Source organism: Pinus tabuliformis, chromosome 9, assembly GCF_031772625.1.
Source record: "Pinus tabuliformis cultivar Carrire ecotype Pingquan chromosome 9, CPIR1, whole genome shotgun sequence".
Lineage (NCBI taxonomy): Eukaryota > Viridiplantae > Streptophyta > Pinopsida > Pinales > Pinaceae > Pinus > Pinus tabuliformis.
Genome location: NC_142307.1, coordinates 867,512,606 through 867,800,963, shown reverse-complemented (window position 1 = coordinate 867,800,963; position 288,358 = coordinate 867,512,606). Strand labels below are relative to the sequence as shown.

Sequence of the window (288,358 nt, the reverse complement as noted above, 5' to 3'; positions counted from 1 at the left end):
ACATCAATGTGAATGAGTTTATGAAACTCAGAGGCATTTCCCAAATCTGGTCCGACATCACTACCATATAACTTCTAAAAGTTAAGATCCTCGAGGTAGTCACAGGCTTGCAGTCCATCATACCAAATCTTTCCAATATCTTTACCACATATTTCCCTTGAGATAGGAAAATTTCCCCTGGCTTTTGCCACACTTCAAGTCCTAGGAAGTAGTGCATCAATCCTAGGTCTTTCATTTCAAATTCAGAGGCCAGCTCCCTCTTACATTTGTGAATAAGAGGGTCTGCACCTATTAGAAAGAGGTCATCCACATACAACACCAGTATGAGAGGCTTGTCATCTTCAACCTTAAAGTAAAGGTTATGATCGGCTTCACTCCTAGTGAATCCCAGCTTCATCAAGTAGCTATCGATCCTCTCATACCATGCTCGGGGTGCTTGCTTCAGCCCATAGAGAGCTTTCTTCAACCTGCATACATGATATTTTCGATCATAAATCTCAAATCCTTCGGGTTGCTCCACGTAGACCTCTTCTTTGATCGAGCCATGCAAGAACGCAGTCTTGACATCCATCTGATGTAGGTTCCATCCTTGTGAAGCGGCAAGGGCTATGATCGAGCGGATGGTCGTATATCTGGAAACAGGTGCAAATATCTCATCATAGTCTATACCTTCCTTTTGGGAGAAACCTCAAGCAACAAAACGAGCCTTATACTTTTCCGTGCTTCCATCTGCTGCATGCTTTATCTTGTAAAGCCATTTGGAAGTAACAACAGTCTTGTCCTGGGGTCTGGGAACTACTTCCCAAACATCATTCTTTATGATAGACTCATATTCTTCGGTCATAGCATCCTTCCATACTTGATGCTTGACGGCATCTGAGAATGAAGAAGGCTCATTTTGTATGATCGTGCTCATGATGGTCAGGCATCCTTAATACCTATTAAGTTTCTTACTTTGACGGAAGGTTCCTCAAGGTGCAGCATGTCCTTTAGCATCATCATTGAGGACATGTTGAGGATGTATGTACTGGACAAACCATCGAAATTGGAATAATATTTGCACTTGGTCGATTGTTCTTATAATGATGGGTATCAAGCATCTTTGAAGATGAGCCCATTTGAATCTTTTTATCGTATTAAGTGAAATGCACTAGTGAGATGGGACAATCTTGTTGATCGAGCCATTATTGGTCCAGAGTTGCTCAAGGAAATGGAGGAGAAAGTGACAAAAGTAAAAAAAAAGCTACCCAGGATATACACAAAAGTTATGCATACAACATGGAAAATAGGGAAATTAAATTTAGTGACCATATCTTACTAAGGGTGAAGGCAAGGAAAATTTCTATGAAATTGGGCAGTTGTGAAAAATTAATAGTGGGATATTGTGGACCATTTGAGATTCTGGAGAGGATTAGTCCAATCACATATGGGATTGCATTACCAAAATCCATGCAATACATATGTATTTCATGTTTAATTACTTAAAAAGTATGCTCCTATTGCTAACCATGTGATTGACTAGGACATGATTTAGGTGGACCTTGAGGGAGGATTTCTGGTCCAACCAGTTTAGATTTTGGATGAGAAAGCCAAAATGCTTTGAAATTTATTCGTCGCTTTGGTACAAGTGTAGTGGACTCATTTTGGTCTTGAGGATGCTACATGGGAGCATGAGGTTGTGATGATGGAGGAATATCCTCATATTTTTGAATGAGTTGTTATATATATATATATATATATATATATATATATATATATATATATATATATATATATATATATATATCGCAGTAGGGACAATGCATAAATAAGGGGGAGGGGAATGTAACACCCCTGTCCAACCCCTGGATGTAAATAACATGTATATGAAGAACTAGGTTGGTGAGTCAAGGATATCTTATGAGGGTTGCACACCCATGTGTATGTGCGTATATCTGTAATGGGGTTGTTGTTCTTATAGACACATGTTTTATATTTTGAGGCTAGGAGGTATGGAGACATAATTATGTTACACATTAATAAATATAAACGCATTGCAGACCCAAAAGATGCAAACAAGAATGGGGGGTTGAGATTCCATAGATGGGTGAGTCAAAGGGGCTTATATGATATAATAATCATATAAACTACCCATGCATATAACTAAAGTCCATTAAGAGCTTGGGAAAATGTTGAGTGGTAGAAATATGACATGAACATAAAAAAGTTATGTGTTAGCTCTATGAATGGATGAACACCATTGGTTCCTGTGCTATGGGGAGTATGTATGACTCACATGAAGGATTGTGAAAATATGACCATGGAAGCATGCAGACAATTGTGGAAATCGAAGCTTGGAAGGGTTCCTAAAAGTCTAGTGAGGGAATTCGAGCTCCTGGAAGCCACATGACTGCTATTTGGAGGCTTTTGGGTTTGGTTCCTTGGCTATGTGAAGCTTGGAAGGTACTTGGAAGGCCTGTGAAGGTAGTGGAACTCTTAGAAGCCACAAGACTGTTGATTGGAAGATGTTGGGCTTGGTATCTTAGCAAGTAGTTGTTGGTATTGATTAGGTACACCATGATTTCAGGTAAGTTGATGCTAAATTCCCCATGGATTCATAGCCCTAGCTTGGGGAGGGGGTTGCTATTGAAATAAATGAACAATAGGATCTATGGCTAGGTGGAACTTCATAGATCTGCAACCAGTTGCACCATTTTTAAAGATAAGTCTTCTTTTATGTGTGTTTTGCTACAAATGTTAATTAGGTGTTAATAAAATGTAAACACATTTTAATTAAATGAGGAAATTATGTTGAAAACATGTTTGTGAATATATAATGCATTTTAGAATGAATTTTTTATTATGTTAAATTACCATGTAGGACATCCATAGGAAGGGAGAAACTCCTAGGTCACAAGTTGCTAGGGTTTCAAACATGAATTTTGGGCCTGATGAGAGGTAAGAATGAGTCGAGAGTGGCTAGGGTACGTTATATATATATATATATATATATATATATATAAATCCCTTTGTAATTGGAAATAAGGGTAATCACTTTATTGACTGTTGAGTTGTGATAGCAAAATTTAGCATCGTTCATAAATACTATAGAATTCTAAATATGGAATAACAATTTCTGAAACTTGCATAGGGTTTTCCATGGCACACGCATAGACAATAATGGGCAAGTTGGATGACATATTACAAGGTTGGGAAGGAATATTTTATAGAAAACTGCATATAGTATTGGTTGTGGAGTATGCATATTGGGCAACCTATAAAGCATGTACGAGGAATCAAGCATTCAAGTTTTGTGAGTGATTGTAGTTAGCATACTTTAGAAGAGTCGAAGTGTCACATGATCTCACTATTAGTAACAAATGTCGAAATTTGGATGTTAATATTAACTTATCATTTTCTTTTCAATATCATATATCCTAAGAGGTGTGACTATACCCATGTGTATGTGTGTATATCTGTAATGGAGTTTTTGAGCTTATAGACACATGTTTCATATTTTAAGGCTAGAAGGTATAGAGACGTAACTATGTTACACATTAATAAAAAATAAACTTGTTGCAAACCCAAAAGATGCAAACATGAATGGGGGGTTGAGACTCCATGGATGGGTGAGTTAAAGGGGCTTATATGATTTATTAATCAAATATAATAATCATATAAGTTACCCATGCATATAACTAAAGTCCATTAAGGGATTGGGAAAATGATGAGTGGTAGAAAGATGACATGAACATAAAAAAGTTGTGTTAGCTCTATGAATGGATCAACACCACTGATTCCTATGCTATGGGGAGTATGTATGACTCGCATGAAGGATTGTGAGAATATGACTATGGAAGCATGCAGACAATCGTGAAAATCAAGGCCTGGAAGGGTACCTAAAAGGCTAGTGAGGGAAGTCGAACTCATGAAAGCCACATGGCTACTAGTTGGAGGCTTTTGGGCTTGGTTCCTTGGCTATGTGAAGCTTGGAAGGCCTGTGAAGGTAATGGAAATCTTAGAAGCAACAAGAATGTTAATTGGAAGATGTTGGTCTTGGTAGCTTAACAAGTAGTTGTTGGTATTGATTAGGTACCATGATTTCAAGTCAGTTGTGCTAAATTCCCCATGGATTCAAATCCCTAGCTTGGGGGGCACCTGCTATTGAAAGAAGTGAATAACAAGGTCTATGGCTAGGTGGAACATCAGAGACCCGCAATCAGTTGCACCATTTTTAAAGTTAAGTCTTATTTTATGTGTTTGTTTCTACTACAAATGTTCATTATATGTTAATAAAATGCAAATACATGTTAATTAAATTTGGAAATTATGTTAAAAACATGTTTGTGAATGTATAATGCATTTTTTTATATGTTAAATTACCATGTAGGACATCCATAGGAAGGGAAAAACTCCTAGGTCACAAGTTGCTAAGGTTTCTAGCATGAATTTTAGGCCTCATGAGAGGTAAGAATGGGCTGAGAGTAGCTAGGATACGTTACATTATCATTATAGTTTTTTTTTTAAGTGGCAGATCCCTTTGTAATTGGAAATAAGGGCAATCACTTTATTGATTGTAGAGTTGCGAGGGAGAAAATAGGCATTGTTCATAACTACTATATAATTCTAAATATGGAACAATAATTGCCGAAATAGATTAGATATTCCAAGGTTGGAAAGGGCGTTTTTTAACTGAAAACTTGCGTAGGGTTTTCCATGACACACACATAAACAATAATGGGCAAATTGGATGACATTACAAAGTTTGGAAGGAATATTTTATAGAAAACTGTGTATAGTATTGGTTGTGGAGTATGCATATTAGGCAACCTGGAAAGCATGTACAACGAATCAAGCATTCAAGTTTTGTGAGTTGTTGTAGCTAGCATACTTTAGAAGGGTTGAAGGACATGATCTCACTATTAGTGACAAATGTCCAAACTTGGATGTTAATATTGACTTATCATTTTCTTTTCAATATCATATATCCTAAGAGATGTGACTCTACTAAGAAAGGATGATTTTTAAACTAGTAAAAAAAACCTTGGTAGATTGGATTTTGTGGATTCTACCACCAACTTAGAGGACAAAGCATTGTGGTCATTGGTTATTTAGCAAAATTTTAAGTTCAAATTCAAGATGGGGATATGATATTAGGTATGAAATTGTATGTAACAAAATTCCCCCAAATATTGTTTTTTTCCTTTTCTTTTTGAAATTCCCTATTCTTTTGGTTTTATGGATTAATGTCTAACAATGTTTACTAACCATTTAAATTATATCATTGTGCTAGTTTTAATGTTAGAGTCAAATTGATGTATAATATTTCCTTGTTTTAATGAAGGCCTACACACTTTACCTTCCTTGTATTTGAACTTATAATAGTCATGTTTATTTTGTAATAGAACTTCTAGAATTTTAATTTAATTATCAATAATTATTAAGTGGATACCAGGGATTTAACCAAAATGGAATATTCTAGAATATTCCTAATAGTGATCACATCAAATTGATATTTATTTTAAAAATAGTTATGTCTTTTATACTCTTTTAATTAAATTGATCTATTAACAAAATGTCATATGAACAATGCCATATGAAATGAGTGATGGTTTTTTGTACATATGGTATTAATGACCATAGCATTGACTCATAGTACTGTCAAAAAAACCTATTTAGAAATTAATAATATATATATATATATATATATATATATATATATATATATATATATATATATATATATATATATATATATATATATAATATATAATATATATATATATATTAATAATATATAAAATATGAAATACATATTTTAAATAATAATATAAAATACAATTTAGTTAATATTTAATATTTATTTTTATTTTTTCAATGTGACATGTAGCATGTATTATAAAGTGTTTTTATACATAAAATAGATTGATGTTTATAGTAATTTATAATTTAATTTAAATAATTGAATTAGTTTAGAAAAAAACATGTTTTTTAATTATAATTTTTTTTTAAATAATAATAATAAATTAGTTAATTTTATATAATTTTCTTTTTGATTACAGAGGAATTGGCAACTGGAGCAGCCTCGCAACTCACGTAATACAAAGTCGCCGCTACCACTATAACCCTTGGGAACTACGCTCGCCCCTCTTTTCTATATATGAGGTTCATCTTCAGGACTAAAATGAAAAAAAATTGATCTATCAATAAGATTAAATTGGAGAAAAATGCATCAAGTTCAAAACTAGTTGTTGGAGAAAGAAAAAAATATAATTTTAACAATAATGGCATGGCCAGTGTTTTAGTCTAAACAAATTTAAGCCGAAAGAGAAAATTAATTAAATAACAACGAATTATTAATATTTACTTTATTATAAAATCCTAATCTAACAATAAAATAACTTACTAAATAAGGAATTAAAACAATTTCTTAATAAAAATATTTATATTAATTACTAAAATTATATATTTTGTTTTATTTTATTTTTTATTTATATTTTTATTCTAATCAATAAAATTCTTAATATTAATAACTCTTGAAAAATTAAGTATAATAGAAATTGATATATCTTTAAAGTTTTCACAAAATTTGAATGAATAACCTAATACATACACTATACTTAACATTAACCAACTAGCTTGTGGAATATATATATATTTTAATTAAAAACTAAAGATATTTCAGCTTTAATTTAAAATTCAATAAAATAATAAAAAAATAAAAGTTTTTATTCTAAAAATCCAATAAAATTCCCATTAATTTTGATTTCCACTAATATCACACATAAATATCTCATTAGTACGTAAAAATTTCATTAATTTTGATTTTGCCAGAAAAGGGTGTGTGTAGATCGGTTTACTGTCAAACTAATATTTGAATTTAAACGTGAATTCAACATCTCTGTACTCAAAATCCGATACAAAATATCTATTCCATCTTCGCAACAACTTCACTGTTACGCATTTTTCGAACTTCCTCGAGCTGCTGGACACTATTTCTCCAATCCGACTCTCTAATTTGGAGCCGTCCGAGAGTCTCATATTGTTGCCTTTCTATTGCCTTGTGCCGCTCCAACTGGGCGCGCAATTCCGCGTTCTCCTGCCGCAACTTTTGCAGTTCTGGAGATTCAACGAAAACCCTCTGTGGATTTATGGGGTTGCTAGGGTTAGGGTTCCGAGGGTTAGGGTTTCGATTATCACCATCAACTGTCCTGTCATCAAACTCCAAAGATCGGGGCCTTTTTTTGGGCAAAACTGGCTCGGCGGCAGCTTCCTCGTCAATTTGATCTTCTGCAACTGCTGCGTTTGATGATTTGGAAGAGCGAAGTTGATACCCTATTAAATGGCAATTCTGTTTCCAGAAATCTAGCTGCATCTCCTTCAGTTTATTTTCCAGGCGCGCGAAAACATCTGTTCTCTCGAAATCCTGTTTATCGTGAGTCGGCTGTATGTAATTGACTTCAAGAACGCCGACTATGCCTTTGCCTCTGCTGCTGCTTTCTTGAAGTACTCTCCAAAAGGGCAAAATTAGGCGATTCTTGTGATAAATATTGAAGCCATGGACGTTAAGCTGGCGCGCGTTCTCAATAAACCCTAGGGTTGTGCTCACGCAAACCTTCTGCGCAGCTTTTGCGGGTTTGTAAGTCACAATTTTGGAAATCTGCAGGGATTCTGCGATTCTGTAGGGTTTGACAGGCTGCCCCCTGAGAATTATCTCGAAATTGTTGGGCAAAGCGTTGAGGTATAGAATGGAGGCGTAGGCGCGCAGGGAGAATTTGTATAGATGCGAGATGTGGGATTCCATCAAATCTTGATTTTTGTACTGTTGGACACTGGGGCGCTTGAGCTGTATGTCGCGGGCGTCGGTGTCGAAGTCGAGCTCCGGGACGTCGCTGTCGTTGTACAAGTTATAGAGCACGATCTTGGTTCCGTGAGTACCGATGTCCTCGAATTGCTTGAGAAGGAGGTCCAGTGTCGAAAAGGGTGACCACTGGAGAATAACGTTGAGTTTTCGGTTCCAAGCATCGAGGGCCGTGCTGGAGCGATTGGTGACGAAGGGCTTGGCTTGTCCGGTGGAGGAGATCTCGAAGTCTAAAACTGGGGCCACGATGTTGGTTCGTTGCGTTTTGATTAAAAATGTCTGTGAGAGCAACGCTACGCTGAGCTTGGGGAGCGAGCCGTAGGGCGGGAGAGTGCGAGTGAAAACAATGGCGTCCGTAGCCAACCGCATTGTGGATGTCTTGAAACCGTTGCCGTAGCGCCCCACCGAGTTTGCCGCGTCTTTGGAGGAGAAGCCGAGACCCACGCAACGGCGCAGGCCGGCGGGGTCCATTCCGCCCCCGTTGTCTTGGATGAGCAACGCGGGGGCGTTGTCCCGCGGGTTCGTTATTCTGTCCACGACCACGTGAGAGGCCCCGTTTGGGATCTCGTCCACTGCGTTGTCGATCAGCTCCGCTATTGCTCCGAATGCCCATTTGTGGGACGTTGCGTTTGAGTGGAGGAACTTGGTGTTTGCCAATGGCCGGGGTATGCCCCGCAATTTTTTCTCGTCTGTAAAGCTCACCTTCTTCTCAGCAACAACTGCTTGTGATGATCTCCAGAACTGCGTAGACTGCGTTGCAGTTTGATCTCCATCGTTGCCATCCAATTCCATGATTTCATTTTCTGCGTTCCCGGGACTTTTAACTGATTCCCCGCTGTGTTTCTCACTGATCGCGTGATGAGCCATTGTTGGGTTGTTGTTTGTTTTCAACGAACTCCCAAATTCCAGAAAACCCAATACTTGCATTCATGGAAAACCAAAAACTTGCATTCAAATATTTTGAATTGATAAAAAGTATATGGCAGGAATGGCGACGTTTCACGGTGGCCCTTCAGTGTCGATTGGTGAGATTCACACCGATCTATCTTTGCGTGCACCTCCGGCGCTCCAGATAATGAGAAGTTCCGATTCTTCGTCAACTTTTTTTTGCAGGAATTGAATGTCTGATTTGTGAATCATGTATAATCAACCCAATCAAAGAATTACATCATGAAACTTTGTTTCAATACATCTATATTTATATCATTCCATCCCATGAAGCCTAGGATAATTAGTTTGTGTGGGTTAGCTTATTGGTTGAAATTTTGAAATTTTATGGAAAGAGAGGGGCCGACCATAAGATTTTTTTTAAAGAGAAATTGGTGAATAATTAGTTTGTTTGGGACTTAGTTTCCACTAGTTCAAATTCCATGGGAGAGGTTAAAAATAAGAATCTGTTGGGAAATTAAATTATGCCAAGAGGCATCCAAGTTTAACTAAACTTTACATAATTTTAATAATAGAATTCCATATTTCTTAAAATAAAATATTTATATCATCTCAAAGAATAATATATATTTCTAATAATAGAAGCAATGTAAAGAAATCCATCATAACCTTTTTTGTCTTTCCTACTTAATATTAATTTCTTTTATTTTTAGAAAATTCTTAGTTTATTAAAAATAATGGTACAGTCCAGTATATGAGGAAGATGTTGTCACGTAACCTAACGTTACATTAAAAAACATTTAAAAAATATGAGGGAGATTTTGTCAAAGTAACTTTATATTAAAAAAAATATGAGGGGATATATGAGGAAGATAAATATGAGGGAGATTTTGTCAAAGTAACTTTATATTAAAAAAATTATGAGGGGATATGAGGAAGATGTTGTCACGTAACGTAACGTTACATTAAAAAATATTAAAAAAATATGAGGGAGATACGTTACATTTAAAAAAATATTAAAAAAAATATGAGAGAGATGTTGTCAAAATAACTTTACATTAAAAAAAAATATTAAAAAACATATGAGGGAGATGTTGTCACGTAACGTTACATTAAAAAAAATATATGTGTTCGCTAATTGCTCCGAGAGGCACTCTACAACCCAGTATATGAGGAAGATGTTGTAACGTTACATTAACAAAATATGAGGGAGATACGTTACATTAAAAAAAAATATTAAAAAAATATGAGGAAGATGTTGTGATGTGGTCAAAGTAACGTTACATTAAAAAAAATATGTGTCGGCTAATATATATTGTATATGCGGAATATATGTGTAATTTTACTATATATGTGTCAGCTAATATATATTGTATATGCTGAAGATATGTGTAATGTTACTTTAAAAAAAAAGACCATTAATTAATTAAATAAAAAATGTGTCTGCTAATATTAACAAGCTTAAATTCAATATAATAGAAGGTGCTCAATAAAATTAGTAGGAGCGAGGGGAAATATTGAGTAAAATGTAATATTTAGGGTCCGTGTGACCTGAAATATTAGGTAAAATTTAATAATATTACATTTTAATTAGTATTTCTCCCCACCCCTTGCGGCTATTTATTAGGTGGGGGTGGTTATAAATATTTGGTAACATATAATATTGTAATATTATATTTTATGTAATCAATATATTAGTTACAAATAGGATATAAAAACTTAATATTTACAATATGACAAGATTTTTAGTCATGAATATTTACCATGGATATTATTAACTTCTAAGTAGGTTTTTTTACAATACCATGGACCAATATCCACAAGAGAAAGATAGAGAAGGAGAGGAGGGAAGAAAATTATAATACTATGGGCCATCTAGACTTTTGATTATTATGTTATGGATCTAGGCTTTTAATTGTTACAATAAAAATGGGCCAAATACCATGGCTTATCAATACCACATGCAAAAAAACAATAACTTATTTCAAAATAGAAATATTTTATTTTAATTTAATTTTATAACATTTTTTAATTAAATCTAAGAGCAAAAAGGTTATAATTACTCTTGAGGTATATATAAACCCTTCATCCTCATGACTACTAACAATATTTTCACAGAGATTAAATGGAGGTTTTAATAAATTAAAAATGAGAATACTTTAATATATGCATATGTGAAATGTATATAATATAAATAATATTATAAAGAACTAGGATAGATGCATCTTAACCAAGGATCCAAGCGATCATAAAGCAAAGTGATTAACAATGATAGAGGAAAGATAGTGTGTGATTCTTTTAATTTTTTTATTATTGTATTTTATTTAACATGATTGATCCAAAATATAGGTTTAATATTTTACAACCAATTATGTTTTTTATTAATTTATATACTTTCTTAAATACAATACAATGGGATCATATTTAAGAAAGAGAGTGAGATGGAAGGGGGAATAGAGTGTGGGAGAGAGACATAGAGGTGAGAGACACAGTGAGAGAGAGAAAGGAAGAGAGAGAGGAGGGGGAGAGAGGGAGGGAGAGAGATGGATTTGGAGGGGGGAAGAGAGGGAGTGACAAGGGAGAGATGAAGATGGAATGAGGGAGAGAGGAGACGAGGGAAGAGAGAGAAAAGGAGAGGATAAATATAGGGAAAGAAGGGGAAGAGAGAGATAGGGAGACATAGATATGGAGGGGGGAGAGAGGAGGAGAGAAGGAGAGAGGGAGGGAGATAGTGACAGAGTTGGAGGGTGTACAGAGAGTGTGTGTATGATGGGGGGAGAGATGGGGGGAGAGATGGAGGGAGGTGGGAGAGAAGGGGAGAGAGAAGAAGGAAAAAGGGAGAGGATTTGAGAGAGAGATGGAGTTGGAAGGGGAAGAAAGACATAGAGAGAGAAAGGTGGAGAGGAAGTGACAAGGGAGAGAGAGAGAAGGAAGAGAGAGAGGGAGAGGAAGAGGGAGGGAGAGAGAGATAGATAGATAGATATGGAGAGAGTGTGTGTATGTTTTGTGGGTGAGAAGGAGAGACAAGGGGAGATAGAGATATAGATGGGGCGAGGGACAGGGTAGAAGAGAGAAGCAAAGAGAGGGAAGGAGGAACAGGGATAGATGGGAGATAGGGGGGTAGAGAGAGAGATAGAGAGAGAGAGAGAGAGAGAAGGGGAAGAGATAGAGAGGGAAAGGAAGAGGGAGAGATAGATATATAGATAGATAGATAGATATGGGGAGAGAGAGAGAGGGCATGACATATGTTTAGGGGGTTGAGATAGAGAGACAAATAAGGAGAGATGGAGGGAGGTATAAATATAAATAGTAGGGGGAGAGAGGAAAGAAGAGAAAGATAGAGAAAGTTAGGGAGAGGCAGATAGAATGAGACACGGGAGAAGGAGGGCAAGGGAGAGAAGGAGAGGGGGAGAGAGGTAGACACATAAGGGAAGGTGGAGAGAGAGGGAAGAAGAAAGAGTTTCACATAGACAAATACATACATAGAAGTTAGATCTAGAAAGTCATGAATATTTAAGATTTTCAATGTAGTTGTTGATTTCTAATCCTATTTGATCACATGCACTATATGCATTGATTTTAGTGTAGATGTCTATTTATAATTATATTTAATACCTTATACTAGATGCATTGATTTCAGTGTCGATGTTGATTTATACTCCTATTTGATTTCTTGCAAATGATGCATTGGTTTTAGTGTAGATGTTGATTTCTAATCCTATTTTATCGCTTGCACTAGATGCATTGATTTCACTTTAGATGTCAATTTCTAATCATATTTAATACCTTACACTATATGCATTGATTTAAACCTAGATGTTGATTTCTACTCATATTTGATTGCTTGCATTCGATGCATTGGTTTCATTGTAGATATTGATTTCTAATCCTATTTGATTGCTTGCACTAGATGCATTGATTTCAGTATAGATGTTGATTTCTAATTCTATTTGATTGTTTGCACTAGATGCATTAACTTTAGTGTAGATGTTAATTTCTAATTTGATGCAACAAGATGTGTGATGTACATTAATTTCAAAGTAATTAGATTAATAGTGTGCATTGATTTTAGTGTAAGCACGTCTCTACCTCCTCCATCTATATCTCTATCTCCCATTGTCTCTCCTTCTTTTTCTATATATCACAACCCCTAAACATACACACACTCTCTCATTCTATCTATCTCTCTCTCCTTCCCTTCCTTCCTTTCCCCTCCCTCTCTCTCTCTTCCCCTTCTCTCTCTCTAACATTTCTCTCTCCATATCTATATCTCTTCCTCCCTCCCTGTCTTTGCCTCTCTCTTCTTCCTTCTCCGTGCCCCCCCTCCCCCCCCACTCCTTGTCTATATCTCTATCTCTCCATATCTCTCCTTCTCACCGCAAAAAACATACACACTCTCTCTCAGTGTAAGCACATAAAAATTATTCAACCATAAATACAATACTTGAATTTTCATCCTAAATAAAATGTTTGCTTACCCCAAATGTTTGCTTCTTGAAAGTATAAACTATTTATAATTGGGTACATTCTTATTATTCCCATTTTCTATCATTCAAAATTGTTAATTACTTTCCATTCAAACACGGTAATAGAAAATAAATACCATTGAAAATTATTTGGTGTTTAACACTCCATAAGCCACAATGATTGAATTTCGAGAAAACTATTATTAATATTGGAGAGGAACAAAGACAAGGTATGTTGTTTACTATAGTAGCTCGAGTTAAATATTTGAATGGTCTATGATTCCAACTACTCTTTTCATATGATCAATATGAGAAAATGGAAAAACTGATAGGCGTGACAATAGGAACAGTAGAAGAAAATAGTTTCAGATTGATTGCAATGAAGATTGTTTGTAATTGACTATATTCTTAGTATTCACATTGTCTATCTATCAAAATTGTTACATTGACGCTTTGCACTCAAAATTTGTATTTCATCATTTTTCATCATTCAAGTTACTAACAGTCTCTCTCATCTCAACACACTGAGATAACTAAGAAAATGTTAAATGAAATTGACCAAACTAATATTAGACATATTTAGCATATTTAAAATGATCAAAATAATTAGATGTTCAACAAATTTTGTATGACTGCACACGACTGAAACCAACCTAGATCCATCTTAACATCGGATCTATCAAGTGTCAAGAGGGATCAAATCTCTCGAGGTGCAAACCTTTCCTCAAGTTTTGCACTCAAAACATAGGTTTGCACCTCGAGAGATTTGATCCATCTTGCCGCTTGATAGATCTGGTGTTAAGATGGATCTAGGCTGGTATATATTTAAATGGATGGCTAGATTTTAACCTCAATCTAATTAAATTAGAATTAAAAAGTTATTAGTAATATGATCTTATTATTAAAATTAATTGCTATATATTAATTTGGGTTATTTTTACAGTGTGGAAACAAATTATTGGTGCTTATTTGTTTATATCAACCACTTTTAATAAAGTTAGTCTATCTATATTTCCCATTTTTGTGGTTGTACTAGTTGAAACTCCAAGTTTGCACGGAAGATTAGTATACTGTGGCTGGCTATGGTTAACTATGATTGTATATGATCTAGTTATGGTTTACAAAGACTTATTTTTATGAAAATATGGTTGACCATGGGTGATCATGGTTTAATATGGTTGACCATGACTATTCATGTTTAACTATAATTGACTATAATGGATAATGGTTCACTAATTTTTTACCATGTTGACTTTATTTTTCCATGGTTGGCCACGTTTAACTGTAGTTTAGGATGATAGATCATGGTTGACTATGGTTGAGCATGGTTGACTATGGTTGATCATGATTAACCATGTGTACTAGGGTTGACCATAATGTTTATGGTTGATAATGGATGACCATTTTTACCATGTTGCTCATAGTTGGCCATGGGTGACCATGGATGTCCATGGTTGACCATGTTCACTATGGTTGACCATGTTGACTTTGGGTCACCATGTTGACCATGAATTTACTTGGTTGACCATGCTTGACCTAGTTTATCATACTAACAATGGTTGACCATGTTGACTACGGTTGACCACAGTTACCCATTTTGTTTATGTTAAACTATAGCTAATTGTGAATAACCATGTTTAATGATGATGCACATAGTTGACCATGGTTGTCCATGGTCGATCATGATAAATTGTGTTAAATATGGCTAACCATGTTCGACCATGTTATCTTTGGTAGACCATGTTTAACAATGTTTGAACATGTATACCCATTGTTAGCAATGCTTCCTATGGTTGAGTATGGTTGTAAACAATTACCCGTGGTTGATAATGGGTGATTATGGTTGACTAAGGTTAGTTATGTTTGATTATGGTTGATTCTAGGTGCTTATGGTTGACGTGGTTGACTATGATGGAACATGGTTGACCATGCTTGATTATAGTTGAACATGATTCACCATGGGTTGACCTAGTTTACCATGCTCACAATAATTAACCATGTGGACTATGGTTGACCATGGTTACCATGATTGTCCATATTGTTTGTGTTTAACTATGGTTAACCATGAATAATCATGTTTAATAACATGCTATGCATAATTGACAATAGTTGACCATGATCAATCGTGTTAAGCATGGTTGGCCATGTTTGACCAAGTTGTCTTTTATAGACCATGTTTAACAAAGTTTGAAGATGTATAACCATGGTTGAAAATGTTGAACCATAGTTCATAGTATTTTCCATGGTTGAGTATGGTTGTAAACAATTACCCATGGTTAACTATCACTCACAATGTGTGACCATGGTTAATCATGGTTAGATATTTTTTATTATGGTTGATTGTGGGTACCTATGGTTGATCATGGTTGACTATGGTCAATCATGCTTAACCGTGATTGACTATGGTTGAACATAATTGATGTTGGTTTGACCATGGTTGACCATGATCACCCACGAAAAGATATAGTTACTTAATGGAAGGTGGAGAGAGAGGGAAGAAGAAAGAGTCTCATGAGACAAATACATGCATAGAAGTTAGATCTAGAAAGTCATGAATATTTAAGATTTTCAATGTAGTTGTTGATTTCTAATCCTATTTGATCACATGCACTATATGTCTTGATTTCAGTGTAGATGTCGATTTATAATTCTATTTAATACCTTACACTAGATGCATCGATTTCAGTGTCGATGTTGATTTCTACTCCTATTTGATTGCTTGCACAGGATACATTGGTTTTAGTGTAGATATTGATTTCTAATCCTATTTTATATCTTGCACTAGATGCATTGATTTCAATTTAGATGTTGATTTCTAATCATATTTAATACTTTACACTAGATGCATTGATTTCAACATAGATGTTGATTTCTACTCATATTTGATTGCTTGCATTAGATGCATTGGTTTCAGTGTAGATATTGATTTCTAATCCTATTTGATTGTTTGCACTAAATGAATTGATTTCACTATATATGTTGATTTTTAATTCTATTTGATAGTTTGCACTAGATGCATTGACTTTAGTGTAGATGTTAATTTCTAATTTGATGCAACAATATGTATGATGTACATTAATTTCAAAGTAATTAGATTAATAGTGTGCATTGATTTTAGTGTGAGCACATCTCTACCTCCTCTATGTATATCTCTATATACCATTGTCTCTCCTTATTTATCTATATATCTCAGCCCCTAAACATACACACTCTCTCTCCATATCTATCTATCTCTCTCTCCCTCCCTTACTTTCCCCTCCCTCTCTCTCTTCCCCTTCTCTTTCTCTCTAACATTTCTCTCTCCATATCTATATCTCTTCCTCCCTCCCTGTCTTTTCCTCTCTCTTCTTCCTTCTTCTCTCCCCCCCCACCCCCCCCCCCCCCCCCCCCCCCCCCCCCCCCCCCCCAAATCTATATCTCTATCTCCACTTGTCTCTCCTTCTCACCCCAAAAACATACACTCTCTCTCAGTGTAAGCACATAAAAATTATTCAACCATAAATAGAATACTTGAATTTTCATCCTAAATAAAATGTTTGCTTACCCCAAATGTTTGCTTCTTGAAACTATAAACTATTTATAATTGGGTACATTTTTATTATTCCCATTTTCCATCATTCAACATTGTTAATTACTTTTCATTCAAATGCGGTAATAGAAAATAAATACCATTGAAAATTATTTTGGGTTTAACACTCCATAAGTCACAATGATTGAATTTCCAGAAAACTACTATTAATATTTGAGATGAACAAAGACAAGATCTATTGTTTACTATAATAGCTCGAGTTAAATATTTGAATGGTCTATAATTCCAACTAATATTTTCATATGATCAATATGAGAAAATGGAAAAATAAATAGGTGTGACAATAGGAACAGTAGAAGAAAATAGTTTTAGATTGATTGCAATGAAGATTGTTTGTAATTGGCTATATTCTTAGTATTCACATTTTCTATCTATCAAAATTGTTACATTGACGCTTTGCACTCAAAATTTTTATTTCATCATCTTTCATCATTCAAGTTACTAACAGTCTCTCTCATCTCAACAAACTGAGGTAACTAAGAAAATTTTAAATTAAATTGACCAAACTAATCTAGACATATTTAACATATTTAAAGTGATCAAAATAATTAGATGTTCAGCAAATTTTGCATGACCACACATGACTCAAACCGGCCTAGATCCATCTTAACACTGGATCTATTAAGCGTCGAGAGGGATCAAATTTCTCGAGATGCAAACCTTTCCTTAAGTTTTGCACTCAAAAAATAGGTTTGCACCTTGAGATATTTGATCCCTCTCGGCGCTTGATAGATCCAGTGTTAAGATGGATCTAGGCTGGTATATATTTAAATGGATGGCTAGATTTTAACCTCAATCTAATTAAATTAGAATTAAAAAGTTATTAGTAGTATGATCTTATTATTAAAATAAATTGATATATATTAATTTGGGTTATTTTTATAGTGTAGAAACAAATTAATGGTGCTTATTTGTTTATATCAACCACTTTTAATGAAGTTAGTCTATCTATATTAACCATTTTTTGTGGTTGTACTAGTTGAAACTCCAAGTTTGCACGAAGGATTAGTATACCATGGTTGGCTATGGTTAACTATGATTGTATATGATCTAATTATGGCTTATAAAGACTTATTTTTATGAAAATAGGTTGACCATGGGTGATCATGGTTGACTATGGTTTAATATGGTTTACCATGACTATTCATGTTTAACTATAATTGACTATAATGGACAATGGTTCACTAATTTTTGACCATGTTGACTTTAGTTTTCCATGGTTGACCACGTTTAACTGTAGTTTAGGATGATAGATCATGGTTGACCATGGTTGAGCATGGTTGACTATGGTTGATCACGGTTAACCATGTGTACTAGGTTGACCATAATGTTTATGGTTGACTATGGTTGATAATGGATGGCCATTTTGACCATGTTGCTCATAGTTGGCCATGGGTGACCATGGATGTCCATGGTTGACCATGATCACTATGGTTGACCATGGAAGCCATGTTAAACATGGTTGACCATGTTGACTTTGGGTCACCATGTTGACCATGGATTTACTTGGTTGACCATGCTTGATTATAGTTGACCATGTTTGACCTAATTTATCATACTAACAATGGTTGACCATGTTGACTATGGTTGACCATGGTTACCCATATTGTTTATGTTAAACTATAGCTAATCATGAATAACCATGTTTAATGATGATGCACATAGTTGACCATGGTTGTCCATGGTCGAGCATGGTAAATTGTGTTAAATATGGCTAACCATGTTCGACCATGTTATCTTTGGTATACCATGTTTAACAATGTTCGAACATGTATACCCATTGTTAGCAATGCTTCCTATGGTTGAGTATGGTTGTAAACAATTACCCGTGGTTGATAATGGGTGATTATGGTTGACCAAGGTTAGTTATGCTTGATTATGGTTTATTATGGGTGCAAATTGTTGACCGTGGTTGACTATGATGGAACATGATTAACCATGCTTGATTATAGTTGAACATGATTCACCACAGTTTAACCTAGTTTACCATGCTCACAATAATTAACCATGTTGACTATGGTTGACCATGGTTACCATGATTGTCCATATTGTTTGTGTTTAACTATGGTTAACCATGAATAACCATGTTTAATAGCATGCTATGCATAGTTGACCATGATCAATTGTGTTAAGCATGGTTGGCCATGTTTGACCAAGTTGTCTTTTGTAGACCATGTTTAACAAAGTTTGAGGATGTATAACCATGGTTGAAAATGTTTAACCACGGTTCATAGTATTTTCCATGGTTGAGTATGGTTGCAAATAATTACCCATGGTTAACTATCACTGACAATGGGTGACCATGGTTAATCATGGTTAGCTATGTTTTACTATGGTTGATTGTGGGTACCTATGGTTGATCATGGTTGACTATGATCAACCATGCTTGACATGATTGACTATGGTTGAACATAATTGATGTTGGTTTGACCATGGTTGACCGTGATCACCCATGAAAGGATATAGTTACTTATGGTTGACCATGGTAAAAAAATGTTTGATAATGGTTTATATTGTTTCCAATGGTTGACTATGGGTGCATATGGCTAAATATGGGTGAAAATGATTAAATGTTACGTGGGGGGATGTTCATCAGATTTGTTATTAAACTATGTTTGTCACATTGCAACAACTGACAATGTTAAACACATTACCAATTACCCAAGCAACATTTCCCAACATCCAATATGATATTTCCAAGCAATATTGGGTTCAGTTTGTCACATTACATCATTAGGCAATATTCATCAAATTGTGATGTCAAACAATGTTCATCACATTGCCACATAATGCTTGTCACATTGCAATGTTGGGTAATGCTAATCAAATTGTAATGTCAAATAATACTCATCACATTTTTTAATGTTCATCACAATGCAACATTAGGGACTGTTTGACACATTGGAACATTAAGTAATGTTTATCACATTACATTGCTAAGTAATATTTGTCACAATATGACATCATAATGTTCATCATATGTGACACCAAGTAATGTTTCTAACATTACAATGTCTATTTTTATTTGTGATTTATATTTAACACATTGCAAAAAAAATTTGACCAAATTTTCTACTAAAATTCTCCTTAAAAATAAAAACTTCGAATTAAAATAATTTCATATAAACTAAAAAAATTCTTAATTTATTAAGTTGAAAATAAATTAAAATTTTACATTTGCATAAAATATTTCAACACATTCAAGGAGCTCAAGTTTTAGTCTTTCTTTTTATTTTATTGAAGCATAATTATTTTTATTTGTCTCAAACGAATAATATTTATTATAAGGTTTATTAGAACTAAAGATTTAGATTCAATATTTCCTTATTTATTATATTTATTATTTTACCCGCACATAATTTTACCTCTTTGATTTAAATCACTTTTAATATACTAATCATTAATATATATCTTTAATGTTTAAATATCAACCATATAAATATTTAAAATTTAATCAGATCAACACCACATGGCCACTTGAAAGGTATAAGGTTTTTTTAAGGAGTTTTCTTACATGTGGGAGAAACTTAAGATAATGCAAATTGGAAAAGTGAAAGTGCAAAAGTGATTATATGACCTGCAAGGAGAGTATTAATCAAAATGCAAGCTTAAGATAATATTCCATATTAATGGAATAGTGCTAAATTAATGGCATGCATGATGTTTATTTTAACGAGTGGAATCCAAAGTCGTAAGTCATTAAGTTTACAATTTTCCTTTTGGAAATAGTCATTTTTAAAATGTAGCAGTTTTAAAGAAAAAATTGGTGTCTAAGTATTAATGCGTTTTAGGTTGTAAGGAAAGTGTAATTTATGCCTTAGGTAATGAGTATAAATTATTTCTATCAAATTTGTAAATAAAAATTTGAGTATCTAATTTAATTTATGGAAGATGGTGAGAACTTTTTTAAATAAAAGTTCAATCAAAATTGCCTAATAAAAATGTTGAAGTTAAATCAAGTTGAAAAAATTTGTATTAAAGTAAAAATAGGGTTATGAATTTCTCATTAATATGAACTCATAAAAAAGAAGTCATCATTAATATAGAGTGCATGTTTAGTGGTACGCGACACCCAAGTGAAAAAAATTCAAAGTTAAATCAAGTCATGTCGCAAGAGTTTCAATTAAGTTTTCCAATCTAATTTTATAAGTATCTTGTTTGATGGAGACACCCCTTATTCAAGAAGTAATTTATGTAAGTATAGTGAAGAATTATGTAGGAAATATGACAAAAGAAGATGTAGAAGAGAGATGCAATAAGAAGAAGGCTTCATGAAAGAAGTAGATAGTAAGAAGTAGACTCCAAGCGAGAAAAAGATGATAGATAAAAGTGAAAGCATCCAAGTTTGTGTAGAAAAAAATGCTCCATAGCCTTTTTCCAGCGTTAAGGCTCAAGAGGAGATAACGCAGCCAACAAAGTTCTTCTTGCAATGGTACGAGTTTAGGTTGGTCCAAGATGGTGAAAATTAGGTGAAGGAAACTAGGGACTCCTACAAAGATCTCTTAGTATCACTATCTTAATGAAGGAATGTGGGGGCTCCCACAAATATCTCTTCTATCGTCATCTTGGTGAAGGAAGTTGGGGACTCCCACAAAGATCTCTTTGTATTGCCATATTGGTGAAGGAAGGTGGAGACTCTCACAAGGATCTCTTGGTATCGCCATCTTGGTGAAGGAAGGTGGGGACTCCCTGTTATACAAAATCTACGACCATGGATAGAAGTATCTTCCCTAGATCTAGTGGCATAGTCTAGAACAACAAAAATCAAAGACTATAAAGTTCTCCTTAGAGAAATTGGAGAATGGAAAGATGCTTACTTGTGATCTGTTGCAAGATCTTCTCTCCTCTTAGCTTGTAAGCTCCAACTGTAGCTCTGATTGTTATAATTAGAACCTGCACAAATAAACAACACAAGCCAAAGATCTATGACATCTATGTAGCATTATCCAATCACTCTATTCAATGGATCAACATAGCATTGAAATATATGAATGTAAACATAACATAACACATATAGGAAAATGGTATATTCTTTGTATTAATATGAAAGGGAGAGAGTTTACAACCAAAAGTGGAAGTTGATCTTGTGAAGATCTCCCCAAGTTGACTTTTCCTTCCTTGCCTCAATGTACACCTCAAAGTCTCCCTAATGCATGGGAATGATAACTCTCCTATGATAAAAGTAGCAGCATAAGGGTATGATTAGTCTCCAAAAGACAACCTCTAGCTTGTGGATGGTTGTAAATATTTAAGAGAGGATGGTAGTTTAGGAATTCTTATCCATTTATGAATTTAGGCTTGAGATCCACTCTTGATGGGAGGATGAGCTAAGGGGATAATAGGTGAAATCTCCAAGGTAGGATCAGATAGGATTCAAAGTTCTTACAAGGTAAATGGATGTAACAACTCCTATAGGCTTCTAGAAGAGGAAGTTTTGGTATTCCTTTTATTTTTCCTGAATTTATTGAATCAATGCACCCCCAACAACAGACAACTTGCTCTGATTAGAGCAGGAGTGGAGCTGAGCAACCTGTTGCTAAACGCAGGTCCTTAAAGAGCAAGGGTGCACTGGGCCTTAAAAACACTAGAATGAAGCATTGAAGGTTAGAAACTTAGGGATTTGGGAGAGTCATGCTTAGGGATTTGTGTAGGGATGATGACAAGGTGTTCATGGATGTTGATTGACCCAATTTGTAGGCATATTGACCAGATGTGACAAAATGGTCTATAATAGATTGTCCCCTAAAGTGAAAAGTCAGAAATGACAACCGATGACTAAAGTGCTTTACCTTGTGACAAGTTTGGATCAAGAACAACTTGTTAGATCATCATTTGTTACAATATATTTTCATCATGATATCTTTGTTGAGGGAGGCATACCCATGCTCAACACATAAGCTAACATTACATGTACAATGATCAAGAATACACATCCACTGATGACAAAGGGTGGAATGATGATTAGATGATTGTCTGTATGATCATAGCCATCATGATTTGAAAACTTGCATTAATCCTGAAATTGTAGCCTGAATGGATGAAACTAGATTTGGGGTCTTATATCTCATTCACTCGATCGTCCAACGTACAAGTCTAACCATGAGAATAAAGGAGTTGAAGTCAAACGTGGCAGACACCATCTGATTTCTGGTCAATGATGTAAGTCATTTAACAGATGTGAGATAAACCACTGATGTTGTTAATGGCTATCAAGGTACAACAATACATTCTGTATGCTGTGAATGAATGAGTTGAAGTCGAACACCACACATAATCTATCAGCCAAAGGCCAATGATGAAAAATTGTCGCTGAGAGCAAGGAAACTTTCCATTGATGTATGCAAGCCCCAAGGTACTTAAGGAAGAGTTTCTAAGTCAAATTCTTGGATAATGGGCTGATGTCAATAGGAAGTGACCCATCATAGGAGGGCCTTAATGTATCCCACATCAACGATAGGGAAAAAGTATCATGATTCAAGACATAATGAAATCAACGTGGAACTGGTTCAGGAACAGAAGACATGGAATGAAGGATTAAAAATATCATAGTAGATATCAACTGAATGAATTATCTTGAACACATCAACGACATTGAATGAAGTTGGCAACAATGACCCAAAACTGAAAATGAAGGCTCTAAAATGGTGTGATGCACAAAAGGACAAGAATATTTCCCAACCCAAGAAACATAGAGATGAAGTGGAAGAGTGTCGTGTTTAAGAATGACTAGCTGCCATAATAGGTAGAATATCTCGTTTTCCCAATTTCCCCAACCATTTCTAGCCAATACCTCTTTATTTTTTAACAAGCTTGAGGACGATAACATATGCTTGATCTATAAGTTCATCCTTCAGATGAATCCCTGCCAGTATGTTTAACGAACCCTGAGAAGGAGTGGTTTGGTCCAGTCATGTTCAACGAGTCCATCTAATGCAGCCTAAGCCACACATATACCTGCAGTATGCAAATAAAATTGCATGATCTACTATGTCTGAGGAATTTTAAAATTCCTTACTTGGTAAAACCTTCACAAGTCAAGGTTTAAGGCTCCTTCAATAAACTCTATGCGGAAACATTTCATTTAACTATCCCACAAGTTTCGACTTTGGGTTATTTTCACCTCCGGCACTTATCAACCATACCCTAGTCTTTAGACTTTGGTTAAAACTCAAACTTTAAACCATAATACATTAATCCCTCTTTTCTATTATAATTCCCATATAATAGAAATATTTCATAACCCACACTTAAACCTTACCTTTCTGCCATTCTTCAAACCTTTGCACGTATATCGATGCTCTCTTTAGCGCATTAAATCTCCACCGTTGATCTGTCTCACTCTATCCAATGGCTACTGTGTCGTCCGCTTGCCAACTAGCCCAGATGCTCGCCAGCATCGATATGACCCGTCCAATCGAATGGTTATCGAGCAGATTCTTGCACGACCAATATCAGGTCGAGAGCGCGCGAGAAAAGTGGTTTTCTCTTTCCATTGTGTGCTATGTGTCAACTGCTAAGGGTAATCGCGTGAAATTTTAGAATACCATTTACAACTTTTAGGGCGTGTGAGATACTGCTTACCGCCTACGAAGACCACGCCACTATTTAGCTAACACGTGGTTTTAATCTCTGCCATTCATCTTCTTGACTTTATTTTGTGCAACTTAATCTTAGCCGTCTATCTCACACAATCTCGTTCGTTGATCTGACTAATCCAACGGTTCCTGTGCACTATTACATTCTTTTGTTTCTTACTGTGTAATAGCCCATTCGCTTTCTACCGGTGTATTTTTTCTCACGTTAAGGTCTTCACTTGTTCTGATCTCAATCTCTACTTTGTTACTTCATTTCTTCACGCCTTTATGCTTCCTTCATAAATCCTTAGGTTTTAAGAAACCTTGTAGTTATACCTTCATTGTAACATTGAAGGTTTTCTCCAGTATTGTCTATGTGTAAACCCGTAACACTCTTCTCTGCACTTTTTCTCTGATTCTACACACCTGCAAACCTATGTTACACAGAATTACTCTAATCCACACACAATTTATAATTCCATTAATCAATACACACCACGCAACTCAAAAGTCAAATTCTTTGTCTTTATAAATAATTCTTTACATAATGAATCTCTCTCTCTAGCCTGATTTTCTAATCAGTGGCCTTTTCCTTTCCTGCCCATAGGCTTACACAAACCCTATCTAATATATGAACTCTAATTCTCACTCTAAATAACTAACTCTCTCTATGCCTTTTAGGCTTACATTTATACAAAAGGTTCTGTTAACCAATTCTAGTTCAGATCCTTAATCTTTTCAAGTAAATCCTGAATATCCTCTAAGTCCACTTTTGACTCAACTAATCTCTAAGGATCCTCTCTAGTTCCACAAACCATGAAACCAATTCCTAATCTAAGATTTAGAATTGATTTCCAAATCTCTTAATCCTCACTAATCACTCATCATCACTCATGTTCTCCTACATTCGAGAGCATTTACAAATATCCTCACAATATTTAATTAATTCCTTTTCTAAATTAATATCATTCAAAAACATTAAAATTACATTAATTTGATACATAGGAATCCAACTTCTATGAAAACACAAGATTCCCTAAGTTAACTAGAATATAATGAAATTGTTGAGCTGGATGTTCCTACATCACCATTGTTTTTTGATGTTTTAACGAGTCCAGCGAAGGTCTAACTTGACATCTTTTTCATATTTAGAGAGTTTGAAAAAGAGGCGAAAGAGAAAACTCAAAAGGTTCCTTTTCACATATAGTCTCTTGATTCCTAAAAGGTAGAAAATGATACTCAGGAGAATCTGTTAGCCATGTTCGACTAAGGTATTCCTTTTTTGTAAATAGTCTATCTCATACTAGAAAAGGGTTAAACTTATATTGAGTAGATTTATTTTCATTTAATTTAACGAGTTCGACAAGCCAAATTCTCAACAATATTTTCATGTTTAGGGAGTTTGAAAAGAGTTGAAATAGGACTCTAGGGGGTTCCTTTTTCGTAGATTTACTGAGCCCGAAGAAGCAATAAAAGTATGCTCCTTAATCAAAATGACCCATTTCAATTTAGGCATCATCAAATCTGTTAAAACAGCTTCCATCCTGCTCAAAGCACCACAAAAAGATTAAAAATACCTTTTTCATGATAAAACTTAGTCATATTTAGGTCAAAACACAAATAAATTAATAAGTTAATGATGAAAATTACCATAAAATAGACAAAAGGTAACTCATTTTTACCTATTCACATTTACCTCTTTGTGAGTGAGTTCTGAGTTTTTTCCCCCCAATCTTCTGTCGCTGATTGCAACCAAACCATTGGTTCAATTCAAATATTGTCACATCGAGATAGGAGCTATAACCTTTCTCTTTCTGTTCTTGGTTCCATTTTTTTATTTCATGCACATTTTCAAGGTTTTGAGGGCCCTAGGGATCTAATTGCTCACCCTAGGTGCAACACACCCCTAGAAGGTCGAAAGGTGTGTTGAAAAAGGGAAAAATATACTGTGGGCAATGCTACAATGCACTATCTACCCTTAGGAGGGTGCATTAGGCACAATTCCCAACTTTGTTTTGCTTCTTTTCCTCAAACGTTCTCTGGATTTTTGCATGAAAATCATCCTTCTGATCCTCCTTGTGATGTTGTAGTTGTCTATCGCAACAAAATGGCCTTGATATGGAGGGAAAGAGAACATGAAGAACAAGATTTGACTACAGCTAATGATCCTGCCACAATCCAGGCTTTAAATGATTGTGGACCCTTAAAATTCTTTGGCTTCCTCGTATGAGGGAGAAAATAGAATTATTGAGGTATCTTATCTGTGTACGGGATATTCAAGCACAATAATTGAGACTTGATGCACATACATTGGAAATATAGGTAGAAGATACATATTTCTTGATTGGTCTATCAAGGTGAGGTGCCCCCATCTCTTTGTCTGGTTCAAGGAGTGGTGGAGAGATAGTCAAATATTATGTCAGTGCACATTATCGACCAAGATCCCAACCAACTAAGGATGGAAAAATCAACATCAAGGATGTAGTCTGTTTGCCTTTAAGAACGATCATGTTCATTATTATTAGATTGACCGACAGTGCATCTCTTCATGTGGCGAATAAGTCACATATGCAGTATGCTCTAAAATGTCTAGAGCCAACAATATTCAACTAGAGTGAAGGGGTACTAGTAAACATGAAAGAGCAGCCGACTAAGGAAAAATATGTACAGTTAAATAATTTTGGCTATGGTTTGATTTTGATTTCTTGTTCTTTAGAATGGATTCCATTATTTAGGCCACAACACATTGCGCTTGAGCCCACAGATCTGAGAGTTCCATAGATGAAGATATGGGTGGATCTCATGTCTAGACATGAAGCTCCATCGTCGATGAATTTCACACTTGTCTTCTTCAGATGGATGTGCATGCATCTCATTATGATAGAAGACTATCCATACACAGGGATGAATTTCCATAGAGGCTCGGATCTTTTTCTACCTAATGGGGAGTGATGAGGTGCCATAGATAAAACATTTTGACCATTTTTGTACTTTTTAGCTTTTACTTTTTTTTGTGATTTTTGATGTATCTGAGACTAAACTACTGGTCTGTACACATGTAGATATTGGACCCATTCGACCAGTGGGATCTTCTTATCTTCATCGTGCAAGAGACCCACAACAGGAACCAATAAGAGTATGTGTTGTTGTAGCGGGACGAGAGGTACTACAGTATCTCAATGTGGCCGAGAACCTTGCAGAGGTTGAGCATCATATGGAGGAGTTGACCCATGGTGTAGCTGAGACGAGGGTCGACAAGCTCCCTTTGAGAATGCAGCAACACACTACCAGCATGCCTGGCCATATCAGTTGACTATGTGCAAGATGGCTTGCGTAGTGGCATGCTACCATGAGCACTATGATTAGTCTACTAGGAGGCTTATAGCCATATTTTGACTACATGTTTATTTTAGGCTGTGTGGCCACATATGTCTCGGGCACAATTTTTTGTAAAATCAAAATTTTGATATATATATATATATAACCATATTTAGTGTTTCTTATGGTTCTATTATTCCTTTCAATATATGTTATGTGTATTGAATTAATTTACATGTGTCGCAAATGTCTATCTAAAACATGATTAGCCAATGCATCTATCAATGTATTTATATTTCTAGAAATATGTTGATACTGGATGAAATCAAAATATCTTTCTAGAAGGTGAACCCTCATGAACATGTGAAACATAGTTGGACTTATAACCAAATAGACATTAGTCAATTGTAGTACTACAAGTTGTGAGTCAATTCTGATAACTATACGACGGATACCATGGAAAATAACATTAGACAACAATTTGATCATTGCGTTATACTGAACTATTTTATTAGTAGAGTGATTGATACAAATGCCTTGTAAACTCACTAAATCACCATTTAAAGCATATATAGCACAAGTTGTGGAAGAGAGGTTATGAGTACTACGACTAGCACCATCAGCATAACCAACGTATGGTTCGAGGGAATGCCGACATCTGCAAATAAAATGTAAACATGATTAACAAAAAAATAGGAAAAATTGAAGGGAGCACATTACAAACACACTCAATCACACTTATATACAGTATGTACACAGTGTACTATGCAAAAACTCAAGCATAATATTTCTTAAGGTACAACCCATTCCTAGGCTGCGCCAAGGGAACTCCATCAAAATCAACTAGTTCTTAGACCTCTTTAGAAAGAACACATTAGACAATATATGGACGCATCCACATTGGATCGAACTTCCCTGATCCTAATTTATCAGAATCTTCATTGTATAAAAAACAAGGTCTCTTTCCGAGAGGGCATGAAGCTTGACACTCTTTTCATATTGTGCCTTTAATATGTTTCTTATTGGCTTCATTATCCATTGCGACATCACGTCGAGTTTCATCTAAGCGTGTCAACTATAAAAGCCTAGGAATGGATTGTACCTTAAGAAATATAATGCTTGAGTTTTTGCGTAGTAATTCCTCTTCCATAGAAGTGGCAAGGAGGAGTTCGAGAACAAGTTTGAGGGATGGAATTTCACATTCAATTAGAAGGATTGCTTCCAAACCATAAACCGATTAGAATGATATGAAACCGGTAGAAATCCTAACAGAGGTTTGGTACACCCACAAGGTCACATAAAGAATAAGATTCCAGTCTGATTTATGGACCCTTATCATACGTTGAAGCATCCTTTTGAGAACTTTATTATTTGTCTCAACTTGCCCATTTTTATGAGGGTATTAGGGAGTATAACTTTCATGGGAAAGTCCTAGCTTGGAAGTCAGTTCGAACATCATGTGATTGCGGAAATTTTTTCCATGGTCTGAAGACTTTCTTAGCCTCCTCATGGGTGAGGCACCTTCGAAAAAATGTATCGATTCCATGGCAATAAAGTGTCACTGACTATAATATAATGTTTGGTTTGATATTGAATACATCATTGGCCAAAGCGAGAAGTATCATATCAGAAAGTCTAGGTCTAGAGATATATGATAATGTCTCTGTACCACAAGTTAGATGATGATATCAGAAACAATGACTCATCTGGAATAGAATAATTAGATGTTGTTTTAGTTTCAGAATTGGGAAGGTGGAAAATTAACTAAGCAAAAACTATGGATTTCTTTGACTTGGATTTGATGAATTCCAAATCGAACTCTTGTAGGATGATAATCCAATTCGAGTATTTGTACCTATTAACTGTCATGATAAGATGTATGTTATGGGGTTGCAATCTGGAAAAACCATAGTTTTACAAAGCAAAATGTAATGGAAAAATCTATGAACAACTTGAACAATTGCCACAACTAACTTATCGATATGGGTGTACTTGACTTCAGTATCATTGAGATTCTAAATCAAGTAATAAATAGGATGTTATGTTACTACATCATCAACCTAAACCAATACCATAATAATGGTAGCAGTTGCAGCGATGAGGTACAGGAAATAATCACTTTGGTAATCAAAGGGATATAATAAGGATGCCTGAATCAATACATATTTTAAGGCATCGAATGCTTTTTCAGTAGCATCATCCCAATTGAATGGAATCCCTTTCTTTAGCAAGTGAGTAAATCCTTTGGTTAGTTCGAATTCATTGGGAACAAACCTCCGAAGAAAGTTAACCTTCCCTTGGAGTCATTGAAGCTAAAGGAGGGAACAAGGAGCAGGAAGATCAATGATCACCTAAACTTTCAAGGGATCAATACGAATTCCTTGTTTTTACACAACAAATCTGAGAAGACGACTGAAGCTAACAAAAAACACACTTTTTTGCAGATTGAGTCAAATACTATAATGTCTACAGCATAAAAACATGGCCCTAAGATGCATCAGGTGATCAGCTTGATGTCGTGAAAGGCATAATTCATTTCTCTATGAAATGTAGCCACAACATTCCTTAATCTGAAAGGGAGTTTCTATACACAAATGTGCCCGAGGGACAAATGAATGAATTTTTATGTTGGTCTGCCGGGAAAATGTTGATTTTATTATAGCCAAAGAAGTTGTCCATAAATGAAAATATCTCACATCCGACACAATCATCAATGATTTTCTCAATGAATGGGGTGGGATAGTTGTCCTTCGAATAAGCGCGATTGATGTCTTGATAATCAACACAAACACAAATTGTTCCTTGTTTCTTTATGATAGGAACAATATTAGACACCTAGTTAGTTAAAGGTATGGGATAGATGAAACCAGCTCGTAGAATTTTTTCAACTTTAGCTTTAATAGCAAAGGACTTATTGGGATCAATAAGGAAAAGGCGTTGCCAAACTGGTTTAGCATTAGGATATACTTTAATTTCATGCGGAATGATGTTTGGATTGATACCAAGAATTTCTTTGTAAGACCAGGAAAAAACATCTTTGAATTCCTAGAATAGGGCTTTATAAGTCTTGATCTCATCAAGAGAGAAAGACACACTTATATGTAGATTTTCGACAATGCCAAATTTAATTGAAATGTTGAGAGGGATAGTCTCTTCAATGTTCAACAAGTTTTTCTCAGAATCGACATCGTATATAACTCAACGATATTAGGCTGATAAAGTTTATTAATATTGTCCTCGAAGGAATTTGGCAAGGAGGAAGGATGATGATGATCATACCATGGCGCATCATCTAGCATCATGATCTCCATGATTCTCTCATCGGTGGAAAACATACGAGAGAAAGGATTAGATGATGTACCATAATCTAAAGAACGATCAATCCAATTGATCAAAGAGGAAGGATTAGAATAGGTCACGTAAGCCGAATATATGGCTTTGTAATCTAGATCAATGGGGATGATTGGCATACAGACACCAAAACTTTTGATATTATATTTATCTGGTACTACCCATGGATTAGATCGAGCATTACAAGAAGATATCATATTAAGATAGGCAATTGAAGTAGATTTTCCAAGAAGTGAGGGAGGAGGAAGCGAAAAGGTTCCCATGAGAGAGGAATCCTTGAGCATTCCAACCCGAACATGTTGATACGGCTAAGAGGTTTCCCCCATGAGAGGGACACTTCTAGTAATTGAAGAATCAGTGGCAAATAAAGTGAGTTGATTGATGGCTATGATACCGCCTTTATGAGGAAAAGTGATCGTTATAAAATATGTTGAAACAACTGAAACCATGGCATAGAACCACATACGACCTAGTGGAATATTATAATCTAGAGTGTCATCGATAACTTTGAATTCTACTGATATAGTCTTTCAGCCTAATTCTACCTGTAGATAATTCAAAATCCCACACAGTTTGCAAGTTCTTCCATCAAAAGCTTTCAAAGTGGTTGGTGACTGGCTTAATTAGGGAGAAGCAATAGCCTTCTAGCAAGCCATGGAAATAATATAGGTTGAAGCACCTTCGTCCATAATGGAACGATGAATATTCTTACCATGATCAACAACCTGGATCATGAAGGCTAATTGAGCCAAAAGCCCAGGTGTATATTTATCATGGTTAAAAAATACTAGGTTGGAATCTGAAGGATCAATACATCCAATTTCCAAGAGAAAAGCCTTCTTTTTGGCGGGGAAATTTTGTAATACCTCAAGAGTTGAAATAATTGAAGGAGCCTGAGCCAAATCCTCAACTATGTTGTAATTTTGAGTAGCTCTTACACAAGGATTGAAAGTTGATTTATGGATAACACACTTGGGAGGCTTAATCATTAATTTGGTAGGTATGACATTTGGAGTAGGATCCAATGGAGATGTGGTCATACTGGTAGGTTGATCAGTATCTTGGCCATTTGAAGGAATCACATTACCATAGTCCTTACTTTCAGTAGTCACCAAAATATCATTTTTGAGCTTAATGGAGAAAAGAATCAAAACCGAGTTAGAGGAAGTGGGGTCTGGGGAAACTATATTGATTTCCTGATTTAGAAACGGGTCTGTCAACACAGCAAGCGTAGTGGATGATTTAAGGAATTAATTAATCTCCACTCAATGTGGACAATCACGAGTGAAATTCTCCTCACTACAGATCAAACATGGGTAATGAGGTTTCCTCTTCTTTTCATGAGACTGGTTGTTTTGTTTATCCTGTGGAGCATTGTCTTTCTTCTTCTTCCCTTTGCCTTTCTTCTTACTTCCTATTTGAACATATTTTCCAATATTGATCTAGGAAGTAGAAGCCACATGAGTGGAAGGAGGTCTTTGAGTAGTGACAAGAAGAGTTGAACCAGATGGTTTACTCGTTGACTACTAGCTGGTAGAACCGAACATGCCATTCGCATCATGTGATTGTTTACCAGGATTTTGAGAAACAATATCGGTAGGTCACAGAGACTATGGTATATTATCATAAAGTGTTCCAAATTGGGTACAAATGAGATCCAATTACTGGGAATGAGCAATCACCTACTCTTTGGTTATGAATCTTCCTTTGGCTAAGTCTTCTATGATGGATGGCAATAGAGACTTAGTGAACCATTCAACTAACAATTCATCAAGAACTAAAGTCTTAACTAAACGAAAACTACGTTGCCATTCATGAATATGATTAGAGATGTGAGTGGAATTATTATGTTTGAATTTTGTTAAGAGTTTGTTCCAGTCTCATATCTTATGGGTAACTGGAAATGTGTTAGAAATGTAGTAGTCAATGAACTAAAGTTATCAAACAAAGATCGAGGTAATTCAATGTACCATTTAGTTGTCGTACTAGTGAGTGTATGCTAGAAAATATGCAAACTGACAGAATCATCATTGAGGGACTTCGAAGAACACCGCAAATGATAATTCATTATGTGCATGGATGCGTCTTCTCTATAATTTCCATTGAATTTAGGAATATCATAAGGAAAATTGGTAGGAATAACCAGCCAATAAGTAGAATGAGAAATGGGATCATCGACGAGCCTGGTCAAATCCAAAAATTCGAGAGTTGCTACAAATGGAAACTACCTATTAAGGTCTAGTGGAGGATATCCTGGATAATATGGGATAGCCTGAGAAATAGGTATCTGTGTCCCAGGATAGGGAGGATTTTGATAACCAGTATACACATAACCATGTTGTCCAGTTCCACGATAAGCTTGCAAAGGTTGAAATTGCTGAGTTTGGACTTGATGACTGTAAGGAATTTGAGGAATACCTTGATACGGTGGATATTGTTTCCCTGTGGGATTTTGCATCATCCCAACATAAGGTGGATTCAGTTGTGGTTATGTCTGTGCTATATCATACACATTATGACCCATTTAATTTTGAGGAATGACCTAACCAAACTATTGTGATTGTAAGTTACCTTGAAGAGGCTAGGCATACATGGCTTGGGATGCGCTAGATACCATCAGAATGGGTTGAGTAAAAGGTACAACCTATAAAGGTTGGTTCACATTCATTTTAGTTTGAACAGGTTGAGATATTGGTTGTTGAACAAAAATCTGTGATGTAGGTGGAACAAGTTGAGAGAGTAAAGAGGAAACTGAAACTGAACCAGGTTGAATAGGCATAGTAGGTTTCCAAACATTAGCAGTCGTTCCTGAATAGGAAGGACTCATTTGAGGTTGAGAAATAAGTTGAGGAGATGGAAATTAACAGGCCCCCCATTGTCGAAAGAGGAGGATAATATAGAGGCAAATGTCCCCCAAGAGGAGGGTTCCCAATAGGAGATGGATTGGGTTGTTGTAGATAACCATACCCACTAACATAAGGGTCAGTGTGTTGTTGAACTATAGGTGTAGATGGTGGGAGAGTGTCAAGAAAAATACTGAGAGGGGGAATGAATCAACATTTTTTTCATTTCATATTCATATTTCTATATGCGACTTTACTGAAAGGAACCTGCATGTGTACGTGATTGTTCTTATGACAACTAGCATAAATCCAGTTAACTTATGATTTCGTTAATTCATCATATGTTGGTCTTCATCTGGTGCATCAATACTTTATTAAACATTAGATAAATAGTAACCATGTGTTGTAAGAACAAAATAAACCATATCACATAAGAAACACACATGAACACCAGGATTTAAGGTGGAAACCCTATGCAGGAAAAAACCACCTGCTTCTGTCTTCTCTATCTTCTTTTTAATATAAAGAAAATCTTTTTACAATATTGTACTGGTGCAGACTCATACCAGTACGTGGGCACCCACCTGTAGAAGGCTACAACCTTCGCTCATTCTCCAGCTCCTACTAGAAAGGAGGTCCAACCCCCTTATCTGATTACCAGCCACTGCTGGCAGGAAGCTTCTACTTCCTCATTGAAGGCTCCAACCCTCAAATCTGATTACCAGCTACTACTAGCAAGAAGCTTAGACTTCCTCATAGAAGGATCCAACCCTCAGCAACATCCATGAACCATGTTTCATAAATTTTCACACTGGATCCAATATCAAAACTTATTCTCAATCATCATTGTAATACAATCATCAATCTCTGACACACAGAATCAACCAATCACTAAAACCCAATCAACTAACACTTAATCAAAACTCAACCAATCAACTGGAACAATCAGATCACTATAACCAGTACACAGAACTGAACTCAGAATACTGCATCAACACACAGAATCAACTACAACCCTAATCATTCAAATTTCAAAATGTATACGCTACTTCGCTTAAGGAAACCCACGTGTATACGTGATTTTATGTAGAGAAACCTGCGTAAAAATTTTAATATACTGAAAATTGAAAACTTGACCACTTCAATTTTGAAAAAGAACACTGAATCATACTCAGATCTACTGCAACACTCTGAACCAATCACAGAATTGTCTCTGATCTTTAATCACAATCAGCAAGTAATCTTAACATTCTTCAATCAATTCATAACCACATTCAACTTCATCATTCAATCATTTCTACTTTAGGCATTATCACTTAAACTAGATCAATCATGAGGACATCATTGACAGACAGGAGAGAAGCAGCAACACTGATAAGGTTGACTAGTAATTTATGAACAGAAACCCTTAATTTGTATATTCTACTTTGAAGAAGCGAACCCGCGTGTATACACACTTTTCTCGACACCAACCAGCGTATAGATCTACAAATTTTGACCTAAAATTTTGCAGCTCTTCAGAACTTCAGAGACCCAAATCATAATATTTAGAGATAAACTCATACGTTAGTACTGAGATCTAGTCAATCCATGAGAAAATCATACAATGAAAAGTCATTTAAGGTCTCATGATCCTAATCCATCATTATATTCATTAGTGAATAATTATTTCAGATCTATTGGATCTCATCCATCATCAAACTCTCAGGTGCATACTTAGTTTAGATTAAGAAAAGAATAAAAAACCCATAACATGCATATTTTATTTTGATCTAACTCTTCATAATATTTCCATCACTTTCACACCTAGCACTTTGATCTTCACATCTTTATATAGTTTAGCCCTTATCCAATACCACGGGTCAAAACTACATTAATGCCGGTGGTAATCTTTGATGGGATCAATAACCATTGTCGCGCTCATTACTATGGGACAATACCATGGTAAGGACCTCTTGTATTTATAATACCATGGTGCAAAAACCATACGCTACTTTTCTTCACTAAACTCATGTGCATACATGACTTCGATTAACACAACTTGCGTATAGTTCTTGAACTTCCAACTTTATCATTCTTCTGAACTGATTCCTCTGAACTTCCATGCATTTTGTCACATCTGTAAACACATCCTTTTTATACCTTTAACAAGTATAATTTCATCGAGAGATAACTTATCAAGTAGGATTCCATCCGTAAAATAGGTTTTCATCAAGGACAACTCATCAGGTAGGTTGCCATCAAGGACAACACATAATGTCAACAATCTCCCCGTATCAAACTTTTGATTTTGATCTATAAACCTTTGATCCATCATTCTGGTATTTTGTTCCATCATTCTTTCATCTCTGAACTGACATGTAGATTCATCTAGTTACCATATACTTGTTCTGTTACAAGTGAGTTTCCATCAAGGACAACACATGCATCATAATGCCAACAATCTCCCCCTTTGGACTTGATGGAAACCACTTTGGTGTTTGGTCACCACAACCTATAAATAACATCAAGCCAAGCACCAAGCTTTTCAAAACATCAAGCTACTCTCCAAACACCAAGCTACTCTCCCCCTTTGACATCAAGGGAAAAGGGATGACCAATGTTAAATGAAGACTTCCATATCTGAACTGTTGAATATGAATACTAATCATGCTCCCCCTGAGCACATGCTGAATTATCTGATCATGCTCCCCCTGAGCACATGCTGAATTATATGATCATGCTCCCCCTGAGCACATGTTGAAATCTATGACATGTAAAATGAAGTACATGACTCTATGACTCAACTGAGTATGACCTTCCTATCACCAAGGACCCATACTTACATCAATCACCCAACCAAGTGGGGATACATATTTGACTCAACCACCCAATCAAGTGGGATTACATTTTTGAAACAACCACCCAACCAAGTGGGATTACATATTTGACATTATCTAAAGAATCCACACATGACTGAATATGACAATTATTACATTATAGGTCTTTACATGACCTTTACATCAAATGATATAAATGACATTTATAACAAAGACCAAAGACAAGAACATGATATTTATCAACAACTATAATACACCATATATGATCTGCACCATAAGCATCTATTAGCAGCATCAAGAAAAACAACCTGTATATATCCATCATCAATTCACAAGATAAGAAAATGCAGCTTTAATATCATCAACTTGTGACTAAGTATTCCACATATAGATTTTCATATATATATGTTATCAACTCATCCTCTTGACCTTATCAAGATCAACTTTCTCCTTTTCTTTAGTAGAATATAGCCTTTCATGAATCAAATAAGAATATGCCATATCTCCAAGCAGTAATGCCTATTTCTTCACAAAAATATTCACATTATGTCATATACATGTGAAAGCACCATAGTTGTCATCTATGACCACAACAACATCATCAAATCATCGTAGCAAGAACTGCGTGTTCTTTCCTCAATATATCTAGCATGTATCATCACTAGGGAGTTTTCTAATATCCCTATCTGATAAACATCAACCATGATAATCAACATATGTGAGAACCAAACATATCATCATAAAGCAAGAAGTCATCACCATTATGTGACTAAGTAAGCCATGTCTCCAAATAGTTATGTCTTCATGAAACCTGCAATAACACCATTCTCTTGGCCAATTTTCTTCATACAAGATCTTTTATACCAACATCATTTACCAATGTGTAATTTAAGTAATCACCCATGTGATACTTATCTGTAATGTATCCATCATAGGGATAGAAATATGTATCTAGCTTCTCATCAATGTGAAAAGAAAACCATGAGCTCACAGTCATTTGTCAAACTTTCTTGATGCCATTAAGAGCAACAATCCTCAAATAACATACCATGTGAGAGCCAAGAACTATACGAATCCTCATTCATAACTACACTATATGAAATTTATGCATCTTTGAAGTCATGATGACAACAACATAAAAGTAACGAGTGACACATCATCATAAAATAATGAAGTTGTGTACTCAAGATTTGTTTTTCTCCTTGAATTTATGAAGATCACCATGTAAGTAACATAACATATGTACTATATGCATGATAAGAATCATCCATAAATATGATCAGTAGCATCAAAAAAACTATGTGGCTCAAGCAATATATAAGTGTAATGTATGATTTCATCATAGGCAACCCATGACCGCAACACAGAAACATAAGCATCATCACCATTGATAAGAATCATTATGTACCAAGGAATTCTAAGCAAACATAATGACAACAATTCATTATTAGAAGCATAGACAATGCTACTTTTAAGATCTTTTGGTCTCAGTTATTAATGTCTTATTTGTCATTTGATAAGGACATCCACTATCTATGTACCATTCATCTTCGTCTTCAAATAAGCAGACAATATGACCACACCTTATCTGATCTTCATTTTATTGCTTATTGGCGGATCCATCTTTTTCATATTTTCTGATATCAATGTTCTTATTTGGTTTCTTACCATATTGTCTATGGTGATCCATAGACTTGTTCATGCGTTCTTTTGCTACATGCCCAAACTTGTTACAATCATAACATCTTATATGTTTCATGTTCCTTCTATATCAATCAATGGCTTTGTGACCAAACATATTTTTTTCTCTAAACTGCCGTTGCCTCTTTGATATGTCTTCTTCTTTTTCTTCTTTTTTATTGTCTCGATGGATCTCCTTCAAGTGATCAAGCTTCTGCCAAAGGAACTGCTCTGACACCAATTGTTGGGAGAAATACTAAGAGCGGGGGGGGGGGGGTGGGGGGGGGGGGGGGGGGGGGGGTTTGAATTAGTATTTGAAAATCAATCATTTTTTCATTTCATATTCATATTTCTATATGCGACATTGCTAAAAGGAACCTGCATATGTACGCGATTGTTCTTATGACAACTAGCGTAAATCCAGTTAACTTATGATTAAGTTAATACATCATATGTTGGTCTTCAACCAGTGCATCAATAATTTATTAAACATTAGATAAATAGTAACCATGTGTTGTAAGAACAAAATAAACCATCTCATATAAGCAACACACATGAACACTAGGATTTAAGGTGGAAACCCAATGCGGGAAAAACCACCTATTGTTGTCGTCTTTGTCTTCTTTTTAATATAAAGAAAAAGATTTTTACAATGTTATACTGGTGTAGACTCATACCAATATGCAGGAACCCACCTATAGAAGGCTACAACCTTCGCTCACTCTCTTTCTCCTACTAAAAGGGAGCTCCAACCCCCTGATCCGATTACCAGTTACTACTGGTAGGAAGCTTCTAATTCCTCACTGAAGGCTCCAACCCTCAAATCTGATTACCAGCTACTACTAGCAGGAAGCATCGACTTCGTCACTAAAGGCTCCAACCCTCAACAACATCTGTGGACCATGTTTCATAAATTTTCACACTGGATCCAATATTAACACTTGTCATTGTAATACAATCATGAATCTATGACACACATAATCAACCAATCACTGAAATCCAATCAAATGACACTTAATAAAAACTCAACCAATCAACTGGAACAATCAGATCACTGTAACCAGTACACAGAACAAAACTCAGAATATTGCATCAAAACACAGAATCAACAATAACCCTGATCATTCAAATGTTAAAATGTATACACTACTTCGCTTAAGGAAATCTGCGTGTATAGGCGCTTTTCTGTAGAGAAACCCACATACAGATTTTAATATACTGAAAATTGAAAACTTGACCACTGCAATTCTGAAAAAAGAACACTAAATCATACTCAGATCTACTACAACACTCTGAACCAATCTGTTGGGATGGGGTCCCCTAGGGTCAATTTTGGGGCAAAAGCCCAAGTTTTTTTGTTTAAATATGTAAAGTCTCTACAAATTGTGGTCGCGGAGCACATAGATAGTTAAAGAGTCATAAAGGGTTTTACCCTTCTTTATGTAAGTAAAGTCAGCATCTTGAAGATCCACCCATGGTCTGCGGACCATGGGATTGTATAAATAGGTGTGTCTTAGGATGTCTAAGGCAAGCAATTGAAGATGAAGATGAATGTAATGGGTCAGTAGAAGGAAGATCATAGAAGTCTTAGAGTAGAAGGAATGCTCTGTCAATGTGTGCACAGAGGCCTAGAATAGATTCTATAGCTATGTGTGCAGAGGCCTAGAGTAGAGTCCGCAACTAAGTGCGTGGACCCTTGCAGCTGAGTGCGCATGGGAGTCTTGAGTCTGTAAGCAGAACTGAATATTAATAAGGAAGATTTTTGCAAAAGTACCCATGTTATCTCTTTACTTCTGTTTTATATGAATGCACTTTATGTTATGATGGGTTTATGAAATAATGATGTATTGATGCACGACTTTACACGATTTATATTATTATATGGACGCAATTGATGTTAACTATTTACGAATATATTATCTTGTTGTATGTTAAATTTATCAAACACTTAGGCCAATTTGAGTAATTGTTGGGTTAAGAGTAATCTTTGATGCGTGTAAGTAGTTGATTATCCTGTTCAAGTTCCACGAAAGCCGGTTGTAGACCTTCATGGAGGTCTAGAGGCTTATTCAAGGAAGTTATATCGATAAGCCTTTAAGTCTTATTGATCTACGCGAAGGCAGATTTAGGGAATAAAATGACATCACAATGCTCTCTGGGTGTGGAAACTTGGTTCCAACATCACCCCATACTGCTTTGGGTGAGACTTCAGTCCGCGCTCTGCGGATTAATGCTGAAAGGGCTAGTAGTGTAGGGATTTGTTTGGCACAACTTACTCTGAACCTGGATCAGGACCCACTAAGCCAACAAATGGTTCCGTTGCTGGGACCGAGGTCTGCATAAAGAGATGTGTGATGTCGTATCACTGGAATCTGACAGAGAAAGAAATTGAGAAATGGTTGGACAGAAAGATCCACGAATTCATAGTGCAAGGGAAAAAAAATTCATGTCTGACAAAAGAACAGTGATTGGACATGTATCTATGCACAAAAATACATGACATATTCTTCTACACCTTCCTGATCGAACTATATGTGTATCACTAAATTAGCAAACAGCCAAGGAAGATGGAGGCTTGACGATCCAATAGTGTGGACCCCGGAGCTAGTGTGGAGGTTGGAAGATTATGAAGATAAGATTGCACACACTATCGATCAATGGCTTGATCGAGTCATAGGAGGATTTATGAAAAAATTGGTGTTTAATACCTAAGTTAGCTACATTGAAGCAGAGCGGTGCTTTTTCAAAGGACCATGAGGTAAGTATTTGAAATCTTTGAATACTTGGATTAAAATTATCTTATGTGAAAATCGGGTTATGCCACTGCGTTGATGTTTGGATCTACACAAAGTGGACGATTCTTTAGAAATCTGGAGAGAACATGTCCTTAATACAACTCATTGATAGAACCTCCTTCGAGTGACAATGAGGGAGTAGTATAGGCCTCATCACGAAGTGCTGCACAGTTGATAAAGCAAGGTTTTCCGCGAATACCTCATCCTCCCACACCACCTCCACCTTCACCTCCACAACTTACACCTTCACCCACACCACCACCGCCTCCGCCACCATTCAATATGTCGAATACCATGAAGTTTCCTGTTTTCAAGGGCTTCGGAAGTGAGGACCCGGATCAGTTTTGGCTTCCTGTGAAGGCTGTATGGACGACACAAAAAATTACATATGATCATATAAATAAGGCGCAGTTGGTTACTGCTCTACAAGATCGCACGTTGACATGGTACATTAAGTATTGCACCGATAACCCATTGGCATCGTTAGCGGACACTCAGACTGCTCTGAATAAGGAATTCAGTAGGCCCAAGTCTAAATTGCAATCAGTCGTTGGATTCAAGGAAATCATGATGAGGCCCGGAGAAACACCCCGAGAGCTGGATCAGAGACTAAAGTGCCAAATCCACAAAGCTAACATGAATCTCACGGATAGTCAGCACCACAAATGGTTTGTGGGCTCGCTTTTGCCCCACCTAAGGGTTTCTTTATCGTAGGAAAAGATAGGGAGCCAGGTGGAAGCATTGGATATTGTGATGAGATTGCATGAAAATCCTATTCAGGACACTGCTTTGGGAGTTCAACAGATCCATGTGGAGTTGTAAAACCTCTTCTTAGAGTTGCAGAGCTTGAAGAAGGAAAAAGTTGCTTGGCCGAAGGTGCACGAAGAAGTTTGGTGCCTAAAATGTAAAAGCCAGGGGCATGATAAAGATCATTGCCCTGTTTTTGCAAATTATATTACAGGGGGAGGGCCAATGCCCTTGAGACAGGAGGCTATCACGGGACCAAGTACAGGGCTCGTGCTATTTGTCAGGTGGTTGGAAAACATGTTACAAATAATTGTCATTTGCTATAGAAATTTGTACAAACGCCATAACAATTATTCTGCAATTTCTGTAGATTGGTGGGCCACGATGAGCATAACTACCATAGCTATGAATTGATGATGGAAAGAATGCCTGCGTATCGAATGAAAATAGAAACTCGACCTTTGGATCAAGGTGGTGAGGGAGCACGTGGAGGATATCAGGGGCACGGATGAGGCCAAGGATGAGGAGGACCTGGTAGAGGTCAAGGACAAGCTATTTTTACAATTGCTGAGTGCCAGGACACTACGCACGAGAGTGTACAAGCCAGACGTGACCGTCGTGCCGATACTGCACTCAGTTTGACCACGCAATAGAAGAATGCCCTATACTGATAGCTAAGATGTAGGAGAAGAAGGCACAACCTCAACAGCCTACCCAGAACCTACAGATGATGAGGGCTGAGCCCCGCAAGGAGGATCCCAATGTGAATATTGTGCTGCGAAGCAGAATGATGACAGGTGATGATAAAGGAAAGCAACTTGAAGAAAGTGAGTGGGTTCGCAAGGCTCTAGAAAAGGATGTTGGGTTTGATTTGGAGTGTGCAAAGGAAATGTTCATGGAAGCAAAGAAAAGTTTCATTGAGGCCTATACCTCAGGAAGTCAGGACAAACTATCTGAATAAGTTGACCTCTCCATGCTTACCACTTTCTTGGAGACTTGTATGAATATTTTTTGTGATAGAAAGGCTGTGAAAGGGCTACAAGAATTGATAAATAAGTGTGCCGGTAAGGAAGGCGCTCCTGAAGGACACCGCGTAGTCAGAAAAATAGGAAAACACAAGATGATAACAGGGGAGAGATGAGGCTTACCGCGCAAATAGGAGACTATGAGATGGATCAAGTTATTTTGGATCTGGGGTCAGATGCGAAGGTTTTGCCTAAACATACATGGGAAAGAATGGAGAGACCTGCGCTGCAGTGGGCTCCGATTCAATTAAGAATGGAAAATCAACAGAAGATTATCCCTATGGGGAGATTGCATGGAGTGACCGTAGATATAGAAGGTACGAGCGTGTTGGCTGATTTTGAAGTGATAGAGATTGTTGATGACAGCAATCCATACCCCATGCTCCTAGGAATTTATTGGGCTATCGACACGAATTGGGTAATCAATTTGAAGAAGTGGATGTTATCATTTGAAAGGAAATCACTCCGCATAGTAGTACCATTGGACCCTACAGAAGGACCATGCTATATTGAACCAGTCTGCAATTATGAGGAAGGTGATGATGATTTGGACTAGATCTATAAAATAACAGCACGAGACCAAGATTGGGTTAATCCAACAGTTGATGGACGAATCGCATGGGACCACGAAAGCTCCTGTACATCAGATTCAGATGAAGAATTGGAGCACTGGCATAATAGATTGCATGAAGTATCTACGTTGCACTGTAATATGATGACTAAATCATTGCACTGTGTGACATCAAAGATAAGAAATTTACCTTATTATGATGGTTTTACTGATGTAGATAAAATTTTGGATGCATTTGAAAGAGAAGTACCGGTGAAGCATCGCTTCCAAGCACTGGATTTTGCGTTGCGCACTATGCCTACATGGTGGTGGCGTACGCATAAAGACAATTTTGATGAATGGTGCAAGTACAGAAGAATGATGAGATTGCGGTTTGGTCACCCAAAATTTCGGCTAATGGAAAAATATGATGGAAGAAATGATCCATGCGATCATTTAGTAAAATGGATTAAGGTTTATGGAACGGAGCCGCATCCAAAGTGGGTGCATATTTTTTGTCACACTTTTGACATCATTCCTATGAATTGGTACCTGGAAACAGAGCTCCACCATGATACCACGGAATGGGACATCTTGAGAGAAGGATTTTTTATGACGTTCAGATTTGAAGATGGGTTTGGAAGCATCGACAAATTGCTGTAGGAGGTTAAGGCAACGATATACAAAATACCATAGGATCCTTTAGAATTGATTCAACCGGATTGGAGCACCCAACCGTGCCATGTGCTGGAGTGCTATAATGTGACCACTGAAGAAGATGATGAGGATCCAAGGAATATTAACATCCTAGAAGCCAAAGGCCACCGCAAAGTTGGGGGACCACAGATAGAAAAAGACATCATCGCACCATTGAAGACTAGACAAGTGAACATTGGCACAAATGCTGAGCCAAAGTTTGCAAATATTGAAGATTACTGGGATGATGCTATAGTAGATAAAGTCGTTGAGTTGCTCTGTGAATATTAAGACTTATTTCCTACCTAATTTTCAGACTTAAAAGGCATCATAGGCGATTTGGGAGTGATGAAAATAACTTTGAAATCGAATGAAAATCCCATTAAGCAAAGGCCATATCGCCTTAATCCCAAATACAAGGAAAAGGTTTGCTTGGAGTTGGACAAGAAGCTTGAAATAGGTATTATTGAACCAATGGAGGAATCTGATTGGGTGAGTCCAATGGTCATTCAAGAAAAGAAGCAGAAGGATGAAATAAATATTTGTGTAAATCTCAGGAAGCTTAACGATGCTTGCGTTCATGATCCTTTTCCAACTCCATTCATAGATGAAGTGTTGGATAATGTTGGAGGGCAGGAGGCCTACTCATTGACTGATGGGTTCTCTAGATACCATCATATTAAGATCGCACCAGAAGACAGGAATAAGACCACCTTCACGACAAAGTGGGGATGTTTCTAGTATACAGTGATGCCTTTTGGACTTAAGAATGCGCCAACAATCTTCTCGCATGTAGTCATTGGTGGGCTCCAGTATTGCAGCAATAATGCTGCAACTGTTGGGACTCTTTTCTTTACTTATATCAACCCGGTAGTTCGTAACAAACTTCGAAGCGACGGTGCTGTATGCACAAGTACTAGCTCTTGCCGCAGCTGTCACTTGGTCAGCTGGCACAAGTCCTGCTAGGGGCTTAATCCAACTTCTATGAGCTCTTAGAAGAAGCTTTTTAACTGATGGATGAAAGCTAACTCAAGGGAAGATAATCTACTTGCGGAAAGGACTGAAAGCCAAAAAGTAACGCAAACCCTAGCAAACCCTAATTCTACAGCTAGTCCTACTGATGCAGATGAGAGAATGAAAACTACTGGAAGAGATGCCATTACTTCTATGAAGGTCAAATACATGTGTCTAGACTACCTCTACTTTGAGAAAACATCTTTTTGTATTTTTGATTAAGTCGTCAGTTTCATCATGCATATGCTTTCACTGTTCTTTGACTGTGCAGGGGTGGATCAAGGAGGAGAAATGCTTGGAAGAGGTCGAGAAGGTTCAGAGAGGGTCTAAGGAGTCCCTAATACCCTTCTAGAGAGTTTCACAAAGTTTGGCTCTCAAGAAACCACATTTGTGAGCTTCTACAGGAAGTCTGCAGGGGTTCTACAGGATGTTCAGGAATTTCTACAGGATGTTCAGAAATTTCTACAGGATGTTTAAAAATTGGATTTTGGAGGATGGGTGAGTGAGGGAAGATGCATGAATGGATATGGAGGTAGGATAGGGGTCTGGTAGTGGCCCAGGGACTAGTGGATGGAGTGGTGAGAAGGTGTAGATGGCTAAATTGGCTCAAAGAAGGCTGAAGCAATGATTGCACAAAAAAGGTAGGGTTACGTGGGTAAGAGGACAGATGTGAGATGAGGAACCTAGCTAGGAGATGGAACAGCTGGCTCTGATGAAGCTTAGGCAGATGAGAGAGTGGTAGAGATGCCTTGCGCAATGTACATTTAACTGAATCAACAACGTCTTACAAATAATCAAAGTCCTAGCTAATCTAGTCTAACTGTCAATAAAACGAATGAACAACAGCTTTATTCAGAAAGAAAACCATGTACATCAATCATGCAAAGACACATTTCATAGATCTGAACCCATAACAAACTTCTGCAAATGAAAACAGTACACTAAGGATTGTATGGTCAAGCAAACTAGTGTTTTTGTTGGGGCAGCATTGTTTCTTCAGTTCCAGCCCCTGATCCAATAAGGATGAGGCGAAACAGAGAGTGTTGTTGACCCTTTTTTGGAGCTTCTTCCTGTTATTATCCTACCAATCCATTTTAAACATCTAAAGCAATTCTATTCATAAACAGTGACCTATTTAACCAACACAACTAAATCTGCCCAACAGAAATACGTTTCAAATGCATAAAAGGATAACAACGATGCATAAAGGAAAGGTAGCAGTACAAAAAGGAAGCCCTAGGCTCTCAGGTTGGGCCCAACCCTGAGAGCTATGGCTCCTATAGAAAACTCAGAGTTGATATAAAATCGGACTGTGTCTCATTATCAAAAAATAGTCATAAGTCAGGAGTTATGAAAAAAATGGCTACAAGAGAACAAAGTAGAGCTAACAACACTGTAGTGCAAAATATGCAATGGTTCCCAAAAGTCCCTCACGAAGGCTGAGGCCTTAACATTTATACACCATGAGGTCCCTAGCTGGCCTCCTAAATCTATGGGACTTGGCTGCCCAAACTGTGAGTAGACAGCTCCTTCCAAAATCTGCTTGGCTACCTTCTAGATCCGGTTTTGGTGGCCTTTGGAGCTCGGAGTTGGGGGTGAAGATCCTGAGAAAGGTTGTTTAATGCCATAGAAAACCCCCCTATGAATCCTCACTATTGGAGAGGTAAATCCCCTCTGCAGACAGAGGCGATCCCACTAGCCCAAAATGGGTCTAGCAACAATCAAACAATGCTATCACTTAAGTTCCTAATTGCAAATTAAAGGTGGATTATGAGAACCTACTTGGATTCCAACGCTAGTGTTGTAGAAGAGTTGACACTCCCGTTCCTTTGCTCCGGCTGGTCATGATCCTCATGATCTCCGTGAATGGACACCTGCACATGCAAAGAATGACACGAATACAAGCATAAAATCCAATAGATGCAATTATATATCGGTCAGAAAAGATATAATCCGAACATCATCATAATGAAGAACAAGAATGGAACCATAATGATAGTCATCTATTATTGATAATCAACAAAGGAGTATACAACCAAAGTTCTGACGTCAAATCCTCCTTTGGCTGGGTGATCAGCTACATATGTCTTGCAAAGCTTGTCGGGATCGGGAACAAGCCTCTCTCTCTCTTTGATTATGAATGCAAAGAAGACTCTAACAATCTCTCAGACTTCTGACAGTATCATTCTCCCTATGCTCAAAACTAGCTTGTCAAATGCACCAGAACAAGCTTTTATAGATGGAGGAGGAGGAAGAGATACAATGAATCCAGACATCCATGGGATAAGCATTATCCTTGAAAAGCTATTATGGATAGAGATACGATGAATCTCGACATCCATGAGATTGGAATTATCCTTGAAAAGCCTCATGAGTCGAAAGGAAAAAACTCTCAGGCGTGCGTTTGTTAAAAAACTTTTCCAAACTTGGTTGGCGCGGGTAAGACTCTGAGACAGAGCGCCAATGGGCACGCCCTCTTTGGAGAATTTCCCCCATTGGCGCGGGTGATACACTGTGGATCCGCGCTAATGGAAAAAGGGGACTTTTTAAGGATAATCTGCAGGAGATGTCTTCAAGGCATATGAAGTCCATACTTAGGGGAACATAATGCAAGTGTTTTCAAGCCATGTCACTTCTTACAGGTCCTAGAATGAGTCTTCCAAAGTGCGGGAAAGGGGTAACAGGGATGGTGACCAATGGTGACAAATTACTGTGTAACACTCACCCCAAGCTTGGCTCTCTTCTAGCCCATGATTGCTCGGTTTTGCTCCAACATGTGTCAAAAAACCTGAAATGAGCACGTGTTAGCCACCTAGGAAGAGTGACTACCCTTATTCATACAAATGACATAAACATACTAAAAAATAATGCATAAGCTATGAAAAATGAAGGATTGAACAAGGATAATTAGGCCAAATGAGCCCAACAAGTTACCAAATTTGGGGCTCATCATCAACCCCCTTCTTAAAGAGTTGCTCATCCTCTGAGCAACTAGTCTAGCTCCTCGTCTTTCATTGCTTTAGTCACCACCCTCACATCCCAGGCTTCTGAAGTAGTATCCTCCTCACTGTCATGGAATCCGACCTTCCTTTCCACCTCTTCCCACTGCTTATGCTCTTCTTCTTCTGTGCTTCCTTCTAACAATCCCAAAAGCAAAGGTGGACTTAGCTTGACGCTGATCCAGCTGGCCTGGAGGTTCTGCATAGACTTCTTGTAGGGAGGCACTTGTGCCAAGGCCTCCCTCATTCTAGTTGGAGTGTGATATTCTCTGATTTTGAGGTTGTGGGACAATGTGTTCCACCTACAGGTGCAAGCATGAACACAATTGTCCCCTAATAATCGCTCCATATCCTCAAAGTGTGCTATGGCCTGAGCCTGCTGATCCATGTACTCTAATAAAGCCTGAGAGTTGGTTGCTAGGTGTTGGTGGGCTGATATCAATGATGTGGGGTCCCCTGGCTCTACTCTAATCAGTAGTGGTTCATGTAGTTCTCGGTTCATGACATTTCTGACCTCTGCCGCTCTCTTTTCTTCATGGTTTAACCATGAGGTCATTGCCATCAGCTACATATCCCCTACTGCTGTGTTGGGGTCCCATGAGGTTACATTTGGAAGGGCCAAATTGTGAAGGTAGAACTCTGATAGCTTGGCCTTGTCTTCTAATGAACTGGTGTTACATAAATCCATGAACTGCTGGGGGTTTTGGATTTGGGAGATACCCCTCTGTGACAATGTGTTAATTTGGAATTGCAGCCACTGATCCCTTAGGTATAGGCCATAGGATTTGGCCAGCTGCCTACATTGCAGAGTATCCATTGCCCAACTGGCCATGCAGGCTAGTTGTGCCTCCTTTTCTTGCATCTGTTGTTTTAAAGATTGTATCTCTATGCTTTCCTACAATTCCCTTCCCTGTAGTTGCCAGTTTAGTTCCTCAAGATCAGCTTGCATTCCTTCTTTTTCTTGAGGTTCTGCTGTGGTGTCCTTGGTTGTTGTGTCCTCTTCTCTCCTCTACCCCTGTAGCTGTAGATGCTGTCTAATTCTCCTCTCTTAACTTGGCCTGTTGGGAGCTTTCCACATGCCGTACTCTTGCCAACTCCCTTTGTGTTTCCTTGAGCCTTTCCTCTAGAGGCCCTATATCTGCTACCCCCTTGGATTTAGCGATCCTCATCCAAGTGTGGGTTCGTACTCTTTCTTCCTCTGGTGCTAGAAACAGTGGCAATGTGAATTTTTGAGGAATAATTTTGCCAGCCTCCAAAAAGTTATAATAAGAGCCCAGGCTGGGCTGGGGGCTTGGTTCCGCGATGACCTCAGTCTTCTCCTCCTCCTGCGGTGACTTAGCTGCTATTTCCTCCATCTGCTCAGTTTCCTTCAGCCTAGCCAAAGTTTCCTGTAGAACCGCCTCGGCATCCTGTAGAGAGGCTTCAGGTTCCAATTTCTCCATCCTTTCCCTCCATGAGGATGTTTTCGGGCTCCCCCGCTCAGAAGTAATGAATGTCTTGGAGGGGGACCTATCCCTTGGTGTGGTAAGGGTATCCACAATTGTGATTGGCTCTTTTGATGGAGGCTGGGGTCTACCAGTCTTAACTCTCACACTCCTTCTCGCTTTAAAATACAGAGGAGTCTCCCTCTTTCGTTTTTCTTTTGGCTTGGGAGAGGTAGCTAGGGTGGCCAGCACAGTTGCTGCCTCCCTAGCTAAAATTTCGGCCGATTTCTCCTTCTACTGTCTTTTTTCCAGACTTCCTGTAGCAAGTCCTGTAGTGGCTGGTTTCTAGCTTCCTGTAGAAGTCTTTTTTAAACTTCCTGTAGAAATAGCCTTTTGATTTCCTGTAGAAGCGGATGGCACCATTTTAGCCTGCTTAGCTGAGGGTGATTTTTCTTTCATCTTGGATGAGGCTGCCTTAGGGATGCCCTCACTGGATTGGACTTTCTCAGTCCTTTCTACCCTGCTCTGTAGTCTCTTCTCCCTGGGTGTTGGTGTAATTTTACCACCCCCTGCCTTAGCAGTTTGGCCTTTTTCTTGCGTTCCTCTCTGTTCTTTCTTTGCAGTTTTGCCCGGGGTTTCTTGTCCTTTAGTTTTCTTCTCTACCTAAGTGTGCTCCTTCTCCTTGCTTGATCCGGATTTAAGCAGGAACGCAATAGATTACATAGATAACCATAAATACAGAGATGCGATAACCATAAAAACAGAGATGCAACAGAAATAATAATATGCGATAACCATAAAAACAGAGATGCAGCGGAAATAATACTTCATTTCACTAATGGAGAATACTGAAATATGCTTACAAATAGAAATGACCCAGCTAGGGCGATGGTAGCTTATCTCTGAGAAGAGATGTGTCGGCTACATGCCTCTGAACTGTTCCGAACTGTGTTACAATGAGGCTCGAGGGCCTATTTATAGTTGAGAAACAATGGAAAACCCTTCACATTCCAAAACCTAACCCTAGAAGATGAAAACGCCAAACTATGGGCCCCGTTTGGGTAAATTGGTACATCAACTTCCCGGGGTCGTAACTTTGGCATACGATCTCCGTTTTACGCGCATGATAGCCCGTTGAAAAGATCTTTCTGAGGACTATAACGCAAACAACGATTTTTTATCTAAAAAATCGCAGGAGCGGGATTTCCCAAAAAACGTCGTTTAGGGCCTCAAAACGGCTCCTGAAGTTTAGGACCCGAAAATTGCTAAAAATAGTAAATTGTGCTATAATTAAGGAAACTGAAAATGTCAAGAGGGACAATGGTGGGGGTCTAGGTGGACTTGGCAGGTGGCCACCAATATCCACCTGGATCATTCCTCCCCCCTTAGGAAGCAATGGTCCCCATTGCGTTGAGTTCCTCCATGAGATGGGGAAACTTTTGCTGAACTTGGTCCCTGGTGAGCCACTTGCCATTGTGAAGGAGTTGGCCTGCTTTGACAACTCGATACAGTTGAATATTCTGTTGGCGAGTATTCTTGATCTGTGTGTCCATGATTCGATCAGTTGCAGCTTGTTCCATGCAATCTGGATTTAATTCTGTGGGGGTGAGTTGTTCTGCAATGTCGGATGTATCTAGCAATGGTGGAAAGTATGGCCGAAGGCGGTCCACATTGAACACTGGGTGCAGGCCAAGGAATGGGGGAATGCTGAGCTCAAATGCATTGTCTCCCATAGCCTTGGTAATGGTGTAAGGACCATGTCGAAGTGGTCTGAGTTTCTGATGGGTTCTGGTAAGGCGCTCCCTCTGCAGATGTAACCAAACTTTGTCGCCCACCTGAAACTTGTGTGGTACCCCTCCGGGTAACAAGAAGTTGTTCCTGTGTTCTGTCATGACTGTATCCCTCTGTTGCTGCTGCTGTGTGGAGGAACCCTTCGCGGGGGTCATGGATGTAGCAACGGTCTTCCCCTTACTTTGGGAGCGAACCAGACAGAAAATAAATTTCCTAGTCTGTGAGATGAGCTTGCTGCCTTTCTTAGCAGTGATCAAAGAGGTGGCGGTAGGTGGGGCTACCTCCGGTATCCTGTATAATGAATTATCCAAAGAAATGATGACAGCGCGAGGCCTTGACTCATACACAGCATGTCGCCTCCACAAGTATGGCTGGCCTAATAGTACATCACAAACATCCAGAGGTGTAACATCACACAATACCTCGTCTGTGAAGGGCTTGATGCTGTAGGGAAGGCGGCACTGCTGGCGAACTTTGAGATCTCGTCCTTCGTGGAGCCAACCGATACTGTACGGCTGTGGGTGTGGTGTAGTTGGTAGGCCCAACTGCTTCACGACCTCTGCTGAAATGAGGTTCTTTTGGCTGCCACTGTCGACAATGAATTTCAGCGGCGAACCCTTCACCCACATCTGTGAGTGGAAAAGACGTTCCCCCTCCTCTGGATCTTCGGGCTCATTTTTCTGGATCTTGGCAGTAGCAACAGTGGCGCTGGGATCCGCATCAATAATCTGCTTCCCTTTGTCATTCCCCTTGTCAGGTTCTGACTCAGAGTCGGAACATGCATCTGATTCAGAAGCCTTCAACTCGGCCACCAGCGACTGCTTGGTCCGACACTCACTTGTGTTATGAGTGGGACTCTTGTGGAACTCACACCACTTTCCTGTGTCCTTCTTCGGCTTCGTGGTGTTGTTCTTTTCTTGCAGCTTCGACGGGTTGTCTTGGGTCACCCCGCCTTGGCTTTGTCCTTTGGGCTTTGGATTTGCAGATCCAAAGTCTCGCTTCTTCTGTTTGAACTTTTGCTCGATTTTGACAGCGTATCGGTATGCTGTGCCGAGTGAGGAGATGTTCAAGAACTCCATCTCTTCCTGGATGTATCTGTGTAGGCAGCCGCGGTATTTGAGTACCAGATGCAGCTCAGAATCTTTGATACCCAACTGTGTGCGAAGGGTATGAAAAATGTTTGTGAACTCCGGCACATCTTGGTCTCGTCCCTGCCGCAGTGTGGTCCATTTGATGTATTTGTCCTCATAGCTTCCGACGGGGTAGTACTGTTCCTTGATGGCATCCCGAAAGTCATTCCAAGTGGGTGCGGTTGAAAATAGTGAGCCTGTACTTTCATCCTTCTGCTCGCAATAGGTTTCCCACCAGTCCTTGACGTGGGGGGCTGCTTTGAGAAGAGCGAAAACAATCTTCTCCCGACTTGAAAATTCGTGAACAGAAAAATACCCATCTAGCAGATTTAACCATTTATCTACGGCATCTGCGTCTATTTGACCCTCGAATATGGGGATTTCAAAATTAACTTGTACCTTAAACGGTGTGGCGTTTCCAGAGTAGCTGTTGGAAGCCGATGCGTCGCCTCTGGGTAGCCGCTGAAGGATCTGCGCAAAGCTATCCATCATCGCGTTCCTTTGCCGCTCGAGCGCTTCCTCGAGCAAGATTTTGATAGGATCTCCTGCCCCCTCGTCTTTCTTCTCATCCGCCATGGGAGGCCGTCGAGATTTGCGAGGCTGGTCTTGCAAAGGTTCGACCAGTTCAAGACCTAACTCCTTATATCCCGACCTCGTTGGGGACATGCAAAGAAAAACCGAGAAAAAGCAGACCTCTCTGATACCACTGATCCGGATTTAAGCAGGAACGCAATAGATTACATAGATAACCATAAATACAGAGATGCGATAACCATAAAAACAGAGATGCAACAGAAATAATAATATGCGATAACCATAAAAACAGAGATGCAGCGGAAATAATACTTCATTTCACTAATGGAGAATACTGAAATATGCTTACAAATAGAAATGACCCAGCTAGGGCGATGGTAGCTTATCTCTGAGAAGAGATGTGTCGGCTACATGCCTCTGAACTGTTCCGAACTGTGTTACAATGAGGCTCGAGGGCCTATTTATAGTTGAGAAACAATGGAAAACCCTTCACATTCCAAAACCTAACCCTAGAAGATGAAAACGCCAAACTATGGGCCCCGTTTGGGTAAATTGGTACATCAACTTCCCGGGGTCGTAACTTTGGCATACGATCTCCGTTTTACGCGCATGATAGCCCGTTGAAAAGATCTTTCTGAGGACTATAACGCAAACAACGATTTTTTATCTAAAAAATCGCAGGAGCGGGATTTCCCAAAAAACGTCGTTTAGGGCCTCAAAACGGCTCCTGAAGTTTAGGACCCGAAAATTGCTAAAAATAGTAAATTGTGCTATAATTAAGGAAACTGAAAATGTCAAGAGGGACAATGGTGGGGGTCTAGGTGGACTTGGCAGGTGGCCACCAATATCCACCTGGATCATTCCTCCCCCCTTAGGAAGCAATGGTCCCCATTGCGTTGAGTTCCTCCATGAGATGGGGAAACTTTTGCTGAACTTGGTCCCTGGTGAGCCACTTGCCATTGTGAAGGAGTTGGCCTGCTTTGACAACTCGATACAGTTGAATATTCTGTTGGCGAGTATTCTTGATCTGTGTGTCCATGATTCGATCAGTTGCAGCTTGTTCCATGCAATCTGGATTTAATTCTGTGGGGGTGAGTTGTTCTGCAATGTCGGATGTATCTAGCAATGGTGGAAAGTATGGCCGAAGGCGGTCCACATTGAACACTGGGTGCAGGCCAAGGAATGGGGGAATGCTGAGCTCAAATGCATTGTCTCCCATAGCCTTGGTAATGGTGTAAGGACCATGTCGAAGTGGTCTGAGTTTCTGATGGGTTCTGGTAAGGCGCTCCCTCTGCAGATGTAACCAAACTTTGTCGCCCACCTGAAACTTGTGTGGTACCCCTCCGGGTAACAAGAAGTTGTTCCTGTGTTCTGTCATGACTGTATCCCTCTGTTGCTGCTGCTGTGTGGAGGAACCCTTCGCGGGGGTCATGGATGTAGCAACGGTCTTCCCCTTACTTTGGGAGCGAACCAGACAGAAAATAAATTTCCTAGTCTGTGAGATGAGCTTGCTGCCTTTCTTAGCAGTGATCAAAGAGGTGGCGGTAGGTGGGGCTACCTCCGGTATCCTGTATAATGAATTATCCAAAGAAATGATGACAGCGCGAGGCCTTGACTCATACACAGCATGTCGCCTCCACAAGTATGGCTGGCCTAATAGTACATCACAAACATCCAGAGGTGTAACATCACACAATACCTCGTCTGTGAAGGGCTTGATGCTGTAGGGAAGGCGGCACTGCTGGCGAACTTTGAGATCTCGTCCTTCGTGGAGCCAACCGATACTGTACGGCTGTGGGTGTGGTGTAGTTGGTAGGCCCAACTGCTTCACGACCTCTGCTGAAATGAGGTTCTTTTGGCTGCCACTGTCGACAATGAATTTCAGCGGCGAACCCTTCACCCACATCTGTGAGTGGAAAAGACGTTCCCCCTCCTCTGGATCTTCGGGCTCATTTTTCTGGATCTTGGCAGTAGCAACAGTGGCGCTGGGATCCGCATCAATAATCTGCTTCCCTTTGTCATTCCCCTTGTCAGGTTCTGACTCAGAGTCGGAACATGCATCTGATTCAGAAGCCTTCAACTCGGCCACCAGCGACTGCTTGGTCCGACACTCACTTGTGTTATGAGTGGGACTCTTGTGGAACTCACACCACTTTCCTGTGTCCTTCTTCGGCTTCGTGGTGTTGTTCTTTTCTTGCAGCTTCGACGGGTTGTCTTGGGTCACCCCGCCTTGGCTTTGTCCTTTGGGCTTTGGATTTGCAGATCCAAAGTCTCGCTTCTTCTGTTTGAACTTTTGCTCGATTTTGACAGCGTATCGGTATGCTGTGCCGAGTGAGGAGATGTTCAAGAACTCCATCTCTTCCTGGATGTATCTGTGTAGGCAGCCGCGGTATTTGAGTACCAGATGCAGCTCAGAATCTTTGATACCCAACTGTGTGCGAAGGGTATGAAAAATGTTTGTGAACTCCGGCACATCTTGGTCTCGTCCCTGCCGCAGTGTGGTCCATTTGATGTATTTGTCCTCATAGCTTCCGACGGGGTAGTACTGTTCCTTGATGGCATCCCGAAAGTCATTCCAAGTGGGTGCGGTTGAAAATAGTGAGCCTGTACTTTCATCCTTCTGCTCGCAATAGGTTTCCCACCAGTCCTTGACGTGGGGGGCTGCTTTGAGAAGAGCGAAAACAATCTTCTCCCGACTTGAAAATTCGTGAACAGAAAAATACCCATCTAGCAGATTTAACCATTTATCTACGGCATCTGCGTCTATTTGACCCTCGAATATGGGGATTTCAAAATTAACTTGTACCTTAAACGGTGTGGCGTTTCCAGAGTAGCTGTTGGAAGCCGATGCGTCGCCTCTGGGTAGCCGCTGAAGGATCTGCGCAAAGCTATCCATCATCGCGTTCCTTTGCCGCTCGAGCGCTTCCTCGAGCAAGATTTTGATAGGATCTCCTGCCCCCTCGTCTTTCTTCTCATCCGCCATGGGAGGCCGTCGAGATTTGCGAGGCTGGTCTTGCAAAGGTTCGACCAGTTCAAGACCTAACTCCTTATATCCCGACCTCGTTGGGGACATGCAAAGAAAAACCGAGAAAAAGCAGACCTCTCTGATACCACTGATCCGGATTTAAGCAGGAACGCAATAGATTACATAGATAACCATAAATACAGAGATGCGATAACCATAAAAACAGAGATGCAACAGAAATAATAATATGCGATAACCATAAAAACAGAGATGCAGCGGAAATAATACTTCATTTCACTAATGGAGAATACTGAAATATGCTTACAAATAGAAATGACCCAGCTAGGGCGATGGTAGCTTATCTCTGAGAAGAGATGTGTCGGCTACATGCCTCTGAACTGTTCCGAACTGTGTTACAATGAGGCTCGAGGGCCTATTTATAGTTGAGAAACAATGGAAAACCCTTCACATTCCAAAACCTAACCCTAGAAGATGAAAACGCCAAACTATGGGCCCCGTTTGGGTAAATTGGTACATCAACTTCCCGGGGTCGTAACTTTGGCATACGATCTCCGTTTTACGCGCATGATAGCCCGTTGAAAAGATCTTTCTGAGGACTATAACGCAAACAACGATTTTTTATCTAAAAAATCGCAGGAGCGGGATTTCCCAAAAAACGTCGTTTAGGGCCTCAAAACGGCTCCTGAAGTTTAGGACCCGAAAATTGCTAAAAATAGTAAATTGTGCTATAATTAAGGAAACTGAAAATGTCAAGAGGGACAATGGTGGGGGTCTAGGTGGACTTGGCAGGTGGCCACCAATATCCACCTGGATCATTCCTCCCCCCTTAGGAAGCAATGGTCCCCATTGCGTTGAGTTCCTCCATGAGATGGGGAAACTTTTGCTGAACTTGGTCCCTGGTGAGCCACTTGCCATTGTGAAGGAGTTGGCCTGCTTTGACAACTCGATACAGTTGAATATTCTGTTGGCGAGTATTCTTGATCTGTGTGTCCATGATTCGATCAGTTGCAGCTTGTTCCATGCAATCTGGATTTAATTCTGTGGGGGTGAGTTGTTCTGCAATGTCGGATGTATCTAGCAATGGTGGAAAGTATGGCCGAAGGCGGTCCACATTGAACACTGGGTGCAGGCCAAGGAATGGGGGAATGCTGAGCTCAAATGCATTGTCTCCCATAGCCTTGGTAATGGTGTAAGGACCATGTCGAAGTGGTCTGAGTTTCTGATGGGTTCTGGTAAGGCGCTCCCTCTGCAGATGTAACCAAACTTTGTCGCCCACCTGAAACTTGTGTGGTACCCCTCCGGGTAACAAGAAGTTGTTCCTGTGTTCTGTCATGACTGTATCCCTCTGTTGCTGCTGCTGTGTGGAGGAACCCTTCGCGGGGGTCATGGATGTAGCAACGGTCTTCCCCTTACTTTGGGAGCGAACCAGACAGAAAATAAATTTCCTAGTCTGTGAGATGAGCTTGCTGCCTTTCTTAGCAGTGATCAAAGAGGTGGCGGTAGGTGGGGCTACCTCCGGTATCCTGTATAATGAATTATCCAAAGAAATGATGACAGCGCGAGGCCTTGACTCATACACAGCATGTCGCCTCCACAAGTATGGCTGGCCTAATAGTACATCACAAACATCCAGAGGTGTAACATCACACAATACCTCGTCTGTGAAGGGCTTGATGCTGTAGGGAAGGCGGCACTGCTGGCGAACTTTGAGATCTCGTCCTTCGTGGAGCCAACCGATACTGTACGGCTGTGGGTGTGGTGTAGTTGGTAGGCCCAACTGCTTCACGACCTCTGCTGAAATGAGGTTCTTTTGGCTGCCACTGTCGACAATGAATTTCAGCGGCGAACCCTTCACCCACATCTGTGAGTGGAAAAGACGTTCCCCCTCCTCTGGATCTTCGGGCTCATTTTTCTGGATCTTGGCAGTAGCAACAGTGGCGCTGGGATCCGCATCAATAATCTGCTTCCCTTTGTCATTCCCCTTGTCAGGTTCTGACTCAGAGTCGGAACATGCATCTGATTCAGAAGCCTTCAACTCGGCCACCAGCGACTGCTTGGTCCGACACTCACTTGTGTTATGAGTGGGACTCTTGTGGAACTCACACCACTTTCCTGTGTCCTTCTTCGGCTTCGTGGTGTTGTTCTTTTCTTGCAGCTTCGACGGGTTGTCTTGGGTCACCCCGCCTTGGCTTTGTCCTTTGGGCTTTGGATTTGCAGATCCAAAGTCTCGCTTCTTCTGTTTGAACTTTTGCTCGATTTTGACAGCGTATCGGTATGCTGTGCCGAGTGAGGAGATGTTCAAGAACTCCATCTCTTCCTGGATGTATCTGTGTAGGCAGCCGCGGTATTTGAGTACCAGATGCAGCTCAGAATCTTTGATACCCAACTGTGTGCGAAGGGTATGAAAAATGTTTGTGAACTCCGGCACATCTTGGTCTCGTCCCTGCCGCAGTGTGGTCCATTTGATGTATTTGTCCTCATAGCTTCCGACGGGGTAGTACTGTTCCTTGATGGCATCCCGAAAGTCATTCCAAGTGGGTGCGGTTGAAAATAGTGAGCCTGTACTTTCATCCTTCTGCTCGCAATAGGTTTCCCACCAGTCCTTGACGTGGGGGGCTGCTTTGAGAAGAGCGAAAACAATCTTCTCCCGACTTGAAAATTCGTGAACAGAAAAATACCCATCTAGCAGATTTAACCATTTATCTACGGCATCTGCGTCTATTTGACCCTCGAATATGGGGATTTCAAAATTAACTTGTACCTTAAACGGTGTGGCGTTTCCAGAGTAGCTGTTGGAAGCCGATGCGTCGCCTCTGGGTAGCCGCTGAAGGATCTGCGCAAAGCTATCCATCATCGCGTTCCTTTGCCGCTCGAGCGCTTCCTCGAGCAAGATTTTGATAGGATCTCCTGCCCCCTCGTCTTTCTTCTCATCCGCCATGGGAGGCCGTCGAGATTTGCGAGGCTGGTCTTGCAAAGGTTCGACCAGTTCAAGACCTAACTCCTTATATCCCGACCTCGTTGGGGACATGCAAAGAAAAACCGAGAAAAAGCAGACCTCTCTGATACCACTGATCCGGATTTAAGCAGGAACGCAATAGATTACATAGATAACCATAAATACAGAGATGCGATAACCATAAAAACAGAGATGCAACAGAAATAATAATATGCGATAACCATAAAAACAGAGATGCAGCGGAAATAATACTTCATTTCACTAATGGAGAATACTGAAATATGCTTACAAATAGAAATGACCCAGCTAGGGCGATGGTAGCTTATCTCTGAGAAGAGATGTGTCGGCTACATGCCTCTGAACTGTTCCGAACTGTGTTACAATGAGGCTCGAGGGCCTATTTATAGTTGAGAAACAATGGAAAACCCTTCACATTCCAAAACCTAACCCTAGAAGATGAAAACGCCAAACTATGGGCCCCGTTTGGGTAAATTGGTACATCAACTTCCCGGGGTCGTAACTTTGGCATACGATCTCCGTTTTACGCGCATGATAGCCCGTTGAAAAGATCTTTCTGAGGACTATAACGCAAACAACGATTTTTTATCTAAAAAATCGCAGGAGCGGGATTTCCCAAAAAACGTCGTTTAGGGCCTCAAAACGGCTCCTGAAGTTTAGGACCCGAAAATTGCTAAAAATAGTAAATTGTGCTATAATTAAGGAAACTGAAAATGTCAAGAGGGACAATGGTGGGGGTCTAGGTGGACTTGGCAGGTGGCCACCAATATCCACCTGGATCATTCCTCCCCCCTTAGGAAGCAATGGTCCCCATTGCGTTGAGTTCCTCCATGAGATGGGGAAACTTTTGCTGAACTTGGTCCCTGGTGAGCCACTTGCCATTGTGAAGGAGTTGGCCTGCTTTGACAACTCGATACAGTTGAATATTCTGTTGGCGAGTATTCTTGATCTGTGTGTCCATGATTCGATCAGTTGCAGCTTGTTCCATGCAATCTGGATTTAATTCTGTGGGGGTGAGTTGTTCTGCAATGTCGGATGTATCTAGCAATGGTGGAAAGTATGGCCGAAGGCGGTCCACATTGAACACTGGGTGCAGGCCAAGGAATGGGGGAATGCTGAGCTCAAATGCATTGTCTCCCATAGCCTTGGTAATGGTGTAAGGACCATGTCGAAGTGGTCTGAGTTTCTGATGGGTTCTGGTAAGGCGCTCCCTCTGCAGATGTAACCAAACTTTGTCGCCCACCTGAAACTTGTGTGGTACCCCTCCGGGTAACAAGAAGTTGTTCCTGTGTTCTGTCATGACTGTATCCCTCTGTTGCTGCTGCTGTGTGGAGGAACCCTTCGCGGGGGTCATGGATGTAGCAACGGTCTTCCCCTTACTTTGGGAGCGAACCAGACAGAAAATAAATTTCCTAGTCTGTGAGATGAGCTTGCTGCCTTTCTTAGCAGTGATCAAAGAGGTGGCGGTAGGTGGGGCTACCTCCGGTATCCTGTATAATGAATTATCCAAAGAAATGATGACAGCGCGAGGCCTTGACTCATACACAGCATGTCGCCTCCACAAGTATGGCTGGCCTAATAGTACATCACAAACATCCAGAGGTGTAACATCACACAATACCTCGTCTGTGAAGGGCTTGATGCTGTAGGGAAGGCGGCACTGCTGGCGAACTTTGAGATCTCGTCCTTCGTGGAGCCAACCGATACTGTACGGCTGTGGGTGTGGTGTAGTTGGTAGGCCCAACTGCTTCACGACCTCTGCTGAAATGAGGTTCTTTTGGCTGCCACTGTCGACAATGAATTTCAGCGGCGAACCCTTCACCCACATCTGTGAGTGGAAAAGACGTTCCCCCTCCTCTGGATCTTCGGGCTCATTTTTCTGGATCTTGGCAGTAGCAACAGTGGCGCTGGGATCCGCATCAATAATCTGCTTCCCTTTGTCATTCCCCTTGTCAGGTTCTGACTCAGAGTCGGAACATGCATCTGATTCAGAAGCCTTCAACTCGGCCACCAGCGACTGCTTGGTCCGACACTCACTTGTGTTATGAGTGGGACTCTTGTGGAACTCACACCACTTTCCTGTGTCCTTCTTCGGCTTCGTGGTGTTGTTCTTTTCTTGCAGCTTCGACGGGTTGTCTTGGGTCACCCCGCCTTGGCTTTGTCCTTTGGGCTTTGGATTTGCAGATCCAAAGTCTCGCTTCTTCTGTTTGAACTTTTGCTCGATTTTGACAGCGTATCGGTATGCTGTGCCGAGTGAGGAGATGTTCAAGAACTCCATCTCTTCCTGGATGTATCTGTGTAGGCAGCCGCGGTATTTGAGTACCAGATGCAGCTCAGAATCTTTGATACCCAACTGTGTGCGAAGGGTATGAAAAATGTTTGTGAACTCCGGCACATCTTGGTCTCGTCCCTGCCGCAGTGTGGTCCATTTGATGTATTTGTCCTCATAGCTTCCGACGGGGTAGTACTGTTCCTTGATGGCATCCCGAAAGTCATTCCAAGTGGGTGCGGTTGAAAATAGTGAGCCTGTACTTTCATCCTTCTGCTCACAATAGGTTTCCCACCAGTCCTTGACGTGGGGGGCTGCTTTGAGAAGAGCGAAAACAATCTTCTCCCGACTTGAAAATTCGTGAACAGAAAAATACCCATCTAGCAGATTTAACCATTTATCTACGGCATCTGCGTCTATTTGACCCTCGAATATGGGGATTTCAAAATTAACTTGTACCTTAAACGGTGTGGCGTTTCCAGAGTAGCTGTTGGAAGCCGATGCGTCGCCTCTGGGTAGCCGCTGAAGGATCTGCGCAAAGCTATCCATCATCGCGTTCCTTTGCCGCTCGAGCGCTTCCTCGAGCAAGATTTTGATAGGATCTCCTGCCCCCTCGTCTTTCTTCTCATCCGCCATGGGAGGCCGTCGAGATTTGCGAGGCTGGTCTTGCAAAGGTTCGACCAGTTCAAGACCTAACTCCTTATATCCCGACCTCGTTGGGGACATGCAAAGAAAAACCGAGAAAAAGCAGACCTCTCTGATACCACTGATCCGGATTTAAGCAGGAACGCAATAGATTACATAGATAACCATAAATACAGAGATGCGATAACCATAAAAACAGAGATGCAACAGAAATAATAATATGCGATAACCATAAAAACAGAGATGCAGCGGAAATAATACTTCATTTCACTAATGGAGAATACTGAAATATGCTTACAAATAGAAATGACCCAGCTAGGGCGATGGTAGCTTATCTCTGAGAAGAGATGTGTCGGCTACATGCCTCTGAACTGTTCCGAACTGTGTTACAATGAGGCTCGAGGGCCTATTTATAGTTGAGAAACAATGGAAAACCCTTCACATTCCAAAACCTAACCCTAGAAGATGAAAACGCCAAACTATGGGCCCCGTTTGGGTAAATTGGTACATCAACTTCCCGGGGTCGTAACTTTGGCATACGATCTCCGTTTTACGCGCATGATAGCCCGTTGAAAAGATCTTTCTGAGGACTATAACGCAAACAACGATTTTTTATCTAAAAAATCGCAGGAGCGGGATTTCCCAAAAAACGTCGTTTAGGGCCTCAAAACGGCTCCTGAAGTTTAGGACCCGAAAATTGCTAAAAATAGTAAATTGTGCTATAATTAAGGAAACTGAAAATGTCAAGAGGGACAATGGTGGGGGTCTAGGTGGACTTGGCAGGTGGCCACCAATATCCACCTGGATCATTGCTGTTGGAGGAAGTGAGCTCCTCAGCCAAAACTCAGATGTCATCATCTTTAGACATATTCCGAAAAATTTCCCAGGAGAGAGGTACAGTGTAAGTGTGGAGTGCATCTTCCACGAGGAGCTTGATAAGCCCATGATGGGCTAGCTGGTCTGGTGTCCCCTCTCTCAGTATGGTGGCACACTCAATCATGGGTTGTAGGAGGAAGTAAGGAATGCTCAATTTTTGTTCGGAGGGTAGGTCCATTTGGTGCCTAAGTTCTGTGAGCAACTGGAAATGATAGCCATACACGATGCTAAATCGCCCCTCACATGTAATATACTTCATAATTTGGAGGCTGACTTCACTCCAGAACGGTTGTAGGCTAGTTCTTCGAACTCCATTCTTGTACTCTGAAAATTGTTCCTCTAGCAAGAAGAACTCTTTTTTAGATTTCTGACCCAATTTTCTCTCCTCCTTATCCCAGGGTACCCCCATCGGTAGATCAGTTACTCTGCTAATGAGCTGTGGGGTGAGTTTGAGGGTCAATCCTTTGAAGTTGACAATGGCCAATGTCTTTGACTTCGGCTTCAAAGACCTTAAGAATTCTTCTGTAATTTCGTCATCATGACCTTGAAGCTTGTCACAGAATGACATCCAGTGTGCATGAGAAAACAAGTCCACCACCTCAGGGGTTTCTCGTAATTTCTTGGAGTCCAAAGGCTCTTTTCTAATGAACCCTCCCGGCATGGTAAAAAACCTTTTTTTGTTGTTCTGAACTTGCCTGCTCGTGTACAGAAGGAGAGCTTCGGGATTTTTCTACACAGAGCGTAGAGCTATGTCTTTGTTATGCACACAGTCATATAAAATTCACAACTTTCCACCGGTGAGCCTTGACAGGGGCTCAATTTTAATTCAAAACCCTGGAGAAAATCTCGCATGTGGACTACAACGACAACTTCATGCAGCGATAATAAAACGGCTTTTGAATTCATAAACAGACTTTATTCACATTTTCCCTACCCTCTCAACACGTCGAATTCACCACCTTTTGAATTATTTGCATGGGAAAGTTATGTTCAGGCCTACCTCACTAAGAATTGCCACCCTCGACGTGAACAGTCCAAGCTTCTTCGTAATGCCGGGCTCCCTGTAGTGCAGCTTCCTGTAGAAATGGTGCACGGCTTCTGGAGAACGTTATAGTGGTTCTGGACTTTCTGAGCAGCAACAGGACGCTGGAACAGGCCGAGAACTTGGGCTAACAACCTTTAGAGGATTGAGGACGCGTAATCGGCTACAAAATGGTTGTGAGTAAATGACTGCAGTGTATCTAAATGACTGCAGTGTATCATAAGTGATTCAGCGGGCTGATTTTGAATTGCTGCGGAATTCATGACGCGGGGGTGAGCTGTCCCAGTCAATCCGTTGGCCGATGTCACAACCATCATTCCGTGGCATGTCCCTGACCGCCGAATTCTTCCCTCTGCATTCACCACCGCCATTCGTGTTATACTGCCGCTTCTCTCTGACTGGACGCTTCCCACGTGTCAATTTCCCTTCTTTTCAACATAACCAAGGCCATTCGGATCCGACGAGGCCGTCAGACTGGTTGTGGTGGCCAATTGAATGGCTACCTAACTTGTTCAATCTGTTCATTCTCACAGTCGTTCACATTTAGAGTATAGCTTATTTAATTTGACGAAATAAGGTTAGGCACTTACCTGTGCGGCCGTGGACGTGGGTTTTTTCAGGCTTTAGGACGAGGAATGCTGGATCTGCTTGCTGCTGCTTCGTGTACGGGTGCTGGAGCTCCTCTTCATTGGCTGCTGCTGGCTACGAGACCTTGAGACTCGATTTCTTAGTGGTGTATGCTGCATGCACTGGCTTCATGAGTTGCTGGTGTCTCCATGGTATGTGCTCCAGGCGGATCAGCTGCTACAGGATTCCTGTAGGACATCCAGTAGTTGTTTCTCCTCCTAGGGTGCATGTCGAGATCATTGAGTCGCGTTCACAGGTGTAGGGTCCTGAGATTGCCTTGACAGGTAAAGTGTGCGAGCCTATGCATGCTTTATTTCCTCCTTAAAAACATTTTTTTTTTTTTTTTTCTGAGAAAAAAAAGTTCTGGTATGACTGTGCAGGTATATTCGGCCATATGGCAGCAATGGTGGTGAAAGGAGGTGAAACAAGTGGAGGATGGAAGAAAAGAGTGGTTGCATGCCTCCTCAACTGGCTTCAAGCTTCAAATTCTTCTTCATAACCGGTCCTAGCCCGCCCCAAGGCTCTACAGGATGTTTCCTGTAGAAATATAGAACTTCCTGTAGAAAGTCCTGTAGCTTCCTGTAGAAGGCTAAACCATGACCAGATTGTGTCCAAACCTTGGAAAAAATGAGTGTCCATGGAGGGAGTGTATGGGAGGTTGCCTGGTGGCTTGGTAGGGACCCTTGTCCTTGAGTTGAGAGGCCTCCTTTTTTGCATTGTGTTCCTGCAACCTGCAACAATTTCCAGAGATTAAGCCTTTATTTTGTCTGTTTCTTCCTTCTTCTTTTTTTCTTTTCCTTTCTTTTTGTTTTTTTTATTTTTTGTTTTTTTTTTTTTTTAAGAGACAACAGGGGTGCCTCAATGAGGTTTTCACCCCTACTATTTTCCTTGGGCGCCTCAGAGAGGTTTTCACCCAAGGATCTTTTTATTCCAATTCTTTTTCAGAGAGACAACAGAGGTGCCTCAATGAGGTTTTCACCCCTACCATCTGCCTTGGGCGCCTCAGAAAGGTTTTCACCCAAGGATTTTTTTTATTGCATTTTTATTTTCCCCCTTTTTTTTATATATATGTATAATGATGCTCAGGGTGTGCCCAAAACAGAGGCAAAACCCTTCTCTATGACCAACACTAATTTTTCCACAGTTTTGATGAACTCTTGCCTTGAAAGAGGTTTCCTGTAGATCTTTATTCGATGCCCATTGACGAGCATAGGGAGGGATTCTTCATCAATGGTCTGGATAAGGACAGAACCATTGTCATTACACTTCTCCACTACATATGGTCCTAACCATCTTGTCCTCAGCTTCCCCTTGAAATCCTTATGTTTGGAATCATACAACAACGCCTAATCTCCTGGCTGGAATTGTTTGTCATTGAGGTGCCAATCATGCCATATCTTCCTCTGAAGCTGAACCACTTCTGAGAGGAGGAGGGCCTGCATTCGGTGTTCATCTAACCCATTCAGCTGCAATAACCTTTCTTGTTGAGCATGGCTGAGATCTAGGTCCACCTGAGCTACCATCCTCAATGTGTTGTACTCAAACTCGATTGACAGCAAAGCTCTCTTCCCATAGACCAACTCATAAGGTGTGAAACTGGTTGTGGTCTTCCAAGTGGTGTTGTAGGCCCAAGTGGCCTCAACCAGGCGATCTGCCCAATCCTTTCTGCTGTTGCTTACCACCTTAGTCAAAATCCCTTCTAATGCTCTATTGGTGACTTCCACCTGCCCATTTGCTTGAGGATGATATGAGGTGGAAGTCCGATTCTTGATCTTGTGATGAGCGAGCAAATCTTCAATTAAGTTGGAGGTGAATGGCTTCCTTGATCGATGACTAACTCTCTTGGGTAACCAAATTTGTAGAAGATGTTTTCTCTTAAAAATTCCGCCACCTTTTCTTCTGTTGCTGCTTTGATTGCCTTGGTTTCCGCCCACTTTGTCAGATAGTCTGTGCACACAATGATGTAAGACCTTTGCCTTGAAGGAGGGTTGATAGGACCCACAAAATCCATACCCCACTTTTCAAATGGCTCAAGAGTCACTTGAGGCTAGAGAGGCATTTCGTCCCTTGGAGTTGGTTTCCCCATCCTTTGGCATCGGTCACATTGGCTGATATATCTTCTGAAATCTTGATGAAGAGTGGGCCAATAGTAGCCTGCCTGTAGAATTTTGAAGGCAGTCCTCTTGGCTGCAAAATTTCCTCCACATGGCCCATCATGACAGGTTAGGAGGATGTCAAAGACTTCCTCCTCCCTTACACAATACCTTAAGATCTGATCGGGGCCAAGCTTGAACAGGTTGCCCCCGATCCAAGTGAATGAGGCACTCTTCCTCACGATTCTGCTCTTCTCCTTTGAGGATAGATGCGGAGGGAACTGTGCTGAGACCAGGTATTTGCTATATCAACAAACCAGGGAGAGCGTACTAAGATAGCAAACAGATGTTCATCTAGCATCTGGTCATCCACTGTTCCTTCTTCACCTGCAGGTAAATCCAATCTAGACAAGAAGTCAGCAACAACATTTTCTTTACCTGGTTTGTCAACGATAGTCAAATCAAACTGCTGCAACAAAAGTAACCATCTAATAATACGAGCATTCACATCAGGTTTATTCATTAAATATCTAATTGCAGCATGATCAGTATGTACAAATGTTTGATAGCCAGTGATGTAGTGTCAGAACTTGTTCAGGGAATGGACCACGGCCAGGAACTCCTTCTCAGTTACAGTATAATTCAATTCTGCCTTGGATAAGTTTTTGCTGACAAAGTATATGGCATATGGAAGTTTTTCCTCGACTTGTCCTAATGCTGCCCCTATAGCTTTATTCGAGGCATCAGTGTGGATGTGGAAAGGTAGGGCCCAATTTGGACCTCTTAAGATCGGGGCGGACACCAACTTATCCTTTAATTCATTCAGAGCCCTCTGACAGTCGTCAATCCATTTAAACTCAACATCTTTTGCTAGGAGGCCAAACAATGGTGAGGCTAGCTTACTGAAGTCTTTAATGAATCTTCTATAATATCCTGCTAAGCCTAAGAAACTCTGAACATCTCTTACCTTCTGAGGAGGTGGAACCTTTTTTATGAGAGCAATTTTGTTAGGATCCACCTGTAATCCTTGGCGAGAAATGGTATGACCTAACACATTCCCTTTAGTCATCAAGAATTCACATTTTTCAGGGCTAAGGGACAGGTTCATCTCAATGCATTTTCTTAAAACTTTTCCCAGATTAGTCAATGCTTCTTGGAAGTTGGACCCATAAGGAGTAAAGTCGTCCATGTAGATTTCCACCAAATCATGAACCAACTCGGCAAAGATGCTCAATACAACTCTCTGGAAAGTGGCAGGGGCATTGCATAGCCCAAAGGGAAGGACTCGGTAGGCAAAGGTACCCCATGGACAAGTGAAGGTGGTCTTATCCTGGTCCTCTAGGCTGATTTGGATCTGATTATACCCGCTGAACCCATCTAGGAAAGAGAAAAACTTCTTTCCTGCCAGTTCATCCAACACTTGATCTATGAAAGGCAAAGGGAAATGGTTTTTCTTGGTGGCTTTGTTAAGTTCTCGGTAATCTGCATAGATTCTCCACTTCCCGTTCTTCTTGGGCACAAGAACTAGAGGTGAAACCCACTCACTATCGGAGATAGGGTAGATGAATCCTGCATCCAATAATTTTTGCAACTCTTCTTTGACAATGTCTTTAAGGGCTGGATTCATTCTCTTTTGGGGCTGTATGACTGGTTTACAATCATCTTTGATGTAGATGTGATGGGTACAGACCAAAGGATGGACTCCTTTCATCTCCTTATAGCTCCAAGCGAAAGCATCTAAGTGATTGTTTAGTAAGCTACACAACTCCTTCTCCTGGGAAGGAGATAGGGAGGAGCTGATCTTTAGAGTTCTTTCGGGACCAAACTCCACATTCTTAACTCTGGGAGAGGTTGGATCAGTCACACAGAGGTCCACTAAGGTGTTGGCTTAGGTATCTTCCACCAATTCTTCGAAGGAGAGAGCACTGGGAGGTGGATTTTGAATCAACGTCTCAATCAAATCATCCTCGGTTTGAGGACCTCCCCTAGTGGTTTCTATCATGCACAAGGGTGCAGAGTAGACCTCGTCCTCATCTCCTTCTTTCAACCCAAGTGGTAAGTCATGCTCTAATAGAGGTTGGGCATGAGGGTATAGGACTAGTTGCTTGGACATAGGACCATTTCTGATGGTCATGTTTCCCGCTCGGCAGCTTATGTAAGCATCCGCAGTGGCTAACCAAGGCCTCCCCAAAATAAGGGGGTATCTAGTAAGCTTTGCCTTGGGCTGAAGGACCAAGAAGTCTGCAGGATACTCCCAAGAGTCAACAGAGACCAAGCCATCCTCCAAAATCCCTTTGAGAGTCACGGTGGAGCGATCTGCCAACTGTAGGACTATCGAGGTCTTCCTTAAGGAACTCTGAAGGTTGAGTTTAAGCATGGTGTCCCTGGTCATCACATTAATGGCAGCCCCTATATCAATCAAGGTATGGGGGATAATGGTGCCATTGATGTGGACATCAACTACAGGACTCCCAGGATCCAAATACTTTGGACAGATTACTTGCCCCAACATAAGATCGGACAGTTGTCCTATGACATTGATAGTTGAGGCATCTCTCTTTCACCTGCCTGGGTGCCTGAAACACTTTTCCTTAACCAATTTGTTGTATATCGGTACATCTTTGATGGCCTAGAGAAATGGTATTTTCACACACAACTGTTTCAGTTCCCCTAGAAGTTCAGTCTCCTCCGGGTTTGGTTGTGTGGTTACTGTTAGTCTCTCAGGAAAGGGTGGAATGGCTTTGGGTTCACTTTACTGTTTGTCTTCCTCGTCCTCTAGGGGAGGAGGTTGGCGATCTGGAAGAGTCTTCTCGGATCGTAGGTTGATCTCTTGGATCTCCACAGCATAGGAAGGACATGTTGTCTCCCCAGTATACACCTGCTAGGCCTGTCAGTTGTTGGGGTTCGGGTTCGGTTCAGCAGGCATTTGGGGTTGTCTTGGAGGAGCAGGAGGTAATGGTTGCGGTTGAGCTGGTGGTGGAGGCAAAATGGCGGGAGGAGTGTTGTACTGGGGCCTCCACCCCGGTTGAGGTGCATTCCACTGAGGCTGTGGCTGGACATGTGAGTGAAACGAATGAGCAGTAGGTTGAGCATGGTATTGAGGGGGATAAGACCATGGAGGAGGTGTAGACCAGGCAGGATGAGCAGGGGGACCCCATGAAGGCATGTGAGCAGACTGGTTGGGGTTATAATAAGCTTGGGATGTCCCTTACATCCCCTGCTGGTAAGGTCTAGGTCCATGCAGCCTCCTTTGGTAGAGGAAGTAGAGAGGTTCAATGGGTGCCTCAGTCCCTTGGTATATGGCTTTAAATCCTGGTAAGGTTGGGCATTGGTTTGTGGGGTGGTCCTCCTCACAAACAAAACATACCTCTACTGAGTGCAATGGACACTCGTTCTTCGGGTGCTTCCTCGTACACCTGGGACAGAAGATGGCCAAAGCCCTCTCAGCTTCCTCTTTCTTTTGCTGAATTCGGAAGGTATCAAGTTGCATGGCAATAGTCTATCTCATCTCACTCTTGAGGTCTTCCATCTGGTTATCAAACTCATGCTTGGAGAAGGAGGTACTAGCTGAAAGTGGGTTTCCCCTACCTCTTTTCTGGGCTGCCCTAGAATGGTTTCTAAACACAGTCTTTATGTCCTCATAAGGTAGTTGGTAGATGTCTCCCCCAGCTAGCATGTGAAGGGTATCTAGAAGGTCTTCAGGGACTCCTCGGAGCAGAACCAGCTTTAGGGATTCAGGGTCAAGTGTGCACCTGGCCCATTTATAGCTAAGTTGGAACCTTTCCTCGTAATCTTCTAAAGACTCATCGCTTCCCATGGTCATCCGAAAGATTTCTCCCTTGGTTTCCTTGGACCTACAGTAGTCCCGGTATTTGGTATTGAAAGCTTGCTGCATCTGAGCCCAAGTGGTGATACTGTTTCCAGGTAACCCCATGAACCAGCGTAATGCTGCATCCTTGAGGGTAGAGGGAAAGAGTTTCAATTTTCGCTCATCTTCTGTATAATCATAGGTTTGAAAAAGGACAACAAACTCAAACAAGAAGGTATCAGGGTCTTCAGTGGCCAATCCATGGAAATAAGGTAAGGCTGAGGGACTTATGTTCTTCATTTTCATGTCCCCGTTAGTCTCTCGGATGGGCAAGGTACCTTCTATTCTCTCGTCATCGTTTCCACCATTTCTGTTGTCAGCCATGGTTTCAATAGGAACATTTTCTTGCTCTTCTTCTATTATAGGATCTTCGTATATCTCAAGAGGTTCACCTATAGGTTCTTCTGGATCACTGCCACCAAAGAAGAGAGAAGGGTGACTCAGTGAAGTGGTGGGGGTGTTGGGTAGGAATTTCCCGGTATTATTTCTGTTCCTACGAGGCATGAAAGGATTTTTGGTTGTTTTTTTTTGCTTTTTCTCTGCTTGTACCTGCAAAACTGAAACAGATGGAATTGCAACTAACTAGAATCTATCTTGCAGGAATGAAAATGCGGAATTGAAATGAAAGCAGGAAAGGACTAATCTACTCTGTTGAAATCAAATTGTGAAAAAGAGATACTAGACTACGCTTGCAAAATTGAAATTCTATTTTACGCTTGCAGAATTGAAATTCTATGTTACGCTTGTAGAATTGAAATTCTATGTTATGCTTGAAGAATTGAAAGTCTAATCTATGAAAGCAAAAAGTGTCTTCTTTACTTTTGCAGAAATGAAATTGCAGAATGGAAATGAAATAAACTATTTAGCAGAAGGCGAGAGCAGGAAAATAGAAGAAAAGCAGCAATCACAAATAATTTGACGCTTCCCCGGCAACGACGCCAAAAAGATGGTGGGCTCCAGTATTGTAGAAATAATGTTGCAACTCCTGGGACTCCCTTCTTTACTTATATCAACCCGGTAGTTCGTAACAAACTTGGAAGCGATGGTGCTGTATGCACAAGTACTAGCTCTTGCCACCGCTGTCACTTGGTCAGCTAGCACAAGTCTTGTTAGGGGCTTAAGCCAACTTCTATGAGCTCTTAGAAGAAGCTTTTTAACTGATGGATGAAAGTTAACTCAAAGGAAGCTAATCTACTTGTGGAAAGGACTGAAAGCCAAAAAGTAACGCAAACCCTAATTCTACCAGCTAGTCCTACTGATGCAGAGGAGAGAATACAAACTACTAGAAGAGATGCCATTACTTCTATGAAGGTAAAATACATGTGTCTAAACTACCTCTACTTGGAGAAAACATCTTTTTGTATTTTTGATTAAGTCGTCAGTTTCATCATGCATATGCTTTCACTGTTCTTTGACTGTGCAGGGGTGGATCAAGGAGGAGAAATGCTTGGAAGAGGTCGAGAAGGTTCAAAGAGGGTCTAAGGAGTCCCTAACACCCTTCTAGAGATTTTCATAAAGTTTTTCTCTCAAGAAACCACATTTGTGAGCTTCTACAAAAAGTCTGTAGGGGTTCTACAGGATGTTCAGGAATTTCTACAGGATGTTCAGAAATTTCTACATGATGTTTAAAAATTGGATTTTGGAGGATGGGTGAGTGAGGGAAGATGCATGAATGGATATGGAGGTAGTATAGGGGTCTGGTAGTGGCCCAGGGACTGGTGGATGGAGTGGTGAGAAGGTGTAGATGGCTAAATTGGCTAAAAGAAGGCTGAAGCAATGATTGCAAGGAAAAGGTAGGGTTACGTGGGCAAGAGGACAGATGTGAGACGAGGAACCTAGCTAGGAGATGGAACAGCTGGCTCTGATGAAGCTTAGGTGGATGAGAGAGTGGTAGAGATGCCCTACACAATGTACATTTAATCGAATCAACAACGTCTTACAAATAATTAAAGTCCTAGCTAATCTAGTCTAACTGTCAATAAAACGAATGAACAATAGCTTTATTCAGAAAGAAAACCATGTACATCAATCATGCAAAGACACATTTCATAGATCTGAACCCATAACTAACTTCTGCAAATGAAAACAGTACACTAAGGATTGCATGGTCAAGCAAACTAGTGTTTTTGTTGGGGCAGCACTGTTTCTTCAGTTCCAACCCCTGATCCAATAAGGATGAGGCGAAACAAAGAGTGTTGCTGACCCTTTTGGAGCTTCTTCCTGTTATTATCCTACCAATCCATTTTAAACATCTGAAGCAATTCTATTCATAAACAGTGACCTATTTAACCAACACAACTAAATCTGCCCAATAGAAATACGTTTCAAATGCATAAAAGGAGAACAACGATGCATAAAGGAAAGGTAACAGTACAAAAAGGAAGCCCTAGGCTCTCAGGTTGGACCCAACCCTGAGAGCTATGGCTCCTATAGAAAACTCAGAGTTGATATAAAATCAGACTGCTTCTCACTATAAAAAAATAGTCATAAGTCAGGAATTATGACAAAAATGGCTACAAGAGAACAAAGTAGAGCTAACAGCACTGTAGTGCAAAATATGCAATGGTTTCCAAAAGTCCCCCATGAAGACTGAGGCCTTAACATTTATACACCACGAGGGCCCTAGCTGGCCTCCTAAATCTATGGGACTTGGCTGCCCAAACTGTGAGTAGACAGCTCCTTCCAAAATCTGCTTGGCTGCCTTCTAGATCCGGTTTTGGTGGCCTTTGGAGCTCGGAGTTGGGGGTGAAGATCCTGAGGAAGGCTGTTTAATGCCATAGACAACCCCCCTATGAATCCTCACCCCAAGCTTGGCTGTCTTCTAGCCCATGATTGCTCGGTTTTGCTCCAACATGTGTCAAAAAACTTGAAATGAGCACGTGTTAGCCACCTATGAAGAGTGACTACCCTTATTCGTACAAATGACATAAACATACTGAAAAATAATGCATAAGCTATGAAAAATGAAGGATTAAACAAGGATAATTAGGCCAAATGAGCCCAACAAGTTACCAAATTTGGGGCTCATCAGTCATCGCAACGTTCAAAGAATTTATTAACAAGTTCTTGGAGGTATGTTTTGATGATTGGACAATGTTTGGGATTGTAAAGCGCCATGTAGCCAGTTTGTGCTTGAAGTTGGATACATGCTGAAGGTATCAGATTGTGCTAAACCTGAAGAAATGCTTGTTCTATGTCCCTTTCAGAATCTTGTTGGTTCATGTGGTGTGCAAACAAGGCTTAATGGTGGACCCTGCTAAGATCGCTATCATAATTAATTTGGAGGTGCCAAGAAGTGTTAAGCAGTTGCATGCAACACTGAGCCATACTGGATACTATTGGAAGTTCATCAAAAGTTATGCTCAGATTACCGCGCCTATAGAAAAGCTACTGAAGAAGGACGCTACATTCTGTTGGGATGAAGAATTTCAGTGCATCTTGGATGTATTGAAGGAGAAAATGGTCACCGCACTGATCCTAGTCTTCATGGATTGGAAGAAGGAATTCCATGTGCATGTGGATGCCTCATGAATTGCATTGGGGGCAGTGCTGACACAGGCTGGCAAAGGAGAACTGGATCATCCTATAGTGTTTGTGAGCAGGAAGTTGTCTAAGGCTGAAAAGAATTTTTCAATGACATAACACGAAGGCTTGGCTATGGTGTGCGCACTCCAGAAGTTTAGATATTACCTACTAGGCGGGCATTTCAAGATGTACACAAACCATTCTGCGTTAAATTATCTAGTTAATAAGCCTGCGTTGGCAGAGGGGGGGAATATGCAGATGGTTGTTGTTGTTTCAAGAAAATGATTTTGAAGTAATTGTGAAGCCAGGAAGATTGAACACGGGACTAGACCATCTGTCGTGCATTGAAATAGGAGAAGAGCCTAGCAATTTGGAGGAAGGGTTGTCTGACGCACAAATCTTCGTGGTGCGTGTAGTAGATAATCACTTCATGGATATTATCCATTTCTTGACCACAAGAATGGCTCCAGAAGGATATACCAGTCAACAAAAGAAAGAATTGGTGGTGCGCATGGCAGATTTCTCTATAATTGCAGGGAATTTGTATAAGATGGGATCGAATGAGATACTTTAATGTTATGTGCTTGATTTTGAATGAATCAGTATCCTCACTGAAGCTCATGGAGGAGCTGCAGGAGGGCATTATGCAGGAAAAGAAACAGCATAGAAGATTTTGCGCTTTGGGTTATGGTGGCCGACGCTGAATAGGGATTCTAAAGCCTATTGTAGGGCATGCAATGCATGTCAGAGAATAGGTCGGCCATTGCGGAGGGATGAGTTGCCTTTGAATCCACAAGTGTCATTGCAGCCATTTGAGAAATGGGTAATTGATTTTGTCGGACAAATTTAGCCTCCAGGTAAGAAGATAGGTGTGCAGTATATCATTACCATGACCGAATATTTGACCAGATGGGCGGAGGCATAGCCTGTGAAGGATTGTACAGGGGAAACAACAACAAAATGTATATTTGAATATGTGTTGACCAGGTTTGGTTACCTAAAGGTACTAATGAGTGATCGTGGTATGCATTTTCTTAATGAAACGATCAGCGCACTGACAGATGAGTTCAGGTTTACCGTCAGAAGAGTATGCCATATCATCCTTAGGCCAATGGAACGGTTGAGGCTTTTAATAAGATATTGGAGAATTTGCTAACGAAGGTTTGCAACACACAGCAGAATGATTGGGACGTACGTGTACCAGCAGTGTTATGGGCTTACAAAACTAGTTGTAAAAAGCTTACTGGTCAGACACCTTTTAGGTTGGTCTATGGCGTGGAAGTTGTCATGCTTATGGAGTATATCGTGCCTAGTCTATACATCACAACTTTCACAGGAATGGCAGATCGTAGAGCCTCAGAAGAAAGGCTTGCGCAACTAATGGAGCTCGAGGAAGATAAATTTTTGGCTGGATTCCATCAGCAGGTTCAGAAGGTATGTGAAAAAGCTTGGCACAATCGGCACATCAAACTGTACACCTTCAAGGTAAATGATTTGGTTTATTATATGAAAGTAAATTTGATAAGTTTCCAGGAAAATTCCAGATGCACTGGCTGGGGCCATATGTTATCAAAGAGATTACAAATGGTGGAGAAATTCAGCTCGCGAAGTTGAATGGAGACCCATTTTCGGGAAGGGTAAATGGAAGCCGATTGAAGCCATACACCGGGGATTCGACCTAATGACTACATGACGGTAGCACAATCTTAGCACTCCAGGTAGCTGCAAGGAGGAGTGGAACTATAAACTACACTGCCTAGGTTGTAGAGCTACACGACAAGGGGGTTGTGTGAAATAGGATGATGTCACACTACCAGAAGAAGCACGAAGGGAGTTGCACTATAGGGAGAGACCATGCAGCACAGGGAGAAAGTGACTATTACAATCACTGTTCATGATTTGATAGTGAGGAAACGGTTAAGAGGAGCTGGGGGGGGGCATTTAAGGCTGAATTTAAGAGTGAAATATTTGGAAATATGCCGCCAATTCAGAATTTATGGATGGATTTTGGGGGGAAAGGTTGAATTTGAATTCAAATTTTCCTATAAATTATGCATGGCTGTCCAACGAAGAACACTTATATCCTTAGAATTTATGTGTTGAACTGTCGATTATTTATGAATCCTCAAGTTTTCGCTGATTTAGTCGCTATTTTTGTATTTGATAAGTTACCCGAGGATACCCAACGATTTATTCTTAGCACGATGTCTGAACCAGGAGAGATTATTACTACCGGAGGAGTTATCGCCTCTATGAGAGCTGCCCTAGAGGTAATGAGCAAGGAGGCTCCAGCTGTTGTGCCTTTGACGCCGAGTTTGCCTAGGCTAAAACCCACACCAGTGAGAGAAGTGCCCAAACCTAAGAAGGACAAGCATAAAAAGCGCATGGCAGTGTGCGAATCATTAAGGAAGCATGTTGTTGCACAAGCCCAGAAGAAAGACAAACCGTCCACAAAGGATAAGGGAAAAGTGGTGGATTTAGAGGTTGATGAAGGCGCGGAGGATATAGACACTGAGGGGGTGGATAATATATCCAAGCTACAGGATTATATCCCTCCACGCAAGGGAAAAGTAAAAATCACGAAAGATCCAGACGCATAGAAGTTCTTGATCCACACACCCCTGCTATTAGATAGCATTACATTCGAAGGTCTGTGCTTGGCGCAGATTCCACATTTAAAACTGGAGGACTAGGATTTGGCAGACCACGAGAGGTTCCCCCACTTGGCAACATAAAAATACATGAAGAGGGTCTTTTACAAGGAATTAGGTGTCATTGCGTTGGAGTTTGTGGAGTGGATTCACAGAGTGAATCAGTCGGGGTTGTTGAACCTGTTGTGGGTGCCTCACTACCACCGCTCCAACATCAACATAATAGTTATCAAACAATTGTTGACCCTAGTGCATAATGGATGCTTGTGGTTGAGCGCGTCAATCCCTATCACTGAGATGTTGATCCATCAGATCACACTTTTGCCGCACTCAGGGTTGAATCTGTCCAAGGAGTTTGGCAGAAAAGATGAGCGAGTGCAACCTCACTGAAAATATGAAGGAGAAATTCAAACTATTAAAGAATCCGAGTGGGTACTCGATCACCTCTATCATCGACCCTGCGGTGAAGATTGCCAAGCAGATGCTTGTGGGAAAAGTCATGAGGAAATGTCCCGCGAATAAGGTTTCGGTGCTAGTGATTTCTTTGGCTTCATAGTGCACAGAGGGCGTGTAGTTCAATTGGGTGTGCTATGTTTGTAGTGAGTTCCTCGCAAATTATCAAGAGGCATAGGATGACAGTAAAACATTCCACTATGCGTGGTTGTTACTCCCCATCGTATTAGTAGCTGGGGATCTGCTAGAGAGAAGTTAGTTTCCTCCTGTGGACAAGGGATTACCGGAGGTTGCCCAATTTTCATCCCTTTGGGCCACAAAAGACGTTGCATGGGCCACAGAGACCAAAGTGTTCTGGGTCTTGATGGAGGCCAGCCTGGGCATGGCCATCAACCAGAAGCCGCAATTATCGCCGACAGTGTTTGAACAACTGTCGGAGTATGCAAAGTTCAAAGAAGATTTCCACCATGTATACATCAAGGCGCAGAAGGATCCACAACAGAAATGATTTGACCTGTTGTACTTTGCCACGGACGACATCATCAAGGAGATAATTAAGCGTTGGATGATAGATTGGCACTCTCCATCTGATCTAGTAGCAGGCACCAGCAAGTCCGCAGAAAAGAAAAAGAAGGAAGCAGCCAAGAAAAAGGTCCAGCAGTTGGCTGAGAAGCGTAAAAAAGAGGCCGAGGAGAAGGCCCGGGTGGAAGTGGAGCACATCGCGAAGCAGCAAGCCAAACAGGAAGAGCATGACTCTGAGCGAAGTGGTAAGTCCCCTTCGCCCCAAATAGAGGAGGAGGAGTAGTCAGAGCAGGGTGGCGGTCTTTAGGAGGAGCATAGCACTCCCTTCCAGATCAAAAGGTACAGGGAACAAGGAAAGGAAGGGCCATGGAAGAAATCAAAAGTGACAAAGCCATCATTGGATCCAATTACTCTGACAAATGGAAACTTGGATGAAATAGGCGACAAGTTGCATGATACCACGACAGAAATGTTCTAGCAGTTTGAACAACATAACTAGCAAGAACTAAGTACCATCCAGAAGGATCTAGGCGAGCTACAGATTCAAATGAGTAGGATCTAGGTAGGCACAGGGGAGATCAATGTTGCATCAACGAGTTTGGCACTAGGGACCACTCAGGGAGTAGAGATGGTTTAATCACTGGATCTCCGGGCAGTCGCATTGCAAAATGGATCCTTCAGCGCGGACACAACCAATGACAAGGTCATCGTAAGTTCTTTGAAGAATATCAACCTCAACTTGGCCGCACTCCCCAATGAGTACCTTCACATGCTGCAGGCAGGTGTGACAACAGAGTTCAGAGCTCGGGAGCAGCACGTGCTCAGTCTCATAAGTGAATATAGAGTGAACAACAAATAGATGTTCATTGAGAAGTCAGAGGCATTGTAGGCCAAGGAGAAAATTCAAGCGCAGGGTGCCCAGCTCATGGTCGCGATGACAAAATCTTGCAGAACAGTGCTAGAACTGCATATCTCGGAGGATGCACCATTGGAGGAAAAGATCAAAAAACTTGCTACAGGCATGCGCGATGCCATGGCAGAGTTGACTAGAGTCCAATTTGAGCTGAACCTGAAGATAACAGAACTGGAGCTCAAGTCGTAGCCTCAAACCCCGCCAAAGGTAAGGGAAAAACGCGAAGCCGCTGTGAAAGATGGAGTCACGATGGTGGATGCCATGGTGATGGACTGCACCATGATATTTAAGCAAGCTATGGAGGTAGTCACAACCCTATAAGAAGATCCCACCCTGCAGGTCTTAAATACAGAAGTTCGTGAGCTCCAGCAGCAATATGATGAAGTGAGGGTGACGACGTGCACCGTTGCTACAACATAACACCTTGCCAAACTGCAAGTGGCAAAGATGCTTCTTATACAGGTGGAAGAAACATAGAAGAAAGGGGTAGTTGTTAAGGCCATATTGGGGCCTTGGTTGGATGAGGCCTACATCGTCTCTGTCAATATTCAGGAGAAATTGGTGAACTTGTAGAGTACGCAGTAGAAAATCAAGCAGGATAGTGCAGGACCAGCCACAGAGCAGCTAGTGGAACAAATCAAGTAGGAAGCCACGTAGAGCGCAGTTGAGGTAGTAGTTGTACAAGTGGAGTTGGGGGATCTTCGCAGTAAGATATCCACGCCATCCAAGTGACTCGAGGGTGAGTCATAATCTTTGTGTTGGGGGCCTACTGGGATGGGGTCCCCTAAAGTCAATTTTAGGGCAAAAGCCCAAGTTTTTTTGTATAAAGATGTAAAGTCTCCACAAATTGTGGTCGCGGAATACGTAGATAGTTAAAGAGTCATAAAGGGTTTTACCCTTCTTTATGTAAGTCAAGTCTGATTTTTGAGGATCTACCCATGGTCTGCGAACCATGGGATTGTATAACTAGGTGTGTCCTAGGATGTCTAAGGCAAGAAATAGAAGATGAAGATGAATGTGATGGGTCAGTAAAGTAGAAGTCTTAGAGTAGAAGGAAGGCTCTGCAGCTGTGTGCATAGAGGCCTAGAGTAGAGTCCGCAGCTGAGTGCGCGGATCCCTGCAGCTGAGTAAGAAGGGAAGTCTTGAGTCTGTAAGCAGAACTGAATATTAATAAAGAAGATTGTTGCAGAAATACCAGTGTTTATCTCTTTACTTATGTTTTATATGAATGTGATTTATGTTATGATGGGTTTAAGAAATAATGATGTATTGATGTGCAACTTTACGTGATTTATATTGTTATATGGACACAATTGATGTTAACTGTTTACGCAAAGATTATCTTGTTGTATGCTAAAGTTATCGAACACTTAGGTTGATTTGAGTAATTGTTGGGTTAAGAGTAATCTTTGATGCACGTAAGTAGCTGATTAGCCTATTCAAGGTTTGCGAAAGTCGGTCATAGACCTTTGCGAAGGCTTAGAGGTTGATTCAAGGAAGTTATATCGATAAGCATTTAAGGCTTATCGATCTGCATGAAGGCATATTTAGGGCATAAAATGACATCACACTGATCTACGGGTGCAAAAACTTGGTTCCAACATCCCCCTATGCTACTTCGAGTGAGACTTCAGTCCACGCTCCGCGGATTGATGCCATAGTGTAGGGATTTGTTTGGTGCAACTAATTCTGAACCTAGGTCAGGACCCACTAAGGCAACACAATCACATAAATGTCTCTGATCTTCAATCACAATCAACAAGTAATCTTAACATTCTTCAATCAATTCATAACCACATTCAACTTCACCATTCAATCATTTCTACTTCAGACATTATCATTTAACCCAAATCAATCATGAGGACATCATTGATAGAAAGTAGAGAAGCAGCAACACTGATCAGGTTGATCAGTCATTTATGAAAATAAACCTTTACTTTGCATATGCTACTTTGAATAACCGAACCCGCATATAAGAACTTTTCTCGAGATGAACCAATGTATAGATATGAAAAAATTTGACCTAAAATTATGCAACTCTTCAAAAATTCAGAAAGACCCAGAACATAATATTCAGAGATAAAAACATGTGTCAGTACTGATATCTAGTCAATCCATGAGCATATCATACAATGAAAATTCATTTCAGGTCTCATGACCCTGCATCATTATATTCATTAGTGCATAATTATTTCAAATCTATTGGATATTATCCATCATCAAACTCTCAAGTGCATACTTAGTTTAGATCAATAAAAGCGTCAAAAACCCATAACATGCATATGTTCTTTTCAGCTAACTCTTCATAAGATTTCCATCACTTTCACACCTAGAACTTTTATCTTCACCTCTTTATATAGCTTAGCCCTTATCCAATACCACAGGTCAAAACTACATTAGTGTCGGTGGTAATATTTGACAGGATCAATATCCGTTGTTGCGCTCATTACTATGGGCCAATACCATGGTAAGGACCCCTGATATTTAGAATGCCATGGTGAAAAAAACATATGCTACTTTTCTTCACTAAACTCGCGTGCATACGTGACTTGGCTTAACAGAACCCACGTATAGTTCTTGAACTTCCAACTTTGTCATTCTTTTGAAATGATTCCTCTGAATTGCCATGCATTTTGTCACATCTTTAAACACATCCTGTTTATACCTTTAACAAGTATAATTTCATTAAGAGACAAATTAACAAGTAGGATTTCATTCATCAAATAGGTTGTCATCAAGGACAACTCATCAGGTAGGTTTCCATCAAGGACAACACATAATGCCAACAATCTCCCCGTATCAAACTTCTGATTCTAATTTGTAAATCTTTGACCCATCATTCTGGTATTATGTTCCATCATTCTGTCACCTCTGAACTGACCTGTGAATTAATCTAGTTACCATATAATTGTTCTATTACAAGTGATTTTCCATCAAGTACAACACATGCATCTTAATGCCAACAGAGAGGAGAACACTGTGTAGCACTCTTTATAGAAGTGTCAGGAAGAATTCTATATTTAGATGTCTTAGGAGAGGTCCGTGGACTGTTTCCTACACCAAATAATGTACGAGACAAGGATTAGTAACCAGGCAGGATGGATGGGCCTCCGTACAAATGTGCCTCTGGTGTCGTTGAAAACATGCATGAGGTTGCAACTCAGTTTATTGTAACCATGGTAGTAGATACAAGTTGGAAAACCGTAGCAGACTCAGTCATGGTTATATGTCCCAACGAAGATTTCCAAGGGAAACTCAAAGGTGAGTTGAAAGGAAAAGAATCAGATAAAGGAGGTTGAAATGGAGTATGAGGAGAAGGAAAAGGATGGTGCTCATAAAAATGAGCCCGTGCTCGAATGGGAGAGGAGGGTTGAGGCTCTTCTTATGGAATCTCTTCGATACTCACAAGACCAAGTGGAAGGGGTTCACCATCGAGTCCAAGATATATAGTTTGGGTTTGTGTCTAAGAGAGAGGAAGAAAAGGAGAATGTCTTGTAGTAATAGGTGTAGATGGTTGAGTTGCCTCAGGTTGTATAACCTCAAGTTGAGTTGTCTATAATTTGAGAAAGTGAGTTTCAATAACCTCAGGTAAAGATATTTCAGGTGCTTCAATTTCGACTATGTTAGATTCACTAGCTAATGGAGAAGTAATCTTGGGCTTCGTACTCACAAGAAAAGATGATTCTGGTGGATCTATCTCAGATGGAGGACAAGAAGTAATAGCCCTTGAAGTTCTGGATTCGATAGTCTGCATTTTCTTATTCCTTTTATAATGACCAGGATTTTCCTTTTGTTGACAAGGATGCTTATTTTGCATTCTACGTGAATGAAGGGGTAAACGGTTTTGTTCTTCCATGTTGGATTAATAAATTTTAACAATTAACACAAAAAAAAATCAAAGAGGGTAAACTAGGCATAAATATTTACCAAGCAACTGTAAAGTGCAATATACAACCTCGGAGAACCAAGGATTTACGTACAGGCAATCAATCTCCCTGAATGTTGTGTTTGGTGTATCACAGTATACAAGGAGGCCGACTCGGTTACCTATGGCAAGGATAACAATCTATGGTGGGCTTCTAAAATATACTCGACGATACATGGAAGTACGGTTTATGTTAGTGCTATATAATGTGTAACTGTACAATGAGAGTGTTCTAATATACTTTTCATGCATGGAGCACCATCAAATATACCCGGAGGTATGTGGAGAACGGTCTGATACACTTACATACATGGAACGAGATATCACCCGTAGAATGAAACGCTGGCAAAAAATGACAACTCCTATGTTTATAGACATCATAACACATCTCTAGCCTAGACCTATAAATGATCTGTTAATGTTACAAATTCTCCTTAGGTTGATTTAGTAAATTTTAAAGTTTATACAGAATCTACGACTGTGGAAAGAAGTATCTTCCCTAGACCTAGTAGCTTGTTCTAGAACAACAGAAATAAAAGACTTTAAAATTATCCTTAGAGAAATTGGAGAATGGAAAGATGCTTACTTGTGATCCATCGCAAGCTCTTATCTCCTCTTGGACTATAAGCTCAAACCATAGCTCTAATCGCTATAATTAGAACATGCACAAACAAACAACACAAGCTAAAGATCTACGACATATATGTACCATTATCTAATCACTCTATTCAATGGATCAAAATATCATTGAAATATAGGAATGTAAACATAACATAACACATATAGTAAAATGGTATACTCTTTGTATTAATATGAAAGAGAGAGAGTTTACAACCCAAAAGTGGAAGTTAATCTTGTGAATGTCTCCCCAAGTTGACTTGTCCTTCCTTGCCATAATGTACACCTCAAAGTCACCCTAATACATGGGAATGATAACTCTCTTACGATCAAAGAAACAACATAAGGGTATGATTAGTCTCCAAAATCAAACCTCTAGCTTATGGATGGTGTTAGAGTCGGTCTAGTAGCCCTCCACCAGAGATCAAAGCTCTTTGCATTTCATAGTTAGGTGTCTCATCAGTGTGATCATGTTGCATTCCGTTAGGCATGCCATAATCTCGGTGGAAGGAGTTTATGTCGTTATTCCCCTCTTGTTTGGCGCTGCTGGTTCAGGTTTGTTCAAATAAATAAAGTCCTCAAAGGGTCATTCATATTGCTTTAAGTTTTAGGTTTTAGGTCTAGGGTTGAGTCTAATTTTGTCTTGAGAGGTCATCAAGGACTAGCAGGCCAGAGGGATGTCCTTCATTAGACATTTCTCATCGTTGTACAGCTAAATTTTTACCTTGTTCTCAAAAACTCTGTTTTTGAAAACAAGGTCATTATCTCATTTTTGTAAAAATTCTCAAAATTTCAAATTCTGCAAATGTCGAAGTGCAGCCTTGGCCTCCTTTGCCGAAGCATCCTAGAAGCTAGCCCTACAAAAATTTTCAGAAGAAATCATCATTTCAACCAATTTTTTTAAAGAAATGAAATTAAAGGTCAGAGCCAATTAAAGCAAAAAGTGTCAACATTCAAAACATTACAAAGTGGGTTTTGGGCAAGTAAAAATTAAAAGGAAAGCCTATAAAAGCATGCCATCCCTCATTGGTAATTCATTTGCCTCTCAACACTCCAAGAGAATAGTTGTCAAGTCGATTTCAAAGTTCATTGGGCGAATTGAGCAGTTGCAGCAGCGCGCTACGCATCAGAGGAGGCGCGCTACACATCAGCGCGCATTTTCCAGTTCAAATTAACTCAGGCGCTACGCGTTGAAGGCGCGCTATGCATCAGGCTGGGTGCGCTACGCGTTGGGTTTCTTGCTCAGGAAATCGCCAGCAAGCCATCAAAGCTGCTTCTCTCTCCAAATTTTTTCAGGTAGGCCTCTAATCCATGGTGGTTTTGGTTTGGCTAAGATGAATGAGCAATGAAAATGCAAAAATTCCATGCTAATATGGAGTAAAACCCTACCTTGCTGTATCAAATATTAAAATTGCAAATGTGCTAGGGTTTCATTGAAATTTGCTGCCCAAGGTTACCCATTTTCCCATTCCTCTTTCCCCATATTTTCCTCACCATTTTCCTTGACATTTTCCATGCAAATCATATAATTTCCCTACTAAAAATCATTAAAATCCCCAAACCCTACTAATTCCTAAAATCCTATGTAAATTTCCTAAACCCCACTTCCCATTACAATCCTACAAATTATGATTGTATATGTTCCATGTTCCTTTCCTAAAATTTCCTTTCACATTTGTTTTCCCTAATCCCCTCAATTTTCCCTTTTCCCTAACATTTCCCATGTGTGTTTGTCCCCTTGGTAACAACATTTAAACAAGTCAAAACAGCAGTTCATTGGGTGCACAGTCAGCATTATTTTTCAGTCACTTGCCTCCAAAACCATGTCAGAAACCGAAACAGATTATGAACAAAGTGATGACTGTGAAACAACACCAGAGGTAGAGGTGCCAAGGAGGCATCACAGGGGTGGTAAGGGTGGTCAGCATGTCAGGGAGGAACCCACCTCTTTGGCTTATCTACAAGCTTGTCCACTTGCAGTGTCATGTTTCCGATATCTATCATGCTATGAATATTGTGAGAGAATCTCCCAAATTCAACACCACAAGGAATTGGCCCACTTGTTTGTCCTACATTTGCACAATGGGCATGTGAATCTTGCAGGAGTGGACTTCACATTGTCACCTGAGATTGTTGCTCAAGCAACAGGGATACCCAATATTGGAGAAGAATGGAACAAGTGCCAACAGTTGGACAGATTTCATTATGATCCATATATCAAACCTGCATATATGAGGTACCTAACTGGTGTTTTTCCCTTCAGATTCTTAAGAGACGAGTATGCACCTTTGATGAGGATCATCATTCGCTATTTCACTTGTGAGGGCAGATTTTCACGTTTGTATTCGTACCATATCCGTTTTTTGATGCATTTCACACAGGTACGTATGATGAACATTCCATTCTTCATGTGCCGAAATATAGAGAGGATGGTGCCCTTGGTGCAAAGAAAGAGCCCATCACAGCAACACAAGAGCATCTATCATTATGCACTAATCAAGATTGTGGTCATGCATCAGTTGGCACAACAGGGTATTCCATGGGAGGATTTCATTTCTCGTGACTTGTTCACAGTGCCACAGCCACCCCCTGAGGTTGTCCGTGATGAGGGAGGGCCTTCACATCAGTTTGATATTCTAGAGCCCGAGCATGTCAGCACTCCTCCTTATGTTACATATCAGAGAGGCCACAGGGTCTTATTTGCATCTGCACGGCGAGTATTATCTCCACATCAGGTGGAAGGGGTCTCGCCTTCTTCATCAGCACAGCGAGTGTTATCTCCACATCAGGTGGAAGGGGCCTCACTTTCGACAGCAGCAGAGGTACCAGAGAGAGCCAAGCAGCCCAAGGTTGATGAGGGGCCATCAGGTGTTCCAGGCATAGATGTTTTTGACCTTGATATCATTTCTCCTAGCCTAGAGTCAGAGGAGATCATCCAGCAGCTAAGGGCTGAAAATGACTTGTTGCAGCAAAAATTGGAGATGGAAAATTGGACAATTACTTATTTAGAGCAGTGCAACAAGCAATTAGAGGATGAACACTCTCTTGATGAGTTGCGGAGGATCCGAGAAGACCGGAACTTGGCTCGCAAGAGACCCGGTGATTTGAAACCTAAGGAGCAAAGCTCTATGCTCATCCAGGTGAACACACATCTAGAGAGGTTGATAGCAAAGGCAAAAAGGGACAAAGACATGCTCCGACACATGAAGAATCACTATTGGGCCCGAATGCATGTGTGTAAAGCAAGAATGAAGGTGCTCAAAGGACGGTTGGCCAAGGCACTAAAACAGAGGAAAAGGCCCGATCCCCTTCATATTTTGGTTGAGGCTATCTTGAAGGAGCATGGTGCTCAATGATGCACTTCCAGCTCAAATTTCAGGAAATTTTGAGCAATTTAGGTCAATTTTGACTTTTTTGTGCCACACACAGGTTTTTGCTCTCAACGCGTAGCACGCCGCGCGCTACCCTGAAGATGGGCAAGTTCATTCCTCAAAAACTCAGCATTTTTGGATTTTTCATGAAAAATTACACTTTCTCAGCAATTACCAAGACATTTCATCAGGTTTTGAACCCTCAGAAGGTCAAAAAACATGCAAAAAATGACTTTCTGCCACTTTTTGGACACACAGGGAGCAGTCTTGGAAGATTGCAATTTTGGAGGGGCAAATGACCACCAAATTGAGAAATTCCACTTGGGCTGGAAAGTAGACATCCAGAACTTTCCAACGAGCCTACTTTTTCCTCATTTGGATGCCAGGAAGTGCCTCAAAAGTTGGCTCAAAGGTGTGCTACGCGCTGAGAATTGGGGCGCTACGCATTAGGGAAATTTGCCAGATTTTCACCTACAGCTCAACAAAACGCAGATTTGACTAGTTTTGACTTTTTGGAGTGATTTTTCATCCTCCTTGATGTAATTGATGTAATTTTATGATGTCATGGCACTTATTTATCTCTTCTAGAAGATTCATTCATAAAAAGTCAAAAATTTAATGAATGAATTGGTTTCCTAGCTTATAGAGGCAAGTGGTTTTGACTACCTAGATTTTAGTGCTCAGTTTAGAACTGGTTGAAACAGCTCCTAGGATGATGAGCTCGACCCCTAGAGGCAAGGAAGTGTGTTAGCTTGCCTAGATTATGTACTTTCTTAGTCATTTTCATGGTTGGACTCTGGAGGGATTAGCTTCTATTGTATTACACTTTGTATCTCTGCAAGTTTGGCAAAGGAAAGACCAGGGTTTTGCAGCACTATTTGGGATTCCTGTGGTTATTTGTGTTGATGGTGTGTTCTCTCATGTACTTGTAAGATTTTTTATGTGTATCAATTTCCTATTTCTCTTTTCTGCACATTAAGTAAATGAAGTTTTAAGGTAGAATTCATAATTTATATGCTCCGCCTTTAAGTTTTCTTAATATCTATGTTTTCCTCTGTCTAAAGAGAACTCTCGATGGTTTCTTGCTCTCTTTAGCTCCTCACCGGTCATTCCTATCCATTCACTTAAATCAAAGGCATCAAGACAATCTCCTACCTTGCCCCAAAAAGACCTCTGCAAAAGCTGTGTCTCATCCCCGCACCCAAAATTGCTCTCCTCCTGTTTTCCACCAAAACCCTAAAAATCTGAAATCAAACCTTCTCAATCAGTTTACTAGCCTAAAATTAGTGTTCTTTATTGGTCATCTCCGCCCTTTGAAGACCTTTTGCTGAGATAGACCCGGAGAGAGCCCTCTCCTGCCCCGTAGGGCTAGCTACGAGGCTAAGTGGTTTGATGTTGCCTTGGATTTTGTCTTTTTCAGCCTGAGGCCAAATTCAAGCGCTAACAGATGGCATTAAATATATAAGAGATGATGGTAGTTTATGAATTCTTATCCATTAACCAATTTAGGCTTGAGATCCACTCTTTATGGGAGGATAAGCTCAAGGGCTAATAGGTGAAATATCCAAGGTAGGATCAAATAGGATTCAAATTTCTTATCTAAGGTAAATGGTTGTAACAACTCCTAGAATCTTCTGGAAGAGGAAACTTCAGGATTCTTTTTATTTTTCCTAACTTTCTAGAATCAACGCACCCCCAATAATGGATGACCTTCTTTGATCAGAGTAGGTGAAAAAAATGAGCAACCTATTATTGAACGCATGTCCCTAAAGGGCCTGGGTGCACTGGGCATTAAAAGCACTAGAATGAAGCAATCAAGGTCAAAAACTTAGGGATTTGGGAGAGTCATGCTTAGGGATTTGTGTGGGGATGATGAAAAGGTGTTAATGGATGTTGATTGACCCAGTTTGTAGGCCTATAGACCAGATGTTACAAAATGTCCTATAACACTCCCATAAATATCTCTTGGTATTTCCTTATAGGTGAATGAAGGTGGGGAATCCCACAAAGATATCATGGTATCACCATCTTGGTGAAGGAAGGTTTGAACTCCTATAAAAATATCTTGGTATCATTGTCTAGGTGAAGGAAGGCAGGGACTCCCGAAAACATCTCTTGGTATTTCTGTCTTGGTAAAGGAAGCTGGGGACACCCACAGAAATCTCTTGGTATAATTTTTTGGATGAAGAAAGGTCAAGAATCCCACAAAATAATGTTAGGTATCCTTATCTAGGTGAAGGAAGGTGGGGATTCCCACAAAGAATGTTTGACATCATTGCGTTGGTGAAGGAAGGTGAGGCCCCCACAAATAATTCTTGGTATAGTCATGATGGTGAGGGAAGGTGGGGACTACCATAAAGAATTCATGATATCATCGTGTTTGAAGGCGGGTGGGGACTCCCACAAAGAGTGCTTGGTATCGCTGTGTTGATGAAGGTGGGGACTCCCACAAAGAATTATTGGTATCACCATGTAGGAAAAGGAAGGTGGGGACTCCCATGATGCAAACATATGCAAGAGAACAATATGAAAACCTACAAATATAGGAGATTTCATAGTCATTAAAATTTAAAATGCATAAGAAACATAAAACATTTAATGCTTTTTAAGTAACAATTTGTAGATATGTGAAGTATCTTGATGGAAATTCAAAGGTGGCAGGTAAGGTAATATGGTGCATGTTGATGAGATAACTTGATAGGTAATGGTTATCCTATTAGGAGCTACAATAATATGTGGATAAGATGGTGATAATTCTTTTATGTCTTTGGAATATTGGATGTATTGAGCCTAACTAACACAATATAGGTATAGTTATTTTGTTAGAATTCTAACAAATTACAACTCAAGTAAAGAGATCCAATAAAATATTTAATCAGGATGCCAAAGATGGATACAAGGATGACCAGTATGTGAGCAACTGTGAAGGAAGACTATGTGTGTCATTTATCTATTTATTGTATTGGATGATGGACAAATATAGGTGAAGTTGTGTGAAATAAAGTAGACTCATGACCATGAGTCACACATTGCAGTCATAACAGTCTACATGTCATGTGTTGATATGATATTTTATAATGGTCATAGTAAGTCTATATGTCATGTCATGTGTTGATATGATGAAATGTGTAACATGAAAAGGCCATATTGCTATAAACCCTGGATAGGCATGCATACCCATTTGTTATGTGTGTTCCCTAGTGACATGATGTTTCTTGTCTAGTTTAGCTTAGTAGCCTTTGCTAGAGACTTATTTAACACTTTGAAGAGTGTTCCATGTTTGGATTGATACACTTGGGTGGATGATATTGGTTGTAGACTCCATGAGGTGAAATTTTATATTCAAGGGAAGTTCATCAAGCTGGATGAACCATGTACATGAAGGACTTCCTATTAGATTAGTAGTTGTAATGGCTAGGCACCAATGCATTCTAGTGGATGGTTGTTCCTTTATATGACGTTGACATTTTTATGATGTGTACATGATCAAGGTATGAGGTGAAAGTTCCAGGTTGGACCAAAGGTATATTTTGCTGAACAAGAAGATCTTCAGTAGAGTGTGTGCTGTAGAGAAAATATAGATGAAGACCTCAATAGATAAAAATTAGGACAAGCATTCATTAAGGGGGAGAGTTAGAATGTGAAACCACTACTTTCAATATATGTATGTGTGATCATTATTATTGAGTATATTGCTCATTATTGGTAGAGCTATAGGCTTTAGTAGAAGGATTGTATTACTATTGTTTAGGAGTTTCTTGAGGGCTAGTTGATTGAGATATTTTCTACAACTAGTTATCCTCCTAGTTTGGACTATGGTTAACATATCGTCTCAACAGAGTGATTGGGTCCAAAATAGTTCTCCTATTTTAAGACTAATTTTCTTTTTACGTCGATATTCGTTTCTCTACGGGTTTGGGGTGAGAAGGCACTATTCACCCCAATCAATCGCAAAGCCTCATTTTCGTCTACCTCCCTTGAATTAAAATATGATACATGGAGTCGACATTATTCTAAAAATATATATTGCAACTTGGTTGCTTTCCTATTAATATCGATCATTATGCGGGGGAATTGTTCTTTTCCCACACACACAATATTCCTTCCTAGAAGTGACAACGCAGAAGTCTAAAGAAGGAGGGGCCAACTTCCCCACATCATACCTCAACCCAATCTTCTCGTTAATGTATGCCATGTATAGGTCACCCTCGACAATTACAATTATGAAATTGTTTCTAGCATTTCCATTATTTCTCTTGTGAATGGTGGTCAGGTTTTGAATTTCCCTTTTCAACTTTTTGTCCACGAAATGATTGTAAAACTGCATATCAAAAAACAACGTTATCAATTAACTAAATATCCACCTCAATTAGTTGAAAAAATAACCCAAGAAACAAATATTACAAAATGATTACAATGGTGGGAATGTAGGGGTGGGTGAGAATGTAGGCATAGCCCTGCAATATTTTATGACAGAGCAAAGGCCAAAGGTTCTGGGTAGATCCGGTGTCATGATTTTCTATGTCAATAGCAGCATTTTGTGGAAATACCCTGACGAGGCTAGAGGGTTTTCCACTGGAATGTTTTATGTGTCATAGCTCATTGGACTTAATTGCCTCTTGAAGGACCCCCTTGGTAGTAAATTCGAAGGCTACTTCTTAATCACCTATTTCATGCACCGAGTCCACTAGTCTCTAGCGATGGGAATATTGGTCATAAGCAAGGAAACCATCAGTTTCATAAGCCATATCATCCCACACCTCTCCCACTATGAATTTGGGGTTGGTGTTCTACACATAGATTTCCATCAAGTTGTCGACATTGTTAGAAATAGTAAATTACTCTCATATGCTTGTAATGCATGGAGAGTTGAGTTGAGTTAAGACGAGTCTAATAATAGAAGTCAAGTGTGAGTTATCTGGAGGAAATGCAAGTTAGATTTTGTCATGATTCCATATTTTAGCAAGTGTGGCTCTTATATACCTATGGTTGGGTCATTTTAATGTGTGAAAGCTAAGAACCACAACTTTGTGGATGTATACGAGAAAATTTAATGAATAGAAGTTTATTGGTGCGTTTATTTGTTTTTCCTCCTCTTCCTATCCATCAAACTGGTATCATAGTTGAGGTCAAGTTACAATATCTTAGGAGCCTGCAGTGGTATCAAGAAGTGGTCCAAAAGAAGAAGGCCTACGATTTTTTTTTTAAATCACAAAAGGAAATCATTGCAGGATTAAAGCTTATAGTTGCGATGTTTTGAAGAAACTCTAAAGCATGACAGTTGCAGAATTAAAGATCAAAGGTGCAATGTTTTGGGCACACTTATGGTACAGTCTATTTTTGGGTTTTCGCCACGAGTATCACCTGTCGAAAGGTGCGATCGGTTTGTTGAATTAAAAAATTAGCATGAGAAGATGCGAAGAAGTCAACAAGAGGATCAAGTTTAAAGGTTTAATTTATTTTTTTAATGAAATTCATGTGGCCTTTTATTTTATTAAATTTCTTTAGTACATGACAACTCCTTTATGAAAAGTGTTTTCTGTTATTGTATGAAAAATTAAATGGGTTTATTTAAAAGGGTGTTTTAAGAAGAACATGATATTTTTAAAGGGTTTGAAAAGTTATTTATTTATTTTTTGTTAAATCTTATGAGATATTGGTGCCCTAAAATATTTTAAGGGAGATTTGTAAAGTGATTCTTCATTCCTTTTTAAAGGAGAATTAAAAAAAAAGGAAAGGGTTTTATTAGTAAGAGAGTTTAGGGTCTTTAAAGGGTGAGTCGCTCCGAAATTTATTTTCTTCTGTTTTTTCAAGCATGACAATATTTTGGGTTTAGAAGAATCTCTTTGTTTAATAAGGATACGTGAATCTGGTGAAGATTATATCTTATGGGGGAGCATATTAAAAATCATATTTTTTTCAAGAGCGATATAGAGAGAAGACTCATGCAATAAGGAAAGAAGCCTTAAAGTAGAACATGAATGATAAGAGAGAGACAAAAATAATGAGTCAAAAAGGATGACTCAAGTAGATAAAATGAAGAAATAAAAAAGAAGAGGCAGAGATCATTACCATGTTTAGACTGCAACCGAGGAACCAAGAAGTCTAGCAAAAGATGGAAGAAAATTTGAGCTTGATTGGTGTAGCGTGGATTTTGTACAACCTCCTAAGATTTATGGTAATAACTTTGAAACTTGGTCTATTAAGATAAGAAATTATCTATGTTGCAAATATTTTTGGTATGGTATTATGAGGAATGTTAACACCCATGATGAGGAAAAATTTTCCCTAGCTTTGAGCTTCATTCAATAAGCAATGGATGAAAGGATTTTGTGCATGGTAGAAAAGATACATCTTCCAAGGAAGTGTGGAAGAAGAATTTAGTGCAAGGGGGAGTGACATACAACAATAGGTTATAACAGAGGCAGTGAAGTCGAAAGTAGTAGCAGGAGAGAGTAAAGATAATGGTGGAACCCAATGTAACAAGACACATATGCATGATGACTGGAAGTGAGACGTGAATTGGTGAATTCAAGATCAACTGATGAATTCGGTGAAGTTGAAATTATTAATGAGCACATGCATGATCAAATATCACACCATAGGGTAGATGGACATTATGTTAATGACATTTGTGGTATAATTTTTGAAACATGGATTGATTGTGTCAATATGATAATTTCCATGTTTGATGAAGAATTGAAGATTGAAATTACCATTGTAGCAACAAGTTATGAATAAAAAGTTGGAACAAAAAATCAAGCAGTATGTGAACTAGTAGCATCTAAGTTTGGCATAGATACAGATACTAATGAAGAAACAAGTGGTTTGGTGATTTAAATCACTACAAAGAAAATACTTTCTAGCGGAGGTTATAACAAAGGTTTTTAGTGTTATAAAAGTTGCAAAAGTTGTCAAAAAAACCTCCTCTACAACATCTATTTGTGGTAGTGAATTTTTTACAGAGCTGATAATGGAACTTCATCACAACTAAAAAAAATTGGGCGGATAGAGGTTTTAGAGGATGTTTTTTTAGCACTTTTCTTAATGGAAAAATAACACTAGTGTGCTACCACTATGAAATAACTGGCGTTGTAAATTTAAATAAAATCACTGGGGATTTCAATGAAAAAAAACTGATTCCTAAAAATTATACTACCTCGGTGCTTATGTCTTCAACAAATGCCACGGGTTTTACTTTTAGTAATGGCACAAGGGAAGGAAAAAAAATCTTGCAGTCTTGGTGCTTTTATTTAAATTTATAGCACCTATTCTTATGAGTTGTGCAAAAACACTAATGTGCTACTAACATAAAAGTATGAGTGTTGTTAATTTGAACAATGCAATGTGGTTGGAAACAATATTTTGGAGCACCAAGGCATTGGTTCTATCAAAGCATCATTGCTTTAAGAATTACAATGCACCAGGAAGTACAATCTATGATACCATGCACCGAGGCATTAAATGTAAATAATATTGGTGCTTGAAAAGTATAACACCCTAGTGCTAATTTGTTTCTAAATACCCCAGTGCTATACTTTTTAGAAAAGGCATTGGGTCATGCAAAAAAAAATTGTAGTATCGATGCTTTTATGTAATATAATGCATCTATGCGTATTTATTTTACATAAGCACTAGGATTTTGTATGGGATACTCTTTATTATTATTATAAATATTGTTGCTAAAAAAAATTATCCGAAGCAGTGCACATTAATATACAATGTCTAGGTATCCATTTTTTCTTTTTTAGAAACATCGATCTATGATAGTGCAATTATTGCGATATTTAAAAGTTGTTATTCATAGGAAAATCGACATATATCTTATAAAAATATTCATATAAATTAAATTTTGATTAGTTCTTTTGTATATGATGTCTGGATTAATTTGTTATATCATCATATTTCACATCTGTTCATTATAATATTTAATCATCTATAAATTTAATTAGTGATATAACATTTCACAGTGACAACGACATTGGACAATGGAATAGAATAAATTAAAATGTATTTTTATATATGAATACGAGGCTCTTTGTCATACAAAATGGGATAGTTATTGGTAACCCTTATCTTTCAATTGGGACACTTTGTCCATTACATTAAAAATAACATATGATTTTCATAGACAATTATTTCAAAATATAAAACATATTGCATTGATATCCAAATAGATCATCATTATTCGTTGGAGCTATTGTCAATACTCAAGCTACTTCCATGACTTGGGTTATTTGGATGAATGTTTTGTTGATTGCATCGATTATTTTCGTCTTCTTCAAGTTCCATCTGCAAACATAAAAATAAAGTGTAATGAGTGTATCTACATTGGTGAGGATAATGAAAATTGAAATAAATAATATATATCAATGTAAATCAAATAGCAATGTACCATATCAAGAAGTGATTCATGAATTATACACAGTTTAAAAACCAAATCTCTTGCCTTGTTTCAACAACTCTTTTGTTGGTGTAAATCCATATTGTGTTTCCTGCAAGTTTTATACCTCATTAATAAATCATAGATTTAATATAAATTTATGATATGTCAAAATATACTCACAACCCATATTTAACCCAATGTTAGTCAATTCTTCTGATTTCTCTTCTTTCTATGTTAGCACTTATTTGAAGACATTCAAGGATGGTTGCTATAAAATAACTTAAACTATACAAAAATTAAATATTAAGTTGTTATAAGGAAATATTAACAATTACTCACAAACTTTGATATTAACCCTTTTGTTTAGATTATCTTCCGGATCCATCGCATAAGGATTCTTTTCCATCGACGTTTCGAACTAGCAATGATGGTTCATCTTCAGGATGTGAGAAAATCACCCTTTTCTTCTTTGTCATCTTGTTTTATATGCTAAATGGGTTCCATTTTTTTTTACTTTTCTGCGAGAAAATACTTGAAAATTAATATTTAATGTTAAATTAAATATTTTACGTGAATGTCACATACTTCTAGGTTAATATATCGTGCTTCTAGGTTAATATCATAAATTATTTATTCCATTTTGACATTCCTACCAGCATGTTTATGATAACATCTCATTTATCCTTTGGGATTTTCATAATCTTCGTGAAAAAATAATAAACTATTTACATTGATATATGAAAACTAAATATAACAAAATTGCTATTAATAAATGAATGCTTTATAATAATATATACATATAACTCTAGCAAAGCATTTCATAGTAATATATAAGAATATTCCTATATATTGAGGTAGCAAAAAATCAACCGATTTTGAAAAGTGTTGATTCAAAATACACCTTTTTTTTGTAGCATATTTTTGACGCTTTAAATTTTCTTGTGTATCAAGTATGAACATTTTTTTTAAATGCTAGTGATTTTCATGCTGATTTTGAAAAGTGTTGATGCAGCAACCCCCTTTTTAAGAGGGCTTACTTTTGACACTTTAAATTTTTTAATGTATTTAGTGTGGATTTTTTTTAAATGTTAGTGATTTTCATGCAGATTTTGAAAAGCATCAACAATTTTTTTAAGGCATATTTTTTACACTTTAAATTTTCTTATGTCCTAAGTATGCACATTTTTTTTAAAGAATTGATTAATTAACCATTTTTCAAGTTTTCTTCTTCCTCATCTTGTTTTTCGTCCTAAGATGTTTGTTTTTTAAGGGTTTTCCAAACATGTGTTTTTTTGTTTTTTTTTGCAATGGTTTTTTATGACCTAGCCTCTGAGGACCCTAACACATTCATGTTCAAGTTTTTTGTGGTTTATAGGACCTATGACTATACCTTTGATGAACAAAAGTTGAATTTGTTTCCCTCCACCCTCAAAGATGTAGCCTTTCGTTTCTTTATGAGCCTAGTTAGAGGTAGCATCACTACCTAGGAATAAATGCAACAAACATTTAATGAGAAGTACATGGATTACTATAAGTCTAAGGAGACAAAAGAAGAAATATTTAGGATGGCCCTAAGGCCAAACGAGTCCTTAGAGGACTACAAGGAAATGTTCCAACTCAACTATAGGAGGGATAACTGTATCCTTGCCCCTAAATCACTCAAGATTGTACTTCTTTGAGGGATCAGGGAAGATGTAATGGAGATCCTCAATATGTTTTCTGGAGGATATGTTTACTGGAAGACCTATGAAGACATCAAGATAGTGTTCAAGAATCATTCTATGGTTGTTAAGAAGAGAGGTAGGTCTAGTCAAGGCTTGGTCAACTCTTCTCCCTCCACCTTGACCATTAAATATGAGATAGGGAGTATGTTAGAAGACTTCAAGAGTGAAATGTTGCATAATTTTTCCTTACAGATGGATAATATGAAGATTAAAAGGAAGCAAGAGGAAGCATAAATGGAACTATCTATATTTTCCCCAAATGCACCAAGAGGCATCATAGAAATGAGTACCCACTGAACACCATAGAGGTATGCTCTATCTATGAGGAAAACCATCCAATAGAAAAATGTCCCTCTCTTCCATACCTAAAGGTTATATAACATGGGCAAGGAATGGCTTGGAGCAACTTTGCTTCATCAACCGAAGGAGGCCACAAGGCCCTCAACCATATCAACAGGGCATGTAGGGTGCATAATATCCTCCTTACAATCCAAATCTGAATGAACCCTTCCAACTTTAGGATCCTTCAATTCACCCATCATGGTCCATGCCCTCTCATTGGTCCTATACTCCTCAGTACCCTCCTCATCGTGTCAATCCACCTTCCAACCATATCAACCTCATCCTTCTCAATGTGGAAACTCTTCACAAGGATGGAGGCCTCAAGGAGCCCAACCTCCTGCCTTAATGCCTCCTCCTCCACCTCAACCATAACTTCCCCACAATAAATCACCTAAGAAACCTCAAATGCATGCCCAACCCAATCTAAACCCGAACAATAAGCAGGCACAATAGGTCTACACTGGTGAAACATCATATCATGCTTCGGCTATGGAAATCCAAGATATCAACCTTTGGTCTAGGAAGGTACCTCTAAATTCTCACCTACCTACTACCCCTGAATATCTTGAAGTAGATAAGGAATACAGTGCCCCTCAATCCAATATACGTCCTTATCCTGAAAGGTAGTTCCAACCTAAATAGCACACCGCAGAAGAGGATGAACTTCTGGAAGAATTGAAGAATTTGTGTGTTGATACCCCTTCTCTAGGCCATAAAATATATCCTCATTTAAAACAAGATTATCAGGGAAGAGTGTTTCAAGATCTTAGGAGGAGAAGAAGAGATGATCCCACTATCAATTTTGTTGGGTAGTTGTTTTATCTAATGCTTGGGAGGGTGATCTCCCTAAAGTACGAATCCTGGTAGCCCAGTAGTGGATCTGCACATTAATAGCATTGTGATCCCTAACACCTTGATTGATCTTGGGTTACAATCAATGTTATTACTAAGGAAACCATGTTAAATCTCAACCTCCAAGGAGCCTTGAGGAAGACCACTACAATGGTGTAGCTTGCAAATAGATCCACAGTATCCCCTGAGGGAGTTATTGAGGATGTGATGGTCTCTATTGACTGTTGGGAGTATCCCACATATTTCCTTGTCCTCTAGCCCGAAACCAAGTTTAATCAGTACCCTCTCATCCTAGGGAGACCTTGGTTGTCCACTATTGATGCTTACATTAGTTGTAAGGCTAGGAACATGACCATCATGAATGGGAATCTCCCAAAGCATATTGTATTATATCCCCCTACTAAACCCCTTGTTAAGCATGATTTACCCTTGTGGGTAGAGGAAGAAGGAGAAGAAGACCTTTATTAGTCATCCCTATACCCATTTTGTACATTAGACACTGTGATAGGAAGTAGGCAGCTTGATGAGGATGACCTTATTGATAATTTCTTACATAATCAACCTCCTACTACCATTCCAAATGATGAGCTAGTGGAAGAATACTTAGAGAAACTTGAAAACAATCCAAGGACCAAGTTGTGCTCTGCTGATTTTGATTTAGATCATGGTAAGATTGTGCCAAAATCAACCCATCCAGAACCCTAATAATCAACCCTTCCCTCTAATGGCGGGAAATCACCCATAAGGCCAAGGTTGAAAGCCCCAATATAGTGGAATATATAAATAAGTAAAGAACTCTCAATCCAACATACCAAACCTTCGAATTACTAAAATTGGGACAAGCAACATACCCAGGGGTCCTACGTTTGAAGATGTTCCTAGAAGGTCCAAAACCCTCTGCTTCCTCCAAGATGTGCAGACTTGCAAATCAATCATAGAAGCATGGATAGAATATATAATTCAAAGTAGATGCATAAGAATATGTTATATCATCATAGATATCAATTTTTACTATCATTCATAAGATGAAAACATGTATTAGGAAAAACACATGAGTTTCTTTACTGATGAATAATAGTAAGTACAGTATATATACAACCTCATCCATGCCGAAGGCATTAATGAAGCCTTCCTCTGGATCCATCTAGCCCAAGCCATGAAGATAACCTCTCTAATAGATGGAAGGAGATGTTAGATAAGGGGACTAGGCATCCCTGCAAAGGAAACCAAGGTTCCCTAGAGAATGGAAGTGCAGGAGGCATGTGAAAAATAGACTTGATATGGGGGAAATTGAGTATAAAATTGATACCTCTCTTCTAATATTATTTACACCTACCCAAGGGGTGTACATATACCAGCTTAAATTGGCTTTTTTAGTTTGGCCATGGACTCTTGTAGGTGGGCTCTTAGTAAAGCCAATAAACCCTACCCAGAAAATATATTTTTATTTATTTTTTCAATTTCAAAAATGTATATGGAAATGTCTGTTTTCATAAATATCATCTTAAGGATTGTGGAGGCATTCTAGAGCGACGGTTTCTTTGCAGGTATGATTAGGGTTTGAAGCAGATGGTATTTAGAGGGGGAGGGAGTGGGGCTCCCTCCTCTCAAAATGTGGTAACAAATCAAGGTAAGGGGTTCAAGGCAGGTTTTGGATTTACAATAGAAGGTGTTTCAAGAAACATCCAAGGAGCGGCTAGAGTAGGTAACTTGGGCATGAATGGTCAAAGGAGAGATGAGGATAGAAGTACAACGGGGAATCAGACATACCACCAGCAGTAGAAAAAGTCAAAAAGGACCACTAGGCCATGTAATCCAAAAACAATGGTGATCCCATTGGCATTAATCATCAATCTTTAGACACAGACCTTTAAAGATCACATGCATATGAAAATTTATGGGCCTCTTGCCCATAGAAAAAGCATTATGTGACTGGATCAAACACTACTAGAAACCAAGAGGGTAGATTGAGTTACATATGGGGTCAAAGGGTTTATTTACTATGGTCTTTGCAAATATGGATAATAGAGACTGAATCTTTGACAATAGCCCCTACTTCTTTTAATCAGTTGGATTGTACATGCGGCCATCGATGAAAAACTTTACCCTAGAAAAGGAGACTTTCACCAGATTCCCAGTTTGGGTCAGGTTGTACTTACTACCTCTTGATTATTGACTACCTTCGACCCTAAAGCTCATAGGAGATACACTGGGAAAGTTTATCAAGATATCATAGGAAACACTACAAGGAAGATACACATCATATGCAAAAATCTTTGTGAAAATGGATGTTTCTGGCATCTTGCCTGAAGCATTCAAATTGGAATTTAGTGATGAAATAAGGTTACAATCAATTGATTATTGGAATATCCCCTTTAGGTGCAGACGTTGTCATGAACATGGCCACCTAATCTGGGATTACCCTCTAAATAAATCAGAAGAATAGGGGAAAGAACTAGAACAAAAGGATGTTGATGGTTTTGTGAGACCCAACATAAGGGGACGGGAAAATCGAAGACAACAATAGAGAAATCAAGGAGGTAGAAAAGCCCAAAGGAATAGTTTTGAAATCCTGTCAGAAGAGAACCTAGAGAATCATGAAACTGAAGAAGACAAAAATGAGGAATATGTAGGAGGTAAAGAGGAGGAAATATTGCAGCAGACATAAGATAATGGGAAAAACTTGGACATACTGGATCTAACAAAATACTTTGAAGGAGACATCGAGATGACCCCAAGTGACGTGGGTAAATAAGACTCAGATATCCGAGAATTAGTAGAAAGAGAAGGAACCGACCTTCAAACTATGGTGGAACAAGCAAGAAAACAAGGACTAGAAGCCATCCCAGTAGACCAAATGGATAGGATCTAGTATCTGTACCTTATGAGAGAAGAAGCTAAATTAAGAGGCCAGAAATGTCCACATACAAACATAGTAGAGATGGGAGTTAAGGCGTCGGGATCTCAAACAATATTAGCACCATGACATGTCCACCAGAAACAAGGAAGGAAGTCCAACAATACAGCCCTCAATGAGCTGGGCGCCATCTTGATTAACTCAGGTTAGATGAGAGCATTAAGCTCACAACCCAATAATCATAGTTAATCATGAAATTTTTAACATGGAATGCAAGAGGCATAAATAACCTCAGGAAATAGATATTTCTTAAGAATAATATTAAAATGGAACAACTAGGTGTTATTTTTCTCTAAGAAACAAAGTGTTTAGCTGAAAATATCATGGAGGTAAGTAGGAAATTAGGTAGGTATTTTAAGGATATGGAGGTTGCAGCACAAGGTTTTGTTGGGGGATTCACAATTAGGTGGAAACCCTAGGCCCTGAATCTAATTGATTCGGAAGTGACGAGATATTATTTATCGGTGGAGATGCAGGTTATAGGGGCTTCAAGGTCACTTATGTTTACAAATTTTTATGGGCTTCAAAGGATAGAGGAGAGGCTTAAAGTCCTTCAACGTCTGAAAGAGCTTAGAAGTAGAAAATGTCACCTCCCTCAGATTTAGGGGGGGGGGTTTCAACATGATAACCTCCCTATCAAAGAAAAAAGGAGGCCAAGGATGCATAGATAGGGATTCTAAATATTTTAAGAAATTCATTGATGACACTAATCTAATTGACATGGAAACTACCAATGGTTGCTTCACCTAGAGTAATAAGTGTGGAGGTCGCCATCAACTTATGTCGAGGATTGTTAGATTTTTAATTTTGAAGGATTTGTTAATGAGAAGGCTAGATATGGAAATGAATATCCTCCCTTGTGGAGGATTAGATCATTGGCTGGTTATATTAATGATCGTGATGTTAGGCACCCCTAAAAATAGACCTTTTGTATTTTAGGCATTCTCGCTAGACCATCTCGCCTTCCTGGAAAATATAAAACAGTGGTGGGGAGATTTGATCCAAATCATAGGATACAAGATGTACAATTTTAGAAATTTGTACATGGGTATAGTGTTTTGGGAACCCCGTATACATGTTTTTGTAGTGGGAAAAGTCACGTACGGATTTTGAAATATCTTTTTTTAAGATAAACTCAAGTTTGGAAGGGTAAAGGGACTGCCCAAGGCCATATAAGAGAATAAGGTATATAGGAGTGTTGAATGATGCTATAATAGATTTCCCATAATGTATGAGCCAAAAGGGAACATGATGGCTGAAATATATTAAGTATAGAGAGAGGACCCATTCAAAAACTTGGGAGGAGATCACCAAATTGCAACCCATAAAATACTTGTGGGAGGAGTCAAAAAGAAAAAGCATGTTTGAGGTGAGCATACCCATGATTAGAAGTAATAGAGCATGTCCACTAATCAAGCATAATTCGAATCCAAAATTTATACATAAGTGTACAAAATGAGCTGAAGAATACATAGTGGATCATCATATCATAGTCATGAAAGAACACAATGGAGCTATGTATCAGTATCATATAAGAGGATGTCTAAACAAATATGATGTATAACTTATCCTCATAAAAGTACCAAGTCATGTAAGTGGAGTAATGGTATTACATAAACTTGGGTGCCAACATATAAGATGCTGCTGAAAAGGTGTGCAACATATAGAGCTGAGAGGTGTCACTGGCAAAAATCTTAAGGAAATTTCAAGTGAACCAAGATGTTGACACAACCTAAGATCTTCACCGACCGCAGATAGCACATTTATACACTATGTGAATAAATGAGCTGAAGTCAACCATGTGAGAAATCGTTTGATTACGAGTCATTGATGTATACCATTAACAAATGCGAGACAACTCACCAATAATGATAATGAGTGTCAAGGTACCCCAGTACAACCTAACAAGTGTGAATAGATGTGTTCAATTAGAACACTTGAAAGAATCTACCAATCATGAGACATTAATGTATTCTCATTTTCGATATTAAAGGAGTATGCCAATGATGACTGCAAACCCTAAGGTACTAAAAAATAGCTCTAGACCTTGTTCCCAGAGCAATGAGTTGGAATCGATGGTAAAATATCTAATGGAAGGAAGGCATTAAGGCACCCTACATCAACCAGCATGAGTGTAACCAACAGGCCAATGAATTTGGAAGGACTCAAATGAATAAATATTAAGTAACGACCCTGAAGTACATTTCTAGCGTGAGCAAAATGTGGCTAGTGCATTAAAGAAATCATGTTAACCAACCAATAATGAGAGCGGACATAGAGGCAAGGAATCCACCAATAGGGTCAAATAGAAACCAAGGTACTCCACAAATCCCAATGTGTGATAATGTAAGATGACTTGGAACGTAACGGAAACCACTCAATTGAACACCCATGATATTGATTGATGTTGAGCACAAGGTCACATATCAATGATGCAAATAGGGCTAGGGTGCGACTCCAAGTCTATTATGAGACAAATTATCAGAGTCAATAAGAGAAGGCCCACCAGTAAGAAGTCAATGGGGACCTTCTTAACTAACATGAGTAAAGGACCAAGTAACTGATGTGATACTAAAGATGGTAGGATCCAGGCGAGGCTGCTGAGGTGATGGAGACCGTTCCGATCTACTGCTATGGGTAACTCTATTTTTTACCTTCTGTTACTGTTGGTACCATTCCTAGGGTTCACTGTCACTCTCTGCTACATGTTTCCTCCATTTCATGCCCGCTGCTAATCCCACCGGTTATGGTCACCCCAATCTCGCTGTAGTATGGAGGATATGGAACATGATGCGGTCGACTACTCTGTTGACCCTAACCCCAACCAGCCCATCTTTTAGCGACCTAACCCTACGCCAGCCCTAACCGCTCACCGTAACCTGTCTGCTTCATTTCGCACCGGCTCGCCTCCTATGGTTACCTTACCGGGGACTTCCACCTCCAGCCTCCACTTTGCTACCCTCTCCATCGATTCACCTAAGCTAGACTGCTCGCCGTTCTCACAGGCGACCCTCCACCTACTCGCTGCATGTTCCCCCTCCTCTTCGCCCTTCGAACGCTCACCACCCAGTGATTTCTTCCACGCATCTCACCTCACCTCCCCATCTGAGACTGACCATCCAGATGTGCCCATACAACAGTCCCCAAAACCTGGTATCCCATCCTCCACAGAGGTGGTAGCATCCTCAACTTTACTTTTTGGGTGCTTCGAAACTCCGGTCGTCAAGGTTCGACACACCGCATAGTGTCTTTAGCAGGAGATCCAGGGTTCACCTGACCCTCTACTGGACCATCCAACCATGCCCAGATCTAAAAAAAGGAAGATAAAGTGTGTGAAGGCCTCAGGGAAGGATTTCACCCTCAAATTTAGAGAAGGCCTCAATATGGGTGAGGTGGTAACCACATCTGAAAAAGTTTTGGTGGGTAGGGTTAGAGGTCGAGCCTACACTGCGGAATGCCTCAGTCATTGGGTCAAAGAAATCTGGGGTAATACTTTTAAGGACCTCCCCTAAGTATAGATCTTGCTGTGTGGCTGGTTTGCGCTACACTTCTCTCTGGAGGAATACGTCACCTTGGCCCTTTCTCGATATTGGCACATCAAAATGGCCCTGACCATGCTAAAATGTTGCAGCCCACTTTTCGACCCTAACGAGAGTAGATTGGGGTTGAGCCACTATGAGTTAGACTACCTGGCCTCCCCCTAAAATATTGGTCAAAATACATTTTCGTTTGGATTGGGAACGCCATGGGCACATATTTGGATTATGACAAGTCCTACATTCAATCTAGGAATAGATCTTTAGCCCGCATCCTAGTGCACCTGGACATGAGAGAAGGACTAGAGGAGAAAATCACTCTGAAATGGCAGAATTTCACTAGAATTCAAATCCTCGATTACGAGGGTGTCCCTTTCAAATGTCGAAGGTGCCACAAAGTGAGACACCTATTCAAGGAATGCCCTTTGGTGCATAAGGCCATGGATCCTCCTACGAGAACAGAAGGCGCGGAAGAAAATACCATTGCATCCATCTTGGGCTTGACTCCACCAACTGCTACGACATCGATCAGAAAGGATCCTCCAACCCATCAGGCTGCATCCAGCGTTCCTCATCCTCCCTCCCTGCCGATGACCAGATCGCGGGCTGTTGTAGAGGCTGCTCGATCCTCAGGTACTCCTCCTTCCCCGATCTCTGTTTTTAATTCTTCACCTACATATTCTACATCACATGTGCACTCTGCATCTGCATCAGATGGCACCCTCTCCATCATCCCCTGTCCCCTTATCCCTCACTTACCAGTCTTCTCCACCACCCCCCCATCCTTCCCCCCGACCCCCATCCCGCCCCCTCTTACACCCCATCTCTCCCCTCTGATCCACCCCATCCCTACAATCTTAGGTCTCGTCTACCCTCATCTGGGGAAGGCAAATCCCCCTCTAGAATGGGCCTGATCTCCTCTCCTCTCCCCCTCAAATCCAACCGTGGCTGAAAATCACATCTATCTAAAGCTATTTTGATTGCTGGGGTAGAAGTTGCCTCTGGCAGACAATCCTCTCTTGATCGGGTACTTAGAGCTTCGAACGCCCATGCACATCTGCCTCCATGAAGTGGCTCTCTTTCAATTGCAGGGGCATGGCTAGCTCGCCCAAAAAACTAGCCCTCAGAAGACTCTTTGAATCTCAATCTGTTGACATCATTTTCTTACAAGAAACCTTGGGAGAAGCTGACCTTACCTCCCACACTCTTGGCTCTCTGAAGCCTGGCTGGATCTTTCAATCCCTGGATGTAATAGTGCGATCAGGTGGTTTGGCCTTGGGTTATAACCCCCGCACCATAAACGTGAGGGTGTCCGGGGGGGGGCTGGATTCATTGGTATGGATATTTTTTCATATGAGTTGGGGATGGACCTCTGCATAGTCAATGTATATGGACCATGTGTTATCACTTAGATTTTCCTTGAAGTTGTTGGGAAGAAGAAAGGGGTCCGAGGTAACCACAAACCAACTTTTAGGTACAAAATCTAGCCAATATGTACCCAGAGAGGGCTCTCTCTTTAAGTTTTAGCTTTGTTTTGAAAGATTTAGGCTAGTTATGAAAGCTTGGGGGTTTTAAGTGTATTTGGTAGTGAAATTCAATAGCAGAGGGGTAGGACTGAATAGTTTAGGCCATTGGGCTAATGGAGTCAAAAGAAGATGGCTCAACTGGATTTGGTTTCTCAATAAGGGATGGTTTCACAGGGCAAGATAGCTAAACAAGGAACAAATAATGACTTGGTAAAATGGAATGGACTCAAAATGGATGAAGGGCAATTAAGAATCCTTCAACATATTTTGAGAGAGGGAACTTGGATTATTAACAATAAACAGCAATTAAGAATTCTTTATTAAATAATCAAAATGAATAAACTAGGAAACATGAGAAATTAAGAATTCACTGCTTATGCTAGTTTAGAAGAAAACATTGAGAATATAAACGATTGAAAACAGATTGCACTTAAGCACTTTCTGGATTAGTCTTTTACGTTTACTATTCAGATATGAAACACAGGTGATAGTGATAAACAAGTAAACATTAAAACATGAGATATAGAATACTTATTGATCCGGTGCCTGACACATGAATCCTGTGAAAAGTCCTTTGCATTAATTCTTCATCCAGCCAGCCATACAAAAATTTGTCCAACAACACTTTATTCCAAAATAATCAGTTTTACAGCAATGTCTAAGAATCCACCCTCAATACTCCAATTGAGTTAGTATTTATACAAAAAAAACTTTACAAAAAATATCTCATAACAAAGTGAGATATATTCTAGGATGACTATCAATAAGTTACAAGAAAAATAGAGATAGATGGTCTCGTAGATAGAAGAAAAGGCAAAATGATGTTGTGCTATTCCTATTCTTATGAATGTGCTGGAGGCAAGCCCTATGATCTAGCATGTTGCTGTCTTCTTGGTAATTCTGTGCTGGCTGCCCTATTTTCACTGATACTCTTTACCTGCTCTGATACTCTTCGACCTGTTTGATCTCTGTTTATCCTCTTTACCATTACTTACTGTAGTAAATAACCAAAATTTACATTTTACCAAGGATTATTTACAAAATTTCTAACATTTCTTCCCACCATTGTGGTTGTGGTATTCTGGTTTTTTGAAGTTTTCTCAGGGTCTCATCTGTTTCGATGTACTTGAAAAAAGTAGGCTAAATTTGAAACAAGTGCTTTACTTCATGTTCGATATAGAATAGGTTCTCTAGGTTGTCATAGAGAACTTTGCCTGTAGGCAATGTTTTTGATGCTGATGCACTTGTTGACGAACTTGCCTAGTTGCTTGCATATTGATTCAATTTCTCCACATAGTCTATATGCCTCATTAGTTTATCATTAATAACTAAAGGACTAGGCAACCCTTTACTCTGCAAAATATCAAATTTCTTCATAAAAGCATTAATTTCTTCCTACATGTCATGGAATCTTCTTTCTAAATTTTGCATCAGAGTCCTTTTAGTTAAAACCCTTTTGACTTCCAGAATTTTTCTCGTTCTGTCTTGAATGCCCAGTTCTTCAAGCTGGTACTTATTCTTGGTATTCAAAAAATTTATGAGCCTGGTGGCTTCCTCAGGCATCTTTCCTAACTCTACTCTTATCCTTTGAACCTATTCTCGAGCTGCCTTTACTAAATCAATTTGTTCAAAAATTATTTGGATTGACAGCCAAACATCATTTATTGACTGAGTGATGTTGGTCCAAAGAATTTTCCTAATTTCTGTCAAGGGTTTATCAAATGTGAGATCCTTTTCTAATGATTTCACTCTCTGTTCTAATCCTTTAATTTCCATTGTCCTTTTTGCAACATTTATTTTTGAGAGACCATACCTTTTCTCCAAGGTAGCATATTGTTCTTTTACCTTTTGCAGCTCTGTAACTTGGAGCTTCAATTTGTCCATTGATTTTACTAATTCATCTGGGCTAGGACCTGTAATTCCTGCTTGTGCTATACCTGCTATTGTTGTTGTTGTTACTGCCTCTACTGTGGCTGCTGGAACATCAGGTGCTAGAGTTATTCCAAGGGTGGAAGGGACTATAGTGGAAACTACTAGAATCACATTGGGAGGCTGAGAGGTCGACTCTCCCTGCTTTTCCTTCAATGATTTCTCCAATTCTTGTTCAGTTTCCTTTAGCTACTCATTAAGTTTCAAAACTAAATCCATCAGCTCTTCCTCAGTTCTTTGTTGTATAACCTCAGCTATTTGTGGATGCCGTGAAGGTGGCAATTTCAGTTGCTTTCTCAAGGCAACAATATCTTCATCCTTCTTTTTAATTAAGGCTTCTGCAGCCTTCACATCTTTGGGATCATGACCCAACCCAATGATCAATTCTTCTAATGTTTTGATCATGTTGTCTTTCACCTGTGAAGAGGCTTTCTCCAGCTGTAGTTGGGCAGTTGTATTGTTCAAATAATTTTCCAGCCTTTGGGCCATCATAGCCTTACCAATCAAGGTGGAATAAATCATCTCTCCAGTTTGTTTGTGCAATTCAATTTGATCCAAAGGATGAATATCCTTTGCCATAGCCTCAAAATTAGTTCTGAGATAGTCTGTTGCTGATTGAGGCTGTTGCACTTTAGGTTTGAAATAACTCATTATCATTTACCTTCCTTGATGTCATAGGCTGACATCAATCTGTTTTTATTAGTGGGAGCCATTTTCAAATATTGATTGTAAACCTGAATCCTCAATGGATCATTTCTGGCTTTTATTTCCATAAATGTCTTCTTTATATCTAAAGTGTCCTTTCCTGGTGATCTGAAAGATGATACCTCTGCACTTTGTTGTCTTTCCAACTCATGTCTCTGTGAGCTAGTAGATGTTCCACCTACTGGGAATGTTTGATGACTATCTTTTCCTTCTTTTCTTTGACTATCAGTAGTCTCTTCAAAAATTCCTCCTCAGAAAGAGGATTTAACCTTTGCCTTTTTGCACCAGGCTGCTTTGAGGGTCCACTGGCAGGGGTAGGTACTTCCCTGTCTCTTTTCTTATTCCTTTCCTCATTTAGAGGAGTCTGCGAAATTGGAGGTTCTCCAACATTGCCCTAAATTGAGGGAGTTTGCATTTGGGCCTGGTCCTTGGAAGTTTCAGGTTGTTTTGAAATTGTAGATTGCTCTGTGTCTGGTGTAATGGTCTCTATTTCTTTACCTTTGGAGGTCTCTATGGTTGGTCTATTGGTCTGCTGTGAGTGCCTTTCTGAGGTTCCAGCTGATGAGGAACTTATTCCTAATGTTGTTCTCTGAGAACTATCATAATGTACTTGCCCAAAAGAATATAAGTCAAGTGTCTTTTCAAGATCTCTCATTACATTTTCAATATTCACCTGTTCACTGTCAGTAGCTACTAAGGCTCCCTCTCTCCATTCATCCATGTTGGCAAACTGTTCAATTTCTGGGATCCTATGATGCATATAGGGGGACAACCTATTCTTCATTCTTCTATCACAGATAAAGCCCTAAGGTTCATAGGGGGCCCAACCAAAGCTCTTTTGTAATCTAAGGTAGTCTTCTAGAATTCTTTCTGCTGCTTCCCCTGCTTCTCTATTATTGCAGACAAAAGGGCCTATTTGATGTTTGATCCTTAGTTGTGCTTTCTTTTTGGCTTTGGTAAAATGGATCAAATCTGCATTACACATCTGCCTATAGTATTTCAATGCAAACAGTCGCATTGGAACATACTTTGGTAATTTGAAGGGGGCAAGTTCACAACCATATATCCTGAATTCAGTGAAGTTCTAGTATAGATACCAGTCTCCCAATTTGTACTGCTTAGAAAGTTGAAGGGTCCTTTTAATATCACCACTGATCTTGGGAGGGGAAACTCCTGTCAATAAAGTAGTTGCTGGATGAATGAATAGGTCAATGAATTCATTATAGGAGTAAGGGGTTTCAAAGGAATCATGGAAGACTGCAGACCAGAAGATAATAGACCTTGGATTTCCTCTGGTGTCAAGTTTCAAGACAGGGAATGGGAAATTGTCTGATTGATAAAAGAGCATAAGATGATATATTAAGGTGTTTTACTTGAAAACTCTTTCATTTTCCAGTCTCATGAACTGGTCATGAATCTTGTCAGCAATGTAGGAGGCAAAGTCATATTTGACAGCAGGGGGCTGTCTAGGAGTAAAAATTGACAATATTACTAGGGCTAACTCATCAACAAATTCACTAGTATTGAAACCCATTATCAAGGATATCAACTCGACTATGAGTTGTCCCATATCTGTGAAGAAAGTGTGGAGGTAAGGAGGTGGGCCATCAGGTTGATGTTTTGGTGACATGAAAGTTTGACAGAGGTGATTGAGCTCTTCTTGGGATAATTTAGTTGATTTCTCAAGTAAATCTCCCATGGAAAGGGGAGTCAAAGCTTGACTGGGATGAAATTGTAACATTTCATTAATTGACTCGGCAGTTATTTGAAAAATAATGTTTTGGCTCGGGGACATGACTGCTCGGTGATTAGGGTCATAATTGGCATGGAAATGATGAATTATTTCTGGGAAAACACGAACTGAGGGTAGAAAATACATAGGAAGGTTGGATTTCCACAGTCCTAGGATATTAGAGCCATTTAGGTAGTTATCTCTGCTTTGGCAAAAGACTCTTAGGTGATTTTTATCATTGATGAGGTCTTTTATCTTAAAGTCCCTATCAACTAAAGGCAGATAGTCTAAATCTTTGTGGGAAGCACTTAGGGGTGCAACACTCAGGGCCATAGGGGTTTCCATGTCTGGTTCTTGTGGACTCAAATAGAAGCAGTGATTTTCTATTAAAAAATAGGCAAAACAGAGGGTCTGGGAACTTATATGATGAAAACAAAGATTGATTTGTAATGAATTTGGGTCTTTTTTGTCGAATTACAGTAGAAAATGAGGACTTGCAGGGTTTTATTGGGAATTTGGATAAATACCTATGTTCGGGGGATGAACAGTGAAATTCGGGTACTGGTTGTGGCTATCAAGCTCTGGGTTGCGTCGGCTGCAAGTTTTTGAGCAAGTTGGTGGTTGAAAACCTCAGGCTATTGACTTCGACGTTCTTTTGCATGGGAGCATAGGTTTACAGTACGAGGCAATGAAAATAACATTGTTTGTTTTATTTACAAAGTTAAGGGTTAGAGGGGTTTTTTGGTTTCGAGACGGGGGAGATCAGTGGGGAGTGACATGACAGTTTTGTCATATGTGATAAGGTGGTAAGCGGTTTCATATCGCACAGCTTTTGGGGATGGGTGGTAATAAGCCGAGAGCTAGCGATTCCATCGATTTTGTGACGTGTGGCGGAGGCGCTGTGTGAAAACCACTTTGTGATCGCGCGCTAATGCGCAGTCACAAAGGGGTGCGAGATATCGATGATAACCTTTGGAAGTGGGAGGTGTGATCGGACAAATGACGGGAGGTGCGATGCGATGGGATTTAACAACGGCGGGCCCAACACAATTAAGGTTTAATTAATTATATCAGGGGTGGTATGATAGGTCGGGGAGGTTCTTAATTAACCATGAGGGTTAATTAATCCTTTATTAATGCAGCGGGGAATTAGGGCTATTAACTAGTTAATCCTGGTTAAAATGTATTTATGGTTATAACTTAACCAAAGGGGTGGGATATATAGAAATTTGGGATTTTTAATAGTTTAAATAATACGGGACAGGGTGAATTTTTGTGCGGGAGTTATATAATATAAGTTAATAGTTAATATGGTAATGTAATGAAAAAGCGCCAAGTAAAAAACATTAGAATTGTGTATTTAACTTAGGCTTGAATGAAAAAGGGTTTTTATGGGGTATTGTGTAATTTTCCTAAGTAAAATAGGATTTTACTTAGGAAAAGACTTATGAAAGTAAATGAATGACTTATGGATGGTTTTAAGTACTTAGGCTTTTAAATTATTGGGCCGAGGGTCCGGTCCCTCCAGAAGTCAGAGAAATGCTCTGAGCCCCTCTAATTTTAGCAAATGCCTTAGTACTTAGGGGAAATTAGTGAAAACTTAGGGAAAGATGAGAAGGGGAGTTAATTATTTGACCTTGCTTTGCTTTGAAATGCTTTCAGTGTAATGTCTACCTTGTACTTGTGATGAAAGAAAAAATTAACACCTTTTAGAGTCATTATTCATCACATGCAATTCTGCAACATCATCTACCTACCCTGCCTACTTTAACCTAACATTTTTTCTTCTTTATTTGGGTGCATTTAAACTTGCAAACCCTTATCAAACTTTTCTTTTCTTTTACACAGAAATATCTATCTAAATCTAACCTTAGTACATCCAAGGGCTCAGATTAAACTGTTGAGCTCCTTTTATTTATTTTACCTATCTAATTATCTGCCAATATTACACTGTTTTGGTCAGATTTTATTCTCTATCTGTAAAACACAAAATTCAAATATGAACTGGCCAAGCTTAAGCTGTTTGACTATTCATCAATTGTGGCATAAAATAACAAGCTGCACACAATTGTTTATTGCACAAGAGTAAAAAAGTAGTGGCATTTAGACTTGCACACTTTCCTTGGTCTTTCATTTTGTTGGGGTTCATTCTCTTTCACTTTTTTGACCATCTTATTCTTTTTTCCCTTTGATTTTTCTTTTAGGGTATACCCTCTTTAATTTTTTTTAAATTTTTTGATTTTTTGAAAATATGGAAAACCTTTGCAACAAGTAAAGGTATGAACATATTACATAGCCTATCAAGTCAATCATGATATATGACACCTATTGGTATAGGAACATAACACCATGTCATAGCAGAGAGGCCTTTTGGAATCGATTTCTCAACCTATCGATCACATCCTCGGATAATCTTATCATCGATGGTGACCTAAATTTCTCCATTGGATATGAAGAATCTTGGGGGACCAATGCACAAGTGGACATGCTTACTGAAACTATGGAGATGTTGCTGGATCAACATCATCTGATAGACATTCCTATGATCAAACCTCTCCCTACTTGGAGAAATTGGAGAGTGGGTGCGGCTGCATTGGCTAGGAGACTGGACAGATTCCTGATCAAGGACTCTCTGATTCAAAATCTATCCCTTTATAGAAAATGGGTGGGATCTGGCAGTATTTCGGACCACTCCCCCATATTTATGGAGATTTCTGGTCCCCAAAAAAAACCAGGGGCACCGTTCAAATTCAATTCTACCTGGCTAAAGGACCCATCCTACATCCAAATGGTTAATGATTTCTGGTGTCTTCATCCACCATCTAGGGGCAGAACTTGGGCAGAAGGCTTCTGCTCCAACCTCTCAGTGCTCAAAAGGCTCTCTGTTAAATGGGCCAAGGAAAAAACCAAGAGGGATGACAATACCCTCGTTGAAGTTGAGAAAACTCTGGCATCTCTTCTGGACGACCAGAACAAAGGTTTCACATCTGCTGATGCCAAGACCCATCTAATCAAACTGGAAAATCAGAAAGCCAAAATACTAAAGGATCGGGAAGAAACCTAGCGACTCCGAAGCCGTGCAATCTGGTTACAAGCCAGGGATGAGAACACAAAGTTCTTCCAAAATTATGCCAAAGGAAGGAAAATCTCCAATACTATCTGGAATATGCCCATGGAAGATGGAAGCATGGAAACTACCTTCAGACAACTCTCCCACTTGGGGAATACACACTTCAGACACCTCTTTATGGCCCCCCGAGAGGCTACCATTGCTGAAATTGTATGAATTGCAGGACACTTCCCCAGATTTGTGGATTTGGATTCGACTGAGGAACTCATTTCCTCGGTCACACAGGCAGAGCTAGAAGGAATGTTGAAATGGTTCAAAAAAGATAAGAGTCTAGGTTTGGACGGCTGGACTATCGAATTCTACCTTGCTTTCTATGAACTCATTGGACTTGATCTACTTAAGGTGGTGGAAGAATGTAGAACTTCTGGGCGTATGTATGAGGCCATTAACTCCAATTTCATTGCCTTGATCCCTAAATCCGACTCCCCCGCATCCTTCAACGATTTCTGCCCTATCTCCCTTTGTAACTTCTTGTACAAAATCATAGCCAAGATTCTTGCAAATCAGCTCCGACCCATTCTGTCTTGCCACATCTCCCTTGAACAATTTTCTTTCCTTCAGAACAGACAAATTCATGAAGCTATTGGAACCGCTCAAGAAGCCCTCCATTCTATCATGCACAAAAATATTAAAGGAGAAATTCTCAAAATTGATCTTGCCAAAGATTTTGATAGGGTCAGCTTGATTTATATTAAAATGATTCTCACCCATATGGGCTTTCCCCCTCCCTTCATCCATTGGATCATGTGCTGCATCAACTCGACATCCTTCAATGTCCTCATTAATGGTTCTGCATCACATTTTTTCCATGCTGAGAGAGGCCTTCAGCAAGGATGCCCTCTTTCCCCTCTACTCTTCCTGATTGTAATGGAGGGCCTTAGCAGACTCATTACATCATCCAAGAGGGATGGACAACTACAGGGGCTAAAAATGAATGACCACTGCTACCTCACCCATCTACTTTTTGTTGATGATGTCCTCATTTTCTTAGATGGCAGCCAGCAGGACTCATCTACTTTCCATGACATCCTCAAACTCTTTGCTATGGCCATCGACATGAAAGTAAATCACTCCAAATCCACCATCACCCTCTCCTATACTCCCCCCCATGAAGCCAGAATTTCTCATCAATATTTTCCATTCCAACAACAACATCTAGAGGATGGCCTCAAATACCTAGGGTTCTGGCTCAAGCCCCACTGCTATCGAATTGTGGATTGGATTTGGCTTGTAATTAAAATTGAGAAGAGGTTGAAAAATTGGAACCATCAGTTCCTCTCAAGAGCAGGTCGCCTTGTCCTCATAAAATATGTCTTGGAAGCTACCCCTGTATACTGGATGATGTTGGCTTGGATCCCTAAAGGAATTCTTGCCTGCATACAGAAGATTTGCTGCAGATTCCTTTGGAATGGATATAAAGAGGGCAAGCCATTTGCTTGGGTAGGATGGAAGCAAATCACTCTACCTAAGAAATGGGGTGGTTGGGGACTAAAAGACCTCTCTGTTTTTGCTCATGCATTAGCAGCCAAGATGGGATGGTCCTTGCTCACTTCACAGAATCTCTGGACCAAAGTCACATATCACAAATATATCTGGCCACACCATCTCATGGACTGGATTCACATTCCAACCTGGCCTCGCACAAGGATTTCTATTGTTTGGAAAGATATACTACATACTATGCCCAACATCAAAGTGAGTCTTGCTTGGAAAATCAATGAAGGCAATATGGCCCGAATAGGCATGGATCCGTGGACCGGTGGGGGCAACATGCATCAGCTACCTCCAGAGCTCATACACTTCTTAAACCAGAGGCACATTAAGGTGATCGCCTAGATAGCAGACATGGAGAACAACTCCATTTTCGAACAAGCATGGTTATCTGCTTGACACTTGGGCATTCTCGATCACTGGAAACAGACCTGGGAAGGATATATTAATGCCCTTAATGAAGCTCATGTGCGCATAAAGGAGGGCCCTGATGAGCTCATATGGACCCCGACAAAACATGGGAAATACTCCCCCAAAGCGGGCTACCCAAACCTCCTCTCGGACCACAAACCACTTGTTCTTCTGGACTGGTGGTGAAATATCTGGAAGCTCAAAGTGCCTCCATGAGCTAGACTCTTTATGTGGAATGTGCTCAACAACAAGACACCTATCGGAGAAAATCTCATGCGCAGATCTCACTATGGTCCGCATTGGTGCGTCCTCTGTACACAGGCAGAGGAGACTAATGAACACCTATTTCTATTCTGTCCAATGAATGTATAGATGTGGCAACAAGTTTTACATCTCCTCTCCAAGTAGGGTAGATGGCATGGCCTCTCGATCCCTGAAGCATGGAAGAATTGGATTGATGAGAATCAAGACAAGAAAACTCTATGTTTACCTCTTCGCATATGTTGGACAATCTGGCTGACAACAAATGGTATCATTTCTAAAGGAACACAGGCATGATGGCCACTCATAACAGCAAAGGTCATTGTTGCCTACCATGAAATCCCCGAGGAGTCCCATCCTACTACAATTCAATCTCATACCTTTGAGACTATAGACCGCTCCATTCCGTGGGCATACTTCGATGGAGCAGCCTAAGCTCAAGGATGTGGGGGGGTGGGGGGTATCCTACTATACCTAATAGAACAACACCATTTCAAAATATAGTTGGGATTGGGGGAGGGAACAAACAAATTTGCAGAATTGATTACTCTCAGGCATCTACTGCATTTTGCACTGGCACACTCTTGCTTTAATCTATAGATTTTTGGAGACTCCAAAATCATCATAAACTGGTTCAAAAATAAAAATAACTATCATGCTCATACACTTAGAAACATTCTGGATGATATTATGGTTTTCAAGGCACAATTTAACTCTATCACCTGTTAACACATTTACAGGGAACATAACGAGGTTGTTGACAAATTATCCAAGGAGGCCTCGGCACACCCTAGAGGCTTTTGGATGATTCAAGAACAGCTCGAAGTAGAACAATATCAGTATTACCATCAGCCATACATAGACAGAGCATATCCTCCGGTGGACAGGGCCTAATTATTGATGTTTTTTGTAGAATTTCCCACTGTAGATCACCTGATAATGCAATATACTAAAGCAAAATACTAGATCTACTTCTACAATCAAACTTTTCAGAAGCTTAATCAATTTGAGCTAAATCAATCAGAACACATATAATAGAGAAGAAGAAATCATACACATGAAACACAGAAGAATACTTTGGGGAAAGCCTCAGCTAAAAACCTCGATCTTTGTATTATCATACAAGTGGAAATATGTTCGGATTACACAAAGCTTTAGCTGACAAGCTATCCAGCTCTCGGTACAATCCCTCTGTTGCTCATAGACAGTCAAAGGCTTCTCACAAAACCTTCTCCTCTACCCTCCAAGCCTCCTATTTTCTTGCGTAGTTTTTCCTGGGATCTAATGTTGCCACCTATGTGAATTGGCCTCATCACACTACTCACTAAACTCAGAAGTAACTGCAAAATCCTGAAGGAGATAATTCCTTCTGCATGGATGAGTTTCTTTTATAGGAAAATTCCTCCAACTAATAGGACATTGTCCCTTCCTTTAATCTCAATTGGGTCTTTCTCTGAATTGACATGCATGATTTATTTAAGAGAGAATATTTAGTTATATGGAGAACACTAGTTGCATGCATGCATGCATTAACTCACTGAACTCACAATTAGTTCCTCCAACTGTTTGGAACTAATTTAACTGGACTTAACTCAGTTAACTGAGCTAACTAATTACAACTCAAATATAACTCATCCTTATCTCCTTAATTAAGGGATAACTTCCTCAATCAAAGGGATAACTGTTGCATGTCTTCACATAGACTTCATGTTTGATTTTCTCCAACTAATTAACTCAAGATGAATTAATTAATTATTTTTCAAACAACTGCTGAGACCAAATTCGAATTTTAATTCTCAATTTTAATTCAGGGACTAATTAAAATTGGAATCTATCCTGAAATGCTATTTATAGCAATGCTATTTTTAGCATTTCTATTTTTTTTCTATTTCCAACAGAGTTGGAGTATATCCTGAAATTCTATTTATAGCAATGCTATTTTTAGCATTTCTTGTTGCTATTTTCAACACTCCCTCTCAACAAGAAAGGCATTCAACTCGAACCCAATCCTAAACATTTGGAATGTTCTGCATGCAACACTTCTCTCAAGTGTTGTTGCTCCAACAACTCCAGAAACAAAAAATATCCAACTTGAATCAGATTGATGCCTCTGTCCTCAAAGTCTCTGACTGCTATTTCCTTTGTCAACTAAAAACTGTGCACCTCTGTCACTTTGATCTATGACTGCATCAATCACATCGATTCCTCTTGCTACATCCATGCTGCTGCTGGTCTTGTCTCCCAGCACTGCATCCACACTGCACCTCCTCTCATCATGTTGCATCGTGCTGCCCACTGCTGCACTACAACTCAGTTACTGAGAAGTAAGTAACTGATCTCCCAATTGACCTCCCTGTTGGGCTAGAAACACCCTTTGATGCTGAAGCTCCCTCCACCGCTGACAAGTGCTCCCTCTCTGACCTCTACACTGCTGCAACAACTCCTTGCATCTTGCACTGTTTCACACCTATCTATGCCATCCTACACTAGTGCAACACTCCTATGCCTCTCACATTGTTGTAGCTTGCTAGCTCTGCACTGTCTTGGGACTCCTGCACTGTAGCTCTCTCTACCACTCCATACACATCCGTCTCTACCCACTTAGCCAATCCTTCTACTCCTTGTCGAGGCTCCCATAGCAAGGTCTAATCAAAGAGGTTGGGTACCTCAAGGATCCTACCCCTATTTCAGCCTTCTTGAGACTATCACTTCACATCGCCCCACCTCCTACCTAGAGGTATGGATGCATGTGATCCCTCTGCCCACTTGGCTCAAAATTTCCCCCTACTGGAGGTTTCTACATGAGTGGATTCCTCCAATCGATCTCCTCTCAGCTTCTCTAGTTGTGGCTGCTCCACAACCTCCTGAAGCTGCTTCACCAATTATGGCTCCTCCACAATTGTCTGAGACTTCTTCTAGCACTGCATGTTGAGAGGTAATGTACTCTCCCTCTCAACCATGAAGTCTCCTTCAGTTTCCTTGCTCCTCAAGGCTTTGCATGCATCTTGAACCTCAAGAGCATATAGGTTCTTGACTCGTGAATCGATCTGCTTCATCTGTCTTGTGGTGACATGTCTAAGGAAAACCTTTCCCTTACTGAAGACTACATCATAGCCTTTCTCTTCCAGCATTGCGATTGATACCAAGTTTTTCTTCAGTCCTGGCACATACTTCACATCTATCAAAGTAATGTGAGCTCCATGCTCCCTCTGAAAAACAACTATGCCTACTCTTGAGACACTATACTTTTCATCATTACCCATCACTATGAGTATCTAGAGATATTTCTCCTCTAAGGTATTGAACAAACTCTTATCGTCGGTCATGTGGAATGAAGCTCCACTGACAAGAAACCAACCACATCCCACCAAGGATGAAACCATGCATGCGAAGAGGGTGAAATCCAACTCGAACTTTGAGGCCAATGCCTCACCTTCAGATCCTTCCTTGGATCCCATCTTGGATTTCTTCAATGGACAATTTGCTGCAAAATGGCCCACCTCATGACAATGAAAGCATCGCACTTTTGATTTGTAAACCTTCTTCCCACCATGGGAAGAAATCGATTTGGGATGAGAATCCTTCTCCTTCCCTTTCTTTTCCTTACTCACTAAGGCGCAATTTTCTTCATCCTCCTTGGATGAATAACCATCTCTGGTGCTTCTCCTTATCTCCTCCTGCATCAGATCCGACCAAAGTCGTTCCCAATCTGGCAGTTTCTCTCTTCCATTTACCGAGTCTTGGTAGCTATGCCAGCTCTCAGGAAGACCAAGGAGAGCAAGACTCACCATGTCATCATCGGCTGTCGTGATCCATACACTTCTAGGCTCATCCCTGTAGGTGGTGAGCTTGTTCAGATATGTAGAGATCATATTGCCCTTTTCACACTTGATTTTTCGAAGCTTGTCTTTCAGTGCCAACTTCCTCTGATCATTGTTATTCTGATATAGATCTTTCAATGTTTTCCACATTTAAAATGGTGTCTCCTTCCCATGGAGGCTCGAGACAATGTGGTCTCAAACTCCCTCCAGGAGGATTCTCCTCGCTCTAGCCACACATTTCTTCCATTCTGCCAATTCTGTAACATTAGTTGTTATCGGCTTGGGGACTTCTTGATCAATGAAGTCCTTTAGACCATTGTCCTCTAATACTACTTCCATGTGATCCTTCCAGGCTATATAATTCGAGTTTCCATCAAGAGCATACTAGATTCTTAAACCGTTGAATGCCATTGGGAAATTTGAGATGTGATAAGAATTCGAATTGTATAATCAGGAACTTGAAACTTCGAACTTCTCCCCTCTTTGTATATTTTTCTTTTCTTTGATCACCTTTGCTCCAATACCATGTAGAATTTCCCACTGTAAATCACCTGATAATGCAATATACTAAAGAAAAATACTAGATCTACTTCTACAATAAAACTTTGCGAAAGCTTAATAAATTTGAGCTAGATCAATCAGAACACATATAACATAGAAGAAGAAATCATACACATGAAACACAAAAGAATACTCTGGGGAAAGCCTCAGCTAAAAACCCTGATCTTTGTATTATCATACAAGTGGAAGTATGTCCGGATTACACAAAGCTTTAGCTCACAAGCTATCCAGCTCTTAGTATAATCCCTCTACTGCTCATAGACAGTCAAAGGCTTCTTACAAAACCTTCTCTTTTTCCCTCCAAGCCTCCTATTTCCATGTGTAGTTTTTCCTAGGGTCCAATGTTGCCACTTGTGTGAATTGGCCTCATCACACTACTCACTAAACTCAGAAGTAACTGTGCAATCCTGAAGGAGATAATTCCTTCTGCATGGATGAGTTTCCTTTATAGGAAAATTCCTCCAACTGATAGTACACTGTCGCTTCCTTTAATCTCAACTGGGTATTTCTTTGAACTGACATGCATGAGTTATTTAAGAGAGAATATTCAGTTATCTGGAGAACACTAGTTGCATGCATGCATGCATTAACTCACTAAACTCACAATTAGTTCCTCCATCTGTTTGGAACTAATTTAATTAGACTTAACTCAGTTAATGTCAGGGTCCCACCCTAACCCCCTTATTTATGTCAGGGGATCATGTCATAGTCAAGAGTCAATAAAGCCCATATTAATATTCGTAAGTGGTTAACTCGCAATTAATGACGGGACCACAGTTAGTTGCAAATGGGCGGTAGTATTAGATAGATGGTAAATGGGCGGTAGTATTAGATAGATGGTATTAATAAAACCCACGATATTGGCCCGTGGTATTGCATGTATGAGTCATATATAAAGGATAGAGACTCCCTGCAAGGAGCATTATGTCTTGTTTTGTAATCAAGCTCTGCTCTATTGGAGGTTGCCCCCTCGAAGAGGCCTGTGAGAATTTCTCTCTGAATAATAAAATCATTGCTATTCTGTGTTCTGGGTATATTTTCTGTGCATATTCTGTGTTCTCGGTATCTTTTCTTCGCAATTTCTATGTTTGGGTATTGCTTTGCAGGTTAAGAGCATAACAAGTGGTATCAGAGCACTTTCCAGGGCTCGGTGGGATCTCCAAATTTTAGCAATTTTTTTTTTGGCTAGAGACGTGTTCCGGCGTCTTTAAACCACGGGATCTGTCGTTAAGCACATAAACCTGCGGATTTGGGGAGGCATGCACGCAGGAAATACAAGAGGTGGTCACGTCTGTTGGACTCCCTTGTAACCCCTGTGGGTACCCCTTCGAGTAGTAGCGCATTAGACAGAACCGCGCATGGACTGTCTTCCACGTACCCTCTGGGTATATAGGAAGCCCCCTAGCTCCCTTGAAACCTCGCCATAGATAAACCTTCGGCCGTCTTGTGGCTATAGTACACCGAGAACAGCACTCGGAGAGATTACTCGCTCGTACGATAGGGTAGTCGGGTTGTACGGCTAAGGGTACGGTCGATCCTCCTTAGTTAGAGCCCTGAAACATTGGGCCGAGTACTATTGTCAGACCCTTATGTATATTGCGATCTGTAGCACCTGACACTCCCCAAGACCATAGTTCCCTTTCTATCGGGGGATCACACATCATCTATTCCAGATCAGCAGCAGCAGTTGTTCCACCATTCAGATCTCTCAGATCCACCATTCAGAGTAGTTGTGAAGGGTTCCTGTACCTGGATATAATTTTCGCAGGACTTTTGGCGGCATTGACATTTTGAGGATTTGGCGACAAAAAAAAAAAAGAGTCTGAGATCTTCTGGGGCGCTTATTGGTGACCTAGCCCATCAGTATCAGGACGACGAGCTGAGCAAGGTGGTACCATTCAATTTCTTAGTAAAAATTTTTAGGCGGTCCCAATTTTTCATCAGGTTGGCGTATGGTAGAAACTTGCGCTCAAGCGATGGCCAATGAAAGGATCGACAAAATTGAAAACCATGTGCACTCCCTCCAAACTGCGGTGAACAAGATCGAACTTGAGCTTCAAGGAATGAGTAACCAGATACAACTTGAGCTTAAAGGAATAAGTAACCAGATACAGGAGGCACTTCCAAAGGGCAAGGAGCCAGCCCACGAGGAGGCGTATAATGGCCATGAATACCATGAGGGTGAGTCTAGCCACTCTCCTCACGATTGGCACTCCCATCCACCACCCAGTCAGCGACCTCCCAAGTTGGATATGCAGAAATTTGACAATTCTCACACGTCTGCATGGCAAGCACAAATGGAGCAGTATTTCCAATTGAATCATATCACAGATGAGGGGACTAAGCTTATGGTGGGCACCATGTACTTGGACAATGAACGATGGCAATGGAAGGAATGGCATCAGCGTTGCAATGGACATTTTTAGAATTGGGCCCAATTTGCCCAAACTCTTCGCAGTCGCTTTGAACAGGAAGACTCCTTTTTGGGGCGTCTCACTAAGCTCCGATAGACGGGTACAGTGGAGGAATATATTACTGCATTTGAAGCCTTAGCCTTCCGCACTAAGGGTCTCACAGATGATTTCTACATGGAATGCTTTATCAGCAGTCTTAAAGAAACCATCAAAGCTCAGGTTCTACTCCACCACCCTCCCACATGGACAGAGGCTTGCCAGGTAGCCCGTAAGGTGGAACGTGCATTAACAGCCCAATCCAGCCGCCCCAACTTCCCCGCTAAAGGCCGTCCCTCACAGGCTCCCAATATGACTCAGACACTTAAGATTCAAAAGGTGTCACCTGTGGAAATGGCCGAAAGAAGGAAGCAAGGACTATGTCACTACTGTGATGAAAAATATTCCCAGGGTCATAAATGCAAAGAGCACAAGTTTTTTCAAATAGATGCCACTGACTACAGCTCCACCGAGGAAGATCCACCACTTGAGGAACCGGAGGCGATCGAAGAAGATAACCAACAGGAGATTGTATCTGATGAACCAATTATTTCGCTAAATGCATTGGTAGGAATTTCTTCCCCTCAAACTCTCAAAATCAGGGGTTTTCTTAAACATCGCCCAGTAGTAGTCTTGATTGATAGTGGAAGTACCCATAATTTCATCCACCAAAAGATCGCTGAAGCAGCACATTGTTTCGTCCGGGCAGTTTCTAACTTCCAAGTCCAGATTGCAGGTGGGGGCACAATGAAATGTGAAGGTCACTGTGAAAATGTCAAAATTCAAATGGGGGATTATCAATTGAAAACCCACATGTTTGCCATACACATGGGGTGTTGCGACATTGTCCTAGGCGTGAAACGGCTCCGTACTCTTGGGCCAATCACAATGGATTTCCAGGAGTTATATATGAGTTTTAAGCATAACAACTCCACACATACCCTCCGTGGACTATAGGCAGGAGCCCCCTCTATCATCAGCTCGCATAGAATGGAAAAATTGTTAAAAAAGGGCCATCATGGAGTGGTAGCTCAATTTAATGCCATCCAGGTAGTAGACACCATGTCTCTGCCAATTCATCCTGAGATGCAACAGATTTTAAATAAACATCGGACAGTCTTTGACAAGCCTCATGAGCTTCCACCCTCGCGAGGGGAACATGATCATAGAATCACATTGGTTCTAGGGGCCCAACCCCCAAATGTGCGGCCATACAGATATCCGTTCACCCAAAAGAATGAAATAGAAAAATCATCAAGGAATTGTTGGAAGCAGGTGTCATTCGTCCCAGCATTAGTCCTTATTCATCTCCAGTGGTCATGGTCCTCAAGAAAGATGGGGAGTGGTGGATGTGTCCAGACTTCATGGCCCTCAATAAGTTAACAGTCAAAGATAAATTTCCCATCCCAATGGTTGACGATTTGCTGGATGAACTCAATGGGGCTCAATTCTTCACTAAGTTGGATCTTCGCTCAGGCTACCACCAAATTCGCATGAAGGAAGTCGACATTCCCAAGACAACTTTCAGAACTCATGAAGGCCATTATGAGTTCTTGGTGATGCCATTTGGTCTCTGTAATGCCCCCTCTACTTTTCAGAGCCTTATGAATCACCTCCTCAAACCATATCTCAGAAAATTTGTCCTTGCCTTCTTCGATGACATCCTCATCTATAGTGGCACTTGGGCGGCACATCTTCAGCATGTAGATCTACTCTTGCAACTGCTCCGCACGCATAAATTATTTGTCAAGATGTCTAAGTGTGCGTTTGGCATGGAAGAAGTTGAGTATTTGGGCCACATTGTGGGGCGTGAAGGTGTCAAGGTGGACCCAAAAAAGATCCAGGCAATGCAAGAATGGCCTCAACCTAAGACCTTGAAAAACTTGAGAGGATTTTTGGGTCTCACAGGCTATTATCGTAAATTTGTCCGCAACTATGGCCGCATAGCGAAGCCCCTGACGCAACTCCTAAAGAAAAATTCCTTCTTCTGGAACGAAGAAGCACAACAGGCATTTACCGCTCTCAAAGTTCCACTCCTGTCTTAGCACTACCGGACTTCACCAAATCATTTGTCGTTGAATGTGATGCTTCGGGAACAGGTATTGGAGCGGTCTTAATGCAGGAAGGGCGACCATTGGACTTCACCAGCCAACAACTAAGTGGGAGGAATCTAGGTCAATCTACCTACGAGAAGGAAATGATGGCCATCTTACATGCAGTCGAGACCTGGCGACCTTACTTGTTGGGGCGACGTTTCCAAATCCGCATAGATCATCACAGTCTTAAATATTTTTTGGAGCAACGCCTATCTTCCCCACAACAAAATAAATGGTTAACCAAAATGCTGGGATATGATTATGAGATCATTTACAAGAAAGGGAAAGACAACAGGGTAGCAGATGCACTGTTGCGCCAATTTGAGGAGGAAAGTACTCTGCTCGCAATTTCCCTCCCCATTCCAGACTGGATTGAAGAGGCTCGCAGGGAATGGTTTTCACATCCCGGGCTCTCCTAACTCATTTCTCAATTGCAGGTAGATCCTAATTCCAGCAAGGGCTACTCGTGGCAGAATGATATTCTTCGCTACAAGGACAGAGTCGTAATATCACCAACATCCACCCTCAAAAGTCGCATTTTGGCAGAATTGCACTCATCTCCCATTGCAGGACATTCGGGCTTTTAGAAGACATATGCTCGCACCAGAATATCATTTTTTTGGACCGGCATGAAATAGGACATCCTTACTTTCGTAGCAGAATGTGATGTCTGTCAACGCCACAAAGGGGAAACCGTCAACACACCAGGCACATTACAACCATTGCCCATTCCGGCGTCAATTTGGACGGAGGTCTCCATGGATTTCATTACAGGTCTTCCAAAGTCTGGGAACAAGTCAGTCATCATGGTGGTTGTGGACCGACTGTTGAAGTATGCTCATTTCTGTGCCCTACCCCAACCATTCACACCCACTTTGGTTGCTCAAACTTTCATGGATCAGATCTTCAAATTGCATGGCATGCCCACTTCTATTGTGTCCAACCGCGACCCAATCTTCACTAGTAATTTTTGGCGGGAGCTCTTCAGAATACAAGGCACTCAACTCAAACTCAGTACTTCATATCATCCGCAAACAGATGGTCAAACCGAAGCCGTCAACAAATGTCTAGAAACCTACCTTAGGTGTTTCACTTCAGAAAAACAACACCTTTGGGTACAGTGGTTACCTCTGGCGTAATGGTGGTATAACACCAACTATCATGCCACCACCAAAATGACTCCCTATGAAGCAGTCTATGGACAACTTCCGCCTTCCCCTACTTCTTATCTCACGGGGTGCTCCAAAGTACAAGCCGTGGATCAACTCCTACAACACCGCGCAACCATGCTTGCCCATCTGCGCGAGAATCTTCATCAAGCTCAGAACCGTATGAAGCAACAGGCTGACCAACATCGCTCAGAGCGCCAATTTCAAGAAGGGGATCAGGTCTTTTTGAGGCTGCAACCATATAAGCAAACATCACTCAAAGACAAGGGTTGTCAAAAGCTCTCTCCAAAATTCTACGGACCATACCAAGTACTTCAGCGCATTGGAGAAGTGGCTTACAAGTTGGCTTTGCCACCTACAGCAAAAATCCACCCAGTTTTCCATGTATCGTGCCTCAAGAAAGTGATAGGGAACAATTGCCGAGTTCAAACCAGTCTACCTGAATTGGACGAAGAAGGGTCAATCTGGCTTCAACCTAAACAGGTTCTAGACACACGAGACAAGCACCTGCGCGGCCGCATGCTTAAGGAGGTCCTCATCAAATGGAAAGACACCTCTCCGGAAGATGCAACTTGGGAACCAGCCACTATTCTTCAGCAGTTTCCGCAGCTTCAGCCTTGAGGACAAGGCTAGTCTTAAGGGGTAGGGCATGTTAGGGTCCCACCCTAACCCCCTTATTTATGTCAGGGGATCACGTCATAGTCAAGAGTCAATAAAGCCCATATTAATATTTGTAAGTGGTTAACCCGCAATTAATGACGGGACCACAGTTAGTTGCAAATGGGCGGTAGTATTAGATAGATGGTAAATGGGCGGTAGTATTAGATAGATGGTATTAATAAAACCCACGATATTGGCCCGTGGTATTGCATGTATGAGTCATATATAAAGGATAGAGACTCCCTGCGAGGAGCATTGTGTCTTGTTTTTTAATCAAGCTCTGCTCTATTGGAGGTTGCCCCCTCGAAGAGGCCTGTGAACATTTCTCTCTGAATAATAAAATCATTGCTATTCTGTGTTCTGGGTATATTTTCTGCGCATATTCTGTGTTCTCGGTATCTTTTCTTCGCAATTTCTATGTTTGGGTATTGCTTTGCAGGTTAAGAGCATAACAGTTAACTGAGCTAACTAATTACAACTCAAATACAACTCATCCTTATCTCCTTAATTAAGGGATAACTTCCTCAATCAAAGGGATAACTGTTGCATGTCTTCACATAGACTTCAAGTTTGATTTTCTCCAACTAATTAACTCAAGATGAATTAATTAATTATTTTTCAAATAGCTGTTGAGACCAAATTCGAATTTTAATTCAGGGACTAATTAAAATTGGAATCTATCCTGAAATGCTATTTTTAGCATTTCTATTTTTTTCTATTTCCAACAGAGTTGGAGTATATCCTGAAATGTTATTTATAGCAATGCTATTTTTAGCATTTCTTGTTGCTATTTTCAACATTTTTTTCTACAGTTGATACTCAGTATCATTATATGTATATATTTATGTTTTAAAATTTTCTGCATGCTAAACACGATGAACACCCTGTGACGTGAATATGTACAGCTCTTTCTTGGCATCGCTTCGTCCAAAACTTATTATTTTTTGACAAGTACTTGAACTAGCCTTGGCTAGCAGTTATGCATATGCCACTGGTATCTACTATATGTAATTTTTCAAATTAATGGAAGATTACAATTTTTCCTTTGGAAAAAAAACTGATATGATACTAAGAATAACTTGACAGACCCAGTATTTCTGACAAAAATGAGTCAAGAGACACGGTAGAATGGCAAACAAAGTTTTGACATCCCTTGAACAAAAGCACAAATTTATGTGACTTTATGGCAACATAAAATAACTTTGTTTAAGTTTTCAATGCAAGAGGCATCAACAAACTCTCTGTATGATTGGGAGAGTTAACCAACCTATGGAGGAATAACTCAAAACAATGTTTTAGCTTCCCTAAAGTCAAACTAAGTCCCATCCTGATGGAGGAAAGGCTCACTTTTATGTGCTTTGTTCAAGTTCAACATGACCAACACTTGTTGCTATCAAATGATGAATAAACCATCTCATTCCTGCTATGTTTTTGGAATATTTAATTTATTTATTTTTCATATTATAAAGCCTGAAAAAAATAAAAGAATGCCTATAGCATAATGGAGAAAACAAGTGTCAAGGGAAAGTGAACTAGTTCCTGGGTCTAGAACATTCCTATGCTCAATTCAAGGTGGTGGATACTAGCCATCGACACTCAGGGAATGTTCTCTCAACAAAAAATGGTTTCAAGTCAAAAAGGCTAATGAATGCATGGCTTGATCTTGTAGAAAGGTCATCATCAAAAGTGGCTTATATATGAGTCCAATGAAGTCATCTTAAGGCCAAAAAGGGGGTGCAAGTTGTCAATATTCAATGTAATAGTATAAATTAACACATGGAAGCTTCTAGGTATAAATCCATATTAAAATTGGAGAAGAAGAAGAATGCAGGTTCAATGCAAATTCATGGCAGGACTAAAGAGGACTCTCGAGCCTATACAAGATTTGTAGCATGGGAAACATGTGCTAGTGAGGCTCTAACTAGGAAACCCATGGAAGGAAAGGCTCTACCACTATGCTACGATTTTATGAAATGGCAAGTGAGAAATGTTTAAAAAAATTGTAACGTAGTGGGGTTGACCCTATGGCAAAGAATAGCAGTATGAGGTCGAGATGCAAAATGTAGGGAAAAATGATCTTAGCCTATATACCAGTTTAGAGTACAATACCTTCCACAATAATTCAGTAATGATGCAATTGAAACACCAGGAAAAAATCACCAAGTCATAATAAAAGTATTCATTACCCTGAAAAAAAAAGCCCTTTCCCAACACTTCAAACAAGATAAAAAATTTCACGAAATTAAAATATTAAAGTAAAAATGGACTTTATAAGAGTGGGCTTGAGTTTTTTACTTATAAAACAAAGTTTATAGCTTATCCAACTCATTTTTACCATTTAAGTGTTGAGGAGAGAGCTCTGGGAAAAAGCTTCATTAAGAAAATTCAACCAATTTCACCAACGGATTTGGAAACAGTGAGTTCCAGGTAATTACTGATCATTTTCTCTTTCATTTAGATATAATTTTAAATTATTTAATTAATTTTTTTTATGGTTTAAATTGATTTTAAAACCATATTTTCGTATACATGGGTATATTTATATCGGTTCACATATAGAAATCTATATACATGAGATGTTAGAAGAGAAAGCACGTATATATGTGATTGTCTTTTACAAAAACTGTGTACACGTAGAGAAAAACTCAAAAATAGATTTTCTAACAGTTGAATTTTTCAAATTCTTAAGGACGTCGATCATTTGGAGAGAGAGGGAACATGATGAAGTTGATAGCCAAGTCTTAGAGGAACAAGCATCATTGAATGGTCTTAAAAATTGTGCCTTGCTCAAGTTTTTTTATGATGTAGAATATGAGATCCCAAACCAGATTACTAAACATGTTAATCAACTATCGGGAGCCAAAGTAGGGACAATTTTTCATAGATTTAATGCCACTACAAATTGAAGTAGAAGATATTTACTTCATTACAGGTCTCTCCAAGAGGGGAGAAGTGGTTAATTTGAAGGGTAAGGCTAGTAAGGGCCTAACCATTGAAGATTATTTTTCCATATATTAGGCACCACGTACTCAAAAGGTTGGGTCACAAATCTTGATCAAGAATATCTCAAACCTGGTTATAAATATCATGCTTTTCATAATTTCTAGGGTATCAGGATCAACTTCTTTGCATCAGGCTTCATGACCTATGATGTTTCTAGTAGTAAGTGCTTGAAACCAGTGGTATATGATTGGTGCACAATGCTCTTGGGCAATATGAAGAGACAACTCACATCCTGCTGATAGGGGAAGACACAAATTTGGCTATGGCACTATTCTTTTCTCATTTTTCTTTGAGTGAATCCTTGTGTTGTGACCTAAAGTAGCATCTTCCATTAGTAGTCCCAGAGATCCTATGATGGCTAGATGGTCATACTTGATGAATAGACTTGGTGGAGGCCAAGTCATCCAGGCGACATTTCATGACGAGTTCTTCCAGTGGTAGGAGGAACAAGTCATATCCATTAAGGAATAACCCCTATGTAGGGTTGGACTTCCGAGAGGACCTAAAGTTAGCAATTCCCGAGGGGGATGCATGGGGTGACATTGGATTTTTTTATTTTTTTTTTTAACATATTTGATTTTTTTTAGGATAATCTCAAGAAATTTGAAATATTATTTCATGAAACAAAAATCCTAATAATATTATAATGATCATGACGCAGATGTGGGACCAGTGAGACCTAAATGTCTACTGAGGCATAGTCGTCATGGTAGAGATGCGAAAGGCGCAATTGTTGAGTTTGAGAGGGTCCTTTGAGTTGTACATAGAAACTTGGAGAGTTTTACTCACCAGGTTCCAATGGAAGCAATGGAGGACCTTCTAGAGGCCATACAAAGACAAGTGGTCAAATTAGCACATGAGTTGGTGTGACTCTTCCGATGAGTGGTGAATTCCATCGTCTTCTACCAAGAGGCTCATCCAAGGCAGGGACCTTAGCATTAGATTTTTAGATTAGACTGATCTTTTCATAAGGATGTCATCAAGCATAAGCCCTAATTTTAGAAGACATTTGTTCACATTTTGTAATATTTTTTAAACTTATCTATCTATATATAGAGAGACTTCAGGATGAATTTATCATATACAAATGATTTTTTGATTCAATGTGATGAATGCTTGATGTGCTAATCCAATGCTTGGTTACCTATAGAATCAAAAAATGCATTATCTAATCGTCGAATGTGAATAAATGTGATAAAATTAAATGATCTTTGTAATGATCTTACTCTCAGAAATTGATGATGTAATCAAAGATCTCTCACGCGATAAATGTTATTTAACTGAGACATCACCATTTGTGAGTCCAAGTAAGTAACAAATGATTCAATACCATAATATATTTCCTCATAAATTAAATTGATAATAGCACCACATTCATCCATATTATTAGAAGCGGACCAATACATATGCCTCTTGTGACCAACAATTGACCAGATGGATAATGAATTACCCATTTTGTGGAAGCTAGATACCTGGTGTGCATACTCGCAATGTATGTGAATCCTAAATACAACGAATCACCCATCGATACCTACAAAGGCATATTGAAAACACCATTGTCACCATGATACTCATAGACAAAGACTGAAATTATACACAATATTTACAAAACAAATAAAATGCTCAGGATAGAGCCTAACAATAATACTTATTAAGATAAAGCCTATTTCTAGGCTCCAAGAGCACATTCCCTTGAAAATCAACTAACTCATAGGGACCCTTCTTCAAGAACCATTTAACAATGAAAGGACCATACCACATAGGTTTGAACTTTCATACCCCTAAGGTGTCTTTATCTTAGTCATAGACCAAGACAAGGTCACCTCCAGAGAAAAACCTAGGTCGAATGAACTTATCATATTAAACTTTAACTCTTTTCTTTTTAACCTTGTTCATTATGGCAACATCTCGACACTTCTAATCAAGACGTTTGAAGTGAACAAGGTTTTCTTCTAAACTTGAGGTGTCCAGAAGAAGTTTGACTACCAACTTAAGAGATGGAATATCACATTCTATGGGAAATATTAATTCCAAACCATAGGCTAACTAAAAGGGAGTGAACCCCATGGCAGTATTAACAAATATTCAATATGCCCATAAAGAAGGATAAATAATGATGTGCTTGTTTGACTTGGCTTGATCAATATTCCTTTGTAGGATGGTTTTAACGGATTTGTTAACGGCTTCAACTTGTCCATTAGCTTGAGGATAAAAAGGAGACAAATGCTCCTGCTGAAATTCCAATTTCAAAGCCAACTTAGACATCATTTAATTCTAAAGGTGACTACCATGGTAAGTGACAATTTCTTTAGGGATACCAAAACATGAGATAACTTGATTAAAAAGGAAAAGTGTTGATGTCTCACCATCATTATTGAAAGTAGGCATAGCTTCGACCTACTTCGTAAAGTAGTCTACTTCTATGATAATGTACTTGTGACCCTTAGTCGAAGTCGGGTGACATATCATAAAATCAATTCCCCACTTGGTAAATGGATCAACAATGATAAAAGGAAAGAGTGAAGCTAGATGAGTGCACATTTTATGATTATAGATTTGATATGCATGGTATTTTTTAACTGCTTCAATGCAATATTTGAAAATTGAAGGCCAAAAATACCCTGCACACCATATCTTATGAGGTGTTGGAAGCCCATAAAAATGACCACCACAAGCCCCAATATAACAATTATTTAAAACTAACTTAGCTTCTTCAAAGGTAAAACAATGTCTAAGGATTAAATGAACTCCATAACGATATAGGGTATCACCAATGATCATATAACTCTTAGCAAGCTGACTTATTCTTGGCATTCATCCTTAGAAAAAGACCGAGGGAACTTCAAAGTCTGGAGATATACAATGATGTCCCCATACCAAGGATCTTATGAGGAGATAAGAAAAAGATGTTCATCTGGAAATGGTTCTTCATAAGTGAAATCTCCTTGACAAGGAAATTCCAAAATTAATTCTGCAAAAACTTCTGATACCACATCCTTGGTGACTGTTTTAACCCATACAAAGACTTCTTTAACTTGCATACCAGTTCTTTCTTACCCTTCACCACAAAGCCTTCAAGTTGCTTCATGTAGATCTCCTCTTCCAGATCCTCATGAAGAAATTTTGTCTTCACATCCATCTATTCTACCTCAAAATCAAAAGCAGCAACAACATGTAAAAGTAATCTAATAGGAGCTACCTTTGCAACAGGAGAAAAAATATCACCAAAATCAATTCCCGACACCTGGGAATAATCTTTTGCTACCAACCGAGCTTTGCATTTCTCCACCTTTCCTTCTTCATTTGTCTTCTTCTTGAACACCCATTTGCTTCCAATGGGTTTCCTTCTAGCCAACAACTCCACTAGATCCCAACCATGGCCTCTTTCCAGAGTTTTCCATCCTTTGACTCTACTGCTTCCTTCACAGTTCTCGGATCATCATCAGTAATAGATAAAGAAAAATTTGAACAAAAAGTAGATGGACTATACCTTTCTGGCCACCTTCTTTCTCGACCTGATCTTCTCACACCTAGAGTTTGTGGCTCTTCATCTTTTGATTCCTCCTCTGTTGTAGAGTATGATTCTTCCTCCTTTAGCTCAAACTCTATCTTCTTAGGTTCCTTTGGTTGGAATTCATGTTTAAAAACATATTTCACCTCTCTGAAAACCAAATCTCAGGTGTACACAACCTTCCTTGTTACCGGGTTCCAAAGCTTATAACACTTTAAACCATCCTTATACCCAATAAAGATGCACTTTTCAAATTTACTATCCAACTTGGTTTGTTTCTCCTTTGGAACATGTACATATGCATCACATCCAAATACCCTCAGATGTTAAAGAGAGGGTTTCTTACCAATCCATACCTCTTATGGAGTCTTATCCTCCAACGCTGATGAAGGTGATCTGTTGACCAGGTAACATGTTGTCTCCACCGCCTCTACCTAGAATTCATGTCCTAACCTAGCACCACTAAGCATGCTTCTTGCCCTTTCCATCAATGTCTTGTTCATTCTTTCTGCAACTCCATTTTGCTGAGGTGTATATGGAGTAGTCTTCTGTCGTGCTATACCACACTTCTTACAGAATTCTTCAAATTCCTTACTACAAAACTCTCCACCATTATCTATCCTCAGCACCTTTATCTTCTTCTATGTTTGGTTTTCCACCAGAGCCTTAAATTATTTAAACCTGTCAAAGACTTTAGATTCCTTCTTAAGGAAATATATCCATGTATTCCTTGAGAATTCATCTATAAATGATACATAGTACACAGACTTACCTAGTGATGGAACCTTCATAGGTCCAAACACATCATTGTGCACAAGCTCTAATATCTGTTTCGCCCTCTTACCACCAGAGGGGAAACTCACTCGATTCTACTTCCCATATACACAATTTTCAAAGAAATCAAAATCCATAGAGCTATTACTCATGCCTTCTACCATACCTTTACCATGAAGTATTCGAAAGCCCTTCTCTCCAATATGTCTAAGCCTTTGATGCCACAACATGGTCTTCTCTCTAGAGAGCACTATATTTTCTGCTCTACTTTCAGGAACCACAGAACTGTTGCACCCATCAACAACAGTGCTACCTTGCATCTTGTACAGAGTTCCAATTCAAACTCCCTGCATCAATACCAATGCCCCCTGAACCATCTTGCAAGTATCCTTCTCAAACACTATTTTTACACCTGCATCATCCAGCTTGCTTACAGAAATTAGATTTCTAGCTAATGTAGGAATATGTAGAACACTTTCGATGTAGGAATATGTAGAACACCCAGAAGTGTTCTAACCCTTCCACCTTGCAACTTCAACTTTAATTTTCTGTGACAAATGATTCTAGACTTCCTGTCATCCCCTAAGAAGAAATCACCACCGTCATATTTCTCATACTCGTAGAACCACTCTCTATGGGGAGTGGAGTGAAAGGATTCACCTAAGTCAATCAACCATGCCTCATGATCTACATGTGTACTTGAAGAAGCCAAGTACACATCCCCACCTTCATCTGAGGTGGTTTTCACCTCTGTAGAAGGAGCATCATCAGATCCCTTTCCCTTATCAATAGCTTTAGATTCACAATCCCTTTTGTAGTGCCCTTCCTTTTTGCATTTCTAGCACACCACCTTTACAGGTTTTCCTAGAGATTTAGATCTCCCTCTAGATTTATATCTCCCACTCGATGAATTATTTTTGTTTCTGTTATGGGACCATCCTCGTACAGACAAGGCATCAACATTCTAGCTCTCCATATTTTTCCATCTCATTTCCTCCGTCAGCAAGGATGAGACTATTTCATCAAACTGCAAGGCAGTTACATTGCTACCTATTGCAATAACCAGACTATCCCACGCATCTGGCAAAGAACACAACAAACTGATGCACTTATCTTCAGATGAAATTTTAATATCAACAGATAATAACTGACTTATCATAGTATTAAATGCGTTCAGATGCTCTATCACCGAGTCTCCATCTTTCATCCTCAGGTTATATAGATTTTTTCGTAGGAACAGTCTATTCACCAGAGAATTAGATTGGTACAAAGTCCCTAACTTATCCCACGAAGCCTTTGCTGTAGCTTCCCCTGATACATTCAACAATATTGAATCTGAGACACAAAATCATATTGTGCTCTTTGCCTTTGGATCCAACTTCTTCCATTCTTCATCCAACACTCCCGTTGGTTTAGTACTTGGATCTACCGCTATCCACTGATCTTTATCCACCAACAGATCCTCCATCTTGAGTTTCCATAACTCAAAAATCTGACCATTAAATTTCTCGATCTCTGTCTTTCCACTGCTCGCCATCTTCTTTCACCACTAGAATCAATCCCGCAGATTTCCCACTAAACAGGGTCTACCACAGGCCCAAGCGAAACCCCTCAGTGTTATAGACATTTTTGGGCACTGCAACTCCAATCATAAATGTCCATAAACTAAGGGATCCTAAGTCCCTAAAGGTGTTGTTCCAACCCCTAAAAGAACAAGTTCAGCTGATTACAGCATCTCCCAGAAGTTCTCCATGCAAAACTACTCAGAACTGATCAAAACTGGACCAATTCACCTACCCCATGGTCAAAGTGCGTTGCATCCCACCTAAATACACACATTAGGTGCGATGCATGTTTAAAAGCCCTTCTATGGGGTGCGATGGGCGAGAGTGGACAAATGGCAGGGTCAATCCGCAAGGTGGAGAAACATGGAATCTTCCAGAAACTTCTCCTGTGACACTTGCCTCTCTGCATTCGACCAGGGATGAGTAAGAGATCATCAATCTCCAAGTGGAATCAAGAACTATCAGAGAGAGGACACTAATCAAATCTCAAAAGCTGACTCACTCCCCTTGCAAACATCTATATATGGATCCCTTATCCCAGAGATCCAGAGGCTGGAATTTTGTATCTTGTAAGGAAGTGCTGTTGGTTTCTTGGTGCAATATCATAGTGTTGGGTGATCTAAGCTTTTCATGAGGTGAAGAGGGGCTTTCTTGCTGAGAGGATGATGCTAGGTCAAAACAACTGGTTGTAATCCTCTTTGCTCTTTCTTGATTATCAATAAATCTATTCAAGTTTTCCTCCACATTCTTGTATGATTGATGATTTATGCATTTGTGTGGTAAATATATATCTAGTCCTATATTGTTTATGATAATAGATCTATGTTCTTGGATAGTATTATGCTTCTTTGATTCTCCAGGTGCTCTGTGACGCTGGGTAGACAAGGAAGCGAGTAGTAAAGATCTATCAGAAGGGAGAGGAATCGAGCAAGGAACCAAGCGCAAGAAAGAGTTTGGTCTCCTTATTCCCCTCTTATCTATTGTAGAGCCTCTACCTTGCACTTGATTATCCATCATTACCTACAGTTTTCCCTCACGCCTCTCTCTCTTTTGCCTCATTTTCCTTGCAAACCAACCCAGATCATTACATTTAATGTCTTTGAGCATGATTAAGTGAACTTTGCTAATGTGTGACTGTTTTGTTTAGATTTTGACATATTTACAGAGTTTCCGCAGCTGTCTGGCAATTTCGCAGCCATTCAGCGATTCCGCAGCCATCTGATGATTCCGCAGCCTTTTTGTTAATCTCAAGGTTCCACGTGTCATTTTGCAAAACGAACCACATGGGCATTTAGGAATAAAGGTGCTCAAGGTTCCTGTGCCATTGGTTCGATCAGCCACATCATCTCCACCTCCGGTCAACGAGGGTCAAGCCACGGTCAACAAAGGCAGCTTAAACGGTGTTACGTAAGCTGTTGGGTCACGTCAATGCAACTGGTGATTTGTCCGTGTTACGCAGGTTGTGGGAAACATAATCCAACTCTGGATTCAATTCCCATAACGACCAGAACCTCCAGCTCATCCACGAGGCTTATGACGTGTTGCTGAACCTTTATTACGCATGACAGATTAATTTATTTTCAGTTTCTAGCTTTACGCATTAGGCAATCGTTTAGATGCCTATAAAAACTAGCGTTTGCATACGCTTAAGGTTACTTTTTAGTTGCTGTGTTTTATGAACCTGTTATAATTTTAGTGCATTTCCAGACTCTGTTTTGATAGTGCTGTTCTAGCACTCTTGACTGTAATTTTCTGCACATGGAGTAATAGAAGCAGTGATGTTCTGACGTTTTCAATTCCTTGAGTCTTCTTTGGGTTGTATGAATGGAGGGCCCCTGTTCATGACTGCCCTTGTATAGTATTTTTATGTTCAACATTTCCTTATTTTCCATTCAGCATTTCCTTTTCTTTGAAACATGTACAGCTTGATTCACTTTCATGTTATTTCATTTCCAGCCTTTATTTTAAGCTGATCAGTATTGTTCTTTTGCAGGTTTTTAACCCGGGATTGTTTTTGTGTTTATGTATTTGCTTTATAACTGATGGTATTTTCAGTTGACAGATTCAAAGTTGCTGCCTTTACTTTATTTTCATAGCTGGTTTTTAGTTTAATTTCTCAAAGTTGTCTGCTAACATATGAATGGTCTCTTTATCACAAATTGTTTATCTTTTAGAGATCAGAACACTGATAAATTACAGCTGGCTTTGAGTACTTTTTAGACTAATCTTTAACTACTTTCTAATCGTGCTTTACATAGTACCATATGATAGAAGCAGAGAGTTAGAAAGAGCTGAACATTATAACTAGTCTTTAAAGTAGATTTTTCTCATTTTTTATCACTTTTTAAACTCATCTCTAGCTACTTCCTAATCGTGTTTTACACAGTACTATGTGTTAGAAACAGAGAGTTAGGAAGAGATAAACATTATCATTGGTTTTTAAAGTGATTTTCTTACCTTTTATTTGCAGCAGCATGAATGGTGTCTAGTGCCATTAGAAAGTGGTTCTTTGCTTTCAGTTCATTTCAAGTTATTTATTTCTTTCAAGCTTTTCCTTTTCAGCAAGTAGTTAGAAATCACCTTACACACACACTCACTCATCTATTTATAAAAACTCCATTCCATCTTAGGAAGATAAACTGTCCATAAACAACACCCCCAAAATGACAAAAAGCTCTAAGAGGTTGCTTAAGTACATATAGTACACCTTCACTTCATCAGCTTACGAGCCCCGGGTTGACAATTAATGACATCAATTTAGGAACAATAAATTGACTAAACATTTTGGCGCCGTTGCCGGGGAAGTGAAATTAAGTAGCCATATTCTTAGAAAAAAAAACATAAAAATTTCAAGGAAAGAAGTTGATAACCTATCAAAGTATGCTCTCCTCTTGCACTTCAAGGTGATCTGGAGGATCAGAAAAGAGAAAGTTATTGATTTGGTAGTTTCTTGAGTATGCTCTCTTCTTGCACCTAGAGTGAACTGGAAGATCAGAAAAAGAACTATTGACTTGACTTGAAGAAAAATAATAAAAAATGACATGCATAGAGCTAGAGATTCTAGAGGAAGGTTTTTAGCTATAGCTCGAAGTTCAATTTTTACAAGTCCATCTGCTTCAAGGGATAGACAAGAGACACCCCCCTTATCTCCAACCGAAACTCCTAGTCCTAGAATTCCTGGAATTCAAGAGCCAAGAGTTGAATCTCCTACACCTTCTATTGAATTTGAACCAGGAAGAGACTCTTCTCTTTCTCCTATAGAAAGACCAATTGTAATTGAGGAAGTAGAATCATCTGAAGAAGAAGGAGAAATCTCTTCTCATTCACCTTTTGTAGAGGAACCAGAAGATTTTGAAATCCCTAGGAGAATCATCATGGCAGAGGAAGAAGGAGGTGGTAGGGGTAGAGGTAGAGGTAGAGGAGGAGGAGGAAACAACAATAACAATAATGGAGGTAGATGTCCCCTTGGAGGAGGAAATAAAGATGGGGATAATTCATTTGGGTTTCCCATTGTTAATGAGGATTCCCGAGCCACTATGAAAAACATATCACCATCTGTCCTCCCTAACTTCCATGGGTTAAGGACTGAGGACCCTGAAACATTCTTATTTGAGTTTGAAGTGGTGTATCGAACTTATGACTACCTGGATGACTCCCAGAAACTCAAATTGTACCCTTCAACACTGAAGGATCAAGCCTTGAAATGGTTCATGGGGTTACTCACTCAATCCATTAGGACTTGGGATGAAATGAAACAGACATTTTTGGATAGGTATTTGGACTATTGTATGCCTACTAATCACAAGGACGAGGTTTTTAAAATGATACAAAGAGAAGATGAGAGCTTAGAAGATTTACTTGAGAGATTTCAATATAACTTGAAAAGAGCAAAAATGAGTACCTTGGATGAAGAGACCTTAAAAGCCCTCTTATTAAAAGCCATTAGGGATGAATGGATAGACATCTTAAACATGATGGGGAAAGGGGATATTTCTCAACTTTCACTCAATGATATAGCAGAACTTTGTATCCATCTCTCAAGAGGCAAATCAAAAACTCAAAAAGGGCCTAGAGATCCTTCTCTCCTTAGGGCAAATAAATCTGCAACAGGATCAGTGAGTAGGGCTGAAATCGGCAGTATGCTTGATGAATTTAAAACTGACATCTTAGGGAGTCTTAGTGAACAACTTGATACCCTTAAGATTCACAATAAACAAAAAGCAGAAGCTGAGGCTTTGGCTATCTTTTGCCCGAAGTGTAGAAAGAAACATGCTTTAAGGGAATGTCCCTTAGATGCACACGTTGTAGAAACATGTGTAATTTGCTCAGAAACTCACGAGACCAAGGATTGTCCTTCAATTCCTGGCCTCAAAGCAGTCTTTCAAGAGGATCCAGATACACTTGAATCTCTCTGTTTTATTGCAAGGAGACCTTGGCAAGGACAACAGAATCAAGGGTTTAACAACTCTATGAATTCTCAATCCCAACCAAATTGGAATCCTTGGCAACAACCTTGGCCTCATCCTCCAAATTCTTTTCAAGCATGGATGCAAAGCATGCAAAATCCTTATGGGAGATTTGCTCAATTCTATCAATATCCTCCATCATTTCAGAATCAGCAAGCCCCATAACTTCCAAATCAAGGTCAACAACTATCATTGCCATATCCTCAACAACAACAACCTCCTCCACAAAATCAAAATTCTCAACTATCACTTCAATCCCAGCAGAAATCAAATCAACTTCCCTCTCAGCCATTACCAAATCCAAATAATAGGAACCCTCAAAATGCTTACATGATGGAAGGTCAACCATTCCCTACCTATATGGTTGTCCCTCTCAATGAAGTACAACTCAGATTAGGTAGAATCTTAGATCAACCTTCTACAAGTGTTCAACAACCAAGCATTTCTGAGGAAGAATCTCTCAAAGTCAATAAAGGTTCTGAAGTATCACTTCAAAACCAAAATATCCAAAAAGAAAAAGAAAAAGAATCAACCTCCACAACTCCCATAGTTGAGCAACCTACACCTTTGGCTACACCTCCTTTTCCTGAAAGATTACAAATTGACAAAGGAGTGGAAAAGCAAATATGGGTGCCTGACTATAGTTTCCTAGATGAATTGAAGAATGTCTGTATCAAGATCCCCTTGTTACAAGCCATTAAAGAAATTCCCATTCTAGCGAAGACAATAAAGGAGTTGAGTTTGAAGAAAACAGGAAAAAGAACCAGAGATACTAAAAAGATACATCTAGTTGGAAAAATTGCAGACATAATGATGGGTAAGATTACCATGCAAAAATATGTGGACCCCGGTAGCCCTATTGTCAAGACTCATATTAATGGGGTTGAAATCCCAAATACTTTGATTGACTTAGGAGCCGCGATCAACATCATGAGTAGACAGAGCATGGATCAGTTAAAGCTTCCTAACCTTCTCTTTACACCTACTTTGCTTCAGCTTGCAGATAGATCAATCATTAAACCTGATGGTGTATTGGAAGATATTCCAGTCTCTCTAGATTCTTGGGAATATCCAGTTGATTTTATGATTTTAACTCCCAAGAACAATCTAGGAGGACATCCTCTTATTTTAGGAAGACCTTGGCTGGCCACAGCTGATGCTTTCATCAGTTGTAGGTCTGGGGACATGTATATATCAGATGGTAATTCCACCAAGAAATTCAACTTGTATCCTCCAACAAAGGCAATAACAGAAATAGGAGAAGATGAGTGGGTTGATGATGAGGATACTATTCAACCTGTTCTAACCATCTCTAAAATCAGTGAGGATAGTCAAATTCTAAATACATTAGAAAATTTTGAAATACCTTTAGAATATGACTCTACACAGTTTCAGTTAGATGCAGACATTGAATATCTCTCCTCTAGACAGATGTCTCTCTTCTCAATGGAAGAGTTTGGTAGTTCTACAGTTGAAATCCTTCCAGGAAAAACATTGAACATTAACAAAAACTTGGGAAGACCACAACAAGAAGAATTAACCAAACTGTTGCAAAAATATTCCACTGCCTTTGCATGGGAATACACTGACATGAAAGGAATCGATCCTAAGACTTGTATTCATCACATTTATATTGAAGAAAACAGCAGACCTATTAGGCAACCACAAAGAAGGATGAATCCAAACCTTAGGGAAATCGTGAAAGAAGAACTCCAGAAATTGCTCAAGGTAAACTTCATTTACCCCATTTCAGATAGCCAATGGGTTTCTCCCTTGGTTATAGTGCCCAAAAAGAATGGTAAGTGGAGAGTTTGCATTGATTATCGAGAATTGAAAAAGGCAACCTTAAAGGATCATTTCCCTTTACCTTTTATTGATCAGGTACTAGACACTTTAGCAGGTAAAAAGTATTTCTCATTCTTGGATGGTTTTAGTGGGTATAATCAAATTCAGGTAGCACCTGAAGATCAAGACAAAACCACATTTACTTTTCCTTGGGGAACTTTTTCCTACCGAGTACTCCCTTTTGGATTGTGCAATGCACCCGCCACATTTCAAAGGGCTGTACTAGGAATCTTTTCAGATCTGATTCATGATTGTGTAGAGGTATACATGGACGATTTCACAGTTTATGGTAATACATTTGAAGAAACTTTGGAAAATTTGGAAAAAGTACTGGTAAGATGTAAGGAAACAAATCTTTCTTTAAGTCATGAAAAGTGTTTTATGATGTTTACTGAAGGGATTGTTTTAGGACATCATATTTCAGGAGATGGGATTAATGTTGATAGATCCAAAGTTGAAGTCATCTCTAAGTTACCTATTCCAAATTTCCAGAAGGATGTTAGAAGTTTTCTTGGGTTTACTGGGTATTACAGAAGATTTATTGAAAACTTCACTAAGATAGCATCCCCTCTTTTCAAATTGCTTACCAAGGACTGTGAGTTCAAATGGGATCCTGAGTGTCAATCTGCCTTTGAAGCTTTAAAGACTAGAATATCTGAAGCACCCATCTTAAGGGGGCCAAATTGGAAACTCCCTTTCCACATTTCTACTGATGCTTCGGATACAACTCTAGGAGCTGTTTTGGGACAAAAGGATTTGATCCCTTATGCCATTTATTACACAAGTAAGAATTTGACTCCCACTGAGTTAAATTATACTGTTACAGAAAAAGAGTTCTTAGCTGTGGTACATGCAATCAACAAGTTTAGACACTACATAACCGGCTATGAAACCTTTGTCCATACTGATCACTCTGCCATAAGATATTTAATGAACAAACCTATCACTAATGGTAGAGTTACAAGATGGCTTTTACTTTTACAAGAATTCAACATTACTGTGTTAGATAGACCTGGAAAACAAAACACAGTAGCTGATTTCTTGTCTAGAATCCAAAACACTAATGAAGATTCTCCAGTAGAAGATAAGTTTCCAGATGAATACTTGTTTGCAGTGACTACCAAGACTCCTTGGTATGCAGATATGGCTAATTATCTAGTTACAGGGAAGCTACCTCTACACTTATTTCCTAATGAGAAAAGGAAAATCATTCAGGAGAGTTCACATTTTTCTTGGATTTCTAATGAATTGTTCAAAACAGGGCCAGATTGTATAATCAGAAGGTGTGTTTGGGAAGATGAAATGCCTGACATCCTTAAGGCATGTCATGATGAACCATGCGGCGGGCACTTTGCTGACAAGAGGACAGCCTATAAAATCCTTTCTCTGGGATATTATTGGCCTTCTCTCTTTAAAGATGCAAAGCAGTATGTTAGAAGGTGTGACAGCTGCCAAAGAGTTGGGAAACCAACTCCTTCAAATGAAATGCCTCTACAGCCTCAGGTATGCATCGAACCCTTTGAGAAATGGGCTCTAGATTTCGTTGGACCAATTAATCCACCATCAAAGCAAAAGAAGTATATACTGGTTTGTACTGATTATGTTACTAAGTGGGTAGAAGCGAAAGCATTGCCTTCTGCCACTGAAAATTCAGTTGTTCAATTTCTTTTTGAGGATATTTTCACTCGTTTTGGTGTCCCAAGGGAAATTGTAACAGATCAGGGCAGCCAGTTTACATCTAAATTGATGGAGAAGCTGATGGAGGAATATAAGATCAAGCACAGAACATCTACTCCCTTCCATCCGCAATCCAATGGCCAAGTGGAATCTACCAATAAATTTCTTGAAGGCATTATCACCAAGACTGTTCATCTTCATAGAAGAGATTGGGCGGAAAGGCTCCCTGAAGCCTTATGGGCCTATAGAACTACATGGAAGAACACAACAGGACATTCTCCCTATGAACTTGTTTATGGGAAGGAAGTCCTGCTCCCCATTGAGTTCCAAATCAAGACCTTCAAGATGGCAATCCAATTGGGAATGAGCCTCTCAGAAGCCCAAAGACACAGAATGGACCAGCTAAATGAGCTAGATGAAATAAGGCAAGATGCAATTCTAAGGACCGATCTAGTTCAGCACCAAAGATCTAAATGGCATGATCGTCATATCAAAGAAAGAAAGTTTCAGAAAGGAGATTGGGCTCTATTGTTTGATTCAAAGTTCAAAGACTTCAAAGGAAAGTTTCAAACTCATTGGCTTGGGCCATATGAGATTGATGAAGTCTTTAGCAATGGAGCAGTTCGAGTGAAAACTATTGATGAATTTCATACTCCTCTTATTGTGAATGGCCATCACTTGAAAATCTACCAAAAGCCATTCTCAAAAGAAGAGTTTGTCAAGTTGTTTAAAGAAGATTCTGCAATCAGGTTGGTGGAGAAGGATTCTTCTCCTCCATCAGCCTAATCTTTGGTTTTTGAAAAAAAAAAAAAAGAAAAAAAAAAAAAAATGTATAAGCCTGAAAACCAATCTCTGATTGGCAGTCTTATGCAGAAAACCTGAGGTGAAAATCAGGGTCACCTGACACCTCATGTTTTCCAAAAAAAAAAAATCTCTCTCTTCCATCTCATTTCGCCATTCCATTCACTTCATTCACCATCTCATTCATCTAATCACTCTCACTTCACCTCATTTCTTTCCATCCATCCATCCATCCATCCATTACATTTCATTCCATCAATAAAGTTATTTTTTTAGATAACTAAATTTGTTTTGTGCAGCCGGAGGGTACCACTGCAGTTTCCGCAGCTGTTTGGCAATTCTGCAGCCATTCAGCCTTTCCGCAGCTCTCTGCACCTGCATAAAAGAAACACAGTATGTTTGAAAAAAATTTACAGTTCAGAAGTCATCAACAATAAGTGGAAAAGAGTCATGCAACATCAATAAAACAATGAAGGGTTAGTGGCAAATGATCAAAGGCAATCCAAGCACGGATATGAGGTATGATCTAAATCCTAAACTTACGGTTATCTCATTTTGCAAAGTTTCCGGGTTATGTTTCTTGCCATTTAATGTAATGATTACCAGTCTTTCCCATCATGTGACCAAAAATCCACGTATCCCCCACACTTATCGGTCATGTTCATCACGATTTTGAAACTCAAGTGCGGCTGATCCTCCATTAAGGTTTTCGTACCTAAGTGACATAGACTACTGTACTACGTCTCTCTAAGTCATAATCCCGCAGCCAAGTGTAAACCCATGACCGAAACCTAAGGACCTAACCGTTTCTACCCATCATTTCATAACCCTCCTACGCTCGTATCATTCCATTCACGTTGTTTCACTTCCACAATTCCCTTATTCCGCTGTACTCACTACGCTGCTACCTTAGCCATACTCTGTTTTACTTCTTCCTCTCTGCTAATTCTGATTAACAGTGAACGTATGTTACGATTGTTACATTAGAGCCGTAAATTTACTGTGTTAAGGCCACTGTTGAAGCCGTGTAACCTTTTTTCCAAAAGTTTTAGAACAGAGCCGTAGAGCCAATGGGTAAACTCTTAAGAGAAGAACCAGAGGGTTCAAAATTTCTGGAGGGATATCCTCAAGTTAAAGAGGCTTTGCAGAAAGCAAATTGGCTCCAATGCATCCAGAAATTCAGAGGTTACCACAAAGAGGTTACGAAGGCCTTTGCACGTTCCTTCAGAGACAAAGACAATCAAGTGGAGATAGGGGACCTAAAGTTTACAGTGACTGAGAGCAGTATAGCACAGGCCACTTCACTCCCACAAACTGGAGAAAGATGGTTTAAAAACAGATCAGTACAAGACCAACAGTGGAAGCAAATCTTAAAGAATCCAGGTATGGATACCAGCATTTTTACAAAAGGGATTCCTGTTACTTATGTCAAGGAAGAATGGACAACTTTACTTTTATTAGTGCAAAAATTCTTTACTTGTGAGGGAAGGTTCGGAGTTTTATATGTTTACCATGCCAAAGTCATGATGCATTTCTTAGGAGATGATATTAACCTTCCATATTTTCTACTCTCAAGTCTTAGAAAAATGTGTTCAATTGTCCAAAGGAACCCAAGAAACATTGAATCACATATGTATCATCATGGTCTTGTTAAGATGCTAGTTGAAGAACAATTGAAAGCAAAAAGAGATACCTGGGAGAGATTTCTTGTGAGAAACCATTTTGAAGAAGCAGGAGAAACCTCTGTGCCTAGAAAGAGTAGAAGAAAAAGAAAAGAGGCTACCCCTGAAATTGTTGTCCAAGAGGAAACTGTCCAAGAACAGATTGAAGAAGAAACTGATGTACATCATTCTGAACATGAAATTGATCCTGAGCCTGCTGTGGACATTGATCAAACAGCTCAAGGAATCATCACAGAAACCCTTTCAGAACTTGCCCAAGAAGTTGCTCAAAAGAGAAAAGAGGGTAGGAAGAAACAAAAGAAAGATAAAGGAAAATCCATAGCTCAAGAAACCTACCTTACTCCAGAGAATTCTAGTGAAGAAGACACTCAGCCCTTAGAACAAAGGTTGGCCCAACTCCTTGAAACTGCCCTTTCCAAGAAGGTGGAAAAACAAAAGCAAAAGGCACAAAAAGAAAAACAGAACATCACCACCGTGAGAAGAAGCAGCAGGTTACAAAGAAAAGTGGGGGCCACCGAGAATAAAAAGTCACTCATCATTGACTTGAGCACACCTGAAAAGGTTGCTACAAGTCCTGACTTTGAGAAAAGCCCTCCACACGCTGAGTATGTTGAGACCAATCCTCCACGTGAGGAAAGTCCTTTTGAGCATGAACCTGAATATGAACATGGATCCGAATTTCAGTATGAGCCTAGTCCAAAGAAGTCACCGAAGGTTGACTCAGATCAGCAGAAAGTTTATAATTACCTGGAGACGTTAGAACAAGCAGCTATTGGTCCAAGCACTGTTCAACCTTTGGAACAGCAAGTTCAATCACTGAAGCAGGAAATATTTGAGCTGGAGGTACTAAATCGCCACATCAAACAAGAAAATGAAAAACTGAAGATACAAAGCAATGTGGACAAGATGGTCCAAGATAATACCATGCTTCATATGGGCCTGTGGCAAAAGGAAAACAAAAAGCTCAAGAAGAGATGCAGGAAATTAAACAGAGCTTTGATCAATCTAAAATTCAGGTGTTTGATGAAAAGACCAAGAATCAATGTGGCCACACAGAGAAAGAAGAGAAGGTTGGATGTCTTAGCAGAGGCATCTTAGCGGGTGGACTAAACAATGTTTTTGATTGCATGAGGACATGCAATGCCCTCGTAGTGGGGGTATGTAGAGCCTCTACTTTGCACTTGATTATCCATCATTACCTACAGTTTTCCCTCACGCATCTCTCTCTTTTGCCTCATTTTCCTTGCAAACCAACCCAGATCATTACATTTAATGTCTTTGAGCATGATTAAGTGAACTTTGCTAATGTGTGACTGTTTTGTTTAGATTTTGACATATTTACAGAGTTTCCGCAGCTATCTGGCAATTCCGCAGCCATTCAGCGATTCCGCAGCCATCTGATGATTCTGCAGCCTTTTTGTTAATCTCAAGGTTCCACGTGTCATTTTGCAAAACGAGCCACATGGGCATTTAGGAATAAAGGTGCTCAAGGTTCCTGTGCCATTGGTTCGATCAGCCACATCATCTCCACCTCCGGTCAACGAGGGTCAAGCCACGGTCAACAAAGGTAGCTTAAACGGTGTTACGTAAGCTGTTGGGTCACGTCAATGCAACTGGTGATTTGTCCGTGTTACGCAGGTTGTGGGAAACATAATCCAACTCTGGATTCAATTCCCATAACGACCAGAACCTCCAGCTCATCCACGAGGCTTATGACGTGTTGCTGAACCTTTATTACGCATGACAGATTAATTTATTTTCAGTTTCTAGCTTTACGCATTAGGCAATCGTTTAGATGCCTATAAAAACTAGCGTTTGCATACGCTTAAGGTTACTTTTTAGTTGCTGTGTTTTATGAACCTGTTATAATTTTAGTGCATTTCCAGACTCTGTTTTGATAGTGTTGTTCTAGCACTCTTGACTGTCATTTTCTGCACATGGAGTAATAGAAGCAGTGATGTTCTGACGTTTTCAATTCCTTGAGTCTTCTTTGGGTTGTATGAATGGAGGGCCCCTGTTCATGACTGCCCTTGTATAGTATTTTTATGTTCAACATTTCCTTATTTTCCATTCAGCATTTCCTTTTCTTTGAAACATGTACAGCTTGATTCACTTTCATGTTATTTCATTTCCAGCCTTTATTTTAAGCTGATCAGTATTGTTCTTTTGCAGGTTTTTAACCCGGGATTGTTTTTGTGTTTATGTATTTGCTTTATAACTGATGGTATTTTCAGTTGACAGATTCAAAGTTGCTGCCTTTACTTTATTTTCATAGCTGGTTTTTAGTTTAATTTCTCAAAGTTGTCTGCTAACATATGAATGGTCTCTTTATCACAAATTGTTTATCTTTTAGAGATCAGAACACTGATAAATTATAGCTGGCTTTGAGTACTTTTTAGACTAATCTTTAACTACTTTCTAATCGTGCTTTACATAGTACCATATGATAGAAGCAGAGAGTTAGAAAGAGCTGAACATTATAACTAGTCTTTAAAGTAGATTTTTCTCATTTTTTATCACTTTTTAAACTCATCTCTAGCTACTTCCTAATCGTGTTTTACACAGTACTATGTGTTAGAAACAGAGAGTTAGGAAGAGATAAACATTATCATTGGTTTTTAAAGTGATTTTCTTACCTTTTATTTGCAGCAGCATGAATGGTGTCTAGTGCCATTAGAAAGTGGTTCTTTGCTTTCAGTTCATTTCAAGTTATTTATTTCTTTCAAGCTTTTCCTTTTCAGCAAGTAGTTAGAAATCACCTTACACACACACTCACTCATCTGTTTATAAAAACTCCATTCCATCTTAGGAAGATAAACTGTCCATAAACAACACCCCCAAAATGACAAAAAGCTCTAAGAGGTTGCTTAAGTACATATAGTACACCTTCACTTCATCAGCTTACGAGCCCCGGGTTGACAATTAATGACATCAATTTAGGAACACTAAATTGACTAAACATCTATTTCTCATAAAGGAAAACAAAAGTAGTTTTTAGTTTGTTTGTTTCTAAGGTAGCTACCAGCTTTATTGGGACTAGCAGCTCTGCATAGACACTAGTTTTCCCAATAACAAAATGGCAACTCCGCTGGGGAGCGAATAGATTGTTTTTTTATCTACATTTGTTTACTTTATAAACTTACAGATGGAGCCTGAAGTCAAGCCAGCTAGCCTTCGAACTGCATTTGCTATGCAAGTGCAAAGTAGATCAATGTTGCTTCAGTCTATCTCCAGGTTTTGTTTATGAATTAAATGATTGATTTAGAAGCTGTCTAATTGCCCTCGTGGTGGTTCTAGTAACCTCTTTAGATCTACCCCTGTGATTGATTTACTGATTACCACTTGCTCGGCCTAAATCCTTGAACTAAGCTGCAAACTGTGACCCGGAACCCAGCTAAAGTCTCGTCCCTGGTCCATCGCACTGTTTCTTCTCTGAAACTTGAATGCATCGCACTTTCTGAGTGTAGTAGGTGCGTTTCATTTCAGTTTCCCTGTGCTACAGGTGCACTGATCAGACCTCCTCTGCTCTTAGATTTTGGCTTCTGTGTTCATACTTTTCAGCTCTATTCAGGAGTTTTGCTGCCTGTAGTCAGTACACCTCTGTTTGAAACCCCTTTCCTTGCTGTTATTCCGCCTCCATTGTGCAAAGAACTGTAAATGTTTTTATGTATTTTTGAGTCATTTTCAGTTCTCCTTTACAAAGAAGTAGCGTAATTGTACTGTCGTTTCTTGATTTGAAAGTGTTGCAAGTGTCGTTTTCAGTCATAGAAGAGAATCTGATTGTTCTTGATAGTCGATTACACTGTTACTCTTGTATTTGATTTGAATTAGTAGTTTTTCAAGTGTCAAAAGCAAGTTTTCAATTCCAAATAACAAAGTGTCGTCATTGTCCTCATTTTGTTTTGAAAAGAAACTTGTTAGTAATTGTCACTTTGAAAAATAATTCAGATTTGCGCTTAGCTTTCTTTTTATCATTCACACATTAAGAAGGCTAAAAACAAATACATGCATGTGCATTTTCATTTAGACTATTTGTTGGTTTGATTTAGGATAGTGCATATAGTGTGTGCTCTCTGCTCTTTGTTGAAAGAAAATCATCTCTGTTTCCTTAGTAGCTAGGATTTTCATTGCAAAAAGAAGATTAAATGACTATTTATCATCTTAGATTGCATTTTAGGAATTGTACATCTACATCACGCGGTGAACCTGAAAGGAAAATTTCTTAAGCAAGATCAACCATAAAATAAATTTAATGAATCTAAAAACGCTTTGGAACCTAACGCACAACATCTAGAAGTCTAGGCTAGAGACATATTACGGCGTCGTAAAGCCTGGTAACTGTTGTTTTCACTGTTGGTTGGGTGATTCCTCCACTTTGAGACGATAAGTGCCAGTACAGACTTGTGCTCCCACGTACTGTCGAGTATATTTTGGGAGACCACAATAGGCTTAATCCTTTATCCATAGGAAGCCGTGTCTGCCGCCTTATTGATCGCAATGCACTGAACACAACATTCGGGAAGATTGACTGCCGTACCGTAAAAAGTATTCTGCAGTTTTGCGATTGGCTTGGTAATCCCTCTATCTAGATTTCCAGAGCAGTCCCTTTCATTCCTTTTCAGACTCCTTAACGGAAAAGATCCATCTGAGCACTTGTCACTTCAGGCTCATTAAAAATCGAAGGCGACTAGAGTCATCTTTTGTTTTTTCTCAACTCTTAAAAATTGAAAAAACAAGTTGTGTCAAAGCGTCTAAAATTTATTTTAAACGGAATGAACATCACCTTTCCTACGTTGGTCTTAGGTTGAGAAAAATGGAGTCCACCAACAAAGGAGTTCCCCTTGGAGGAAATCCTGGTCCCTTCTCCTCTTGGGGAGATGTTGGTGCACCCCATATGGCCACATTGTCTCTTCCAGGATTGGCAATCGGCTTGCCCGTATGGATCTTCTCAACTTCTGTCGTTCAGAACACCGTGATTCTTGAACAATCAAGTCAGCAACTAAACGATACCAGAGTTACCCCCCAACCCTCTACTTCGTCCAATTCTTCCTCTCCTCCTTCCTCTTCGATTGATGAAGCTGGTAAAGCCCAAAATCAAGTAACTGAGAATAAGAAGGAGAAGAAGAAGAAAGAGAAGAAGAAGAAGGAGCCAAAGGCAAAAAGGGGTAACCAAGCATCGTCTAGCGAAAATACACACACTGCACCGACCAGGCCTAAATCGCCATGTGTCATTTGCAAAGGAGACCACTATCATCGAGATTGTCCTTGCATCCCTCGGATCTTGAGTGACTGGTCTCCTCATTTGCACAATCCGGTGTCATCAACCTCTGATGATCATGTTGAGCATACACCATCAACTAGTGAAAGTGAAGCCCCTGGACAAAAAGGAAAATATAAATTTCCTTGTAAATTGTGCTAAGGCAATCACGCCGTCCACCGTTGTCCATTCTTAGACGAAGCTAAAAGAGTTTTGGACGACCATCTGGTTTCACCGTTACGGCTTCCTCCTGGATATAAGAAACTCTTGCCGAGTCCGGCACTAGTTGAAAATCCGACTGACACACCCTTGTGGTCAGCCAAAGCATCTATCATTGAAGATAAACCATTTGAATCCACACCAGACGAAAGTCAAAAGGTCGAGGAAGCAGTTGACCCAGTCTTGCCTTCAGAGGATCAATCTTCAGATGATACAGTCACCGAAGAGAACAAGAACGACACCGTTCAAATTCTCTTCGTAAGCACAGACTCCGATGAGCATGGGGGCAATCTACCCGTTCCTTTACCACAGGAAGGAAGTTTGTGTGAGTCATATCCGGCCATCTATTCGGTCCCACCTCCAAGCAACCTGGTTGTTTCCTTTGATTGGAATCTACTAGGTAGACCCCATTTACCGGCTAGTGTACCATTTCAAATCATTGCTAAAATATATAGAATGGTCATGGCCGGTACCATCATAGATGAAGGGGCTTCTGTGAGTATCCTTTCCTCAACTGCTTGGAAAGCGCTTGGTTCACCATCACTTTTGCCTGACATGAGAAATCTAACAGGCTTTGACAAAGGAACCAGTCGACCATTAGGGATCCTTCCCGATGTGCCGATAACATTGAGAAGGAAAACCGTTCACATTAATGTAATGGTAGTCCAAGGACCCCTGGATTATAATCTACTCCTTGGACGGGACTATATTTATTGCATGGGAGCCATCGTCTCCTCACTCTTTAGAGTAATGTGTTTTCCGCACGAAGGAAGAGTGGTCAAGCTCGTAGACCAGCTTTCATTTCCCGGTTCACACATAGCAAATAGTCATATACCAACCCTGAATGGTCTTTTCACGCAAGGAATGTCTCATCAATCCCTAGTCGGTCCTCCTGATGAGCGCCAGTGATTCGGAGGACATGACTGAAACCCAGGGGGCATGCACCTTGGCTTATTTCGACAGGAAAACCTTGGGTATAAGCTAGGTTTCCGCGGAGGATATATGACTAGTCTGACACACCCATCCGTTTAGGAAAATGGGATTAGGCTGGAATAAGATTCCCTCGTCAAAGTTATGTGAGTGGAGGCGTCTGCGCCACTCACCTTTGTCTATTTCGGTAGACATCGCCGAGGAAGTGTTTTGTTTGTGACACAGATGGAACAATATTTGGTAACCTAGAAATTTTTCGCTATACTTGGGGGCATGCAAACCTTTTGGCATGCAAGTGAAGAGCGATCATTTATTTTTTAAATTTATAGGTCCTCTAACCCTTTAAACTCGTAGGGTTGGTCGTTTCCTAACTTGCATAAAGAAAGGATCCGGAGCAAAGCTTTGTAAGGTGCAAGCTCCACAAAAATGGCATCTTAGATGAGTCATCCTTATTATATGACTGGATCGAGCAGTTTTAACGCCGAATTCAAGCTCGTTAAAAAATAAACATAAGCAATGAGCAAGTGTTTCCCCAACATTTAAGCTCATTAAAAAATGAACCAATTTCCGGTAAATAACCATCGTGAATGTATTACTTCAGCCTTTGAAGCCTTGGTCGTGTTCTCATCATCACCTCCACTCTGTATTGGCTGATCATTCACCTCCACTTGATTGTTTACCCCTTTTGAGGAATAGTTGCGAAGAGTGATCCTGTTAGCCATCCTTGTGACATTGCCATGATTGGAAAATTCCAACCCTTACCTGGAATCAGTTGCTACCCGAATCTATCACTCGTTCCTCAAAAACGAGTCTCCTTTAAGCTCTTTTCAACTGACTCGTAAAATATGAAAATATTGCCGAGCCATTGGCCTCTCCAGCTCGTTAAAGTGACTGGAAGTGCTATCCCTCCTTTAGATTTTAATATTTTTGGACCTGAGGGATTATTACACAAAAATATCGAGCGCCTATTTTGTTCGGCTCGTTAAAATTACCGAAAATTCATCCCTTTTGTATTATTTTATACTTTTTTGGACTTAAGGGATTAGATGATGAAAAAGGATTTTTGGAGTTTCCTTTACGTCCCTTTTCAGACTCTCTAAAATTGAAAAGGGTCGAGTTATCTTTGTTGTTAAACTCGTTAAAACCGAATAGCGACAAACTTGTCCATAACAGACAAGAACGAGTTTCACTATCGCTAGGCTCGTTAAAACATAGCGATGGGTTTGCCCAAAGGGAAAATTATAGAACAAGCATATGTTATCCTCCTCAAGCTTGACAAAAATAAAGAGGTACTGGTCAGTAATGACTGGGGAAAAATTGGGAAGAAAACTTGAAGAAGCTTTGTTGGTAGCAAGTCACTCTTGAACATGACACTTTCACTCCGCATCCGAGTCTAGTTGGGTTGTTCCATTCACTAGTCACATCACCATGGTTCCGTCACACCATCCACATTTTGGGTTAATGCTACCAATCCATCATGTCAGTGTCGTCGATATGTTCAAGAGAAGTCGCTCAGAGAATTCACCTGTGTCTCACCCGCTGCAATACATTTACGCTCCATTCTTTCATGACCACCACCTTGAACCTTATATCACCAGATTGTTTTCACCTCCATTAAAATCATTTGCTCCGTTCCGTGTCATTGATGTGGGATTCACTAAGGCCCTCCTATGACGGATCACTTCTTTTTGACGTCAGCTCATTATCCAAGAAGTTGGTCTAGGAACAACCCTTTCAGTACTTTGAAGCTTGCATGCCTCAATGGCAAGTTTCTCACTTCCGGCAACAGGTTTACATCAATGGCCTTCAACTGAAAGATTTTGCGTGGTGTTCGACGCCAAGTCCCTTATTCACACCACGTGAAATGTATTGTAGTACCTTGAGGGTCATCATCATTATCGGTGATTCCTCTCGTGCCTGTTAACATCTTACATCATTGGCTGGTAATCAGGCGATGTCTTTCCATGTTCGGCTCCAGAACATCTCTCACATGGATCGACTTGTACTTTGAGTGAAGATCGAATGAGATTGAAGACCCCGGATCTAGTTTCATCCATCCGGGCTGCGATATATATTCAGGAAAATAAAGACATCAAATGTCCATCATTGTTGCACAGATAATCATCCAATCTAAGGGATGATGGCTCTACCAGAATCATCAGTCTACACTCAGACGATTGTCTGTCCTATGTACATGAAAATGAATTTATGAAGCTGAGCATGGGAATGCCCGCCTCAGCTAGATCATGAAAATATTATGAAGATAATGTATTGTATTGTATCTTATTACAGGTCGCCTTCCAGCTTGAAAAGACTTCGGATCCTCATGATAAAGCATTTCACCCGACATCAAAAGATTAACGACCTCATGCTTTAGGGGGCAACTGTTATAGACATTTTTGGGCACTGCAACTCCAATCATAAATGTCCATAAACTAAGGGCTCCTAAGTCCCTAATGGTGTTGTTCCAACCCCTAAAAGAACAAGGTCAACTGATTACAACATCTCCCAGAAGTTCTCCATGAAAAACTACTCAGAAATGGTCAAAACTGGACCATTTCACCTGCCCCATGGTCAAAGTGCGTTGCATCCCACCTGAATACACACATTAGGTGCGATGCATGTTGAAAATCCCTTCTATGGGGTGCGATGGGCGAGAGTGGACAAATGGCAGGGTCAATCCGCAAGGTGGAGAAACATGGAATCTTCCAAAAACTTCTCCTATGACACTTGCCTCTCTGCATTCAACCAGGGATGAGTAAGAGATCATCAATATCCAAGTGGAATCAAGAACTATCAGAGAGAGGAAACTAATCAAATCTCAAAAGCTGACTCACTCCCCTTGCAAACATCTATATATGGATCCCTCATCCCAGAGATCCAGAGGCCGTAATTTTGTATCTTGTAAGGAAGTGGTGTTGGTTTCTTGGTGCAATATCATAGTGTTGGGTGATCTAAGCTTTTCATGAGGTGAAGAGGGGCTTTCTTGCTGAGAGGATGATGCTGGGTCAAAACAATTGGTTGTAATCCTCTTTGCTCTTTCTTGATTATCAATAAAGCTATTCAATTTTTCCTCCACATTCTTGTATGATTGATGATTTATGCATTTGTGTGGTCAATATATATCTGGTCCTATATTGTTTATGATAATAGATCTATGTTCTTGGATATTATTATGCTGCTTTGATTCTCCATGTGCTCTGTGAAGCTGGGTAGACAAGGAAGCGAGTAGCAAAGATCTATCAGAAGGGAGAGGAATCCAGCAAGGAACCAAGCGCAAGACAGAGGTTGGTCTCCTTATTCCCCTCTTATCTATTTCTCATAAAGGAAAACGAAAGTAGTTTTTAGTTTGTTTGTTTCTAAGGTAGCTACCAGCCTTAGTGGGACTAGAAACTCTACATAGACACTAGTTTTCCTGATAACACTCAGCAACAAAGGCATCCCCTTGAAGCCAAAACAACTATGATACCAAATGTAGGTTTTAAACCCATACATAAATTACCTGCATACGAATTCTAAAACACAGAAAATAAACAATGCGAGAGCATAACACATAAAACACATATACATAGAGATTTTCCCCTGGATCCCAAAACTAAGACTACCAGCTTGATTTTTCATTATTTTCCTTTCAATGTTACAATACATATTTATACATGCTGAAGCATCCAATACCATGGACCGAAAACCATCGCATCCAAAACCATGTGCAAAAAATCATGCACAAAACCATAGGTAGGTTTGCCCAACCTAATATAGGGTCCAAAAACAAAATTTTCTGGGGTGTTGCCTTGGACCCCATAGAGTGGGGTTACATGCACCCCTCAAACCCCCTATGAATCCCCCCCCCCGCTACGCAATCGACGCAATGAAGGGGGGGCTCCACCCCCCTTCTAGTCCCTCTGTTTACCATGTGAGCTAGTCATGGAAAGAATATAACACAACCCAACACTCCTAAATTCTTAGTAGGTTTCTTAGAATTCTTATTTAAGGGGACACTAGAGTCAACAGATGCATTTGGGTCATTGGAGAATAAGTTAACTAATCAATCGAAACAATTCTGCCTTCATGAGGAAAACATAGTATGTGAAACAAAAATGAAACTATGGCATCCATCACATATACCTAGTTCTGACCCAATAAAAGATTATAATCCAGGTTGGAATCAACTATATCTAATTACACATTAACTTCCTTGCCCCCCACACCAACTAGGAAGGTAGGCAGAATCCCATGAGGCCTATGAGAATAACCATCAAATGGGGTTATAAGGGTAGGAGAGGGAACAACTTTAGGGTATCCAATAACTTTCCAAAATGACATAGACATGACACTTGCGAAGTATCCTTCATCAACTATGGTATGAAACATGATCTTCTTACGATATGTAGATTTAATTTGTAAAGCCATGTGATGTGGGAGTCTCCTTTTGAAATTTGACATATCAAATGTAATCACTAGAGATTTTTTAGGTCAACTGCTTTTATCATAGTGAGAAAAGAACTTATTTGTGAAGGACACGACTGGAGTACCTCTAACACCAACATAACATAGAGGTTCTGAGCTAAATATTCAACAATGGAATAGTTCTGAGAAAACCTAATGTTTGGATTATAAGTTAATCGTTTTGAAGAGCCTTTCCGCATCCGAGGTATAGCTTCAACTTCGGGACTCTCTATATGAAGAGGTTCTTATGTATCATAAGAAATTTTAGCCTTAAAAGATTCTAGTTATCCATAATCATGAGCTCTTGTTGAAATGTCAACACGAGTCCTAACCTTATAGACATTAGATGCAAATTCTGCTTCCTGGTTTCCCCTATAGGGGTTCCAGTATTAGCATTCGTACCAGCAAGTAATTTATGCCCTTATGGAAAAGAGTTAGTAAGCACATCCTGGGAACTAGAAGAACCTTGTTGGGCTAACAAGCATTGAGAATCTTGAATCTTGGGGAAAAGATGAGTAAGATGATCCCCACTGCATAACTTGCATGGGAATTTAACTTTCTTTTTGGACTCCTTCTTTCCCTCACCAGTGTTCTCACTAGGTTTATTTTCATTCCCCTTCCCTCCTTTATCTTTATTTTTCCCATGTCCTTTCTTATTTCCTTTAGATTGTTGATTTCCTTTGGAATTCAAGGACTAAATGACATTCACTGCAAAAGATTGAGAAGGGGGTGACATGGATGACATATTCTGCATTGCAAAAGCATATTGTAATGACAACTTCTATAATTGATTCACTAACAAATTGGTCGTATTCACATCAAGCGATCCTACAACTTCGTTAGCATGGGGGCAAGGTTTCGGTTTGGCGATATCAATTTTAGATCTAGGAGTATTAGGAAATATCTTGTAGAGGACATTAGACTAGGAATAAATCAGCTCTAACTGCTAGGCTTTAAATATAGCTTGTTCTTCTGTGAATACTCTTGAAAGTCACACATCCTTAGATATTTCAAGATGTAAAGATTTCAAAAACTACTCAAGTAGAAATTCATCAGTGATGTAAGCCTTGATCAATCTCTTCCTTTTGTGCCACTCTTGGATATGGTTATAAATATGGGTGGCCTTGTCCTGCACAAAATTGGCTATAATTTCAATTTCAACATCAAATGGAAACTGGAAGTGGTTAAGGAACATTGTAGTCAACTTACCAAACTGTAGGTCTTGAACCCCATATAGAAATTACCTGCATACGAATTCTAAAACACAGAAAATAAAAAATGCGAGAGCATAACACATAAAACACATCTACACATAGATTTTCCCCTGGATCACAAAACCGAGAATACCATCTTGATTTTTCATTATTTTCCTTTCAGTGTTACAATATGTATTTATACATGTCAAAGCATCCAATACCATGGATTGAAAACCATCGCGTCCAAAACCATGGACCGAAAACCATTGCGTCCAAAACCATGTGCGAAAATCATGCACAAAACCATAGGTAGGTATGCGCAACCTAATATAGGGTCCAAAAACAAAATTTTCCAGGGCGCTACCCTGGACCCCATAGAGTGAGGTTACTTGCACCCCTCAAACCCCCTGTGACCCCCCCGCTACACAATCGGTGCAATGAAGGAGAGGGGGCTCTACCCCCACTCTAACCCCCCCGGTTGGGCTAGTTGTGGAAAGAATATAATACAACCCAACATTCTCCCACTTGTTTTCTTTCCACAAGGGTCCACAAGAGAACTTAGTCATTTATCCAACGCTGCAAAGCCCATTGTTTTTCTACACTAAGAGACTTCTCAGAGCTCACAGATTTTGTTAATGCATCTGTGGTATTCTTCAAAGTGTCCACCTTTACCAGCAACACCTTTTTGTCTTCTATCATATCCCTCACAAAGTGATACTTAACATCAATTTGCTTTGTCTTTGAATGATATGCAGGGTTATTTGCCAAGAAAATTGCACTTTGGCTATCACAGTCTATCCTTATAGCTCCGTGTGCTAACCCCATACTTGAACACAATCTCTACAAAAAAACTGCTTCCTTGCTTGCATGAGTGGCTTCCATGTATGCCTCCGTAGTTGATAGTGTCACTACAGATTGTTTGTTACTCATACAACTGACTGCACCTTCAAATAGGTTAAACACATACCCACTTGTAGATCTTCTTTGATCCAGATCTCCAGCCCAGTCTACATCAACAAAACCATGAATATCCAACACTTTGTCCAATCCTGGTCTTCCTTGGTAGCACAAACCATAATCGCTAGTGCCACGCAAATATTTGAAAACTCGCTTCACTACTGTCCAGTGCTCCTTCCCTAGTTTTGACATAAACCTGCTTAATACTCCCACTACATGTGCAATGTCTAGTCTAGTACAGACCATTGCATACTTCAGGCTACTGACTGCACTTGCATATGGAACATGAGACATGTCCTCTTCCTCTTCTTGTGCCTTGGGACACTGTTCAACAGATAACCTCACACCTATAGGAATAGGAACCTTCACCAGTTTACTATCCTACATATTAAACCTCTGCAATATTGTCTCGACATACTTCCTCTGGTTTAACCAACGCTTCCTCTTTTCCCAGTCTCTTTTAATTTCCATGCCCAAAATATAGTTTGCAGCACCAAGATATTTCATGTCAAATTTGGAGGACAATTGGGTCTTCAAATCCTGGATAATTGCTTCGTCATTTCCAACCAGCAACATATCATCCACATATAAGACTAGATATATAACATGGTCACCAATTAATTTAAAATACACACAGTGATCTGTTTTGCTTCTGGTGAAGCTAAGTCCCCGTATAAATATATCAAATTTCTAATACCACATCCTTGGTGACTGTTTTAACCCATAGAGAGACTTCTTTAACTTTCATACCAGTTCCTTCTTACCCTTCACCGCAAAACCTTCAGGTTGCTTCATGTAGATCTCCTCCTCCAGATCCTCGTGAAGGAACGTTTCCTTCACATCCATCTATTCTACCTCAAGATCAAAAGCAATAGCAACAGATAAAAGTAATCTAATAGAAGTTACCTTGGCAACAAGAGAAAAAATATCACCAAAATCAATTCCTGGCATGTGGGAATAACCTTTTGCTATCAACTGAGCTTTGTATTTCTCCACCTTTCCTTCTGCATTTGTCTTCTTCTTGAACTCCCATTTTCTGCAAATGGGTTCCCTTCCAGTTGGAAACTCCACTAGATCCAAAGCCTCATTTTTGTGCAAAGATTCCATTTCATCAACCATGGCTTCTTTCCAGAGTTTTCCATCCTTTGAATCTACTGTTTCCTTCACAGTTCTAGGATCATCGTCAGTAATAGATAAAGTAAAATTTGAATAGAAAGCAGATGGACTATACCTTTTTGGCTGCCTTCTTTCTCGAACTGATCTTCTCACACCCAGAGTTTGTGGCTCTTCATCTTCTGATTCCTCCTCTGTTGTAGAGTCTGATTCTTCCTCCTTAAGTTCAAACTCTATCTTCTCAGGTTCCTTTGGTTGGACTTCATGTTTCATAACGTATTTTACCTCTCTGAACACCACATCTTGGTTGTACACAACCTTCCTTATTACTGAGTTCCAAAGCTTATAACCCTTTAAACCATCCTTATACCCAATAAAGATGTGCTTTTCACATTTACTATCCAACTTTGTTCTTTCTTCTTTGGAACATGTACATATGCATCACATCCAAATACCCTGAGATACGAAAGAGAGGGTTTCTTACCAGTCCATACCTCTTTTGGAGTCTTATCCTCCAACGCTAATGAAGGTGATCTGTTGACTAGTTAACATGCAGTCTCCACCGCATCTGCTGAGAATTCTTGTCCTAACCTAGCACCACTGAGCATGCTTCTTGCCCTTTCCATCAACGTCTTGTTCATTCTTTATGCAACTCCATTTTGCTGAAGTGTATATGGAGTAGTCTTCTGTCGTTCTATACCACACTTCTTACATAATTCTTCAAATTCCTTACTGCAAAACTCTCCACCGTTATCTGTCCTCGGCACCTTTATCTTCTTATCTGTCTGGTTTTCCACCACAGCCTTAAATTCTTTAAGCTTGTCAAAGACTTCAGATTTATTCTTAAGGAAATATATCCATGTATTCCTTGAGAAGTCATCTATAAATGATACATAGTACACAAACTTACCCAGTGATAAAACCTTCACAGGTCCAAACACGTCACTGTCCATGAGCTCTAATATTTGTTTCACCCTCTTACCAGTAGAGGGGAAACTCACCCAATTCTACTTCCCATATACACAATTTTCATAGAAATCAAAATCCAGAGAGCTATTACTCATACCTTCTACCATACCTTTACCATGAAGTACTTGAAGGCCCTTCTCTCCAATATGTCCAAGCCTTTGATGCCACAGCATGGTCTTCTCTCTAGAAACTACTAGATTTTTTGCTCCACTTTCAGGGACCATGAAACTGTTGCACCCATCAACAACAGTGCTACCTTGCAGCTTGTATAGAGTTCCAATCCAAATTCCCTGCATCAATACCAGTGCTCCCCGAACCATCTTGCAGGTATCCTTCTCGAACACTATTTTTACACCTGCATCATCTAGCTTGCTTATAAAAATCAGATTTCTGGCCAATGCAGGAATATGCAGAACATCTAGAAGTGTTCTAACTCTTCCACCTTGCAACTTCAACTTTACTTTTCCACGACCAATGATTCTAGCCTTCCTATCATCCCATAAGAAGACATCACCACCATCATATTTCTCATACTCGCAGAACCACTCTCTATGGGGAGTGAAGTCAAAGGATGCACCTGAGTCAATCAACCATGCCTCATGATCTACACGTGTACTTGAAGAAGCCAAGTACACATCCCCACCTTCATCTGAGGTGGTTTTCGCCTCTACAGAAGGAGCATCATCAGATCCCTTTCCTTTTTCAGGAGCTTTAGATTTACAGTCCCTTTTGTAGCGCCCTTCCTTTCCACATTTCCAGCAAACCACCTTTAAAGGTTTTCCTAGAGATTAAGATCTCCCTCTAAATTTAGATCTCCCAGTTGATGACTTATTTTTGTTTCTGTTCTGGGATCGTCCTTGTATAGACAAGGCATCACCATTCTAGCTCTCCATATTTTTCCGTCTCATTTCCTCCATCAGCAAGGATGAGACTATTTCATCAAACTGCAGCAGTTGCATTGCTACCTATTGCAATAACTAGACTATCCCATGAATCTGGTAGAGAACACAACAAACTGATGCACTTATCTTCATATGAAATTTTAATATCAACAAATAATAACTAACTTACCATAGTATTAAATGCATTCAGATTCTCTGTCACCGAGTCTCCATCTTTCATCCTCAGGTTATATATCTTTTTCCGTAAGAACAGTTTATTCACCAGAGACTTAGATTGGTACAAAGTCCCTAACTTGTCCCATAAAGCCTTCGTCGTAGCTTCCCCTGATACATTCAACAATATTGAATCTAAGACACACAATCATATTGTGCATTTTTCCTTCCGATCCAACTTCTTCCATTATTCATCGGACACTCCCGTTGGTTTAGTACTTGGATCTACCATGACCCACTGATCTTTATCCACTAACATATCCTCCATATTGAGTTTCCATAACTCAAAACTTTGACAACAAAATTTCTCGATCTCTATCTTTCCACTGCTCGCCATCTTCTTCCACCACCAGAATCGATCTTGCAGATCTTCCACTGAACAGGGTCTACCATAGGCCTGAGCAAAACCCCTCACCAACAATGGTGTCCCCTTGAAGCCAAAACAACTCTGATACCAAATGTAGGTTTTAACCCCGTACAGAAATTACTTGCATACAAATTCTAAAACACAGAAAATAAACAATGCAAGAGCATAACACATAAAACACATATACACATAGATTTTCCCATGGATCCCAAAACTGGGACTACCAGCTTGATTATTCATTATTTTCCTTTCAATGTTACAATACATATTTATACATGCCGAAGCATCAAATACCATGGACCGAACACCATCGCATCCAAAACCATGTGCAAGAATCATGCACAAAACCATAGGTAGGTACGCCCAACCTAATATAGGGTCCAAAACCAAAATTTTCCGGGGCGTTGCCCCGGACCCCATAGAATGGGGTTACTTGCACCCCTTAAACCCCCTGTGACCCCCCGCTACATAATCATCACAACGAAGGGGGGGCTTCACCCCCCTCTAACCCCCTGGTTAACTACATGGGCTAGTTGTGGAAAGAATATAACATAACCCAACACAAACACATATAACGACTCACCCCGAAATTCAATATACCATTTCACTACATTTCTAGTTAGGGTGCATTAAAAGACTCTCAACCTAATTTAATCTTCAATCAAGGATTTCAATGAGCACCATAAATGGAAAGTGGTTACACAGTCTAATAGGTCTTCACCGGAAGTCCGTTCAAACTTTGGTATGTTTGATGGAATTTTGGTAGGGATCTGGGGCCAAGACAAGTTGTAATAGATCATATCATTAGTTAATTTTGAAATATATGGAAAATTGAGAGTTGACAAGAATGGCAAGCATGGTGACACTACTGAATTCCAAGCTCGAGGAGTGGAATTCCCAGTGCTTGGAAAAGAATGTCCTAGATTTTGAGGGGCACTAAGATGTCAAGGATTACTCATAGAAAAACCTGAATTATATGGAAAATCTTGTTGACCATGGGTATATGGAGGGTATCCTCCCCCTACTGCAAGATTACTAGCCATAGGAACATTTTCCTTCAAATGGAACATTATAAGAAGGAGAAACCCCATGGTAAGGGTTCCAAGCACTGACCAAAGGAGGAAAGGTTGGCGATGTACTTCCAATAGGGAAGGGAATACTCCCCTATTTGTATAAATTCTCACTGTAGATTAACTTGATAATGTAATATAACTAAAGAAAAATATTTCAGTCTACTTCTACAATCAAACTTGTGGAAGCTTAACAAATTTGAGCAAGATCAAGAATAACACATATGACCAGAAGAAGAATCAATGCACATGAAACATAGAAGAATACTCAGGGGAAAGCCTCAGCTAAAAACCCTGCTATCTATATTATCATACAAGTGGAAATATCTCAGGATTACACACAACTTTAGCTCTCACAGCTAGCCAACTCTCAGTACAATCCCTCACTGTCACTCACAAACAAAATAGAGTGCTCATAAAGCCTTCTCTCTCCCCTCCAACCTCTTATTTCCTTGCACAATTTTTCTTGGGTGCTCCAGCTGTAACCTTGTGTGACACTGATCTCACACACTACAAAATTGCGCAAATCTCAAGGAATGAATTCCTTCTACATGGATGAGATTTTCTTATAGGAAAATTCCTCCAACTGATAGTACACTGTCCCTGTCTTTAATCTCAACTAGGTCTTTCTCTGAATAGACATGCATGAGTTATTTATGAGAGAATCTTCAGTTATCTGGAGTACACTAGTTGCATGCATGCATGCATGCATTAATTGATTGAACTCACAATTAGTTCCTCAAACTTTTTGGAACTAATTTAACTGGACATAACTCGGTTAACTGAGCTAACAAATTACAACTCATCTATAACTCATCCTTATCTCCTTAATTAAGGGATAACTTCCTTAATTTAAGGGATAACTATTGCAAGACTTCTCCAAGACTTCTAGCTTCAATTTCTCCAACTAATTAATCCAAGATGAATTAATTAATTATTTTTCAAACAGTTGGTGAGACTAAATTCGAATTTTAATTCTCAATTTTAATTCGAGGACAAATTAAAATTGGAATATTCTTGTTGCCACATTTCAACACTCCCTCTCAACAAGAAAGGGATTATCTTCCACCCCAATCTTGTCTCTATGGAACTCAAATTTACACTTTGACAATGCCTTAGTCAAAATGTCAGCATCTTGCTCCTCGATCGAAATATACTACAACAACATGATCCTCCTCACTACACAGCCTCTAAGATGATGATACCGGATATCGATGTGCTTGGACTTATAATGAAATAATGGATTCTTAGAGAGTTTGATACAACTCTAATTATCACAATAGATCACAGTTGGATCCATCCTCTGATCAAACAAACCAGCTAAAATTTTCTGCATCTAGATGGCCTTGCATGTTGCCTGACTTGCGGCCATGTATTCGGCCTCTGCTGTGCTGAGTGAAACCGACCTCTGTTTCCTGTTGTACCAAGAAACTGATGCTGACCCAAGGTTGAAATTCCACCTGATGTGCTCTGCCGATATAATGGACTCCCTGTCCAATATGAATTGGTGAAGCCTTGTAGCTTCACTCCCTCTATCCATCTGTACCATAATCCATACAGAGATGTGCCTCTGAGGGATCTCAATACATGTTTTGTCGCCTTCCAAAACATCTTGGTACGTTGAACCATAGCTTGACTCAACTGGTTCATGGCATAACACAAATCTAGTCATGTGTTCACTAAGTACATCGGTGAACCCACAAGCTGCCTGTACACAGTAGCCTCTACTACTTCTCCTAAAGTAGCATCCTCCTTCCTCCAGTTACTTGCTAGAGGAGTCTGCATGGGCTTGCACTTCTCCATGTGGAATCTCCTAAGTATCTCATTGGAATACTTGCCTTGAGACACAAACAACTGCCCATCCTTTTGCCACACTTCCATGCCAAGGAAGTAGTGCATGAGACCCATGTCTTTCATCTTGAATTCTCTTGCAAGGTCCTCCTTGCAAGACATGATCAGTTGATCATCACCTGTCAATATGAGATCATCAACATAAAGTACAATGATCAATGGCTTACCTTTTACCATGATGTGGTACGAGTTCACATCTGCTTCACTCTTTGTGAAGCCCAACCCGGTGAAGTAGTTGTCTATCCTGGTGTACCAAGCACGAGGTGCTTGCTTCAACCCGTACAAAGCTCTCTTGAGTCGTCACACATGCGACTCATGATTGAAGGTATCAAAACCTTTCGGTTGCTCTATGTACACCTCTTCCTCAATATTTAAATTGAGGAATACAATCTTCACATCCATCTGATGGATCTTCCAACCCATCTGTGCTAATAGTGCCAACATCGATATGATAAATGAGTACCTTGCAATAGGTGCAAAAGTCTTGTCATAGTCAATCCCCTCAATCTGAGAGAAGCCATGGGCAAAAAATCATGCCTTATGCTTCTCTAAACTACCATCAGCAACTTGCTTTACCTTGTAAAGCCAACGTGAACTCACAACTGACTTGTTCTCCGGTCTTGGAACCACATCCCAAACACTGTTCCGAACTATGGAGTCATACTCCTCCACCATAGCATCAACCCAAATCAAATGTTGCACTGCTTCCTCAAAGGAATATGGTTCAGTCTCAATACATTCCCCAACAAGGGCCATGTATCCAGTGTACCTATCAGGTGACCTCCTCTATCTGCGCTAACAAGATGGTTCTCCCACATTCTCTCTCGCATCCGACAAAATCTGTCAACTTCTCTTGTGTGCTTCCATCCATCTCTGGAAGACTCTGCTTGATTGGATGTCTCCACTCCTGGAACTTCTGCATGTAGCTGCTCCACATCAGTCTGAGGCTCCTCCTCCTTAGGAACCAATAGTTCCTCCACAACCTATAGTTGGAGCTCCCTCTCAAGGGAAACTCACATGGCCTTCTACTCATCAAACTTAATATCTCTGTGAACCACTATCCTCCGACTGGTAGGCAAGTACACCTGATAGTTGTGGGGTGTATCAGTATACCCCACAAGTATCCCAAACTTGGCTGTCGGCTCAAGCTTCTTCTGTGCATCCTTGGTCACATGGCAATATACCAATGTGCCAAAGATCCTAAAGTGACCCACATCTGGTCTCTTACCGGTGAAAGCTTCCTCTAGTGTTTTCATCCCAAGTATGCAGTGCGGGCTACTATTATGTTAATAGACCGTTGTGTTGCATGCCTCAGCCCACAAGTGAAGTGGTAGGCCTTGGTCATGCAACATCGCCTGTGCAGCCCCTACAATCATTTTGTTCTTCCTCTCGGCCACCCCATTCTGTTGTGGGTTATGAGGTGTCATCAATTCGCGTTTAATTCCTTCCGCTGCACAAAAGTCTTTAAAATCTTGAGAGACATATTCTCCACCGTTGTCTCTTCTCAAGGCCTTGATCTTCTTCCCTGATTCTTTCTCAACCAAAGCTTTGAACTCACAAAACTTTGAGAAGGTTTGATCCTTCTTCTGCATGATATAAATCTAGCATTTACGATAATAATCATCAATGAAAATCACATAATACCTTTTCTTTGTGGTTGATGCCGTCGAGAATGGTCCACACAAATCAGTATGAACTTGCTCTAAGATCTCTTCTGCTCGACTGTCTTGATCGTGAAAGGAAGACTTGGCGTACTTCCCCAAGGTACAACCTTTGCATGTGTCAACTTGCTCAATTTTACCTTTGGGAAGTCCGGTAGATATCTACTACATTATCCTCAAGGCCCCACGATGCAAATGGCCCAACCGCCTGTGCCATAACTCGCCAATGTCTTGGCTTTGCACCAATTTTGCTTTCGAACTCAATGCAGCACAGTGATCTACCTCTAGTTTGTAGAGATTCTTCACTGGAATCCTGATCTTCTTGGTTTGACCCATGGCTATGTGTCTTAGGACCGCCTTTCCTTTACTAAAGGAAACATCGTAGCCTTTGTCCTCCAACATCGTGACCGAGACCAAGTTCTTCATTAGTCCATGCACATACTTCACATCAATCAAGGTGAGAGGAGCTCCATGCTCCCTCTTAAAAGTAACCATGCCTACTCCTGAAACACTGTACTTCCTATCGTCACCCATCTCTATGTGCATCTTGAGGTCTTACTCCTCCAAGGTACTGAATAAACTTTTATCGTCGGTCATGTGGAATGAGGCTCCACTATCAAGATACCAAACACAACCCACCATCGATGAAACCATGCATGCGATGAGGGTGAAATACATTTTGAACTGAGAGGATAGTACCTCACCTTCCGATCCTTTTGTGGATCCCTTCTTGGACTTCTTCAATGGCCAATTAGTTGCATAATGTCCCATCTCGTGACAATTAAAGCATCTCACTTTAGATTTGTCACCCTTCTTCCCTCCATGGGAAGAATTCGATTTGGAATGAGAAGCCTTCCCTTTCCCTTTCCTTGCCTTACTTGCTAAGGCTAGATTTTCTTCATTATCATTCTTTGATGAAGAACCATCCCGAGTGCTCCTCCTGATCTCCTCCTGCATGAGATCCAACCACAGTTGTTTCCAATCTGGCAATTTCTCTCTTCCATTCACAGAGTCCTAGTAGCTATTCCAGCTCTTTAGAAGATCAAGGAGAGCAAGGCTCACCATATCATCATCGACAGTAGTTATTCCCACACTACCAAGCTCATCTATGTAGGTGGTGAGCTTGTTCAAAAATGTGGAAATAGTATCTCCCTTCTCCATCTTGATTTTCCGAAGCTTATCCTTGAGTGCCAATTTCCTCTGGTCATTGTTGTTTGGATAGAGGTCCTTCAATGTCTTGCACATTAAAAATGGAGTCTCCTTTCCATGGAAACTCAAGACAATATGGTCTCGAGCTCCCTCCAGAAGAATCTGTCTTGCCTTCGCTACACACTTCTTCCATTTAGCCAATTCTTGTGCATTAGCTACAGCTGGCTTGGGGATTTCATGGTCAATGAAATCCTTCAAACCATTGTCTTCTAATACTGCTTCCATTCTATCCTTCCATGCTATGTAATTCGAGTTTCCTTCCAAGGCATACTCGAGTCTCAAGCCATATAATGCCATTGATCAACCTGAAGTATGAGATGAATTCGATTTGTACCTGCAATCCCGAACTTCAAACTTCAAATTCTTATCTCCGTATACTATTTACTGATTTGATAACCTTTGCTTTGATACCATGTATAAATTCTCACTATAGCTTAACCTAATAATGTAATATAACTAAAGAAAAATACTTCAATCTACTTCTACAATCAAACTTTCGGAAGCTTAACAGATTTGAGCAAGATCAAGCATAACACATATAACCAAAAGAAGAATCAATGCACATGAAACACAGAAGAATACTCAGGGGAAAGCCTTAGCTAAAAACCCCGCTATCTATATTATCATACAAGTGAAAATATTGCAGGATTACACATAGCTTTAGCTCTCACAACTAGCCAGCTCTTAGTACAATCCCTCATTGTCGCTCATAGACAAAATAGATTGCTCATAAAGCCTTCTCTCTACCCTCCAAGCTCCTATTTCCTTGCGCAGTTTTCCCTGGGTGCTCTAGCTGTAACCTTGTGTGACACTAATCTCACACACTGCTTCAACACACTATAAAACTGTGCAAATCTCAAGGAACGAATTCCTTCTTCATGGATGAGATTTTCTTATAGAAAATTTCCTCCAACTGATAGTACATTGTCCCTATCTTTAATCTCAACTGGGTCTTTCTCTGAATGGACATGCATGAGTTATTTATGAGAGAATCTTCAGTTATCTGGAGTACACTAGTTGCATGCATGCATGCATTATTTGATTGAACTCACAATTAGTTCCTCAAACTGTTTGGAACTAATTTAATTGGACATAACTCAGTTAACTGAGCTAACTAATTACAACTCAATTATAACTCATCCTTATCTCCTTAATTAAGGGATAACTTAATTTAAGGGATAATTGTTGCATGACTTCACCAAGACTTCTAGCTTGAATTTCTTCAACTAATTAATCCAAGATGAATTAATTAATTACTTTTCAAACAGCTGGTAAGACTAAATTCGAATTTTAATTCAAGTACAAATTAAAATTGGAATATTCTTGTTTCCACATTTCAACACTGTTGACCAAATAATTGAGAAGGATTCCTAGACCCAAAACCATTAGCCAGAGTATGTATAAATCCCTGCCTCCCTTGAATTTGAAAAGGATTGATATTTTGAGAAAGCCCAAGGAAATGCATTGATCCTATACTCAATGATGGATTGGAAGGAAACACATTTCCACTTCCAAATGTGAAACCTTGTAAAGATGCATAACTACTTTCCATCAAAGGCATAATTGTCGGAGTAGTAGAAGGTAAAATTGATGGAACTAAGGAAATTCCACTACATGGCATTCCAAAGGGAAAAGCACTAGTGAAAGGAGCAGAAAGTTGGGTGTCCCCACTTGGACTAGGAGTGGAAGTAGAGCCAACAACTGTCAGGCTAGGTGCAATGGTAGGGATAGAAAAAGTACCTCCTCCGATAGTTGAAGAAGAAGTATGCACACTAGATTTATTGATAGCCACACTAGTGCTACTAACATTGGCCATGAAGAAAGAAGGAGAGTGAAGAGGGCTACTAGGTCTATGAGTAGGAGTACCCATGTACGATACAATGTAAGGAAGTTCAGAAGGAAGAGATTCTATAGGAGTCTCGAATGATTTTGGAACATCTTCAGCTTCTACTTGGTCTTCCGATTGGAAGAGTACTCTAGCAAGAACTAGAGCATTTATGTCCAAACTATGTGTTGGACTAGGTTCTCCCTTTGAAATAGAAGCCTTGGGTGAAGGATTTGTCTATGTTTTGTTAACTTGCACTGTTTCAAAAGAACCAGTAGAATTAATCCTACACCTTCTCGATGAAGGCTTGACACTCGCAGGTGAAATCCCATGAAGCCCTCTAGACTAACGAACTGACTGATAAAAAACCTTTATATATAAGGAAAAATAAAGACAAAAATCACCTAAGGAAAAGTAGGATCACAGAGCACTCTCTAAAAGAAAGTCCTAAAGATACAAAAAATCAAACAAAGCCCAAGTATTTCCACTCCAAGTGGTTAGGATTGGAAACCAAAATACAAGAAAGTGAAGAAAATGACCTCCCAAAGGTAAGTTGGGATGATGAGGGCCCAAGCCTATCATCAAATGTATCAAAAGAAGTTACACTGACCTCTAGATAATAGCCTTTTCCAATGAAAGTACCCAGGCTTCACAAGGGAACCCTATAGAAGTACTATGAAAGTGATGCAACGTCTGCCTCAGGTACCACGGGCATTCCCCCTCGCAGTCACCTGTGGTCCCTAGGAAAGGAAAGTAAGGTCACCATCTCGTAATCGGAAGATGGGGGGAATAGTGGTGGGCACTTGATCCAACAAGTAGGAGAGGGGGTATCTCTCTTTCCCTATCTTCATACATCCTCATGCTTAACTCCTGTGTTAGAGGCGCTTTCTTGTACAAGTTAACAACACTATATTTTTACTTGTTAATCAATTTCTATACTTTTCAATTTGAGTGGCCTTGGAGAGTTTAATCTCCACACACCTATTCCAAGGCCCTAAAATTCCCTAGACTAGTTGATGTTGCTATGACAAAAGGAAAAAAGTTTAGTTCATTTTAATTATAGCATCATCATTTAATTGTCTATTGTTTAGGACAAGGGAAACGAAAGTGCAATTGATGGTGTTATGATGCAAAAGAAATCAATAAGAAAACCTAGGCTACATGAAAATGCAACTCTTCTTTTTCTTCGATGAAAAGAGACTTCTATAAGGTTCTATGAGAAACTTAATAAAGCAAAATTCTTTTTTCTTTTTCTTTTCCAATTTGGCACTCACACATTCAAAATCTAACAAAAAGAACTAAATGATATCTAAAATGCATCTAACCTAATGCACACTAGTATGTAAATGTAATATTCAAAGAGAATTCTAAAGGCAAGAAAACATGACCAATAAGACAAATGAAAATCAAAACAACAAAGAGAATAAAATCCCAAATCAAAAAACACTTCCCAAGAAAAAAAAATATTGACCTTATCACAAGAACTTGCACATTTTCCAAAACCCAAAATACTATAAAACCAAGAAACAAAAAGAAAATAAAGCAACAAGAAAGTGATTTTATTTTTCTTTTAAGAATATTGAAAGCTAAAAATTCAAAAACGGAAGCAAATCAAATATCTCAAACCAAAAGTATGAAGAACACTCAAGTTGACCTAGTCACAAATATGATCATAAATATTGAAAAAATAGTGCAAACAAGAGACTTACAACTTCAAGAAATCGACAAAAAGGTGCAAGAGACTCAGAGCATCAGAAAGACCTTAGAAGACTGAAATCTCATACTCACCAAAGAATCTCAAACCCTTTTCGAAAAAGAAGAAAGGGAAAGAAAAAAGAGCCAACTTCTAGGTCATAAAAAGAATAAAATTCAAAATTGGGTTATCAACAACTTCAACAACAATAAAGATCTGTTCCATGGAAACATAACAACCAAATATTTCACAAGAAAGACCTGGAACCCAACTTCAAATGTAAAATATTCAAAAACTCAAAACCCTAGGTTGACAAAAGAATTTCTCCAACAAGAGGAAAGATATCAACAAAATCAGTTACCAAGATGATTCCAAACCTTCCAAAGATTAAAAAAACTTAAAGAAACTTGCTTAAAGCCTCAACAAATTCAAGAAATGAAAAATATTTATTTTTCCAAATCTGTACGTGACTGTTCAAACATAGTTAAACATATATACGTTATTGTGTGTAAAGAAAACAATGTATATGTGAGTTTCTTTGGAAGAAGCTACGTGTGTGTGTGACTGTCTATAAAGAAAAGTGTCTATAGAAAGAAAATTGAGGAAAATTAAAAGAGAAAGCCTAGATTTGAAGGATCAAAATGAAAGAAAAAATTACTCAAGACTCCAAAAAATTGGAAAAAATAGGAAACAACAAACTAAAAACCCAAATCAAAGAAAACAACCCTTCTAGGAAATACCTAATGGTATTCCCCAATGGAGTCGCTAATTCTATTGGCAGGAAATAATCTTTAAGGATAGGGTTGGAAGCCCCAACAGAGCATAATATATCAATCAGTAAAGAAAACTCAATCCATCATGTCAAACCTTTGAATTACTAAAATTGGGATTAAGAACATACCCGAGGATTCTACATTTGAAGATGTTCCCTAGGGTCCAAACCCTCTGCTTCCTCCAAGATGTGCAAACCTACTAATCAATCACAAAAGCATAGATAGAATATATAATTAAAATTACAAACATAATAATATGTTAGAACATCATAAATAGAAATTTATACTATCACTCATAAGATGACAACATATCTTGGGAACAAGGCATGAGTTTATTATTAATGAATAACAATAATTATAGGATAGATACAACCTGATCCAGGCTAAAGGCACTAATGAATAAGTCCTCTAGATCTGTCTAGCCTGAGCCACGAATACAAACTCTCTAATATATGCAAGGAGATGCTAGATAAGGGGAATGGACATCTCTTCAAAGGAAACCAGGGTTTCCTAGAGACTGGGAGTGCAGGAGGCATGGGAAAAGTAGACTTGATCTGGGGGAAATCAAGTATAGTATCGATACCTCTCTTCTAATCTTAATTAGGCCTACCCAAAGGGTGTATATATACCACCTAAAATTGGTTTTTTCAGTTAGGCCACATGCTACTATAGGTGAGCTTGAGGTAAAACCCATAAACCTCGTCCGAAAAATAGGTTTTTATTTACTTATTTGAATTTTAAAAATGTGTAAGCAGGTATAGTGTTTTGGGAACCCTATATGTATGCATTTTGTAGTGGGAAGAGTCACGTATGGATTTTGAAATATACATTTTTAAGATAAACTCAAGTCTGCAAGGGTAAAGGGACTTCCCAAGGCCATATAAGAGCATAAGGTCTATAGGAGTGTTGAATGATGCTATAACACGCTCTCAGCCTAGCAAGAAGACAAATTATGCATTGTGTTGAGGCAACATCTTGAGGTGTTTTCTTGGGACTACAAGGAAATGAAAGGGGTGCATCCCTCAATTTGTATTCATCATATCTACATCAAGGAGGGATGCAAACCTATGCACAGACCCCAGAGGGGGATGAATCCTTCCCTTAAGGATATTGTAAAAGAGGATCTGCAAAAGCTACTAGATGCAAGGTACATATATCCCATTTTAGATAGTGAGTGGCTATCCCCTCTTGTCATAGTACCCAAGAAAAATGGGAAGTGGAGGATTTGTGTTGATTATAGAGAACTTAATAAGGCTGAAAAGAAGGACCATTTCCCTCTGCCTTTCATTGATCAAGGCCTAGATGGCCTTGTAGGGAAAAAAAAAACCCTTCCTAGATGGATTTAGTGCGTACAACTAGATTCAAATCAGCCATGAGGACCAAGATAAGACCACATTCACGTGTCCATGGAGGAACTTTGCCTATATGGTCCTTCCATTCCATTTTTGTAATGCCCCTGCTACTTTTTAGAGGACAGTTTTGAGTATCTTTGTTGACCTTGTGCATGAAACTATTAAGATATACATGGATGATTTCACCCCTTATGGGAGTGACTTTTTGGAATCTCTTCCTAATCTATGCAAATTCTTAAGGAAATGTATTAAGATGAATCTTTCATTAAGTCCTGAGAAATGTGATTTTTTTATGAATGCAGTGGTTGTCCTATGCCATTTCATATCCAGTGAAGTGATCTAGGTTGACCCCAAAAAAGTTTCCATCATTAAAAGGGTCCCTATCCTTAAAAAACAAAGGGATGTCAGAAGCTTCCTTAGATTGGTTGGATATTACAGAAGATTCATTAAGGACTTTAGTAAGTTTTTCTCACCCCTATTTGAATTGTTGGCTAAAGATTCAAACTTTTGTTGGACACACAAGTGCCAAGAAGCATTTGAAAAACTAAAACAAAATTTGACCATTGCACTAATCCTTAGAAGCCCCAATTTGGCATTGCCTTTCCAAATCCAAATTGATGCGTCAGATAAAGTTGTAGGAGATTCCTTAGGACAAGTGGAAGACAAATTTCTCTATGTTATATATTTCATTAGTAAGAACCTCTCTAAAAAATGAACTCAGTTCCATAGCTACTAAAAAAGAACTCTTAGTTGGGGTGCACTCTTTGAATAATTTTAGGCATTATATCATTGGATATTGCGAAAATTCCTAAATCTAACACATCAGAAACCCATACTGCAATTACTAGTTTACAATCTCCTACTTGTTATTTACATTAACAAGTTATTTAATTGCATAAACATCGAAGTAAACACTATTTCAGCCTTCACAAATATACAGATCATGCACTTAAATAATTTGAGACAAAAATACAAAGGACATCGTTATTTTTGGACAATTGTCCCCGGAAAAACCCAATTCCAGAAAACCGGTGAAGCATATAAAGGGTTTGTATTATTAAGCAGATTTCATGAATACAATTAGGGTGCTAGAAATGGCTCACCCAATAGAGAATATCCTTGGCAGTAGTACCTCTATCTGGAGACAAATATTCCGGTAAATCAACAACTTGGATGATCAAACCCCACAACGACTCTAATTGTTCCCTATGCTAGACAGTGAAAGTTGCTCAAAGCACTACTCTGGAACTGCGTCACTCCTCCAGGCGCTGTGTCACCATATCTCGGCTCAAAATCTACTAATCTTCTCCCAGTCTACCCCATAAAATCTCCCCAGCGTTGTCACTGAGGCCCAACATTAGCCTCTACAGCTTATGTGTTTCACTGGCTCAGCACTCTACGTAATCCCTTCTAGGGACTTCGTTGTCTCTCCCAGCATTGCACTACCTCTTTGTTATGCATTATTTAGCCTCAGATGAAAATCCCTTGCTGAACTGCCCCTCACTACAACTCTGATCACTAACTCGATTTCCTTAGCAAACCTCACCCCAGAAAATCGAATTCTTTGATCACTTGGTGTATCTCCAACAAACCATCAAGCCTCCTCCTATACTTTTCCCATTGATGAATCAACAACTGAGGTTAATTCCCTAATAAATGGCTAAGATTAAAACTATCTTGATCCTCGTCACTTAGAACTTTCTCACCCATATTTTATTAATATTTTTATTTTCCAAAGTTTAGACTTAGGAACCCATTAAAAATATTAATTATTTTAATAACTCCTCATCCGGGTGGAATTTCTCCAAATGATTTTTGGGTCTTGGATATATCATGTGCCTTATCCTCTCCACCAATTTTCAAGTCTAGAGCACATCCAATGCTACCAAAAATAAACACTCCCTCTTAGCGAGGAATGTTCTCTAATAATGCTTCACCATAGAAGCATCACAATGATCCCCCGCATCGGTCCTTTGTGCTGATGCTTGGCCTTCTACCCCACATCCACTACACTGTTGCTTCTAGTATTGCTGCCCACAACACTACCACTGCCACTGCCACTACTACATCTGTACTGCATCTCCCTCTCAACATGCTACATCATGCTGCCCATAGCACTACCACTCTTAACTGCTGCACTATAACTCAGTTACTGAGAAGTAAGTAACTGACTTCACCCAAACAATAACATCCTAGTTAGTATGGAAGCCTTGTGGTGTTGAACCTACCTCAGCTGCTATCTTGTGCTCCCTCTCCTTCCATTGTGCTACCGCAACCTCTTATGTGCCTCTCGCACTGCTGCAACCTCCACTGCGTTGCTACAGACTTCTGCACTCTAGCACTGTCTTGTCACTCATCACAACTTTCTCCACCAAAAACCTGTCATCATGCTACTATCTTTAAGGGCTCCTATATCCGTATGTGATCCAAGAGTTTGGGCACCTCAAGGATCCTACCCCCCTTTTGTAGTCCTATCGACTACAACTCCAAGTCTCCCCACCTCTTCTCTAGAGGTGCATGAGCACTCATGGCACAATCATCATCAATCTCAACATCCTTCTTTGCCTTTGCTAAAGAATCCTTTGAGTTGGAAGCTTCTCCCTTTCCTTTCTTCCTAGGGCACTGAGAGGCATAATGTCCCAGCTCCCCATAGATGAAGCACTTGACCTTCGAGAGGTCTTTCTTCTTCCTCTTCTTAGCCCCTGTTGTCCCATTGATGTGAGAGTTGCATCCTCCTCCTCCTCCTTCTTGATTCAAACTCCCTTATTGCTACTCCCTGCCTTGGTAAATCTCCTGAGCTCTTCCTATTGAAGAGTTGCCCATATATCCTCCCAATTGGGGAGAGCTTCTCTGCCGAAAATTCTTTGGACAAATGTCTCCCACTCCTCGGAGACTACATTCAAGGTAGTCCTAACCATGAACTATGGATATGGTGTAAACCCAACGGAAGTAAGCTGGTCGCAAATCCTTTGCAACTTGAGAAGGAAGGGATCTATCTCCTCTCCTTTCTACATCTAATATTGTCTCAGCTAATTTTATAATAGCATCTTGTGTTGCACAGAATAGCCCTGATACAAGGTAGTCAAGGTCTCCCACATCTCCCTTGCTATGTTCTTCTCAGCAATGTCTGGTACTACATGATATTTGACCCCATCTAGGATCATGCACTTGGCCTTAGCCTAGGCCTCCTCATAATTCTTCAATGGATTAGCATCGACTGATTCAGCAACAACCTTTAAGGCATAGTCCTTGATGCGATGTTTGTCTAGGATTGCCAGGATCCTGACCTTCTTGATGACAAAATTGGATGCTCCATCCAGTCTGTCCTGATCCCTCAACCCATTCATTTCCATCTCTTCTCCTCTTCTCTAGACTCCCTCTAAGGTTTGATTTACCTCTCGGAAATCCTCTGACCAACTGTCGAATCACTCCTCTCCAATCCTCCTTTTCCCCTACAACCCAGATCTATATTTCTTGTCCAGAAACCTATCAAGGTAGTGCTTCCCTCTAACTTGGTTCAGTCTCCTTAAACATTGTTCTGCACTAATAGAACCAACGTCCCACCAACTCCACAAATCAAAATCTTCACAGCTCCCTTAGCCCCGACAACTTGAAGAATCTGAGCCCTTCAAGCTCTGCGCAATCTTTGTGTGGGCTGAATCTACTCCTCTCATCCAACTGAGTCAATCCTTCCTAACTCAGAAGGATGAAATGGCTCTGTGTGAGCCTAATCTGCCCTCCTCTACCTCTACACTGGCCCTGATGGTTGATGCAGCTACTATGTGGGCTCCTCCCAGCTACTATGTCTTCCTCTCCTAGCTTAGAATGCTAACTCAGGCACTGCGAGAGCCTCTATATCACACTCTCTACACTGCATCACTCCTCCTCTTGCCTCTTCAGCTCTGGAATAATGTTGTCTCTCAGGACAACTGCTTCTCTACTGCAAATTCTCAAATTTCTCGGTTGGTGTCTTCAGTCGCCTAGGATCTGCAATCCCTTTAATACCATGTGAAAATTCCTTAACCTAACACATCAGAAACCCCTACTGCAATTACTGGTTTACAATCTCCTACCTTTTTTTTACATTAACAAGTTATTTAATTGCATAAACATCAAAGTAAACACTATTACAACCTTCACTGATATATAGAGCATGCACTGAAATGAACTGAGACAATAAAACAAGGGACACCATTATTTTTGGACTGTTGTCCCTGGAAAAACCCAATTCGAGAAAACCAATGAAGCATATAGAGGGTTTGTATTATTAATCAGATTTCGTGAATACAATTAGGGTGCCAGAAATGGCTCACCCAACAAAGAATATCCTTGGTAGTAGTAACTCTATCCAAAGACAGATATTCAGGGAAATCAACAATCGGATGATCAAACTCCACAGTGACTCTGGTTGTTCCTTATGCTAGACAGCGAAAGATGCTCCAAGCACTTCTCTGATCTGCTCCTAGTCTACCCAATAGAATCTCCCCAGTGCTGCCTCTGAGGCCCATCATCAGCCTCTGCGGGTTTTGCACCTCACTGGGTCAGCCCTCTGCGTCCTTTGTGTTAGCTTTATGACCTCTATGTCAGCTCTTCTAGGGTCCGTGTTGTCTCTCTTGGCACTGTGCTACCTCTCTGATATGTATTCTTCAACCTCAGATGAAAATTCCTTGCTAAACTGCCCCTCACTACAACTCTGATCACTAACTTGATTTCCTCAGAAAACCTCACCCTTGAAAATCAAATTCTTTGATCACTTGGTATATCTCTAACTAACCCTCAAGCCTCCTCTTATACTTTTCCTGTTGATGAATCAATGGCCAAGATTAAGTCCATAATCAATGGCTAAGATTACAACTAGCTTGATCCTCGTCACTTAGAACTTTCTCACCCATATTTTATTAATACACATTATTTTTTTTATTTTCCTAAGTTTAGACTTAGGAACCAATTAAAAATATTAATTATTTAATAACTCCTCATCTGGGTGGAATTTCTTTAAACGATTTCTGGGTCTTGGAGATCTCATGTGCCTTATCCTCTCCATCAATTTTCAAGGCTAGAGCACATCCGATGTTGCGCAAAATCAATAGATATCAAGTCTTTGTTCATATCGATCATGTAACCATTAAATATTTAGTAAAAAAACCTAATGTCAATGCTAGAATCATTATACGGTTGTTATTATTGCAACAATTTGATCTAACCCTTGCTAACAAGACAAAGAAAGAAAATGTGGTTGCAGATTTTTTGTCAAGACTAACATTACCTATAAGAAATAAGGAGAGGGCAGATGATAAAATTCGAAATGAACACCTCTTTTCCATCTTAGTGCTATCTCCTTGGTTTTCTGATATAACAAATTACTTGGTTTATTCGAGGTTCCTCCTAATCTATCCTCCAAGGAGAAGAGAAAGATTATTAGAAAAAGTGCCCCTTTCACCTAGATTGGTGGAAATCTCTTTGAATTGGGTCCAAATCATATTTTGAGAAGATGTGTAAGAGAGGAGGAAGTCTTTGAAATACTCTCATCATGCCATGATGGACCCTATGGGGACCATTTTGCTACTAGGAGGACAACCTTGAAAGTTCGAGAAGTTGGCTACTACTGGATTACTCTACATCAATATACAGAAAAGTACACTACTAGATGTGATGAGTTCCAAAGGATGGGAAATCCTACATGTTATATAAGAAAATGACCTTCTCATCAACTCAAAGGATAAAGACAGCCTAGTTAAAGACATGACCTAATTCACAGGCCTATTTTCCAAGGTAACGCTCCCCAGAAACAAGCAAGAAGAGTTATAACTCTCTCCATGCACGAGCCAACTGTGTTAGTCCCTAGGGTAACTCATTATTTTGCCTAAAGGAGTCTAAAAAAGATAACTCGAGGATTTTTTCAGTTCAAGAATGAGAAAAGGTCCCAAAAAATAAAGTGCTCATATCGTCTTCATAGGAGTTTTACGAGCCTGAAGACAGTAACTTGGGGATTTTTCGTTTCAAGAGCAAGAAAATGTCCCAAAAAAGAAAGTGCTCATCCAGAGTCAAACATGGTCAATTATGTATTTTAACACTAAAATTTCATCAAAGCATAAGTAAAATTTAACAGCATTTCAAGATGGTGTACGATTAACAACATAGGAATGAAAAAATTCTATTTCAGTGACTAGCTAAGGTGAGTCATACCTCCAGAGTGACTATAAGAAGGTTTTGAGGCCTTCATTTTCACTGTTTTGAGTTCTGTGAGAGTGTTCTGGAGTGAAAAAGGAGCATATTTTCCCCAAGTGATTGCGAGCAATCCAGACAACCATTTGATGCGTCGTTTGTTCTGGGTAGATGGCCTAACCTTTATCTTGCATTTTAGTACCTTTTTCAGTTAGTTTTGGGGTTAAATTTCAGTTTTTGGACAATCCCTAGTTAGTCTAAGCAGCTAACACTATCTCCCACGCCAAGGGGAGCGTTAAACGCTCTTCCTGTTCTAGAGGGGTACGTTAGCACACCCTATGGGCATTGGGGGGTAGTGTTAGTCAGCTAGGTGCAAGCCAAAAAACCCCTTCTTGTTGTCCCATGGTTTTCTCAAGCTGAAAGACTAGTTTATGGGTGGTTTAATGCAAGTTTTGAGCCAGCAACATGAGTTTATGGAGGGAAAGAGCACATGATAATGAGGAACTATAGATGATAAATGATCTGACATGCTTAACAAATTTGCATAGATTTGGTTTGTTGAAATATGCCAAACTTTACCTAATAAAAGGTTAGGATGATCTCATTAGATGGATTATCCAATGGTGGGATGAAAAGCAAGGTGTGTTCAAGATTAGGGATCACGATCTCTCACTCAAAAGAGATGAAATTTACTTTCTTATTGGTTTATCATGCAAAGGTGCATGAGTAAACTTGACCGAAGGTAGAGCAGATCCACGGACCACCATGGAGTAGGTCTAGACATACTGTAGGCCAGGCAGTTGGTTAGTGAGCAATAGGGTCCCTATTGAGAAGATCAGATCTAGGCCGATGAGGTTCATTCTATGGATGATCATATGATTGGTGGGGTCACAGAGCCAGCATGTAGCTACAAAGGCTTGGCTACTGCTAGACATAGACTTCTTACAGCCAAATGTATTCAACTAGTGTGAGGGAGTCCATTGCTAGGTGAAAGCAAAGTTGACAGCTTGCAAGACTCGAGCCTAAAGATATTTTGCATATGGTACTCTGGTCATGTCCTTTATCCTTGAGAGAGTTCTTGTGATGAGGCCTCATATGAGTCTCGGTCTAGCTAGTCCCAGGGAGCGGAGACAGGAGCAATGGGCTTCCCTAGCACCTCATACTGGAGGGGGACCAATTAGACACTTCTTCGAGGATGACTTCTTCAAGTGGCTAAGTGGCCATATGCTCATGATCAATGATTATGCCTTTGCAGGCATGGATTACACAAGAGATCCAGAACTAATTTTGCCACTTGGCACTTAGTGGGGGCCACAAGGTAAGAGGATTTGATCAAAGTAAAAAGTATGATCCAGGTGGATGTTGGTGGCCACCCACCAACCCATTTGGACCCCCACAACTGTCTCTCTCAGCATTTTCAGTTTCCTTAATTGTAGCACAGTTTACTATTTTTAGCAGTTTTTCGGGTCCTGAACTTCCGGAGCCGTTTTGAGGCCCTAAACGACGTTTTTTTGGAATTTTGGGGCGACCGAGACCTATGTTGCCTCCCAAAGTGGTAGTACTCGGATAGATCTTTCTAACGAGCTATCATACGCGTCAAACGGAGATCGTATGCCAAAGTTACGACCCCGGGAAATTGATGTACCAATTTACCCAAACGGGGCCCACAATTTGGCGTTTCATCTTCTAGGATTAGGTTTCGGTATGTGAAGGGTTTTCCATTGTTTCTCAACAATAAATAGGCCTTCGAGCCTCATTGTAATACAGTTCGGAACAGTTCAGAGGCATGTAGCCGCACATCTCTTCTCAGAGATAGCTACCATCGCCCTAGCTGGTTTATTTCCATTTCTGGTTGTATTCAGTATTTTCCATTAATGAAATGAATCATTATTTCCGCTACATCTATGTGTTTATGGTTATTGCATCTCTGTATTTATGGTTATCTCTGTAATTTGTTGCGTTCCTGCTTAAATCCGGATCAAAGTATTTCTTAACTTTTTAAGTTTATGTAATTTTTTTTAATTATGGGTGAACAAGTACTGAAATGAAGCACTTTCTTGACACAAATGTGGCACCAGTACGTCCTGTAGGCATGCCCTACCTTGCCAGGTGAGTTGATCAACTTCCTGGGGCTGGAGCAGGTGTAGTAGCTTCTGAAGAGGGAGATGACACATAGAATCCCTGCAAGGTTACTAGGAACCTCGAGGGTTTGAACATGGGTGTGCACCTCTTCCCATGAGGGAGATACTGGCTCCTATGCATCAACACACTGTGGGTGTGCCAAAGCAGTTTTTGGTTCCTCTTAGGAGGTTTGCTAGAGTTGTTATGAGTCATCATGAGAAATAGGCTCAACAGTAGTAGGGTATAGCCAGAACGTGTCATAGCGAGGCTTAGTAGAGCCATTTTGTACTTAAAAATGCCAAAGTTTTGGGAATTTTTAATGTAAAAACTCTAGACTCGATATATATTTGGTGATTCATGGTGCATTGCTTGTTTTGATTTTTTGTAAATTTTTAACTATGAAAAAAATTACAGTTCATACATGTAACTATAATGAATGAGACAAATGCCAATCCAATACATAATTTTCCAATGAGTCCTTTAATTCATTAAATTCTCTAGGAATTTTTTCATATGTAATAATCTCGGATTGATGTTCCAAGAGACGTACCATTAAATAGTAACGTAACAAGATTGGATTGTGAATGTGATAGTGATTAGTCAATTGCATAATGACTAGATGAGAGTCTAACTTGACCACCAAACTGGAGATGTCCCAAGATGATGCTTCAACAACAAGTTCGATCACAGACATATACTCAGAAATATTGTTGGTGGTAGTACCAATAAAAACTCCCCGGGAACTAAGTAGTTCCAACTCAGGTGTGTAAAGGACACAAGCAGTTGATGCAATGTCTTGTGTGTGACCACTAGCACCATCTACATATCCTACGTACGGTAAGGGTAGTGAAGACATCTGCACAATGAGAGAAGTGTATGAGACAAATACTCATGAAAATCTAAAAAATCCAGTTAGAACAAAAGAAGAAAAACTTATAAATACATAAAATTACAAAGCAAATTCCCAGTGAAACACTAGGCATAATACTTCTTCAGATAGAGCCTATTGCGGGGCTCCATGAATGGAATTCCATCATAGTCCTGAAGTTCATATGCACCTTTTCAAAGGACCTTAGTAACAACATATTGACCCACCCATAATGGTTGAGGTGTACCTTCCCCCAATAGATCATGCTTTTAGTCGTAAAGTAAAATGAGGTCACCCTATTAGTCAGAACAAGGTTTGATATTTTTGTCATATTGGGCTTTGACTTGATGCATATGGGCTTCGAGATCTAGTGAGACATCTCGGCGAGTCTCGTCCAACTGATTGAGGGATAGAAAGCACTCTTCTTCAACTGTGGTGTCGGGTAGGAGTTCAAAAAGTAATTTTAGGGATGGAATTTTGCCATCGATAGGAAGAATTGCTTCCAGGCCATAAGAAAGTTGAAATGGTTTAAAGCCTGTAGTAGTTTTGACTAATGTTCGGTATGCCCAAAGAGAAGGATATAACATATGGTGCCAACAAGTTTTATGATTACCTACTAACCGACAGATCATGATTTTTAGGACAGCATTGACGACTTCCATTTGGCCATTAGCCTGTGGGTAGTAGGAGGAAGAATGTTCTTGCATAAAACCTAAGAACGATGTAAATTCAAACATCATGTGGTTATGAAAGTGAGAACCATGGTCTGTAATGATCATGTGAGGCACATCGAAATGACAGATCACCTAATTGAACAGGAATAACACCACGGTTTCTCCATCAACCCGAAAAGTGGGAATGGCTTCTGCCAATTTGGTAAAGTAATCCACAGCGACAATAATGAAATTGTGCCCATCAGAGGAATTGGGGTTGCAGGTGACAAAGTCAATGCCCCATTTAGCAAAGGGACCAATGGAGATAACCAAGTGTAGGGGGGCAGTGGTGCACGCATTTTCTTGGTAAATATTTGGCAACGATGACACTATTGGACTACAGTAATACAATATTTAAACAAGGTTGGCTAGTAGTATCCTGCCCGTAGAATTTTCTGGGTGGTAGCCATGCTAGAAAGATGATCGCCACATGCCCTAGCATGGAATTCACTTAGAACATGTTCCACCTCTACATGAGTGAGACAACATCAAATAATTGTATTAGTTCCATGATGATATAAAGTATTGTTCAACACTAAATAGTGTCTGGCTTGGTGGCAGATGCAATGATGGTTGTTTGACAAGAGATTTAGGCAGAATCGTTGTGCTTGGAGATAGACCAGAATGTCTCCATACTAAGGATCAGCTAAGTCGATTAGATAGACTGCTTCATCTAGAAGAGGATCATGGCCTACCTCATCCAGATCGACGATGGGAAGGTCCGACAATAATTCTATGAAGACTAAGGATTTTGTCGCTTTGGCAGTGGCAAAAACCAAATTAAATTATTGGAGGATAATGATCCATTTGGAATATTTTCCTCCGATGACTTGACAAGAAAAAATGTGTCTCATGGGATTCTCTAAGGCGATGACAGTAGTCTGTCTCAATAGTATATAATGTTGGAAACTATTGACAACAAAGACAACTTCTAAGGATATCTTTTCCACATGTGAATACCAGAGTTTAATCCTAGCTAGGCCTTTCAAGAGATAATAGATCACATGTTCACTAAGATCATCGTGAATTTGGACCAACACCATACCAATGGAGGATGGCAAGGTTGCCACATATAGGAGAAAGTCACACGAATAGTTGGGAGCACTAAGTAGTGGGGCATACATAAGTGCCTCTTTTAAGGCATCAAATGATCATTGGGCTTGATCATCCCACAAGTATGGTATTCCTTTATTTAGCAAGTGCATAAAGCCTTTCACCAGCTCGACGTAGTTCACGATAAATCATCGTAAGAAGTTTTCCTTCCCTTGAAAACATTGGAGCTGTAAAATGGAATGTGGCGCTGGAAATTGAGTAATTTCCTTTACCTTATCGGGATCAATCCTAATCCTGTGTTTGGAGACAATGAAACCAAGTAAGCATCTAGACTCAACAAAGAATATGCATTTGTGTAGATTCAAACGTATGTTATAGAACCTGTACCTAAGAAATATTTCTCTGAGATGAGCTAGGTGTTGGGTTCACTTCTTGGAGTGAGTTGGAAGGTCATCCAAGTAAGCTTGCACAAAGTGTTTGATATCATGAAATTCACATTCCACGTCCCTCTGAAAGGTTGCTCCAGCATTCTTTAGACCAAATGGGAGCTTTCTATATGAAAATATTCCCCAAGGGAAAATGAAGGCATTTTTGTGTTGATCTGTAGGCTTTATGGAAATCTGGTGATAGTCTAAGAAGTCATCCATAAATGGGAAGGATTCACAACAGGTACAATCATCAATTATCTGGTCAATGAACGGGGTTGGATAATTATCTTTTAGACACGTAGTGTTCAAATCTCTATAGTCGAAACAGACCCAGATGGTACCCTGTTTTTTATCTATAGGAACCAAATTGGAAACCCATTTCATCAAGGGAATGGGGTAAACAAAACTAGCACATAATAATTTTTCCACCTTAGCCTTAATGGCTGCAGTTTTGTGGGGGTGGACTGGTTGGAGTCTTTGGCAGATAGGCCTACCATTGTCATAGACCTTGATCTCATGCTCGATGATAGATGGATCTATGTCAGCATTTTCTCATAAGACCAAGCGAATACATCTCGGAATTCCATGAAATGCAGGTGAAGCTTGCAATTGCCTTAGGATTGCAATCGCTCCAATCTGTATATTTTCCACGATGCTTTTCTTGACTGAGATATCAATGAGAATTTTATTAGAATTATTTTCCATGTTCCCTTCTGAATCCAAAGTTTCGACATTTGTGTAACTCAATGGAACAACCTCAAGTGGTTCAAAAGATAGTATTATTACAGGGGTCACGTCTGAATCAGATATCAAAGCGTGATGGTGAGAGGTTTCCCAAGGTTGATCCTCTAAAGACAATATCTCTTGAATAGGTTCGTCCATAGGTAGGACTTTATCGAGGAGATCATTAGAGGGATCCATTATGAGAGGGGATATGGTATCATTGGTCGTAACCAAAGTGACGAAAGAATTAGATGCAGATTGAATGGCTTGGTAAGCCAATTTGATTGGTGATAATGGAATTTGTTCTCCATAAGAGTGAATGTCGGAAGGGGATGGGAGGATCTAGGGATTGGTTGGGTCATGAGGAATGGTGGAGACTATATAAATCAAATGTGGAACCTCGAATGGAGGGAGAGGAAAGAAACCCATCAGGGTAGAAGCATTCAAAAGACTAGTACCAACACTGACGTAAGAGTCAGGTATGCCACCCACTAAGGGTATGCTGTCTCTAGGAAACGAGGAGTAATATGGTGTGCAAAAGGACAGCTGGTCCACTGTGACTATTCTCCCATCCAATGGAAATAGGATGAGGCAGAATACTGAAGACACAATGGCAGCCATGGCATAAGACCAATTGCGGCCCAAAAGCATATTATAGTCGAGATGATGATCTACGACTTCAAGGTACACCGTTACCATTTTCCCACTCAGAGTGATGGGGTAGATGGCAAGGTATCTTTTTGGGATGAATGTATGACCCTCGAATTCTTTAATGGAATTCGACAACAGAGAGAGGGTTGGAGAAAGAAAGGCAAGCCAATATGAATTAGGCATCATGCAGGTCAAAGCGCCTTCGCCAATGACTATTATATGGACACCTCGACCTTTCAAAGAAACCTACACCTGAAATGCAAGTTGGTGGGAAAGGAGAGGTTTACATTTCTCCATGTCAGATATTAGTAGCTTGGAATCCTAAGGGTCAACCCCACCAATGGCCAAAAGAAAATATTTTCATTGTGCTGGAGAAGTTTGCAATACTTCGAGTGCCAACATAGTTGATGGTGCTTGCGCCAAATCTTCTACAATACTGTAGTTCTGGGCAGCATGTGCAGAAGTATTATGTGTTTTGCAATGAAGTGCCCCTTTTGGGGGGTGAATTACAAGATCAGAAACAAACCTTATGATATGAAGATCGTTACACGGTGGTGGGTTTAAACTCGAGGCAGTGTGTTGGGCGTTAGCGACTGGAGCTCCATAAGCTTTGTCTCATGTTTGAAGATAAACCATTTGAAAGGTGTAAACATTCAATGATCCTTCACCAAAGGAAGGATGGTTTGAACTGTTATTGTCCCTTGTAGGGGTTGTGGTGGGTTCGCAATAAGATGTTGTTGCTGCTGAATAGGGAAGGGGTTATGTAGGACCCCTGGGGTCCGGCCAATGTCCTTTTAAGCAAGAATATTTGTGCATTCTTAGATATGTGGACATCAGTATTTCATATGGTATTCTACACAGATTTTTCAAGGGAACTTGACAACTTTGTCCTTTCCACTATCATATTTTCCAGTAGCTTTCTTCTTGGTGTTGGATTGCGTAGCAGGATGCTCTTTAGAAGGAGAGGTATTTTTCTTATTCTTCTTGTTCTCGCCACTGTATTTTTGTGTAGATGGCACAAAGTTGATCGTAGCAGTTGGAAGAGCAGTTGATTGGGTAGATGTAGCGATATCGACAGACAAATAAGAAACGTGCCTGCTAAGTTGTTTTACAGCAGCCCCGGAGGTAGCCCCAAAGAGGCTATCAACATGTGTGTTGGGTTGTTGAGTAATGGGAGCATTGGAAATGTGGGGGGCATTAGGATTACGTCGTATAATGTGTCAGACTATGAATAAATCAAATCTATGCATTGGGCACGACAAATAGATTGGTCTTCAGTGATTGTACCACCTAAGGCAACGTCCTTGGAAATTTGGGGAAGAAGAGATTTACAAAACCAATGTACTAACAGATAATCTGGAATGGGGGCCTTTACTAGCCTCTTCCTACGTCTCCATTCATGAATGTGATCGGAGATGGGGGTGGAGGCATCTTGGAATAAGGTAGTAAAAATTTATGTCGTAGTTTTGTGGCAGATGAGCAACTAAAAGTGCTTTCAAAATTCCATTGCCAAGGCGCCAAAGGTATTAACTGATGTGTGTGGTAACTCAATATACCACTTGGCGGCAATGCTAGTAAGGGTGTGGGAGAAGAGATGGAATCAGATACTATCATCCACCATGGATTTCGATAGACACCATAGAGGGACTCGGATCATCCCCTAGTGACATGTGTACCCGGATCATCCCCTTGTTTCCCTTCAAATTCTGGGATGTCGGTAGATATTTTGTGCAGGATTGGAGGCCAATGTAAGTTATGGTAGATGGGGTCATTACTCAGTTTATACAGACCGGGAATATTGAGTGTTTCCAAAAAAGGAAAAGTGTTTAGTGCCCCCAAGTCTAACCAGGATGATGACAAATGACTTGAAGGACCCTGGGGTCTTCCCATCATATTGTTACCAGCAAGATACATAGGGTTTGCTAGATAACAGTTTCCTTTTGGTGGTGGAACAATCATATAGGGTGGTTTCCCATGTGGGATGTTAGGCTGGGGGATATAAGGTTTATTGCCCCCAGGATAAAAATTTCCCCCTTGGTCGAGGAGGGGGTGCCCAAATGGACTGAGCGGGACCGGATTGAGGGATCCTGCTAGCCATATAGTTTGCCATAGGAACATGACTGGCACTGGTGTAGTGTCCACTTGGAGGATTTATGTTAATTAATGATGATTCTAGTTGTCCTATAGGTGGAAGGGGTATGGTGATGCCCTCGACCAGTATGTGCATGTTCGGAAAATTTCCCCTTAGCATTTGAGCCTGGGGGTTTGAACTTAATAGAGGGTTCCAACCAAAGGGATTACTAAAGGTACCCATGCTAATAGCCCCATTCGGAGCTATAGCCAAAGCTCTGGGAGTAGACACAAAAGGGGTATAAACCGACATGTATGAGGTTCCACTCATAGTTTTTGTAACTAAGTTTCTCAGACTTGGCATAGTTTAGATAATGTGGTAACCAATCAGCTGTGTGTTACTGACTATTGGCGAGGGAAGTGATGGTGGACCAAATTTGTCCACAAAATCCGACGACCCATTAGTCATCGAAGGAATGGTGGATGTAGGTACAGTCGAAGACATGGTAGGTACAGGTGCAACCTGAATCAATATTGGTCCCAGATGATCAGTGTGGGGAGGATTATAAGGAGGTACAACTCCTTCATTGAAAAATTTCTCCGACAATATAGTGTCCCGAGAGGTATTGTGTGATTCAGTGTTAGATACTAGATATTGATTACCTGAAGAGGGATAATCTTGATAACCAAGGCTCGGATGATCCTCTGAAGTCAACAAAGGAAGACTTTGTTGTCATCGAGATTCACGACGAGGACCGTATGTATCCACGGTGACCGATATATTTTATCAAAAAAAATTATAGTCTCAGTGATGATAAACCAACACCTAAAAAATTGAAAAAAAAAATACTCTAAAAGTCAATCAAAAAACAGTCAGGGGATATGACTCTGTTTGATAACCACCATTTGTTGGAGATGAAATCCACTATCACAATGGCTAAAAGAGAGAGTTGACCAAATGTATAGTTAAGATTACTCTTAATCTTTTCCCAAACCTTAGATTAAGGAGGCAAGTACTCTTGTGAAGATAAGCACCCTCCCAAAAACCAAATATAGAGTAGGTTCGTATGTCTAGGTACCAGGGCAGCGTGCCCTAGTCATCTTATGTTCGTCCCTAAAAACGTCTGGCCACTATGGTTACCTCAAATCACAGACACCACCAGGGGGGACATGTCATACACAGCATGATGTGTGGGAAGGATACCTGAGTCCCCGACTCAGCTTCGTTATCCCCGAAGGGATCCCTAATACATAGAATACCCAATGGAGATGCAATCTAAGGTGGGCTACCTTCTGTTACATTCCAATGTTGTCTCACATTTTACTCTGCTTTGACTAGAGCGGTCTTGAATAGTATGAGTGCAACAATATTTTACCCTCTTTAACGATACTAGTCTCAGTTTTACGATCTTGGGTAGTTAATTCACAACTGCCTAGCCCAAGATCCTATCCTAGGCTAACATGTTTGTATACTCAAAAAAGAGTTGTTGATTTCTTTTATTACAAGATAGATTTTAGAGGCATTTTATTAATGTCTTCGGAAGGGGTGTTGACGTATGGAGTTTTGTGAGACTCTGATGCAAACCATGCAGAAAATGCTTTTCAATTTCAATTCGATGAATGACTTATTTCTACAATGAGAGAATCATTTATACATCAATTCAGCACCATGCATCCAATGTATTAAACACATGTGAAATTTGTAGACATGCAAAACTCTCTAACAACTAACCCAATATATAGATGCAAAATCTAACCAACTAAAACAAAAAATAATAAACAATTTTTTTATTTTTATTTTTTTCATAAAACAAATGTAGTTAAGATATTTATCTACAAATAAAAAATGATCAGGAAATAGGCAACCAAGAACAATGCACACCTACAAATCCTTAAAACAAACTATAAGAAACTTCCCAACCCAAGAATTCACAGAGCAGGCTACTGATCAATATATTGGCTGGCTAACGCAAATTGGGAGAGGCTACAAAGCATTAGCGGTAGGACTAACCCTTTATATACAAGCCTAGGGAGAGTTATAACTGATTGTTTTACAAAACTAGGGTGCATTACGGGAGTAGAGGTTGTAAACAAAGTCATTCAGGGTTTGATCAAAGGCTGAGCACAGTAAATAAGGTTGTGAAGTGTCCTAAGTGGTCAGAATGGGAACCAAGAAGAACAAGAAGGCCTAGAAAGAAAGAGAGATCTGGGAACTTGGGAGGTAAAAACCAGGAACTAAGTATATTCCCCAGCAGAGTTGCCAATTCTGATATAGGGATTAATGCACGGGTAGTTGTGGCTGGAATACCCTCAAGGATCTTCCCGGGATCCAAGGAAGAATGTTTCAGATTAACTGCAATTGTCACAAAGAAGCATACATATATCCATATCAATGCATAATAATCAAAATGAAGAAGAGAGATTACCTCAGTCCTTGGTGCAGCCCTGTTGGAGAACACAATGTAGCAAAGTGGAAGACCCTTCTGCTAGCTCCTAGATCAGCACCTGCACATAAACAAGACAGAGAGTAATCCTACAGCATATAAACTCTGGAAATTAAATCATTCATACATAAAGATATAAGACATGTATCTAAGCTACTTATAAATTATGGTATTGAATCAACATGTATATAAACACTACATCAACACCATCAAGTAGAAAACACAATAGCAAATCTATATTATTAGATTGAAGAAGAATGATTACAACCATCTTGGTTGGATCAAGCTTCCTCTAGTCCTCAAGCTCTCCTCTCTCTCTCTCAACCTCTTGGCAGCATAACAACTATATCTCATACAAAGTTTCGACAATCATTTGACAACCATTCGACCTCAATCACAATGCCCAAGCCTCCAATATATAGATGATGAGAGGCTTATCCTTTCCAATTGTCTCATGAGTTCCATTGAGGCAAAATCTAGGATGTTTCCTCGCTTTATTGCTCTTTCCCTTTTCACGAGACTCCCCACTCAACCTATTCTTTGACCTCCAAAATCTCACAAAACTTGGATAACATTGTCCTTCAGGCAAAAAAGTGACTTTCCCTAGGGACGAACGCCCTTGGCTCAAGCATGGAGAGCGTTATAACTCTTCTTGCATGTTTCTGGGGAGCGTTACCTTGGAAAATAGGTCTCTGAATTAGGTCATGTCTTTAACCAGACTGTCTTTCTCCTCTGAGATAATGAGGAGGTCATTTTATTGTATAAAACTACACCCAAGGATGAAATTTCCCTGTGACTCAAGTGACTCTAGAGCCATTTGAGAAATGGGGCATGGATTTCATTAGGCATCCCCCATATTGGAAAAAGAGATATATAATCGTGTGCACTGATTACTTGACAAAGTGCGCTAAAGAAAAAGGCAATAAACGTAGAAATCAAGCATAAAGTGTCTGAATTTCTAAGAGAGAACATCTTCTACAATTATGGATTTCCAGGGGATTTGATCACTAATTAATAAGATTAGTTTACCTCAAATCTTATTGAAGGCATCATGGAACAACACCACATCAAACATAGGAAATATACTTCCTATCACCCTCAAGTGAATGGGCAAGTGGAGGTCACAAATAGAAACTTGGAGAGCATTTTGACCAAGGTTTTCATCAACAATAGGAGGGATTGGGAAGATCAACTTGTAGAGGCCACTTGGACCTACAATACCACTTGGAAAACCACCATTGGATTCACTCCTTTTGAGATAGTTTATGTCAAGAAGATAATGCTCTACATTGAGTTTGAATACAACACCATGAGGATGGTAACACAATTAGATTTAGATCTCACTACAACTAAGCAAGAAATTTTGCTCTAGCTCAATGGTTTGGATGAGTTCAGATAGTAGGCTCTCATGCACACTAAGGTAGTCCAACTACTGAATAATATTTGGCATGATAAAATAATTCGAGAAAGAACCTTCCAAGAGGGTGACTGGGCCCTTCTGTATGATTCCATGTTCAAAGATTTCAAAGGAAAATCAATGAAAAGGTGGTTGGGTCCTTACCTAGTAAAAGAATGTTATGAGAATGGATTTGTCCAAATAAGAACATTTGATGAGGAAGGCATTCCATTTCTTATTAATGATTACCAGTTAAAATTGTGTAAGAAACCTTTGTCAAGGGAGGATTTGACCAACTCAATAAGCAAGGAGTTGAATTTAATTAGGGGTCTCACAACCCTTAGCTCATCCAGCCTCTAATCAACAAAATAAGGAAAATTTAAAATTAAAAGAGAAAAAAAAAGGAAAAAGGAAGAAAAATAAAAATCCCTAGGTGAAAAAATCCATGAGAAACCCAAGGCCAACTCTAGGGTTGAAAACCTCTATGCGGAAGCCCATGAGCAAAAAAGGAGAAAAAATAGATAAAAGATCCCTAGGTGAAAACATCCCTTGAGACACCTGGGCAGGCCTGCTTATTGAAAACCTCTTTAGAGGCAACCTACATGTCTTTAAAAAGGAAGGAAAAAAAAGAGAGAAATATATATATATATATAGATATATATAAAGGAAAAGAATGCAACACAGAAGCAAAGGAGATCTTACACTATTTCTACTAACTAGTTTTTTTGCAGGATTCTAGTCATGGCCAAAGGGACAAAAGTCAAAAGATAAAACCTCCACATTCCACTTTTCCACCTCCCAAGCCATCCTCTTGCATGTCCTTCTTCATTCCACCCATATCCCTCTACATTCATCCATCATCAGGCAACCCATCTCATACAATTCTACCTCAATCCTGTAGTGCTACAGGATTGTCCTGAACTGCTATAGGATTGACCCAAATTGATTTAGGATTGTGATCAGCATAAGGATAGGGGTCAGATCTCATGTTTTCCTTGGGGGAATGAAAATATAAGTCCACTACACCTCCATCATCCCTCATCCACACCATTTATCCATTTATCCATTTTTCCATCTTGTTAGCACTTTGTAAATTTCTCTAGGCTTAGGAGGGAAATCTCAGAGGTAACCACAAACCCCTTTTAGGCTAATGTGCAACCCCCTAGCCTTGGAGAGGGCTCTCCCTCTAGGTTACTTCTATCAATCAACTAAATGATTGATAGAGTTTCGATTTTAAGTTGGTTATGATGATCATAAGATGTTTTGATTTTGATTTGTTTAAGTTGGGTGCATAGGGCAGGACTACTTAGATCATAGCATTGTTATAGGTTTGAATGAATCAGGGATATGGTGCAATTCACATAGTAGCAAGGTATCACTATATAAATATGCACCTGCCTTCTTCAATTCATTCAACAAAGATACAAAACTTACAGAAAAGTAGTCTAGCCTCTAACACTCTCAACCCAACCGAACCATTTTTCATGTCTTGTCCTCCTTAAATACAATAAGGAATTTAAAATTACCACTAGGTGGTTGAATTCATTGCATGGAAACTAAAATACTAGATACAATGTATCATTTATCCACTAAGTGGATCGAATCAGTTCAAAATTATCCACATACTATTTTTTCAAACCAAAAACTAAATAAAGCATAAAAGTTGCAGCTTTGTCTTTTTAGAAAAACATAAAATATTTTATTCTATCCTATCTAAATAATATCCCACTAATCCTATCTAGATAATAGTCTTATCCCACAAGATCTTATCCTGACATTGAAATCTCAGATTGATGATGAAAATGGAAAAAGCAGTTTAGACTGTGCTGCGCAGCAACTCCATGTTGGCATGCTTTCTTGTGTGCTGGAGGACAACTTGGCTGATGATTGGGTGCTGAGTAGGCATATGAGATGGAAATGAACCGTTCCACACACTCTTTGACAACTAGCATCTTCAAAACACCCCATTTCACCTGTGTGCAACACATGCACAACATTGGGCGGCACCTGTGCATCAAAATTTCAAAACTGTGTTTGGCACTTTCTTCCCACCTCAAATCAAACAAGGTGGTTATAGATACTCCATTGAAATTATAGTATACACCAGAAACCTCCATAATGAAAAATATCTATACATTTCCACATTTTCAAACCGAAATCCAAAAAATTCATCATTATGTCAACAAAAATAGCAAAAATAGGCCACCAAGTGATGCGTGTAACTCCCAAACAGTAACACCTTTGTAAACTCTAAGATATTCTTTTGTCTATGAGCTTCTTCTTAATAAAATATCTCTCAGTTTCTTCAAATTCTTCCCCATCTCCTCAGAATCTGTTCTGCAAAATCATAACTAAAACCAAAAAATACACATTCTGAAAAATAGGCCTTAAAGAAGCATTTTAAACTCCCGATGTATGACACCCTATGAAGAAACTAGAAGAGATTATTATTCTTTGGTTTTTTTCTTGATAAAAACCCCTTTGTCTTTCAAAATTTGGCTCCATGTAGTCAGAATCCTCTTTTCAAACCAATGGCTAAAACAAGGTATTTTGTGTAGCACTCTGCAGCGAACAGTCTGAGTAGCACTCCATGCTTTGTATGGTTACACACCTCCTATAGAAAGATGGATCAAATGGGTAGGCTTGCAATGGCTCTGTGATGGTGTATAACTCTTTAACTATGGTCTCCAGCTCTTGCAAACCTCCTAAATGGTTGATACCCACCTACGCAGCAATTGCGCAGTGACTATGACTCCCATTAACTTAACACTCCCTCATGCTTTTGGTGAACCCTTTATAATAGAAATTTGACAATGTTGGACAATGACCTTTGAGACTATAACAACAGCGGTGGTCATAGGCTCAAATTATTCAAAAACTAAAAATTAGAAGACATGGAAAATACATTTGACTATGAAAACTAATGACCCTAACATATCCAAAACTTCATCTTTGTTCATGACAAAAATCCATTTCCACCCCTTCTTCCATAATTTTCACCACCACCAAAGCTTGCAAACCTTGTCAATGGGCTCACCATGAATTATTAGAACCTATGAATGCATTTCATGAGTAATATTGTTATTTTCAAGGGGTGTGTGTGACTTCTATAGGAAAGGATCTAATCCTATAAAGCCTACACAAACCTTACAAAACCATAGTTGAAGAAAGTTGATAGTACCAAAGCGAAGACTTAGTCATCCTGAAGCATTAAAGGAACATATTTATGATCTTAGGCAGCCACATAACTCTTGAGGAGTTGTTATAGGGTCACTGTTCATTTCCAACAACAACAAATCAATCCATAACTTGAAGAATGTACATCAGTAGACTTCACTCAATCAGGCACCTATTAGAGAATAGGCATAAAAATATTTTTTTTAGAGAAAGGACTAGTGCATGAAACAACCAACATGAAAGATAACACCTCCAAAGGCCAGCATACCGATCAGTCCAGAAGTATCATGTAGGAAACAACAATAACTCGACATCACCAGGTAGGCTTAGGTATGACACTCCTTGCCTCTTCCTTTAAGTGCATAATGGCTCAAAAGTGTTTTTAATGAATGAGGAACGAGATTTATAGGCTAGAGGTGGCTAGTAAACTTGGCCACCCTCAAATAGTTAAAGTGTAGTTAACTCACCCTGCCATCCAACATGGAAAAGTAAAATATGAGAGGGTGATAATTATAAGGAGTAGGGCCAACAGTCCAAAAGAGGAAATATGTATATGGTATGTAGGGACCATCTCACAAAGTTTGTTGAGCCCATTATCACAAGAGGAAATAAAAACTATAGGCCCAATTTCATTTGTACTGAGAAGCTCATTCCCAAAATGGTAATAGAGGCCCACTAAGACATCTAGAGTTGAGCTAGCTAGGATGAGGGGTCCCCTAGAGTGCTACAAATAAGTTACAACGTCAACTAGTAGGTGTTATAGAATCGAAGGCATCTACTACAAGATCGTAGAAAATTGCTACATGATTGCAGAACAATGCTACAGGATTGGGCCGAGAGGTGAAAGAGGGTTTGAATTGACAAGAATTTTCCTCCAAATCCCCACAATCATGAAGAAATCATCTAGGGAAGGGTAAGTCACACATTCTCCTCACCTTCCATGGTCAAAGAAATGAAATAATTTCGTTAAAATTATTCTTGTACAAAATCCTATAGAAACCCTTGTAAAACTGAATTTATCTTAAAAAGTCATTTTTTTCCATATGAGGGAGGCAAGGTGGAAAAAAATGTAGTTTACTTGAAGTTTGACATACAAATATCCTCCCTCTAACCAGAAGAAGAGTACTAACCCTCTCACCCCTCTCTCAAAACTCTAAGTTGCTCAAAACACAACCCTTCATAGAAAATTCTTTGAGAACACCTAGGGAAGTAATAGTAGCAAACACGGGGTGGGGGGGTTCAATAGAAGGGAGCCCACAGACACTAACATAATCCATCAACACCCTCCTATTAGAGATATCTTCCTAAGCCACCAATGGATGGGGTTCTTTGAAAAATTAAAGGGGTATGATGATGAGATAACCCATGAATTTTCCATGGCCCTTCACTCTCAAGGGGAAGACAATGCCACCACTATTGTAAGGGGACTTGCCATCCATTTGAATGTAGAGCTCATTAGCAGAGTGACCACCATACCTTTATGAGTTAGATGGGGCAAGGAAGAAATGACATAAGCCATCACAGTTAAGAAAAGAATCTTCCTCCATGAATAAAAGCTAGTTGATGACAAGAATGGAGTTAGAAGGGAGATCCTTCCTTACCCATGGGATGAAGTGGCTTATAACATCCTAAAGTACATATATTTTGAAGGAAGGTTAAGTGTTGTGTATGCCTATCAGTTTAGGCTACTCTATGATTTGAGGTTCCAAATAGAATTTCCCATCACAAGCAGGCTCAATGTTCCACATTTTCTCCTTCAGTCTATTATTTAAATGAGCTAGATGGCATGAGAATGGAAACACCAGTACATTTCCCGTAATGGACTCATAACGATCATTACTATCAATGGGTTAAGTCACCTCAAGAGCCCTGTGCTATGGAATGATTTTGTCGACATGGATAGGGAGGCCTTCATTGAGAATCAGTCCCAATCTCTAGCAGAACATGAAGATACTACCAAATCTAGTGCTACTAAGTAAGAAGGTGAACAAGAAGAATAAGTTGAAGAAGAGGTTGAAGAGAAGAAGGGGGAAATTGAAGAAAAATTTTGAGAAGAGAGGAAGGGAAACAAGAGGTAGCAAAGGAGACCCTTGGGGAGCCTCCAAACCTCAGAAGAAGAGAAAACAAGCGCAGTAGGTAAGCCTCTCAAGAGGGGAGGCAGAACACACATAAAACCAAAAAGGAGGTATCCCAAGTAGGGCCCATTATACTTAAAAAGGAGGAAAAGCACTAGGATCAAACAAGGAAATCCTCATCCTCCTTCCAAAATCCCAATCACAATTGAGGAATCTATCATCCACCAAGAAGGATATTTGGGATGAGGCAAAGAGAAAATTGAGGAAGTCACCTCCTTCAAAACCAAGGGAAATCAATTTTAGACATACATAAGAAGGCCAACCACTAGGGAAGTCACATCCAAACAACTCCAAGCATAAATTGAACAGCTACAGAAAAGAACTAAATTGCTACAAGATAATGAGAAACTGCTACAGGAAGGGGTAACAACACCTCAAGAGGGATAAGAAGGTCGACAAGGAATCCAAGAGCCTAATCCATAGCCTAATCTTGGATCCTATTACAATTTTTATGAAGAGGGACACATTATACCTTAAAATTTGGTAATCCCCATCCTCCTTGAGTTAGAAAAGGGGAGAAGTCAAACCTACTAGTGGATGTAGATTTCCAAGTCAAAGAGAGCTGGATGTAGGTCTCATGGAGGAAAGGATGAAGTAGATGGGTAAGGCGATGATTAACTTGAGATTAAAAGAATAAATTATGCGGGAGCAGTTCCAACTATAAAATTAAAGGTTAAGAGATAATTTATAGGAAAGGGAAGAACAAATTGCAACAATGGAAATCTTGTCCATGGAAGCCATCCTATGCAGGTAGTTCTCCAAATCATATACAATCTTCCTCAAAGAACAATGGCTACAATTTCCAATCAAGAAATTGGCATAATATGGCTCTCTCCCATTTTAGGATTATAGGAAATTCATTGACTTCTTCCAACAAGTAAGCATTAAATATAAGGCCAAACTAGTCGAGTTCTACATGCACAACATGATCCTCACAGACATGAACTTCTGGGACCCCAAGTCAAGGTTGGGAGATGTATAGCTAATGGCCTTAGCCTCTTGGATTTTCCATGAGGAAGAAAGGGCTAAGGAAGTGAAGAAATTTATGGCCAAGGAAGAAAGTGAGCCTATGTATATCAGAGAAGAACTAACAAGTCCCAAGGTTGTCATAAGAAACCATAGCCTCATCTCTGCAAACCCTAAACTATTCTCTCACTACCTAGAGAAGCAAGAGCAAACCATCCGTTTCAAAGAATTTTTTAGGATTTTGGGGACCAAGAGTGATCCAGGTGGATATTTGTGGCCACCCTCCTATTCCACTTGGACCCCCACCATTGTTTCTTTCATTTTTTCAGTTTCCTTAATTGTAGCACAATTTACTATTTTTGGCAGTTTTTCAGGTCCTGAACTTCCGGAGCCAATTTGAGGCCCTAAAAGACATTTTTTTGGATAGATTTTTGTAATGAGGTATTTTTCGCATCAAATAGAGATCATATGTCAAAGTTACAACCCTGGGAAGTTGATGTACCAATTTACCCAAACGGGGCCCATAGTTTTGGCGCTCCATCTACTAGGGTTAGATTTTTGGATGTTTAGGGTTTTCCATTATTTCTAAATAATAAATAGGCCTTCGAGCCTCAATGTAACACAATTTATAGGCATGTATATTCCACATATCTTCTTAGAGATAAGCTACCATCACCAGAGCTAGATTATTTCAATTTCTGTATGTAATCATATTTCAATTCTTTGATATGAATGAAATGAAGTTTTACTTTTGTTGCATCTTGGTGTATATGTGTATTTCTGGATCAGTGTTAACAGTGTTCTGATCTTTCTCTATTTTTATTTTCATCTCCCCAACGAGGTCAGCGTATAAGGAGTTAAGGCTTGAACTAGTTGAACCTTTACAAGACCAGCCTCACAAACCGCAATGACCTCCCATGGTGGAAGAAAAGAAAGACAAGGGGGCAGGAGATCCTTTCAAAATATTGCTCTAGGAATCCCTCGAGCGATAGAGGAACATGATAATGAATAAATTTCCCCAGATCCTTTAGTGGATACCCACAGGCGATGCATATTCATCCAACATCCACTCTGGAGGCGCCACTCCTTTTAAGGTACAATTTAACTTTGATATTCCCATATTTGAAGGTCAAATAGATGCAACAACCATAGATAGATGGTTAAATCTGTTGGAAGGATATTTTTTAGTTCATGACTTTTCCAATTGGGAAAATATTACTTTTTCACTTCGCAAAGTCACCACACATGTCAAGGATTGGGGAAACCTACTGTGAACAAAAGGATGAGAGGGAATCCTCACTGTTTTTAGCCGCACCCACTTGGAATTATTTTTGAGACGCCATCAAGGAACAAAATTACCCTATTAGGAACTATGAAGATAAATAAATAAAATGGACGAAGTTGTGGTAAGGAAGGAACTAATATGCGTCAGAGTTCACAAATGTTTTCCATACCCTTCGCACGAACCTAGGTATCAATGATTTTGAGGGACATTTGGTACTCAAGTATCGACTGTATACATAAGTACATCCAAGATGAGATGGAGTTCCTAGACATCTCCTTTCTTAGCGTCGCCCATCGATGTGATGTTAAGATCAAGCAAAAATTTAAAAAAAAGAAGCGAGACTTTGGATCTATAAATTTCAAGCAAGGGAAAGGTGCCCCCAAGCCATAGAAAAAGGAAAAAACCAAGGCGGGGTGACCCGGGACAACCCACTGAAGCCACAAGTGAAGAACAACACCTTGAAGACAAGTAAGGACATAAAGAAATGGTGAAATGGTGTGAGTTCCATAAGAGCCCCACTCACAGCACAAGTGAGTTTCAAGACAAGGAATCACTGATGGCTGAGCTGAAGGCTTCTGAATCAGATGCATGCTTTGACTCTGAGTCAGAAACCAACAAGGGAAATGACAAAGGGAAGTTGTAGAATGGTATTCAACAGAAATGGTCCACATAAATGCAACAGTTCCATTTAAACAATAAGTACAAGAAGGGAAGCACGAACAATGTTGCAGACTATCTCAGCCAGCCGCCGGTCATGGTGCTGACCTTTGTACTTGACTCTTGTGGGCATGAGACTGCAAGGTGGCCACATCTTTACAAGAGTGATCCAGAATTTCGCAACACATACTAGACGTTCATGGAAGGCAAGCAAGTTCCAAATTTTCACCTCTAGGATGCACTGTTATGACACATGGGTCACCTATATGTTCCTTCAAGCGAGTGTTCCAAGATGATTTGGGAGGCACACTACATTTGGGTCGTTTGACATTTCGGGGTAGAGAAAATAGTGGCAGTGTTGCAAAATTATTTTTATTGGCCGAACCTTCGACGGGATGTTGGGAACTACATCGAATCTTGCAATGCCTATGTCATTGCCAAACTGACCATAAAGAAGAAAGGCCTATATACTCCTATGCCTACTCCTAGTTGACCTTGGGAATCCATCTCCATGGAGTACATGTCAAGCCTTCCTTCTACTAAGCATGGCAATGATTGCATTTTCATGGTCATCAAAAAATTCTCTAAGATGACCATTCTGGTGACCTACAAGAGAGTATCACAGTAGAAGCCACTGCTAAGCTCTTCTTTGAATGGGTGTGGGTACAATTTAGGATCCCACAGTTCATTATCCAAGATCGGGATAACAGGTTCCTAAGTACATTTTGGTCAAGTCTCTGGTCAATGTTGGATACCAATCTCACTAAGTCCACGACTTTCCACCCCTAAATTGATGGCCAAACAAAGGTCATCAATAGGATGATCGTACACATTTTGTGCATGTACAACTCGAAGCATCCACATACATGGGATGAAATCCTCCCCTATGTCCAACACATCTACAACAGAGATCTCCATAGCTCAACTGGCCACAACCCTTTTCAGGTGTGATTTGGATTCCAGCCACTATGTCCCATTAATGTGGTCATACCATTTGCACCTACTCTGGTAGATTCGGTTCATGTCTAGACTAAAGATGACATGGTTAACAAATTCATTGAGTGCATTCACCACATCTGCCAGTAGGTTCATGACATATTTGATAGAGCTAATGTGAAGTAAAAGCAACTTCATGATTAGCATCGGGTGCCACACAAGTTCTAGGTGGGCGACAAAGTTTGGTTACATTTGTAGAAGGAGCTCCTCACTGGACCCAACTAAAAGCTTCACCCGCTCTGATATGGACCTTACACCATCACCAAGGTTATAGGGGATAATGCTTTTGAGCTTATCATTCCACCATTCCTTGGCCTGCACCCAATGTTCTATGTGGACCGCCTTCAACCATACTTTCCACCATTACTGGACACATTAGACATTGCAGAATAATTCACACCAACAAAGTTAAACCCAGACTGCATGGAATAGGCCACAATGGACCGGATCATGGACACAAAGATCAAGAATACTTGCCAACATAAAATGCAATTGTATCGATTTGTCAAAGCTAGCCAACTCCTACACCCAGGCAAGTGGCTCACCAGGGACCAAGTTCAGTAGAAGTTTCCCCATCTTGTGTAGGCACTCAATGCAATGGGGACCATTGCTTTCTAAGGGGGGAGGACTGATCCAAGTGGATATTGGTGACCACTTGCCTATTCCATTTGGACCCCCACCATTGTTTCTTTCAATTTTTTAGTTTCCTTAATTGTAGCACAGTTTACTATTTTTGGCAGGTTTTTGAGTCCTAAACTTCCAAAGTCGTTTTGAGGCCCTAAACGACATTTTTTTTGGAAAATGTGCAAAAATAAGGCTTTTCCCAATGTTTGAAGTCGAAATTTGTATTTCTTGGATAGATCTTTCTAACGAGGTATTGTGTACATGTTGGCTTATGGGGGCTTGACCTAGGTTTAGAGTTATTTAGCCAAACAAATCCCTACACTACTAGCCCTTTCAGCATTAGCCTATGGAGCGCAGACTGAAGCCTCACCCGAATCAGTATGGGGGGATGTTGGAACCAAGTTTCGACACCCTTGAGATGGTTGTGATGTCAGTTTATTCCAACTAGACCTTGCATTCGCGCAGGTCACTTCATGCTCTGTTCTAACCTTCAGTACCTTCGCGATTTGTTACCATTGGCTTTCGCGTAGCCCTAACCAAGGGCTAAGATGCTTTCGCAGTGCTAGGGAAGCGAACTGTGATGTTTCCCAAACTATGCCAAGTATATTACTTATCTTATTATCTTCGCGTATACAGATATTCTAACTTGCGTTCACTTAACCAATACAATTATACACATTCATGCATCATATAAGCATTAGAAGTGAAATTCATACCTAATATAACAGATGCATAAAACAAGAAATAAAGATGCAGAATTGATAGAAACTTCTCTTTATTAATACTTCCAGATGATTACAGACTCGACTCGCCCTACACACTCAGTTGCAGGGGTCCATGCACTCAACTGTGAACTACTAGGCCTTTGCGCACTCAGCTACAGAGCCTCTTCCTACGCTACGACCCAAAACTAGACTTTACACTTCATAGCTATCTCGCATATATCTTCATTATTCATCTATTTCCTATTCTGTTATCAATCTACTTAGAGCTTTGCTCTATTTATACAATCCCATGCTCCGCGGACCATGGGTAGATCTTCTACAGCCAACATTACATTATCAAAATAAGGGTAGTCAACCCTATGACTCTTTAACAACTACACACTCCGCGCCCATAAAATGTGGAGTCTTTAGTACATTGGAATTACAAAATCGGACCAAAATCTAGGCTCTTAGCCCCAAAACTGCCCTTGGGGGATCCCGCGCCAAATAGGCCCCCAACACAAACATCATGACTCGCCATCGAGTCACTCTACAAGTGTGGAGATCTTAGCATGAAGACCTCCCAACTTTGATTGGATCACTGCAAGTTCGGCAACGCACTGAGTGGTTGCTTGCTGAGCTTCCTCCACACACTGTTCGGTGACTGCTGCTGTTGAACTGCTGCCCTGAATCCTCTCCTGAGTTGCTTGCAGTTGTACGAGCTTTGCTTCAATGGAGGTTGTAATTGTATAAGCCTCATTGATCCATGGTTGTAGGCGTGCTTTCAAAACTGCCTCTTTATGCTCGAGCGGCATCCACCTGCTCCTTGAGCGCCTTTGCCTGCTACATCCTTGCAAGCCTCTATGTAAGGGCAACCGTCTGCGCGGTCCCTTTTACCTCATCGTATCTCTATTAGATCTCGCATGCCTTTGTCTCTAGGTGCTCTATGTTCAAGTCCTCCTGCAGGGTGGTTAAGACCTCAAACGATTGTTCGAACAACTTCATGTAGTATGTCACTGTAAAATCAACCACCACCATTGCTATTGTGACCGTGGTGGTGTGTTGTTCTTTGACATCTAACAGAGTTGAAGGTTGAGCCTTCAACTGTAGTTCTGATATCTGCAGGTTCAACTCCAGCTAAACCCTAGCCATTTCTGCTCGTGCTTCACGCACCACTGTGGCTAACTTTTGGACACATGCCTCCATCGGTTCCTCTACTTGAATGGACAACTTCAGGACCATAGGGTCCGCACCCTGGGTTTTGATTTCCATTTCTACATCCTCCTCCTCCACCAGGATTTCTTCAAACTCTTCCCCCTCATCGATCTCCAAGTTAATGGCCTTCCCCTTTTCCTCCAATGTGAGCTTGGTCCTCTATGGATTTCTGGGCAAGACATGCACTAGTATCATGCCCTACTTGTCCTTCTTAGGTCTCAGCATGCGTGGTGATTTAGGGACCTCAACGATTATTCTAGTGCTCTCTGGGGCTCCTACTTCCACAATTTCCTGCGTGACTTTCTTGGCTATCACTACTCCTATGTCCATGGCTTCTTCGGGTGCTGACATAATGCTATTCCACAGTTCTCTTAGTGTCTCTCGTAATTGCTCAAATAAGGAATTCACATTCAGAATATCGAATAAGTCTCAGTTCATGAATACCTGAGCGCGCAACAACTCAGTTCTCAAATTTCCAAGTGTTGTTTGCTAGACAACCACTTGTAATTTATAGCACCTTTCGAATTTGAATTTGACCATTCCCCCCACATTCGGTCCATTAATGCTAGATTGGCGGTAGATTTTCAAGAATCTAGCCCATAAATTTCACCTTAAATGCCTGTTGCCTGCTCCATTTGGCCTCAAACCAAGCATCACATCGTGAATAGTGACTATAACGGTCACTTTTCCACAGACCTACATGCCAGCGCAGCTATCTTTGCGATGTCGCGGACCCTATGACACTTCACTACTGCACGCAGTCCTAACATCGCGCAATTCCCGAGCATAGTATTTTATAGTCCCACGCCTCCTTTCAGCTGCCTAGAGCACTAAGACTGTGCCTTGGTCAACTAGTCAGGTGGTAGGGCCACCTGTGTATGGCTTCAAACGATTTCCATTCACTCTTCCTGGGAAGGGATCGCCATTCAATTTTACTAGTTGTATCGCGCCACCATCTATAATCTCCTTAATAATATACGGCCCTAACCAATGCATTCTGAATTTCCCTGGGAATTTATCAAACTTACTATCATATAACAAAACCAGATTGTTTACCTTGAATGTGCGCAGCTTGGTGTGTCAGTCGTGCCATGCCTTTTCGTGCTACTTTTGGACCTGCTGGTGGAATCCAACCAAAAACTGTTCTTCTTCAAGCTCTTCTAGCTGCGCAAGCCTCTCCTCCAGGGCTTCGCGATCCATCATACCTGTGAGCGTTGCTATGCACAGACTAGGCACGATATATTCCATAGGCATTATGGCTTCCATTGATCCAAATGGATCCAAGAAACACTCTTTGTTTTCAAAACTTAAAGAAATCATGCGAAAAACCAAGGAAAAATCGCATAAGGAAGCCTTTCAAACCACTATCGGGAGGCAAAAAAACCCATGAAATTAGTGAAAAAATAGAGTAACAGAGGCAGAATAATTGATGCACAATAGCCATCAGATCTAGCCAATCAATGGTCTAGATCTGAGCGGCGGATCGTAATCAGTGGTGACCTTTGACAGGGATCAGCGAGATCCACATAGGAGATGCGACAACGATCAATGGGTATCGGCAGGATCCACATAAGGCTTGCGACGACCATTGGCGGAGTTAATCTGGACCATCGATCAAGCACGCAAATCGATGGCCCATATTATATCGCCGAATCGCTATCGTGGATTGCAAAAGTGCTTACAATGGCCCAGGGGTTATTGCGATGAGTGATTGCAATATTGCAATTGAAGCAACCTAACGAAGCGGGGCCGATACCAGCATAACTCACGATAGCCAGACCCGATGGAAAAATGGGTGATAGTGTATATTTTTTAAAGTCCGGTATGCGGGATTTTTCAGTGTGTTTTAATGCATTTTGTAGTTTCATTTGTTAAATGAAATGTGAAGGGGAAAGCACTGATGTGATATGTAGGACCCAAAAGGATACCTTAAGGCTATCCGATATAGTTTCAAGTCTAGAGGAAAAGCCATTTATAATGCATTTTCGCAGTTTTTAAATATTTATGAAACACAAAGGGACAAAGCCATTGCGATTTACGACAGAGACAATAGGTGAACCCGATGGGAGAATAGGGAGGATTTAAGGAATTTTTGAAGTCTGATATATTGAGTTTTGGCGGACTTTCTATGTTAAAATCCATTTTCCCTATGTTTAACAGAGCACAGTTGTTTTAGGCATTGCAGAGGCCCTAAGCACTCTGGCATTACAGAATGGGTGGCCACCTCCTATCTATGCATTAAGAAATGATTCAAAGCATACAGAGGTTGGGAGACAGAGAGACGGGAACCTGAAATGAACAGGCAGCGTTGGCTTTAAAGCCACAGACAGAGAGCAAAGAAAGGGAGGCAGTATTGCAGGCAAATGCCGAGACAGAGTTAGGACAAAGACAGAGAGCATTGAGGGAGTCTGTGTACTCATAGAAAACTTGAGAGGTTCAAGTAAAGCTCTTATTATTGTATTTTGTTGTGTGTGAGGCTCAGGTTGAGCTCACTGTTGTAAAAATAACTCTTCTTGAAGACATAATAGAGAGGCCACCACTAAAGGCTGGACCAGGAGATGTAGCCCAGGAGTATTGGGTGAACTCCTCATTAAATTTTTTGTGTTATGTGTTGTCTATTATGTTTTGTTTACTGCTTCATTGTCTATGCATTTCACAATCTTATCGATCCATTGCTTAAAATGACATAGACAAATCCATGCACATAAGTCTGTAATACCTTATTGTTGTCTTAGATCTCATTATCAGATCAAGTGGTATCAGAGCTTTAGGTTGCTAAGGTTAGACAAGCTTGTGCTGGACTGTTTGTGAATGATAACTAGGTCAAAGCTTAAATTAGGAGAAGGAGAATTGGTTAAAACTAACCGACAATTTGGTAGAGTCTATCCTAGGAGGAAAATGGCAGAAGAAAACCCCTTGGAATCAAAATCGGTTCATGGACAGTTTGATGACCATGAGAGCCATGGTAGAAGAAATGTATAGAGAATTTAAGAAAGGTCGAAGTGAAGATTCTTTAACTTCCAAACAAGACAAAGGAATAGAATAATTTCTTCTAGATGGCCATTTTGAAGGCAAAGGAAAAGGAAAAGAGGCTCCTCTATCCACACCTCCTGATAGTCCTGAAAATAAAAAGAAGAAAACATATTTGATTAAATTAGATGTTAAAATTTATTTGCCTGTTTATGATGGAGAGTTAAATGCAAAGAAGCTAGATAATTGGATCAGATAGATTGATGTGTATTGCAAGGTGCAGAATATTGATTTAGACAGGAGTAAAATTCAGTTGGCTAGCCTACGCCTTGGAGGAACTGCCTTGGTATGGTGGGAAGGCAGGACACAAGCTGACTTGAAGAAGCATGGTAAAATTCTTTCTGTCTGGAGTGAATTTGTTTCTGCAATTAAAAAACAATTCTATCCACTAGCTTATATGCAGCAAGCTATGATGAGTTGGAAAACTCTTCGCCAATTAAAAGGGAAAAGTGTACAAAGCTACACCCAAGAATTTAGAAAAAGAGCTTTGATTCTAGGCATTTCTTTAGACTCACCTGAAACTTTGTTGAAGTATATAGGTGGTCTACACAGCTATTTAAGGAACACCATTCTCATGTTTAACCCTACTAGCATAGATGAGGTATTTGTCTAGGATACCCATCTAGAGGCTAGAGGCAAGAATGTGAAGCCAAAGATTGGGGGATCATCAAAACCCACTACAAGCAAGAACAAGGGAAAGAAGAAGCAAAAATGGAATGAGAGGAAGGAAAATTCTGTACAGAAGCCCAAACCTTCATGCACTCACTGCAAGAAGGATGGACATGATGATGAACATTGCTGGTCTTTGCATCTGGAGCTGAAACCCAAGAAGTTCGATGGCAAGAAGAAGAAGGTTGTTGCTGCTATACAGAAATATTTGGGGTTGGACTCAGGTGATGAAACAACAGTTGCAGCCACAGGTATAAAAGGTAAAAATTCTGAAGCATCTACTAGTAATTTTGCACAAACTATTGATAGTAAAGAAAATGAGAGAAAAAGACATGAGCTTTTTCATATTAGAGTTATTTCCAAGCATCAAAAGATTGATACTTTGTTCGATAGTGGCTCAAAAGTAAACTTAATTTCTGAAGAAATTGTAAAGAAATTGGGACTACTAACCCCACCTCACAAGAAGCCATATCCATTAGGTTGGGTATGTGATAAAGCAAAGCTACAAGTGACTAGACAATGTAAACTTAGGTTTTCTTTTGGGTCAGCATTTGTAGATGAGGTTGAGTTAGATATCGTTCCCTTGGATATATGTGTAATTGTTTTAGGAAGTCCTTACTTGTATGGTAGAAAAGCCATTTTCTATAGAGCTGAAAATAAGTATCAACTCATTAAAGATGGAATCGAATATATTGTAAGAGCTCATAAACTCAAGAATAAATATACTCTCATAAACTCAGGGCAGATGAAAAGAATTGTAAATTCATACAAGCAATTTTTGCTGATGGTTGTAAAGGAAAAGAAACCTGATAAAACCAATGTATTTGAAGGTTGTGATGCTAAACAATAAGCTGATTTAGAAAAAGTTATTTCAAAATGTGATATTTTATTTCAAGAACCTAAAGGTCTACCACCAAAAAGGGAAATTGTACATGATATTAATTTGCAGCAAGATGCTCCATTGCCTAACATCGGAATGTACAGTTATCCACTTTAGAGAATGCAGAAATCAAGAAGTAGGTACAGGAGCTACTTGAGAAAGGGTTCATAAGACCAAGCACATCACCATGTGGATCTCCAATAGTGTTGGTGAGAAAGAAGGATGGTTCGTGGAGGATGTGCATTGATTACCGAGCACTGAATAAAATAACGATCAAGAATCGTTATCCCCTTCCTCGCATTGATGATCTATTGGATCAGCTAAAAGAGGTTGTTTACTTTTCCAAGTTGGACCTACGTAGTGGTTACCATTAGGTCAGAGTAGCAGAGCAAGATGCATGGAAGACTACTTTCAAAACAAAGTAAGGGTTATATGAATGGCTAGTTATGCCTTTTGGCTTAACTAATGCTCCTGCCACTTTCATGAGGGTTATGAATGATGTACTTAGGCCTTTTATTGATGATTTTGTAATTGTATATCTAGATGACATTCTTGTATTTAGTAAAACATGGGAAGAACATTTAAAGCATGTAAAGCAGACTATAGATGTTTTGAAGCAAGAAAATCTCTATGTTAAATTATCAAAATGTGAATTTGGTAAAACATCTTTTAATTATTTGGGTCATATTGTAGGGGGTGGTGAATCGAAGATAGATCCCTCTAAGATTGCATTCATTGTAAACTGGCCTAAACCCAAGTCTGCTGCAGAATTTAGAAGCTTCCTAGGGGAAGCACAATATTGGAGAAATTTTATTGCTAACTTTTCCTTAATTGCAGCTCCCTTACATGCTTTAATAGAATTGAACAAGGTGTTTCAGTGGGGAGGCAAACAACATAAAGCCTTTGACACCTTGAAAGAAAAAATTAGTATAGCACCAGTACTAGCATTGCCAAATCTTCAACAACCATTTGAGATCAAAATAGATGCCAGTGATTATGCCATGGGAGCAGTGTTGATGCAACATGGTAAACCCATATGCTACCATTCTGAGACTTTTAATTCTGTAGTAGTTAATTATCCTACATATGATAAAGAATTTTATGCATTAATTCAGAGTGTGAAGAAGTGGAAACATTACTTAATGGGCAAAGAAACAATAATACACACTGATCATCAGCCACTTCAGTACTTACACTCACAAACTAAATTGCAGCAATCAAGACACTATATGTGGATGGGTTTCCTACAGTAGTTTCATTTAGTCATCAGATATAAAAGGTGCATACACAATAAATTTGTAGATATGTTGTCTAGACCAATCATAAATGCATCTACTATACTTAAGCATAACTCAGTAATGCATGAAAGCTACATTGAACAATATGCTCAAGATATAGACTTTAAAGATGTATATGCAGCTTTAAGTAATGGAAAAAAGGTAGAAGAATTGGATTACTATGTTAAGGACCGACTCTTGTATCATTTGGGAAAGCTATGCATTCCACAAACAGAGAGAATTAACATAATTAGGGAGGCACATACTTCCCTGATATCAGGTCATTTTGGTGTAAGTAAAACAGTTGCACAACTGCAAAGATACTACTATTTGCCAAAATGCGTGAAACAGTTTCTAGATATGTAAGAGGGTGTACCAAGTGTGCTAAAAGCAAGCCCAACAATAGAAAACTAGGCTTGTACACTCCACTGCCAATTCCTTCCCGTCCTTGGGAAAGTGTTTCCATGGACTTTGTTGGGGGATTGCCAAAATCTAGAAAGGGCCAAGACTATTTATATGTTATTGTGGACAGATTCAGCAAAATGTGTATTTTAATACCTTGTAATAAGCAGATTACAGCTGAACAAACAACAAAATTGTTCTTTCAGCATGTCTGGGTGCATTTTGTTGGGAAGTTTTGGTCAAGTCTATGGGAATTAATGGACACCAGACTGAAGAAAAGCATAGCCTTTCATCCACAGACATATGGCAGAACAGAGGTAGTCAATAGGACAGTGATCCAGTTGCTCAGGGGTTATTGTAGCAAGCATCCCAAGATTTGGGATGAACACTTATGTTATGTGAAACATGCTTACAATCGTGGTAAACATTCTTCTACACAGAGATCTCCTTTTGAGACATGTTTTGGTTTCATACCAAGGTCTCCCTTGGATTTTATCTTTGGAAAAGACATAGCAGTTGCTAGACACAGTGATGTTGACAAAGCAACCAAATTCAAGCAATGCAGGAACAGCTGGAAAAGAGCCAAGAAAAATACAAGGCAAGGCATGATAAACACTAGGTGAAGCACAGCTTCCAAGTTGGTGATCAAGTCTGCATGTGTATCAGCAAGGACAGAATGCAAGGTGAAGGAAAGAAGTTGAAGCCAATAAGGTATAGGCTTTTTAAGGTACTTGAGAAAATTGGTGAGAATGCTTTCTGTCTTGATCTGCCAGCATACATGCACATCTATTCAGTAGTAAATGCAGAAAATTTAAGACTGTTTGAACCTTCATTAATTGAAGATCCTGAAGAGCAAAGTCAATTGCCTTCCATTGATGATATGTTGCCTGAATACCTCAATGAGTTGTAGGAAGATACAGTTCTGGACAGGAAGGTGAGGACTACACACAAAGGGGACATGGAGTACCTTAGAATTGGACTCAAAGGTTCAAAACCCAGCAGTGAAAAATGGATAGAGATTGGGCAAGTGAGGCAGTTGTATCCTCACTTAAACAATGCTTGAAAACCAACTTTTGGTGGTCCAAAAGCTTTTTAGTGGGAAGGCGTGATCCAAATGGATCCAAGAAACACTCTCTATCTTCAAAACTTAAAGAAATCATGCCAAAAACCAAGGAAAAATCGCATAAGGAAGCCTTTCAAACCACTATCGGGAGGCAAAAAAAACCTGTGAAATCAGTGAAAAAAAAGAGTAACGAAGGCGGAATAAGTGATGCACAGTAGCCATCAGATCTGTCCAATCAACTTTCCAGATCTAAGCAGTGGATCGCAATCAGCGGTGATCTTTGGCAGGGATCAGCGGGATCCACATAGGAGATGCGACAGCGATCAGCGGGTATCGGCGGGATCCACATAAGGCTTGCGACGGTGATTGGCGGAGTTAATCTGGACCATCGATCAAGCGCGTAGATTGACAGCCCATATTACATCGCCATATCACTATCGGGGATTATAGAAGCGCTTAGAATGGCCCAGGGGTTATTGCGATGAGTGATTGCGATATCACAATCGGAGCAGCGTAATGGAGCGGGGTTGATACCAGCATAACTCACGATAGCCGAACCCGATCGGAAAATAGGTGATAGCGTATATTTTTTGAAGTATGGTATGTGGGACTTTTTAGTGTGTTTTAATGTATTTCGCAGTTTCGTTTGTTAAACGAAATGCGAAGGGGAAAGCACTGATGCGATATGCTAGATCCGAAAGGGTACCTTAAGGCTATCCGATATAGTTTCAAGTCCGGAGGAAAAGCCATTTATAATGCATTTTCGCAGTTTTTAAATATTTATGAAACACAAAGGGACAAAGCCATTGCGATTTGCGACAGCGACAATAGGTGGACCCGATGGGAGAATAGGGAGGATTTAAGGACTTTTTGAAGTCTGATATATTGAGTTTTGGCAGACTTTCTATGTTAAAATCCATTTTCCCTATGTTTAATAGAGCACAGTTGTTTCAGGCATTGCAGAGGCCCTAGGCACTCTGGCATTACAGAATGGGTGGCCACCTCCTCTCTATGCGTTAAGGAATGATTGTATAACATTGGCAGAGGGATTCAAAGCATATAGAGGCCGGGGAGACCGAGAGACGGGAACCTGAAACGAACAGGCAGCGTTGGCTTTAAAGCCACAGACAAAGCATGAAGAAAGGGAGCCAGTATTGCAGGCAAATGCTGAGACAGAGTTAGGACAGAGACAGAGAGCATTGAGGGAGTCTATGTACTCATAGAAAACTTGATAGGTTCAAGTAAAGCTCCTATTATTGTATTCTGTTGTGTGTGAGGCTCAGATTGAACTCACTATTGTAAAAATAACTCTACTTGAAGACATAATAGAGAGGCCACCACTAAAGGCTGGACCAGGATATGTAGCCCAGGAGTATTGGGTAAAATCATCATTAAATTTGTTGTGTCATGTGTTGTCTATTACGTTTTCTTTATTGCTTCATTGTCTATGCATTTCGCAATCTTATCAATCCATTGCTTAAAATGACATAGGCAAATCCATGCACATAAGTCTGTAATGCCTTATTGTTGTCTTAGATCTCATTGTCAGATCATCCACTCCATAGACAAGCCTAAAAGGTGTCTGTCCCATCAGTTTCTTGCATGTCATTCGATAAGCCCATAATACTGCAGGTATGTGTAGGTCCCAATCACTTCGTTGTGCATTGCATACCTTGGTCAGCACAGTTTCCAGTACTTTGTTGAATGCTTCTATGCGTAGAATCTTCTACGCAGTTGCTCTTCCTACATAATTTCTTCCCAACATTAAGAGTCATCTGCAAGTTTTCCCCCCCAACACATGCTTATTGACTAGGTATTTTAGCGTGGGGTACATGTGCCTCTGCGTAGGTTGGGGCTTTTCTCCAAAGGCCTGCATCCACTTGGCCAGATGTGCACGCGGATCATCTTGTCCCTTGTACTTGTCTGTCAGTCGCACCTTAGGCTTCCCAAATCATACTCGCATCATTCTCCTACATTCGTGCCAATCATCAAAGTTGCCTTTGTGTGTACCCCACCATCTCGTGGGCGTAGTGTGCATTACCCAATCCAAGGCCTGGAAGCATTGTTTTTCTGGAACCTCCCTTTCAAATGCATCCAAGAAGGTATCTACCTCATTTAGACCATCATAAGTGGAATATCTCTTACTTCTGTCGACATGCAACACAACAACCTAGTCATCATATTGCAATTCAACATGTTACATAGTGTAACCGATTTTTCCAACATTCTATTTCCTCATCAGAATCCAAAGTGTAGGAGCTCTCACGCTCCCATGTAATCCGTCCATCCACAGTGGGATTTACCCAATCTTGGTCTCGCGCTGTTATCTTATAGATATAGTCCATATCATCATCACTCTCATAGTCACGGACTGGTTCCATATAGCGTGATAAGTCAGTAGGGTCCAGGGCTATAATTAAGCGCACTGAATTCTTCTCAAAGATCATTTTGCGCTTCTTCAGATTAATTACCCCATTCATATCAGTGGCCCATTCAATTCCCAAGAGCAGAGGGTAGGGATTCTTGTCATCAACAATCTTTATTACTTCAAATCCGCCAATGCGCTCGCTCCCTCAATATCCATAGTTATTCCCTGCAATTTCCCCATGGGTATTATTTTCTACTGATTCTCCATTCTCAGCTGAATTGGAGACCATTGCAGTGTGGGTCTCCCCATTTGCTCCCATGTATGTTTTGGCAGAACATTCGCATCTGATCCCAAATCCAAGATGACTTGATCCATTTCATATTCTCTGATCTATGCGGTGAGTCTCATTTCTCATCCCGTTCTTGTCTTATGTTTTCCAATCTTATGGACTACGCATGGTTCACCGGGCGCGGTCCCATCACATCTATTGATAAGTTCCTATAGCCCTTTCATAACCTTACTGTCGCGCAGTAACTTCATACAAGTTTCCAGGAAAGTTGTGGGCATGGATGGTTCCATCTTCGGCTCTGGATTATATTTGCTTCCTGAAGTGGAGGCACCAGTGAAGCTCTTCTGAGCTTCCATGAAGGTTTCCCAAGCATGCTCCAAATCAAACTTGGCCTCTTTCAACGGGGCTTTGCGAACCCAAGTACTGTCTTCTGGTTGTTTCCCTTTGTCATCTCCTCTCGTGATTCCAATTCGAAGCACAATGTTTACGTTCGGATCTTCCTCACGCAGCTCAAACCTCATCATCTGCAGGTTTTGAGTCGGGGGAGGTGGTAGCTCTCCTTTGTCACATATCCTAGCTATCAGCGTAGGACAATCTTTCATCTCATGATCAAACAACGTGCAATATTTGCACGACAGGAATGTTGGATTCATGTAATCGCAGGCATAGTGTCATGGCCCTCCACAATTGTAGAAAATCAACTGTCTGCGACCTCTACTAGGTCCTCCTCCACCTCGGCCTCGTCTATGCCCCTGAAATCCTGTCTGCACCATTCCTGCATTTTGGTCAAGGGTTCACGTTTCGGCTTGAACTCTGTAGGTGGGAGTTCTATCAATCATCAATTCATAGCTTCTGCAAGTACGCTCGTCATGTCCCACCAACCTACAAAAGTTGTAGAACAATTGTTGTGAAGTTTGCGTATACTTCTGTAACATGTGACAATTGTCCGTGGCATGTTTTTCGGCTATTTGGCAGATCGCACACCACAAAGTAGGCACCGCGCTAGGTCCTTCTTGAGCTTCCTTCCTTAAAGGCATCGATCCTCCTCCTATGAGGTAATTTGTAAAGACAAAATAGTGGTATTTATCATGACCCTGACTCTTGCATTTTACGCACCACACTTCTTCACACACTTCTGTTTGAACCATCCTATCCTATTTCAAACACTGCATCTCAAGGCACAGATTCTTCAGCTGCGCGTGGATCTGTTGAACTCCTAGGTTAGGATCTTGCATCGGGGTCTCATGTAGCCTCATAGCAATCTTGCATATATCTTCATTATTCCATCTATTTCCTATTTTGTTATCAAACTACTTAGAGCTTCACTCTATTTATATAATCCCATGGTCTGCGGACCATGGGTAGATCTTCTACATCCGACATTACATTATCAAAATAAGGGCGGACAAACCTATGACTCTTTAACAACTACGTGCTCCGCGCCCACAAAATGCAGAGTCTTTACATTGGAATTACAAAATCGAACCAAAATCTGGGCTCTTAGCCCCAAAACTGCCCTTGGGGGATCCTGCACCCAACAGTGCATCAAACGGAAATTTTATGCCAAAGTTACGACACCGAGAAGTTGATGTACCAATTTACCCAAACGGGGCCCATAGTTTTGGTGCTTCATCTTCGAAGGTTAGGTTTTTGGATGTTTAGGGTTTTCTATTTTTTCTCAATAATAAATAGGCCTTCAAGCCTCATTGTAACATAGTTCAGAGGCATGTAGCTGCCACATCTATTCTCAGAGATAAGCTACCATTGCTCGAGCTAGTTTATTTCCATTTCTGTATGTAAGCATATATTAGTTCTTTGATCTTAATGAAATAAAGTTTTATTTTTGTTGCATCTCTATGTATATGTGTATTTATGTATTTTATTGTATTCCTGCATAATTCCGGATCAAATATTTTATAGGCCTGCTAGAGGTGATGGCATGCTCTTCCCCACAGTTTGCAAATCAAGGAGTACCACTCCCCTGAAAGGTTGAGTAATGCCCTAGAGAGAACCCCACTCTACAAAAGAATTTTTCAAAGGTTGAAGATCAAATGGATAGGGCTAGAGCTCAGTCCTCCATTGTTATTATTCTTACAATAAAGAAGAGATCAAGTAGATGAACAAAGGGAGTGGACAACCATAGAGGAAAATGCAAGTTTTTATCCACAAGAGGACACACAATCTGAGGTGCCTCAGGATGTCAGAGAGGCCACTAGAGCCATGCATGAGCTGCAAATCAATGAATAAGTTGCTCAGAGGGTGAGAAACACATTCAATAGGGGATGATGATGGGCCCCAGTAATAGTTATATTATAAGGCCCATTTTTTTATCCTCTACCCTATAATTTCCTCTTTTCTCACATTAATTAACTTCTTTTTGGCTATAATGTGCTTAATAGAAATACTAAAGGATTTTTTTCATACTTCGTGGCCTAATGTGGTTAATGTGAAAGAAAAGAAAAAAATTTAGTGCATTTACTATGCAGAAGCATGCTGGAGGCAAGTAGAGGTGATATAGGGGATTTTCCCCTCCATTTACTCTCCTACAACTCAACTTGATCCCTAAAATCACTCATATATAGCTTAATGATCTACTAGCAACCAATGAAATCAAGTAATTGTGAGGATCCAAGGGAGATAGATCCACTTTTTTAAAGATTTTGGAGGGAAGAAATCCTATCTCTAAGCAGACTTCCCCTTAGTCATCTTTGTATAAATAAACAAACCTAAGGGCACAATAGGATTCAAATTTCTAAGCAAGGAAGAGCTACTAAGACCTAGAAGCTTGAGACTATCATTTTTGTTTCCTTTGAATGATGTACTTGAACTTCATTTTATGTTAATGAAAATCTTACTGTTGTCTTACATATGGGTTTGTTTCAGAGGGATGAGTCCCATTGGGTTAGGGCCCAACACAGAGGATCTAGTCCCTCTTTATGTATCTTATCTATACATTACTTTTTGTAGCAACATTTCTTTCTTTCTTAGTAGAAGTTTTCTTGCAAAGGTTTTTGGTCCAAGTTTGATTACCACCTCTCTTGTGGGAAGTGTGGTTGAAGAGAATTCAATAGAGAGCCAAAAATATGTGGTTATTTTCCTTTGCATATTTTTAGACCCTCGATCAATACTTTATTACATACTTTGTTTTTTCATATTTACGAGTTAAATCACATTCTTGTTTAAGCTTTCATGGATGTAGGTCAGATGCATGCTGCAATTTATATTGTCTTTTGATGTAACAAAATTCAACTCATATGTTCTTGTTATTTGGTTTCATAAAATTCAACTCATTTGTTCTTGTTATTTGTTTTCATAAAATTCAACTTATCCTTTCTTGTTTAGTTCATTTTACTGCAATTTGATCAATGGTTTGACATTCTCTTCAAGTGCAAAAAAGGATTGTTTGTTTGGTCTGCAGGTTCTACTAGTGGCTTGCAAGGTTGGCACACTCATCCTACAATTATCCTATCATCATCAACCTCTTCCTCTTCATCTCCCATTGTTAAAAATAGCAATCATAAATCCTAATTTAATTTTTCCTTGAATTAAATTAGGAATTAAATCGAAATTTTATTCTCATAACAACTTGTGATAGTTAACTAAGTTAATTTGACTTAGTTGGCTTATTAAATTCGATTTGGAAGTCTATCTAGAGTCATGTAGAGTGATTCCTAAATTTTAGGGCTCCGGGTTGAGTTCTTTTGAGTTGTAATTAATTAACTCATTCTAACTGGGTTATAGTCAGTTAAACTAGTTCAATTAGTTGGAGGAACTAGTGGGAGGTATAGTTGTGCAGATCAACTTCAATGCAGCTTCACTGCTCCACCAGTTAACTCAAGATTCACTCATAAATAAATCATGCATGTCAATTTAGAGGAATACCTAGTTGATATTAGAGTTCAGGGAAAGTGTACTATCAGTTGTATAATTTTTCAAGTTGTATAGATGGTGCATGAAATCAATAGAAGGCCTATGATGGATTGTGCAATTTTGGATGAGGAATTTCCCAATTAAATATGGGCTAGTTCTCTCAAAAATTGTGCAAGGAGGTAGGGGCTTGGCAGGTAGCATAATTAGCTAAGTGTTGGCTTCAGATGGTTTGTGAAGCAAAGAGATAGATTGTACTTGTCTAGGAATTGTTTGGGTTGAACAAGCATTGTATTTTCTTCTCAGATCTTTTGGTTAGTGCAATATAGATAGTCGAGGTTTTGAGCAGTTGCTTTCCGTAGAGAAATATTGTGTTCTGTGCGATTGAAATTCTTCCTTTTCTTCTTAATGCTTTCATAGATCATTTTTTGTTTTCGTTGATGAGTAGAGTAGATTCTTGTATTATGTTTTAGCATATCACATAAGTTGTTGAATCTACAAATAAAAATCTACATGGTATCGGAGCTAAAGAAATTATAGAAGAGGAGAATTCGAGTTTTTTGTGCAGGTGAAATCGAATTTGCAGGTTCATACTTCAGAGTTAGCAGTATTTGATTCGACGGTTTGAGACTTGAGTATGCCCTAGAGGAAAGCCTGAATTACATAACTTGGAAGGACATTATGGAGGCAATGTTGGAAGGAAATGGGCTAAAGAAATTCATAGATCATGATATTCTGAAGCCTCTAGCATCTGATGCTAAAGATATGGCTAAATGGAGAAAGTGTTTGGAAAAATCAAGAAGGATTATCCTAGAATGAGTTCAAGATCATATTGGCTTGAATCCCCATGGTAAGGAAACTCCATTTGTAATGTGGAAGGAATTAACGTACCTGTTTCAAAATAGCAGTGACCACAGGAAGCTGGCACTGAAAGACAAACTCAGAAAGATCAAGATGGAGAAGGGCGACTCTATTCCAAAGTACTTGACCGAGTTCACTCAATGTCAGGATTATCTTGGAAGTGTTGGGATTACTGTTGCTGAAGACAATCTAGTGAGCCTAGCACTTTTAGGAATTCCCAAGAGTTGGCACAGTTACCAGGACTTAGTTAATGGGAGGGAGAAGCTACCCGAGTGAGAGTGATTGTGATTTGACTTGGTACAGGAAGAACACCATAGATGAATCCTCATCACAACATGAGGATGAGGAGAATTGTGCCTTAGTGGGTAAGGAAAAGAAAGGGAATGGGAAGTCATCCCATTCCAAATCAGATTCTTGTCACAGTGATAAGAAGAAGGACATGTCAAAAATCAAGTGTTTTGACTGTCACGAGTTGGGATACTTTGCCACAAAGTGTCTGCACAAGAAGGTCGGTAAGAAGCCCTTAGGAGGAGCGTCAAGTGAAGCTCTTGCTTCACAAGTCGAACTAGATTTTACCCTCATTACTTATATGGATTATGTATGTTCCATGTTTGAAGAAGAACTTAGTTTTTGTTGCCATGTTGGAGGATAGAGGTTATGATGTGATATTTAGTAAGGGAAATGTGTTGCTTCATCACATAGACATAGGATGGGTGAAGAGGATAGGGGTTCGAGTGAAGAACCTCTACAAATTGGAGGTAGAAGACTACGTTGCTTTGAGATCTAAAGTAAAGAAGGTGCAGAGTCAACACATTGGTGAGTTTTGGCATAGGAGATTGGGTCACTTGCATGGCTCTTTGAAGATATTGCAGCAAATTTCTATAGGACTTCCTAAGGGTGCCCTAGAGAATAGAGACATATGCAAAGGGTGTACATTGGGGAAGTACATCAAAGCTTCCTTTCATGACAAAGACATTTGAGCACATGTGACCCTTGATCGAGTTCACTCAGATGTGTGTGGACCCTTCTCGACAACAACCACGACCAAGCATAGGTATTATTTTATATTTTTTGATGATTTTTCTCGTAAGTTTTGGATTTTCTTCATGTAGCAGAAAGATCAGATGTTTGCAAATTTTTGTGAATTCAAAGCACTTGTCGAGAAATATACTAGAAATAAAGTTAAAGATCTCAGAAGTGATAACTGTGGAGAGTATGTTTCGAACGAGTTCAAAAAATTATGTGCATCAGAAGGCCTTCGATTGGAGTTGATAGCACCTCATAACCCACGACGTAATGGGTGGCTGAAAGGAAGAACAAGAGTATTTTGAGAGCGGCACAGGTAATGTTGCATGATCAAGGCCTACCATTACACTTGTGGGTTGCAGCATGCAGCACAGTTATTTTCTTGTGAAACAGAAGCCCTAATCGAATTCTCGGGATGAGTACATCGGAAGAGCCATTTTCAGGGAAGAAACCAAATGTAGCATACTTCAGGATATTTGGTTCATCAATCTATTGCCATGTTACCAATGATGCATAGAAAAATCTAGAGCCAACAACAAAGTTGGGCATATTTATTGGGTACACTAATACACCTCACAACTATCAGGTGTACCTACCAACCAATAGAATGATAGTGGTTCACAGAGATGTAAAATTTGATGAAGAGAAGGCCATGAGATGTTCCCTTAGAGGGCGATTCATCTACATGCGGATGAGGATATTTTAGCTCCAAAGGAGGAACCTCAGGATGATGTGGAGCAACCACATGCAAAGGAGTAGGGAGTGGAAACACCCACTCATGCAGAGTCTTCCAGAGATGGGAGAAATCACACCAGAGAGGCTGACAGGTTATTGCATGATGTTAGAGAGAATGTGGGAGCACCCACATCACAACGCATGCATAGGAGCTCAACGGAGAGGTACATTGGCTACATGGCTCTGATTAGCGGGAGTGTAGAGATTGATCCATCCTCTTTTGAGGAAGTAGTGTAGCCACTAGTTTGGGTTGATGCCATGGTTGAGGAGTATGACTCCATTACTGGGAGTAATGTTTAGGAAGTGGTCCCAAGACCGAAAAACAAGTCAGTGGTGAGTTCTAGATGGCTTTACAAGGTAAAGAAAGTAGCTGACGGTAGTGTGGACAAACATAAGGACAAGTTTGTGGCCAGAGGATTCTCTCAGGTGGAGGGGATTGATTACGATGAGAATTTTACTCCTGTAGCAAGGTACTCATCAATCAAATCCATTCTATCACTGTCATCACAGATGGGATGGAAGATACATTAGACGGATGTAAAGACAACATTCCTCAACAACATGATTGAGGGAGAGGTTTATATTGAGCATCCTGAAGGATTTGAGACCTTCAACAGAGAGTCGCATGTGTGTAGACTCAAGTGAGAATTGTATGGACTGAAACAAGCACCCTATGCTTGGTACACCAGGATCGATATCTATTTCACTAGGTTGGGCTTCACCAAAATTGAAGCAGATGTGAACCTTTACCATATTGTGGTTGAAGGTAAATTGTTGATTATTGTTTTATATGTCGACGATTTGATTATGACAGGTGATGATAAGTTGATCAAGTCTTGCAAATAGGATCTTACAAGAGAGTTCGAAATGAAGGACTTGGGGCTCATGCACTACTTTATGGGGATGGAAGTATGGCAAGGAGATGAGGAATTGTTTGTCTCTTAGGGAAAGTATACCAACGAGATACTGAAGAAGTTCCACATGGAGAGAAGTAAACCCATGGAGACTCCTCTAGATGGTAATTGGAGGAAGGAGGATGCTACTTCCAGTGAAGTAGTGGAGGCTACTATTTATAGACAACTTGTGGGTTCACTCATGTATTTGGTGAACACATAACCGAACATGTGTTATGTAGGTAACCAACTTAGTCAAGCTATGGTTACACTGACCAAACTGTATTGGAAGGCATACAAACATGTGTTGAGATACCTCAGAGACACCACTCAGTTTGGTCTTTGCTACAAACAAACAGAGGGAGTGAATCTTCAAGGCTTCACCGATGCAGATTGGGCAGGGAGTCCATCTGACAAGAAGATCACATCAGGTGGGATCTTCAGTATTGGGTCAGCAATTTTTCTTGGTATAGCAAGAAACAGAGATCAATTGCACTCAGTTCAAAAAAAGTAGAGTACATGGCTGCTAGTCAAGCAGCTTGTGAGGCTCTCTAGATGAGGAAGATTCTTGTTGGTTTCTTTGGTCATCAGATGGATCCAACAATGATTTACTGTGACAATAAGAGTTGTATCAAACTCTCTGAGAATCCATTTTTTCATGATCAGTCCAAGAATATTGATATTTAGTATCATCATCTTCGAGATTTTGTGCAGAGGATAATAATGTTGTTGGAGTACATTCCAACAGAGGAGTAGGATGCAGATAACAAAGGCCTTCTCAAGATGCAAATTCTAGTTTAATAGAGGCAGGATCAGGTTAGAAGATAATCCCTTTCTTGTTGAGAAGGAGTGTTAAAAATAACAACAAGAAATTCTAATTTAATTTTTCCTTGAATTAAATTAAGAATTAAATCGAAATTCTATTCTCATAGCAACTTGTGATAGTTAACTAAGTTAATTTGACTTAGTTGGCTCAGTAAATTCAAGTTGGAAGTCTATCAAGAGTCATGTAGAGTAATTCCTAAATCTTAGGGGACCAGGCTCAGTTTTTTTGAGTTGTAATTAATTAACTCAGCCTAATTGAGTTATAGTCAGTTAAACTAGTTCAATCAGTTGGAGGAACTAGTAGCAGGTCTAGTAGTGGGGATGATCCAGGTCTGGGTGTGAAGGACCCTTCCAAGACCTTTTACTTTCGTGATGTGTTAAAATTTCTTTTAAAAAGAACATTAATAAATACATCTGCATGTTGTAAAGAAGAGGAACATATCAATCATCGACACATGAAAACATAAGCATTGATAACGGAGTTCGTCCAAGAGGGACTACGTCTGCGGGCCCTGGTGTCAAGATGGTGTAGGCCATTGCATTAAGTGCTGCCAATAAAGATGATGTAGACATAGATGATGTCTCGGTCATACAAGGAAGAATTCCCTCATGCAGGAGTGGCTCTCAGAGATGTTCCACAACTAGAACTCTCAATCAAAAGACTCCTATCAGTATGACACAAAAACAAGCATGGTGCGCATCTCGCCAACATGGCACAAAAGGGATGTCAAAGCAAAACACATGCATGACGACAACAAGAGTATCCCAGAAACATACAACAAGGGATCTCAAAGCATAACATGATAAGTTATGACAGAAAGTACATCACATAAAAGATTCTGCATAACATGAAGCAAGGAATCATGACAACATGTAATAAAGAAGATCTTGCATCAACATCAATCAAGGATCTGTACAACATAATGCAAAAAGAAGAAGTACATGAACACATCATATACCTCACAACCAAGGGCCATCTGAAGAAGTGGATGTCTCACTGCTGAGCCTACTCAGACCATTTCTCTCAAGGCATCAATCTAATGAAGATGGCTGCTCGCACATGAATGTGGACATCTACACTGGCACTTAGAAAAGTGACTAGAAGAAGAAATAAGAGAATAAAAAATCTGAAGCCACTATCAGATTTGTGGCATCGAGTAATGCTGAATCGACTGTCTAAAATCTGAATTTTGAGAAGTTGAGAATTCTGGACTCAAGGAATCTTCTAGATTCCCTTGAGATTTCTCAAATATTCGGTTCCATGGATGGACTATAAATCTGCAGCACAAATGGCGAACCTGATCTCGCCATTGCAATCCATGCTGAAAACCAGGAAAAACAAGTATAAAATTTACTATATTCTGAAATGTCAAAATTTTACCTCCTTGGGAAAATTTCATGGCTCATGGTTCCGCCCCGTGTTTTTGTTGAACTCATGGTTCCACTTACATTCTGGAATTGACTGGAAAATTTAGATCTCTAACGAAGAAACAAACAACACCATTGTTTTTGTGGCAATGAGAGGTGTAAAAACTATATAAAACTTGTCAAATTCTGACAAAGTGAGAATTTTGCCCTCCTACAAAATTCATGGTTCATGCATTAAAATATTAATTAATTCACCGCCTTGAAGTTCATGCCTACATTCTGCCTTGAAATCCATGCCTACAGTCTCTCTCCTCCTCCAACTGCATGCAGAGGTGAAATCTAAGTTTAAATAAAACTCATCAGTGAATTCTCCAACAAATAAGTTGTTGGCCTGATGGTAAAAGAGGCTTATGGTTATGGAGAGGTCGGGGGATCAAATCCCGCCTCTTCCATATATATAACCACCATAGTTCATTTTGAACCGAAATAAGGTATTAATGGGGTCAGGACCGCATTGGGCGACCCGTCCCTTAAACCCCGCACTAACACTTTATCGCTTTAACCGCGGTTGGCATAAATATATATCAGCGCAACTATTGTCGGTGCCTTAAAGATCGACACTTTTCCAATATCGGCGATCGGCTATAGCAGTTGCATATATATCAACGCTTCTGTCAAGACTTTGCCAATATCCATATCGACGATCGCACCTATCAACGGTCGACACTGCGGAGGTATCGGCGCCCTTATCAGAGATTTCGTCGATATACATGTCAGCGATATTACAAATCGACGATCAGTGCGGCAATATGTGTGGCATATCTATATATATATATATATATATATATATATATATATATATATATATATATATATATATATATATATATATATGTCTTGCGGCAGTTGTGGAGGGTTCAATGGGGTTTGTTGCTGCCGATCCCAAAACCATGTGTTGTATAGTTATTTTTAATAACTATAACATATTTCGTTATATGGTTATTCATTAACCAAAAATGATTTTGTCTCTTAGGCCAGTTTTAGGAGACAAATGAAAGAATGCCAAGTGTCAATGGTTGATGGGCTTCCATGTGGGTCCCACCTGCTTACTGAGATGCCATGTGGCATGCTGTGGGCCACATTTTTCCCTTGTCATGTCAAAATTTTAAGAGCTCTATCTTTCGGATACGAGATCGGTTTGACGAGCCATTCGTACCACCATGATTAGGAGGATGAGGTCTTCGATATGGTCCTAGTTTGAGCACAATCCAAACACTTTGATTTTTGAGCCATCTTTGTCCTGTGTGTCTCTCTGGAGCCACCTAGATCAATCCTCCCCACTTAGGAGCTTTTGGTCCTCCAAAAGCATAAAAATATAATCTGCATCTCTATCTATACCCTATCTGCATCACAAGTGTCCTGAAAAGGTCTCGCTTCCATCTCCTTAACTTTTGTTCTTCGAAGCCTTAAGCGACAAACTGACACCTGCTACTTCTACAACCTATAGTACATTGCTTGCAACTGACATGCTTTGAGTTTATAAAACATCCTCAGTGGTCAAATTTACAACAAGATGGACGTAATACCCCAGCTATGACAACAAGGCCAACTCATCATGGTTGCTTCAAAAAGTGATGGAAAACACATCCTCACTACAACACATGATTTACATACATAAGGCCAGACACTATTGTTTTGACAAGTGACGGAAACATAACATCACTTTTAGAGCTTTAACATGCGACTCAAAATACGACTCAAACATGACTAGACATCATTGTTGTTGACCAAGTGATGGAAACACATCATCACTTTTACACTTTAAAATGCAACAAATGATTTACAAAAGAATGACCATGAAACGAAATCATGTCAAAAAAACCATTTTTCACTAATCAATGTGAACGGGTCACCTCCTTGGTGGTTTTGCTTGTTGAACAACTGTTCTTCCTGGTTCACGCACCGATGCTTTGTCTTTACGGCGTTGCTCTGGATGGAGCTTCCAGCAAGTGGCTCTTTGATGGCCATTTCTGTCGCAATGACTGCAGTAGGCTTTCTTCCTCCATACCTGCTTAACCTATTTCTTTTCATGCTGTTGAGAGGGTCTTTCATGCCTCATGAGTGCTGCCATTCTTTTCCAACACTTGGAAAAGGTATGGTTAGGTAAACCACAAAAGGTGCATGTTTTTTGATGCCTTAATCTTCGTTCATTATTAACAACATGATCAAAAGGAACATTCAAAGATCAAAAATGGTTATACCTTCCTTTTCTATCTTTGATGTCAGTATGGCGATGAGAGCTTGCCTCAACTCTCTCCCTGCGATGGAAACTGCCATGGGATGATGGGGATGCTTTCCCATCATTCTCTTTCCTCGATGATGTCTCGGACAAATCTGACACTTTTGAGCACTCTCCTTTAGTGTATCTCGATCCTGTAAATCGATGCTCGTGCACAACCTCCAAAGGTTGAGTTATGCCTTGGTTGTTAGCACCAATCTCTTTCCCCTTGTGTCTTTTCTTTGTAAGGAGCCTCATATTTGTCCCTGTAATTGGGATCTCCAAATCTCCAACAGACATCATACTATCAGAAGATGAAATTGAAAGGAAATCAACATCTCTTACCTTCTCTTTTGATTTGGAAAGAACTGATGAGGGATGCTCATCATTTGTTGTTGGTGGATCACATTCCCCAACTTCTTTCCTAACATACCCAAGTCCTGCCTGACGGGGTAATTCCTCTACTTTGATGGGATTGACAATGCCTTGGCCATTAACGCCCAAGCCTTTTCCTTCATACCCCATTCTCTTCAACAGTTTGGAGCCAATTCCTGTGGTATGATTTTCAAACACAGTGAAATCATCATTAGGAAACACACATGAAGATGGAGAACTACTTTTTACCTCACATCGGTCTCACTGCAGCTTTTCCAAGGCCTCATCCTTTGCTTGCAGCTGTAGTAGCAAGATTTTTTTCTCCTCTTTCTCTTCATGTAAACGCATCTTCATTTCATCATTCTCTGTTTGAAGATTATGTTTCTTTTGCTTCAGTTCCTCCATGGCCTGTTTTGTGACTTTCAACTGAAGCTGTAACTGCTCCTTTTCCTCTATTTCTTTCTGTATAGTTTCATACACAATTTCCACTTTCTTGGAAATGTTAAGCATGGTCTCATACATTGCTCTTTCATCCTCCGTCATTGTTCATGCTACAATTCACATACACGTAAAGAATTGCTTTGATACCACTTGATCCAAGTCTGGGTGTGAAGAAGGACCCTTCCAAGACCTTTTACTTTCGTGATGTGTTAAAATTGCTTTTTAAAAGAACATTAATAAATACATCTGCATGTTGTAAAGAAGAGGAACATATCAATCATCAACACATGAAAACATAAGCATTGATAACGGAGTTCGTCCAGGAGGGACTACGTCTCCGGGCCCCGGTGTCAAGATGGTGTAGGTCGCTACATTAAGTGTTGTCAATAAAGATGATGTACACAGAGATGATGTCTCGATCATACAAGGAAGAATGCCCTCACGTAGGAGTGGCTCTCAGAGATGTTCCACAACTAGAACTCTCAATCAAAAGACTCCTATCAGTATGACACAAAAACAAGCATGGTGCGCATCCCGCCAACATGGCACAAAAGGGATGTCAAAGCAAAACACATGCATGACGACAACAAGAGTATCCCAACAACATACAACAAGGGATCTCAAAGCATAACATGATAAGTTATGACAGAAAGTACATCACATAAAATATTCCACACAAGATGAAACAAGGAATCATGACAACATGTAATAAAGAAGATCTTGCATCAACATCAATCAAGGATCTGTACAACATAATGCAGAAAGAAGAAGTAAATGAACACATCATATACCTCACAACCAAGGGCCATCTGAATAAGTGGATGTCTCACTGTTGAATCTACTCGTACCATTTCCCTCAAGGCATCGATCTCATGAAGATTCTCGCACATGAATGTGGACATCTGCACTGGAACTTAGAAAAGTTACTAGAAGAAGAAATGAGAGAATAAGAAATTTGAAGCCACCATCAAATTTGTGGCGTCGAGTAGTGCTGAATCGACTATCCAAAATCTGAATTCTAAGAAGTTGAGAATTCTGGACTCAAGGAATCTTCTAGATTCCCCCAAGATTCCTCAAAGATTCTATTCCATGGATGGACTGTAAATCTGCAGCTCAGATGGCGAATTTGATCTTGCCATTGCAATCCCTGTGCAAAACCATGAAAAACAAGTATAAACTTGACTATATTCTAAAATGTCAAAATTTTACCTCGGGAAAATTCCATGGCTCATGGTTCCACTCCCTGTTTTTGCTAAAATCATGGTTCCACATAAATTTTGGAAATGATTGGAAAATGCAAACCTTTGATGAAGAAACGAACAACACCATTGTGTTCGTGGCAATGAGAAGTGTAAAAACCTTATAAAACTTGTCAAATTCTGACAAAGTGAGAATTTTGCCCTCCTGCAAAATATATGGTTCCTGCATTAAAATATTAATTAATTCACTGCCTTGAAGTTCGTACCTACATTATGCCTTGAAATTCGTGCCTTCAGTCTCTTTCCTCCCCCAACTACGTGTAGAGGTGAAATCTGAGTTTAAATAAAACTCATCGGCGGATTCTCCAACAAATAGGTCGTTGGCCTGATGGTAAAAGAGGCTTATGGTTACGGAGAGGTCGGGGGATCAAATCCCGCCTCTTCCATATATATATATATATAGATATATATATATATAGATATATATATATATATATATATATATATATATATTATATATATATATATATATATATATATATATATATATATATATAACCACCATAGTTCATTTTGAACCAAAATAAGGTATTAATGGGATCGGGACCGCATTAGGCGGCCCATCCCTTAAACCCCGTGCTAACACTTTATCGCTTTAACCGCGATCGGCATAAATATATATCAACGCAACTGCTATTGGCGCCTTAAAGGTTGGCGCTTTTCCAATATCAATGATCAGCCAGTTGCATATATATATCGGCGCTTTTGTCAGGACTTTGCCGATATCCATATCGGCGATCGCGCCTATCGACGGTCGGCACTGCGAAGGTATCGGCGCCCTTATCAGAGATTTCGCTAATATACATGTCAGTGATATTACAAATCGGTGATTGGCGTGGCAATATGTGTGGCATATATGTGATATTTATATATGTGTGTGTGTGTGTGTTGCGGCAGTTGTACAGGGTTGGGTGAAAGTTATGAACGTCGACCGCAATATATCTATATATATATATATATATATATATATATGTATGTTTATGGTTGTGATTTTGAAGGGTTCGGTGGGGCTTGTTGCCACCGATCCCGAAACCATGTGTTGTGTAGTTAATTTTAATAACTATGACATATTTCATTATATGGTTATTCATTAACCAAAAATGATTTTGTCTCTTATGCCAGTTTTAGGAGACAAATGAAAGAATGCCAAGTGTCAATGGCTGATGGGCTGCCATGTGGGTCCCACCTGCTTACTGGGATGCCATGTGGCATGCTGTGGGCCCCATTTTCCCCTGTCATGTCAAACTTTGAAGAGCTCTATCTTTCACATACAAGCTCGATTTGACAAGCTGTTTGCACCACCACGATTAGGATGACAAGGTCTTCGATCTGGTTCTAGTTTGAGCACAATCCAAACACTTTATTTTTTAGCCATCTTTGTCCTGTGTGTCTCTCTGGAGCCACCTGGATCAGGGGATCAACTTCACTCCTCCACCATTTAACTAAATATTCACTCATAAATAACACATGAATGTTAGTTTAGAGGAAGACCCAGTTGAGATTAGAGTTCAAGGAGAGTGTACTATTAGTTCTATAATTTTCTGAGTTTTACAGATGGTGCATGCAATCACTAGAAGGCCTACGATGGATTGCACAGTTATGGATTAGGAATTTCCCAATTAAATAAGGGCTAATTCTCTCAGGAATTGTGCAAGTAAGTAGAGGCTTGGGAGGCAGTAGAATTGGATAATTGATTGGAATCTGTATTAGGGGCAAAAAATTAGCTCAAAAATCAAAGTGCTTTGAATCATTTGAAACCTAAACGACCATGTCTGTCTCATCAAAACGATCCCAACGCAACTCGTTTCATTCAAAACGGAGTTCGTATGAGGAAGATAGATCCCATTGACCACTTTTCCAAACAGAGGAAATTTTGCAAAAAAAATGCCCCATCATTGCATAGTCAGCAGTCCGTACTATTGACGCGTCAGGTGACTAGGTAGGGTCAATGCCAGTCAATTCTCAATTAGGTTATGACAAGTGTCAAGTTATTATTGGTTTGCAAGTGTGGTGCGTTGGCAAGCTTTGATTGGTTGAAGGTAGTCCAATGAGGAGGGGACAAGTGGCAAGCCCAGAGGCTGCCACGTGTCTCTCCCAAAGGATTGGTGGCATATTGGCATGCAGTAAAAATTTTATGTAGGTTTTGAGATTCAACCCCGTGACCTCCTCTGCACAGTGCACACGCTTTACGGTTATACCATCGCAATATTACTTAACAATGTATGAGTTCTGCATGTATTTGTTATGTAACCATTTGCGAGTGTTGTAGCAGCCACAACCACCCTCCAAATTTTTTCCTTTGTCTGTTTTGGAGCCTCCCTACCAACCTTTCACATCACTTTGTCTTGCTTCATCAAGTACTCAATATTCAGTGTTTTTCATGCACAAAGGCATCCTATTGAGCACAGTATGATGCATTCCCCTCACAGGTGGTTCAACCGGACTTGGTCCAACTGTAGGCTAAGAAGATTCCCCTTGAAAATTGCACATTTCTTGAGGGCAACCAGCCTTCCCTCCAGAAATTACGCAATCCTCTCTGGTAGCCTGTTGGGCTCTAGGATTGCGCAATCCTACCAGCCGACACTCCCAACAGGATTTACGCAAATTTCCCCAATAGGGCTGCTCAGCCTGGGATTTCTGCAAATCTAGGTAAAAGTTAGCTACTATGCCAAGAAATTGTGTGATCCTCCTGGGCAGTTAGCCTAGTTCCTAGCCAGGAATGCACATTTTTCCCAAGCAGTTGAGCAACTACATGCATGAACAGTTTGGTTGACCAGTTCCACCCGGGACCAAGGAAACTTGACTTACTTGCATTCATGACTGGTTCTTCCTGGAATAGAAAAAGGCAACATGAAAAAGACATCCCATGATTAAGGGAGATATTTTTAGCAGCCGGGGGTTACATGCAAAGTTGTTTTAGAATTTTTCCTCCAAGTGTCTCTTTTTCCTAGATTTGTGGTATGCGCATCATGAGACCAAAATTATTTATTCGACGCATCAGAGCTCATTCTTTCACATTGATCTTGGAGCTATGACTTCCCACATCACATCTAGGACTCTTTGACACATCCGGCTCAGCTATTCACAGGTAAGTGGTCTCAACTTGTCTTTTTAAGCATTTTTGTCGCTTTTTGTGTATTCACTTATATGAGTGTTGTTTGCTTGATTTCTCTGAACGCTTGTTGTCATTTACATGTATACTAGCATGTCCTAGCTTTGTTTTAATTTTCGTTGCTATCTCACTGTTGTCACATGCATGAAACTGTTTTGCGCGAACGTTCACCCAACCGGAAAACTACTTCATCCACATGCATGTTGATCTATTTGTTGAATCTTTCATTCATGTTTTTCATGCACTCTCAACCACTTCTACTTTCACTCAGTGTCGCCATGCATTCGTTGTCTTATTTTCTTTCAGTTACCCATCGGCAAGTTGAGCCAACCTTCGCCCAGACTCTTCCTTCACCAAGGTTGTAATGTGCAATCTAGGGAAGGAAGGCTCACCTTCCTCTACAGAAATGTGCATGTGTGCCCAGCACTGGCCTCCAGGACTATTTTGTGCATTTCTGGAGGACAGTGGCTGCTTGGCCCAAGAAAATGCACAAATTTGTCCCTGGGCCTGCATTCCTTCCCAGCTGGAATTGTGCATTGCACAATCCCAGTATCCAGCAGCCTAACTGGATTATGCATTTCACAGATCCAGTAGCCAATCCTACCTCCCATACAGCCCAGACTGCCTTTTGCGCAGTTCTGGCAGCCAGTCACCCAACCTCCCAGTAAAATTTGTGCAATCTTTCTCATCAATTTCCCAAGTATGTGTTGTGTCCTTCCCCAGATTTTCTTTGTTTCCACTGACATATTTCTTGCCATGCATGTTGTTTGTTTTCAGATCTTTCAGGTGTTCATCTATCTCAATGGCTTCCAAGACAATAGAATCATAGGACACTGATGGAGTTGCAGCTGGAGCAGCAGCTGAGTAGATTTCCTCTAGTCTGTCGATCTATGAAGATACGAAGTTGTATCTGGACATGAAACATTCGCAGGCACTTTTGGGGAAGACCTCGAAGACGGTTAGGTGTACGTGACCATTCACAAGTCCGTCTTGTACCGGATTGCTTGTAGATACCCCATGTTCCCATGCTTGGACATGATTCGAATGGATTGTCTTTCACACTAACCTCGAGATAATGACCATGAGCAGTGTCAGTGGGACAAAGATTGCGCCATCTGGGCACAAGATTATGATGAGATGTATCAGATGTCAAAGCCCGTGACTATCATGACTCCTTCATTCAGCTTGCCCGACAACAGAGCTAACTCCAGAGACATTCTGAAGGAGTGGGTTAAGGAGCCATCTCGTTTCAGGATGACACCCAACCAGATCTACAAGACAAAGATATTGAGGAAGGCGTACCAATACTTGATCGTATTCACATGTCGACTGAGTGACCAAGAAAGCACTCAAACCTTTCCTCGGAGCTGGGTGATCACATTGGACCAACTGGCTAGAGAAGATAAACCATGCAACTGGTCTGGCATACTGGCTCATTAGCTGAAAGAACAAGTCATGAAGGCTCGATAGTCACACGAAGGTAAGCATGCAAATATTTACATGTCCGCCTATATCCTAGATGCAGTCTGTGCCCAACATGAGTTCCCAGGCGGAAACTGTTGTGAACACGTATTTTAAGTTGTTGTCCGAATCCAGCTTCAGAGGAGTAATCATACGGCTATCCAACCATTTTTTCACCCTAGTGTACAAGATGATATTTGAATAGGATCCACCTTGCATGTTAAGGGAAGCAATGGAGGCGTTGTTATGCCTTGCAGATTAGTATGCCTCACCATTCAGCACTTTCATCCGAATGTTTAGTGCGGAGAAGCCTTCGTATGTTCTTCCAAAGTTTTCCTTGGATGTACTTGTCATGCAGGAAGTAGCATATCACATCTCAGCAGGAATCACAGCTAGACTGCAACAGAAGAAGAAGGCACCTTGGCCAACTCTTCCATTGTGGATTGGGTTATATGAGATCCGAAGTATCAAGCAAGTGGATGTCGAAGCAGAACAGATGAATAAGTGCCAGTTTGACCTCCGAAGCTTCAACATGTATGACCCACATTGCATTGATAAGGATCACTAAACGAGAGTTCAGTTCAACTGGATCCATGGGGCATTTCATTAGGCCGAGGAAGACTCATGGAGGTATTGCTACAGTTCCTCTAGACCCAATGAATAGGTCAGCTTCACCATGGAGTGGTTAGCGAAGCAACATGAAGTAGCATCAGGAAGAGCACCAGCAGTAGCAGTAACAGCAGAGGCAGCAGAGCCAAGCATACCTGTGCACGATAAAGGGAAGAGGAAGATTGTTGGTCGCATGGAGGAGGAGAAAAGCTGCAAGTTTCGAGTAGATCCACTTGTAGAACAAGAAGCTATGGCTATTCAGGAAAATAGGCAGTAATGCGACAAGTGAATCGCACGAAGGCAAAGGGATAAGAAGAGAATGGAAGAAGTAGAGAAGGAGTTGCATGAGTTGAGGGAGAAACTCTAGAAAGAACAAGAGTTGTGCCAACAGGAGAGGGAAGCGCAGTAGCAGTAGATACAACAAGGGGCACATCATGTGAAAATGGAAGAAGTATCACCCGTACAAGTAGTTGATTCATCTGAATAGCTAGCATCAGGCGAACAGGGTCAACCATCGTAGGGGAAATACTTTGCTCATGAGATAGAACATGCGCTTTAACAGTTGGATGTAGACATGGAGCAGCAGGAGTTGGAACAGGACACCGACCTCATGCCTCACCACAAAGAGGTTGAATCACCCACTTCATTGCATCCAGATGATGAGCAATTCTCAAATGACCAAGGAGGCACTGAGATCCTTCGTGGTCAGCCGGAAGTAGATATGCACAACATCTCCTTTGATGAATCTCATCATAGAGTTGTGCAGTCTCAAAGAGTACCAACTCAGGAGGACTAAACATCCCTAGCACAAGTTGAAGAACTAGTGATCATGAATGATGTGCATAAGCATCCAGTTGCTTTGGTCGATACAACCAGAGTGTATGTTGAAGCCACTAGCTCAAGTGTTTGTTTCCTCATAGCTGAGAATGAGCGAATGACGAAGGAAATTTAGGTGGCCAAGCAAGGAGGAGACTTGGTGACAATGTTCGCCCGAGCTGAACTAAAGAAGGAAATACTAAATGAATTATTGTCCCTTGATACAGTTATGTGAGCATTGTACTCCAAGTTTGGTACCATGCACCAATCAGTCGTCCATCTCCATTGATGGCAGTAGCGATATGCATGAAGAGCACACCTCTTGAAGAACATACATGTTGTTGTTGATAACATGCAAGCATGGATGATGAAGTATAGGGGATCCCGGCTTCACTTAACAAAGATGATGAGGGCCAATGCAGTCAAGCAGCAAGCATGTATCTAGACTCAAATCCAGAACTATGAGGACCTACTGCAACTCATCACTAGCATACAGGCTTCCCATGCATGAGTATTCAAGAGCATGGATGTTGTGGTGCACACACATGTGATCCCATCACTTGGGACTCTCACCCAGGCAAAGACAAAGAAGCAGGTCCGATAGGAGCTTGACTCATACTTCGATGAGTTGATGCGCACCGCCACCAGCCCTGACTTGCATATCAATACAAACATCATGTGCAAGTATTTTGCTGGTCCTGCCACATTGAAGACAATGATGTGCATGCTTTCAGATGAGTTGGACAGAGGAGCCCAAGTAGTGTACCCAGATGTTATGGAGGCAAGGTTCAGGTTTCAGACAGATGTCACAGTGGAACACATGGACACTATTAAGGCCTACCAATCTTGGCATCAATATGTTACGGTTGATCAGCATGAGGATGTCGAGCAGTTGGACTTCTATAGTTTATCTAAGTTAGAATGATATCTAGTTTGGCTTGTTCAAGAGATTGTTCACATGGGTACATGTGCATTGTAATGTTGAGTCATCTCAAGTGTAAGTCAAGTGTCAATAGTGGATGTAACAGTCATAGAGTAGGTGAAGAGTCATGAGGGTAGTTGAATGGTCACAAAGTGGAATGTCAAGGGTCACCCCACCCTTTGTTATAAATAGTCCCTCATAACTCATTGTATAGGCTTTTGGTCAGCCAAGCTTCTATTAAGACTATCTTGAAGAAAGCTTGGACAGTATTGTAACGCGCCTTGGCTTCTCCACTACAAGGAGCTAGTACATCTCTTTGGAGGAGCATGCGGATGTGGTTGTAACATTTCACTGTTGGGGCTAGCAAGTTTACATGGAAGTATTGTATGATTGGAACTTACACTTCTTTATATAATAAGAACCAACACATTTTCATGCATATGTTTTTATTGTAGTTGGATTGTTCCTGTTGCCTTAATGATATATGTTGTTTAACTTACATATTTGTGTATGAACTGATTCGCATGCAATTATGTGAATCTTGTTGCAAATGTGTTGTTGGTTTAACCATCACTTTGGATTGTCCACTACTCTGCTTTCTAGTTTGTGTTGCATCTTCACTCGTGTGTTCCCTTCCCAGCTGAGTATTGATACAGGTTGTCAAGGGGTGCACTCTTCCCAACTCACTTGTGTTAGAACCTTTCATTCACCCTCCTCGAATCACTGCGGCAGTCACACCCTTGCTACTGAAAAATTCATCTTACTTGCCTCTGTGCAACATTGTGATCAAGGCATTACCTTACAACCCACTGCTGGGACTCCTAGTCCAAACGGTCTGAGGTCTAATTGGGACTTCTTACCAAGGAGATCCCCTTGACATGTTGGCGGGTCCAGCACCATCAATAGGGAGTTGGGGGTTAGGAGGGCCAGCCCTCCCATGTGAATGCTCCACTCGGTGGTCACGACTACGGTTAATGGTTAACTATAAACCGCAATGTTAACCCATAACCTTGACATTTGTTATCGACATGTGCCTACAATTTGTTAGCTGTCAGGCTTAACAGTTTTGCAAAACCCACTTAATGCGTTAATATGGGATTAGAAATTAATTAATCTAGTTTAACCATTAATTAACCTCCAGTTAAGAATATTGTAATTCGGTGGAGTTTTGGTGGTGCCCTCCAAATTCAACACTAACTCTAGTTTAGTGGAGTTAACTAGAGTTCCTCCAGTTTTAGTGGAGGATTACTAGGGAAATTTTTTTTTTACCATATCTTGGGAAAAATTCGACCAAATGAGGAGAAGAAAAATGTGTTCCTAGATGATTTGGATGCTTTGAACACAATGAAATAGGTTGAAAAGGAAGAGAGTCACTTTTGTATGTGATTTTTCCATGTTCAAGTTTAAGGAAGCGTAGGGCCAACAAGAGAGAAGGTCAAGCCCAAATCAGTTGTAGTTAAATTGAGGAGCTTGGAGAGTCATCTTTGGTGTTTTTGGATGCTCTGAGTCCATTGAAGTAGGTTTCAGGAGCTGTAGAGAATTTTGAGCTGTACTTTTTTCCATTTTTAGAAAATACAAGGGCATAAGCCATGGGAGCTGGACCAAGGAGCTGTGTAGCCCAGGAGGGGTAAACTCCTTTATCAAAAAACTGTGTTAAGTTTTTTTATTGATGGTTTACTATACATTTAAGAGTTGTTGTTTAGCACTTTTCTTTCATTTTATTCTTATCATGATTCTAAAATAAAACTTGACATAAATTTACATGTTTTGATTCACAAACACCTAAGAAAACCTATGCACATGAAGCAATGGACAAGCATTTGTTTTTAAATCTGAAGTTGAAATTAGCAGAGAAAAACTAATATTCAATAATAGATCAAGTTGGTATCAGAGCAAAGGTTTATTTGCTTGATTGCTTGAGTTTTGTGCAAGTAGGATTTTAGTGGTTGCAGATTTGTGAAGCTTTTTGATGCATTACAAGTGTGATGGCATCTTCAACAAGTGATGTTTCTAATCCCTCTTCTTTAGAAGGATTATTTGACGAAGAGATGTTGCAAGAGCTTATCATCATGAGAGATATGGTGCAAGAATTGTATGAATATAGGAAGGAGAATACTATACTTCAAGAGCAGTTGATGGCCATGAAGGAGGAGAAGCAAGAGCTTCTTGAAAAGATGCATGAGATGGAGATTCAACTCCATGATGCCAAAGAAACCCTATTCAACTATGTGCATGAAAATGAGGTATGTAATTCATGTTTATATTCAACTTCCTCTCAAAATGAAATCTTTTGTGCTTTTGAAAGACAAACTATAGGAATAGGGTCCAAATTATTGATGAATATGGGATATGAAGGTAAAGGGTTAGGCAAACATGCACAAGGCACAATTTAGCTAATTGTTGTTGAGGAAAGGCCTAGGTATTTGGGTCTTGGTTATGGACAACATGATGGAGAATTCTCCAAATCCAAGGAGGAATATGAAGGTGTTCCAAGAAGGACTTTCATTACATGTTCATTACCTGAAGCTTGTGAAGTTTTTGTTCATGAGGAATGCAAAATTTTTATGCCCACTTTGCAAGAAGATGCTCATAAGCATGCAACTAGTGGAAATGGAAAACAAACGGATGTTGAAATCTCTAAGTCCATTGAAACCATTGTTGGTATTTCGAAGAGATCCACTACGTCGTCAAATTCACCTCCTCAAGAAGGCGACAAAGGTGAATGTGCAAGGTATAAATCTGTCTTTAATCAAGTTTCTTTTGATTATGATAAACATGGTAAATCTTCAAATAAGAATTGGAGAGAATTTACATGTTCTTTTGCGGTTTGAATAACCATATTATTTTAAGGTGTTGGAAGAGGATAGCCATACACAGGTAACTTTCAAAACAAAAGAGACATAAAAACAAAGGTCCATTGGATAATGGAAACCATGTTGCAAAGAAGATGCAATTATTTTGCACTCATTGCCATAAGCAGGGTCATCTTGTAGACAATTGTTAGACTTTGCATCCAACAAGTCATCCATGACCTTTGAAGAAGGTGGAGAGAGATTTTGGCAAGAAAGGAAAAGAGGATTCCATAATTGATGTGGGTCAGGATGATACACATGATGAAGTGCAGCTGAAAGAAGTGCCATTGAAATGGTTTGGAAAGAGATGGTTAGATTTCTTAACCAATTAAGGCCTTGCATTTCTTTTGATAATTGATGCAAATCTTGCCTTGATGATGCATTTCTTGTTATTTGAATGCATTACTTTTCTATTGAAATTATGTTGCAACTTGTATGATGCAAGATGTTGAAAGTGGAGTTATTTTTGACTCACTTAAATGCACCAAAGAAGGAAATTTATGGCTACAAATTTTTATGTGAATGCATTTCTTTTGAATGCATTCTTGATGTTGCATATTTTCACCAAGAAGGTGTGTGAAAGTGGGGTATGTTACTCACTTAATTTGCAGCAAATTTTTCGATTCATCTCTTATGTACCCATATATTTTTTTGGGCTTATTGTACTTGTGATTATACTTGAGGGAGAGTAGAAGAATTGTACACATACATGAGAGTTTGTGTGTGCGTGAATAGTGGAATTGTTGCTAGTTTCATTGTGTTTGGATACATGCATGAGTGTCGACTTGTGTCGATTGTTGTCACTTGTACATCATATCGACTTCGAAGAGTTGATTTTATCTCCAAAGATGAAAGGGAAATGTTGATGTATTACTGCATGAGATGTGGAATTCTTGTTGTTTATGCAAAGAATCATCAAGTTGTTGTACATGCTTATGTTTGGCTCTCAGGTCAAGTCAGTTGCTTGAAGAAGTATGTTTTATCGACTTATGTTTAGTTGATGATGTTTTGTCGACTTGTGTTAGTCAATGGTTTGTACACCAAGATGCAAGAGTACATGGCAATGTTACATGATGTGACAATTGTTGCTTTGAAGGAGCAAAATAAGAGGTTGTTGATTTGCATTTCTTGCATAATGTGTTTTTTTCATTTAATGGTTGTATTTGTGACAAGATGTCACAGTATTTTGGAAAGTCCATTCTTGAGCAAGATTCTCATGATTAGCCTTCATTCTCAAACCATGACATGAGTAGCATGTTGAACTGGAGTTGATAGAGGCAAGAAACGAAAGTGGACGAGATGCCAAAAATTTGCATCCATTGAAGACCGTTGTATGTGTTAACGCTAAGATTCTCAGTGGGGAGGCTATCAAATTGTATCATTTTTCCAAGAATGGAGGGATCCATGTGGTACAGTAAAGGTATTTTTCAGCCATAAAGTTTCTAGCAAGTGTTGGATTGGGTCAGCAGCAAAAGGAGAACAATGGTTGAAGTGACAAGCTATTTGCAAGGCAAGGCATGTCAGTGAACCCAAGTGGTTGTCATGGAGATTTTTCCAAGTAGAATCAGTTGATAGAACTTAGGAAGGGGAATAGTATTCATCTCTCATCAAATAACCAGCTTTTGTGGGTCAAAAATCCTATCAGTGGGAGGGAGTGATCAGAATCTGGATTAGGGGAAAAATTAGCTCAAAAATCAAAGTGCTCAGAATCATTCGAAACCTAAATGACTGCATCTATCTCGTCAAAACAATCCCAACTCAACTTGTTTCATTCAAAATGGAGTTCATATGAGGAAGATAGAGCTCATTGATCACTTTGCCAAACAAAAGAAATTTTGCAAAAAAAAAAAAATGTCCAGTCACTCCATAGTCAGCAATTTGTACTACTTACATGATAGGTGACTAGACAGGGTCAATGTTGGTGTTGGCTTGATGAGGGCCTGACCCAGTTTCGGAAGTGTTTTTAGCCAAACAAATCTCGTACTACCAGCCCTTTCAGCAACAATCCGCGGAGCGCGGACTGAAGTCTCACCCGAGGTAGTATGGGAGGGTTCTGGAACCAGGTTTCCGCACCCTATGGATGTATTAATGAGGACTGTAAGGGTCGTGAACCAATCTGCGCACTCGCACTCCTCTGTACAGCAATCTGGCCTTCACAAATCTCGGTGATGGGGCGCTTCTTAGATTCTTATTATTAATTCATTATTGTAGCTCTGATCTAATTCTTAAGGTCTTAATCAAGAATTCAACAGTAATAACTAGTGCATGCAACCATAGATATGCATAAACTTAGAACATAAGAAATACAAGCATACAGATCTGCGATAAAACGCACAATATTTCTAGAGCAACTTATCTTTTATTAACTTTGATCTAGTACATTCTCATTCCACCCTGAGCACTCAACTGCAGGGGTCCATGCACACAGCTGTGGACTCTACCAAGCCTCTGTGCACACAGCTGCAGAGCCTCTATCTATCTACTAACACTCGCGACTCGGACTTACAAACTCAGATCCAATTCACAAACCCATATGCTTCCATTCTTAACAAGCATTACCAAAAACTGACTTCTAACCTTAGAGCCCTGCTCTATTTATACATTCCCATGGTCCGCGGACCATGGGCAAGCTGACTCGCTTTCTATTATCTTACATTATTCTCGGGCGGACAACCCTTTGACTTGACTCATTACAATTCATGCTTTGTGCACTTCGCGGAACCTTTACCATACTTCTACCCAAAATTATAGGCTTTAAGCCCCAAAACCGTTACGCGGGGGATCCGCTGCCCAACATGCCCCCAACACAATCATCGTGACTCATCCCAAGTCACTCGGCTAGTGCAACAATCTTCGTGTAGAGGTCATCCAGCAACTTCTACGCTTCACTTATGCTCGCAACAAATTCTTCTACCATCTGCTGTACCCGTTGTATGTGAGCCACTGATGCATCAGTATCAGTTTTAGTTGCTTGTCCGGGTTCATATATTGCCTGCATGTGTGCTAACTTTCCCTCAATGTTGGCGAAGACCGTGAATGCCTCATCAAGCCAAGGCTAGATGCATTCTTTAAGCACTGCTTCCTTCTATCGAGCAGCGTCAACTTGTGCCTTGAGAACCTGGGCCTCCCTCATCTTGGCCAATTGCTGCGTAATAGCAACCATCTATGCGGTCCCCTTGACATTATCATAGGCTTGTTGCAACTCCTATGCTTCTATCTCCAACCATTATAAGGTTGGGTCTTCCTGTAGTGAAGTGACCATGATAAGTGACTGATCCAACAAGCCGGTGCACTCCTGCATGGCATGTGCTATTGCTTCCCACCCGGATTGAATGGTGCCTTTCTGCTGCTCTCTGACCTCCGGTGGTGTAGAGGGCTACGATTTCAGTTTCAGGTCTGCGATCTGCAAGTTGAGGTCCAACTGGATCCTTGCTGCTTCGTCCTTCGCTTCGCGGAACCCACTGGCCAACTTGTGGATCCATATGCCTACAGGTAAATCTGCCGCAATCTCAAGCTCAGGGGCACGACAACACACTTCCTCCACAATTTGCTCCAACTGTCGATTTTGTGCTACTGCGTCATCACATTGGAGGCTCAACTGCTCGATGTTAATTCGTTGCTTGCTGAGTTTATGTACCGCGCATCCTTCCCTAGCGTGAAGCTCCGTCATTGTATCATCTTGTCGTTGCTACAAGATTTCTCGTGGGAGGGTAGCGAAATTTAATCCAAGTCCCGTAAGCCGGCCTACCACAACTTTGTCTGTCGTGTTGTCTGCTATCAATGCTCCTGCCGGGAGTGCGATAGTATTAGCCATTTTGGCCTGCAGCAGCTGCTCAGTTGCTGACATACCCGTAGCTCCATGGGTAGCGACTACTCCTAGCTATGGGGCTCATGCTTCGAGTTCCTGCAATTGCGCCCTGAGCGCCCCCAACATAGTTTGCTGCTCTGTCATGGCCTCATCGAGCACCTCCCTGGTGACTTCGCGAACTGTATCCCCGATGTCACATAGGTCACCCTCGGTCAATGTGATAAGTTCCCTGTCCAACTTGGATGCCTTGGCCTTCTTCCATGACCTTGACTGTTCTGTCGCGCACGGACATTTTAAGGGCGAACAGGTAGGGATTGGCACCACACCTTCCATCACCATATCCACTTCCGGCTTTATGGTCACATTCGGGCCACTTTCATCCTCTATTGTAGCAGCCCCTCCTATTGTCGCCTTGTCTATGGAAGCCTACGCTGCCACCCGGGACACCCGTACTTCCTCAGCGAGCTGTTCATTCCGCTTCTGCTGTGCTAAGAACTTGGCTGCAGCCTTCTGTTTTTGGATTGCAGTCTCATCACGCCCTACCACATTTGGTCTGTGCCACTCCAGTGGCCAGGTATCAAGCACCACAAAAACAACGTCATCGAATGCAATGAAGGGAAGCGTGGTCCACGTCTGCTCTGGATCCTTGCGCACCCAGATATATACATGGTGCATATCCGCCTTAAAATCGGCCATGTTCTTCACACTGTCATATACTTCGACAGATAGACGAGTTGCTGATTGATCCACTATCATATGCTCACGTCCATCAGTATCTAGAAAATCTTGACTTCTCGAATTCTCGTGGCATCCTTCGTCGCCCATAGCGATGCATATTTTGCAGCCTCTGGCCAATCCTGGTCCAAGGAAGGAAACTGACTATATTTGAGTAATTCATCTGTAACCAATAGGATGGATAAGTGAAACCATGCATAGTGGAAGGTCTTACCCTGCTCCTGGGCCTCCCTACAGTTGGTCAGGAATTTGTCACGGAGGAACTATGCCCAACTGAACCATTCTCCTTCTAAGCATTGCTCAGCTAATGTGACGACTGTTGTTGTGATATCACTGCCTCGACATTTTCTCATCACCTTTCCTACCAGCAACTGGGTAGAAATGTGGACCCCTTTTTCCTGAATACTGGTAAGAGCATACCCTCTCTACTTTTTCTCCAACTTGTATTTCCTTTTCATGGCTTCCGCAATTGTCAAGTCGCCACTCATGCCAACTATTTCTGCGGGGTCCCTTCCTTCACAAGGAAGCCTAGAGATCCTATGGATGAGCTCCACCGTGATGGGGATGGGTTTGTCTAGCCATAAGTACCCATTGTGCACCAGGCAGAGTAGTTGCCTAATGACCAATATTGTAATGGGGGCCTGATGAAAATGCAGAATTGACAGGAGGTGGAGTAGCCTGGCCTCCTCCACCTTTCGCAACCATTTCTACGGCTATTGTGTCGTAATGGCCCCCTCCATGCTTTGCTCCATCAGTTCTCTAGTTTCCAAATGGGGAAACTTCTTAGTATCTGCAAGGTCCCAGTCTTCAAATTTCATAGTGGGGATGCGGCTAGTCTTCGTTCCTTCGAACAGAACCCCTTTGGGGAGGGACGGGGTTATAAGCGTGTTTTTAACGGCATCCAAATATTTAGGTACCTTGACCCTCCCTTTCCTTGGAGGGACATACTTAGGCTGTTTTGCTAGAGGTCATACTAGCTGGATATCTTCTTCCATCTCTTCTTCTAGTTCTATTTCTTTGACAAAGGTCGAAGGATCTTCTTCCTCATCATCGCTATCGATAGTAACCATTTTTCCTTTTTCTTCCATTGACAATATGTCGAATCGCGGATTTCGCGGAGACATCTGGACCGGTCCTGCTACCTGTGGGTCCTTCTTGGTCCGCAGTGTCCGGGGTGATTTAGGGATATCTGTGTAACGTCCTTGGTTGTGGACATCATCCTAATTAGGGACTCCTGCATATCCTTTGGCAATGCTTGATACCACGAACTTTCTCTTAGTAGTGCCTCATTCATCATGCTCCTGTCTACTGGATAACGGGATGACTCACTATGCAAAGTGCCAAGGGTTGTTTGGTGATAGGCCATCTGTGCTTTATATGCTTCTTTGAATTTAAATTCAACCCTACCCCCCTTTCGAGGTTCATTAATGCAATTTTGGCAGTAGATCTGTTCAACCCCATGTCATAATTGCCTGCTGCCCGCTCCTTGGTGTCTTAAGTGGGGCATCTTGTCATGAATAGTATCTGCAATGGTCACCTTCCATCCTCCCCACGCGGCAGCGCAGTTCTTTGTACACAGACACGTTTTGTGCTTCATACTGGTTTTGCTCACCATGTCCGAGCCACACAATCCCCCTACAGACTCCTTTATAGTCTCGCGCCCTCTTCCAACTGTGTGGAGTGCTGAGACTGGGTCCCCTACGAATAGTCAGGTGGTCGTACCCCTAGTGCGAAACTTCAATTTTCTTGCTAGCCCGAGCTGCGGGCACCTTTCAAGTACCTTTGTATACAGTAGCCCCTCACGTTCTGTTGTATATGGTACATGCCTCCATTGGTGCAGTCACAGCCATGATAGCAGGGTCGCAGCTCGTTCTAGTACCATAGTAGGACCAGCCAGATCTGGTCCTCTTATTCTCAGATTCGCACGGCCCGCGTACGCGACTTCGATTTTTAGTTTGCGGATTTCTTCGTCCAACATCACACTTTTCCTCCTCAACCGTACCCATTCTTCATCAAGCTTGTGAAGTCTCAAGATGTCGTGCCAAATGGCTTCCTGCAACCACCGAATTCCTTTGCCCAAGTCCTCGCATTCAGTCTGGATGGCAGGGGCGGTGGTTGGGGACATTCTCTCCACCTTCCTAGTTCCATCATGCTTGATCACGGATAGGGCCATCTTCGCACACCTCATTTTGTTTATGGTCCTATAAGCCCATCGAACCCTTTGTACACATAGATTTAGTTGGGGCAGTGGTTGCATGGCATACATCTGCCTTCCTCGTCATAGGTGGGTGCCCAAACCGCTTCGTCCTGGCTACCCAGGCAGCGTTCGCCGTGGAGGTCCTCCAACCCATACACATATCTGCCTTCTACATTCACGCCCGTTCCACCTAATCTTCCCAGATGTACACCACCATGGTGTAGTTTTCGCGCGCAGTGCTCCTTTCAGCGCACCGTGCTGCTTCTGCTCTACGCTTGAAGTTCCACAGTGGTTGACGAAGTCCTCCCCATTTGTTGGACCATCATCCGCTAGTAGTGTCCTTACCTCGGTTGTCACGCGTCACAGTGATCTAATCATCATATTACAATTTAGCATTGTTACTTCATGCAATCGGTTTTGCCATTATTCTATCTCCTCATCTAAATCCAACGTGCAGGAACTATCATGCTCCCATGAGATTCTTTGGTCTGATGTGGGATTCACCCGATCCTAGTCTTGCACTGTTATCTGGTAGATACAGTCTAGTTCATCGTCACTATCCTCGTCGTGCACAGGTTCAATGTAGCGCGCTCCTTTGGCTGGGTCCAGCGGGACTATTACACAAAGTGACTTCTTCTCGAATATCATCTTCCGTCATTTTAGGTTGATGACCCCATTCATTTCTGTGGCCCAGTCTATTCCTAGCAACGCGGGGTATGAACTACTGCCATCCGCAATTTCTATTACCTCAAAGTCTATCTTCATTCTTATGCCTTCAATGTCCACTGTCACCCCTTCCAACCTTCCCATTGGTAGGATCTTTTGTTGGTTGGCCATCAGTTATTAAATAGGAGACCACAGCGTGGGCCTGCCCATGCGTTCCCACGTCTGTTTTGGTAATTCATTTGCATCTAACCCCAAATCCAGGATGACATGATCCATCTCATACTCCCATTGAGCCATTAATCACATTTCCCGCCTGGTGCGCAAAGCATGCTTTCCTAGTTTCCAGACCACGCGTGGCTCTCCTGACCTTGTGCACCTAGTGATCAACTCTTGTAGTCCCTTAACTGCCTTATTGTTGCGCAGCAGCTACATGCATGTCTCTAGAAAGGTAGTAAGCATAGACGGATCCATTCCCGACTCAAGATGATCCTTACTACCTGAAGTAGAGGCCTCCATGAGGCTCTTCATAGCTTCCTTACACGTTTCTTTCACGTGTTCCATCTCAGATTCAGGTTTCTTTATGGGAGCCTCGTGAACCTTCGATTCTTCTCCAGGTTGTTTCCTCTTATCTTCCCCTGTAGTTGCGTCGCTTCTGAGTACCATGTTTATGCTGGGGTCCTATTCGCGTAGTTCATACCTCATCATTTGGATATTTTGAGTTGGGGTGGGCTATAGAACCCCTTTCTCGTGCATTTGGGCGATCAGTGTCAAGCAATCTACCATTTCGTGATCAAACTGCTCACAGTACGGACAAGATATTCTCACTTGGTTGGCACAATCACAAGCATAGTGCCCCGTCCCCCCACAATTATAACAGATCATTTTTCCACGTCCTCGTCTAGGTCGCATTCCTCCTCTTCCTCATCTGCGTCCTTGGAATTCACCGCGTGCCCCTACGGCTAGATCGAAACTTTGTGTTTCATTCTGCATTCAATAGGCTAGGGTCTTATCCATCATTAGCTCATAGCTCCGACACGTTCACTCATTGTGACCCACTTATCTACAGAAGTTATAGTATAGTTGCTACGGAGTCTGGGTATACTTCTGCAATAGGTGACAATTGTCTGTCATGTGCTTTCCTCCTACTTGGAAAATTGCACACCATAGCACGGGCACTACACTTGGCCCTGCTTGTACCTCCAGTCTCAATGGCATTGGTCCCCCTCCCACCAAATAGTTTGCGAATACAGGGCAGTGATCCTTGTCGTGACCCTGGCCCTTGCATTTGATACACCACACTTCTTCACATGCCTCTGGGCGGGGCGCCCTATCTTGCTTCAAGCTTTGCATCTCCAAACATAGGTTTTGTAGTTGCGCGTGGATTTGTTGAACTCCCAACCCAGGATCTTGTATTGGAGTTTCATGCAACCTTATCGCTATCTCTAATGCTTTATCCTAGGTTGAGATCTTTTGTTTCGTTCAAAACGGAGTTCGTATGAGGAAGACAAAGCTTGTTGATCACTTTTCCAAACAGAAGAAATTTTGAAAAAAAAAATGCCCAGTCACTACACAGTTAGCAGTCCGTACTACTTACATGGCAAGTGACTGGACAAGGTCAATGTTGGTCAACTCTCAATCAGGTTATTACAAGTTTAAATTTATTATTGGTTTTCAAGTGTGGTGCGTTGGCAAGCTTTGATTGGTTGAAGGTGGTCCAATGAGAAGGGGACAAGTGGAAAACCCAAAGGCCGCCATGTGTCCCTCCCCAAAGGATCGGTGGCATATTGGCGCATAGTAAAATTTTTATGGAAGCACTGGGATTCGACCCAATGACCTCCTCTGCACAGTGCACACGCTTTACTGTTATATCATCGCAATGTTACTTAATAATGTATGAGTTTTGCATTTATTTGTTATGTAACCGTTTACGAGTTGGGGGTTAGGATGTCCAACCCTCCCATGTGAATGCTTCGCTCGACATTCATGGATATGGTTAAATTTTAACCATAAACTATAATGTTAATCCATAACCTTGACATTTTTTACCAACATATGCCTGCAATTTGTTAACCACCAGGCTTAACGGTTTTGCAAAACCCACTTAATCCACTAGTCCGGGATTAGCATTTAATTAATCCAGTTTAACCATTAATTAAACTCAAGTTAAGCATAGTTTAATTCGATGGAGTTTTGGCGGTGCCCTCCAAATTACGCACTAACTCCAGTTTAGTGGAGTTAACTGGAGTTCCTCTAGTTTTAGTGGAGGATTACTAGGGAAAACAGTTTTGACCATATCTTGGGCAAAATTCGACCAAATGAGGAGAAAAAAAAGGGATTCCTAGATGATTTGGATGCTCTGAACATAATGGAATAAGTTGCAGAGGCAAATAGGCACTTATGTACGTTATTTTTCCACGTTGAATTTTAATGAAGCTTAAGGCCACCAGGAGAGAAGGTCAAGCCTAGATCAATTGTAGTCCAATTGAGGAGATTGGAGAGTCATCTTTGGGGTTTTTGGATGTTATGAGTCCATTGACACAGGCTTTAGGAGCTGTAGAGCATTGTAAACTGTACTTTTTTCCATTTTGAGCAAATACAGAGGCCCAAGCAATGGAAGCTGGACCAAGGAGATGTAGCCCAGGAGGGGTGAACTCCTTTATCAAAACACTATGTTAAGTGCTTTTCTTCATGGTTTATTGTACATTTACTTGTTGTTGTCCAACACTTGTCTTTCATGATATTCTGCTCATGATTCTAACATAAAAATTGACATAAATTTACCTATTTTGATTCACAAACACCTAAGAAAACCTATGCACATGAAGCAATGGACACGCATTTGTTTTTAAATCTGAAGTTGAAATTAGCACAACAAAACTAACATTCAATAATAGATCACTAATTGGGCTTGAGCTAGTTTGTGAAGTAGAGAGATAGATTGCACTTGTGCATGAATTGTTCACGTTGAACAAGCATTGTATTTTCTTCTCAAATATTCTGGTTAATGGAATATATATAGTCGGAGTTTTGAGTAGTTTCTTTCCCCAGAGAACTATTGTGTTATGTGCGATTGAAATTCTTCCTTTTCTTCTTAGTGTTTTCATCGATCAATTTTTGTTTCCACTGATGAGTAGAGTAGATTCTTGTCTTATTTTTTAGCACATCACATAATTTGTTGAATCTACAAGTAAAAATCTACACCCATTTCCCTCAAAACTCTGCCACTGAAACTATATTTTAGGGTCATTGAAGGACACTATGTGCAATTTATTTTGTGCAAGATGGGCCTCTAAGAGGTGCTAGTATTGGAAAAATTATCATACAACCTTAATATTCCTTCATCTACCATTTCCCACCTCCATAACACATTTTTCACCCTCAGGATGCTCACGGATCTAATCTTATAGCAAAATAGGGCAATGATGTAGCACCCTGTAGCAATCCTGTAACAGTCCTATAACATCCTGTAACACCATGTAAACTTGACTAGATTTCTTCTAGAAGATTTATTTTTGTCTCTTAGGCTTGAATAATGACCCCTAGGCTCTGAACCTATGATTGAGGAGGACCAAAGACCACTTTAGACCTGCCTTTCCTTCACTACAACACAATTTCATAATTAGGGTTATAGGAAAAAATTCCAGATTTGAATAGTAATGATGATTTTCTTATGAAATGGACATGGACTCTATCACTAAAGCTAAGTTTATTTGAACACAATGATTAAAAGGGTGATTTATCAATGCAAAATAGATTAGGAAAATTTCATTGAATTTATGTTTCTTTAGGATTTCAGTTAGAAGCATTGTTATTTCATAAGTTAATTTCTTGTTCAAAGAAAATTTTCACATTTTCCAATTAGACTAATGTTCACATTCTTGCAAATAGCATAGGGTTTACATTTTGCAAGTAGATTAGTATTTTTCATTTATGCAAATAGCACAATATTTACATTCCTGCAACTAGGGTTAATCTTTATATTTGGATGAATAACATTTTCATTTTTGTAAGTAGAATAATGTTTCCATTCCTGCAATTAGAATAGAACTCTCTCTTTTCATGCAATTTCCTTCCTTGAGTTAGATAAAAGTGTGGTCTTGTATGCCTTGATTTGGTCCATTACTTGAAGGTGGCATCAATGGTACTTGACCTATTGTGCATATAGCACTTTCACCTCTTAAGTTTGTACAAACCCTAGGTTGATAATTAAAGTTGGTATCCTTGGGAGTCTCAACATTCTTGTTGTGATACTAAGGCTCATCACCAGCTGGGGACAACTGATCCAGGTGGATATTGGTGGCCACTCACCTATTCCACTTGGACCCCCATCATTTCTTTTCAGTTTCCTTAATTGTTGTACTACTTACTATTTTTAGTAGTTTTTCAAGTCCTAAACTTCTAGAGCCATTTTGAGGGCCTAAAAGACATATTTTGGGGAAAAAAAGAAGCTAGAAAAGTGTCAAACCATTCCATGAATTTTTTTTTGGCCTCCTCTTGGATTTCTCAAAAAAAAGGTATTATGATAGTCAAATAGAGATCGTATGCCAAATTTACGACCCTAGGAAGTTGACGTTCCAACTAACCCCAACGAGGCCCACAAGCTTTGGTGCTTCATCTCCTAGGTTTAGGTTTTTAGAAGTTTAGGGTTTCCCATTATTTCTCAATGATAAAAATACCACCGAGCATCATTGTAACACATTTCAGAGGCATGTAGCAGTCATATATATTCTCATAGATAAGTTACCATTGCTCCTGTTAGTTTATTTCCATTCTTCTTGTAAGCATCTTTCAGTTCTTTGATATTAATGAAATGAATATTTATTGTTGTTGCATCTCTATATTTATGTTTATATATGTATTTTGTTGTGTTCTTGTATAAGTCTAGATCAATGGTATCAAATTGGTCTACTCTTTCTCTATTTTTCGTTTCATGTCCCGAATGAGCTCGGGGTATAAAAAATTAGGGCTCAAACTGGTTGAACCTTCGCAAGACTAGCCTCACAAACCCCGATGACCTCCCATGGTGGAAGAAAATAAAGATGAGGGAGCAGGATATATTTTCAAAATGTTTCTTGAGGAAGCCCTCAAGCGACAGAGGAACGTGATGATGGATAAATTTGTCCAGATCCTTCAGCGTCTACCCACAAGTGATGCATATTCATATGGTAGCCACTCTGGAGGTGCCACTCCTTTTAAGGTACAAGTCAACTTTTAAATTCCCATGTTTGAAGGCTATATAGATGTTGTTATCACAAAATCTGACCTTGATAGGCTGCTAATCAAGTAGACTCTAAGTAACTCTTTCAAACCAATCTTTTGGTTGAGGCTTAGCCTCCTCAACCTGAGAGGGCTCTCTCAATAGGTTTAAGATTTTTTATTAATGATTAGATGGCTAACTCTAGGAACAAAATGGACAAATGTATAATTGGTTGACTGGTTGAATCGAAGATTAGAAAAAATATATTGGGCTATGGAGTCAAGATAATCTTCAACAAAACAACATGATCAAGAAAACATGGAAGTCAAGGCACTTAGAGTTTAGGTTTATAAATAAAATAGTAACACAATGAATCTCCACAGTTTACAAGCATGTGAAAGAATTTAGAGCATTTCCCAATGAATTCTAAGTATCACAAGCTCATACCACTGCAAATAAGTAATTGAACAAGGCCATAAGAACATGAAACACATAAACTCCTTGTGAATATTGAGTAGTCAAACTGATCTTCGTATTAAGTATGAAAACCACAGTCTCTTACAATAACACAAATTTCTTTTGTTAATGAAATTACCAACCCTGAGGAATTCAATTCTCAAGCTTTATATAGAGTTTTACAACCTTGGATACTATGATCCATCTTTAGAGGAATTCGAATTCCTAACTTTGACACCTATCTATTCATAAAACAAACTACTTAATTACAACTTGAAAGCTAGCTCTCTTTAAGAGTCCTAATAAAAATAGGAGTGAAACTCCTTAAACATGCTTTTAACAACCTAATATATGACTTCAATACATTCTTTAATTAGCTGCCAACCCATGTCTTCAAGCTTGATGATGTCCACAGTGCTATTACAAAACCTACTGAGTCATGACCTAACTGTCCTGATAACTATGAGATAGAGTTTCTCCTTTTAAGGCCCTTAATCCTTTATCCTTATATTTAAGAAGTTTTGATGGTATACATGTGGCATGCATTAATAATCCATTAAAATTTCATTTTCAACCTGTGCAAAGAAAAGGAAACTCAAAAATATGGAGGAAAGGATAAAACATGATTGTGCTACGAAAATACTATATTTTCGTAGCATGGATTTTATATCATTTATGAAATACTTCTTGGAACTTTGCTTTCTACACCACTGCCATCTGAAACTTCATATATGATCCCATGTCTACTAGCAACTTCAAAATTTGGAACTAATCAAACCTTACCTCCAGAAAGCATCCATAAGCGCTAAATGATCATCTTCAGCAGTTTTGTAGAGCGCTACGAAACTGATGTGTATGCTCTTTTTCAACACAGTCTTCAAAAATCTGTAGTTTGCGAGTTTTTTCAAAATTCCATGAAGATTAATATGATCAACCAAAAATCAAAAACACTTACCCTTATAAGATGTTCTTCTTCACAGTTGTTCTTCTTTTTATATGCCAAAACTCTTTTTATGTGCCAAAACTGTTTTAATATATATCCTTCACTGCCCTTTTTCATCACCCTATTTCATTATTGCTGTAGACCCTTTTCCAGATTTGGTTAATTGTATTTCTAGGTCTTCAATTTGTCTCTTCAATCTCCTGTTTGTAGCTCTCAGCTGAGCATTAATCCTCCTTACAAATCTGGCTTCTTTGATTGCAGGAACAGTCCAGGTGAAGTATTGAGTTTCACTGTTTACTATTTCTAGTTTGGAAACCTTTTCAGCTTCCCAAAGAGCCTTCATCCTTTTGAAATCTATCCTTTCAGCAACATGCCCTCTTGCTCTCACTCTGAGTCTAGCAATTTCATTATTAGCAGCTTTTAACCTTTCTTACATAACCTCGTAACTGGATTTTTCAGTTTGAGTGGCAGGATCTGTGTTTTTGTCACCTTCAAGTCTCGGAGATGGAAATTCTATCAATTCTTATTGAACAACAGATGCTTCTTCTGTTCTCCCCAGCTCAATATTGGACTCTTGCATCTTCTTGGATTGCCTAGTTAAGGGTTTTCTGGGTTTGAAAACAAATGTTGCAACATCATCCTCAAATTCCAATTTCTTGGAGGGTTTCATTTTCTTCGAATTTCCTTGATCAAATTTTATCACATCTGCCTGCACCAAAGGGGATTTTGCAATATCAGTGGCTTTTAAAATATCATTTAAATCACCCTTCAAGCTTGAACCTTCTCCCGAGATCACTATTTTACCTTTCACCTTTGCAATTTGACTTCTAGTCAATCTGTTCTTGTGTCATTCCTTTAAACTCAGATATCTTTTCCTTTGTAGATTTAGGAGTTTCAAGAATGACTACTGGTTCTTTGCTTACTTGCTCTTTCACCTGCTTCCTAGGTTTCAACTTAACATACCATTTTGCCGTGGACATTACAGACAAGCTGGTTTCTGCTGATGGAGTTCCTTTAACCCTAGGGCTAATGTCTACACCTTGTTTTTCTACTCCAAAGTCACATAAAAACAAAAACGAAGACCATTCTTTGTTGATCCTTTTTAGTTCATGTAGAACTATCAGTTTAATTAGACCATGATGAAACAGGGAAGTTTCACATTCTTGAGATTTCAATTGTACTTTGTCTGCCATCTTAGCTACACTTCGATATAAGAAATAAGGAAAATCTAAAGAAGTCATACCAGTAAAATGTAACAAGAGTTTAAAATGATATGAATAAACTTTTTGATAACTACCTTCACAGGGAAAATAACATTGAATGTTGAAGAGCAAGTTGGCATAGCTGTCCTTGATGTAGTCTCTAGGAACTACCTTGGTTAAGTCGGTTTCTACAAACTCTAGCTTTAGAAACACCTTACATGGTTCTATGTCGAATCTGAAGTTTTTGAACCATGCATCTTGTCCCATAGGAATTTTTGTCACCAAATTTATGACCTCTGGAGAAATTTGCAACTTCAGCATTCCGACCTTTGTGCTTGAGCCAGTGAAATGTAGTGCAAACTCCTTTGTCACCTGAGTATGTCCTCCCTGCAATTTCTTACAAAACTTCTAGCATCCTACTTTCTTGAAGGCTTCTACAACTGATTTGTCTTTGACTAAGACCATAATGATTTCAGGCTCTATTCTTAAACAATGATTAGACTTGTGACGTTTCTTCTCCTTTGTCATCTTTCCTTCTGAATTCCTGTAACAAAACTAGCCTTGCTTGAAATTCTACTGATCAACCTCGCTTGCCAATGGTGGTCAGCCTCACCTGAATTATGGATGAGGAAGAACTTGGTGAAAAAATACTAAAGCTTACTATTCGAAAACAATTCTATTTGAGGGTTTGCATGCAAACTAAAATGATGAGGCTAGCTAACCCTTTCAAATTTTAAGTTATCTTTCATAATGAGCCCTAAATTTCAAATAATGAGTTTGGATGGCAGCATGCTTAAGGACTGATTCCTAGCTGAAACCTAATAATGAAAATTTTAACGGAATATTAATGGATTGATGTTTGACAAGACTATTCTATGAATCCGCGCTTTTGTAGCGTGCAGGTAAAAGCGCTACGAAAAGAGCAGCATTTTCGTAGCGCAAAACAGACATTTTACACTGTTTACGTTACAAAAACGTGGTTTCAGGGCTAATTCCAAAAATTTTCAAAATGGCTTAAGCTAAGAGTTTCTAAAAAGAATGTAAGACTCATGAAACATGGAAAAAGGATGTTAGACTTTATTTTGGATATGAAAAATGAAACCTTTGAGACTCCTAACCTATCACCTACCCATTAAAACATAGGGTGACTTGACACTTATCTAAGACCATGACTAGGAACAATGTAAACCCCTATTTGGTGATAACAGATGTAGACGTCATAGATTGATGGTTAAATATTTTGTAAGGATATTTTTTGGTTCATGACTTTTCCAATTGGGAAAATATTACTTATGCACTCCTCAAAGTTGTCCCCCATGTCAAGGACTGAAGGGAAACCTACTGTGAACAAAAGGACAAGAGGGAACCCCCATTGTTTTCATTCGTACCCACTTGGAATTATTTCTGAGATTCCATCAAGGAACAATATTATCCTGTTGGTAGATATGAAGATAAATATATAAAGTGGACCACGTTGCGAAAAGGGACCAAGATGTGTTGGATTTCACAACTATTTTTCACACCCTTCACATGAAGTTGGGTATCAAGTATTCTGAGTGACATTTGGTACTCAAGTACTGTGGTTGTCTACACAAGTACATCCATGACAATATGGAGTTCATGGACATCTCCTCGCTTGGCACATCCTATCGATACACTGTCAAGATAGAGCAAAAATCTAAACAAAAGAAGCGAGACTTTGAATCTGCAAATCTGAAGCAAGGGAAAACCATCCCCGAACCATAGAACAAAGGAAAAATCCAAGGAAGGGTGACCCGGGACAACCCGTCGAAGCCACAAGAAAAGAGCAACACCATGAAGAAAAAGAAGGACACATGGAAATGGTGTGAGTTCCATAAGAGCCCCACTCACAACACTAGTGAGTGTCGAGCCAATAAGTCACTGGTAGTCAAGCTGAAGGCTTCCAAATCATATGCATGTTCTAAATCTGAGTTAGAAACAACAAGGGGAATGAAAAAGGGAAGTAGATTATTGATGCAAAAACCAGCCACCGTTTCCACCACCAAGATCCAGAAGGTTGAGCCTAAAGATCCAGACAAGGGGGAACGACTCTTCCACTCATAGATGTGGGTGAATGGTTCTCCATTGCAGTTCATTGCTGACAACAGAAGCCAAAAGAACCTCATTTCAGCAGATTTCATGAAGCGTTTGGGCCTACCAACCACACCACACCTACAGTTGTACACCATCGAGTGGCTTCACCAAGGACAAGATATCTACGTCATCCAGCAGTGTCGCCTTCCCTACAACATCAAGCCCTTCATAGATGAGGTACTGTGTAATGTTTCTCCTCTTGAATTTTGTGATGTATTATGAAGCCAATCATACTTGTGGAGGAATCATGATGTGTATAAGTCTAGGCCTCACACTATTATTATTTCTTTGGGAAATAAGTTATAAGAGATACCAAAGGTAGCACCGCCTACCACCATCTTTTTTATCTCTGTGAATAAATGTAGTAAAATCATTTCCCATACTGGGAAATTTCTCTTCCTTATGATTCACCCTCGAGGCAAGAAAAAGACTATGGCCACATCCATAGTCTCCAGACAGGTCCCCTCCGCATGGTAGCAGCATATGGACAAGCTCGTGGAAGAGTAAAGGGACATCTTCACCTCACCATAGGGGTACCCCTGCACTGTTAAGTCAAGCACTCCATTGATTTGACCTCGGGTGCACTAGTACCTAATGGAACGATCTATTGGCATTCTATTCTGGAGAACAATGAAATTAAGAGGCAGATTCAGAATTTATTGCAGAAAGGGCACATCAGTTGAATTTTATCACCCTGTGGGAGCTCGATCGTGTTGGTAAAAAAGAAATAGGACACCTGGAGACTCTATATTAACTATCGGGCGCTGAATAAGATCACTGTCTGGAATAGGTATCCAATCCCATAGATTGATGACCTTCTAAACCAACTCAAGGGGGCTAAATATCTCAATAAGATTGACTTGAAGTTCGATTATCACCAGGTACCAATTGAACCCTTTAATGTGTGGAAGATCGCCTTTAAATCCAAGGGTATTTTCTAATCTTCTGTCATGCCTTTCGGGTTGACGAATTCCCCTACAACCTTCATGCAACTGATGGACATCTTACGACCCTTCACCAACTCGTTTGTGGTAGTGTACCTGCACAACATTCTAATATTTAATCAAGGTTGGGAAGAGAACATACACCATATCCGATAGGTCTTCCAAACCCTGTGACAACATAATTTGTGTGTCAATTTGGATAAATGCACTTTTGGTATGACCCAGGTTCAATATCTGGGGTACATCGTTGATGAGAGGGGTGTTCATGTGGACCCAACCAAGATACAAGTTATTTGGGATTGGATAGCCCCAAACACTCTAACATATCTCCATAGTTTTCTGGGTCTTTCCAATTTATATCACAGGTTCATGTTGGGATTATCTCATATCACTTGGCATTTGAGTCAAGTCACCAAGGGCGGAGTAAAAGCAAAGTTCTTTTGGTCTGAATCGCAACAAAAGTCATTTTTCAAGTTGAAGCATTGCCTCTGCTCTACACCAGTGCTCACATTATTAGACCTACAACAACCATTTGAAATTGAGACAAACGCCTCCAACTATGCCATTGGTGGATTTCTTACCCAGCAAGGGCATTCGGTGGCATATCACAGTGAGACACTTTCAGATGCAGACTAAAAGAATCCCACTTATGATAAAGAGATGTATTCTATTGTGCAGACCTTCCCACATGGAAGCATTATATCCTGGGGAATGAAATGGTCATCCACATAGACCACCAACCCCTGGAGTTCATACAGACAAAAGGGAAGTTGTAGAACGATCACCATCAGAAATGGTCCACATATCTGCAACAATTTTATGTGAAAATCAAGTACAAGAAGGGAAACACCAACAATGTTGCAAACTATCTTAGCCGACCATCGGTTATGGAACATACCACTGTGCTCGACTCTTGTGGACACGAGACTTCGGCGTGGCCGCATCTTTACAAGAGTGCTCCAAAATTAGGCAAAACATACTATATTCTCCTAGAAGGAAAGAAAGATACAAATTTTCACCTCCAAGGCACAATGTTATGCCACTTGGGACACCTTTATGTTCCCGCAAGCGAGCATGCCAAGATGATTTCGGAGGCGCAGTCGCTGGACATTTTGGAGTTGAGAAAACACTTGTAGTGTTGCAGAAGTATTTTTATTGGTCGAACCTTTGACAACATGTTAGGAAGTACATCAGATATTTCACTTCTTGTGCCATTTCAAAATTGACAATCAAGAAGTAAGGCCAATATACTCCTCTACCTAATCCTAGTCGGCCTTGGGAATCCATCTCCATGGATTACATCTCGGGCCTTCCTTCTACTAATCATGGAAATGACTGCGTGTTCGTGGTCGTTGACAGGTTCTCTAAGATAGCCATTATGGCGGCCTGCAAAAAGAGTATCATAGTATAAGGTATTGCTAAGCTCTTCTTTGAACGAGTGTGGGTGAATTTTTGGATTCCAAAGTTCATTATCTCAGATCGACCTAGTAGGTTCCTGAGTACATTTTGGTCAAGCCTTTGGTCGATGCTAGATACCAATCTCAGTATGTCCAAGGCCTTCCACCCCCAAACGGATGTCTAAACAGAGGTCGTCAATAGGATGATCATGCACATTTTGCACATGTACAACTCATAACATCCACTCACATGGGATGAAAGCCTTGCCTATGTCTAGCACAGCTACAACAGATCTCTCCATAGCTCAACTGGCCACAATCCCTTTCAGGCGGGGTTGGGATTCCAACAACTATTTCCCATTGATGTGGCCATACCATTTGTAGCTACTCACGTAGATTCAACTCATGTCTAGTCCGAAGTTGACTAGGCTAACAACTTCATTGAGCACATTTAGCACATCCACCAACAGGTCCATGACATATTGGATAGAGCTAATGCTAAGTACAAGCAACGTCATGATCAACATTGAGTGCCACACAAGTTCTAGGTGGGTGACAAAGTTTGGTTATATTTGTAGAAGGAGCGCCTCACTAGGCCTCATCGCAAGATTTTCCCGCTCTGAAATGGGTCATACACCATCACCAAGTCTGTAGGGGACAATGCCTTCAAGCACAGATTTCCACCATTCCTTGGCATGTACCCAGTATTCAATGTGGATAGTTTGTGACTATACTTTCCCCCATTATTGGACACATCCAATGTTGTTGTGCAGCTGACACCAATAGAGTTCAACCCAAGTTGCATCGAGAAGTCCACAACTAGTAGGATCATGGAAACATAGATCAAGAACAATCACCAACAAAGGATCCATCTATATCAAGTTGTCAAATCAGGCCAACTCCTTCACCAAGTCAAGTGGATCACCAAGGACCAAGTTCAACAAAAGTTTCCCCATCTCTTGGAGGCACTCAACGCAATGGGGGCCATTACTTCCTAAAGAGAGAGGATTGATCGAGGTGTATATTGGTGGCCACCCACCTATTCCATTTGGAACCCCGCTATTTTTTTCAATTTCCTTGATTGCAGTACAACTTACTATTTTTAGCAGTTTTTTGGATCCTAAACTTTAGGAGCCATTTTGAGGGCCTAAAAGACGTTTTTTGGGAAAACAGAGAGACTAAAAAAGTGCCACACTAGATCACTAGTTCTATTTTTTGGCCTCCTCTTAGATATCTTCAAAACAAGGTATTATGATGGTCAAATAGAGATTGTATGCCAAAGTTACAACCCCGGAAAGTTGACATTACAACTGACCCCAATGAGGCCCATTAGCTTTCGGCGCTTCATATCCTAGGGTTAGGTTTTTGGATGTTTAGGGTTTCCCATTATTTCTCAATGATAAAAAGACCACCGAGCCTCATTATAACATAGTTCATAGGCATGTAGCTGCCACATCTCTTCTCAGAGATAAGTTACCATCTCCCATCTTGGTTTATTTCCATTATGCTTGTAAGCATATTTCAATTATTTGATATTAATCAAACTAAGATTTATTTATGTTGCATATCTATGTTTATGTTTATATGTGTATTTTGTTGCGCTCTCGCATAAGTCTGCATCAATAACGATGTTATTGTACAACATGAAAGAAAATTTTGGCATGTCGAATGTATGTTTCTAAACAATATTGAGGTAATTGACCTTGATCAAGTCCCTTATATTTTGAGAAATCTTGTCACACAATCAACATTAAAAATGGTCGATTTTATGAATGTTAAATATTGACATTGTACATTTATATTTCCCACCAACTACAGGGTATTCAAAGATAAGGTTCTTCTGAGTGATAATGTCTTACACGGTAGTTGCGAAGACGCAAAGAAGTTGTTAAAAATGTTGGGTGTTGAGTACATATCATATCATGCATGTCTGAATGATTGTATTCTATATAGAGAAGAATATGCAGACAAATATATATGTGTCTGAAATGTGAGCATGAAAGGTACCATAAATAATAAAAAAAGGGTAACCACATGGTCCTCATCATAAGATATTGAGGCACATGTCTATAATCCCAAGGATTCAAAGGCTCTTTCGTTGCAAAGAATTAACTATGTTTCAGGGATGGCATGCCTCACCCAGGTGTGAGTTGGGAGCTATGTAAATCCCTACAAATTCAATAACCCTGAATCATATAGAGGATACATGGCCTGAATGATTCAAGGATGAAGTACGAAGTCTATGACTCAACATGGCCATGGATGGCGTCAACCCATATTCCCTCCAAAACACCAAATATTCTATTTTGCTTGTAGTAGTGATCAACAAAAATATCCGCCCATGGTTTTCTGTGAAGAATAACACATTATGTTGGCTCTCATAGTCCTTGGTAGAAGACAAGTGAAGAATATGGATCTCTACTTACAACCATTGGTAGACGAATTGAAGGAAGTATGGGAAGGGATACATGTATACGGTGTATCAAGACCCATCGTAACAGAGAGGAGTTTTATGTTGGATGTCATATGTGCTTACACCATGCATGATTACCCACGATTAGGAGTTCTAGTAAATTACATGTTTATTGATTTTTTTACACATGTAACAATATTGTTTCGCATATTAATTTCATTTCTTGCAATTGTTCTAACATTCATGATCACTAACATTCCCTATACTATACAATAATTTCGCAAGTCTTATAACAAAAGGGTATCATGGATGTAAATGTTGTGGACCTTCTCTTAAGGCTAGGTGGTCCAACCACCTACAAAAGCCAATGTATGACTGCTCCAGGGTATTCCTCCCAGAAGAAGACCCTTACAGAAGAGCAACATCTGCTTTAAATGGTAAACGAGAGATAACCCAAAGGCCTACAATAATGACACTAGCTAAATGGCTTAGAGCATATGAGAGAGAGAAGGAGGAAGAGGTTATAGAAATGTTCGATTCAAATAGGGAGCCTATGTGCGATGATCCATAATTCTTCAACACCTATGTTGAGAAATTAACCATTGGGATGAAAAGGAAACTTGTCTTTTATGAGCTCCCATATTGGGAGCATCCTAAGATTTCCCACTTACTATATCCCATGCACATATTTAAAAAAATTTCATCCTCTTTATGGAAGCACATATCATTGAAATAAAATGACACATTGGTTGTTAGGAGAGATCTTATTTCTTCAAAAACTAAAAAGAAGCATTAGACAAGATAAGAAAGTAGAGGAGAGGTTGGTCCCTCTTGGCCTTTCAAAGAAGGTGATGTCCCATGGATTTTACAAAAGGATGATCTTTCTTTGGAAAAGAAATTTATAATGGGTGTGAGGGTGCCTTCTTTTTATGGGTCTTCACTGTGGCACTGCTTCATTGTGGAAGACCATTTGTCAGAGTTGAAATCGTGTGACCATTTGAACCTTCTAGGAATATGTATGTCGAAAACATGATTTTATTATTTGCTATTAGTTTTATGAAATGGGATAAAATATAATTAATTAATTTATGTGTTTACATTGTAGTGTAATTTTCCTCTGCTCATGAATGGGTGTGTGAATGATCCAGATTTAAACAAGAACGCAACAAATTACAGAGATAACCATAAACACAGAGATGCAATGGAAATAATACTTCATTTAATTAATGTAAAATATTGAAATATGCTTACAAACATAAATGGAAATAAACCAGCTAGGGTGATGGTAGCTTATCTCTGAGAAGAGATGTGGTGGCTACATGCCTCTGAACTATGTTATAATGAGGCTCAAAGGCCTATTTATTGTTGAGAAACACATGAAAACCCTAAACATCCAAAAACATAACCCTAGAAGATGAAACACCAAACAGTCAGCCCCATTTGGGTAAATTGGTACATCAATTTCCTGGGGTCGTAACTTTGGCATATGATCTCCGTTTGACACACACAATATCTCATTAGAAAGATCTATCCGAGAACTCCAACTTTGGGAAGGGAAAAATTGGCCAATGGACCCATGTTGCTCCCAGTTTTCCCACAAAACGTCGTTTAGGGCCTTAAAACAGCTCCGAAAGTTCAGGACCCGAAAAGCTGCTAAAAATAGTAAATTGTGGTACAATTAAAGAAACTCAAAAGCTAAAAGAAACAATGGTGGGGGTCCAAGTGGACTTTGCAGGTGGCCACTAATATCCACTTGGATCATTCCACCCCCCTTAGGAAGAAATGGTCCCCATTGCATTGACTTCCTCCATGAGATGAGGAAACTTCTGCTAAACTTGGTCCCTGGTGAGCCACTTGCCCTGGTGAAGGAGTTGGCCTACTTTGAAAACTTGATACAGTTGGATATTCTGTTGGTAAGTTTGCTTGAGTTGTGTGTCCATGATCTGATTAGTTGCAGCTTGTTCCATGCAATCTAGATTTAACTCTGTGGGTGTGCGATGTTCAGCAATGTCAGATGTGTCTAGTAATGGTGGAAAGTATGGCCGAAGGCGGTCCACATTAAACACTGAGTGCAAGCCAAGGAATGGGGGAATGCCAAGCTCAAATGTATTGTCTCCCACGGCCTTGGTAATGGTGTAAGGACCATATCGGAGTGGTCTGAGTTTCCGATAGGCTCTGGTAAGGTGTTCCTTTTGCAAATGCAACTAGACTTTGTCACCCACCTGAAACTTGTGTGGCACCCGATGTTGATCATGTTGCTGCTTGTACTTGGAATTTGATTTCTCCAGAATGTCATGGACCTACTAGTGAATATGTTGGATGTGCTCAATGAAGTTGTTTTCCTTATTTGTTTTGGACTGGACATGAGTCGAATCTACGTGAGTAGCTGCAAATGGCATGGCCACATCAATGGCACATAGTGGCTGGAATCCCAAGCCCACCTGAAAAGTGTTGTGGCCAGTCGAGCTGTGGAGAGCCCGGTTGTAGCTGTGTTGAACATAGGGGAGGCTCTTGTCCCATGTGCGTGGATGCTTTGATTTTTACATGCACAGAATGTGTACGATCATCCTGTTGACAACCTCTATCTAGCCATCAGTTTGAGGATGGAAGGTTGTGGACTTAGTGATTTTGTTGTGCAGCATTGACCAGAGACTGGACCAAAATGTTCTGAGGAACCTACTATCCTGATCTGAGATGTTAGACTGTGGGATCCCAAAGTGTATCCACACTCGTTCAAAGAAGAGTTAAGCAGTGGCTTCTGCTGTGATATTCTTCTTGCAGGCCACCATAATGGCCATCTTTGAGAACCTGTCGATGACCACAAAAACACATTCATTTCCATGCTTAGTGGAAGGAAGGCCTGACATGTAATCCATGGACATGGATTCCCAAGGTCGACTAGGGGTAGGTAGCGGGGTATAGAGGCCTTGCTTGTTGATGGTCGGTTTGGCAATGGCGTAGGCAGTGCATGATCTGATGTACTTCGTGACATCCTGTTGAAGGCTCAGCCAATAGAAATACTTCTACAGTACTGCCACCATTTTCGCGACCCCAAAATGCCCAGTAACTCGACTGTAGTGTGCTTCCAAAATCATCCTAGCACACTCACTTGAATGAACACAAAGGTGACCCAGGTGGCATAATAGGGCATCCTGAAGGTGAAAATCTGGAACATGTTGACCCTCCAAGAGTGTCTGGTATGTGTGGCTGAATTTTGGGTCACTTTTGTAGAGAAGTGGCCAATCATAAGTCTCGTGCCCACAAGAGTTGAGCACGGTGGTTAAGGCCATGATCGATGGTCGACTGAGGCGATTTGCAACATTATTGGTGCTACCCTTCTTATACTTGATATTCAAATGGAACTGTTGCAAGTATGTGGACCACTTCTCATGGAGATCATTCTGTAATTTCCCTTGGGTCTGTATGAACTATAGGGGTTGGTGGTCTGTCTGGATGATCATTTCCTTCCCCAAAATGTAATGCTTCCATTGTTGGCAGGCCTACACAATGGAATACATTTCTTTTTCATAAGTGGGATACTTCCGAACTGTGTTTGAAAGTGTCTCACTGTGATATGCCACTGGTGCCCATGTTGATTAAGGACTGCCCTAAAAGCATAATTAGAGGCATCTATCTCGACCTCAAATCATTGTTGCAAGTCTAGTAATGTGAGCACTGGTGCTGAGCAGAGGCAATCTTTCAACTCTGTGAATGCCTTCTATTGAGATTCAGACCAAAAGAAATTTTCTTTCGCTCCTCCCTTGGTGACTTGACTCAAGGGCCAAGTGATATGAGAAAATCCCAACACGAACTTGCTATAGAAGTTGGCAAGGCCTAGAAAGTTGTAGAGCTCTGTCATAGTGGTTGGATATGGCCAATCCAGAATGACTTGGATCTTGGCTGGATCCACATGCACCCACTATTCATCAATAATGTATCCCAAATACTAAACCTAGGTCATGCCAAGTGCATTTCTCCAAATTGGCACATAACTTTTGTTACCGTAGTGTTTGGAGAACCTGTCGGATATGTTGGAGGCGCTCTTCCCAACTCTGGTTGAAGATCCGGATGTCATCCAAGTATACCACTACAAGTGAGTTGGTGAATGGCCACAAGATGTCATCCATTAGCCTCATGAAGGTTGCAGGAGCATTTGTCAATCTGAAAGGCATAACCAACCATTCGAAAAGGCCCTCCTTGGCTTTGAAGGTAGTCTTCCACACATCGAAGGGTTCGATTGGTACTTGGTGATATCCTGACTTCAAATCGATCTTGCTAAACTATTTTTCCCCCTTCAGTTGGTCCAGGAGTTCATCAATTCGTGGGATCGGGTACCTATTATGGATAGTGATCTTGTTCAGCACCCGATAGTCAATACAGAGTCTCCAAGTCCCATCCTTCTTTTGTACCAACACAATCGGGCTCCCACAGGGTGATGAACTCGGACGGATGTGACCTTTCTACAACAGCTCTTGAATCTGCCTCTTGATTTCATCGTTCTCCATAATGGAGCACTGATAGATTGGTCCATTGGGCAGTGGCACACCTAGGGTCAGATCGATGGAGTGCTTGACCTAACAATGCAGAGGAACCCCTGTGGGGGAGGTGAATATGTCCTCGTACTCCTCCATGACCTTGTCCACCTGTAGTTGTCGTGCGGAGGGGCCCTGTTTGGAGGTCGTGGCCACCATCTTCTTCTTTCCTTGATGGCATATCATCAGGAAAACAAATTCCCAGTTTTGGAAATGAGCTTACTGCATTGTTTTGCAATAACCAAAGAGATGGCGGTAGGCAGTGCTACCTCCGGTATCCTGTACAACTTATTTCCAAAAGTAACAATAACAGCACGGGGCCTTGATTCATACACAACATGTTGCTTCCACAAGTATGGTTGTCCTAATAATACATCACAAAATTCAAGGGAGCAATGTCACACAATACCTCATCCATGAAGGGCTTGATGTTGTATGGAAGGTGACACTGTTGGCTCACGCGAAGGTCCCGTCCTTGGTGAAGCCACCTGATGGTGTACGGTTGTGGATGTGCTATGTTCGGTAAGCCCAGCCACTTCACGACCTCTGCGAAAATGAAGTTCTTTTGGCTCCCACTATCGACAAGGAACTGTAGTGGGGAGCCCTTTACCCACATCTGGGAGTGGAAGAGACACTCATCCTCCTCTGGATATTTGGGTTCCTCCTTCTGGATCTTCGTGGTAGCAACAATGGCGTTGGGCTCTACATCGATAATCTGCTTCCCTTTGTCATTCCCTTTGTTGGGTTCTGACTCAAAGTTCGAACATGCATCTAATTCTGTAACCTTTAACTCGGCTACCAGTGACTGCTTGGCCTGACACTCACTTGTGTTGTGAGTGGAGCTCTTATGGAACTCACACCACTTTCCCGTGTCCTTTTGCAGCTTCACAACGCTGTTCTTTACTTGCAGCTTTAGCAGGTTGTCTTGGGCCGCCCCACCTTGGCTTTGTCCTTTCTTCTGCGGTTTGGGGGCACCTTTCCCTTGCTTCAGATTCAAAAATCCAAAGTCTCGCTTCTTCTATTTAAAATTTTGCTCGACCTTGATGACATATAAATATGCCATGCCAAGCGAGGAGATGTCCAGGAATTCTATTTCTTCCTAGATGTACTTGTGTAGGCAGTCGTGGTATTTGAGTATCAAATGCTGCTCTGAATCCTTGATACCCAACTTTGTGCGAAGGGTAAGGAAAATATTGGTAAATTCTGGCATGTCTTGGTCCCTTCCCTGCCGCAACATGGTCCACTTTATGTATTGATCCTCATAGCTTCCGACGGGGTAGTACTGCTCCTTGATGGCATCCCGGAATGAATTCCATGTGGGTGTGATTGATTATAGTGAGCCTATATTTTCATCCTTCTGCTCACAATAGGTTTCCCACTAGTCCTTGACGTGGGGGGATGCTTTGAGAAGAGCAAAAATAATCTTTTTTCCAACAGGAAAAATCATGAACAGAAAAATAACCATCTAGCAGATTTAACCATTTATCGATGACATATGCATCTATCTGACCCTCGAATATGAGGATTTCAAAATTAACTTGTACCTTAAACAGTGTGGCATTTCCAGAGTAGCTATTGGAAGCCGATGCGTCGCCCCTGGGCAACTGCTGAAGGATCTAGGCAAAGTTGTCCATCATCACATTCCTTTGTCACTGGAGGGCTTCTTCGAGCAACATTTTGATAGGATCTCCTGCCCCCTCGTCTTTCTTTTCATCTTCCATGGGAGGCCATCAGGATTTGTGAGGCTAGTCTTGCAAAGGTTCGACCAATTCAAGCCCTAAATCCTATATCCCGACCTCGTTGAGGACATGCAAATAAAAACAAAGAAAAAGCAGACCACTCTGATACCACTGATCCAGATTTAAACAAGAACGCAACAAATTACAGAGATAACCATAAACACAGAGATGCAACAGAAATAATACTTCATTTCATTAATGTAAAATACTAAAATATGCTTACAAACATAAATGGAAATAAACCAGCTAGGGCGATGGTAGCTTATCTCTGAGAAGAGATGTGGTGGCTACATGCCTCTGAATTGTGTTCCAATGGAAAACCCTAAACATCCAAAAACATAACCCTAGAAGATGAAACGCCAAACTGTGGGCCCCGTTTGGGTAAATTGGTACATCAACTTCCCGGGGTCGAAACTTTGGCATATGATCTTCATTTGACGCGCACAATATCTCGTTAGAAATATATATCCGAGAACTCCAACTTTGGAAAGATAAACATCGATCCATGGATCCATGTTACTCCTAGTTTTCCCAAAAAACGTCGTTTAAGGCCTTAAAACGGCTCCAGAAGTTCAGGACCCGAAAAATTGCTAAAAATAGTAAACCGTGCTACAATTAAGGAAACTGAGAAGCTGAAAGAAAAAATGGTGGGAGTCCAAGTGGACTTGGCGGGTGGCCGCAATATCCACCTAGATCAGTGAACCGTGACTTCCCCCAAGACCTACGGCATGCCATATCTAAATTATCTCCATTTGTATGTTGGATCACATCAAAGGAGATTCATATGGCTAGCATTCTATGGTGGCATCAAGAGATAGATGATATTATTTGTATTTTTGAAAAGGAATTGTCGATGAGTTTCACGGACTTGCAGGTTCATCTTCTAATTAACCTAACAGATGAGGTTGAATTAGTTGGGGTGGTTTCTTGTCATTTGATATTCTTCTTAGAGAGGTACATGAAGAAATTAAAAGGTTTTGTTAGAAAAAGGGAAAACCCTGACGGGTCTATAATAGAGGTACATATCGTATAAGTATTTCTATTATGTTAGTGAGTACATCAAGCAGATCGAAAACACACAATGTGCGGTGATTTGGGACGACGAAATGGATGAAGACAAAAGAGAAGGGGAACTTCTCCAAAAGAATGGAAAAAGGAAAATGATAAGGAGTAAGTGACTTATCACTTGTCAATTCTACATAGTAACTATTCACACCAAAATTCATAACTCATATTTTGATCTCATACGTACTATATATGTTGGTTTGATTTCATTAGCAAATTTAGAATTGAATCCATCAACAAATTCATTCTTTATAATTCAGAAGATACACAGCTGCAAGTTGCATTTTATGAATAGAGGAGAAGGAAATGGGATAGTGATATGAAAGAATTTATATGGTTGAATGGTAGAAGCATGTCTTATCCCAATCATTTGAAAGAAAATATACCAATTACATGCCGCAATAGTTAGGTTTCTTATCAAGTCAGAGATAAAACGGTGCATCTAGTCAATACCTGTGTGCTAAAGAGGATGCACTAAACATAGGGATTGGGTGTAACAACTATATAATAATATATTTATGTACATTTTTAACTTCATAATGCACCTTTGAATCATAACATCTATATCTATTATTTTAATTATGTTTGGGGTATTAGACACGTGAAACTGTGATTTTTTCAAATTTTTATAGGTGCATTTGTTCCCATCTATGTGGGCATATGGACATCTTTTTCACACAGAGGATGTCAATGATGGATGTATGACACAAGACTATGGAGTGGAAGTTAAGTTTGATAAATCTAGTCGTGCTAGCCACTACGATCAGAACCTAATACAATGGACATTAGATTACGTTGGAAACATACAAGAGATCATTGAAGTGGACTTATCTTCATTCAAATGTGTTATTTTTAGGTTCAAGTGGTGGGACACTTTTGATCGGAATAATGTAAAGGAACATCGCGATAGTGGGTTGATATCTATCAACTCTAGAAAGATATGGCATGAAACTAGGGAGCCTTATGTTTCCCTAACACTGCAACTAGGTGTTTTTTTACCCAGATGTGTTGGATAGGGATTGGTGGTTCGTATTAAGACATGACCCTAGATCAAAACATATTTTTGAGAACAACGGTGTTATAATGCCAAGAAAGGAAGATAATTAGGGTGATGACAATGGGTAGTGATATGTACTTGTGTTATTTCATCATTTATACTATTGTTGAATGTTTTTGTTTTTTTATTTCACTAATTTTGTTGTTTTTTATTCATATTATTGGCATTTTATATGATTGGTAAGATTCACAAACGTTTTTACATGTTTTTTTCAACTGAAAACATTTTCAAACTAAGTATTTCCAATTATGTAATTTATAATTTAAAAGTTGAAATTTTAACATATTTGTTTAATTTTTTAATTATAATTTACAGTACACTTGTTCTATAGGGTTTGGATAGACATCACTATGGATCAAAAGATTGTAATTCTTAGCATCAGTTATCAATTTTGTACTATTTTGTTGTACTTTTGTGACCCCAAACATACATTTCTAATATAAAACATTTTCTACTAGTCTAGATAATATAAAAGTCCACTTGTTATCCTAAAGGTGAGCACTCCATTAAGAATGCTTACTTATAACTATATTTTTTTAAGAGTTCAATCTAAATATACTCATTATCTCCTTTCTCAAATGACGTTGTAAGTACTAATCTAAAATAACTCATAAAGTGATAGAAAATGGAGAAGGAAAATTGTATCTTTGTTATATATGTGTATTAAAATGCCTACTACAACCATCATTGAATTTGTTCAATATAGTAAAATAACCTCCCTTATTTTCACTATACAACATATCTCAATAAATATAAATGTTTAAAACATGGTGTAGAATATCTATGATAATAAGGATTCAAGGTGACAATCCTTCTCAAATAGGAAAATGAGAATAATATCCTAAAAATGAGAAAATAGGGAATTTGGAAACAACATTGAAGATTTATTCTAGAAAGGTTCACAAGAGCACTCCATGATTTCGATAAAATAAGCTGAGATGAAGGAATTAAAGATAAGGAATGTATAATTAGATGTTAGATACTTATTGGTTTACTAATCATTTCACCTGATTTTTCTTCAGGGTTATATCAAAATCAATATAAATCGTGTAGTGATAAATATATGAGGAATTTAACAATGAAAAAATTGTGTATTAATATGTAAGATTAAATTCTTGACATGAAATGTAAGCTCATGTTTGCTATATTTAAATTCCAATTCTTGCAACATTATTTAAACTAAAAGGAGGTCTTATGTGCATATGTAAAATGTTGATTACATATTTTTATGGACCATAAGAGAAACAAATGGGCTTACTGTTGGGTTATTTAGTTGCTCTTTAAAATGATGAACAGACCTTTAAACATTAAATTGTCAACTTGGAACTTGTTTAGTTATTTCAAGGTTGTCCACACTATATGTGCAAAGAATAGTGTTTATGTAACTTAGTCTGTCTAGCCCTATTGAAAGGTAAATGCATGAAACCACAAGAAACAACTAGAATTTCTTAAAAGAACACTTTACACACAACTTCATAAATTCAAAGAAATCAAAAAGCTTATTCAAGATAATCGAAACATTAAAACTTCTAAAAACAACTTTGTTAAGCACACATTGTTTCCTAGGAAACTGCAGCTACAGGAAAGAAACAACACACTTGACTTAAACAAAATCTGTTGAAGGGAATGTCACACCTTACTCTTAACAATTCTTTATCAATCATAAGAAGTAATAGAATGAATAACGCTTTAGAAAATCAACTATCAGGAATCTAATCCTAATGATATTTACTCAAACTGTTGTAGCAACTATCGTTGTAATGATAAATTCAATAATCAATGATCAATTCTAGAAGGAAATCGAATAATTGCAGAACAAGAAAGAAAATTTTGAAATGTAAATTTAATGATACAAAGAGGGCAGTAGTCACTCTAGGATTGGGCCCATGATCACTGGAAGTCAACTACCTTAGAGAGAAATCAGTGCAAGAATTAAAACTAAACTGTGTAAGTCTCCATTATATTAATCAACAACAATATTACAATGTTTGTAAAACTTCATAGCATAAGCATGAGAATAACAGTAAAAAGTATTTTTTCACCGAGGCTTTATTCCTCGCTTTTATAATTACAACTAATCCATAATTAAAAATAAAGGAGTGATCCTGAGAATCATGCTCAATTTGAGTTACAAAATCTCTTGAGTTCCCTCGGAATAGATGGAAAAAATATCGTTCACAGCTGGTATTTCCATGATGATCATTAATCTTTTCTAATCCAATTCATAACTAACCCAAGTAGCTTTGCGTAACTCGCTCTTTTCCATCTATCCAGGGAACAACATCTACTTATCGACATCCCTGCCAATTATCATTTCAAACTGTAAGCATAACTCATCTTTTAATGGTCAAATCAATTCGTTTAGAGAATAAAATGATGAAATACTTTATGTAACTGCTTTCTAAAGTTAGCAACACATAAATTACCATATTATATACATAAAATACTCAGAAAACTAATGAAAGGATAAGGAAACAAAGTAAGAAAATATGTAAATTATGGAGCCCAACATCTCCCCCCTGCTTACATGTTTGCATGACCTCATGCAAACAAATGACTAACATGAAGAGCATTTAAAGAGTAATTTGGGTGAGATTCCTCTCTATAATGTTGGAAACCATTCCTTCTTCAGACTTCTTGGAGAGCGACATACTTACATGCTTCAGTTAATTCATACTCAGTCTTATAATAATTTTAAGGGCACCAAATTATTGGGTACCTGTATCTACATCTTATCTAATTAGGGCCCTCCTCTAATATCATGTGGGTGTAATCCTCTGCCCTATCCATTTCATCTTCAAATTTTCGATGATTGAAGGGCTCCCTTTTATTTCCACGGTTGAGGCCTTCCACCTCTGTTTGGCTCTCTGCAGAGCCTCAGACTTAATATCTAATAGATATTCTAACCCTTACTTCAATACATCATTATGAATGGGTGTTAAAGCTTTGACAACTCCAGTCTACTCCATGAATCTCTTGTGGTGGATGAGCATGGGTAAAGGACTTTGTGTTTCCCCTCTAACCCATAGTTTGAGGCCAAGTTTTCATATTTGGAATAAGTTGTAATAGTTTTCCCATTTAATCTAATTTTTAGAAAAGGACATGAAATATTGAAGTTGTACATCCCCTATGAAAGGGGTAGGGTTCTCATCTCTCTCATCTTCCAGAAAGAAATTATACATGTATAGCTCACAGAGGAAATATTGTGTGTTATCATCTTGCTTGTAAAAGGAGTCAATAAACTCTGAAACGTTACCAAATTCATTAGGTTTCCCAGACCATATAGATTTGAGCTTGAGCAGTAATTATCTCTCTAACAAAAATAAAGTGTACTTCCTAGTTGGGGGCCTGCATGCCAAGGTGTCTAAGCATAAATAACAAGCCTCTTTTATTTTTTCTATAGCTCTTTCCTGCCATTTTCCAAGATTTTTAATCTTCCCCTTTGTTGCTCGCAATTTGGCATATGTTTCATCTTCTATGACTGTTAATGCCTTAAATTATTGCAATAACTCATAACGTTCTTTCTGGGTAACTACCTCCCTCTGATATCGTGTTATGGTTTCTCATTGTTCTTCCATTTTCCTATTCAAGACTTGGATTGTGGCTTCCACAATTAGAGGATTATACAAAGGGATAGGTTCAGTTTGTGTTCCTCTTGTAGTAGAAGTTGGCATCTATGTCTGAGTTCCCACTTCAATAATAGGCATTTTTGGTTCAGTCTGAGTCCCTACAATAGAAGAAACAACAAGATTTTCATTCTAAGTTTGGGTCCCAATTTCTTGAACTTCCTGCTTTCTTTCTTTCCTTCTCTTAGACTACCTCTGAATTTTACTGTTTTTCAGCCATCTTTTGAGTTGTCGAACCCTTCTCTATAATTTCTTATTTTATTTCTTTTACCACTCAATTTCTAAACTAACCTTGTCTTCTCGTTTGTTTCTTAGTCCACTATTAATCCTTTATGCAAAATTTCTAGCTAAGGTAATTGGAAGAGAGGGAACAACAACAATGGTTGCTAGTTTTTCAGTCACTAGTTCCTCAGCAAGCTCAATTATATCCTCAATCATGGGTTCAACAAGGCTTCTACCATCCCAGGGTCCCTTGGGAGGATCATCATTGCCTTTTTGCTCCATATTATCCCAAGGAGATTGTACCTTTTCAGAAGGGGATGGTGCCCGAGGAGACTATATCTCTTTAGAAGGGGATGGTTCCTGAATGGCTACGACAGATCAACTGATCTTTATTTAATATTTTCACGCTCTTCTGAAGGCTCCAAAATAAGGTAGCAACAGAATCGGGAGGAGAGGATGGATATAAGGGTGATGTGATTAGTTTAGGTGAATCCTTTGAAAAACCTGTAGTAGCTTCAAGGTCCATTGAATTCAAAAAGTTTGTTTCCACTTCATGTTCTTGAGGAGGGTCTTCCTCATGATTTTGAGGTTTAATTTCTTCCAACAACTATTCTGTAAGGTTTATGGAATCTCGGGATTTAGCCAGCCTGGCTGACCTTCTCCTTTAGCTAGGTAAAGAGACCAAGATAGAGGCCATCCTCTTTTATGTCCTTGTGAATTGCTGAGAAGCATGAATCTTTGGATTCCCTTCCGCCATGACATTCTTAATTTCTTCAGCTTCTTATGATTTATTATTATCAACTAGAATATGTTCGGGTTCTTCGTTGGGTGCTTCCTCTCTTGGTAAAGTCTCTGCAATTCCCAGAATTCCTCCCAATTTAACTGTGATTTGTTCGGGTTTTTTACGATTATTAATTTTATCAATCCATGGTGGCTTACCACCGAAGGCTGGTCCTTGGACCTTCTAAGTCTCACAACAATTTCATGCATAAGTGATCTCAGAAAATAGGGTAAGTTCAGAGTTACCTTTTGTCTTAGTGTCATCATCATCTTTAGGTGTCGTCCTCTTACCACATCATAGCGTTTGTCTCATGAGATATATCTTTGGACCACTCTTGCTAGTTCCTTCCATGGTTCCATCATTGAATCAGGGTTGTACCCTTTGCCTTTCCTTACCAATTCTTCCCCATGATTTAGAAACAAAGATGTTGTGCTCTGTAATGGAGTGTGAATTTCGAAACATTTATCACCTTCCAAAGGTAGGCCTATTACTTTAGTTAGTACTTTTTCATTCACCTGAATTTGTCTTCCTTTGAATTTCGCCATTCCATCGTTCAGGTTCCTTATGAATTCTAAGGCCACTTCACTGTCAAAACCTTGCAACCGAAGGAAATATTTTGTCCATCCCACCTGATCCAAAATGCTTCATGCCTATTCCGAAACCCGCAATTGTACAGGTTCATTGTGAATTGAGTGACCACCCATTTTCACTATCTCTACAAGAAAAAATCTTGGAAACAAACTAGAAACAACAAGCTTAGCAAATCCCAGGTCGGAAATACTATGGAGTAGTGAAAACTTCAAAAGACCATAATATGCAATGATTATTGCAGAGTTTACAAATATATGTTATATTTTTAATATTTTCACCCCCCCCCCCCCCCCACCCCACACCCCAACAACCCCCCTCCCCATTGAGGCAATTAAAGGTCATCCTCAACTATTTATTATATTTGATTTGGAAAATAATCGACATGACTTATGGAGATAGGAACACATTTATTTAAATGATGGATTAACCACCAAGAATAAGGAAATAATGGTGAGGCGTGCAACACATTTATTTTAGGGATTCATCATGGATTATGTTGACAAAACAAGATATTTGTGACACCTAAGGTATATAAAAAAATCACGAAAAAGCATGTGGAAGATATTTTCAGGCTCCCAGCATGGGTAAAATGGATTTATTGAAAAACCACCTTCAAAGGAAAAAGGTAAAAGAAATTTAAATATTTTCATTGAAATATTGCCTTTAGAGAAAGTAGATTTACTAATTCCCTAAGAATTACATTCCTGACATGTAGAATAAGAAGTAATTATTGATACACATACATCATTACCTCCTTCCAAGGGAAATAAATAAGCCCCTATAGTAATTTGGTGATTTTCCTTTTTTATGGTTAAGGGAAAGAAAAATGGTTGTTTTTCTTAATGGCAATTTGAAATGTACTTTAATACCACAAGCATGTCCTCTATTGCCAGCAGGTATCTATAGCATCGACAGGGTTTCCTTTTAACCCATTGATTCACCACTATCCCATTTTACTTTTAAAAATATTCACGACTTTTTAGTGTTTCTTTAATAATTGAAAAAAGGCCATTGCTCTAGCATGGTAACCAACTGATAATAATGCCATTCACTAGAAATATTGAGACAAACAAGTTAGATCATGATGATACCTCTTGTCCTGTGATCTGATTATTAGAGACCATTACCCTACCTTGGTGACCAGAGCGGTAATGTCACCACATTAGATCCTATGATCATGGTAGGTCGGCTCATGATGAGACCTCCTATCCTTTGTCCATTTTCTTCCTTTATTGTCTTGTTATGATAAAAGATCAGTGAATGGGGTGGCTTATCAACTCCTTAAGAGTTAGGGATGGTGTAAAAAGTATCACAATGATTACCTTTTTAGTTTTCCATTTTTCTCCCCAAAATTTATTTTTAACGAGATCAAATAATTATGGGAAACTTTTGAACATAAAGAAAAACTCTTCCAGTGGTATTTTGAAGAAGTGTAGGATAAATATCTTTATAAACTTACAATATCAAGATTGTTTGAGAGGTTTGGGAGTTTTTCAAAATCTACTTGAAAATTTTCTTATAATATATTTTCTAATGGAAATCATTCAAGAAATTTATTAATTTTACCATGATTCCAAGGAGGGATTCAAAATCAAAGAAATAATTCTAAAAGAAACAACTTAATGTCAGAAAAATAGTTAAAGCTAAAGGGAACAACAATCACGACCAAGGAAACAACAACTATAGCAAAGGAATAGTAATTGTGACTGAGGAAAAATAGCTACGACCAAGGGAACAACAACTGAGACTGAGGGAACAACAACTGCGACTAAGAGAACAACGAATGTGACTAAGGGAACAATAATTGCGACAATTGAACAATAACTATGACCAAGGGAATAGAAACTATGACTAAGGGAACAACAGTTGTGACTAAGAGAACAATAGTTGTGACTAAGGGAACAACGGCAGGAATAGCAACTGCAACCAAGGAAACAATAAATGTGACGTAAGGGAACAACAACTGTAGCCTAAGGGAACAACAACTATGGCCTAAGGGAACAACAAATGTGACCTAAGGGAACAAAGACGAAAACAACAAATGTTACCAAGGAAACAATAATCGTGACCTAAGGGAACAACAACTATGACCTAAGGGAACAATAACTACGACTTAAGGGAGAAGAAACTGCGACCTAAAGGAAACGAATTCCCCTGTGTTTTATTATTGCATTATGAAGTTTATTTATTTTTTATTAATAATTTTTTATTTTTTATTTTTTTAAACAATTTCCTCAATAAATATATACATTATATACAAAATAAAAAATAAATTCAAAAAAAGGATGCTTTATCTAGTTGTAGTTGCGGGGTTACCTCCTTGATCAACTAAAACCTACAAATTCAAATCATTGTTTACCTCATGAACAAAATACTCTCACGTAAGTGGCTGGTGATATAGGCGTAATCAATGTCCATTGGAAAGGAGAGATATGCCAGATCCATCAATGGTAGTAAGGCTCATTATACCATTGTCATGAACTTTAGTGACCTCATATGGTCCTAGCCATCTAGTTTGAAGCTTCCCTGAGAAATCCTGGAATCTAGAATCGTACAATAGTGCCCAATCACCTTTTGGAAAGCTTTCTTCTTGATGAGGCAATCATGTCATTTGGCCCTTTTTGTTGAACAACAGTTGTGTGTTGTAAGGCTGCTAGGCATATTTCATCTAATTAATTAAGCTGTTGCAGACGATGTTTCTATGCTTCTGTCAAATCCAGTCTGACTTCCCTTGCGGTTTTGAGAGTTTTAATTTAAAATTCTATTGGAAAAATGGGTTCCTTCCCAAAAACAAGATGATATGGTTAGTAACCAGTAGTGTTCCATCAAGTTGTTTGGTAGGCCCACAGGGCCTCAGGAAGATTGGCGGCCTAGTTTTGGCGGTTGGTGGATACAGTTTTGGTTAGAATCGCCTCCAAAACTTTATTGGTACTTTCCACCTGTCCATTTTCTTGTGGATGGTAGGGGGAAGTAACCCTGTGTTTGATGTGATACTTTTGCATTGTAGCAAAAATCTTGTGGGCAGTGAATTGTGAACCTCCATCTGTGATGATCTCCCTAGGAAATCCATATCGCATGAATAGTTCAAACAAGAAGCTAATATCTACCTCTTCTGTGGATTTTGAGAGAGCTACCACTTCCATCCATTTAGTCACATAATCTATGCAGACCAAAATATATTTATTTTGGTTCGAAGGCAGATTAAAGGGGCCCAAAAAATCTAATGCCCATATTTCAAAGGGTTCAAGTACAACTTGAGTTTGTAGGGGAATTTCATCAGCTTGAATGGGACGAAAAATCCTCTAACAATTGTCACAACTCTAGACATATTTTTTTGCATCCTTAAATATTGTGGGCCAATAGTAGCCCATCTGCAATAGTTTATGCCCAATCCTCTGATAAACAAAATTCCCTCCACATGGTTCGTCATGGCAAGCCTTAAGGATATCATAAATCTTGTCTTCCTTGATGGATCTATGGATTTTAAGATCTAATCCTATGTGGAAGAGATATCTGTCAATCCAAGAAGATCTCACACTACATTGGATAATAAGCTTCATTTCACGAGATGGTAAATGTGCTGAAAATTTTCTTGCTGCCAAGTAGTTTGCTACATATGCATACCATGGTGTTTTGACCATTACAACAAACAAGTTTTCATTTGGAAACTGATCTTCCATAGGTGAAGAGTCGACTATTGCAGGGATTCTAGATAAAAAGTTTGCGACCAGGTTCTCCTTCCCTAACCGATATTTTATGGTAATGTCAAATTCCTGTAATAACAATAGCCATTGTGTTATTCGACCATTAGTAATAGGTTTATTAGCTAAATATATAATGGTCGAATTATCAGTGTATAAAAAAATGGGATATCCTATTATATAGTGATGAAATTTATTAATAGAGTAAACAACAGCTAAAAATTACTTTTTCCATCATTGTGTAGTTCAGCTCTGTTGGTGTAATATTCTTGCTAATATAATAGATAGCATATGGATTTTTATCTTCTTCTTTCCCAAGTACAGCTCCTATTGCCATATCAAATGCATCCACTGAAATATGGAATGGAAAGCTCCAATTTGGCCCTCGTAGCACAGGGGCTATTGAGACCAACTTCTTAAGATCTACAAAAGCAACACCACATTCGTAAGTCCATTCGAATTCCACATTTCTCGTTAGCACATACAAAGGTGCTTCTATTTTTGAAAATTGTGCTATAAAGCAACGATAATAACCAGCATAACCATGGAAAATGTGTACCTATGTCTGTGTATGCAAAGTAGGTAGCATAAGAATTACCTCAATTTTTGTTGGATCAACTTGAATACATACAGTAGAGATATAATCCCCCAGAACTACGTGTTATATCATAATCATATGGAATTTTTTGTTGCTAAGGCATAATATGGTGGCAATACATCATTCAAGAACTTTCTCCAACTTTTGTAAGGATTTCATAAATTCATTGTCGTAGGGGGTAAAATCATCCATCTAGAGTTCAAGTCCTTCAATGATTAAATCATAAATAATGCTCAGGATTTCTCTCTGGAAGGTGGCTAGCACATTACAAAATCCAAATGGCAAAACCCTGTATGCAAAGGTTCCCCATGGACAATGAAATATGGTTTTGTCTTGATATTTATGAGCAATTTGGATTTGGTTGTATCTACTAAAACCATCAAGGAAAGAAAAAAAAAATCTTCCCAGCAAGAGTATCAAGGACCTGATCTACAAAAGGAAGAGGGAAATGATATTTTTGTGTAGCCTTATTCAATTCCTTGTAATCCACACAAATTCTCCATTTGCCATTTTTCTTAGGGACCACAACTAGAGGTGAAACCCACTGGCTATCAGAAATAGGATATATGAAATTAACATCAAGAAGCTTTTGAAATTCCTATTTTACTATGTCCCTAAGGTGTGGATTTAATCTTCTTTGTGGTTGGTGAATGGAACGGGAATATTTCTCAATGTAAATATGATGTGTACATAATTGAGGGTCGATGCCTTTCATGTCGAAATACTCCCAAGCAAAGGCCTGTTTATATTTCTGGAGAACCTGAATCAATTTTTCACGTTGTCATTCATCCATATTAGCATTGATGTTCAAATTTTTCCTTGGTTCAATTTCAATGGGAGTATTGTTGTGAACCATACTTGTCAGTATATGATCATCATTTTGAACATTTAATGGGTCTCCCTAGGCCTCATTATCAAACATTTCTTTTAAAATTTGGCACATCAAATTCCCAACAATAGATGGTTGGTTAATAAAACCACTTATTAGGTCATCCTCAGTCTACCTTTTAAAACTAAGAGCTTCATCTAAAGTAAGAGGAGGACGCATATTTTCTTTCTGATATTTTGGAGGAGACGGTTGGGAATTATTAATGGATAAGCTAGGTCTAACGGGTGGATATAGGATAAGATTTTTAACAAAAATCCCTTTTGCAATTGTCATATTTCCTGTTCGGCACCCGATATACGCATCAACAGTTTCCATCCATGGCCTTCCTAATATCAGAGGGTGTCCATCCAACTAATTTCTAGGGTTAATAACTAGGAAGTCTACTGGGTATTCCCAGGAATCCACAGAGATGATAATGTCTTCCAAAGTACCTTATGGTTTGAATATCGATCTGTTGGCTAATTCCAACATAATGGTGGTTGGTTTAAATGTTGTAATCCCAAGGATCCCACAAGTTTCTACAATCAAGATATTTGTTGTAGCTCCTAAGTCCACAAGGGTGTTTGGAAAGTTATGCCCTTGGATTTGAACAATAACTACAGGATTTCCAAGGTCTTCATATTTAATAGGTACTTGATTTCCTAGGATAAGATTAGAAAGTGTTCCTAACACATGGATTGTAGGAGGGTCTTTTGGTTTTCTCTCAGGCTTCTTAACACACAGTTCCTTAATAGTTTTGGCATAAATTGGAACATCTTGAATATCCTAGAGAAGAGGAATTTTAATACATAAATTTCTTAGTTACCCTATGAGATCAAAATCAGAATAAATCAGTGGTTTAATTATAGTAAGTCACTCGGGTTATGGTGGAGCATCTTCCGTAGTTGTAGCAGGCTCTTGATGTTTCGCTAATTTATTAGGCATTTCTATTTTAGTGATAACTATGGGTGATGAAGAGTGTTATATTAAAGGCTTCTCTTCAGTGAGGTTTTCATTGTCTACCTGCCCCTGTTTCCCTACATCATCTTCTGGGAATATCATTTTCCCACATCTTAACCACAACTAATTACATTCGAAGGAAGTGGAGTCATACTATGTATTTTCGACAAGTTCCGCATACTGGACAACTATATTATTAGGATTAGGATTTGGCTAGGTAGGTAGCTAACAGCGCAATGGAGGTGGAACATTTGGGGGCAATTGGAGAGGAGTTTGCAATGGTGCTTGTGATTGAAGCAGTGACCCTATGGATGGGTTGACTGGTCCCGAAGGGTGTGGCCAATTCTCGGACCACATCGGTCCCTGTGTGAAGGAATTTTCCCAATGTAATAGATATGGTTTATTTGAAGGATTTTTCCATGGGGGTGTAAAATATTATTGATTAGGCCATGAAGGCCCAATGAGCTACTGATGTGCCCATGGTGGTGCAGAGTATGATTAGGATTTCCAAGTGGTATTAAAAGGTTGCTGACACTGTGATCTAGGAGTCTAATGTTGGGTATACTGTCCATAATGAAACATAGTAGGATATTGGATCATACCTGGAGAACGTGTTTGCCACTGTCATCATTTGGCCATAAGATACGCTGGCTCAGGGTCTTCCTCTACCTCCTTGAACACATATTTCAGTCCTGGGAGTGAGTGAAAATGTTCTGTGGAGTGATCTTCTGAACATATGGCACATATTTCGACTGCATCCAGTGGGCACTCTTTTTTACTATGCTTCTTTCAGCAGTGAGGGCAAAAAACGGCTAATTCTTTTTCTTCCTCTGCTTGTTTCTATTTTACCTACAAGACATCCAACTATGTATTTAATGTGCTCAAAATATTAGTTTTAAAGTCTTCCAGGAGATTACCAATCTCTGCGCGAGTCAACCCTCCTATAGTTTTGCTAGTTCTATTGAGGCGGTCCCAAACTCCAGATTTTGTCTGTGTACTTCCTTGTGATCACCTCATACACAGATTCATAATGTCATCATATTCTTCCTTAGAAATATCATCTTTTCCCATTAAATTAAATGTCTCTATCCATTCATCTTCCATTCCTCTACTGAATTAGTTTTTAATACTTCTCTAGGTAGAGTGGTATAAGGTGATCTTTGCAAGTTGTACTGGAATCTTTCAACATATTCTTCTAAAGTCTCATCTTCTTTGGACATCATTTTAAATATTTCTTCTTTTAGATCCCTAGATCGACAATAATCTTGGTATTTGGTGAGGAAATCATTTTTCATCTGATCCCACAAAGTTATGGTACCTCCCCCTAATCCCATAAACCAATGTAAAGTTGATCCCTTTAAAGTAGAAGGAAACAGTTTCAGTTTTTGAGGATCAGTGGTATAGTCTTAAACTCGACATAAGACATCGAATTCAAATAGAAATGCGTCAAGATCCTCAAAAGCCATTCCATGAAAAATTGGAAGATTATGTAATGGAATACCTTTCATTGGTGCATTAGCCTGCAGATCAACAATAGGGTATTCTATGGTCGAAGTCTGGGTTCCTAGTGCTGCATTTTCCATTTGATCAAAAAAATTCCAGTAATCCTCAAGTATTTCATGGTTGGGGAATATTATCTGAAGAAAAATGTGTTGGCTAAGTTCTAGGTTCTGAGTAGGTATTACAACACTACTTAGATCAAGAATTTCAGATTCCCCCTTTGCAACAGGTGTTGCTATAAATTTAGAAGATTGTAGTTGTGGCTCACTTGTTTCACCTCCTCCCTCTCTTAGGTTACAAGAATTCCCTCTCTTTTACTAGAAGGACTAGGATTATTAATAAATTTATTTTGGAAACTCTGCTCAGACCTCACAGTATTAGCGTGAATCTTAGTGTGAGATATATATGATGATCCTACTGCTTGAGAGGCAACAGTAAAATCCTTCCTAGATGTTGTTCAAGGACCTACCAACGCTTGATATTCCAAATGGCGAATGATATCATCTATAAAGGTATTTCTTCCAAGGCCATAGTGACCTTGAGTTTTGGTGGTTTTTGAAATAGGTTTTGAATTTATAACTTCTTGATTTATAGTCCTGTGCTTTTCCCTAGTCATGCACACTAAACAATTCTAAAAGTATCAACTCAGGGTAGGAACTAGCACACGCCTTTTACTTGGTGCATGTGCAGGTTCTTACCTTCTATCTTTAATACCCAACCCTTTAGAGATACAACTAACACTTCTTTGACAACCTCCCCAGCAACTATGCCAAAATTTTGGGTTATTTATTTGCTCTTTAAAAGACCAACAGACCTTTAAAAAATAAATTGTCAACCCAGAAATCATCTAGTTATTTCAAGGTTGTCCACACTATATGTGCAAAGAATAGTGTTTATGTAACTTAGTCTATCTAGCCCTGCTTAAGGGTAAATGCATGAAACCACGAGAAATAGCTAGAATTTCTTAAAATAACACCTTACACACAACTTCATAAATTCAAAGCAATCAAAAAGCTTATTCAAGGTAATCAAAACATTAAAACTTCTAAAAACAACTATGTTAAGCACATGTTGTTTCCTAGGAAACTGCAGCTACATGAAAGAAGCATAACACTTGACTTAAACGAAATACGTTGAAGGGAATGTCACACCTTACTCTTAACCATTCTTTATCAATCATAAGAAGTAACAGAATGAATAACGCTTCAAAAATCAACTATCAGAAATCTAATCCTAATGATATTTACTCAAACTATTGTAGCAACTATCATTGTAATGATCAATTCAGTAATCAACGATCAATTCTGGAAGGAAATCGAATAATTGCAAAACAAGAAAGAAAATGCTGAAATGTAAATTTAATGATACAAAGTGTTAGAAATTACATATTATAGAGCAATGGAACACGTAAAATATTGCAGAAACACAAACACATAAAATGCATAAAACAAGAGAGACACAAATATACGTGGTTCACCTAATTAGGGCTACATCCACGAAGAAACAATCAGTCCTTCCTTTTATATTATCCAGCAAAATGAAGAGATACAACCTACAATAGATTCGTTGTAATTTCATCTTCGTTCTCACACAATCTCCTCTCCCTTTCTTGCTAAAAATACACATATACACAGTGGTAATATAATTCCCTCACATATAGTGAGGGGTTTCCTTCTAGGGAAAAAACCCTAAATTAAACATAACTTCTACCATCAAATCATCCACCTAATGAACGGCTTAGATTGACTACGAAATTACAACATTTTACAAGGCAATTTTACATCTATTTTTTAGCTTCGGGGGTGCTACCCCCGGACCCCCCAAACCCCCATGAGGGGGGACAAGTCCCCCCCACACACCCCCACGTGGAGAGATGTATAGTCTTTCTGGGGTATACATCAGGTTGAAACAAAGACCTCTGAATAAAGAAGATAAACAGGCTCCACACCCAACAATCTCCCACTTGGAGACTGATTATAGCAACTCCATCGCTGCTTCATTTTTTGGAAAATTACTACACTTTGGAACTGGTTGTTTCTCATCTTCAAAATCATACTTGAAGACCAATTGAAACTGAGTAGAATCTTAGCTTCTCCCTGGTTACAACTTTTGTTAACATATCTTTAGGATTCTGGCTAGTGTGTATCTTTTCCATCTTCAATTGTCCATCTTCCAACACTGATCATATGGAGTGGTACTTGAGCTGTATATGTTTAGTCTTGGAATGAAATGTTGAGTTCTTTGCAAGATGAATGGCACTCATGTTGTCACTTCATAACTTTCCTAACTCCTGCTTCTTACCCAATTCATCCAAAAACCTTTGTAACCAAATGATTTCTTTACTAGCCTCTGTAGCAACAACGTACTCTTCTTCTATCATTGAGAGTGCAACAACACTCTGCAATTTTGAAACCCAACTGACAGTTGTTCCACCTACAGTAAACACATACCATGTGGTGCTCCTCCTGTTATCTCTATCACCTTCCATATCTGCATCAGCATATCCCTGTAGAGCAATGTTTGAACCACCAAAGCATAATGCTTGATATGCGGTACCTCTAAAATACCTGAGAATCCACTTCACTACCATCCAATTTCTTTTCCTGGATTTTTCATGTACCTACTTACAACTCCCACTGCATGTGCAATATCAGGCCTTGTGCAGACCATTGCATACATTAAGCTTCCAATTGTTGATGCATATGGAACTTTAGACATATTATCCATCTCTTCCTAAGTCTTGGGACACATCTCCTTACTTAGTTTGAAATTGATAGCCAAAGGTTTCCTAACTAGTTTTGCATTTTACATATTAAATCTTTTCAACACCTTTTGTATGTACTCACTTTGAGACAATGTTAATTTATGATTTTTCCTGTCTCTACTTATTCTCATACCAAGGATTTGTTTTGCAGCACCCAAATTCTTCATCGCAAATGAATTTACCAATTTTATTTTGAGCACATTTATTTCCTGCATGTTAGAACCTACAACATGCATGTCATCTACATACAATAAAAATATAATATAGCTGTGTTAATTTATGGTATGTTCTATGCTTATAGCAGTTTACTTATATTTCTTATTATTATCCATAGATTAGCAATCACATGTACATAAAGTAAAGTGCATATAGAGCATTAAACGATCGACAGAAAACAAGCCAAGACAAGAGATACAAGATATGGCGGCTAGCCAAGGACAAACCCCAATGTGGGGAAACACTTTGATAAAATATTCATTTATCTTCAATAATTCAGTAGAGAGAAATAATATATAAATCTGATTTACATCAGCAGCAGCAAACCCTAGTTCAGCCAAACTAGGGCAAACAATATTTTGCAAACCGACCGTCGCATCGGCTTGATTCCACCACCAAAAAATGTGGCCTTTAGAGGAGATCCAAATGGACCTATAGCATAGTTCTGAGGAGGGAGTCTTCTGGTCAATGCTGCTCAAACTTTGGTTCTACAGTTGCAACCCTAAATTTTGCACCTTCCTTCCACATGTGTGAGAGAAAAGTCTCCTTCTGCACAGTAGGAGAAGAGCCTCTTTTCTACGCAGGAGAGAGAGAGAGAGAGAGATGTGATGAGTTAAGTGAGTCCAAATGAGGAAAATACCTCCTGTATTTATACACAACTGTTGATGATTGAATAGATGCGATTATTTGGCTTCTGAGCCTACATGAGTTGTAGGTCGGATTGATAATTATTCCATAATCAAAATAAATTCATATCTCCATAAATACTTATCAGAATCAGATGATCTTTAGATCAATCCTACACCTCTCAATGATAGGAATCTAATAAAAATATTATCAGCCATGAATAAGATGACCCACATGGAGTTTGGCCCCTAGTTGCGAATTTTAACACTCCCTCTCAACTAGGGAGAACTCCATCTGCAATCTGTCTGTCAGCCGCTACTATTCATCCATCAAATGCACTACCCTGTACAGCTTGATCCCTGCTATGCTTTGCTCTATTATGCTTGTTCTGCTCTATTTTGTTTTGCCCTATTCTGCTCTACTCTACTCTGCTCTGTTCTTCTCTGCTCTGCTTTGTCCAAATTATGAAGAGGAAGAAATGATCGAGGATGTATCATACTGACTCAAAGTTAGTCTTAGAGTGTGTACCACTGGTCCCAGACCAGTCTCAACCGACCTGAAGTCAGCGTCATAGTATGTACCACTCCTACCACTGGTCCCAGACCAGTATCATCCTCCACTGACTCAAAGTCAGTCTCAGACTGTGTACCATTGGTCCTAGACCAGTCTAAACTGACCCGAAGTTAGCATCATAGTGGGTACAACTCCTACCACTAGTCCCAGACCAATATCATCCTCCACTAACTCAAAGTCAGTCTCAGAGTGTGTACCACTAGTCCCAAACCAGTCTTAATTGACCCGAAGTTAGCGTCATAGTGGGTACAACTCCTACCACTGGTCCCAAACCAGTATCACTGACTCAAAGTCAATCTTAGAGTGTGTACCACTGGTCCCAGACCAGTCTCAACCAACCCAAAGTCAGTGTCATAGTGGGTACAACTCCTACCACTGGTCCCAAACAAGTATCATTGATCCTAGATCAATGAAGTTCATCCTAGCATAGGGAGTACGGTAGATACATCGATGCATCCATCAATATTACTATGGTCTCTATCCTCATTTCCCTGTAGATTGATCAAATGAGAGGTACTTCCCATGAGTCCTAGACTGCATGGGTAGGATGCCTTGATAGGAGAACTAATCAATCCTGTCCACAGGAGAGCAAATCATCCTGTCCCACAAGAGAGCAAATCATCTTGTCCCACAAGAGAGCGAATCATCTTGTCCATAGGAGAGCAAATCATCCTATCCACAAGAGAGAAAATCATCCTGTCCACAATCACCATGGAGAACACATCATCTAGGCCTCACAGGAGAACTAATCATCCTGCTACACAATCTTCATCGAGAACACATCATCCAGACCTCATAGGAGACTAATCCTCCTGGTACATAGTCGCCACGGGGTGTTACAGGGAAAGTTTTGATTCTTTTACCCTGTGGTCATATGTCGCTCCAAGAAGTACCCCGCACCCCCCCGGAGCTCCCAGAGCTCAATACATCATGCAGGACCCTCATCAGAGGGTCTTTGAACGACACCAAGTCGTTCTCGAAAAGTCAGGAATTTGACCTTCCCTAGGGGCTTTGTCAGGATGTCGGCGACCTATTCATATGTATCGATATGTTGGAGCCTTATAGCTCCCCGCTGCACTATATCTCAAATATAGTGGTACCTGATATCGATATGCTTGGAGCTATCATGAAATATGGGATTCTCTAACAAACGAACCCCACTCTGGTTGTCACATAGGATCACGGCGATATCCAATGTAAATCCAAACAGCTCACTGAAGAGCTTTCACAACTAGACTATCTCACAAGAGGCCATGCTAGCAACAATATACTCTGCTTCGGCAGTGCTCAAAGCCACCAACTTCTACTTCCTGCTCATCCAGGATCTTGAAGAAGATCCCAAGGAGAAACAGTACCCGAAAGTGCTCTTACGGTCCTCCACATTGCCTGCCCAATCAACATTAGTGTATCCAAGTAGTCTTACATCTCCAACAGTGTATCTTAGCCCATATGTGATTGTGCCATGAAGATATCTTAACAGATTCTTGGCACCAATCCAATGTATATGGTGACGTTCAACTATATATTGACTGAATGTGTTGATTGTAAATCATATGTCTGGACGGGAGTTCACTAAGAACATTAATGCTCCAACGAGTTGATGGTACTCGGTGGCATTCCATAAAACAGGTCCAGCAGCACTACCGCTTAACTTCTTGAAGTCAAGCTCCATCGGGGTAGTTACGGGCTTGCAGTCCACCATGCCGAATCTTTCCAATATCTTCACCACATATTTTCCTTGAGATAGGAAAATTTCCCTTGGCTTCTGCCAGACTTCAAGTCCTAGGAAAGAGTGCATCAGTCCTAGCTCCTTCATCTCAAATTCAAAAGCCAACTCCCTCTTACATTTTTGAATGAGAGGGTCTGCACCTGTTAGGAATAGGTCATCAACATACAGCACCAGTATGAGAGGTTTGTCATCTTCAACCTTAAAGTAAAGGTTAGGATTGTCTTCACTCCTAGTGAATCCCAGCTTCATCAAGTAGCTATCAACCCTCTCATACCATGCTCAGGGTGCTTGCTTCAACTCATAGAGGGCCTTCTTTAACCTGCATACATGATATTTTCGATCATAGATCTCAAATCCTTCAGGTTACTCCACGCAGACCTCTTCTTTGATCAAACCATGCAAGAATGCAGTATTGACATCCATCTGATGTACGTTCCATCCTTGTGAATTTGCAAGGGCTATGATCAAGCGAATGGTGGTATATCTAGCAACAGGTGCAAATATCTCGTCATAGTCTATACCTTCCTTCTGGGAGAAGCCATGAGCGACAAAATGAGCCTTATGTTTTTCCGTACTTCCATTTTCTAAATGCTTTATCTTATAAATCCATTTAGAAGTGACAACTGTCTTGTCCTGGGGTTTGGGAACTATTTTCCAGACATCATTCTTCATAACAGACCCATATTCTTCGGTCATAGCATCCTTCCATACTTGATGCTTGACGGCATCTAAGAATGATGAAGGCTCATTTTGTATGATCGTGCTCATGATGGTCAGGTATCCCTAATACCTATTGGGTTTCTTACTTTCACGGAAGGTTCCTCGGGGTGTTGTTGTTGGGAAAAGTATCCAATACGGAATGACCCTATCCCACTCTAAGGGTGATAGTTCCTTAGCAACAATCAAAGCAAAGCTATCTGAGATTACTTATTTATGAGATGTAAAAGAGGGGAGAAAGAGATCCACTAACCGATGTCTTTCGCTAATGGTTGATCCAATCTTCTCTCCTTGCTACTTGCTCCCAGCTCCTTGCTCTTTCGCTGGCCCAGCTACACCAAGATCCTGCAAAATGGCAAGAGAGGGAAACTACAAGAAGCATACATTCATAATTGATTCAAGGATTAGAATAAATCAAATACACAAGTATAACAACACACCATTGAGACACATGCATATCGAAGAACCTCAAATGCTTTATTAATGGAAGAAGTAAGGTTCAGGAAGTGATACAACCATAACAGGCCCAATCCAGCATCACCTTCCCAGCAGAAAGAAATCTCCTCTTCACCTCCTTCAAAGCAAATCACCCAATAGTTCTAAACTCAAACCAACAGCACTTCCTTACATTCACAAGATTCCAGCCTCCCTAGACCTCATGAGAGAGATCTATATATAGGAGTTTTGGAGAAAGGATGAGTCAGCTTGAGGCTGGCATGAAGCTGACTAGTGTCCTCTCTCACTTCAGTTATTCTTCAGTTCTTGAGTCCACTTGGAGGTTCTTGCTTCCACTTGGAGATCTAGAACCTCTTACTCATCACCAATCGAATTCCCTGATCCAAGTGTCATTTTGGAAGCTTCCTGGGCATTGACACCTTGAGGAATGACTGTGC

At 39.8% G+C, this 288,358-nt stretch overlaps 2 pseudogenes; both read right to left on the bottom strand.

The window, feature by feature from the left end:
• Positions 1–6,907: 6,907 nt before the first annotated feature.
• LOC149151535 (protein MICRORCHIDIA 1 pseudogene) lies at positions 6,908–8,707 on the bottom strand (annotated as a pseudogene).
• Positions 8,708–90,479: 81,772 nt separating this feature from the next.
• Positions 90,480–226,204, bottom strand: LOC149151534 (alpha-amylase-like; annotated as a pseudogene).
• Between the last annotated feature and the right edge of the window lie 62,154 nt (positions 226,205–288,358).